Source organism: Chlamydotis macqueenii, chromosome 1, assembly GCF_036417535.1.
Source record: "Chlamydotis macqueenii isolate bChlMac1 chromosome 1, bChlMac1.mat, whole genome shotgun sequence".
Classification (NCBI taxonomy): domain Eukaryota; kingdom Metazoa; phylum Chordata; class Aves; order Otidiformes; family Otididae; genus Chlamydotis; species Chlamydotis macqueenii.
The window spans coordinates 138,080,891-138,369,248 of NC_141556.1; the positions used below are offsets into that span (position 1 = coordinate 138,080,891).

The 288,358-nt window shown below is 38.3% G+C and overlaps 1 protein-coding gene across 4 annotated transcripts; it reads left to right on the forward strand.

Moving 5' to 3' along the window:
- Positions 1-111,426: 111,426 nt before the first annotated feature.
- On the forward strand, positions 111,427-238,929 carry ANOS1 (anosmin 1). 4 transcript variants are annotated; one of them, XM_086740488.1, is made up of 16 exons: positions 111,427-111,678; positions 137,535-137,582; positions 173,620-173,634; positions 181,504-181,509; positions 184,592-184,654; positions 187,817-188,039; positions 193,315-193,499; positions 199,505-199,634; positions 209,208-209,410; positions 212,149-212,296; positions 216,242-216,394; positions 231,225-231,319; positions 233,453-233,624; positions 234,866-235,086; positions 237,768-237,909; positions 238,602-238,929. In XM_086740488.1, exons 1-16 carry the CDS (start codon positions 111,481-111,483, stop codon positions 238,658-238,660), a joined length of 2,061 nt encoding a protein of 686 aa, XP_086596614.1. In that variant the 5' UTR covers positions 111,427-111,480; the 3' UTR covers positions 238,661-238,929. The 4 variants fall into 4 exon arrangements, with proteins under 4 accessions (XP_086596614.1, XP_086596606.1, XP_086596589.1 ...); XM_086740480.1 differs by lacking the exons at positions 173,620-173,634; positions 181,504-181,509 and adding an exon at positions 216,782-216,784; XM_086740463.1 differs by lacking the exons at positions 173,620-173,634; positions 181,504-181,509.
- The last annotated feature ends 49,429 nt before the right edge of the window (positions 238,930-288,358 follow it).

A 288,358-nucleotide genomic window follows, 5' to 3' on the forward strand; every position in this document is an offset into this window, starting at 1 on the left:
CCTTCAAAAGTAAGCAAGCCCTGCATTTTCCTGGGGTGCCTAGCTGCCATGCCTAGCTTCCCCCTAAAACAGTACTTCATTATAAAAATAGGGTTAACACATATCATACCAAATCAACTTTCAATTAGTCAAAAAGAGGAACTAATTTCTTCCTTGGAGTGAGAGTAGAGTCGACAGCTTTCTTCTACAACATCTGCCACTATTCCTTTCTATGTCCTCACCTCCTAAAAAGAAAACATTTAAAACAGATAGTCTTTTATGATATTTTCTAGATGTATGTTCACGCATAGTAGGTGTGAGTGTTTAAAAAGCAGGATTCATATTAAAATTATATTCCTTGTATGTCATCCAGCAATAACATAAGACTGAGATGAAAATGAAAATAATCACCTAAAGAAATGCTGTAGAGGAGTGTTGAAGGGAATATTTACCATCATGCAGGGAACTTCGTAAGACTAAAATAAGTTACAAATGGTTCAGGAACTGTCCTGTGATTTCTGTATTTCTCACATGCCGCTTCTCAAGGTACAACACTGAAGGCATATTTCACTCTCTCTGTGCACATCTTTTCTATTTGCCAATATTAAATTCCACATGTCCGCCTTGTTTTTGCATCTTCATTAAATTCTTTTGTAATTCATTCATGTCCTCCAAGTATCGACTTTAAAAATCCTCCTGCTTTTGTCATCTGTAAATTTTTATGCACTCCATATAAAATCAATTTCTAAATCACTAATATAAATGTTAAATAGAAAATAGCTCCAGGCAGCCTCATCTGTCATATTCTGCCAGGAGGATCCTTTATCATCTATTACGATCCTTCAGGGGCCCACTTACTACCCATTATTAATCCATTTTCCCTGACCAGTCTTCATATGTCCCTCATGACTTTCCTCACTAGTTTCTTATGATCTATGTTTGGAAAAGTGATGCTAATATATATGCAGATCCACTTCACACTGTTAACCTGTTAACCATATCGGATAAAGATCATATTAGTCCCTATGATGTGTTTCCAGTTTCACGCTGACACCAGCTAACAACTCTTTGCCTTCGAATACCTTACTCTGTTCTTTAAGTATGAAAAAGCTATCCCGGCTCAGACAACATTAAAGGTTGGGAACATCTGCTTTCTTAGCTTTTGCCAAAACAATAGGGTTGGTCCTCTAGTTTCTGCTAAGGGGATGGTTTCTTGTTGTTCAAAAGGGAAGGTCGGAGATTCTCCCAGGCAGCTCAGGTAACTCATTCTCTAATCCAAAGCGATTTCACTTTTCATGTTTCTCAGTTGTATCATACTTTCTAACTTGCTACGGGTGCTGCTTATACCATCATATTCCAGGAAACAATAAGGATCAGTGAACTGTTCTCCCTCTCTCAACAGCTGCAGAGATCAGGCATGTGAAGTAGGTGTTTAATTATCCTGCCATTATCCCATCACCACAAAATGATTGCCTTATCATTTTAGCGGGAAATTGTAGTCCTCACCTCTTACAAATACTCATTATTCTTACATCTCCTGCTAGTTATGTTCAGTTTCAACATCTTCAAAAGCACTGTACAGAGGCTAAAGAAAATAGCCATATCAACTGCTTTGGGATGTTCAGGGATTCAAATTCCAGTTCTAAATGAATGCAGAATAAAGATTTTACTCTTATTATTGAAGCAAGGGCCAACACTCCTTAGCTAAGGTTAAGGTATAGTTGCACAGATGTGGAGGTGTTTGACGGGTTTGAGATTTTGCAGTGGGAAAAGGGAAGCATGTGGCAGCTGGAACAGGTTGGTCCTACAGGATGAGCTAAGGTGGGTTTCCCACTGGCAGAGGTAAGCAACAGTCTGCTACGTGGTGACAAGTAGCATGTCCATGGCTGGACAGCCCGGGGTACAGCACTGTGCTAGCTATAGGGAGGAGGAGGAGGGAGACGCTATGTACAGGTACAAGAATGGGACATTTTTCTATGGAGTGAAGAAATGGTCTATTTCTTCCTTCAAGGCCACAGGAGTTTTTCTTAAGAATGAGGTAGCTAAGACTTAAGGGGCAACCAAGCAGCAGACTGACTCTCAGGGTGATATGGCCCCTGGAAGAGGCAAGGGAATGGCTAAATGCGCAACTCCTGTCTGTCTAAAGCTGATAAGGATGTGAAGAATTTTCTACAGTGAGTGAATGTGCGTACCATCTACCCCCACTTCTTCCTCCTATATATAGTTACAGTACTGCTTTCTGGTACTGTAACATATGCCTATTTGAAGTATAGTACAGCCGTTACTTTAAGAAGAAAAGATGTTTAACTGGGTAATTAAACAGAATATTGTTTCTACCACTTACAGAAGCTTTTTTAATATTTGAGGGAAAGTCACAATACGTGCAATCTCCAGCTGAAGTGGTGCGTACATATTCTCTAGTAAGAAAAGCTGGCTGCTTTTTGAAGCACTTATTGAAATCTCAGGAGTTGACCATCTTGTTGTGGAAGATGAGAATTTTGGCAGGAGCTTGGCTAAGGAGGCAGAATCTTATTAAACTAAAACGCAATGAGGAAACACATAAGAGGCAGAAAAAGTTGCAGGCAACAACGAGAAAAAAAAAGAGAAAAAAGCATTGCCTGAGTACTTAGGGATGAAACCAGGAAGGCCAGAGCCTGTTGAGCTAAGATGAGTGAGGGACATTTAGCATAACAATAAGGGACTTTACAGTCATACTATTTGCAAAAGGAAACTCAGGAAAAAATACAGATTCACTGATGGCTAGAGAGGACAACCATGAACAATGTGGAAAACACTGAAGCACTGAATGTCTACTTATACTGGTAAGCAAAGCCTCCTCCCAGACCTCTGTGTTTACCAGTACAATTTGAGAAGGGGAGTGCAGAAAGCAGTGGGCGAACAAAAGGTTAGGGACTCCTTAGGGAAGCTGAACTCGTTGTGATCGATGGAGATAAAGGGATTCATATAAGGATGCTGGCAGAGCTTGTGAATGTGACAGTGATAGTGCTATCAATCATCTGTGAAAAACAATGGCAAACAGGGCAGGTCTCTTTTAAATGGAAAAAAACCTAACACTATACTTCTCTTCAAAAAAGGTGAGATGGAGGGCCCAGGGACCTATAGGCCAGTCAGCCTCATTTCAGTCCCTGGAAAAATCATGAAGCATGTTCTCTTGAAATCTATTTCCAAGTATGTGAAAGACAGGAAAGCAATTAGGAACAGTCAACATAGATTAACCAAGGGCAAGTCTTGTTTAACCAACCTGGTGGCCTTCTGTTCAAAACTCATTGAAAATGTGGATAAGGAGAGAGTGGTGATTTTAACAAACACTGATTTCAATGAGGCTCTTGACACTGTATCTCACAGTGTTCTCATTTGTAAGCTCAGGAGGTGTGAGCAGGACAAATGGGCTGCTAGAAACCTGGCTGGACTGGCAGGAATGGGGGATAACGATCAGTGGTTTGATGTCTGGCTGGTGGAGGGCAATGAGCAGAGTAATCTTGTACTCTGTACATAAACACTGGTGTCTGTGTTGTTCGTTATCCTCATTGGTGACCTGGATGGTGACACAAAAAGCATTCTCAGCAAATTCACAGATTAGGGGCAGTGACTGACACAACAAATGGAAGAGTTTCAACCTAGTGAGACCTCGAGAAATTTGAGAACTGGGTAAATAGATACCTCATGGAGTTCACCAAGAAGTACAAAGATGCATACCCAGGATGGGAATTCCCATGCATCAGTCCAGGCTGAGATGTTATGGGTTGGTCAGTAGTCCTGCTGAAAAGGACCTGAAATACCTTGCTGAAAAGGTCATTACAGTGAACTCCTGGGTGAATATCAGCCAAGAACATGCTCTTATCGCAAATAAAGGAAACTGTGCAATGAGTTTCATTAGGGGGATTATGGCCAGTAGACTGCAGAAAATTAGTATCCCCCTCTACTTGGTCCTGATGAAGCCACCTCTGCGATACTGGATTCAGCTTTGGTTGTCCCATTTCAAAAGACATAGTGGAGAAACTCGGCAGCGTTCAGCAGCAGTTTGCCAAGATAGTCAGGGAGCAAGGATGTATGACCTACAGAGACAATTTGAGGGAATTTGTTTTATTGAGTCTGCTGAAGAAGAGGCTAAGGGGCAATCTAACTGCAGCCTAAAAAACTTGCAGGGTAGTTACAAAGATGGTGGAGCCAACGCATTCTTGGTAGTGCAAGATGGTAAAGAGAGCTTCTGTGGCCACAAATATGACTGAATGTGGTCTGTGCTTCAAGTGCGTGGGTGTCCAAATGTACATCGACAGTGCATCTGGAGGAAATGCAGCTGATTTCTAAACACACTATATAGCAGCAACCAAATTAGATGAGAAAAGGGAAGATTAGCTCATGTGGAGATTTGTGATGTGGCAGCTGGATTAATTCAACTTCCTAAACTATCTCAAGAATTGTTACATTTTACTGCAGTTTAGACCTGCAATGCAGCCCCTGAGTGTCCACGATTCCAGCGGAGAGCTCTGAGACTGAGACGGAGTAAACAACAACGGACTTGTGATAAGGCTTCAGCCTGAGGGCAAATTTTCCAGAAAGCAAACTACCAGATATTTTCAAGCTGGTCAATGTGTTAAACACTGAGTTATTCTGAAAATTACTATGGATGAAATAATCAATAGCGAATACAAGATGAAGACTCCATCAGATCAAAAAGTACCTTTCACCAGTGATCAAATCTCACTGCAGCTGCATTCAAATGGCATAATTCAACACGAGGTGTACTGTTGTGAGGATGAAATCATTGGGAGCTTGTCAAGCTTCAATTGGATTCAAACATTGTCCTGGGAAGGACAGGTTTCTATAATCCCGAATTTATAACGTTGCCATCCACAACAATGTGACAACTATTGTTGTAACATCACCTCTGGGGAATAAAAATGTAAATGTATCTCAGTCATGCTGTTTAGATTTAAAAAGAGAGTAAGAATATGAAATAAGGGAACATTGAGATGTCTCTGAGTATGGCATAACTGTTGATGAGCAATGCTAGTCTAAGGCTCAAATACAGATGAAGAAAAAAGCTGTCTTCAAAATGGTAATTAAATAGATGTATGACTACGTCCTGAACCAGGTGTTGTTTATAGGGAGATTGACTGTCCTAGCCTTGGCAAACACATTTCCTTTCCTTGCCTGTGGGTCTGTCAGGAGGGAGACCAGAAGAAAATCAGAAGTCACACTTCAGGCATCTGGTCTGCCTCCACTGGCTTCCCCAGAACAACTTCCAAAGCAGTTGCCAAATTCAGAAGGATACTCAAGATATATGGACTTCAAATTGTTTTAAGACCACAAGCCCAACCATAATTACATCAGTATAATGCACATCGGTAATACAGTTGGCAAATAATCCACGTTCTTTACCAGGATTTCCTCCCTTTATGGTTTGTTTTGGACCCAATGAAAAATGGAGCTGTGATGCCTCCTACTGGCTTTTTTTTTGTGTCTCTTGGTCTTGCCTGCCATGTCTCAGGAAAATTGCCTGGAGATCTTTGAAATAGTAGTGCTGATGTAATGACAGTAGAGACTGACTCAGATAAGGTCTTGGATGTGAAGACTAGGAGCTGTTTAAATTTAAAAGAAACTGAAAGTAATGAAAGCAGTGACTCACAGATACACATCCAACAAGAGCCATGTATGCATTTTATCTTACAATTCAGCCTATCAAATGGATAAGGATGTTTTTGACAGGTTATTTCATTTGATGTTATGACAAAACAGACTATACTTTTTGCATTGATATTACTCTAACACCTCAAAAGGTCCTGTTCTGGTTTTGTTAGTGAGGGGGGGCCTAAGGTGGTAGCTTCTGTAGGAAACTGCTAGAAGTCGCTCCCCTTTGTCCAGTGGACTCGGCCGGGCCTAGGGCGGACCCACTGCTGGCCAAGGCCGAGCCAATTGGTAGCAGAATGTCCCGTGATAACGTCTCTGCGATAACGTATTTAAGAAGGGGAAAACAAAAAAAAAAAAAAGAGAAGATGTGAAGCAGCTGAGCCAGGGGCAGAGAGGGGGAGGCGTGAGCCTCATGGGCCTTGCAGGCCTCACCCTCTGGCCTCCCGCCAGGCAGCCGACTGGGCCCAACTCGGCCCGGCCCGGCTGCAAGAAGTGGAGAGGAGATGAGAAGTGAACAAGATGTAAAAAGGATCCTGAGAGGCGTCTGCCAGCCTGTTGTAAGGAACGGCTGCAGACACCAAGGTCAGTGAAGAAGGAGGGGGAGGAGTAACATGGCTCCTGGCCAAGATTCCTCTGCAACTCGTGGTGAGGACCATGGTGGAGCGGGTTGTCCCCCTGCAGCCCATGGAGGTCCACGGAGGGGCAGAGATCCACCTGCAGCCCGTGGAGGACCCCACGCCGGAGCAGGTGGAGGCCTGAAGGAGGCTGTGGCCCATGGAGGGCCGGCTGGGACAGCTGTTCTAGAGGGACTGCACCCCGTGGAAGAGATGACCCACGCCAGAGCAGTTTCACGAAGGACTGTGGCCCGTGGGAGGGACCCCACGCTGGAGCAGAGGAGGAATGCAAGGAGTTCCTCCCCCGACGATGATACAGCGGCGTAAAACAACGCATGATGAACTGACCGTGACCCCCATTCCCTTTCCCCGCCCCGTGCCGCTCGGGAGGGGAGGTAGTATAGATAGTGTTAAGCCCAGGAAGAGGGAGGGGTGGGGGGAGGTTATCTTGTTCTCTGTCTCATTCTCCTGCTAATTTTAGAAATAAATGAATAGTTTTCCCCAAGTCGAGTCTGTTTTGCCCGTAACGGTAACTTTAAGGTTTTCTCCCCAACCTTATCTCAAAGCTTGAGCCGTTTTTCCTATATCATCTCCTCCTATTCTCTCAGAGGGTGGGGGGAGCGAGAGAAAGACTGCGTAGTCTGGTCCCGATCGGGGCTGAACTACGACAGTCCTTTGATTCAAATGCTGATCTGATTCAAAACTAACAAAGCACCATCACAAGAATAATTGATTTTTCTGGTGCTACTTTTTTTTGCACAGGCTGTAAATTGTACCAGACATAATTTTAAATTGCTTTTGGGATGAAGAGCCTGATAAGTCATTATGTGTGTAGCAAGAATTTATGTCTCAGTACTACTGCATGTATCTAGCTTTCTCGTACAACTTGGAAAGGAGACCATAAATCAACATGTTCAAAACATTTAACAAAATATCTCTCTTATTATTTAGGGAAAAAAAAATCAGTGCTAGTTTGTTGTTAAAATTCTAGCTTTTAATAAAAGGGTTGATGTAATTGTTGCAACAGTGCTGTTCATCTGCCATGTACTGGATGTTGGTGGAGCTCCCCCTGCGTTAGACTGGAACATCCCCAAATAGGTACCATGCAAGTTTTCGCAGTTTTGTGAAAACTCCAGGCATGATCACTGATTTGGTATTGCTAGGCATATTATTGGGCTGTGCGTTCGCAGCTCAGCAGTGACCCACCAGTCTGTCCTGTAATTTAAACACACTCTCTTCAACAGCTCCAAGTGCTCCTCTCTTCGCAAATGCTCTCCTCAAAGACAGTTTTCATTCAGATGGATTTACTTAACACAGGTTAGCACATGATCGTTAAATTTAACCTTCAACTATTTGTCCTTGAGGAAAACATGAGAAAGTCATTGTGGACAATATGAGATTTTCATTTAGATAAATGTGTAGCCTGAAATAGAAACTATATAGCAACCATATAGACAGGTTTAAGAGCTTTCAAATAATTGTAACCTTAAAATGCAGAATTACTATGTAATAATTTTTGCTGGTAATTCAAAGGAAGCACAATCAGTAGGACTGGATGGGAAGACTGAGGACACACAGCAAGCAGCTTTCACAGCTAACAGTTGCCACACAAAAGGAAAGAACTTGCATTGGGAACTTGAAATGCACAAAAAAAATGTAAACAGGAACCACTGAAGGAAATCACAGCACAGATGTACAAGCGATCATAACACTCCTTGTCTGAGCTGAAAAGATGAAAGAAAAAACTACTAATTCATAATCTAGCTTCTTGAACTCCTTCCAACTTTGGCAGACACAAATAAACACAGTATAACAAAAGTCACAAGTGCTAAGCAGAACCTGAACAAGTTTCTAGCCCAGAAAGAAAAAAAGGCAAAGTCCAAGCAAGTAAAAATTACCCTCAGTATTTGGTATTGGACTTTATCCAAAGTTCCTCTCAGGCTCTGGTTCCAACTTTTGTGAAGAGCTGACTTTTACTGTAGCTAATATTTCTTCAGTAACATGATAAATTACTTGAGAGGTCAAAGGGTCTAGGCAAGCAAAGGTGAAGTGACTCATAGGCTAACTGTAGCTCATCTGTCCACAACAAAAAGGATATTTTTCTCATGGAACACCCCTGCTCGCAGTTGCACAGATAGCCTGCATTTACAGTCATTATTTGCACCCATGTTATCTGAAGACAACATCAATATCCGATACCACCACAGATGCACATGACTTCACACAAGTGTGAAAAGCCAGGTCTTTTATTTAGGAAAATAAACAAAACTATTTTAAAATGTGTGTGTGAAATGAAATGTACAAAGAAGTTCTTGTTCAGAGTCATGAAGTTATTGCTCCTTTTCAGCCATCATTTTGTCACTGTAACTCCTTGTGTCATTCTCAGCCCTCCTCATAGCCTGTCAGCTCAGCTCCATTAACAAGGTACTCTGAACAGAGGTTACTTCAAATGAAGTTTTTACAGCACCTGTTAAAATGGTTACTTGGTTTTAACAGTGGATTCTGGGCACTCTGTCAACAAAAATAACTTACACCACTGAGAAACACAGCCCAGAAAATTACTGGAGTTTCTTCTAGTTTGAGTTTAGTTTTACATAGAACAAATGTTATGCTGTAAATTGATAAAATTTCTCGCTATCAGTTGCCTAGAATGGATTGTATTAAGAAGTGTGTTATATTACACCATATAGATGTTTTCTATAGTATTATATTGAACTCTTTAGAATAGTTCTCATACCACCAATATAATTAAGATATTTAAGTTATTGATGCTATTTGTTTCTCAATTTTTGACAAAACCTATAATTCTGTTTTTTATTAAAAACTCATGGAAAAATATTACTGACATATTTGAGGACACATGGTTTTGGAAGCATCACCTTAGTCCCCAGGAAGTTATTTAATAAAAATGGATTTTTCTACCTTAGGTAGATATCTGAAAAAGGAGTTTCTCGTAAATATTAGATATAGAAATATCCTTACAGTAACAACTGCCAAAGCTTTATCTTAAGTAATAAAAAACTTTATTAAGTTCACCTTTGGTTAATGTGGTGGTTTAGCCCGGATCACCACACAGTTTCTTATTCACCCTCCCCCTACCCAGTGGGACGAGGGAGAGAAATTGGGAAGAAAGGAAAACTCGTGGGTTGAGATAAAAACAGTTTACTAAAAATACTAAAAACTACAAAGCTAACAGGATATAAGGATATTAATATATACAAAATATACAAAATGAACAATGTACAATTTCTCACCACCCGAAGTCCGAATGACCGACGCAGCCCGTCCTGAGAAGTGATCACAGGAATGACACCGAGCAGCAAGCAAAGGAGGGAGAGCAAGCTAGCAAGGTAGAGGGAACGATGCCAGCAAGCAAGAGAGAAGAAAAGGATCCTAAGGGTGCCCGAACGGATACCCGACAAGAATGTCCGAACAGAAAAGGAATGCCCGACAAGAATGCCTGAAAAGAATGCCAGAAAAGGATGCCCCCTCCCATGGGCAACCCCCACTTATATACTGAGCATGACGTTTATGGCATGGAATACTCTCTTTGGCCAGTTTGGATCAATTATTCTGCCCAGCTTCCCGCATCTACACGTTAACGAGACCTTAACGAGACTTGGAAAGCCAGACAGTGTCCTTGGTCTCATTAACAACAACTCGTATCATCAGAATGTTTTTATCAACATTCTTCACACATGAAATCCAAAACACACCGGCTACTGAGAAGAAAATTAACTCCATCCCTGCTGAAACCAGGACAGTTAATGATGTTTCTCTTCCTCTATTTTTTTACTAAATGACAGCTGTAAATAGCATAATCAAGTGTGGCCATATCTTACTCCATGTTTCTCCCTGTAGTTCCCTGAGTTTGACAGGATGCCCTTTAGATGCAGATTTTACGGTTTAAGTAAGTCTGATCCTCCAAAGACCTGCCCACTCCCCTTACTTTGGGTCACTGCAGCTAATGCCAGTGAAGTCACTGGATGAGCATACATCTTTGGAGGGTCAAACGTAATACTAGCTGAACAGAACAATCAGGAACTGGTGCTCAGAAAAGTTAAATCGGACCAGTAGAGCTGGTTTGCTGGAAAAGTTAAATTGCCCATTATCCAGGTACATCTGGTAAATACCAAAATACCAAAGGCCTAATGCACTACCGTGTTACGCCAGGTTTATGTCAGGGAAACCCTATACGCCTAAGCAGGGGGCTTTATAGGCCCAAGGGGCTAAGGGTCAAATTCCAACTCTCTGGAGCCTCTCCCCTCTTAAATCCAACTTTTTTTTTTTGACATATTTAATGACTTATTTCCTGTTTTAGTGTACAGTCACCTTTGAAGTCATCCCAAACACCTAAAAGGAATTCAAATCTCAATTACTCAAAAGGGACTTGAATCTTAAGCTTCCGATTTCTGGCGCTTAGATGACCTTTAATAGGTGCTGGGAAACTGGAGTAGGAGAGAAAGACTGGCTTGTCCTTCCTGAAGAGCAGAGGAAGTCCTGCCGCACTCTTAAAAGCAAAGGTTTAGGCAGCTATCTTGGGAAGATCGGTTTTTGCTTGTGAACACTTTAGAACAGAAACGCTTCATGACTGCAGCATCCAGACATCAGAAAATGAGGGGTTTTTTCCTATTGATGCCTTCATGCCATCCTAAAGCTGCTCTTCTTCCAGCCTCCCAGTTTCCATGTGCCCTGTTCCTGCAGCACCCATCCCTTCTGACTTCATTTGCAGCGCGTGAGCGTCAGCTAGCTACAGCTATGCCATGCTACTGAACTTGTTAAATACATATTAAATAGGCTGGTATTGGTGAATTACTGAATGCTATACAGATATTTTCACATTTAGAAATTGGGATTGTTCCCCAGAATGGTTACTCCCTTTCATTCCTAATGATTTTCCAGCACAGGTCAAACATCTATGTTTTCTGGGAAAGGAAAGAAGTCATCTTGTTTTATAGCAATAATTGTATCAAATATACAGTGACTTGTAGCTTTTTTCCTTCCTTCTTCTTCATTTCGATATCCAGATATTCCTCATACTCCCTTTGGGTAACTCCTATCACAAACAAAATTGTTGCTCGGTAGTAACATAGCCACAGTCTACCAAGGTGTAGCAAAATGTCAGTGATTGCTGTTGCTGTTAGGTGGAGCCTTTCCCAAGGCTACAGATCTAGCAAGCCTAACTAATGTAAATTTTACTCACAGTCGTTGCCCCACTGCAATTAACAGATGTAATGTTTGCTCATCTGAGCTCACAATTTTATGTTTTATAGCCCTGTGAGTAGCATTTCAAGGCTTTCCCTAAGTATATTCCTCCCAAGTGTGTATGCCCCTTTAGGAACCATTTCCCTGATACGTGCACTCACCCTAGATTTTTTAGAGTCCCATAATGAAAGAGAATATGGAAAGAGATTTAGGATTGAGTTTGCCTAGCTAGCATACAAAAGTAATTTGGCAGTTGGGGCTCCATGGGGAAGGATGTAGGCAGGAAAAAACACTATCTAGTTCATAATGAATGTTTTTGAAATACTCACGAGCCTAGGCACCTACTGACAAGCCCAGCAACCAATGTATCTTATTATGAAAATGTTCCTTTTTTTTTTTTTCACTCAGAACCTGTTTTTAAGCATCCATCAGTAATATTGCAAATAATCAATGGCAATTAGTCTTATCAGGTCACAACAGAATAAGTTATATTTTGCAATATAAATTATTATTTAAATGTTATTAAGTAGCATTAGCTCTATGGTAACAAGCAATGGCACATTCTGTACAAACAGATAAGCCTGCTCTTCCTACGCCTGTATCTAGGGTGCTGTGCTGAGTTTGTTCTCAGAGGGAGAAGGATATGATTACTGAGATAAAACAAAATCGCACATTACAGTCATTATGGGGAAGAGGGAGGGAGAATGTTAAATGTATTTAAACTGCAGGAGGTTAAAACAGTGTGCTTCAAAAATCCCTGAACATGTCAGGATTAATAACAGCTGGAAGCAGGAGCAGAGCTGACTTTCCATTCCTAATGCACAGTTCAGCATTTAAGGTGCCGAGATGAGGAGCTTATCTGTGATTTATCAAGCTTTTTCTTTCTATCCTAACCCTCCTCCCATACAATGAATATCACTGATAATAAAAAGGGTACACAAATGCTAAGCAATAAATTCATTTCTTACCTCTGGTGTAGCCAAAGAATGATGTTTCAATACACAGGATTAAGCCTCCAAACTCTTGAGGCAAAACTAAGGTGCAGCAACCAAGGATAAATCAATTTAGAAACAAAGAATTGCAATCCAGGGGCACAATCTTAATGAAACAAAAATCCAAAATCAATCTCAGTAGTGTGAGAGAACAGGAAACTCAGAACAAGCACGTGGCTTCCGTATAAAAACATAGTGCTTTTGAACGAAACCTCCTGCAATAGGATCAGAAAGCAAGTCCTTTAGATCCATGAGGTGTAAAATTTGAGGGAAGTGGCATATGAGTGATGCTGCCTGATTGCATTACAAGCTGCATTTGAAGTCAGGACCTTCAACACTAAAATGTATGCATATCCTACTCCAAATAGTCAGATTCTGCTGATCAGCACAATGGTATATTTTCATCTTTCGACAGCCAGTAGGGCCACTTCTTTGGTGGTGCTTATACACCTCTTATCCAGGTAAGGTAGCCTATTCCAAGCATTTAAAAGCCCTCAGTGTTATGTTAATGAGCAAAGTTTTACAATAAATGCTTGCTTGGGTTATGAATTCTAAAAGCATGAACAAAAAGGCTACAGATCTGGCATAAAGCATCCATAGCTGCTAGGCATTAATATCTTTCAATGGATGTATATTAGAATAGGATGAAATCTTCCATTTTCTATCAGACTTCTTAGATCTTCCTTCTCTCAATTGCACTAACTGTCAGCGAAAGCCAGTGCAACAGCTACTAGCACTGTTAGTGTTCAGAGGGAGGAAGCAGAGCTATTTGTTTCTGATAATAAAATATTAGTGCCTCTAATTAATAGTATTTTCTACATAAAAATCTGATTTTTTTCAACTTTGTATCTATTCTACAACAAAAAAGACTGAGTCATAGCTTGACAAAACATCTTGTCCCGAGATTAGGCGGAGAGTCTACAGCAGATGTGGGAAAGCATCCTAACGTCTGACCCAGTCCATGGTCCTGTAGTGACTTAAGCTAACACCATGCTGGAGTCAGCCTTAACTAGGTCCTAAGCCAACAATTTAGTAATGAGAATAAAACTAGACAAATCTCCAAATTCTACCCCACCACATGTGTGAATGAATGACATAAAAATAGCAAAGACGGCAAATGCAATAGTGGGTTTTGCAAGTGAAATGCTATGTTTTGTTTTCTGAGGAATGACACAGAGTTAATTTGCTAATTATGCATGGGCCAAGCAGTCATCAGCCTTTAATTTGTGTGATGTAGTGATGTAAGACTTTGCATCTTTTCTGCAGCCAATCAGTCACGTTAGATATAACGGGAGCTATAAATGGTTACCCTAGTGAGAATAAATCCTGTAAATTATTCTGGAATACAAACAGTAAAAGAATGATAAGTTTTTTTTCCCAAAAGACAACACAGATACTTAAGGGTCTTTCTTTAAGCCAAATTACATTTCATAATGAAGCGCAACTCAAAGCCAGAGCCAGTGCAAAATCAGTCACAAAACTGGGACCGAAACTGTGACTAATTAACAGCTGGTTGGAGGGCAGCTGATCATACTGGTTTGCCATCAGGATGCCACCGTCTCCGTGGAAACTGGGTGGCCAGGGGAGGCTGGGTGTCAGACTTACAGGGCGCTACTGAGGATGCTTGTCAGTTCAAAACGATGCCAGCACACTGCAATATTTGTTTTAAGGGTTGGCTGTCACTTCAAAACCAGAGGAAGAGTCTCTTGTTGATGGTGGGCTTGGGCTGCTCTGAGGGGGAAGGCTTTGACAGGGAGTTGCTGCAGAACAGGGACTGTGGTTTATGCACTAAAAGTGCTCTGGGTGCTGGGAGTGAGGAGTCTGGAAGAGGTGGTGACAGGTGAAACGTTTAGATCAGCCTCCATTTCTGGCCTGGATGGAATGTGCTGGAGATAATGCAAAAATACTCTGAACCCAGCATGCAGTGAGCACAGCAGTGCCTACGTAAAGTCAGTTCCTGTCTTGCGTGGGGCACTTGGAGGCTGGATTCATTAGAGGTGCTAATGAAACTATTTGTATGGATCAGAGAGTGTGCATGCGGATGCTCAGGATGCTGTGGGAAATGCAATATCACTTTAATGTAACTTCCTATGAGGGTCTTCTGTTTTCCCTTGCATGATCCAAGAGCTTTCCTGAAACTACTTTTTTACAACCTAAAATGAGTCAGCTATGCTACTTTAGAGGGTGGGTTCGGAGGTTGGCATTTCCTCAGTCAGTCCTATCCCACATTGTCCCAACGTGACATAAACAAGAAAAGGTCAAGAAAAAATCCGATTATAGAACTGCAAGCTATGCTTAGGAGGGGAAGGAGGGACAAGAAGAAAGATACAACAGCATTTGCTGTCACTGTATCATTTCTAGCCAGGCCAAGGCAAAAAATCTTGCTTCCTACCTTGATAAACCATTAGTAATAGGTCAGGAGTCAGCTGCTTCCCTTATCGGCACCAGAAGCTTAAATGTCAACGATTAAATGTTTCCATGGAGATCCCCTGAGCTTCACTAATGTGGGCACATTATTTACACCCACACTCTGCTGGAGAAATGGTAATGACAGCGTGTTTTGTTGTGCCCCAGCGTATCTGAAGCAAGCGGTGCAGCTGGACTCTGAAACAGCATCTCAGAGCACAGAGCCAGATCTCGAGGACGTGAGAGACACCTGTTAATCTGATTTTTGGAAACAGCTCTTGCTGGAAGGAAGCAGCCAGCATCCTTAGTGTTACATTCTGGACAGATGACTCCAGTGCAGGGGGACTGTCACAGCTGCTCAGTATTAACAAATGAATTCTTGCAGGAGGCTGCAGTAGGTAGTACATCAACGGTGTGACCTACATATGCTGCACTCAGTTTAGTTGTTAATTTATTTCAGCTGGGGAAAGAATAGATAAATTCACCATCAGAGGAGTGGGGGAATATCTTGTTTGTTCCAAATTGGTTCAGCCTGGTTCAAGCCGATTATCTCGCAGGGGAGTCACTCCAGAGTGACTTTCTCCATTAGTATTAATCACTGAAGTGTGAAAATTAGTGGTGCTATTTTGATGAATACTTCATCTGCCATTTCAATAAACTCATTTGCGCTCCTTTCCACAAGCATGCAAATCGCCAAGTTATGATGATACAGCTGTAAGTAAATTTTGATGTCATGTACACATTTGTATGTCATCTCCCTTAATACTTACTTTCTGTCTATGGTGGTGTGGAAAGGAGATATTTTTTAGGCAAAACAGAAACAAATGCCATAAGACTTGTTGCAATACCTTCTGCAGCCTGAGCAACTACTTACAGATAGTTGCCAAATATTTTATTAGGTAATCTAATAAAATAATTTGATGTATGACAATGTGATAGAATACACAACTGTACATTATAAAGCAGTACAGGCATGTTTATTGATAACCAATAACAAACCATACATTTTTTCCACTAAAGAAAGCTTCCTACTGAAATGATGCTCAGATACTGATTGTTTGCAGAGAAGGTAGGTTCGTCCATGAGCTGTCCTTTTTCCCTCCTAGGATGCAAAAACTGCTGCAGGATACAGTTATCAAATGTATATGACAGAAATGTCTGAATTTCCTATCAAGTCAGATCAGATATACCATGAGCAACTTAGATTCCCATCTCCTTTGCTAACACTGGCTTTCACATAAAGTGGCTCAGCCCCAGAGCTACGCAGCCTTCTCCCACTCCCTGGACTTGCTGGCTTATACTATGGAGCATATCCCCGGCTTTCCAACGGGGACTAGACAAAAAAACTTTTCCCTTCCTTCCCAGACATGATCCCCAAGCCCTAGAGGAAGCAGAGGTTTGGTTTTTGAGGAAAGAGGATAAGGATTTCTGGCTTGGTGTAGGCAGGGCTGGAGAATGGGGCAGGACCTGTTGGAGCACTGGAAGCTGGCAGATGTGTGGGAGTGGTGGATGCTCAGCAAGGCTCCACTGTGCTGAGAATTTTCCCTTGATTAGAGAACAGGTTGAATTTAGACCTGGCTCTTCACTTAACAGCTGGGCTGTAGCCATGCTTTTGCAATCTTATTCCTGGAAATACTGCTCCGTACGATGGTATTTCTGGGAAGGTAGCACAGCACTAGTAACTCTGATTTAGTATACAGCTTAAACGAAATCCTTCCTGGAAGTGTGGCTGATCCATAGGAAGATCTAAAATCCTTCCTTCAATCAAATCTATTATTAAGTTATTTGTATATCATTTTGGAAAGAGAAACACTGCTAGTGAGAACAGTCATTTGGATGTAGTAAGGACTGTATGGTCAAATTCATTAAAAAATAGACTTGGTTTGCTTGTTGCTGATCTTTCTTCAAACATGTTATGCTTTGAACAAATGCAAGACTGAAAAAAAATTAATTAGGTTCACAGTGAATTTAAGAAGAGGATTCTTCTGTTATCAGTGATGCTAATGAACTTGCTAGCTACAAAGAAGACTTTTGATGTGGGCACTCTTTTCAATGCCGAACTTGAAAAAGATCTGGCTTATTAAACATCGAAAAAAGAAATGTAGCAATGGGAATCTCTGAGTATTTTAAATAGGAAGCTGAGCCGGTTGCTTCTTGATCACTGGTCTTATTCTGGTTTAGGCTAGGAAAAAGAGGAAGTGACCTCAGTTTCATGGCTGTAAATTGAAGTAGCTATCTCAGCCTAGAAGTTAGTGGGCCATTGTCCACAAGCATAAAAGGGATATTGGTAGTTCTTATCAATTAACACATAAAGTCAAAGTTTCCACAGGGAGGTGGGTGGCCAAATGGGTGAGAATCCAGTGAATCTACGAGACATAAGCTTCGGTCATGGAAATCTTGTTCAGTACATTGATGAAATCTATAGTCTTTTTTCCTCCTAAGTTATTATTCCTCAGAGGGGCTTGACCCTTTCCACCTCAGTTGAATCTGATCCAGCTGACCAGAAAGTTCACATGCGCTTGGTAATGGGATCTGCAGAAACCCGGAGGTGGAGCAAGGAAACACTTTAACTGCAGTCAGCTCACTTTTGATGTATCCTAGTTGGAGGTCCGTCATGCCATATAAGCAGAGACCACACATAGTCTCCATTCAGAATTAGTTCAGGTCCAGCTGGGTAATTAGCTTATGGCTGATAAGCAATGCTGCTTGATGTACTCTGATGTACCTGACAGACATACCACTTCCCCAGCATGAGGAGTACTAAATGTGAGGAAGTGTGGAAATTGCATCTCTTTCCAAGGTCCCCTGCTTGTCTCTCCTACTCCTGCACTCACACCCACACTTTTATGTTTTAGTTATGCCCACCAGTGGTGTGAAGGACATATCTTATCTAATCTGTATAAAGATTAAAGACAAAGCACTAAGTGAAGCAGAAAACAGAAAGAAAGAGATGTGGCTAAGAAGGTTAAGGCAAAGGGACCATATACCAAGGTCCTAGCCCCATCCCTGGGTGCAAGGTCCCTGGCAGGACACTGCCTGTGGCTTTGCACAGAGTGCAGGAGGCAATGCTGCTTCATCCTCCCCACAGGCCAACTGTTAAACACTCTCCCAGGGAGACCTTTTGAGGTCTCATTTGCCTAGAGAACATCAGCCCACTTCACTCATCCCTCAGAAAAATGCTTTAACTACCAAGCAACAAGATTTCCTGGAGCTGATAAGTAATTTTTCACTAAGGTCCAGGATTGACACCATTATTTTGTCTTCCTCTCCACTTTAAGATGATAAATCTATATAACAAGGAGCTAGAGAAGCATATCTGATATTAATTTTAAAGGTAGACATCCAACAGAGAAAAAGACTGCCATATATGCCTTGCAAAAGAACACTGTTCTTTCTTTAAGAATATAGAAGAATATAATGTAGATGTCTATACTTTTTCACTTCTACAAAGAAAAACTAAAACACAAAGAAAATATCTTGCACTTTGACTGAGGCTTTAACATCTTTTTCGTTTATTCATGGTTTTTTTACACTGCTGCTCACTTTTCCTGTACATACCATGTACCCTTTTAGAGACCCAAAGGAATTGCTCCAAATCTTCAGTGTAATATTTTGTATCGTGTTTTGCTTTATATTGTACTTCTGTCAATATGGTAGGTTTTATTGCTGTGCTACGTTGCACCCTGAGCTGTGAAGCACAGCCTACTTGCTTTAGATCTCTAACGTGGAAAGAAGGATTGCAACTATTGATCCTTGTCAGCAGACACATAAAAATCTAACACTTCAAATAAACCCACAACTTCTACAAAATGAACATTGAATTTCAACAGGTTTTGAGACAGAGAGAATCATTAGTATATCCAGTTCAATAATCTGACTGAAGCAGTAGATGCTATCTGATAGCACAGAGAAAGTAACTATCCTTTCCCACCATCTTCTCTTAAGGGTATCCTTCCTTCCTCTCACACTAAATGTAGTTTAGTTAAAACTCTTTTTCTGGAATATCTTTTTTTTTTTTTCTTTTAATCTATGAGGCAGCAGATTTTATCTGGGCCTGGGAAAGAAATAATATGATCTTATGTTTAAAACGTTACAGGACTTAATGCAGTGATTACAGCATTATTATAAATACATACACACCCAGGGAAAATCTTTTAAACTCTTTGCTATTGCTGCCTAACACATTAATGAATTTTCAGCCTGTGAGAACATAGTTACAAAATAGTATTACCTCTATGATTTAAAGAAAGTATTCTCTTTGATCTGAATTGGTGTTGGCACTTCATTGCTGCATTAAAATAAAATCTGTCCTGACTTCTTGCCAGATGCACACTAAATAAAGTGATGATGAGTAGCACTACCTTTTGGCTGCAGCATGCTTTTCAGAGTGGCTGGACTAACACACAACACAAGACCATTAATAAATACGCATCTTCTGCTCTTCAGAGCTTCCCAATTCAAGACCTTCCCTATTCAATATTTCACATTTACGGAAGAAGAAAATAGGCAGGTAATGCACCTGAGGCCTTTATCCAGTAAAATAAATATCTTGTCTGTGCTTCCTTTTGCCTTATGCCCGCACATTATTTCTGCTTGCTCGTACACCGAGTGCAATGCCGTATTTTGCAGCAGTCTGTATAGGAGAGCTGAGCCGACTTTCAGAGTATTGTCAGCTAGCACAGATTCCCAGGGCTACTCTGAGTCTTCCAAACTGCTCAGGAATACAAGAGACACAGTATGAAGCTGAAGCAGCCAGTTTGTAATGCTTCACAGAAAGAAATTCATGTGTGATAACAAGCTCCCTTGGTTTATTACCAATGCTACTGTATTGTAGGAGATAAAGAACCAATTCGTTTGAATTCTGTGAAAAATGCATAGTGCCTGTCCCTGTTTTATTTTCTTTGGGGTATGTCCATAGAGGTGTGTGCAGATAGATCCAAGTTCCTGGCTGGAAGTGACACAGTCATGTTTGGGTGATGCTGTGCCTCCATAAACTAGAATTGAATGGAGCTTGTATCTCACAGAGCATACTTGGCCCTGTCTGCGTATGGTGTCTCTGTACGTGTGCCATTTGCTGACCCTGAATTTATTATATATAAGTAGGACCAGAGTCACAAATGTGTTCTGTAGAAGCACTTATGTTCATCCCAGTAAGTTACCAAGTATTGTTTATGAGTATCATAACAGAATTTGACTCTGATATTTGCTGTCAGGAGAAGAGCTTTTGCTGCAACCTGTCAATCATGAAATGCTCCTATTGAGCCTGATGTGAAAGGTGAGATGTTTATGCAAGGAAATTCCCGTTCCCTGTCTTCCCCTAATCTCTACTCATTCAGACATGCAAGAACTGATACACTTTGCACAACAGAAAACATTCCCCAAACAAACCTCATAGCGTCTTCATATCGCTTGTTACCATTACCTTGTCTGATGGTGGGTATCACAAAGGTCACATAATCTCCTAAAGTTTACTTTGAAATATTTTCTAGAAGCAAAGCAAAATAGACCTAACTTGCAGTAGGTCAACTTTAACACGAGTTTCATAAACTGCTGTTGTATGTAACAATACAGTTTATGCCTAGAAATTTTACCATTGGAAAAACAAACCTGCAGAAAACTTCCCTTTTTTCTTTTTATTTTCCTCTTCCTTTTTATTTTTCTTTTTCTTTTGCTTTTTCTTTTTCTTTTTCTCTTTTCCTCTTTCTTTTTCTTTTTCTTTAAATGGCAATTAACTTATGACTAGGTTGTAAGTTAAGTTTTCTCAAGATTCTTCTGCTATGCACAAGGCATAATTATTCAGGCATAATTCTCAGTCAGTCATTCTGGAGGGATTAAAGACATCTTGGTTTGTACAAGTTCTTTGGGTGATGCCATGCTGGAGAGTCTCTGCTGGTTGCTGGGTATGGGCTAGGGTTACCACCCATCCTGTGTCTCGGTCTCAGAGAAATATGTACTTCCCTGTCTGTATTTCTGTCTTCTGTTAGGGATGGAATAATAAATACACAGTTTATAAGATACATATCCATCCTCTGACATAATATAAGAATGATTATGTAGCCATTATTTGTTTATTGCACTGCTTCATTCAAAATACACAGTTTTTCCTAAAAAAAACCAAACCAAGACCCTGCAGTTTTGGCAAGTTTTACATACACTGACAGTAGGCTTTGACTTTTCAGCATCTCCTTTTTTTTTTATGCCTAGCTGTAGTAAGATAAAATTCTCTAACACTAAGGCAGATGCACATTTTGACATCCAACATTATGCAGAGGTGCTGTTAAGACTGTCACAAAGAGTGCTATTTCATCAGACATTGCTTACCACATATTTTCTTGGATTTTTTAAAAATATGATCCCTCTAGCAGTTTGGTATTTTTTAATGTGGTCATTAGACTGGCTAATTACTGTGATGCTGCTGGAGTTGCACTGCTAGGCAATCTGCACAGACTTACTGCAATTAATACTCGCAAACAAAAACTATGCAGTTTGTCACTGTATGCCTAAAATGGTTCCTTGCTGGGTCTAAAATGATCACTGTGGTTGTGTCTGGGAGTGTGCTTGGTTCCCAGAAATCTAAATAGCAGTCTATACTAAAGATATTTTTCTGCTGTGAATGATTATTATTTGTAAGCTTTTTGGATTAATTTACTCAAGTTTGTTAGAGTTATTTCAATGAGAATGCATTTGACAGCAAATTTCTGCTGAAGTTATGGAAATTTATAAACTGTATTGATTTAATCAGATTTTTTCCAGTGGAAAGAAATTGAGAAAAAAATTGTACTATCAGAATGGAGGATATGCATATATGTAGGGAAAGATGGGTAAAGGTATTTTGTTTCATGTTTTTATTTGAAAAGATCCTATTAAAATCTGAAATTTAAATTAAATTAGCTAGTCATGCTACAACACAAAATGAAATTTCTGTAAAGAGAAATTTTCCTACAAAAATTTGATGGTTTTGAATTTGTGTGTTTCTAAAGGAGTTCAGATCTGAAATGAGGAATCTAATGTGAAAATGAACTCTGTTCTCTACATCTCTCTAGTCCTAGTGATACTAGATCCTAGATACTGTAGATGCCACCAGTTCTCTGGACAGAGGTTTCCATTCCAGAGGGAATTCAGAGTATTCTTTAGGAAATTTCTGTTCTCAGTTATCTGACATTACGAATGAGCTGTTTTATATGCACGTCTATCAGAAGTGAAGTAAAGCTTCTCCCTTGATGTCCAACTTTTTTTTTTTTTAAAGACCCTATATTGGAACTTGTACATACCTACTTACCTACCTACTTAGTTATTGCTTTTCAGGTATTTCTCTATTTTGATCTCTTTGAGGATCTCCCTCCTGTAGGGCTACTTCTTGCAGGAAATCAGTGATTTCACTCACAGCATTTTTCTTTCGTTAATATGTTTTAAAGATGTTTGGGAGTATCCTTTAAAATGCCTTTTGATTGTTCTTGTTTTCCAGCAGAATGGTTTCTTACCCTTAAAGAAATATAAGACATCAGTTGCCTGACGTCTTTTTTCAATTTGTATGTATTTCTGTTCAGATGGCCATAGGGACCTTGAAGTGAAAGCCACCAGCTGTTCCTTTCATTATAACAAAATCCCATGCATTGACTCAATGGCATCACATTGCAAATTTGCCTACTTATTCGCATCATGGTATAGGACAGAGGAGTTGGCAATCAGCAGCTAGACTCAGGTAATCTACCTGAGGTAACCACAGCTCTTGCTTATTTGTCTGCTACATGTCTCAAAGCATTTGCAGGCATCTGAGAAGAAGTCTTATTGCTTAATTTATTTCACATATTTAGGCATGGGTATCTGCTATACAATCTTCAGCATTTTTTTTTTTAGATTTGTGTTAGAGTGGGAGATTAACAAGTGTCTTGAATATGATACTGCAGTTAAATGCGAATCCAGCTTATTTTTATTCGTTTTAGATTTACTTCCCTGATTCCTTCTAAAAGATTGAGGAGGTTGTAGTCCTTATCTGCAGTGGTTTTGTCATGTTTTTCCATGAATATTTCCTAAAGCCATTAGGACACTCACTGACTTGTAATATAGATATCAGTTTATTTTGGTAGTGTTACTGATAGTTTTCTCTCACAATTGTTTTTTCCCTAAACATCAGTATTTACTCTGTAATGTTCAACTTGTAGCAAGGCAAGTAGATTTCTCACACAATATAAATTGTCAAAATAAGTTTTTTTTTTTGCACTGAAGTGCTGAAGTGTATTCCACCATCCTTCTCGTTACTTCCTTGGTAGTAAGATTTAATCACTACTTTATTTAAACAATTTGAACTTATGCCCCTGAATAATTACTGTGCCACTTACAAAACTTCTGGTTCCTCCAACGTCAACAACATCTTTTGATTTCTTTGATTCCTTTCTTTTCTTTTCCATCTGAATTTATACAGACATTGTTAAGAACCAAGCCCCTGAAGCACCAAGAGGAGGCTTCTGCAATTGGAATCAACCAGATCATTAGCTGATGTTTGTGTCCCACGAGCCAGCAAATATCTCTCACTCTCTGAGGCAGGGACTGTAGTACTCAGCACGGTCAAAATGCTGTCATAAGACATGCTGTTAGTATTTGGCTTTTTAAAAATTCTGATTTACCTATTCATAGAAATTTTCTTGTCCCATGCTCAGTGTCACTAAGTTCATACGTTCCCTATTAGTTTAGCTGAAGGCAATAGCACTTTTGAAGTTTAAGATTACATAGTTTTGCTTGGTAGTCCGCTTGTAACTCATATTTTCCTGATTGTGTTTTGTCTATACAATTTAAATTTGTCTGCGTTTTAATTTTGTTTTTTCTTTTCCACAATGCTGTGGAAGTCTCTGTAGTCTGGTTCATTCACTAATGTCCCGCAGTCTGTTTGGCACGCCATTTCCTGTTTGTGTGCGGCTTTGTCTTTGCATCTGGTGCTTCTCTGAGCTTTCCAAATCTTCTGCCATTTTTTGGCATTTTGTGCTGCATTAATATCCCCCATGCGCAGCCTCATTCTCTCAGTTTTTTCTTGTTTCCTTGATATATTGCAATATGATTGTTTTGATTTGTCTTTAAGTTTTGTGATAATGATATCTCTTGTCACAATTATGGGTAGTAACTGAGGATACTTCATTTCAAGGCTAGATTTACCAGAAGTGATACGGAAATTACAGACACATTTCTACCACTACAGGTTGGGCACTGAGATAGAGCTGTATCTAACCTCATTCTTTCTTCAGGATTTTACCACCACATCCCTACATCTGCCCTTCCAATATCTGTGTCTGCTTCTTCGCAGTATGCATTTGGTATATTAACTTCTTGTCATGCTTTTTTTTTTTGTTATTTATCTGCTGTGATTCACATTCTGGACTGAACTTGGCACATTCTCAAACTTTCCACTCATCCAAAGCATTTAGTTATTAGCATGAGAGCTAAAAATATTCTCAGCTGTGCTTCCGCACCTTTGATCCCTGTTGCTAGTCACAAATTACCACATCTTTTAAGAACTGTTAGTTGCATGGGTTAGCTACTTTTTGCAATGTAGTATTATCCCAATGGATTGCTTATTCAATGACGGTTGTTGAAAGGTACCTTTTTATTACCTCCTTAGGAAACAAAATTCTTCTGCAGTAGTTCTTGTACCGCACTTGGGTCCTCCTGTTTGGATGCTGACATATCTAGCAAGGAAGTTGGAACTAGATGATATTTAAGACCCTTCCAACCCTAAACATTCTATGATTCTATGATTCCGAGATAATAGAATACACGGCAACCTCTATTCATAATGAGTACTGCATTGTTACATTTGCTTTCTTTTTTCTTTTATCTAAACCTATTCTTGTTAATTAGTTTTAACATTGTTAATTGAGAAATGTCTATCTGCAGTGAGTATTGCTTCCTCTTTTTATCTGTGAGTAATATGACTATACCTTCAGGAACTAAATCACTTTGGCCATTGTGTTCAGGGCAAAACACCTAGTAGGGAGAACCAAGACATAATGGTACTCAGGCTTTTCTTCTTCCTCCATAGACACTGTCTTCTCTCCTCAAGCACTGTAAATAAATCCCTAAATTATTATGTCTCTCCTTTCCCTGTGTCACTTTCACTCTTTAACTAATTATTTTGAATACTTCCATCCAGTGTCAGCAGGGGTTGCGCTAGATGACAGCTCTCAATTAGCACTCCTGTAGGCACAAGCCAAACTAAAGAAGGGAAAAGAAAAAAAAAAGAGAGAAGAAAATGAAGGTCTGATCCCTCTCACTTTCATAGAACAGATGGGATCAGAGCTACACAATCATAAGGTATGTATGTGGGATTTTATTTTGCTAAAAATAGAAAACTCTGTGTTTCAAGAAGTCTCCGTGCAGAAGCTGTGAATCTATTTAAAAAAAAAAAAGTAGTATAGAAAATAGTGAATGTGAAATATGTTTTAGAAAGAATGAAAAATTATTTTCTGTACAATTACAAATATGAGTTAGGAGCAAAATCATCTGCCGGTTATATTCATGACTTCCAATGGTATGAGTCCACAGAAAGCTAAGCATCACGGAAGCATCACAGTAAGGAATAATCTCATATTTTAAGGATGAAGGCCAGGAAAAAGACACGATTAGAGGCCCTTGTCTCAGCTTCCTTAAATTAACATTTAACATTCTCTGTAATTATTATTTACTTCTAATGAGTCAGTAAGCCATTAAATCTAAGCAGGAGGCTTATGTCTGCTATGCACACTCATTAAATTATGTTCAATAGAATTGCTTCTGTTTTTACAGTTATACAAGCATGAAATCAATGATCAATGATTTTTTAACCTCTCAATACAGCTTTACTTTCAAAAATCACTCTTCCAGCCCAGTTTTCCTATTTATTTTCTAACACAAGTAATGATTCCTCAAAAATAAAATATCATTAGTTGCACTTCAATATAAATGTAGAAATGTGACTACATTCTACCAGAGATAAGCATGAATTTTCCATTCAAACTGTTTTGAAGTTTCCTTTACTTCATGCCTCTTAAATTTATTCACCTTGAAAAGCTGAATTATGCAAAATTTCAAGTAGCTTTGGGGAGGCATAAAATCTAAAAGTTCCATTGCAGTTCGGAAGTTCATGGTGAAAAGTCATGTGGCTTAGTGAAGTCTCTGACTTCTGCCTGGATGCCCCAAATTATTGAGGTCTATGAGTGTCACATCACATTACAAAAAATTCTGGAGCTTCTGCGTCTCTCTTATTTACAGAGGACTGACTATTTCAACTGGGCAGTCACATTTTTATTTCTCGGAAACATATCTGCCAACTATCGTTACAAACTTTACGGTCAGCTGTGATCTTTGTGATGAACTCACTTCGCCAGCCACTTAGTGCTCATTTTAAATTGCTCATAACACTTAAATAGAACCCAGTGAGGAGATAGCCTCATGAAGACTGCATTTTGCTTTTTGCTTTCAGCTTGTGTGAGGTGCAGTGAGTCCTCAAATTATACTGATTAGACAGATCCTCAAAATCTTTTTGCAAAGTAATAATTAGCTTGCATTTAGACTACCTATTATTTGGATATGTTGAATACCCCTCGGGACATAGAGTTTCTAAGATTATTCAACTTAGGGCATAATGCAATTCATAGTCCCTCCTGCCCAGCTTGCATAGTTGGGTCGTCATTCTATAAAGCCCTACTGTGAAGACAAGTAGCAAAGGCAGGTGCCCAGAAATAATCTAAATTTAGCTGTTTCAACTCTTGCGCCATCAAGCCTTGCAAAGAGCCTTGCAGCAATGATGAGTTTAGAGAGCCTCATGGAAGATTTGCTTCAGATGCTACAGTCAAAAGTCCCTTTGCCACTAACATTTAATAAACTGAAGCCCTGTAGTAAAAGACTAAAAGCTAGACAACGTGCCTTGAGAGGAAAGCAGAAAAGACATTACCTTAGTGCCCAAGGTCCCCAAAACAGCATTTTTAGAGGGAACAATTCTGAAAGAAAAACTCCCGAGCTGTCTCTTAGAAAGTGAGGAATGACTATACTAATGAAGAGGAGAAAAATCTCAAAAAATATCAACCTAAAACTGAAAGTAAAAATGATAACTGTGGATAAGAAGGTTCTAGAAATGTGACCTAGGAAAAACAAATCCCTTCTTCCAAGGATATATTTTGTAATAAACTAAACTAGAGTATGAATGGGATAATGAATGGGATAACCATTCCAGCCACTTGAGACTTGAATGCCCCAAGAAACTTTTTGATTTCCTGCTTACATCTTATTTGTAGGTGTTGATGATACCTGAAGAAAAGAGAGCCCCAACCCAAAAGGTCAAACTGAGTGCTTAATGCACCCTTGTTTATGTATTAAACTCCAGTATTTACATATGTGACAGGCTGCCTTATTCTTCTATTCCTATGGTTATTATTGATTACCCTGGCACACCCAGAGCTGCTCTTTAATTACCAACTCCAAACTCCAAGTTGTTCTTAATTTTCCTGCTTCCTTGTCCCATCGGAAGTCAAAGTTCTCTGCTGTTCTGGGGCAGGTACTCGTAGTTGTGGCTTAGTGTTTCTTTCCCTTGTTTTCGTTCTCTATCCCCACCTCCCTTCCCTCTTAGCTGCAGGCAGACATTGACCCTCCTGTTGGCTATGGCAGTCAGCCAGATAGAAGAGGTGTGCATACCGTGGGTGCCATAGATATTCACAGAAGTTGTAATTGCAGCCAAGATGCAAGCCTGCTTACTCATCCTAAGATTGCACCCAGGAGAGGACTAAAAGAATGTACGAAGAATAAAGTATGGAAATGAGACCTTTATCTGGACTCAGCTCTTCTGTTTTCACTCCTTCCTGCTAAAGGGGAACATGGAAGCTGGACACAGGTACCTACTCTTTGATTGCCCAGGAACCAGAAGACTTTGTGTGACTTCCAGGGATAAGTTTTAGTGAATTCTCCCCTATGTTTTTTTACCCTCCTTCTCCCTTACCTGGACACAGAGAAGAACTAAGCTTACAGGTTTGGAGTGACGATTTTTATCTTAAATTAATGCATTGGAAAAAAAAAACATTTTTATTTACCAGTAACTGTAATACAGAGATGCTGTGAACTATAAACTGTTGTGTCATGCATAAAAGGAATGTTAATGTTGAACTCAAATTCTAGCTGTGCTCATAAGCTCCATAAATCACAACTATAAATAGACCTGAGATAGTGCCGTGGGGAAAGCCTCTGAATATTCATAAGGCTCTCGTTTCGTATTTTGTCACCAGAATAAGCCTTGAAACCACAAGCAGTTTGCATCCAGTGAATCAGTGGCAAGGTAATGGCATTATGATACATCAGTGTGATAAACAACTGATATCTGCAGATCATCTATATTGTCCTTGTGTGTAAAGTGAAAGCCATTTATTCAGATGTCATAAATAGCTACTTTGATTAATAACATTAGTTGCCCTCGATAATATGCTGTCTTCTTGAGAATATCTGGAGGCTAAATATATTATATATTATGATATTCAGAAAAGAAGAAGAATTTTTTTTTCATATTTCTTACACATTCTGTAATTATTATTCATTACTTTGATGGCATCATAGAGCCAAATGATGCATTTTAAAAAGAAAATCCTTTCTCTGAAGATTTTATAATTTAAAGGGTTCCAAATTTTTCTGTCAGAAACATCTACTTATGTCTGAACAATTTTTTTTTCAGTAAATAGTAAATCCTCTGGAAAAAAATGCTTTAGAACAATTGCAGTAATCATGTTTATAAAGTGGATTTAGTAATTATTTTAAGCGAAAAGCTGATGGAACAGATTTAAACATTAAATTAGCATTTCCTTTCAAATAATCCTTTTTTTGTTGCCATTTAAAGAGGAGAAAATGCTTGAAAATACATTTCTTTTTAAATATCTAAAAGGAGGGAACAAATCTTTTAAAAAAGGGCAAAGTAATGAGGAGGGGGTGGATTTTTAACTGAGGTTGAAGGAGCTGGAAAGGAAACTCCAAGTGTGTAAAAGTGAGCAGATTTTGTTTCTAATTTGTGATACAAACAACAGGCAGAGATAATGTGCATGAATATTGATAAGCAGTTTAGTGATGTGAAAATCTAAAGGAAAACAAATACCAATTGCCCATAGTTATAAAAAGATTTGCTTGGGGGCAAAATGCACTTTTGAGGCCATTTCTTGTTACGTTGCTATATGCAACAAAGTGATGTGCTTGAGTGCCTCAGGAGAACTCCTGAACATTTATTTGAATTTTGCAGTAGGAAGCGATTCAACCGTATCAAAGCTGAGTTGAAGTATATTAATGAGTAAGTGCACAGAAATTTCTAATATCACTCCTTGGCTTGCAATGCTTTACAGCCACATGGAGGATAAAGTTCTTCAAGAATGTTCTTTCTCTGCATACACTGATTTATTAAAAAAAAATTACTACAAAAAGATACCTTCTCACTAAATCCCTTTTTTTTTTTTGCATATTGGACACTATTGATTTTATTTGGTTATTTGATGACCAAGTTTCTATTGATTCTTATTTCTGCAAGTCCTGAAGATCAAACCTGTAATGGATATTGACCTTTTGAGCTGGGAAGGGGAAACTGAGGTCACCTCTGCCCCATCATTCACAGACTGTGTCTTAATATATTCATTACTTAAAGTCCCGTCAGCCTGTGTGAACTCATGCAGTTTTTCACCGAGGGCACAATTTGAGTAACTGAAAGCTTGTTGCAGACTGAAAAAACTTTACTGCAAGTAAGAAAATAGAAGATGGCAGAAATCCAACATGAACTCAAGATTTTTAACTCATGGGTTGTTCTTGCAAAGGTGACTGTGAAGGGAAAAATATTTAGTGGTTAATTGAGCACATTTACATTGATATAATTAAAAAAAAAGACCATTGTTACTGTGGTACCAGTACTGTAAGAAACACATTTGACAACATTCATTTTCATTTGAATCAGTCATTCTAACTGGATCTCCAAGAAGTTCCAGATATGAGTTTCTATTTTCAAGTACACACAAGGAAAAATTGGAAATCCAGACCGATAAAGCCAATTCAATCATACGTACGAGGAATGCTGAATAATACTAAAATACGCAGTTTAGTATTTTAAGAGACGTATTGGATATTGTATCATGTTGCTCGGTGCCTAATACATGTAGTGAAAATTTTATTTTGTACTTTCAAAACTAATAACTCTCTATCTCCTTCTATTAAGTTAAAGGTTCTGAATGTATTATTCTTCTGGTGCTTCTGAAATCAGCATTTCTTTGTAACACACCGAGATACTGCATCAGTATTCCTGCTAGCTGCAGAAACTCAATGCCTGCAATTTTTCTTTAAATGGTAGTAATCACTAATACAGAAAGTTCAACAAGACAAACAAATTTTAAAAATAAGAAAAGCAGAAAATGGCTCATGGTAACTTGGGATGAGCCCACTCGAATGAATTAGTAATAACCCATCATGAAACTGACTCTGGCATTTGCAAATGAAACAGCCTGTATTAATTGATGTATTAATTGATGGACCTGCATTTGGACTCAGCTAAGTGAGCACCTAAAGGTTAGAATTTTGGGGTTCAGCTACCTATCCTGGCACAAATTATAGCCTTGGTTTAATCTCTTTCTCCCCGCAAATTGGCTCTGCTGAGATGAGGTTGTTTTATTTCACAGAAGTGTTGTGTTGGTTGATATCTGTGAAGCATTCATGGTCCTCAGCAATAAGGAGCATGAGCAGTTCCATGAGAAGAAATGCCTTTCCTCAAGCATTCCTCAACGATTGCACAACATCAGAACAGCCTGACAAGAAAATAGATATCTAAGAATTAATGTGCTATTTGGGACAGTAGTTAAAGGCTTTCTCATGAGTGTACAAAAAAGGTCTAAGAGAACTTCCTGTCTGGAAAACCCAGTTGTCTGGAGAGAAAGAAATGCAAAAGAGTATGTTATACCCTTATCCTCCCCAGGCACAAAGACATCCAGAGTCAGGCACAATTAAGGTTGATGAAATTCTTTCAGTAAATTCTATGCTGCTATTTGACAAAGTGTGTTAGAAGACTTGTGCTATTCTAGGATTTAATAGGAAAGTAAATCCACCAGACAAGCTCTTCTAAAGAAAAATAATTACATAATTCTGGTTTAAGTCTTTTCTGAGCAGAGACTATCAGTAATTCTAAATATATTTCACAGTTTCTTGCCACTTGACAGGGATTGCTCTGCTTTTAAAGTTCAACCTGGACTAGAGCTGTGACTGCAAGAAAAATAATTTATCTTTAATTACTGTCATTAAAACCAGCATTGCATTAGTGTTAAGACAGTCAAGAGGAAAATAGTATAATTTTTGAGTATTATAACTGAAAGCCTGAGGCATCTAGGGGAATGAGCACTTTCCCACACTTGACATACACCCTAGTTAAACAGTTCCCTCTGGGAGTAGCTAAATATCAGAGATTAGCATGGACTTTGAATAAAAGTGGCTAAATTGACTCAGGTGTAGCAAGAAAGTATTCACACATTCCTCCTTAAGCTCAAAACAGATCTGAAGGTGGGATATGTGGCATATGTGTGTGTCCCTGCTGCCCCGGGATTTTAGAAAAATGGATTAATGATTGGAAATTCCAACAGGATGGGGTTTTTTTTCAGCTCAAATAGAAAACAGGAACTACTAACAAATTTTACATGGAAATGTTATTAACTTGTTCTGTGTTGCCTTTTTTTTTTAAAGGTTTCTGGCATATTAAAAATTACATTCAGATTTTCAAACTGCAAGCCTCTGAGTATTTAGACATGAACCCAAACAAAAACTGTGCAACATCAGTTTCAGCCAGCAAACAGAAATCATTTGGAACAGTTAACGTTTTTAATTAAAAATATGAGAAAAGAAAGAGAAGTCTTACAATTTCTAGGTCATAAGAAAGCAACATCATCTTATTTACTAAACAAAGATAATATTATTTGAACAATATTCCAGGATAATACCAAGCCTGCTGGTGACAATTTAACATGTACTGCTCTGCTACATGACCAAAGATGTAGTTTTGACCTGTTCTGCTAAACTTCTCCAAGATTTATCAGTCTTAAGAAATATGTCAGTATCGAACGTGATAATACCACTAGCTACCTCAGAGAGGACAGACCAACAAATTAGTAATGCTCCTCTCTTTCAGTCTTCATATTGTGTAGTTTTCCTTATTAGTCAGTTCATATCTTTCACCTTACTTCAGTAGTTTGTAATAGGATCATTTCTGGGTACATCGCTGTAGTAACCAAAACCAAGCAAATACATCTATTGTAAGGGAAAAAAATTGTCCTAACTTCCAACTCATACATATTACATAAAGCTCAGATCAAGAAAGATTGAGAAGGCAACTGCGTCCATTGAAAGTCAGTAATCTGCCACAATCAGAAACCACAATGTATTATAATTTCCACTAGGTCAGTCTTTTCTGCAAGAATTAAAACACTGTTATAATAGAAAATAGTTCTGAGATTTACTTCACAGAGATTTTAAGCTTATAGCTGTAGCCTTAGATATCCTTGGGTGCTTCCTCTGAATTTTCCATTTGGTACTACTTTTTGTGTCATTGTACCAAAGACCATTATAGCACTCCCAAAAGAATGATAGTGGTGATGAAGTCTTGACTCCAGAATTATGAAATTTCATTTCTGATGTAAGGAAGAAAAATGCTTTACAATCAAAGGATTAAAAATATAAAGCAACTTTGTCATTAGGTCACAATATATGCTTCTCAGTATCTCCCTGAGGAGTTAAGGAATTCTTTACATACAAAGTAAATAGCAGATTGTAGAATTACAATGCTATACTTTGGGTAATGAGGAGCTCAATTAAAATGTAGATAATATCAAATGAAATATGAATATCTGTCACGAGTAAAGGAGATTCCAGTGAAGTTTTGAATTTTCCCTCAGTAAATACACATCTTGTTCAAAGATTATTCCAACAGATTCATTATGAGATACTACTTACAGAGCAATTAGAAAATGGTGTTAGATGTAGAGTGAGCTTGACCATTTGGGTTAGTGCTTTTTTTCCCTGAGAGCAGGAGATGGTGGATTGATAGAACCAAGTGTGCAAATGATAGCAAAAAATTCCAAAGAACAAGCTATTTCAAAATGATGCTGTGAAAAGATATTGAGCAATGCTACTTCTGCAAAATTCCTCTCCATGGAACTGTACAAAGTATATTAGTAAAACTGATAAAGCAGATGTTGTGTAAAAGGCACTTGATAGGCCTTGGTCCTGCACAAGTTGAATATATGGAATAAGCTGCCGACTGCTGCATTTTTTAGCATTTAGGAGAAAAAGTCAGTCACTATAACGAAGGTCAAAAGAAATAACTGAAACTGGTATTTTTACAGTTTCCAGCATTATTGAGCAATGTCAAAAGCAGAGGTTGGCTATCATTCTGGCACCTAAAAATGCAGCTGTCATTCCCTACTCTCTGATTATATGTTTCCTCAGTTTTGCTGGCATCATTGTAGAGTTTGGTGGGAGAATGAAGAAAAACTAAAAGTGGAGTGCAGGGAATGGCAAGTCTGATATTTTTCTATACATAGATACATTTTCTATACATAGATATATTTTAACCTCCACATCAACTGACAAATAGATGTGCCTGAAGAATATGTAGCAAGAATGTAAGATATACTCAGATCAGAAGTCCATCTAGCCCATCTTGCCTCTAGTAATTGTTAAGAAAGTTTTCTTAGGTGAAAGAGGGTGAGTACAGACTGATCCTTTCCCTAGCATAACCTACGATATTCCAGCAGTTCATTGGTTTCCTAAGTGAGTGTTTAATATTCCAGTGAAGTATTTCTTATTCTGGTTAAATGTCTCCTCTGTAATTTTGCCTTAGATATTTTTGTATCTCATTTATATTTTTGGCCTCTGCTGCACCAACGAGTTCCACCACTTACATGCACTGGATGAAAAAACCCAGTTCTTCTCGCATTCAAAGTTGCTGTCATTTCATGCCTGTTTCCTGGTTTTTTTCAAGGAATGACCATTTCCATTAACATTCTCTACGTCATCCTTAAGGATTTTATAGATTGCTTCTGTGTTGTCTTACATTCATCCATTTTCCAAGCAATCTTTTCTCTCCTCTTACAGAAGGCATTCCTACACCTTTTTCCCTTGTGGGTGTTTTTCAGATTAAGTGATCAGAACTGCATGTTTAAGTGCACGAATTACTATGCAGGTGCATGAGTTACCTACGCAGCAGCAGAATGACATCTGTTTAATTCTCAAGTTCCTTTCTAATAATTTCTGAAATAGTATTTCTTTTGTTTTTCTCTCCATCATCACCATTAAGATGATATTTTCCAAGGACAATCCAAAAGCTCTGTTTTGAGCCATTATCGCCTATAAGTCATTAAGGCCCAACACTCTGTAGATGTAATTTTGAGTGGCTGAGTCTAAACATCTAACCATGGCATGTCATACACCAGAAAAATTAGATCCATGTCTGCCTAAAGCTAAGGAAGCTAGGAAACATTCTCATGCCACCTCAGATTAATTATATAGAATATTTTGATTGATTTAGGACTTGTTTGAAACTCTGCTTACCAGATTGGTCAGCCTGTTGGAAAAGATGCTTTTGCATATTTCTGGCCTTGTGAAGAAGAAGGTGACAGGAAGCTGCATGGATTTGCCAAGGGTAAATTGTGCCTGGCCAGCCTGGTCCCCTTCTACGATAAAGTAACTAGAAGCATAGAGACAGGAGCATTCATTTACTCTGAATTAAGCATGAATTGTTATGCCATCTCCCACAACACTCTTGTTCCAAAATAAGGATGTTATAGTGGACGGGTGGACAACTAGTTAGATGAAAAACTGGTTGGATGGTTGGTCTACAAGGGTGATATTAATGCACCATACTCTACCTGGATGCCTGTGACAACTGGAGAACATCAGGGGTCTGTTCTGAGACCTGTCTTACTTAGCAGCTTTATTGAGTGTATTCTCATCACATTTTCAAGTGACTCCAACCGGAGGGGATCCGTCAATATACTTGAGGGCAGAGCAGCCATCCAGAGGGCCCCAGAGAGGCTGGTGGAATAGGCTGAGGGGAACTCCGCCAAAGTCAACACGGACAAACACCAGGTGCTGCCCCGGAGAGAGCAGAGCCTTCAGACTGACATGCCTGGAGCTGGAGGGGCTGGGGAGCAGCTCTGTGGCAAAGGCCCTGCAGTGGTAGTGGGCAGCAAGCTGAACACAAACATGAATCCTCCACTAAGTTATAATTAATATGTAGAGCTGCCTCCTAACACTGAACACCTGAAAGCTTTCCATTAACTTTAATTACCATTTCCCTTATCTGAGGCTTAGAAAACTAATCTACAACTGCAGGAATCCTGTGGGTTCTTCTCTTCTGACTTCTGCTTTGCAAGATGGTAAGACTTTGAAAGTACTCCAAGCACTGTCCTCCAAGTTTAATCAAAGATTAGCAGCATTACTGATTAATTTGGGCCCATTTTGAACATCTAAATGTATGCACATATCTCTCTCTCTCTATGCATATTCTAGATGAGAAAAATGTGTCATTTAAAAAGTACCATTAGTAAGTTATTTTGCAAGACGTATATGTTTTATTTGGACAATGTAAATTATCAGTTGAAGAGGTACAATACATTCTTCTAGGGCAGGTGTCAGAAATATTAATTTAATCTGTATTGTTCTTGATAATTATTATTTTCAGGGCTCTTTCCAGATGTAAGGAACCAGTCAAGAGGTTTTCCTGAATCAGAAGAGGGATGGGGGAAAGTGAGTTACCTACTGCACAGGAAATACCAGAAAGAATTGTCTTTCGTGGAATGCAATATTACTAGGAACCGTGAGGGCTTCCGAAAGCATGCTGCTAAGCTTTACCTGTGCTGTTTTGATTTGCTGTTTTTTTAATGCATATCCTAAATCAGAGATTGAGACACTAGCATCCCAAACTTACTGAAAGTGTTTCCTTACAGCACTTTCGCTTGGGAGGACCTTAGACTAGCTGATGATTGCCAGTAGTCATTCATCCTCTAATTGTCATGACCTTGTAATGAAGTCCTGATTTAGGATCCTACCAACTAGATTAATTTAATTGTCATGGAAACTCACAAAAATGAAATTAGATGAGGTGATAAACTCAAAATAAACTTTATTCTATCTAAAATTGTTTAGCAGCCCCAAGTGGAAATAAGGTAAATCAAGGTTATATCAGCCAAGAATTATCTGTAACAAACTGAGAAAGAATTCAAGCTTAGCTTTACTTTGAGTGAAATTGCTTTAGAACTCGGATAAGATTAACAATCTACAGGTTCAAAATGTCACTTAGGAATTAATACTACACTCAGGAATTCCAATGATTCAAAATGTGCAATTGCTTACCTAACAAAGGGAGGGATACCAACCTTGAGGAGTCTCCTTAGGCTCCATTTATACCCTAGCCAAATATGCTCTGTGATCCTATATGGTCACATCAGTTCTCACTGGCTGAAGACTCCACTTTTCAACAGCCACATGGTTCTAGAATCTTCCTATCTTAAGGCAGGTGTACCTGCCACAGACCTATAGGTGGAAAAATTCTTAGAGATAAGTATCCCTAAGTTCAATTCCAAGCTCATTTGGGGCATCATCCCAGCAAGGACATAGAATTTTTTATTCTATTTAATTGGGTTTTTTTTCCCCCGTAACTGTGCAAGTCTTGATTGGCCCATGCAAAGCTCCACAAATTCTATGAGATCTTGGTCATTTCACACTCATCCAGAATCTGTCAGAAGATTTCAAGTTTGGAATATTTTTACTCAGGCACTGTCACAGAAAAACTTAGAGAATACAGTTAACTTCATAATCTCAGATAAAATAACCGTTACTTTCAAATATGACTTTCACTAGCAGTCCAATGGAAAATGATAAAAATTCAAAATCTTTGGGGAAAATTCTTTGCTGAGGACCTCCATTTCTTTCAGAAACTAAAGGAGTTTGTGCATATCTGATATGTCTTATCTCTTATGAATAAGTCAAGAGCATGCTCTTTTCTATGTTAGTAATTTGCTTGGATTTGGAAGATAATAGCAAGTCAGCAAGCCAAAAGGAACGTCTGAGCTGCTTCTGATTTTCATCTTGCAGTGCCTAGCAATATCTTTCATAATATGAGGAGAAGAGAGGAATGTTTAAATCACATTGCTAAGAAATTATCTTATTTCCATGGTCAGATTCCTTTTTATGGGCCTGAAGGCAAACAGGGCTGACACGCGTTCCTTATTCCATATGGAATTCAGCAGCTCAAGCACTACCCTTACTGAATCCAAAGAGGTGCACTGCATGGAAGGATATCTTACACAATTTTTTTTCAAAATGAAGATTGCACCATAAGCGAACAATGGTTGGCTGCCTTAGTGAGAGACACTTTTGTCTAATAAGAGATTTGAGTTTACCTGTAGGCTAACGCATTCATTGATACCTCTCTAGATATAGGATAAGGATCTCTTCCACATCTTTTATAAATATGCGGTTTTCCAGCAAATCTGTACCTGTTAATTTGAATTACAAGATTTTATAGGAGATTTTGCCTTATTTTACCATGGAAGCTTAGAAAGCCTTTCATTGGACACCTTCCCAAGGAAAGCTGGGCATTTTTTTACTGCAAGACTGAGCCTTCTTGTCTGGAGAACTTACCTGACTATGATTTGTACTATAAAAGCTGATTTCATTATCATCTTGCTCTTTTGTTGCTATAATTGGGAAGACATCTATGGATGTGTCCACTGAAGTCACCACGCAAGCTTTGCTTGTGATTTCATGACAGGAAGGTGTTAATCCAAATTTTCAGGGACAAGATGGGGAGAGAAGTCTCAAGAAAAAGGATCAAGAAGAGTGAATGACAAGAATTTTAAAGATTCCACAGAGGAGAGAGAGAATAAGTGTCAGAAGAAAGAAAGAAAAAGCAGAAGATAAAAAATGGCTTTCAGGTCATTACATTAGAAATACAAGTAAGAAGGGGTCTATTCCAGTGCATATTTGCTAGTCACATCTCCAAAAGTGCTACAAGCAAAAGTTCGGAAACACGGTGTTACAGATAGAAAAAGTTTTAATGAGACAACTGCTTTTCAGATACATTTAATTTTTTTATTTTCTCAGTAGAATTTCCTATGCAACTGCCTATTACCTAATGAAAGTACTGTTTTAGATACTGCAATCGATGCTTAGCAATTTTTAAGAGTTTTTTTGATAACACATACATTATTTATATTACAATACTGCTGAGAGAGCTGTACCCCATTTTCCTAGGTAGCAAGCATAAACATAACCCTTGTCCAAAGACACATATCATTTATCTAGACAACATACAGAAATCATAGGACATGGAAAATACTAATATTCTACTTAGGAAAGACAGACTCAATAGCAAATTGGGGGTAGGATTCATCTCTATTTACAGACATGTTTTAAATGCCTGATCTGTCTTCTCTTTGTAGGCAGTGGAGACAAGGTGCAAATTATCTAATCTATTTTAGAACCCTGTTGTAAAGTGTAATGAACAGTACCCTAGAGGTGCCAATTTCTGTATGTTATCTGTAGCTGATATTGAGACAAGTAGCTCAGATGGGACTTTTTTTTTTAAAGATTAAAAAAATGTCAGAAAGCATTAATTTATCTGTATTACACCTTTTTAGAGGACTTCTAAATGTATCAGTTTCCCCATGGTCAGCACATTAGGCTGAAAAACAGTTAAAAAAACATGAATAACACTCAACATTAGAATAATCAACCCTTCATTAGAAAGAACACTTATATGAATCTTGGAAAAAAATCACTTAAGCCTTTAGTCTTCCTGCTTCAAGTTTTGAGAGTCAGTGTACTAGGTAGGCAATCTGAAATGTGCTTTCTTTCTCATCTTGGTGCTGTTCCATCATATAAAAATAATAATTTGTAAGTACATATAAATAATGTCTAACACAATTTGGTCCATATACAACGTTATAGACATGTTACACATTGGAATCATAGAATTATAGAATGATTTGCATTTGAAGGGACCTTTAAAGATCATCTAGTCTAATCCCTCTGCCATGGGCAAAGACATCTTTCACTACATCAGTTTGCTCAAAGCCCTGTCCAACCTGACTGAAGAATTCCAGTGATGGGGCATCCACAACTTCTCTGAGCAACATGTTCCAGCTCCTTGTTCCACTACACTCACCATAAAGAATTTCTTCCTTATATCCAACCTAAACCTACCTTCTTTCAGTTTAAAACCGTTACACTTTGTCCTATAGCTATAGACTGTACTAAAAAGTTTCTCCCCATCTTTCTTATAAGCCCCCTTTAAGTATTGAAAGGCTGTAAGAAGGTGTCCCTAGAGCCTTCTCTTCTCCAGGCTGAACAATACCAACTGTCTCAGCCTTCCTTCAGAGGAGAGACGTTCCAGCCTTCTGTTCGTTTTCACAGCCTTCCTGTGGACGCGCTCCAACAGATCCATGTCTTTCCTGTACTGAGGACCACAGAGCTGGATGCAGTGCTCCAGGTGGAGTCTCACGAGAGCGGAGCAGAGGGGGGAAATCACCTCCCTTGACCTGCTGGCCACACTTCTTTTTATGCAGCTCATGATACAGTTGGCTTTCTGAACTGCAGAGGCACATTGCTTGCTCATGTCCAATTTTTCATCCACCGGTACGCCCAAGTCTTTCTCGACAGGGCTGCTCTCAAATCTTTCATCTCTCAGTCTATACTGATATTGGGGATTGGCCTGACCCACGTGCAGGACCTTGTACTTGATCTTGTTGAACTTCATGAGGTTCACATGGGCCCACTTCTCAAGCCTGTTAAGATCCCTCTCAATGGCATCCTTACCCTCAAGTGAATCAACTGCATCACTGCTCTTGGTGTCATCTACCATTTGGTGAAAACATATTTGGTGCAACTTTGACTGAATGTGGTATAGCCTGATTACTGTTTTCCACTTGGACATTGAGCCACTGACTATAACTGCTTGTCAGCAGCCATTCAGCCAATTCATTCCATCAAACTTATACCTCTCCAATTTAGCAGCTAGAATTCTGTGGGGGACTGTATCAAAGGCCTTAAAGAAGTCCAAGTAGATGACATCTGTAGCTCTTCTTGTCCACTGATGCAGTCACTCCATTGTAGAAGACCACTAGGTGACTCAGGAATTATTTGCCCTCGGTGACACTGTCTCTAATCACTTCCTTGTCTTCTATACATTTCAAGATATCTTCCAGAAGGATCTGTTCCACGGTCTTATCAGGCACAGAGATGAGATTGACTGGTCGGTAGTTCCCAGGGTCCTCCTTTTACTTTTTTAAAAAGGGATGTTTCCCTTTTTCCAGTCACTGGGGACTTTGCCTGACTGCCATGACCTTTCAAATATGTTTGAGATTGGCTTGGCAAATGCATCAGCTAACTCCTTCGGGACCCTGGAATGCATTTTGTCAGGTCCCATGGACTTGTGTATGTTCAGGCTCCTCAGATGTCCTCAGACCTCCTACAATGGGAGGGACTTCATTCCCACAGTCCCTCTTTGAGGTTCAGGGGCTTGACAGATGTAGGAAGAGAGATTACCATTGAAAACTGAGGCAAATAAGTTGTTGAGTACCTTAGCCTTCTCCATGTTGGTTGTCACCTGTTCTCCTCTCTCATTTGTTGGGGGGTACACTTTTTTTAACCTTCCTTTTCTGGTCAATATACCTGCAGAAGTTCTTTTTATTATTCTTTGCAACCCTTGCCACTTTATACAACATTGCTATATACATGTTATGTACATTGTTATATACAATGTTATATACATGTTATACAATGAGTTTTTGTTACTGGCTATTCTCGGACCTCTCACTCTTTGATTTTCCATATCAAATGTTACTTTTGCAGAACATGAGAAATATTTAAAACTCAGGAAAATATCAAAACATTCCAATGAGAGAGATTCTTTGTGTACTGCAACTCGCTTATTGCAAGGAGTGAACAGGGCTGCTTCTTCTCAAGTACAGAACTGCACAGAAGATTAAGTGGAGAGTTACTGCTTGTGCCAGCAGCTGTGGGAGACAGCTGAGTGTGTCTAGAGAAGAACTCCTCCTGGGCTGGGGGTTCTCAGTGTAGCCAGATATGGTTTATCAACACAATTTCTTGACAGGATAGAAGCAAACGCATGTTCCTTCATAACTGTGTTTCTTTTCACAGGCAATAGGGGCAGCTTTTTATGTGTTGTGATGCTTTCTATTACTTTCTTACCTGCCTTGTAGCCATTCCTTCATACATGTACCTTCCACGTGCAAACAGCTGTTGTCTTATTTAGTAGTTTGTTTTTTTTTTTCTCCATCTATCTTCACAAGTGCTACTGTTAAAAGTTCAGCTGGATTTATCACATGAGAAATTTACCACAATTAGAAGCCCACTACAGAAGATATTTGAATGTGTGTCACAGAAATCACAATGCCGTTGATTAAGCTGAGGGCAGCTTTATGCAGCCTGTACCATTTTTTGAGAACTTACTGTCATAATCGTTTTATTTCAAGAAAAGAAGTATATGCTACCCTTCTCAAAATCCTAATATTACTTTCCATTATCAAACGTTTCTTTCAAATGCAAAGCTAGACTTTGTTTGTGCACTTTCTCTAGTTTAAAGCATCTGAACGTGGTGACCACAAGTGACACAGAGTTTCTGGTTCAGTAGGTACATTTACATTTTAAGTTTTAAGACTTTTTAGGATTAACTTAAGAAACTACCTAATTTACTATGATTTTCCAGTGCAGTACTGCACAAGGTCTCTGACCATACTTTGCATACGAGACTTGGAAAACCTCTCTCTCCAGAAACAGCAACTGATTTCACAGGAAACTTGTAGGATTATTTTCTACAGTGGTCATATAATTCAAAGCTCTTGCACAAAAAGGAAGGAAGAGAAGGCCAGCATGATAGATACTTCAATGAGTCAAGGAATGTTCCCATAGGAGAGTCAATTTTTACATTATTTATGTGTCTTTTCAGCAGTGAATATTTAATAGCGTGGATCAAGCAATGAATTCTCTGGTACGTGCTCCCTTCTCTGACAGCACAGCACTATCAGAGCTAAATTTTTCTAGATGATTTTTCCTGAGAAGCACTTCTGATTTTTACCAGTATTCATTTAGCAAGAGACTAACAACAACTTCATCTCTGCCCAGCTATTTAGATGCTGTGTATTACTTTCAGAGCTGAAATGTTGCAGTTGCTTTCCAAAATAAACAGGGAAAAACATCAGAAATACGGGATCTCCTATAGGGTTGAAGCTAACATCACATGTCTGGGACCTTGACAAGGTTAGGGTGAGGTTTAAATTTAGATCACACTTTGAAAGCTCAATAATGCTGTTTTTTACTAATAACGTGGCTTGTGACATCCCTGTTCTGAACTGTGCTAATATGGTTGGGTTCTTCAAGTTAAAAAAAAAAAATAGAATCATAGAATCATAGAATGGTTAGGGTTGGGAGGGACCTTCAAAGGTCATCTAGTCCAACCCCCCTGCAAGGAGCAGGGACATCCCTGACTAGGTCAGGTTGCTCAGAGCCTCATCCAGCATGGCCTTGAACGTTTCCACGGATGGGGCTTCCACCACCTTTCTGGGCAACCTGTTCCAGCGTTCTATAACCCACATTGTAAAATATTTTTTCCTAATTTCCAATCTAAATCTACCCCCCACTATTTTAAAACCATTACTCCTTGTCCTATTGCAACAGGCCCTGCTAAACAGCCTCTCCCCATCTTTCTTATAGGCCCCCTTGAGGTACTGGAAGACCGCTATCAGGTCTCCCCAGAGCCTTCTCTTCTCCAGGCTGAACAGCCCCAACTCTCTTAGCCTGTCTTCATAGGAAAGGTGCTCCAGCCCTTTTATCATCTTTGTGGCCCTCCTCTGGACCTTCTCCAACTGGTCCATGTCTTTCTTGTGTTGGGGGCTCCAGAACTGGACACAGTACTCCAGGTGGGGTCTCACCAGGGCAGAGTAGAGGGGGAGAATCACCTCCCTCGACCTGCTGGCCACGCTCCTCTTGATGCAGCCCAGCATGCGGTTGGCCTTCTGGGCCGCAAGGGCGCATTGCCTGCTCATGTTGAGCTTCTCATCCTCCTGAAAGACATGTTATCTTCCTTTTCTGCCTTTGCATTCACCAGGGAGACATCACTCAGTCAGGACAAACACTGCTGCCGCCACATCCCTCTGGCACTTTCTGAAATAAGTGGAGGAGCTAAAAATCCAAAATTACCCTGAACATCTAGAAGGCTAGCAACCTAGTGTAAATGGGAGTGGGGTTCCAGTGATGCTGGTACCTCATACTCCCAGAAGCCCCTCAAAAGGGTGGAACATCAGGTGAGAAATAAAATAGATGTACCAGATAACACTGCTGCACCTGAGCCATACTCATAGGTTAACCTTTAATGCATGGATGTTGTCCAGCAGGCTGAGCAATACTATTTATACACAGAAGAGAAACTGACAACTCTGTCTTCCTCTAGCTGAAAGGGTTGGTTTTTTTTTTCACTTCTTATCCAGATCATAAGATAAACAAATGAATCTTGAAGGGTCTGGAAGTAGATCTGGGCTCTGAGATATGTCAGTACTGAACTGGAAGGGCCTCAGAAAATAGAGATTTAAAGGAGCAAGTGAAGTGGATAAGAAAGTGCACAAAGCAGCTGCAGACAAAATAGTAGTAGTCTTAAGGAGTGGGGTAGGGGGAGGAGTGGCATAAAATGGGGCGCATCCGTGGCTGTTTTCCACTTTGCTTCCGGTCAATCTGCAGGTCCAGACCCAGGAGAAGGGAAATAAATGGTGCTTGGCCCATGGTCAGTCACTTAGATTTTATGGTGGTGATGATGGGGGAAACTATGTTAGCTGAAGTAGCTGCAGTACCTTCAGAAGTATTTTAAGCCAGAGCAAATAGGATGTCTTTGCCCTTCGGTGCAAGCTTCCTTGCTTTTTAAAAAAAGAAACTGCCAATTGCATGTTCTAAATGCCTTTTATTTCCCACTCCTCACTTCACACTCTCTTCAGGCTTCCTTCTTACTTTTTTCCATTCCCTTTCCCTCTGGTTAAATGCACCTCAAAGTAAAACTGTAGAATGAGCAAGGCATTTGCCATCCGTCAGCTGACCATTTCTCTTGTGTGCCATACGCCGTTCCCGCAGCTTGTCTCAAAATAGTTGGCGAATCTTCAGGGCAGGGTGCTCTCTTTAGGAGTGCATGGGATGCAGCATAAAGAAGATCCAGTGTGGTTTTGTCTCAAGATAGTACGATAATAAAAAAATATTAATAAACTAAATTTAATAAGTCTCAAATGCTTCTGAGCGACAGTTTATGAAGCAATGCTGTCTGCGTTTATCTTTCTCAGAGTGTGTGAAAATATTCTGCTTCATTCTGCTGGTGTTCAGAAAGAACCAAACCAAGCGCAAAAAACTGGGGCGACCTTTGGAATGCAAGCAGGAATACAGCAGTCATGGTTACGGTAGGCAGGAGTGCGAGATATCCGCAGGCAAATTCATGACCAGAGAGCTCATAACGCAGAAGGCACTCAAGCACTTCCTCCCCATAGAAATGACCCAAAAAATGATTGGAAGAGAAAGTAAAATGGAGGGGTGTGGGGAGGCAAGCACAATTACTCTCTTCTCACATTTTTGCAAGCCTGTATCCTGTAAAGCAGCATTTGAAACACTGTTTCACCTCTCAGGCTAACAGGAGCTTGGCAGAGGTGGCACAGTAGCTATTAGAGCACTGATTACTGCTATGCCAGGAGAAATCCACCGATAAAACCACAAATACTAATACTTGGTAAATAGCCAGTAGCATGCAGAACTGATGGTGGGCAAAATTATCTTATTTATGAGAAGTGCTAGTTTTCAAAGGTTATGCTTGTGCATAGTCAACCCCTTGCCAACTGCTTAATAACAACAAAAAATATAAGAAGAATTAGGTAAGTATATAAACAGACACACACAGAAATGTAGACAGTATTCTGCACTAATCTCTTTTTTTTTTTTTTTTAATAACTCTGGCACTCCAGGCTGGAAGCCAAGGCAGTCCAGCTTTTTGTCTAACATTATAATACAAATTCAGCTCAGAAGAAATGTTTAAAAGGGAAGTATTAATGTTTCAGTTTCAGTCAAGAAGGCAAAAATAATTTTGGAGTTGCACTGAACAATTTAACTATTTCAGAGGCTAATAAACAGGAGGATGTTCTTCTGCTACAAAATTCTTGTTGACTCAGTTGATAGGTAGATACCTGCCAACCTTATTCTCTGGGACTCATCCATGAGAGAGTAGGTAAGGATGCTGAATCTGGCATTCAGCTTATTTCTGTTACACTAGCTAAAGGCTTGCATTACTTTCACAGAGCTGCAAATAATCTGTGCACAGAATTTCTGCTTTTATGCACACAACACTCACACTTTGTGGTCTGTAGGTGTTAAAAGTACATTTTTCTCCGGTCTTCATTCTCTTAGTTCTGTATTAGTACAGCACTAGCATTCTCCCCATATGTAGCTGCAGCTAAAGTCTGTATTTATCTCTAACATGGCTATGCTCTAGCTAGCCTACTTTTGAAACAGTTGAGATTTTTATTAAGGAATTCTGAAGGTATGAAATATCACCATACAAAACAAAATTACAAATATTGTAATGACAATTATACAAATATTACAAAGTGTTGCTCTGTTCCAGTTGGAGTACTAGTAACACACATGGCATAGCTACTCATCTGAACTCTTGTTCTTGGGTTTTGCAGTTAAAATGCTAAATTCAAATTTTGCCATCAAGAGATTCTGGTTGCTTGTCATACTTGTCACTGGGAATGGCAGCTAATGTTGATAAAGTGTATTTGAGCAGATTTTGAAAGCTGTGAAGACAAATTTCACTAGTGCAGGTTACAGCTTTGAAATGAAAACTAGTTCATACACCAAGTAAATCATAGTTTACCATGATGAGTGACTCTTTAGGTACAAGTGGTTGCCCCCAGCTTTATTTGGGGGACAAACAAATCACACCAAACATGCCTCAGGTGCAGCACCACCATATTAAGGTCTATTTTAGACAAATAATTATGTGAAGGCCTGCTGGAACCCGTAGAAATGCACACTTGCGGAGCTAGATGGGATTTTACAGACATTTAAAGGAAATGCAAAGTAATGCAATGATCTGCAACACGTGAATTGTATACCCAAGCAAGTTCTTTCAATTCATGGGAGTGGCCATCTACTCAAAGGCAGCAAACCTGTGAACCTCTTCCAGGGCCCTCTTAAATATATGACTTTGATACTATGGATCCAGGGCATTTTACACACCTCAGGTATTTTAAAAAATATACAGCAGAGGCAATGTTAAATCCCTTGTTCCCAGGGAAAGCAATATCTATGCTGTTTGTGAAAGACAGTTTACATGGGTGGATGGAGTTCCTCTTGTTTTCTAAATTAGCAGGTATCAAACATGCTGCATCAATCCTTATTGTCCTGCCACACAACAGTGGAAATTTTATTTAGATATTGAAGCAAGAACTCCATGCTCTGGCTAAAGGTAGCCTCTAGGCAAATGCAGCTTATACTGCAAGACTGAATTATTCTTAAATTCACCTATGGGCATACTTTGTATGCTAATACAAATCAGATACAACTGATCAGCCCGGGCTGAAGTTTCCATTAGAGATTGTACTGATTTTGGTAGCCAAACTAGTTCATTTATAGCAAATTCATTTATTCCCTCGTGATACTGCATGGTGCCACAGAGACAGATTCCATCTTTTCAGGAAAAGACAGTCACATAGTTATTTGTGGCCTTTTGGTTCCGCTGTTTCTAACAAATGGTAAGGCTCTGATGAGTCAGGCAAGACACTAATTTGCATGTCACAAACCAACATAAGTCATCTTTAATTTGCATTAGCATGCAAAGCATGCCCATAGATGAATTAAGTACATAAAAATGCATAATTTATAATGTATTAATATCTAAATATTATGGGAACTATACATTTAAATTTTTGCAATGGACACTTTTAAACTGACAAAGAAGAATATAGCATGAATACGTTGGTTAACAAAATAGCCATTCACTTCTTTCATAGGGAATTTGCCATAGGGAATCACGGAGTATCAGTTGTTGCTCTGTTTTGCTAAAACTCCTTATTGTTATTTTGTGCCATCATGCTCAGTGTGGTGTGCAGTGGCACAGCTCTCAAGACGACTGTGCCAGAGTATTTATTTCACTAAGTGCCACGTGCCTACAGAACACTGCCTGTTCCCAAGGTGGTAACTGGTTAAAGAGGTAATTACCAGAGTGGGTGAAGATAAGGACATGAAGCACGGAATAAGACAGACTATTTAAATGCAGAGCAGGAGTTACAACTTTTTTCTTCTATCCTGCAGATCTTTCTGTGCTTTTGTCTTAAATAGCATGAACTTGAGTTCACTTTTACTGGGTAAAGTAATTTTAAAAGTGACCCCTTCTAACCCTGACAATTTGCTGGTATATTAATTCATTCTTTCTTGTGTTAATGGCAAAAGATGTCTTCACTGCAGAGAAGGAGGATTTCTAATTTATGACAAATTACATTTCAAAATTTGACTTTGCTCTAAATCATCAGACCAAGTGAAACTGTTCAAAATTTCCTGTGAACTACATATTTGCTGGAAACTCCATTTTGAAACAGGAGCAAACCTTACTTCACTGACCACTTGTGCACCAGGCCCTACAACACTGCAACTGAATTTCTTTACATGTAGATAAACTTCATGAAATAGCTGAATGCATCCCAAGGGTCTATGTGTTAAAGCCAGGGCTGCTGTGGACCCCGGCTCCGCGGGAAAGCATGACTGTGGCCGGTCGGGCTGCCCTGCCTGCTGCCCTGCCTCTCCTCGCAGCTGGGTGCACTCAGGGGCCCTGGGCTCCTTGCTGAATTTCCTAGACTCCCTAATCTCGAGTGATGGAAGATCCGTCAGACAAAGATACACCAAACAAAGGATGTTGAGCTTGATCCTGCAAATGTTAGTGAAAAATGTCAGCCGCCTCTATTTTTAACTTCTGATGAGCAAGTAGAGCTTATTGTACTTTACCCATTCTTAGGAGAATAATTTAGTTAGCTGCTTCCTGTGAACCTATTTAACCTCACCAGCTTGGCAATAGGCTGTACTGGTCCCCCTCTGACAAGAATCTTTTGTATCTTGGGTTCTCTTACTTCAGAGAGCCAAGAAATCAGTTTGGACCATAGATGAGTTTGCAGAAATAGCAGACAAGAAAAAGCAAACGGCTTTGAAAGTAACCATATTTGATACTGGAGCTACTGAAGGACAGTAAAGATGAAACCTACGGATATCAGTTTCACAGGGTCACTTATTTAGAGGGAAACTGTGTGATAAATAGTGCTTTTCAGAAAGGGAGCTTTTTCTTGATTTGAAGTATTAATTTTTACTCGACCATTATTCTTATGTTGATTGGTGATAAAACAAATCATATGAAATAATAATATGGTATCATAGCAACATAAAGGAAACCAGTCTTGCAGATTCTGGAGATACTGATATCTTTGCATTTATTTAATGCAAAACAATTGTTGAGCTGACATCTTTGAATAGGTTTATTTTCCAGCTAAAAAAGTGTTGCTACTATCTGATATGACATTGTGCCTCTATGTTGCTTCTGGCTTCTTTTAAAAAGTCTCTAAAAGTCAATTCTTTTTGTAATAAATGTACTGTTAAACAACTTTGTCATGGCCTTGGCTCTTGAATTAGCTGTACTGGAAAATATTTTTCTTTCATTTTAATGTCAGCCACCAACTCAAAGATGTCATTGCAATAACATTGAAAAAGTTGTGTACCAGCTAACATCCCCTGCTGTGCAATCCTTTTTTTAGGGGTGGATGGGAGAATGGCTATTTCAAAAAACATCTCACTAAGTTGTGCAAGATTAACTAGGGTCATAATAACTGGAAATCAAACAATATTTTTTATATATGCAAGTGATCAAAATTTCTACTATAGTGCTAGAGCTGGGTGGGAAAAAAAAAAAAAAAGAAATCCTAGATACAAACTTTATTTCTTTCAAGAAGCTGCAAAAAATACCAGAAGTTCAAGCTGTTTCATTAAGTTTTCCTGCAGAATACCCGCAAGTATGTTCACATTCTCAATTTTTAGCAAACTGACAGCTATGGAAATAAAATTCTGCGTTGTTTCCAGAAAGCAGCCCTTCCTCCCCAACACAGTCATCTCAAAATTACATTGAGGTAGAGAGGATACAAAATTCATGGACTGGAAATGATACATCCTTTTAAGAAGGTGTCTCTGAGAACTCCAGAACATTTGCAAGCATTTTTGCCTCTGTCATTTTAGGTTTTCTTCAGAAATTTGTGTTGTTTTTATTGTATCAAAAGCTGCTTTTGTCTCTGATACTGTACATCGCAGTGCCATCTAGTGTTGATAGAGAAGAACATGGAGAAGAAAAGGGATGGTTTGAACTTCAGCTTGTGTGAAAGCAAAATCAGTGCCATACACAGCCCTAACTGAAAAGGATTATGCCTGCCTTTAACAACTATTTCTCTAATTTCAGTAGCTGATCACTAGACTGTATGCTAGCACCAAAGGCAGAATTATGACCCATTCTGTATTTTCCCACGCACAGACTTGTGATTGTGTTAGTTGTGGCATTATACTTTACGAAATAGAATTCTTTATTTAGTGTTTGATGATAAGAAACTGTCCACCTTGAAATTTGGCTGCAAAAAATGGACTAAAAAAATGTAAAGAGAAATATGAGAGAGACACTGGTTTAATAATTGATTGTTTTGCTGTGAAAATTTCTCAATAAAAACACTTTATCCACAACTAGTTCTTTGTATCCAAATAAGCTGCTGCTGTCTAGATGAGACAATATATTGCAACACTACAATCAGAAGAAATGTGAAAGGTAAAGTCAAATACTGAGAAAAACAATTTTCTCTTTCTCACCAATTCTCACAGCAATGGAAGATGGGCATGACAAGTACAAAGGTCTGTTGATCTGTGGCTACAGGGAACAAGATCCTACATGAGAGCTTGTCTTGGCTTCAGTATGCACCTGTAAAACCCTGTACATGCTGCATGTTTCTGGAAACCATCACTTGGCACCATGCCCATTGCATAAGAGAGACCTGTAGGGCTGATGTGCAAGAGGTCCTGCCACTGCCTGCTGCAAAGAGACCTCTCCTGGGCAGGTGGCTGGCAAGATGGGAGCTGGAGCCTCTCCTCTTGGCATTGCCCAGCTCCACATTCCAGCCAACTAAAGCAGAAACAAAACAGGGATGCTCAGAAATTACATAGCCGTGTAGTTCCTCTGCTCTGAGAAGCACACCGATCCCCCACCATGACTTTGAAGGCACCCGAGTGCCATGGTACAGCTTGCCAGGGTTGGGAACATCCTAGCAGCCTCCCTTAGAGCTCTTGACCACTACTGGCACAGTGGACTGGCTGCCTACTAACACAGAGAGGTTTTACCTGGAGGGTACAGGCCAGGCAAGTTGTATCCTGGACCTCTGGGAAGGTTCTTATCTGTTACTTTAATGCTCAGGAAGCAGGAATTTCAGAGGTGCTTCAGGACTTTATTACATGTTATACAAAAAGAATAAGTACTGAGGAGATTAGAAACTGGATGTGCACCTGAAAAAGCCAAATAAAGAGGACGTGATCTCCATGGATTGATATCCATGGCTGCAGGAATGCTGGTGTTAGCTTCTTTGAAAACAAATTTTCAAAGACCTGAGTCCAAGATACAGCACAGCTTGGTTTTCTCCTAGCTTTTACAGGGCTGGTTAACAACACATTAATGAGGATACTATATCCCTTAAAAAGAATGTTAGCTTAATGTGTAACTCCTATAGGTAACTCAGGTTTCATGTGACTAGGGTGCAATAGGAGGTACAGTGTCTTCCCTGAGCATATTGCAAACCAAAGCTTCTTTAGAATATTCTTTGCACTTTTCGGACAACCTATTTCTTACTGATACGACGTACCTCTGTATGTACACCTGGATCATGTCAGAAAACAAATTCCTGCTCCTCTGACTTCAGTGGTGACAGTATTGCACTCACACTTCCACATTTCCAAGAAAAACAAATGAGTATAAATACACCAATGTGGAAGCCTGATGTGTTGGGTTTGTGTAGTAAGGGGAGGGGCTACAGGGGTGGCTTCTGAGAGAAGCTTCTAGAAGTTTCCTCTTTGTCCAGTGGACTTGACTGGATCTAGAATGGACCTGCCGCTGGCCAGGGCCAAACCAGTTGGTGACAGTGGTAATGCCTCTGTTATGACATATTTAAGAATGGGAAAAACAAAAGAGACGAGGGAGCAGAGAGGGGGAGCCTTGTGAGCCCTGTGGCCCTCACCTGCTGGCCTCCTGCGAGGCGGCTGTCTGAACTCAACATGGCCTGGCCTGGCTGACAGAAGAAAGGAGAGGAGAGGAGAGAGAAGAGAAGAAGGGGAGATGTGAGAGAGTATGAGAGGTATTTGCCCAAGTCCAGTTGCAAGGAATTGCTTGTAAGAGGAATGGCTGTGAATGCAAAGGTCAATGAAGAAGGAGGAGGAGTAATGTTGCTCCTGGCAGGGATTCTCCTGCAGCCTGTGGTGATGACCATGGTGAAGCAGGTTGTCCCCCTACAGCCCATGGAGGCCCATGGAGGAGCAGGGATCCACCTGCAGCCCAGGGAAGACCTCACACTGGGGCAGGCGGATGCCTGAAGGAGGCTGTGGCCTGTGGAGGGCCCGCTGGGGCAGCTGGTTCCTGAGGGACTGCACCCTGTGGAAAAATGACCTGCACTGGAGCAGGTTACAAAGGACTGTGGCCCGTGGGAGGGACCCCACACTGGAGCAAGGGAGGAACGTGAGGAGTTTTTCCTCCGAGGAGGAAGGAGCAGCAGAAACAACATGTGATGAACTGACCATAACCCCCATTCCCTGTTTCACTTCTGTGCCACTCAAGGGGAGGAGGTGGAGATAGTCCAGAATGAAGTTCAGCCTGGGAAGAGGGAAGAGGTGGGAAGAAGGTGTTCTTAAGACCTATTTTTGTTTGTCCCTCTTTGATTTTTATTGTTAGTAAATTGAATTCGTTTTACCCAAGTCGAGTCTGTTTTGCCTGTAACAGTCGCTTGAATGATCTCTCCCTGTCCTTGTTTCGAACCTTCATCCTTTTGTTATATTATCTCTCCCCTATTTCCTCAGAGGGTGGAGAGAGTGAGTGAGTGATTGTGTAGGGCTTAGTCCCAAGTGGGGCTAAACTACAGCACCTGATAACAATTTTACACATTCTCATCTTCAATACTTTCCTAAATGTTGCTTGATTCTCTTAAACTTTCATTCTGTGTTTACTCTTGTCTTCTCTCTGGACATTATCTCTAAATGAGAAGTTGATAGACTATTTATTCAGAACCAGCTTCTGTGCTTAAACAAAATTATTATGTTAAAGGTTTTGATTGTAAAGATTCTGACAGAATAAGAACTTCTAAAACTAGGCATGAAAAAAGTGATATGCACTGAAGGACAAGGTTTTAGAAATCAAAATGCTAGGCAAGCACCTGTAAATTTAAAGAAACAATTTATATCAAATATTTAACTTGTGTAATGGCTCAATGGAAAGTCAGGTATTCTAATGCTTTCTGCTTTCTACTGTCAGCTTAAGTGCAACAGCAAAATAATTTGGAGATGTTTTTTGATCCAGATATGTAAAGGACTTTGGAGGAAACATATAAAAAACCCCACATTTTTCCTCTTTGTCCAAAGAGATAGATCTATGACTTCTATATCAGACACTGTCAAGATTAAAACATGTTTAGAATATAAATTGCTTCTATATTTAATATTGATAAATCTAATTTCCTGCATTTCTGCTCCTTCTTTAACTTAGAGACATGATTAATATTTATGAGATTACTTTTGGTGATGTGCAAGCAATTCCGTAAGTCAAATTCACTCAACCTGTATTTGCATGGAATATTTACTTTTTCCATAATACCTTTAATTTTGTCAACACTGAAAGCAGATCATGACTGTTTTTAAGGCTGGTAAAATATCATCAAACTGTTTTGATGTTCAGGAGAGTGCTATCCTTGCACCCCCCCCCCCCCCAATAAAATAACAAAAAACCTCCAACGAAACACAACAATAAACAATTATGTTCCATCCTGGCAAGTAAATTCTTGGCATCTACTAACTTTTGAAGCTGTAGCACTACCTGCTTTATTTCTATGGTGATAATGGTAAACAGAGAGGATACCAGTTACATTCCTTTGTGACTTAATGCAAGTCCTCCTGGCCAAAATTACGGAGCATTATTAGTCAAATTTTTAAGCTCATACTGAAATATTTTAAAGGATAAATTTGTTAAAAAGGTCTAGACCATTTCTGTTGTTCAATTATTAGGTAAACGGTTTGCTATGTTCCATCTCTGCTAGCTGTCACTGGGGGTAGCTTAGCTAATGGTGATTCAGCCTTTGGTCAGAAGCTCATTGTACGGAGCCTGCTCCAGATGTCATAAATACATCTCATTGGAATGTTTTATTTCTCTCACTTCCCTCCAGGCAGCCCAGACTGGAATGAATTTATGTATTTTTTATTTTGGGACTGTTTTTGCTGGAAGGCCTACCAAAAAAAAAGCAGGCTTTGCATTCTGAGAGTGCTGAAGTTGCACACCATGTACATCTTAATTTAGCTATTGTGTTGATTTATACTCAGAAATATCTGAAGTGGTCTCCCTTCAATATCCTTGAGATCCTGAGATATTTTCTTTCCTTTTCTTGTCCAGTTCCAAATGAGAACAGTTTGGATAAGTATCAGCCTTAGATTTTTGCTATTAAATTTTGATTATCTTTTTGTATGAACAGTTCTATGGAGACTGCCTGGAGAGTATTCTGGGACCCTTTACTATAGCTACAGGTATCAATTCTGCACAATATAATTGCAGTGTATCCACTGCAAAAGAAAAAAAACCAAACAAACAACTTAGTGTATTTACTGCAAGGATTCTTTTAATAGAATACACTCATTAGAATATTCCTATCACATCTCCTAGAAGGTGTCTATAGTCTACAGCTAAGTAGAGTGTACAGAGATCCCTCCGAATGGACTGGGGTACTCAGATATACCAATCAAATAAAGCAGCATCAAGTAGAGTCCTCCAGACTGGGCTCCAGAAAGCAATGTAGTTGCATCACTACGGTGCTGTGTCTACAGTAATTAGTCACAGTGCACAACAGGGTTTACAAACCTGTGCGCAGTGCTGTGGGGCGCTGAGGCTGTCATATGGGCTGGCTCTTCTACCACTGTTTGGGCAGCATCCTCGCTGTGCTTCTTTGGCTCCGAGGGACCTGCCCTGGTGGTGTAGGTTTAATCTTGGGCACTTACTGGCTCATGAAACCAACTGCAAAAGTCAGGGCCTAACCCTGCTCTGGAACTTCGTTGCTCATTTTGCCACATGGATAGGTGGGACAGAGATATCTGCTGTGCCGTATAGCAGCTTTGAATTGCTGGCACGTTCAGCAGTGTAAACCAAGTCCTGTGTAAGCTGCACTTAAAAGTGAGGAAATTCAGGAATGGCTCCACCTCAGGATAGCTTTATTAATCCAATGTTTTCAGCTAGAGATGCCCAAATACAATTTAGCCACAAGCCCAGTCAGAGCTCTTGGTTTGCATCTTCTGGTGAAATTTTTGTCTTGATTTTGATGAAGACATACCCTCTAAGAGCTTATTACATCTCTTGCTACCCTCTAGGCATAATAAAGGAGGGTAGTGCCTTAGTACACGATCGTCTTCTTTTCTAGCGTGCTTCATAAGAAAGTCAACAGAGAGCATCAATCATCCCCAAACATTGCTAAAGCAAGTTAAATTAAGTAGGGACATGTACATCTGTAAGACACTGCTTCAGATTATCTTCAGGTGAAAGCAAGCATCCCCGCTAATTCTCATGAAAAATGTTAGAAAGTGATAAAGTGATAAATGTTAGTACCATGATAAAGAACAAAAAATTAAAACAAATTCCAATTCTTCAGAACAAGGTGATAATTTCAGAAATACCTGTGTGTGATGTTCTTAGGAGTGCAGAAAAGTGTGAGAGAAAAATGCTCTAATTTTATTTCTTATTCCTAATCACATGGCGAATACCACAATGACACTTCATATGCAAACGTACCTTCTAGTGCTTATTTTTTACATTATCACAGCACACAGGCAGCACAGCCTGATATTTATATATTAGGTATATGTACAAAAATGTCTGTTTTCTTAAAGGAAATATAATAACTTGCCTCTCTCTCACAGGAAAATAGCCTTGAACATCTGCAAATGGTTTTTTGAACCACAGCAAGAGGCGGAAAGAGATCATCATTAAAGAGGTAATATTTATTTGACCTGGAGACATGGGTGGAGGTATGGAACAAACTTGAGATTGTGAACTAATAAGTTAGATTCATGAGCTCAAAAGTTATTTCGGGGTGAGTGCTGTCAGATGTTAAAACATCCTCCACCTATGGCTTTATCACTGTCCTATGCAGCTTTGTGAACAAACACTATCAGCCTGTCATTTGTTCCCTCTGTGCTAAAATACAATACTGTTAATGTCTTATATGGGTAAATCAGAGATTTTTTTTAAAAAAACTATTGAAAATTCAAACTAAATGCTAATCTTACAAAGTTGGGTGCTTCTCTATGTTTATGCCTGCTTAACTTATCAGGGCAACTGAGACTGACGTTTATGATTGCTAATGCCAACATTGCTTTTATATGACATAATTAGATTCTGGTGCCAACTTTTCTTATGCTGACAACATTGTGCCAGCTCCTGTAAACAATTTCATAGTAAATATAAAGATATCACTTACAAATAAATTAAGTGGCTCAGCTCCTGAACGCATCAGAGCAATATCTGTTACTTGATATGCCATAGTTTATAATGTGTTATATTCTGAAACAGACAAAAAAGATACAAGGTATTAGGAAGCTGCTTCAAGGAGGCACAAGACTTCAGCTAGTCTTAAGATGGGGCTTGATAAGCTCAGAGGAAGATGCTATGGATGTGGCTCTGGGGATGAATAGCTCAGAAGAACCGAGTTCTGTGTGACTCAGGACACAACACAAGGCGGACTGGCTGCATTCGTCATCCTGGTCACCAACAATCTGCTTCAGCCTCAGTCTTGTCAATAGTAGAGTAAGATCAAGTTTGCTGGTGCACAGCTGTGCATCAGAAAGGTATGTTTCTATGCAGGTTTTTACCTTATTACATAGTGAACACATACCATGTGTTTGTGGCTAAGTGGTCTTAGGGGCTGATGCAGCCTTAAGACGAGAAGACTTGGAGGCTATTAGCAAAGCCATGCAGTTACAGGCAAGCCTAAAATGAGTATGTCGTAGCCAGTTCCTCCATTTGAGCAACAATCAGCATACATGTCTTCCCTGAAATGACTGGTTTGTTTTTAATCTTCCTTCCCCTAGGTCTTTAAATTCTAGAAGTGGCATGCATTTCTTACAATTCTAAAACATGAAACAATATAAAAATTACTTCTTTATTTTTTTTTATTCCAAAATAACTAGTGTAAAGGAAGTGTAAAGTTTTCTTCATGCAAATTATTCTGGATTTGTCTTCTGGAAAATAGGTAGAAGAACAATTTTCTGAGTATGTTTTTATTTTGTTACTATCAGCATCCAAGAAACTTCATTAAAGTGACTTTAGAAGTTTATTCCTAATCTTTAATCATGTGTTTTTCCCAAAATTTTTATTATCTTTTTTACTTCACAGTAGCAGCTGAATTAAACCAAATTATCTTGGAACTGATTAAAGTTTTAATCTATTAACTAGATGATGACCGTTTACATTCTAAATTTACGAACAGCATCAAAATGGCAGCTATTGGCAGCTCAGGAGACAGAACTAATGTTCAGAGTAGCCTCAACAAAAGAAAAAAGGAAAAAAGAAGATACTGTTTAATAAACATAAAATTACACATTAAGGCAGCAACAACTGTCTGCACTGAGACACTAAGAAATAGCTGCCTAGGGAACAGTTGTGCACAGATGGGTCTAGGTGTCATAGTGGATCACAAGCCAAGAAGAAGGTGAATCAGATGAGTGACGGTTTTCTTCTGCAACATGTATGTTGTGCAAATAAACACATAGTCTGTACAACAATCTTTTCACTCAATTGAGCAGAGATAAATAGACATTTTTTCGTGATTCTAGGTTTTAATTTTTAGCTTTAAGTAACATAATCCAAATTCTTCTTCCCTCCACACTTTCCAGAAACCTAGCCTCACCATCCCCTCTACAGGTGGCTTCAGTAAGTGATGTACTGTAATCCCTGAATGACCACTGAGCTTCATGTGGCCTCTTAACCTTCAGTTACAGTCTACCTCCCTTACCCTAAAACATGATGATGAACACGAGAGAATCATATGAGCTTTCTTTTTCTCACACTTGATTAATCAAAAACCTGTTTTGACTAACCTTGTTAAGGAATAACAAAAGGTCAGGGGTTAAACTCTGACATAACTTGGGCCAGGATTTCACCCCGGGATACAAAGCAATTAATCAGATGTCACATGGCAACACAAAGCTGTTATGAAACCCAGATTGTCCAACCTGTGATCTGTCCGACTGTATGGCCGTGTTCCCAGATTTTGACACCCTATATCAGAAGAGCCTCCAAACTGAAGCAGTAGTGCAGAACAGGAAGATTTTACACCACTTTCATAAATAGATCATTAGCAAACATAGCTGTCTGTCTTAGCAAAGAGGGAGCTTGAGCCTCTCTTCTCAGTCCATAAAGTAAAGCTTGGAGCATCCTGGATTAGATAGCTATGGCCAAGCATGAAAGGATGAAAGCAAACAGATCGCGCAGGCCAAAGCGGAGTTTGTGAGGAGTGCAGTGGAACACCATGATTTCAGAGAGAGATCTGAAAATTATGGAATGTTGCCAGTGTCCACCTCTTCGGTCACTCCAGGTGCAGAAAGAGCATAAAGAAAGCCACAAAGATGTGATTAGAAAGAGCAGGAAGGAGCACTCAGGTAGGACGAGTCAGTAGGGCTTGGGTATGTAGTTGCCAGCAGAAATGGGCTCCGAAATGCAATCAGGAGCATAGCGGCACAGCACCTTGAAAGCAAGGTTGGGAAGTTGAAGTGAGGACAGATGCCTGTGGCTGGGCCAGATTGAGGTCTCTGTCCTTTACTCTAAGATGAAGTCAAGACAAACAAGAACCTTTTCATGACGTTCAGGACTGTGATATACATCCCTACTTTGTTGCTTCATTATGCAGCTGTGTAAAGATAATTGAGAGAACTATGCTAGATTTTTCATCAACAAGCAATAAAATGTGATAAATACGCTACATGGAATGGCAAATGTTAGAATTAATAAGCTGAAATGTTGATGAATTACTGTTTATATACTTGACGTGTAATAATTGCTTCATTTATCATCTGAATCTGGAAAACTTAAATAGCAGGCATTTATAATTAATTTTCTCCCCTTGCAAACTGCAATTCATTCCACACTCAAAGGAGTCAGTGCTAATTTCTTTTCTATCAGCCACAGGCCATAAGTTAATGCATTTAAAAAATCAGAACATTTAAAATAACAGTCTAATTAAATTATATCCTCTACTGCTGGAGAAAAACACATGATTCTTCAGGAGATAATCAGTCACCACAGTAAACACCATTTAGTTCTTCTCACAAATCTGTGTCTACCCACTGGCAATCTTAGACTGTCAGGATGAAGAATTCACTTTACTGAACAGATGAAGGATATTGACTTCAGCCTCATTAGCAACTTCAAATGAGAATGACAATGGGAGTTCATTAAATAATAATATTTTTCCATATACTGAATTTCCTTCATCATGCAGAAGAATATGCTTTACGCAGAGTCTGACAAAGCCCACGTTTCTGATTCATGCTTCCCAGTTGATCAGCTAGATAATGCCTTTTCCTTAGGGGCCTTCCTGTTTCAGCAGCAAAGGCTTGCTACTGCCTCACTGAAACTAGTAAGGAAGATGGTACCCACCTCAGCTCAATGCTGGAAGTGCCTTGTTCCAGGCTGGATCCACCCGAGTCCCTGGGAAGATCTGTGGCCTTCTAGGAGGACCATGTCAGTCGAAGAGGCTATGCACAAAGCACTCTTCACAAAAAGCAGTTGCTATCCTATAGAGAGGAGTGGAAGAATCTTGTTAAAGACCTGTAGGCTTTTACTCATACAGCTTTGCTAGTCAAGGAAAGTCTGGATAGGTATAAGAAATCCACTTAATGTATACAGCTGGGAATAACTGTCAGAGAAAGGCTATTACTAGACTAGCTACTTTTCCACAGCAAAATGAACTTAGGCCAAACAGCTACCGTTTCACTATGTATAGTCACTTAGGCTCTGTGTGTGATGCCTATGAACATCACCCATGTAGCTGCTCCAAGGGCTATTTTATCATGGTATTGTTACAGCTGAAAAAGAATTAAGTTGTTTTTATCAGCTGGTAGACATTCTCATGTTATAAATATCATTAAGTCCTGGCAAGAGATTGAGTATCTCATGTTAAAAAATTAATCTCAGTATAACCTATTTACTTTTAATGATGGTTTTTTCCATCTAAGTACTAGCAAGAATTTGAAATACTAAGGACAGGAATATTTCACAAGATGAAAATAATGAACACTTCCTTGTGCATGGCCACTACCAATTAGTTCTCAGTTCTATCTTAAGAATGGCTTTTCAAGTATCTCTAATTTCAAGATCTTCAGGGCAAAGGAGCATGTGACTTCTCTTACTGCTCCCTACCCCAATTAGTAACTTAATTCCGTGTACAGAGAACTAAGTAGAACTGACAGACTACAGCTTCTTCTGCATTCTTGCAATTCTCTTTTTCATGAGATATCACTGAGGTCAGGGGCTTTAGAAAAGGACAGAAACTCGTCTCTTTCAAGATGCATTCCAGCACCTTTCTCACAGAAACTTAGGAAGGTCATTCATTTATGCAGGTTATTTCATAGCTCTCCCTTTGGTATTTAAACTTTCAAGAGAATGCTCCAATACTTGCTGTCTCTAAGAAAAGGCAGAGCACTCTCTAGCAACCTGCACTGGAGGTGTATGGAGTCCATAAAGCTCTGGCCCCTGCTCCCATAACTGTTAAGGCATTTTGCACTAAAAGGTCATGGGAAACAATCTACAGAAGCCTCTCAGAGAGCTTCACTGCTTTCTCTTCACAGCAGAGTGCCTCTGCCAGTGGGCAGTTGGATCAGACTCTTTTAGTGCTCTCTTGCCCTGCCCAGTGAGGCAGTGGGGAAAGGAGGGGAATTCTCCCCTTCTTGGCACCACCAAGGATGCTCATCTTGGACACAAGTCTGAACATTTGAGCTCATTCTGGCTCAGCTCAAATCAAGTTAAGACAGTGTGTTTAAAGGTAAGTCCTCTTACAAGACTGCAGGAAAAAAAAAGAGTAAGCCAATTGTCCATACTGAAAGGGATATGTTCAGCATCTAAATCTCAGAGATCATTTTAGGCATGAAATCTAACTTTACATAGGTACCTCTTGTATCCCTGATTTAACTCTAGGGTTAAATGAGAGATAGTATGCCAGCATTTCTTTGTAGCCAGCAGGGATGCCCTCTTCTCTCCCTGTCCCACTCCCTTCCCTACCCTGTCCCACTCCCTTCCCTTCCCTGTCCCACTCCCTTCCCTTCCCTTCCCTTCCCTTCCCTTCCCTTCCCTTCCCTTCCCCTCCCTTCCCTTCTCTTCCCGCACCTTCCCTTCCCGCACCTTCCCGCACCTTCCCTTCCCGCACCTTCCCTTCGTCTCCTTGTGTACCCTCTACTCTAGGTGTTTTCCTTTTTTTTCCCCCCAATGAATGACTGTTCTATTCTAACTCATTTTTCCTTTTAAATGATTTACTCCTACTTCTTGTTCCCTCCCCTCTGCAGAGTATCTTCTCCTTCCTTTACTTTTAAATTCATGGTGACTTTATTTTATTTGCACTTTTTTTGTGTTGTTTTTTTTTCTTTTAACAATAAAATGAGGCAATTAATATCAATCTAAAAGAAGAATACATTTATCAGGTCCTACCAGTTGCCAGGCAACAGCCAACAGCATCACCAGTCAGTTGATAGTTGTCTTAATTATTGTCTAAATAAGTATTGTTTAGGCTTGTATTGTCTCCTATAACATGGTCCTAATGTGAAGCCCACAAGCCTAGAGGTTTCAGGTGCCCACACAGGAAGGATAGCAAATGCTAGGATTGCTAATTGCACCACGTAATACAAACTCTCTTCTGTGATCAAATAAAACAATCTGTGCCATACATTTTTATACAGGATGCAAGCTCTCATTGCAACAATTGCTTTTCCAAAGGTACCTGGACACCTGAGCTGACATGGGGATGAAGAAGCTCATGTGCAGAAGGCATGCATAAGTCTTACTGCTGGTCTGCACAAATAAAATTTGTCTTTCTGGGACAATAGAGGCCTATTGCTCACATTAATCTACTAGTAGGAAACAAACTTCAACCTGTACACTTAACCTGGAGAGGGTAAACTAAAGTCCCACCAGGCATTGCTGGGGAAAAAAAAAAAAAAGGAAAAAAAAGAGTTAAGCAGTTCAGTAAGAAAGCAGAGCAGACGGACATTCTTAAGCTTTTCCTGATCCACTTCTTTATGTGAAGAGGAATGAAGAAATCCAGACAAGATCTGAAACAAGATCTTAAGCTAGACTGTGAGAACCTTAGCCAAAATTACCGTTCAAAATATCTTTACACATCACTTAAGTTAGGTGAGTGCCTGCATTTGGCCTGTGTTTTAGATGTTTCTGATTTTTCCTTTGCAAGCTTAGAATCTTTTTGACCTAAGCACTTGCGCATCTGTGCTGGTGTGAGGTCCTAAATCTCCTACTTTTGCTAGCGTGCTTAGAGATGATCACTACTTATGAGCAGACATGGTCACTCATCACAGAACTGTGGCCAGGAGTTTTTAAAACATGGCCAGGAAAAAAACTTATCCCTCTACATATAAATATTTTGACTTCTATACTACTACCCAAAAAGTGGGGGATCTCTGAGATTTTGGTGCCACAGAGTCAAATCTTTCTTTTCCATTTCTTGCTTAGTGGTCTTCTGGGCTATGAGCTAGTTAGATTATCTGAATTAATGTAATAAGCACAGAAGATACTTGGATAGAGAGGCAAGATTGCTGTGACCAGAAACTGGGAGATCAGAGGATGCTGTGACTTCTCTGAAAGCGGGAAAGGCACATGAGGAAACAGGAAAGACAGATATGCTTTTCAGCATGCTGGCTGTAGGAGCCACATCTCAATGTGGGAACCATCTTGTAGTGCAGTGTTATCAGAGTGTCCAAAAATACTTTAAAAGTCTCTCCTCATTATTACTGAGTACTCAGTAGGAGCTAAGTACCAGGTCCAGTAAGACTTGCAAAAAATAAAATAATACAGTTCAATTTTCAGTATTTCTCAAGTTTGATGGTGATAATGCAAATGCTTTTAACCAGAAAAAAAAGAAAAAAAAATCCTGGGTCATTGCTGAAAAGGTAGACTATAAATTGATGAAAAAAAAAATTACTAAATTCTCACATTTCTCTCAAGATTTTTTTCTGTCAAAGGGTATGAGTTCCATGGTAATAATTCTACACTTTCATTTTTTTTCCTTTAGTAATACTATTTCACAATTGTCTTAATAGATAGTTAATAGCTAAAAGTCTCACTGCCCAAACATGACAGGAATCAAAGTCATTAAAAATAGTACAGATCTAATTTTCTTCCCTGATCTCAAATAAGTTAAGACTGACATAATCTTTTACCATTTAAAAAAATTAACTAAAGGTTTGAATTCTCACATTCCTTTGCTTTGATATAGTTTTCTCCCACTTGGATATGAAGTTTTATTTATTTTGAATTCAATAGTCAAGTTTGTGCTGAAAGGTAACTTTTAAATACATTTGAATATCTCATTATTTATGCTCCTATGTACAATTTAAAATAATGACATTTGTTAACAAGTCTCTCATTTTGTTTGTGATATTCAGCTATCATTCCTAGATATACAGTTTTGTACATAAGTACTCTGAAGTGCAAAGTTAAAAGTATCAGTTCTGGGTTTTTCCATTTAATATTACACTTTCCATACTAAATTTTTTTTTTAGCAAAAGTATGTTTGTGTCCATAAACTAAATGTGAAGTCACAAATAATAAAGATTTGGTTTTAATAAGGACCTTTGAAAAGCCAGACCTATTACAAATAAATGGAAACCAGAGGAAATTAAATACTCAGATGCTTACCATAATTTCAGCTGTTAACTACTACGTAACTTTTCTTCATGGCCTGTGTCCATTAACATGCATGTTTGGTGCAGTAAAGTCCTTCATTTATTTTACACTTGAAGATAATATTTGAAGATATAATAAGAACAAGTTGAAGATGTAATAAATACAAGGTGAGGAAAGTGAGTCCATGCTGTTAAATCAGAGCTTTATGCAGCTATGGCAATTTGATAAATATCCTTTGACAGACTGACTCATGACCAATAAACCCACTACAGTCTTTAAAGTTTTACAGGTGATATTTTTTATTAATAATTTTGCTGGTGCTATTGAGATATCTTTGACTCACCAAAATTGATTTTGTCTGAATGTATCAATTAGTACGTAGATTTTCATATATAATAAGGCCTATAGTCCATGTAAAAATGTTATAATATTATTTGTCTCAAGGCAGTGCAGTTGAGACGGAGTGACTGATGAGCTACAAAGCAGCACAATTCTTAATGTCTTTTAGCAGAAAATCTACTTGACTGTCTAGACAGTGTCAAAATAAAGATTCTACAACCAGAGATAAACTATGACATTGAAATATGCCATTGGTTGCTCAGGAGCTCTTATGGGACATGTACTGAACATAGGAAGAGAAGAGATGAAACATTGGCAAGGTGAACTTGAAGATACTTTTATCTGTTTAACGCCTGGCCAGCAGTAATCTCATGATCTTATATTTACAGATGCATGAAAAAGAGCTCTGATTGTTGCTAGAAGACAGCTGTAGCAGCTGCAGGATGTATCACGGTTGTTTGCATTAAGATGTGAGGCTATAAGCTGAAGAGGCTGAGGAGAGGATAAGTATGCCATTCAACTGAAGTTATTAAGTAGGGTGGTGGTAATCCTCAACACATGTATACAGGAGGCATCTGGAACAGTAACAAAATGTATCTGACAGTAATAAATCAGATCATAGGACCACAAGAGTTTGGAAGAGAGCTCTAGCCCCACCTCTGCTCAAGGCAGAGTCCATTAAAGCAGGAGGCTCTAATTCCTTAAGAAATCAAGATCTCACCATGAGCAGCTTAGCAATCTAATCAGCATTTTATAACTCACAAAATTAATCTTTGTCAGTGCAGGAGTATCTCAGATTAGCTCAAGAAAAAAACAAAACAAACATATTTTACATGAAAGATTTACAGAGATTCAAGTCTGGAGCTTGGGACTATTGCCAAAATTACTTCAATCAATGCATTATATTAATTGAAGAAATTCTAATTGAAAAGTCACTAAGGTTTGCAGATAAATTTTGTTTGCCTCCTATTATTTTATTTTTTTATTTGGTGGTATAAATGTACACTTGGTGTTTAAAAAAATTTAAAGCCATTTTCTCCTGATTTAATTAACTGGGGAAGGCAATATGGGCTAAGATGATATGTAGGACAGAGAGGCTAGTGTAATACTTAGAAGAATGTCTTGTGAGACACTCTTGTCCATTTTACAGTAAGGTGAATTAAGGGTCAAATTTGGTCCTCACATTGGTGAATAGCAACAGATTTGAGAGAAAATCAATCAGGCCTTATTTGCATAATACCTGGTTTTGTTTTAAATGTCAAAGCAATCAGAACTTAAAATCATAATTGAGGTTAGCTGCTTCACTTGATCCCTAATAGTTTCAATGTAAAGTGCTGAATGAGATAAAAAATAAGGTTTTTTAGGGTTTTAAGTTCCCACAATTTAGAGAGAGTGAATTAAGATGATCAGATGTATCAAGAAATAATGTTAGGTCCTGAACCAATTTGTTATTATTTTATACAATTTTTTTTCTTTTTTTTTTTTTTTGCCAGTGGTTTTGCTTCCTTTTATGCACTCACAGGTTTGTCTGCACATTGTTTCTGATTTAGATAATTGATTAAGAGTCAGGTTCAGATACTGAAAAAAATTGAAGTGAGAGCCAAAAGGATGTTCTCAAAGTCCAAAACTGGAGACTTCAGACACAAACTGTCTTCCCTTCTTATCGTTAGTCTGTGTATACTACCACTTATAACCATCAGCTGATTTGAATATTTTTTTCCCTGTTTAAAGGGAACTCTTTATAGAAATTTTGCTCATCATTGACATGGCTAAAGCCATTGCTTTCATTTTCTTGCCCAATATTTTCCTATCAGACCTAAGGTTGGGAATGAGACAGTGCTCCTCTATATTTCAACCTTCATGTCTCTTTGAAGCAAAACTACTAATTTTAAATCACTTCAATTTAAGAGAAGCATAATACCTGTAATTACAGTGGGAATTCTATCCAGTGGAGGAACAACAGATCTAAGCATACTGTAATGGAAGGAAATTAACTGGTAATACTCACTCTAGAACAAACAAGCAAGCAGAAAGTTGCTTCACATTTGCTGTGAGTGAACTGAAATTCCATCTTATTGAAAAGCTTGGCTACATTTCACATAGAAACAGAACACAATTTAGCATTTACCAATGCAGTGGGTTATTCCTTTCCAGAGGAATGTTCCTTTTTTATCCCTTTATCACAGTATACCTCATCATAGTATTGAAATGTGAATAATTTGGGACTTCAGTGACTTCTTTTTTTTAACCATTATGCAGTTGTGTCATCCAGATGCAGTCTATTACTTTACATAGGAATTAAGACGGTAATGATAATTTTAAGTTTATTAACTGAACAAAACCATCTCCAAGAAGCTACTATATATTTTTTATCTTTCCTCTTTATTATTATCCCATATTCTTACCTAGGCTACTGCCCTGAAACAATGGCCCGCCTGTCTGCTGGAAGTTAAAGAACTCAGAAGATTCTGAATTTGTGCTTATATTCTTCTGTGGTCATAAATAAATGAAATGACATAACTATGTATTGATGTAATAAGTCAAATAGGATCTTGAATCTTGTTTATTGAGCAAAGAGCAAACTGAAGAGAGAGGGAGAGCAGGGGCAAAGACAACTGCATTCTGTGTCCTCCTTAGTGCTGCTGCTTAGACCTTGCAACCTTCATAGGAGCCATTCCTCCTGTCATTCAGATCCTGATATCCATTGAACATGAGATAAAAGAGATTAAACTAGTTGTATATATGCAAAATGGAACACACGGCTATGGCATCTACGTGATTTGGCCTACCGTGTTTATAGCCTCTCGATTACTCACAAATTTAAGGACAGAAATGGTAAAGAAGGGATAATTTAAGCTATTTGGGGGGTGCAGAAGCCACACCATGCAAGTCAGAGAGAGATGTTTGTTGCTATACAGGAGTTTACAGCCATAAGATAAAGCATAATAGGAAATCACGCTTAAATCAACCATGCTAAGGGGGGAAAAAAAAAAAAGAGAGAGGGTTTGTGATTAAAAAGAACAATGTTAGGTTACACAACACTTTAAGATTGACTGCATGTTCCCTCTCAGCTCTCCACCCTGCAAACACAGGGACGGAATTCCAGGGAGCAGCGGCAGCAGCCCCTCCCCGCAGCCGCCCGGCCGAGCCCGCGCACCGGTGGAACAGCGCCCCCTGCTGTCCCAGCGGCCGCCGCCGCGCCGCCCGGGAGGAGCCCGCCGCCGCCGCCGCCGCCGCCTCCTCCTCCTCTGCTGCCAGCCGCAGGCACAGGGCTCCGCACAGGTTTGGGACGGGTGGGAAGTGGTCTCCGCAGAGTAACCGTAGTATTGGCCACAGGGTTTGATATTCCCTTTCCGCACGCGAGGTGCTCCCCCGGTTTTACATAGGTAGGACTGCTGCCCCCCCCAGACAAGGCAGCTGCAGCAAGCCTTAAGCTTGTCATTAAATAAATAAATAAATAAAATCTTATATTTTCAGTCAAAAAAGAGCCTTATGCAAACACGGTTAACTTATTTCGACAGAAATGCCACTCTGTTAGAAGTCTGAGACAATGTTTTAAAATTTAGTTGAGCTGTGCAGACAGTACTATAAATTTTAATAGACGGGTAATTGATCACATTTTAAAAATCTTAAGTAAATTATTGCAGAGAATGTATAAAATCAGCTTCACTAAAAAAAAAAAAAGAAGTATGATTAAATTATTATTTTGCCAATAAAGATAGCAAAAAACCTGTATATTTTGCCATGTAAATGGCAGTGTCCCGCTGTGGCAGTGGTTCCACAAGCAGTGTGCTTCAGAGGAGGTAAGCAGAAAGGATTAAATCATCTCTTTTCAGTGACTCAGCTTTATTCAGCCTAGCAGTCACAGTCACAGTAGCCTTCAAAGTGTTTTATTGCTATAAGCACGCACCGAGCCGGACCCTAGTTTTCCAGTTAACTGCACTGGGACCATTAATGCGTATCTAATTTGGACATGAATTATTCAGCTCCCATTAGCTTGGGCATTATTAAAAACGTTTTGCAAGTCAGGTAAGTGGGTAAGAGAAGATAAATGCATTTGCCACTCTGCAAATGCAATGCATTTGCAACAGTGTAATTACATTGCCAGGGGAGATGGCGTGTTGATGACTTACATTATAAAAACATTATAAAAATACGTGAGGACGTATCGTCACTACAGTCACATTTAAGGTCAACCATGACAGTCACCTGTGCTTGTCACGCTGTCAAAGCTTGACTGTACGATGAAGCTTGTTCCACAGGCAAATCCTTCAAGAAACCAACTCCTTTGCTTCTTGAAAATCCATGGTTTCAAGTAAAGGTGGCAGAAATCGAATTACTGAAGAGGTGAAAGAGAGCAGTGATGAGGATGAACAACAGGAACCCTTTGGGCTATTGAAAATTTTGTTTAAAGGACCAGCTGGATACAGAAAGGCTCTGAACCCACCTTAGGAGTGAGTAGGGTTAGGGCCTTGGGCGCTGGCCTCCAGAAGGATTCTGGCTGTGCTGCAGTGAAGGCAAACTTTGGAGTCAGCTGGAGAGACTTCAGGGCATCTGTGGGGTGGAGGTGAGCCTGGCTTTTGGTATGAGTTCACAGTCTGTGTAAGCAGATCCATGGGGCATGACATTCAGCCATGGAATGTGGCATACCATTAAAGAGCCAGATCTTGCTGGCTCACAGGAGACTGCTTCTGGACAGGAATTGTTCACAGAATGAGTTTATACAGTAATTCTTGAGGGAACAGGGAGCTTGTGGTTGTTTGCATCATAACTGCTGCAGTCCAATAAAACATTTAGCTACTTACTTAAGTAAGTTGTAACTTAAATGTTTAAGTTAAACACTTTTAGCTATTTCTGTTGACATGCTCTTAAATGCTTTGCGGAGTTACTGTTCTCTGGAATTCTGCCACCAGCATCGCATACGACTGCCTTTAGCAAAAATACATTTTAATAGGAAATCCTGAACTGTGCTGGCAACTGGCAAATCTTGTGTGGTGTATAGGGAAGCCTGTTAACAGCACAGATATGGCTATAATTAATCTGGAAAACCTTAAAGGGATTATCGCATTTATTTCACTCTAGTAATAAATAATTGGAAGGAGTCAGATCAAGAGAACTGAAGTTCTTTGCTAAATAACTCAAACAAGTAGAGATTATTTTGGCAATATGGTTTGGAAAAGTGTACTGTCATTTGATTTCATTTATTCATATCGTATGGCAGGGAATGGTAAAATATATCCAAACACTGCTTTATGCAAGTGCCTTTCTCAGTACCAAGTGCTAACATTTGTTTAGCTATATGGTACCTACTCCAACAGCATAGCACTCCATCTATTGCATTAACAGCTAGCAGAAATATTACCCATTATTGTAAATAGACATATTTATTCTTCACTATGTATAAATGAACCTATTCATTCATCATAGGTGTAGAAATCACATTTTAATGCCATAGTCCAGTACTAGTCACAGGAGAAAGGCTGGTAGAGAATACTTACATTATTGGATACTAAACTGAGATTCATTTCACCTAGTTTCAGCCTTTTTCTTCTGCTTACCTAGGTTTTCTTTATTGACTATAGTGGAAGCTAAACACCTCCAGAGGGCAAGTCATTAGAGAGAACCAAGGCAGAAAAATCAATTCAGTCTTACATGTTTGATAATAGAGAAGTTTTACCTAACACTTAAGTCTTCTATTTGGGACCTTGTTTGCCTTGACCTTCCTGATAATTACTCATCAACTCAGCTTTTCTATGCATTGTACTTCTGTTCCCTGTTGATCAAAGCTCATCTACCTCACATCTTTTGCCAAAGGAAAATCAGGAAAGAAAGTTTGATATTTTTTGTGGATATCGCCAGGCTTTTTATCTTTCATAACTGGCATGAAATATGCCAATTCAGAGGTGGTTCTATTATGACTTACACAAATCATGTCTAATTCATTTAGCCTTTACATTACTCTCTCTTGTAAAAAAAAAAAAAAGGCAATATATGTCTCAGTAATTAGTACTTGTCTGGCAGCTTTAAGGTAAGTTAAAATGAAGCTGCCACTTTCATAATGACTTCCTTTTGATAATGTAATAGGAACTAATTATTATGGACTAGATAGGCCAAGTTGTCTATGAAAAATGTGAAGGGTCATTAATAATTCTTCTTGGGTCCCATTTACTCTAGGAACCTCTGTCAATAGCATATATCTGCTGTAATCTGCTGGTTCAGCTGCTGTATCTACCAATAGCAAGAATTATATCAAGACATTACTTATTTCCTTGCCTGACCCACACACGGAGATCAAACCTCAGTGCACAGGCCATGCCAGCAGACTTTTGCACAGGAACATGTCTTTTGAAGGTTGACTTCTGGAAATAGAGGTGGAAAGTCTCGATCTTTTGTGGATTTCAGAAATGTTATATTAGAGTTTGTTCATAAGATATTTGTGATGTGGCATACATTTTATCCTAGGAAAGAACAGGGAGGAAACAGAGAAGTTCACACTGTCTTGAAGACACTGCATAGAAAATTTTGATGGTGTGTAGAAGATTTATTACAGGTCTCCCCTGCCTTGCTGAAGTGGACAACGTCCATCTGCCTGCTCCAAGAGTTCCTGTAGTAAAGAGTCCCAAAAGGTCTGAAAGGTCATTAAAATTTTACACTTCTGCAAGAGAACTGCAGCTCATTTCTCAATCGGTTGGGATGTGCTATGGAAAAAAACCAGCCTTTGTATGTGTGCAGTTAAATGGCTTCACAGTGTATTTCTTGACATTTTGTTGTCTGATAAGAAGATACACCTAAGAATAAAATGCACATATGGGACATTTATTTGTCATACCATCCCTGACAAGTGAAATTTCCCATTAGACTATAAATAGAGAACAGCTGTGAAAACCTAGACAACTTATTATAAGCAAGTATAGGCTGAACTAGAAAATGAAGAGCAGTTATTTTGGAAATTGAGTCTTAAGGCTCTAAATAACCTCATAGAAAATTTAATGATGTTCCTTACAGTAATGCTTTTCTAAACTGAGAAATATGGATTTTTTTTTTTTTTGGTGGTACTCGTGTCTTCAAACTTCATCTTTTTAAACTCATTCATTAGACAGAAAAGACAATCAGCAATAATACATATTATCTTACACTGATGTAATTTTAAATGTGAGATCAGATAATTCCTAAACATTTAAAGTAAGCTTATAAGCAGCATGCAAGTTGTAACATAGTTAACATGGGTTTTGCCATGTCAAAATACAGAGTTCAGAACCAAATTTGGATAAAATCTGCTGTCTGTCAAACAGTATTAATCATGATACTTATTCTAAAGTTTCCTGGATTGCATGACTGTTTGTCCTATGTAAACACAATGGAAGGCATATATCAAACATTTAAAAACCAATTTATGGTGCAGCACACTCTATTAAACAAGTTACTTGGAAGTAGGATTTTAGAAGCTTTTCTTTTCAAAATATAGCTTCCATATAAAAATTAAATGGAAGCTCTATGTAGTCATCTTATATCAACAGAGAGGGATATATTTCAGGCACTGAAATCAACATAATTCCTGAGACACTGTTGTGGTTTTGTTAGTGAGGGGGGGGCCTAAAGTGGTAGCTTCTGTAGGAAACTGCTAGAAGTCGCTCCCCTTTGTTCAGTGGACTCGGCCGGGCCTAGGGCGGACCTGCTGCTGGCCAAGGCTGAGCCGATTGGTAGCAGAATGTCCCGTGATAACGCCTCTGCGATAACGTATTTAAGTAGGGGAAAACAGAAAAAGAGAGAAGGAGAGATGTGAAGCAGCTGAGCGGGGGGGCAGAGAGGGGGAGGCGCGAGCCTCATGGGCCTTGCAGGCCTCACCCTCTGGCCTCCCACCGGGCAGCTGACTGGGCCCAACTCGGCCCAGCCTGGCTGCAAGAAGTGGAGAGGAGATGAGGAGTGAACAAGATGTAAAAAGGATCCTGAGAGGCGTCTGCCAGCCTGTTGTAAGGAACGGCTGCAGACACCAAGGTCAGTGAAGAAGGAGGGGGAGGAGTAACACGGCTCCTGGCCAAGATTCCTCTGCAACTCGTGGTGAAGACCAGGGTGGAGCAGGTTGTCCCCCTGCAGCCCATGGAGGTCCACGGAGGGGCAGAGATCCACCTGCAGCCCGTGGAGGATCCCACGCCGGAGCAGGTGGAGGCCTGAAGGAGGCTGTGGCCCTTGGAGGGCCTGCTGGGACAGCTGTTCTAGAGGGACTGCACCCCGTGGAAGAGATGACCCACGCCAGAGCAGTTTCATGAAGGACTGTGGCCCGTGGGAGGGACCCCACGCTGGAGCAGAGGAGGAATGTGAGGAGTTCTTCCCCTGACGATGATACAGCGGCATAAAACAACGCGTGATGAACTGACCGCGACCCCCATTCCCTTTTCCCCACCCTGTGCTGCTCAGGAGGGGAGGTAGTATAGATAATGTTAAGCCCAGGAAGAGGGAGGGGTGCGGGGAGGTTATCTTGTTCCCTGTCTCATTCTCCTGCTAATTTTAGAAATAAATGAGTGTTTTTCCCCAAGTCGAGTCTGTTTTGCCCGTAATGGTAACTTTAAGGATTCTCTCCCCATCCTTATCTCAAACCTTGAGCCGTTTTTCCTATATCATCTCCTCCTATTCTCTCGGAGGGTGGGGGGAGCGAGAGAGAGACTGCGTAGTCTGGTCCCAATCGGGGCTGAACTACGACAGGCACATACTACAGAATAATTTAACACAACTGGTGGTCTGTGCTTAAGAAAAGCCAAACACTGGAGCAGCAGGGATTCTGCAGGTCAGGAAACAGCGTGGGAAAACCTGCTGGTACTATGCACGGTGTCCTCACTTCACCGAGGACATACATAAAACCTTTCAGATGAATTTTCACTGTAGTCAATTAGCAGCAAAGATGAGAGATAAATGGTTTACTTTATGTCTCACCTTAAGTCATTTGTGATTTCCAGTGCTAGTGTTCCAGGATACATAACAGCATCTGGATACTTAAGAAACAAAATTGTTGAAACCTTTTTTGTTAATAATAATCTGCAGTGATAGGTCATATTCTTCGCAGTGCTAGAATTAACTTTAAAATATTACCGTAACAATTATTTTAAAAATGGTCTTCAAAGCTGTATTATATTACAAGATTCTTTGCAGTCAAACTGCATAAAATGTCAAGTTAATGTTTTATGCCCTTCAGTATGAAAATTAATTTTAATTAAATACTTTTAAAATCAGTAATTATGGTAGCTTGCTCTGATTAACATGAGTTATAGCAAGCCAGAGATGATGCTAATTACATTAAATACCTGAAGTATAATTTACGTTAAAAGCAGAAATATTTCAGAAAATGATACAAAAGCACTGAATAGTCTGCCATAAGAATTGCTATGGAGATGTGCTAATTTTTCATATACTTTTTCACCTTTCCATTCAATATCCAGACAGAAGAAGCTTTCCTCTTTTCTCTACCCCTACTCACTTAAAAAGCATGTCATCACAATAGAAGCAAAGGCTGATCATTAAATGAAACCAGGAGAAATAAAGGAAAACATTCTACCCCTGTTTCACTAAAATAGGTATCTATTATCTTGCATCTTTATTAAGTAAAGATCTACAAATTCTCTTCAGATCTGGTGCTTGAACCTAGGAAGTTAGAAGGCCTTTATCCTTTTCAATAAGTCCAAGACCGGGTCTAATACATCAAATTAACATTAAAACATAGCACTATGTTATCTTTATCTAGTAATATAATTAATAGACAATACCTTTCTTTTTGACTGTACTTTTTTTGATGGCAGGTTTAGTCTGAATCCCTACAATAATATATATGGTTGACTCAAACTATCCCACAGTGCTGAATCTGTTCTTGCCAGAATTTGACATTTATAAGTTTATGTAAGGTCATCTTTCTCCACAGGCTAAGAATTACAGCAATGTCAATTTTCCTGCTTAACAAAGCCAGTTCCCAAAAGAGCAAGTGACTACAGGATCCAATTGCTTGCAAATTATTTCCAGAAACCTGATAGGGAGTAAAGAGAAGATGGGATTTAATAATACCTCACATTTATCCAGGAATTTAAAACTCTGAAATTATGATATCTGTTAAGAATGATGATGCATATCAGTGCTTTTAGTAAACATAGACTGATCAAAGGACTGAGGTAACACTACAGTAAATGGAAAAAACCCAGACGTGAGCTAAGGGACTTACCCAAGGTCACAAACAATTCAGCTGTAGTGACAGCAATCAAGTGTATGTTGATAGAGGACAGTGTTGTGTGCCTAGAAAAGAAAGATATTTTCCTCGTTTCAAGGATCTGAAATTCATTACCCACAGGGGACTGTAGGAAGTTCTGATGCAACTCCATTCTCATTCTGCGGACAACTGCAGGGACTAATTTTCTCTGGCATTTGTTTTTACAGTACAACAACTCACCTCCCACCCCCCGCTTAGTAGCAGTATACAGTATTTGAAATTTTCCACTACTACAGTTAGTTTGAATCTTTAAAAGTGCAAATGCAATTCACTTTTATGTAAAAAAAAAAAATAAAAATCTAAATACCTTTTTTATTTTGGTTGAATTTATGTCATTGGGAACACCTTCCTCCTCCTTCTTTCCACCCCCCCCCCCAATTTAAGATTAAATTAAAAAAACAAACACACAAACAAACAAACCCAAAGAACTTTGTACAACAATAATTGTTCATTTCTTTTTACAACAACAATTCTTTATTTCTTTTTACCTTGATTTATTATTAACCTGTCACTTTCCTCTTTTTTTTTTATTGTAAAAGTATGTTGTTTTTTTTTTACTTGGCACAACAACATGGTAGCTTTTCAGTTTTAGAGTATATAAGATAGTGTTGTAGTTCGTTATGCTATAGGAAATCTTGACTCTATACACTTGCAACTCCCAGTTCCTCCTGATCTATTTCCCCTGTGTATTGCTGTTTCCTAGCACAGAACCACATAAAATAGTGCTATGTTCTCTACCACAATCTTATTTAAAAACTCTCTTTTCTACCACTAAAATCAAAGGAAAAAAACCACCACCATCACAAAAAAAAAATCCCCAACAAAACCCCCACTAGATCTCCATGTGGTAAAAGCCCTGATGAGCATGGATGCAGAGGGTTTTTTATCTACATTGTATCTCGTTCTCAGAATGTTCCCTCCCTAACTTCCACATAGAAGAAAAACTATAATCTTCAGTTATTATTAAACAAGAGTACTTCTCATGAAACTCTTTATAAATTGAATCTGCCTATAAGCGTGTGTGATTAGGTGAGTAAACATGGTACTGATTCTCCAACGGGCCACTTTACTTTCTCTGTTTTCAGTTATGCCCTCGCTTTACTTTTTTTTTTCTGCTCTGATCAGCTGCCTGTGTTTTCCAGGTGGTCCTCGGGCACTCAGTGCTTCTGAATCCCTAATACTGTAATAACAGTGCTGCCAATCCATACCACACAATGTGTTTGCCATCATGTGTGCTATTATCTCTGCTTTTGGCTATCCAGATCAGGGAAGTGATCAGAGCACTCTGTATGATTCTATATTTACACTTTTTCCTGTGGAAACCAAAACGTGGAAGTGCTCTTAGCTTTACCAGTTAAGATATAATCCAACATAACTGTGCTATAAAGCTGAGTTAAACATGGCCAGTTTTCCTTTTAACTTCCAAACAAAGTAACTACTAGTACCACGCTGAGCCTGTAGTCCATCAGTTCTATCAGAGCCACAGAGTTCATCATTTAAGACATTTAAAATCTTCTTGACCAAGGGCATCATATAGAAGTGCACCTATGCCATCATACAAGGTTTTAACCTGGAGAACCTCAGGAAACAGGGAGGATTATCCCCCAAGACTCTCTACTTCATTCCCTTGAATTATCCTTAAATCAACTCTTATATAATCTACTTGTAGATCTTCTGGATAACTCTTTCCAGACTAGGCCACTTAAATCACTCTCTTGCATTGTGGTGAAGTATCTCACAGTAGTTTCCAGCACTGACTTGTGCCCAAAGAAAGCCTTCCCCTTCCAGTCAAATCAAGCAGCAACCTGGTTCCATATTCATTGACACTAACTTCCTTTCTCAGATAAAATACGGCTTCTGCTCTTCTGGAGCTCAATCCTACACCTGGAGAGATGCCTAACAAGGCACAGGTGAACTCCTTGGAGTGGTTAACCTGCCTTCTGGTGTTTCTTTGGTGTGCTAGACTAACCACACATTATTAGTCTCTTCCCATTTTCAGTCTTTTAATGTGTGAGATATGGGACACTGCAAACATTAAATATGTCATATGCTTGATGTAAATTATGAAGGGATAACTTCTACAGCAGCAGCCTTGCTCAAGGCCAGGCTGGATGAGGCTCTGAGCAACCTGACCTGTTGGAGATGTTCCTCCTCCTTGCAGGGGGGTTGGACTAGATGATCTTTAAAGGTCCCTTCAAACCCAAACCATTCTATGATTCTACTACACACTGCACTTCGTTTACATGCCACAGTTGAGATACACAGCTATTAACAATAATCTATTTCAGCCATTACACATGTTATATATGAAATTGACACAACCTACTTTTTTTTTTTGAAAAAAAATATCTAAAATTGCTAAAATTAACACCACTATTACCTAAATAATTCATTAAAAGTTTTAATGATGAAAAATTTTAAGTAGAATCTGACTGGAAGCCAAACAGATCGAATCAAATCCACAAAAACCAGCATCACATAAAAGAGAATCTTCAGTGACAACTATATTTAGAGTTACTTAATGCTTGCTTTCTTGATGTTATCTACCGCAAATTCTAATGTAATTCTAAGTCAAGGACCTGTCAGAAGTCTATATCAGATCCACATACCCCTACAAAAATAATAAAATCAGCCCACTTGACAATTTATATTTTTCACAATATTTAGAAATGTTGTAATATATACCTGTCCTTATTTGAAATTACTTAACATAAATATCCAGATGCATTATCTAGACCATTGTTATGAAAAAGAGTTAAGAAAACACCTCAGCTCACACATTGAACCTCTGAGATGCCTGTGTAAACAAGTGTTCACACTCCTAAATTCTTTAATCACAGAGTCGTTAGAGTTGGGAAGGTCCTTTAAAGACCATCTAGTCCAACCCCCCTGCAAGGAGCAGGGACATCTCCAACTAGATCAGGTTGCTCAGAGCCTCATCCATGTTTATTTCTGGCATGACAGAAGCAGAACCCTGTAGTGGAGCTCCCAAGTATCTTTAACATCCTTTCATTTCAACAGTATTTTTATTATCTGCTTTCCAGTGATACAGTCAGTGACTCTCATAGATTCATCTACAGCTGAGTTTTAGCAGTGTAAAACGATTGAGCTGAGGATCAACCCTATAAGCTCCCTGTCATCTCCCTTTGAAATTTCCAAATTATTAGAAATAGAGAAAAAGAAGAGGGTGTTCAAGAGGTCAAAAATGAAATGGTATATGTTTTCAATATCTACAGTAAGAATAATTTCATAATTTGAAAGCTGTGGGTTAGAAAAACTGAAATGGAATCACAGTTTACTGATTATTGTCAGTATGCCGCTAAAAAGCTGTGGGATTATAAAGGAATTTAGTTACTGACTCGCTGCTGTAAATGGAAGCAACAAAACACTTTTTTTTTTTTAATGAAGGAAAAGAGAAAAGTTTTCTTCTTTATTAGGGAGCTGTGAAGTGTAATTATTGTTTGAAATGTGCAAAGAAATGCCTGGCAATGACAAGTCATCTATATCTTTTTAATGCATGTCATGAAAAAATGTTTGATGGATAAACTATATAGAGAGCATGAAAATGGTATTTGGGTTGAATTTCTAAACTCTTGCTTTGAATAAGCTTCATTTACATTTTAAATGCATAAAATACTTTAAAATATAAAGTATGTAATATAAAGGCATTAACATTCTTTTGACCTATATGATTTTGCTTTCATTATTAAAATAGCTTATGTGATAGTGTTCAATACATAAGAGAAAAGGGATTCACTAGGGAAACAACAGGTAAGAAATGTGTAAGTCTTTTGGTTTTAGGATAGAAAGAGGAGGAAAGCAGTGAGGTTGAAAATAATCAGTTACAGAAGTAAAGGATAAAATTCAACCTAAAAAGACTTCTTCTGGCACTTTTTTTTTTCAAATATAGAAAATATTAAACTATACTTGACAACACTTTTCAACTTGCTGCAGAAGCTGACTCTGAGCATTTCCATAGGACTCCAAAGCTTCTGGTCTTAATAAAATAAGAAAGAAATACTAATTTAAAGATGTTTCCCACAAACATTCTCTATATACTTTGCAATGCAATCTGTGTGAGCTGAGACATGAGGGGTTTAAAGACAAGATGTCTTGGAGTCTAAGTGTTCAGTCAGGAAAAAACTTCATAAACATAATGTTCATAACATAAAACTTCATAAAACTTCATTTCACCTTTGGGATTATGCTTCCATAATGCTGCTGTTTCCTATTCACTCTTTCATTCATTCATCATGTTATAATGAGCTACTTCTGAGGAATAATATGAATGTCTTTTCTCTTAATCTGCCCTGTGATAGAAAAAAAAACAGAAGGAAAATAACTCTGTATAATGCAATGCATTTTCAGTATTTTCTTCTACTACCATCTTTCTCCCATCTTATTTGAATTTCATAAAAGAAAAGAAATACAACAGCTGCCTTCCCCTAATCTTGATGTCCTGGCAGTTTCAGATTAGTGGAAAACTCTGCAAATGGCTTAGTTTTACATTAGCTTTAAGGGACACAATGACTCCGAAGTTCTTTTCTCTTCTTATATGCAATACTTACAAGAAACAAAAAACAGAATAGACCCTGGAAACTAAGTATAGTTTCTTAAAAAAAAGATTAAGTTGAGAAACTCCAGTGTGACAGCAGAGGATATACTGAACTAATCATTCCCATTCTGCAGCTTGTCTGGAGTATCAAAGCCCACACTTCAGAGCCGTAGGACATTAAAGAAAAAAAACTCCAGAAAACAGAAAAAGAACAACAATGAGTGGGACTAAGACTATAGATTACATAGTTTGTAGACATTAGTTATAATTATGCAGTGAATATCATTGCTCTCCAATCAACTACAGACAAGAACTACTATAAATTGCATTAAGGCATATAAAAACTTTACATAACATGGACCTGTTCCCACTTCAATTCAAATTCAAATACGCCTCATCAACTTGAGTTCGTTTTAGAGCATGCCTGCCCTACTATAAAATGAGTCAGAGAAAGCACTAACTAGATTTTGTTGTCTACATCCTGCAGATATTTTAACAGCTTTGCTTTAATTTTATTATTTTTTTTTTACATTGAAGATCACAAAGCCACAAAATATGTGCTTGGACATGTCTAATACTACGTACGGAGTGAAACAGCTCAGAAAGCTAAAGACATGTCAGATATGGACTCTTCTGAAATTTAATTAACAAGTGCTTAAATTCTGCAAGCTGTAGGCAGATAACAATGGAACTGGTAAGTTTGCATCAGTGATTCAAGTAGTTCAAAGACTGCATGAATCAGGTGGCATTGCTTACATCAGACTCTGAGGCAGATCTTACTGCAAGCAATACTCTTCATAGAGAGTGAGATATATTTCCCGCTGCCATGAATATCTACAGAATTTTGAATTTGCTTTTCCTTTGCTATTAGTAGTATGAAGCTAGGGTTTAACACCTTTGCACATTATTCATCTGCTGTCAAGAATTTTTCCCTGACAGGTTATTTCACCCAGTGCAACCTGTTCTCTTGTAACCATTGCTTTAATTCCTGTTACCTTTGCAGAGGTATTTATGTGCTGTTAATGTAGTTAACTGTTAACACTAGGTCGTCTTCATTTTCACTACAGGTTATTAATGCAGTTCAAAGGAAAACTGATTTAATAGCATTAGGCATTTTTGGAATGTAGAAATAATCAAAGGATAAAATAACTTAAAAATGGATATGGAGTGCATGGGTAATTAATGCAATACTTTGTTTTCTCATCTGGGAGAAGGATTGGTGCTGAGGATGTCATTGCATGCATTAGTAAATTCCACTTTTCCTCTGGCTGAGGGGAATTCTTTCTTTTCACAAATGTGATGAACAGTTAAATCAAGTAAGTAGATAATAGTTATGAAGATATTTCAACACTCGCTTCATATCTCCCTATTATTCTTGGCAATAACTGCTTCTATAATTAGGGACACTTGCCAGGTGTTATATAAAGGAGTATCGGAACATTTCTTTATTTTAGTTTCCATGGCCCTTGGATTCCACTGAAAGCTTGTTAATTCCTGGAAGTTTAAGAAAGACTACAATTCTCTGAAAATACCAACACATAGGCCCATTCTTTTTTTTTTTTTCCACTAGCGTCAATGAGAGATTTTGTTCAGTATCTTGAAATCCCAAGACCCTTGCAAGGTCCCTACTTATCAACAAGCTCACAGCATTCGTTATTCGAAGTATGTCTATAAATCTAAAACCTCTCATAGTAAGTGAATTCCTCAGTCTTGATATCTATGTGACAGGTTCCATTCAATGCATACAATCTATGCTTGAGTTTAAGTTCATTTCAGAGTAAATTTTTCTACATTCACGTTCATGAAGGAAGAGTGTGAATTACTTCTTTCTATAATTACCTTGAAAGTCTATTTCTTCACCGAGAGCTAGCTGGTTATAATTTCCTTCATTGTGTTCATCAATATTTCTCAGATTCAATATTTCATAATTTTGTCTTACTATTTGTATTTCATTCTCAGATGTTTCTAATCTATTTTTTACAGAAGACAGAACCTTCTTGAAAGCTTATATGTATTCAGAGATTTTTCAAAATTTAACTGGCAGGAAGTCTTCAGGAGCTGAGGTTGTGGAGAGAGAACTGGCTGCTGCATTGCTGAATCTAACCTGAGACTCCTTGAGGTCAGTTCACTTTTAAATTTTAGTTGTTATCTAATACTTTTTCAGCTCTCAGTTTTGTTCAGTCACAAATTAGAAGTTATTATTTTCCCCAAACTAGACAGTGTCATGTAGGATCTGAGATGTGTTGGAGCAAGAAAAATTTTATACTTACATTTCACTGAATCCAGATAATAACAATTCATAAATAAAAGAAAATAAAAACAATGAAGATAAAAAGTTAAAATATTACCTGTGAAAAAAAGGGTTTTCATTCTATGCAAATTATTTTAATTCTACCTACAAATAACAAATATAAACATTTTCTAATGAGATATACAAAAGCACTTTATTATTTACATTTTATTTATTAATTACATCTGTTGCAACCTTGAGGTAATACGATGATAACAAAAACAGTAGTAATTCAGTTTTGCCTCATATTTTAAAGCTTTCAGAAAAAATAACTTAGGGAAAATTTCCAATCTAGGAAGTATAACATGATCTAAATAAAAGCTGGTCCAGCAAGTGAAATTGTGGGCTCAAGCATCACTTTTGCAACACTGAATACCTGAAGATGGCAAGGGCATCCAAGTTTGAGCAATTCAGATGAAGACTAGGCTGAGGCTCATGATATAGCATCTGATATGGTATATATGATATATTATATATATCATATAGCCTGTGATAAACATATTTATCTACTGATACATTCCTGCAGAAATACATGACTGCGCAGTATGACATCTTATTACCTTAAAGGTAAAAAGCAGAGAATGTAACAGTTTACATGTATGTGTTTAAAATCCACTCTGGATTTCAAGAGGGCAGTGATGTTAAAAACATGTCCTGCTGAGACATTGGGAGGGACTGGCATATACATATGAATAAATGAGAGAATGGTCATGACCTTTTAGAAGAACCAAGTTTGGGGAGTTGGATGAATTACTGACGGACTGCTAAACGCACCTAGTGCATCTAAATGTTTCATGTGTTACCTTTAAAATATGAAGTTGTGCTTTTTCTCTTTTCTGACATTTATTTCAAGCATATGTGATTCTAGCTTTCTAAGTCCTATCTATTGGTTGCCTACTGCAGGCCTGGCTACTCTGTACATATGGATTAAATTACACATTGGGACACTGGTCAGATCTTAACTGTGATGTGATGATCATCAGAAGGGTTTTACAAAGGCTGAAGTATTCATTAAACCATAAAAATCCTGTTTAGAGTAGTGTTAAAGGTTTGATATATTCCCAGCAGTATTCAAGAAGATGAAAGCTGAAGCTGTTGATGACCAGAAATTATTGTGAAAGTGGAATACTTACTTTCCAAAAGCAGTATCTTAGAAGAAAACCTGACAACTTAACTGCTAAAAATGGATCTCGGAAACTTCATGAAATTCATGCATAAGCAGTTCCATGTATACCAGGTACTTACATATAACACATTTGCCATGTTGTGAAACAATCACATGGACAATATTTTTAAATACTTAATTGTAACTATTTATGAGTTGATTTTGTATTTTATTGAAAGATATAATTTCCTGTAATAATTTTGATGAAGAATAGTTGGGTTTTTTTTTAAAGAAAATATGTTTTCCATGAAAAATGTGTTGGTTCTAGTTTTTCTCACAGAAAGATATAATTAATCTTACTGGAGTAAACATTTGTACAGAGGGTAAATAGTTTTTATTAGACTCATGATATAGCTAGGGAAAAAAACCCAAAGGAAAGCTCTTACACATTCAAACTTTTATTCAGAATTTTAAATTTTGTTTCATTATTATTTGTCATTTTAATCTTTTAAATAAATCTTGGGTTTTGTTTGCTTTTAGCTAAAATTTATGTTTTATTTCTCAGTGACAAAAAAAAAATTTGAACTTGCAGTGTTTATGCCATCAGTCTTCCTTTTTACTGCTGTAAGTTCATTGATATCTGTTTTACTCAGCTCTTTTATCTTTATCTTTATTTTCCTTTTTTCCTACTCTGTAATACTGCAAAATATTTTCAATATTAGAACTTTTATAAAGAGTAAAGTTACCCTCATCCATTTTTTCAGCGAGTAAAATGTCTAATCTCACAGATTTTTTTGTAGATTAAGTGCAGCGGCAACATAGAAAAAAAGAAAAATCAAAGCAGATTGAAAATATCCTTTAGTAATTAAAAAATAATTTAGTGATTTAAAAAATCTTTAGTGATTAAAAAAAATTGTCCTGTTACAAACCTTCAAGGGAAACTGTACTGAGGAAAATTCAAATACTTTTCTAAAATTTCTTTTTCTATAAATTTATTTCAATTTTTTTTTTTCTGCAAAAGCTCCATGGAAAATTTTCCAGGTTTTGAGTTTTTTTCAACACTCCGGTGTTGAGTTGAAAAGCACCGGTCACACCTGGAACTGGCTTAGGTCTGTGAAATTCTTCAAGTCAGAGAAAAAATATGAATTAAGCTGAATTTAGTTTCAGAAAGCTGATAGTGGTCTTTCATATTAGAGAGAGGGAAAATTTGTCATTTTTAAAAATGTAAAGTTTGGAAAAAGAAACAATAGGATACTCATTTGTTTCCCTCACGAGATATTTTGATATATTTGGGGCCTCAGTCTTTTCACTGTACCTCACTTAACTTTAGTATTGTCAGAAATGTATGGCTTCCAAACTTAAAATCTTAAACTTAAGCTACCCGAATAAGAAGTAAGTGTATAAAAAACTTGGGTTGTTATTTTTTTTGAGGGGGTAGAGTGAGGGGTAGGGTTTTTTGTTTGGTTGGGTGTTTTTGTCTGGTGAAATGAGAGAAGAAAATACTTGGTGAAACACCCAAAAAGCAAACCCATACATTTCAGTACACATGTAAAGAATGACTGATTGAAGATTGCTTACACATTGAATTACTTAGTCATTTCTTCATACTGCTTATTTTTTTTTTGCACAATCTGGTCTATTTAAGGCATTAGCAAGATAGGCATTTACGGTATTTAATGTTTGTTTTCTCTTGGATTAGATGTCACCCAATGTAATTTACATATTTTCCAACATATATAGGATAATAAAGTTTAGTCTGTGCATTACTACTTTAAGCTATTAATGCAAAACTGTCCAGTATTTTATATCATCCTTACTTGTAAGTAGACTAATGCATCAGGTGCACACTTGTGGGCTGCAAAGAAAATAATTTTGGTGAACATTCAATGTTTTACAAATTAGAGCTCTGTGAAAAGAAATTCATTTTTCACTTGAGATAATCTTGAAGAACCTATAGATCTGTTTTGAAAACCTATGAGATGCTTGTACTTACAGTAAAACTTATTTTACTATTCACATCCACTTAGATGTGGCTTTGTTGGCAATTGTAATGATTGTCTCAGAAATGTCTGCTGCTTTGTTATGTAAAGATAAGGCCAATCCCTTATCAGGTATGAGGTGCATTTCTGGACTGAAACTTCCTGAAAAGATCAGAAAAACACCACCTCTTTAGCAATTACATCTTCTAAGAGTGTAGTTTGTTAAAGCAGTGGATATGATAGCAGTGAAAACTGCTATGTTAATCTAGGCCAAATATAGAATTATAGAATAGTTAGGGTTGGAAGGGACCTTTAAAGGTCATCTAGTCCAACCCCCCTGCAAGGAGCAGGGACATCCCCGACTAAATCAGGTTGCTCAGAGCCTCATCCAGCCTGGCCTTGAACGTTTCCAGGGATGGGGCATCTACCGCCTCTCTGAGCAACCTGTGCCAGTGTTTCACCACCCTCATTGTAAAAAGTTTCTTCCTTATATCAAGTCTGACTCTTCTTCCTTCTATTTTAAAACCATTACCCCTTGTCCTATTGCAACAGGCCCTACTGAAGGGTTTGTCCCCATCTTTCTTATAAGCCCCCTTTAGGTACTGGAAGGCTGCTATAATGTCTCCCCAGAGCCTCCCCCTCTCCAGGCTGAACAGCCCCAACTCTCTCAGCCTCTCCTCATAGGAGAGGTGCTCCAGCCCTCTGATCATCTTCATGGCCCTCCTCTGGACTTGCTCCAACTGGTCCATGTCCTTCTTATATTGGAGGATATATGATTTTAATATGATCTGTGTTAATATATAGAAGTCACAAAACAACGTCATTCTAAGAAGTGGCCTACAGTTGCATCATGCTTTGCAAGTACGTACATCTTAAAGTTACTGCAACTGCTTATGTATTTCTGGTTGCTAATTTTGTCTAACTCATAAAGGTCATGACTGAAGATGTTTGGCAGGAGACATCTGGAGGGAAAAGCAAGTGTTTGTTATGGAAAGAAAAAACATATAAACAGGAATATAGAAGAAAGCACTACATGTCAAGCACTTCAAAACCATGCCACTTTTCACGTTTTTCATGTTAAAGTATTTACATACAAGTTCATAACATAGTTTGGGGAAGTGGCTCAACAGTAGCTAAAGAGATAAGGTGTAATTTAAAAATAAATGTTGGAGAAGAGTCTACATTTTCTTTCATCACATGAGAAAACCTAAAGCACAGAATGGATGTTACCAGTGGCAGGGGAAGAAGAGGAGAGAAAAAGAGGTTTATCTCACTTGCTGTTCCCCTGCCAGGACATTAGCACTTTGCTAATGCAAGAAGTGCAGTGCTAAGGCTTTTTTTTTTTCTGTTTCCTCAACCCCATATAGCACAGGCAAGGAACCAGAGGGGTGAGATGCCACACAATCACCACCAAGCTGTGTTCTGTGTGATCGCAGCCCTGTGCTGTAAATTCGCACCTCCCCAGGGTTAACCGTTACGAGAAGAGAAGGGCTCAAGATCTCCTTTTATGTTAGGTGTGAACCTACCCCTCGCACAACATGTGCTGCATGGGAGAATGCAAAGTACTCTGCACAAAAGCCCCGATATAATACAGTGGAGTTAGATGAGATTTCCAATTCAAAGCACCTAGTATGCTCTAAGTGTTATACTACAGAGAAACTAAAAAAATATTTTATAATAATTTTATAAGCTTGACTTATATATAGAATCATAGAATCATAGAATGGTTAGGGTTGGAAGGGACCTTTAAAGGTCATCTAGTCCAACCCCCCTGCAAGGAATAGGGACATCTTCAACTAGATCAGGCTGCTCAGAGCCCTGTCCAGCCTGGCCTTGAATGTTTCCAGGGATGGGGCATCCACCACCTCTCTGGGCAACCTGTTCCAGTGTTCTACCACCCTCATTGTAAAAAATTTTTTCTTAATATCTAGTCTAAATCTGTCTCCCTCTATTTAGAAACCGTTACCCCTAGTCCTGTCACAACAGGCCCTACTGAAGAGTCTCTCCCCGTCTTTCCTGTAAGTCCCCTTTAGGTACTGTCCTATAGCTGAATCTCAAGTGTAAAATCCTTGTTCCACTGGCAGCAATACGAATTTAATCATTGACTTTACTAAGGCTAGATTTGTGACTTGCTGAATCCATGATGATTTGCACCAGTTGAGGATTTGGCCCAGATTTGCTGAGCACTGCTAGGCTTTGTACTATGGACTTTTGTCCACTGGGAATAAGGTTAACTATTAACTCGCTTTACAGGCAAAACAATATCCATCAAAAGGTCAGAATTCCCTGCCAGGACCAGCCCTAGGTGGATTTCAGAGACTACTGTAAAAGTATCTTAATGAAATGCAGAAGACAATGTAGTAACCCATAAGGCACTTCACAGCAAAGGAGAATATATGACTTTCATATTGAAGAACAATGGATTATTCTTTCCTCCATTATTGCTGCTCCATCTTTTCTTTTTTTTTTAATAGTTACAGGCACAACTTAACTTACTTTTAAGGCCAGATTTTAATAGTAACTGTATGAGATACATTCCCAGACCCTTTGTACAGATGATTTGATACCAAATAGATTCAGCATTTATTGTAATAATTCATCCTGACCTCTGCATAAAATGCGATCAGCACTTAGGAGTATATTATAATTTTGTCACTCAAAACAACTAACTGGCGTAGGATGACAAAAATTTTCCTCAAATACCAGGGTTCACTCCATTATTAGGAACCTAGTTTCCATGTGCAGAATATCTCTGATCCATTTAATGCAAGACTTCCAGCTCTTGCCACATCTTTTCTCCCTCCACTTGAACCACAACGAATTGTGTGCAGCAATGAAGGAATGGCACTTCACTTCTGATATTCTGATTGCCTGTGGCATTGTAGAATTTGCACCATTTATCCTATGAAGGGCATGACAATAATGCTTTACCTAACTTTTTATCTATTACAAAAATTTTTTAAAAAAGATGTCTCTCATCCTTTGTTTTTCATGGTCTTCTGGCTTTGACTGAATTATGAGTTGAAGACCAAATGTCATAGCTGGAAGCATTTAGGTGTGAGGCTGTCAAAGAGAAAACACTCTTTTTAGAGGACGTTACCTCAGTAATCTCCCACGTCTTTTCTGTCTTACCAGAGAACGTTGTACCCAACCATAGTAGCCCTAGCTGTCCAGATAAGACATTTTCCAGGCCTTCCTGCAGGCTCCTCCAGGAGCCTCCAAGGGCAGCTGCAACCATGACCTCAAAGGAGAGACTGAGGGCTGTTGTTACATGTGTTGTACGTACACAGTGTCTGAAAGTGCCTCTGGACACCTTAGCTGCTGTTCTGGCATCTTCCCAAAGCTCACTAACTGCAAGAGAGGCAGGATTTGTGGCACAGCATGTGCGGTAGAGGTGCTCCTTCTCTGTATATGCAAAGTGAACTCCATTTAATAACTCAGAGAATCTGAATATATTTTCTTATTAGAACAAAGGGAAGAAGATACCAAACAATGTGAACCATCTCATTTCATTGAACTAATAAGTGCACATTGTAGCATCAAGGCCTATTCGCATGTTAATTTTGGGCTCCAGTGTGCTACTGTAGGAAATGCAGTTGTCTGAACTGTAAAATAAAATGCCAGTGATCACCATTCAAGTCTGGCTTTACTCCAAAGCATTGCAGCAGAAGCAATGTTGTTATTCAGTATTTGCAGCATAGGGAACCTATGCAGAATCCTAAATACCATTGCAAAGGCTGACTTTTAATGATTATTTGAATGACAGGAAATACAACAGGAAAAACAGAAGAGATAGATAGTAACACTAGAGGAAGGAAGTGAAAAACATTGTAAATGTATGGAAAATGTAGATCAGAAACAGTGCTTGAGTATTTAATAATGATACACAGTTTCTTTGCACAATATATGTTTGAGGAAAGATTTACAAAATGAAAAATATAGTCTTAGAATATAGGCACTATGTGTAGGTTTAAAATATTATTATGAGTAGATCTATTAACCTGGCTGGAAAGGAATATGAAATATGGCATGAAATAGCTGGAAATAGCATGTGGTGGAGTGCTTTGAAAGGAACAAGAAGAGATCAATTATCACTGTACCTGCGACAAAATTTACAGAACAAGAGCATAACTATATTAGGCGATTCTGACATTGTTATTTTATGTTGAAGTATATAAAGCTAAAAAGCTAGATGTTGGCTATAATAAAAGAATAAAGAACCATGCCACATCAAAAAACTTTTTTTTCCATTTGACAGAAAATTTCAGTTGACATCTAGAAAGCACTGATGGATATGAATAATTAGATCAGAAAATCTGGAGTACAAAAAGCAAAACTTTAATTCCAGTTCTTTACATTTGTTTGAATCTCATGATGTGAGTATGATAGCCAACACACTGTTCCTGGTACAAGCCAGGATGCTGTTGGCCTTCCTGGCCACCTGGGCACACTGCTGTGTCATGTTCAGCTGGCTGTCTACCAGCACCCCCAGGTCCTTTACCACCAGGCAGCTTTCCAGCCCCTCTTCCTCAAGCCTGTAGCATTGCATGGGGTTGTTGTGACTGAAGTGCAGGACCTGGCAGTTGGTCTTGTTAAACCTCATGCAATTGAACTCAGACCATCAGTCCAGCCTGTCCAGATCCCTCTGCAGAGCCTTCCTACCCTTGAGCAGATTGACACTCCTGCCCAGTTTGGTGTCATCGGCAAACTTAGAGAAGGAGCCCTCAATCCCCTCATCCAGATCATTGATAAAAGTATTAAACAAGACTGGGCCCAGCACTGAGCCCTGGCAAACACTAGCAATGCTATCTTTGACACTCCAGGTACTAAGTAAGATAAGTAATCAACAAATTTATAGTTTTTACACATATTTTTCAGAAGGGCTGTCCAGGGTAAAGAAAGATTATCCTCCTTCTGCAAACAGAAATCCAAATCACAGAGAGAACATCAGATCTGGTTATGGTTGCACAGTAAATCTGAAGCATAGCTGGGAACAGAGCACGAGGTTACAAACTCCTAGCCTGGGACTCTTAACTGCATAAAAACGTAACCGTTGGCTGAGATCATATTACTAGGTTACACTGTATTGAGAACATCAGAATAATAGCCATCAGACAACCATTATATTTGTACAACACTTGAATTTGTTGGATCTGGTCTAAATCTTTTTTATGGACTTGTAATAGAGGGAAGTTAGTGGAGTCTCAGTGGAGCCTGTGAAAGTGCCATTAGATCAGAATACAGCAGAGAACCATGACATGTATGCTTGAGGTAAAACATGGCTTTCTGAAGTAGTATAGGATGAAGGCATAATTTGTTGCAGAATGAATTCTCTGAGAGAACATTTTCATTGCTTGGAACGATTCCAAAAAAAAAAGGAAAGCTTTTTCTTCTGTGATAAAAACAAAAATCCTGCCATAAAGCTTTCATTAAGTGTTTCACTATTATTTGTTTTATACTTTAACCTTTGGCATACTTTAATATCATGCTCTTTGATGCTCTTCTGTGATAGCTAGGCGAAAGGTATGTAGTATTGCAGCAAACCAAAAAAGGCCTTGAAACCAACAGTAAATCCATATCTGCACTCATTTCAACCCTAACCTTCCACTTCAGTATGCAGAATCTCTCAGTCTGCACCTGCAATCTAACAGAAAAAAAAACAGGCTATACCAGGTTCAGTCAAGGCTATACCAAGTATATTTTCATCAAGTGGTGCACGGCACCAAGCTGACTTGTGTAGCTGGTTTGCTTGGGGAAGGGATGCCATCCAGAGGAACATTAATAGGCTTGAGAAGTGGGCCTCATGAGGTTCAACAAGGCCAAGTGCAAGGTCCTGCACCTGGGTCAAGGCAATCACCAACATCAGTACAGACTGGGTGATGAATGCATGAAGAGCAGCCCTGCAGAGAAGGACTTGGGGATACTGGTAAACAAAAAATTGGACATGAGCCAGCAATGTGCACTTGCAATTAAGAAAGTCAACTGTATCATGGCTTGTATTTGTGCTTGGGATTGCTCTGATCCACGTGCAGGGCCTTGCACTTGGCCTGGTTGAACTTCATGATGTTTGCACAGGCCCACTTCTCCAGCCTGTCAAAGGTCTCTTTGGATGACATCCCTTCTCTCCAGTGTGTCAACTGCACCACACAGCTTGATGTCATCAGCAAACTTCCTGAGAGTACACTCAATCCCACTGTCCATGTCACGAACAAAGATGTTATACAGAGCCAGGCCCAACACTGACCCCTGAGGTACACCACCACAAGCTGGCAATGTGTAATGCAGCACAGAAAGTTGATCATGTCTTGGATTGCATAAAACGAAGCATGGCCAGCATGTTGAGGGAGGTGATACTCACTCTCTGCTCCACTCTGATGAGACCTCACCTGGAGTACTGCATCCAGTTTTGGGGTCCCCAGTACAAGGAGGACATGGACCTGTTGGAGTGGGTCCAGAGGAGGGCCACAAAAATGAACAGAGGCGTGAAGTACATCTCCTCTGAAGAAAGTCTGAGAGAATTTGGGTTGTTCAGCCTGGAGAAAAGCAGGCTCTGGGGACACCTTATTACATCCTTTCAGTACTTAAAGAAGGCCTATAAGAAAGACAGAGACTTTTAACCAGGGTCTGTAGTGACAGGACAAGGGGCAATGGTTTTAAACTGAAAGAGGGTTGGTCTAGATTGGACATAAGGAAGAATTTTTTTTTACAATGAGTGTGATGAGATAATGGAACAAGTTTCACAGAGAATTTGTGGATGCCCCATCATTGGAAGTGTTCTAAGTCAGGTTGGATGGGGCTTTGTGTAACCTGATTTTGTGAAAGATGTCCCTAGGGCAGAGGGGGTTGAACTACATGATTGTTAAAGGTCCCTTCCAACTTCAACCATTCTATGGTTCTATAAAGTGGTGACCCTTCCAACTCCAACCATTCTGTGGTTCTATGAAGTGGTGACTGTATCACCACCAGAAAACTAACAGAGCAGGCTGGGTCTTCTTTTGGTTTTTGGAACACATTTAAATAGACTGATGCTGCAATCTAGAGAGAAATTATGTCATAGATCTTGCTCATCATCTGTTTCTTCAGAAAATGGCTTATTCTACTGCCCCCTCTGCTATGCTTTTTACTTTAATTAGTACCACTTGTAAATTGCAGTTCCTACCTCTTCACATTAATCAGCTTGCCATAAATATCTTACAAGAAAGAAACTTCGTTACAATTTTTTTTTCACTGTAAATCTATCACCTTTCTCAGTACAATCACTCTGAAGTAAGTAGAGCCAGGAACCCATGAATGCACATATTAATTCATAAAACCCAACCATGCTAATTATGAAGTATGAATTATGCAGCAAATTATGTAGCCCAATTCCCTATTTGTTATATGGAATCTCAATATACTTCTGAGACAAAATGCTTAAAATGAGCTTCATATTTAAAGCATAATTTTAGACTCTGAAGTGATATTGAAAGATGTGAATGAAGGCTGGCTGCTTTTTTTTAAAAAAAAAAAATTATGACACCATTATCATTATAAACAAATTTCTCTCTGGCTTTAAAATTTTGTAATTTCTTGCTAAAATAATTAAAGCTATAAAATAAAAATATAAAACTCCTGCTGTTTTGAACATTTATATTTTCTTACTAGGATGGAATGACATCTTGGTTAAATGACACTTTTGAATTAGCATAATTCATCAGAAATGGAACCATAAGGAGCATGGGCTGGATTTTTAATATAGTTTTTAGTAAGGACTGATTTTTCTCTAGTAAAAAGAAGTAGCATTTTTGTTTAGCTTCTTGCAGGTGAAATAGTTGAAGATCTGAAGTTTTAGACTTAGATAGCTGTTTCACATTTTTGTGTTCTGCATAGGAAAGTCAGAAAGTCTAGTTGTTGAATACTATTTCGCATTTTTTTTAAGTATGGAGTTCGAGATAGAAAGACAGGATAGGAAAAGACTTGTTAACTGACTTCCTTATTTGCATTCTCTACAATAAATATGTGAAATGTATTTGAGAAGCTGGAAAAAATATTTCATATAAATGATTATCCTGTGGTAGGAATGTAGTGAGTTGACCTTGGGTAGCTGCCAGGCACTCACCTAGCTGCTCTCTGACTCCCTTTCCTCTATAGTACAGGGGAGTAAATAAGATGAAAAAAGCTTGAGGATGGAGAGAAATACAAGGAGATCACTTACCAATTAGCATCACAAGCAAAACAGATTAGACTCTGAGAAAATTAATTTAATTTATTGCCAATTAAAAGTTCAGCTGGATGGTAAGAAACAAAGACAAAAACTAAACCACCTTCCCCCCAGCCACCTTTTTTTATGCAGACTCAACTTCACTCCCTCATTTGCAACCCCTCGACCTCCTCCCTCCCAGGAGGTGCAGGGGGATGGGAAATGGAGGGTTGTGGTCAGTCCATAATGGCTTCTCTCTGCTGCTCTTTCCTCCTCATACTTTTCCCCTGTTCCAGCATGTGTCCTCTCCATAGGCTGCAGCCTCCAGGATAAACCTGCTCCAGCACTGGGTCCTCCATGGACTGCAGTGTATCTGCTCCAGCATGGTCTCTTACACAGGCTACATGGTAATCTGCTGCAGTGCCTGGAGCACCTGTTTCTTCTCCTTGTTCTCTGACCTTGCTGTTTGCAGGATTATTTCTCATGCCTTTTTTCCTCACTCCTCAGTAGTATGCAGTGTTTTCTCTTCCTTAGATATGCTTTCCCAGAGGCACCACCAGCTTGGCTCAGCTGTGTTCTCTGGTGAGTCCACTGCAGAGCCAGCTGGAAGCAGCTGTGTCCAGCACAGAGCATCCTCTGGTCTCTTCTCACAGAGGCCACCCCTGTGGCTTCCCTTCCACTACTAAAACCTTGCGACCTACATCAAATATACACTAGCATTGGAAGGACACCGTTGCATCTCCTATTTAAAACATATACAAATGCCAGATTTCTGTTGCAATTTAGTGTGGCTTCTATTATATGATAGATTATTGAGGGCAAAGCGCTATCTCAAAAAAAAATTTGTTAATCTATTGTAAGAGCAGGTGGAATTTAGGTTCCTGTGGATGAACAAGCTGTGCTTTTTTTTTTTTTTTTTTTGTTCCATGACCACAGCAGTTACTCAAGCATCAGCTCTGCTGAAGAAGTTTGAAACACACATTTCCACCTCTCTTAGTGGGGAGGACAGATAAGGAGTCCAACCTAGTCTGAATTGTTTTGGGACAGGATCTTTCTATGCCTCCTATTGAAAATGCACCACTTCCCAAAGAAGATGTCAGTCTTCCATTTGACAGAGAGCTAGAACAAAATAACTTAGCCTGACAGTAGGACATAACCTTCTGGACAACTGCACCCTTGCACTCTCACCTGCTCTCCTCAACTTAATTATGAAATACGTACATGGTTCTGAACCCAAGACTTGTTTCTCTTGAATGCCCAATTCAGAGACTTGGTGACCTTATTATTTCTTCAGCCTCAAAATCATGGATGCTTTTGTACAGAAGAGTCTTCCACAGGAAAGAGCGTGATTTCTGCCCATCCTAAGCTATATGAAACAAACTTTTTTTTTCTTGGGGGAAGAAGGAAAGTGTGTTTTGATGTTAGTCATAAAAATCCCTGATGTGTAATACATATTTTGTGTTCAGCATTGGTTACTGGTGAGCTCAGGTATCTACCTACAGTATGCTGACAGCTCTGAATTTTGTACTGTGGTAGCCAACTCTACCTGGGCTTCATGTATGAGGTGCTTAAAACTCAGTTGTTGCAACTCAGCCTCACAGTGGTGCTTGAAGGTAAGAAACCTATTTTAAAACTAGTCTTCTGCCACATTTGAGGCAAAGATTTGAATCCAGATTGTTTAAATCCTGAAAGACCACTCCAGTCATTAATCTATTGGATATTCTCTGTTTTCTCCTGGGTCTGTGGTGTTTTGTATAAATGATGAATTGTTAATTACAGCAGAAAGTTTTATCTGTCTCTCCTAAACCGAAATGCCCTCACCACTTAACTATAGCACTTAAAATTCCATGATTTCTTCTTTGAGCACATGAAGATTTAATTAATTTATGCAGAAAATTCAACAGCCGATATTAAGTGATTGTCTTGAATATCCAACATACATCTAAGATGTAGGCATGCTGGCCTAAGCAGCTCTCAAATAAGAAATTTAAAAAAATACTGCTTTAAGAAACTTCTAGAATTAAGGTATCCAAACTTTGGAAGCGTTAGTGGAAAGTAAATTTTGTGCAATTCTGCTGTCAAGAAGGTAAGTCTGTATAGGATTGGTGATATCTAACAATGATTAGTGTGTTTCAAGAGATCAAAATGTTCTAGTTGCTAAAGTTGGAAGTTGAGTAACTAAGACTTTTTGGACTCTAGTCTTTGTCCAAGCATATGCAGAGTGGCATAAAGCTTCCTTAAAAGTGTGTAACACTGCCAAAAGAGATTATTAATTTTTTGACATTTTAGAACTTTTAATCAGAGTATATCCTCCTAATACTTCTAAATAAATGGCTATATTACAGATTTTTTTTTTTTAGTACATTCTGCCTAACTACTCTTCCCCTTGAATATTTACATCATTCAGATGCTAGGATAAAAGAATTATCAGTTTGTCATCTAGTCTGTATGCCAGGTAATGGACATCACTTGCATTGTTGTGATCACACACTCCTCCCTCTTTAACACTTGCTAAAAATTTTCATTTTCTCATCTATGACCTACATAAATCAAGTTTAGCTAACAAAACTGAGTGTGTTCATTCTTACAAGGGCTGTCTCCGAAGCTTAAGGAAGTTGCAAGAGATCTGTTTTTCCCAGGTAGAATTATCATTTGGTCTAACTGCAAAGAACAATGGAAATAACTGCACTTTTGTCGTAGCTCAGCCCCGATCGGGACCAGACTACGCAGTCTCTCTCTTGCTCCCCCCACCCTCTGAGAGAATAGGAGGAGATGATATAAGAAAAAACAGCTCGAGGTTTGAGATAAGGATGGGGAGAAATCCTTAAAGTTACCGTTACGGGCAAAACAGACTTGACTTGGGGAAAACTATTCATTTATTTCTAAAATTAGCAGGAGAATAAGACAGGGAACAAGATAACCTCCCCCCACCCCTCCCTCTTCCTGGGCTTAACATTATCTATACTACCTCCCCTCCCGAGCGGCACGGTAGCGGGGAAAGGGAATGGGGGTCGCGGTCAGTTCATCACGCGTTGTTTTACGCCGCTGTGTCATCATCGGGGAAAGAACTCCTCGCATTCCTCCTCTGCTCCAGCGTGGGGTCCCTCCCATGGGCCACAGTCCTTCGTGAAACTGCTCCAGCGTGGGTTATCTCTTCCACGGGGTGCAGTCCCTCTAGAACAGCTGTCCCAGCGGGCCCTCCACGGGCCACAGCCTCCTTCAGGCCTCCACCTGCTCTGGCGTGGGGTCCTCCACGGGCTGCAGGTGGATCTCTGCCCCTCCGTGGACCTCCATGGGCTGCAGGGGGACAACCCGCTCCACCATGGTCTTCACCACGAGTTGCAGAGGAATCTTGGCCAGGAGCCATGTTACTCCTCCCCCTCCTTCTTCACTGACCTTGGTGTCTGCAGCCGTTCCTTAAAACAGGCTGGCAGACGCCTCTCAGGATCCTTTTTACATCTTATTGACTTCAACTTCTCATCTCCTCTCCACTTCTTGCAGCCAGGCCAGGCCGAGTTGGGCCCAGTCGGCTGCCCGGTGGGAGGCCAGAGGGTGAGGCCTGCAAGGCCCACAAGGCTCGCGCCTCCCTCTCTCTGCCCCCCGCTCAGCTGCTTCACATCTTCTCCTTTTTTTTTTTTCCTGTTTTCCCCTTCTTAAATACGTTATCGCAGAGGCGTTATCACGGGACATTCTGCTACCAATTGGCTCGGCCTTGGCCAGCAGCAGGTCCGCCCTAGGCCCGGCCGAGTCCACTGGACAAAGGGGAGCAACTTCTAGCAGTTTCCTACAGAAGCTACCACCTTAGGCCCCCCCTCACTAACAAAACCAGAACATCTTTCCAAAAAAAAAACAAAAAACAAAAAACCCAAACAAAAAATAAACAAAGAGATCTCCGAAAGGAGAGACTGAAAAAGTGTACTAATAGGAATGCTTCAGGAAAAACAGGAAAAAGAGGATGGCATTGTTATGATCTGCAAGTAGACAAAGTGCTTCTGGAACACAGAAAGAAACAGTCAGTTCTCCGTGCCTAGAGAGGATGGAAAAAGAATTAATGGGCTTGAGTTACAGCCAGGAAGATTTAAGATAGATATTAAGTAAAATTTTCTGATGACATGGATCATGACACACTAGAATAGATTGCCTGAAGAGCTTGTGGAGTTTCAGTCATTGGAAATCTCTAAGGACAGGTTAGGTAAACATCTATCAGAGTTGACAGGTACAGTTGATTTTGCCTACAGGCAAAAGCATAGAGTAGATGACCTCCTGAGGTCTCTTTCAGCCTATTTGTTTCTGATTGTGTGATAGGCAGTGGTTTAGTCTACAAGTACCTTTGTGACTTCAACAGTGGTATTTATAGAAGAAAGTACTGTTCAAAAAGACATTTTCAGAGATGTCAATATTTTTCTGAAAGTATGTGTGCATAAAAGGAGTACAGCTCCCAGATGAAAATGTCATCCACAACTTTTTTTCTGATCAAAAAAATCACATATTAAATAGATTTTCTCAAGACTGCAGATAATAGCTGGATTTGAATTTTCAGTAAGGTGTGCATGGAAAGCCACATCGCCTTCCTCAGCATTATAAGTATGGAAGATACTGAAACACATTTAAATGTCCATCTTCTATATGCTCTACAGGATATGATTTTTGTAGAGCCAATTGATTTGCTATTGGGCACTTAACTAACACTGAGGAGGTGGTATATCTTTGCCTGACTAACTGCCCCACACTTCATCTTTATGGCTATTATGAGGAACTCTGTGAGTAAACTGACCAAATATCTGTGGTTATAGACCTTTGCACATCTACACTTGAGACTTCCCTTGGAGTCTATGGAGAGGAACAGGCAATCAGCAATCATTCAGCTGACTTATTTTCAATGTCTCCTTTAGGATGAGATTATTTGTGCCCTGCAAGTATTTATTTATTTCCAGTGTCTATGAAGAAAACAAGAAGTGAGCAGTTGAAAAGTGAGCATTTATATTAAACAGATAAGTGAATGAATATCACTCTTTCTTGGATCGATTTTCACATTGTATATAATCACTTCATAGCCTTTCACATACTTTTCCTCACACAGCTTCTGTGGAATAGGAAGAGCAGTTGGCTTCTTTTTGGAGAAGTGGAAATGAAGCACAGACAGTTATAAGACTTGCCCAAGGTCACACCAGAAAATTTAACAGAAGGGAGGCCTGAATCTAAGTATATAAAGTCTCTGTGTTCCACTAGATTTTCTTTAAAAAAAAAAAATAGCAAAAATGATTTTTTTTAACAAGCATGTGTTCCTAAGACAGTCATTGTCACAGGCCTGTCACTCTTGCCACTCTTGATGTTATGACCCCAAGTAAACACTGATTTCCTTAGTTAGAGTATTAAATTAAAAAAAAAAATTGCTGTGTGCGAGCAGGGGTGAGAAGGATGCTGCAAAGCATTTGAGAATTACATAATAGAAAATGATTTGCTAGTACAAGGATGTCAAATCTGCAAAAATACAAATCTTCACAATAAGAATAATCTTGCAAGCATCCATATGGTAAAACATTTTTTTTTTCTGATTTGGAAATGAATAAATTATTTTCCAGGGCTAAAATACATATATACACACACCTGTATGCAAGTACTATGTGTGTATTTATACTTATATGATACATATATAAGCATATCTTAATTTTCATTAGTTTGATCCAAGGATGGATCAAACTGTTTTCTTCAGAATGCTTGGCAAAAGGGAAATAGAAGTATGGAATACTAGAGTTGATAGATGCCTAGTGCTCTAAATATTTTTAATCAAGAAGAATTGCCAAGCAAATTTATACAGGGAAAGTAATGATTTATCTTCAGCTTTGTGTCAAATGGTACCATTCCTACTAGAGAAAGTACCAAAGAAGAATAAGCTCTAAGAAAGTATTTTAGATTCTCACTTTTCACTAAATTCAGTAGGCCTTGATATCCACAGTTTCGCCATAAATACTTGAGGTAAAATCTTGTTCTTGTTTGAGCTGAATTACAACAGCCCCTTGGTGTGAAGGAGAGAAACTTCCTCCTTGGTTCATATGGGCATTCGAGTTCTAGAAGCTAATGTCTGAAATGTACATTTAGTGCTTGGAAGAGAAGGGAGAAAAAATAAGAGAGTAGAGAAAATAACTTTTCCACAGCATAGAAAAAGCATGCGATGAAGCATCTCTAGGACACACAGAAGTACTTTGTGAAACACAGTAAAGCCCTAGCTTCTTTTTCAACTCCCATGATATTCTCTACAAAAGTATGTCTGCATACAGTCAACTCTTATAGTAAATTAATTATTCTTACAGTGAATAAATCTTACATGGGCTAATACACTCTGCTTCTCAATATACAGAGAGGTCAAAGAGCATCAGGTATAAGTCTGGTAATTCTGATTGTCTAGCCTTTATTACGTACCTTGAGCCAGGTGAAAAGATTTTGTAAGCTGTGAAGAAGTAAGAATCAGAAATATTCTGTTTAATGATTGATTATTGAATGTTTCTGAATAATCTTGAAAATGTTACTGGTAAGGTTCTTAGAAATTTCAGTTAGAGTTGGCATACCTGGTTTTAAACTATCCAGCACAGGAACTTCCAGATCAGGGATAATGCTGGCAATGAGAAGCAGCAGCTACAATGCACAGCTTATTTTTTCTTATTGATATGTGTGAAACAATACATCAATCAGCAGCAATATTTTGTTCAGGCTATAAAATCTTACCCAATAACATCAGTGAGAAATGTGGCTATATACAAATGCTAATTCACCCTTTCAGCAAAACTAAAGACAGAGGACCAAGGGAAAATGAATTAAGCTTCCTCATGTTAGTAGCTCTAGTGACAACTCTGGGGTCTAGCACAGATGGGAACAAGCCCCTACTGAAGTGCAGATGATGCCTCTGTGATGTGGTCTTTAAATGCATTACACAATCATTACAGCCCTTAATTTTTCTTCCAATACAACATATGTGAATCTTTTGTGTATTCTCAGTGGTCTAAGAAAAACTATACTCACCTGATAGACTTAATGCAGAAGTCCTCCACAGAGGAGGAAACTTGTTCTCTTCTGTACAGAACAACAAATTTACAGAAGAATGTTATTCTTCAGAAAAGTAATAATTTAAGAATAAATGTGGAGAATACTGGTCTTTCTTGAACAGACCTGTTTTCAGTTATCTTGGCTAAAATCCAACTAATTTAATTTGTAATTTTTTTTTTTTGCTCAAGTAATGTAAGATGGAATGCTAAAATATCCATACTTTACTTAAAATCCACTTCTCATTGATAAATACCATGATGAGTGTAAAATGATAAAATCAATATGGGTTCAAAGAAATGTATCCATAAATGCCTAGATTGCAGCAAACAAAACAGATAAAATACATATTTTTGTTTAATTTCTGCTGATTTTCTCCTACAGATTTGCAGATAATAACATTATTTCATTTTTAATGTAAGTTTTCTGCATATTATGTTTTATACATGCAAGATTATGTGGCAAGAGGAGGCCACGCAGCATGTAGCTCTGCACAGACCACAGGGCTGGTCTGCAGGAAGAATGGGCCCTCAGAAGCTGATGTTCTGAATCATCAGTTGTACTGAAAATTGAAGCACAACATGTATGTTGTTATATAGCTACACTAACAAAACCTTGCATTTCATTACTACCTCTGCCTTTCTATCATAATATGTACTTTGTCTTTTCTTTTTATAATTCTGGTTAAATACACTGTTTAATGTATTTAAATACCTTTTGCAAGGCTTTATCTTTACCTTATTATTCTGCTCCTACTCCTTCTATCACCAAACAAAATAAATCCTTTTTTCCTTTTTACCAATTTGTCTTTTCATACCCACTACAATTTTGAAGGTAGTTTTACTCTAAGAGTCCTGGGATGTTGTTTGCAACCTTTTCTTCTTTGCTTAGCCTGCAAATTCCAGATAGAGTTTGCTCTTTTGAATTAATGTGCACGGCTCTTCTATATTAAAGTCCTTAAACTCTCAATCCAGTCATTGTCTCTAATTGGTTCTCAGAATTTCTCTAAAGTTTGCCCTTTCAAAATCAAAATCCTTACTTACAGACACACTTTTGTTTATCCTAATGTTTCATTTAAACTGGATCAGCTCGGGATCATTAGATTCAAGGCTGTTTTCTGCAGAAGGCTCTTTTATAATGTGGCTCTTATGTTGTCATGTACTTCATATTACATCCATGTCTCATAATTTCTATTAAAAATAGTTATTGAAGGTACAGGACAACTACTCAGCAAAGGAAATGTAGATATTAATATATTATACGCCATAAAGCCTCATCTAAAACCAATGGTACTAAAATTGCAAGTTCAAGCATTCCAAAACAGGAATTACGATGCAAAATCTAAATTATCCTGACAATTAATTATACCCATTTTATATGTACATGATGTTAAGGTATTTAGTTATGTGATGAAATCTCACTTACATTTTCCACAGGATTTCTCCCTCAGGTGGTGCACAGAAAGCATGAAGATGAAGCCATCTTCTTCTATGGAAATGTATACACCTCAATTTTGAAAGAGCTGAATCCTCCACCAAAATCTTTACACAATTGTATCACATGAATGGCAGAAATACTGTATTCCAAGAGACTGATTCATTTCTCAGATTCAACCATAGCAGTGTATATCTTTGTCACATCAGGACTGAATCCTCCTGGGTTCAGCAGGAAACAACATGCAAAGTACAACTAATTAAATATATCCACTTTGGTGCAGCAAATTAGCATGAAAATGCCATTCTAATATTTGTCAAAGTAGACATATAGGTGCCTCATTCAAAACTCTAGCCTCACAGGCAGTTTTGAGCTACACTGGTAGATGTTTCTCATGGCAACTAAGGACCATACAGACCATTACAGCTCAAGTTTCTATTTAATTAGGACAGTCTCCCTACCATTTCTTTTATCTCAAAATGAAAGCATATTCCAAATACTCTGAATGCAACTCTTGAAAACTTCCTTCAATGGTGACAAAATGATACCATTATCTAGCAGTGGCATAGATTTTTCATCTGTCAATTACCAGTAAGTTTTTGGAGATGGGAAGACTTAGGCAATATAAAATAAAATGATATGGCTGCATGTGTAATAAATACACTACTCAAATTTGATTACTCTTAAAAAAAAAAATCTTTCCTTAGATGGAAATAAAGAAGCAATCTTTTTCTTTTATAGTCTGATCCTACCACTCACTTTCACATGGACTAGGTTTATTTTTAAATAGCTATGTGAATTAGGTTAGTGGGGGTAATTTGCACAGTTCTGAGAAAAGAATCTTTTGTAAAATCAATGGGCTTTTAGGATGGTTAAAGTCTTCAAAACTGTTATACAGTACTTCATCACAATGTCATTTTTCACTAGGAAATGACCTTGCTTCTTCAAAGTAATGAAATTGTATTTTAAGAGGGTGAACAATCTCACCCTTGTGATGATAAGATTATAAGGAAGGTGGGCAAATTCCATAATTAAAGAGTTCTCAAAAACTATAGGGGTTTACTACTCTTAAAACACAGAAGTTGCATTCACTTTTGTTATTTTGTCAGGAATGCCCTGGGCTAGGAGGACTGAAGTGAAAAAGAAGACTTGATGTAATTTCTAATAAACAGAAAATATTTTTTTTTGTTTAATTAGTAAAAATTACGTACCATTCTTTGTATCCTGCCTTACAGAGCAACAGAGAAACTACAGTGTTTTCTCATTGTTTTATTTCTAATGGCCATGAAATACTATATTTTAAGAAAGTCACAATCTGCTTTTTCTTTTTCCTTTTTTTTTTCACAGTTACCATGACAACTATAGAATTTTGGCAGGGATAAAAGATTTGACAAGCGCATTATCTTTCTTCTTTTGCAGTCTTTATGGCAACATAGATGATCAGACAGGCTTTATTAAATAAAGTTGAGCATCATGCAAGTGTGAGAGCTAAAAAAATGACTTGAGGAGGTCAAGAAAAATAGTATTTCTTTTTTCTTCAGACCATGATATAAAACAACCCAGGAATTTGTCATTGCAGTAACAAACGTTAAAACTGTGATCTGTTTTTTTTTTTTTTTCTGGAGTGGAGAAAAGGATATTTTCAGCTAGGGTGAATGGACTTGATACAAGTGGGAAAAGGTGTGCAAAGAACAGCTCGACATCAAGACCCACTTAATATCAGTCCAGTTTCTCAATTAAATTAGAGAAGTTTAAAGAGTAGTACAAAAAAGCAAACATTCTCTGGGGATCCACATCTTGCTCCAGATCACTGAGACATCAGAGACATGCACCCATGCAACAACTGGTTTTGGCACATTTGGAACACTGCCCTTTTTTTTCCTGTATCAAAAGCTCTCCTTAGAAACACAAACAGGAAATGCTTTAATGTAAGTATCAAATTGCTTCACTTTTTATTTTCAAAGCATTCTTCATCTGAGATAATTTTAATTAATTTTTTTTTAAATTTTATTTGAAAAATCTTTTCCAAATATTTCCATTCTGTATTAAAAACATGTTTTCAATGGCAAACATTGAGATAGAAGAATTCTGATCAGTTCAGTTGACTACAAATAACTATTTGGGTTCGCTATTTAACTTGTGTATGGAGTGGCATCAATTGTGCACAAAATTTAAGTATATTGGAATGTATATTGTGGGAAAGCCATCACACTGTAACATTATTTCACTATTAAGCTCCGACTGCTACGAACTCTGAACTAAATTTTTAGAGTTTTTGTGAAAAAAATAGAGTTTTTTTTCTCTTATCCAAGAGAAAATGTGCAGTTCCTATAGCTACTAGTTCTTGCTAGTGAGGACCCGATGAGTATCCAATATCATAAATACATAAACTGATACTGGGCAAGTTGCCAAACTTCATCTGCTCAGTGACATTTGTAAAGACAGATCAGACAAATCAAATGTGTTGCTTAAGATGCACAGTTCAACATTAGCTTTGGAGGTAATCAGAAGGAATTCTGCTTACTCATGTAGGGGATAGATTAGTCCGCATTTTGATAGACACATTTTCCTTGTCTAGTTAAACCATAATTAATTCTTTTAGCCAAATTATACCATCATGGCCTGGATGGCTGGACAACTAGATGGTAAAAAGCTAGTTGCATGGGCAGAGTCAGAGAGTGGTGGCTGTTGTGCAGGACTCTACGTGGACGCCTGTGACAAGTGGATACCACTGGGACCTGTCAGATTCAACATCTTTATCAAGGACCCGGAGGTGGCAATGGAGTGCACTCTCATCAAGTTTGCAGATGACTTCAAGTTAGGGAGAAGAGTAAATATGCTGGAGGGCACGGCTGCCGTCCAAAGGGACCCAGGCAGGCTGGAGGAAGGAGCTAACATGAACCTCATGAAATACAACAAGAACTGCACCTGAAAAAGAAGAAAAAAAGAAGAATCCCATGTTGAGGACTGATGGCATCATATTTGCAGACATGGGAAGGCAGATATTAGTAGGGCTATCCCCTTTTGTGTTGTCTGGGTGGTCATATCCTTCTAAGCTTTGGTATCACAGGGAGTGATATAGCTGTCACCAGCCTCTCTTCTCTTCCGAGTTGAGGAACAGCACTATTCTGATATTTATTGCCAAGTGACCAGAGGGAAACAAAGCAACTTACCTAGGGTCATTCACTACTCTCCTGAGTTTCCACATATGTGTCTGTCTGCACATGCAAAAGCACAGGTACATACTTAACTGTTTTTAGTACAATTAATAAAAGATTAGGTATAAAGGCAAATATATTGCTATGGATTTTAATTCTATTCATTTTAAAATTAATTAACCTTGAAGAGAGAACTGTGAACAATAGAAGTCTGAACTATTCTGTATTTTAAATCTTATCATTTGCAACACAGAGCAGGAAAATCCATAAAAACAAATTTGCAGGTTCAGCTTCTTCTTAATTGTTGTCATTTTTCATTCTATCACTTTTGCTGTTATTTTAGGTTGAAGGACACAGTGCATAAACAACAATCGCTCGAGCACATCAAAAGGTTTCAGCTTAAATTAAGGGAACACAGAATGTTTTTATATGCCATGCCTTACCTTTAGGAATTTTTTTTTTGTACAAAAAATGTTATTGTAGACATTGAACAGGAATATTAAGACTTCATAGTTATTAGCTAGATAAGTTTATAAAAGATCAATTCATTATGTTCTAGTTCTGTTATTCTGAATGCTGTTTTCTTAAATATTTTGCAAATAAATCTTAAAGATTATATGATATTAAAATTATGCAGTGATGTGAGTTGAGAAGAACTGATAAGCGTTGTGTAACAGGCTGGATATTTGCTTAAGATTGAGGATAATGAAAAAGAATTGTTACAATTGTGTCACATGTTCCTTTCAGACTCCACACACATTGGTTAACTCTTTGTACAGCCTAGCCCAAGAGTGCCTTCACCTTGATAGGTCTGCCTCTCCTTGGCAAAAGCAACAATGGCAAGCATGGCAGCAAATTAAATTAATAAAAGCATGAAAACACTTTTCATACACATATACAAGGCAAATTTGACATTGTCTTTTGAGGTGTTTACAAATCTGATTGGCAAAGACAATGTCAAAAGTGTGTCACTTAGCTTATTATTATGTGACTTCGTAACTAAAATTTTACATTTAGCAACAATCAATGTAAAACATTTGCATTATCCAGATCTGAAAAAAAAAATCTTGGTAACTATACCATCTCCAAAACTAATCACAAATGGGAAATTGAAACAGAAATTAATGAGTTCAGTGCTATCTGTTCTTAACTCAGTGTTATTTAGTTTATGTATTGGTAACCTAGAAACAAATAACAAAATCACTTCTTATGGAGTTTTTTATGATTATTGTCTTAAGTTCTTCTTATGATTATTGACTTAAGTGATAAATAATATATAGAGAATTCTGAATCACTCAGTAATCTGAATTCATTTTTAAACATCATGCATTGTAAAGCTGCCATATGCAAGACCGGACATCTAGGAACACAGAAAGTAGGTCACATTCACAAGACATGAAAATGTTTATTGGAAAGCCTGTATCTAGGAAAGCCTTTGGGGTCTGAGATCAACCAACTGAACATGAGCTCCCAGTGTAATACAGTGACTAAGACTAATGTAGTTCTTAAGTATACAAGTTGAAGACAAATAAGACAGACTATAGATTTCATATTACATCTGGATACAGTATTATTGACACCAATACTAGAATGTCATGTCCAATCCTAAAGTATACACCTCAAGGTTGGAAAGTTTCTGAAAAAAAAAACCAAAACCAACAGGTTTACAAAGACTATAATATAGCAAAACTTCACAAAGAAATCTCAGCCTGGTTAATTTATAAAAGAAGTTAATCGTGGTCTGCAAGTAACCTCCTTTTATATCCCAGATTTATCTTCAGATGGATCTCGATCTGTCTTCAGGTGGATTTCAACATGAAAGGCAGTCTTCGTCTAGCCAAAAGGTGGAAAAAAGTTCAATGTCTAAACATTAATAAACACTGCAGTCAGGCTAGAAATAAGGTACACATTTTTAAAGTAAGACAACCACAGAAAATCTTCCCCAAAGATGTGTTAGTTTCTACACTGCTTTCTCTCCTGATATAAAGAGTGGGTGCCTATTTAAAAACATGCTCTAGTTCAATCAGAAGATAAGAATGCGATATACAAACCACAGGACAAAGAAATATAGTTTGTTTGAAACAATAAATCAGACCAAGTGACTGGAGTGACAAGAGGCAGCTGGGAACATGCCAGTAAGATACATTTTTTGGGGGGAAAACTTATTTTTGCAAACTAGTTGAAGACACAGAGTTGGAGTGAGTGAGGCCTTGGCTTTACCCTATTCTATGTGACCCTGAAGAAGATGAGAGTCCCTAGGAGGAAATAAGTACTTTCATTCAGTTAATAGCATTGTTTGCCTCTGACCTTTCTTATGGGTATCTCATGTTCAATATGTTCATAATTTGTCCCATTTTGTCTCCTTTCTTCATTGTGGACGAAAACTCATTCAGGAGTATAATTTGGGCACTATCTTCGATTCTAAGGCTTTGATCTCCACATCGTGAAAATCGGTTTGTTTAGATCTGCATTCTTTGGCATAATATTTCTAATATTCAGTTCTTTCTATCCATTCATGCAGCTAAACTCTTATCATTTTCCATCCTAAGCACTGTGACTTCTTTTCTCTGCTCTTTATATAATAGCAAATTTTCATTTGTCAACAACAGAGCAAAGGGTGCTTTCCCAGCCTTCTGTTTTAGTAGTCTCTTCTCTCTTTGTATTTCTGAATTTGTTTCTCTTCCGCACTGCACTAAGCCACAGAACATTAAATTCTAGTTCAACACTAAAAAATCCAATCCTTTTTCCAGTCAAATAATGACGTTAGCATTTATTTTTCATTACTTACACTTTAAAATAAGCACCTTCATGCTTTCTGTTATGTTTCTTCTTGTGTTAGGGGAGAGTGCCCAGTGAATCTCTCTAAAGCTATCTTGTCATTTTGCTTCAAAATCCTCCTCGGACCTCACTGCTCTTGTGTTTCTTACACATGCAATGAGGCCTACCACATTGTTCAAAATTACCTAATTGGTTTCCTGCATTTCCCCAGCAATCTTTGGATAGACATCTGTTGTCTCTTGCTTTACACACAGATGATGAGATTTTTGGAACAAGTGAACCATTATTTCATTCTGCCTTCCACTGTGCCTGCTAATATTCTTAATACCTACTACCAATTTCCCTTGCACAAGAGAAAGCAGTGACTCAGAAAACTCCTATTGATTTGCTCCTGGGACAAAGTATTATTATAAGGACTGCAATTCTACACCTACAAATGAAGAATTTCAGCTACACGAGACAGAGATGGATTTCTGGATTTTACTCACAGGCTTGAGTAAGGACTATGCAAAATCCTATTTCTCAAAAAGAGTTTAAGAAGGTCATTAACTTCGGGGATCTCATGTGGAAGGAATGCTACAGGTCACCTATAAGAGCCCAGGGAATAAAAGAAAAAAGAGTTACTGCAGTTACTATGCAGCCCTTATCACAGTGAATGGAGTTGTATTTGATCCTTCAAGAAACGTTCAAAGCCATAAGAAAGTCTATTTCATTCTTGAATTCTCCAGCCTGTTGAGGTCCCTCTGGATGGCAACACAATCCACTGGCATATCAGCCATTTCTCTCTGTTTTGTATCATCAGCAAAATTCCTGAGGGTACACTCTGCCCCATCAACCAAGTCATTAATGAAGATGTTAAACAGGATCAGACTCAGTTTGACCTCTGGGGCAAACTGCTGGTCACTGGCTTCCAAGTAGACTTTGCACTGCTGATCACTACCCTCTGGGCCTGGCCATTCAGTTAGTTTTCCATCCTCCTCACTGTCTCCTCATCCAGCCCATACATCAATAGCTTCTCTATGAGGATCATGTAGGAGACACTGTCAAAGGTCCTAATGAAGTCCAGATAGACAACATCTACAGCTCTCCCCTCATCTACCAGGCCAGTTACTGAATCATAGAAATTTACCAGATTGGTCAAGCAAGACTTCCCATTGGTGTAGCCATGCTGACTATTCTTGATGATTGCCTGTGCCCTGCTGTGTTGTCCCTATAGCCAATAGCGGGGGTGGTTGAAGTCCCTCACGAGGACCAGGGCCTGTGAACCTGAGGCTGCTCCCATCTGTCTGTAGAGGGCATCACCCATTTCTTCTTACTGGCCGGGTGGCCTATAGCAGACACCCACTACAATGTCACCTTTACCTGTCCTCTCTTTACTCCTAACCCTTGCGCTCAGTTGGCTCCTCATCCTTCCCCAAGCAGAGCTCTGGCATTCCAGCTGCTCTCTCACGTAAAGGGCAACTCCCCCTCTTCATTTTCCCATCCCATCCTTGCTAAAGGGCCTGTATCCTTCCATTGCAACACTCCAGCCGTGTTTCTGTGATTCCAACAAGACTGCGGCCCTGCAGTTGCACACAGATCTCTGCCTCATCCTGTTTATCCCCCATGCTGCCTCCATCAGTATGAAGGCACTTTGAAGAAGCACCCCAGCATCTTGCGTTCCTGAAAAGGGTTTGGAGGATTGTACTGTACACAGAGTTATAATAATTTTTGACATGTATAACATAATTAAAGCTGAAGGGAATTGAGTAAACAATGGTACATTAGGGTGATTAAATATAACAAGTTAAATAAGAGAGCTAAATACAGTGGTTTGCATGAAAACAATAAATATTTTTAAGATTAAAAATATCTCCTTTATTTGTTTACCTGAAATTAGAACCTAATGTTGGCAATTCATTTGGAATCAGAAGTAGTTACTTAAGATGCAGTCAGCTTAATTCAAAATCGATGAAAATCGACTCATTTGACAAAAATAAATCAGCACAACGCCCAGTGGCTCTCACCGCACAACACCAGCATGTGGCGCTGTCTCCTGTAAAAAACCAGCCCCGACTTTGGCAAAGCCGGTCTTCAAAAAAGCTTCTTTGCACATCGTCCGACTGCTCTGAAGCACGGGCAGGATAACAATCCCTGTGTTTTTCATATAAGATCACTGTTCTGCATTTGGAAGGATTTATTGGTACTAATTCCGCTATTTCTAACACTAAAAGATTATTTAGTTTCATTTATTGACAAAAAAAGTGACTAAAATATATGAATGTGTCTGTTGTTTATTTATGTGGTTACAGATCATGAGTAGCTTTAAAGATTGCTTGGTTTGTATTCAATATAATTTATTTCCAAATTTCTGTATTTTGTAACTAATGTATTAACTTCTTTAAATGAGTGTATTTACAAACTTGTGTATCTTGTCTTTCACTCTGTCGGATATTTAGCCCATAGTGGGTTTTAATTACCTACTAAATTCTTGAGCTACCGAGCCTGTTTCTTAATCTCCGTGTAAGGAAACAGGACCTGTGTGAATACAGTTTTACTGGAACTGAACAGCCAGTCTTTTGTGTGCTAACCAAGTCAGCCCTCACTAAAAAGGAATTCACAGACTACGCGGATGATCTCTGTAACCATGACCTTTCAAACAAAAGGGACTGGGTAAACTGTGTATTCACAAACTTTTTAATTATTAAGGGCTCTGTGCCCTTTGCTACTAGACTTTATAAACCAAAAGAAAAAAGATTCATACCCTTTTACTTGAAGGTGGGGTTTATAATACAGAACATAGATTGCTTTAGTATTAACGTGGAGGGATATATCTGTAGAACCATCTGCCCTCTCTCAATTTGCATCTGATTTACAGATAGTTACATATTTTTTTCAGGCAGTTCTTATTATCTGCTAAAATATGGTGAAAGTTGAAAGCATTTGGTGTACCTGTAAACACTATGAATCACTGAAGCAATTTTCTTGTCCTGTCCTGACTCAAGGCAAAAATTTTTAGTCAAGGCTTAAGAAAACCCATTTGAAAGTTAGTCAGTTGGAAACTGGAAAGTCTCAAACATAATATCAAGGCCTGAATGGGCTCACCACTATTTGTCACAATATTGCTAAGACTGTGCATTTATTTCTGTGCTGTTGTATAATGTGTTTGTTTTTTTCTTTTTCAATATAGAGATGCTGGATTAAGCAAAGTTCATCAGCTCTTGTCAGCAGAGCCCTAACTGGTTCTCAAGCAGTGAGAAATCAGTCAGAATCGGGACCAGCATTTCGGAGCCACTTAGGACCTCTGCTCGCCGCAAGAGCTAGGTAGTCGCTCCAGCTCCAAACACGGAGAAGACTTCTGGAGGTGTAGCTGAGACGGTCTTCCTTGCCCAACCAGGGCACTTCCAACATAGCCAGCGGAGAACGCTTACACAGTGCAAGCAGCGAGGCAACTTCTGTGCCAGGACGTGGCAGGTGACCTTGTCTTCTGGCAACTGTGCTCCCTCAAGCATCCAAGGACGAAAACTGTCATCTCAATTTGTTAACACTCGCAGGAGTGAATCTAGCCTACTGGCTGCTTTCAAGTGAAGATTTCAGGTCAGCTGACAAGAGACATTGTAAGGTGCAGAGTAATATCTGAACTGAAAGTTGTCTCGCTTCCTATTACATTTGTACATTACCAATACTTGTGACAAGAACTCTCTTCTCTTTTTAATCTGTGCCTTTTGTGGTGAGCTAGTAAAATTATAGCTAGACTCTAATGCTAGAATTTAACTACTGATTTATTAGTTTGGATTTAACGTACCTTTTTGTACTTTGATTTTCTGACATATATGGGTGTATGGAAGGTGTACGCATACAGTCTGGTAAGAATAATGACATTGGGGAATATGCTTTATTTCACATCTCTGTACATAAGAACACCCATAAAGAGAGGAATTATAGCCATGTAAAATTAGTACCAGCAAGACTGGTCGAAGACCTTGCTGTCTTTTGATGAGATTTTAGGTGATGAGCACTTTCGTAATGAGCACTCATTACTTTCGTCATGAGCACTTAACTTGTGCTAAAACTTGTTCCAGTAAAAAAAGACTCCTGCAGTCTGTTTAATACAGGGTTTGATAACCACATTAAACGGCTACTAATCTACCATTAACTGCCGAAATGGCCCAAAGACTACATATTTCAGCTCATACAGCCTTGGGATTTTCAAGTTCAGGAGGTTCAGTCTTGCTCTTCCTGGTAGCACATACTTGCAACGGGAGGGGTCCGTATAGCGTACGCAAGGGGAGGAATGTAGGACGCAACCTCTGCGCTACACACTGCGGCGTGCGCTCCCAGTCCAGGCACCGATGGCGAGGGGAGAAAGGCCGTCAAGTTGCCGTCCGCTCTGCGGTAGTGGCCATTTTAAAGCTCAAGGCGCTGTTTTAATTTTGCAGCAATTACCCAGAGGTATTTGGACGAATGAGTTGTAGATTTTCGTTCTTAAATAACTCTTCAGAGGAGCCTTCGCGGGTGTCACCTTGCGACAAACGCTCACCGCAGTGCTTCGCTGTATGAAACACTTTCAAAAAGCAATTGCCTTGCCTCCCCCGTCCTTTTTAGGAGAAATAAAAGGGACTAACGCAGGCAAGGCTGTAAGGACCAGCGGCTTAGGAGGGCTGCTGACAGGCGAAGCCACGGCCGGGCCGCTCCCCTCCGGCAGCGCGGTGCGGCAGCGCCGGGCCGGGCCGGGCCGGGCCAGACCGCCGCGCCCGGCCCTGCGCGGCCAGCGGGCCCACACCCACCCCACGGAGGCCAGCCCCACGCTGGTGGCCGGTTACCCCCGGCGCCCAGCAATGCATCAGCGGGCCGCCACCCCACCCCGCGTCTCTCTGTAAGTGTGTGAGGGCAGGGCGGGCGGCTCCGCGGGCCGCTGCCCGCCCCGGTGCCCCACAGGTGGCGGCGGTGGCTACGGGTAACCCGGCTGCCCAGCGACGGCCCGACCCGGCCCGGCCCGGCCGACCTGCCCGCGGCCACACGGCCGGCCCGCCCGCCCCGCCACTGGCGCTGGGCGCAGCCAATGGCGCGGCCGCTGTCAGCCTCGGCCCGCCCGCCGCCGGGCGGGGGAGGAGGGCTGTGAGCCCGGGCGGGGGTGAGGAGAGTTGAGCGATTGAACTTTCTTGTGTAGTTTCTGCGGCGCGGAGGTGTCTGACCCCAGCGCAGCCCGGCACCAGCCCACCGACCGGCACCTCACCCCGGCGCCTGCCGCCCCCCTCGCCCTGCCCTCCTCTCCCGCAGAGCGATGGTGCGGAGGGCGCCCGGCGCGTCCCTCGCCCTGCTCCTCTGGGTAACGGCCGCCTGCGGCAGCCCCGCCGGGCCGGGGGCCGGCACCGCCGCTGCCTCCCGGAGGCAGGACGAGGCTTTCTCCGCCGCCAGATGCACCTCCAGGTGCCTGAGCCTCCAGATCACCCGCATCTCCGCCTTCTTCAAGCATTTCCAGGTAGGGGCACGGCGCCGCGCAGGGAAGCCCCGCCGCCCGGTCCGCCCGGCGGGTGGGCGTCCCTTGGTACCGGCACCAAGGACGGCGGGGTGGTGGGGCGCTTCTTGGCCAACTCGGGGGGCGGTTTCTCCCGGGGGATGACGGGCGTGCCGCGGGTGGAGGGCAGGTGAGCTACGGCCCGGCGGCAGCGCCCCGGACCCGGTCGGCGTGTCCGGTCGGCGGGGTGGTGGGGGCTCCCGGCCCCGCGCGCCGCGCCCCCGCCACACGCTTGTCAGCTGCGGGGCGAGGCGGGGGAAACCGCTCTGCCCCGGGCTCCTCGCAAGGTGCTCGGCGCTGCCCCCGGTGATCTGCGGGGCCGTGGGGCGGGTGGGGCCGGCGCGGTGCGGTGCGGTGCGGTGCTCCCGGGCCGGGGGGGCCGTTGCCGCTCCCTTCCCAGCGGCGGGAGGTGCTGGGGCGATCCCGCGGGGCCGCGCCTGCCCGCGGGCCGGGCGAGCCCTGCGCTTCTCCATCCCAGTGGGAAAGTTCGGGCTTGGTTTTTAAGAGTGATGACCGGGACCGTGTAATAGTCGGTTCCGGTCTCCTGGAAGGTGAGGGTGGGAGCAAGACGGTTTGGTTGCTTTCTTTTTTTTTTTTTTTTCTTTTCTTTTTCCTGAATCAGAGACCTGTGGGGTGTAAAATTAACTGAGGGGAGAGCAAGCCTCGAAGGTGACGGCGCTGGCAGCAGGGCGGGAGGTGGTGGAGCAGCAGCGGGCACCTGCCCCTGCTTTCCTATCTTCCAGTTACCCCTTCCCCTTCTCCCTTCCCCACCTGTTCTACACGGTGCGAGTCTTCAACCGAGCCGACGCCGCCCGCCCCACGGCCCCGCAGATCACCGGGGGCAGCGCCGCTGAACTGCCAGTCCTTCCTCCTCCCGAGCCCCCTTTAGAGAGGGAGCCAGCCAGGTGGGAAGGGGAGCAATGTTTTGGGTAAAGCAGCGCTCAGGGCTAAGGTGGCGGCACAAAGGCTGGTTTGAGAGTGATTTAGGGATAGCTGGATTTTTTAAAGAAGAAGTCGGTGCGAAAGGAAAGCTTTTAGTGTGTTCGTTTCAACGGCAGCAGGAGGGGTTCGGTGCCTGTAACCGGGTTTCAGCTACAGCGGCCGGGGATGCGCCCTGGAAGCCGGTGGGGAAGGGGCTGCCCTGCCCTCCCCTCCCCTGCCCTCCCCACTCCGGGCGAGGCTTCTCCCGCAGCCGCGCTGGGGCCGGGGCCAGCGGAGCCCTCGCTGCCGGCGGGGTCTCGGCTTGACGGGGCAGCTTGAGAGGAGGGGAGCCGTTAACATAGCTCCTTATCTTGGGGAGGGATTAGCATTTTTTTATTGCTTTGTCAGGGCGGCTGTAACTCACTTGTTTTACAGTTTCAGTGGCTAAGGAGACAGTTTAGATCAAGCCAATTCTCGTTGAAAAGCTCTTTTTTTTTTTTTTTTTTTTTGGTATGTGTGTGTGTTTTCTTGGCAAGATTTCTTTTCCAATGTAAAACTGCTGACAGAATGTACATTGTCGAACAATAGTGATTACATTTTAATTAGCCAGAGTGAAATAAGCTGCAAATTACTCAGTTAGGACTTGATAACTGGCTGGGGTTTTTGTTTTTGTTTTTGTTTTTGTTTTTTTTTTGTAATTAGTTGAAAATCTCGGAGTTTTAACCCCAACCTGCTAAAGCACACGGTAATTTATCTAAATTACCAGGGATCAAACTCCCGCTAGACATGAAACGACTGTAATGTTTGGAAGATAAAGTGCTTTGGTTCATAAAAGTTGAGCTTTCCATTGTCTTTTAATGAGGGAAAGGAGGAGAGTTTTAGAGTACAGCAAGCATCCAGTGTTCTCACAGCAGACTACTAATACACAGTGGACTGTAGGACATGCAGGTCTGGGCCACATTATTCCATGAGGGCTAGAGGATACGATGCTCCTTTCATCCCCCTTCTTCTCCCTCCTTCTGAACATCCACCCCCCCAACCCCCGCTTTCATCTCAACTGGTAGCAATTTCTGGAGTTCTTTTCATTTCAGAGATGCCCACTTATCTTGTAATCTGATTCAACCTTTGAAGCGAACTAAACACTAGCTCGTCCCGATTGGAGCAGGAAGGAGCTCTAGTGTCTCCCAGTTAGGACAAGAATTGAAAGAAGACTGACCCACTCGTTTCTCAGCCCTGCTTTAGACACAGCCTCAGTGATGAGGGGCAGGAAGATAGTAGCTGGATGCTTCATGTGAGGCGGACTCCTCTATACTTCAGAGAGAGTTCATTTAATGTAGTTCATGGTACCAAAACTACATAATGAACAAGCTTTTACAGGGAGTGAGAGCTAAGCAGTATGAGCAGGAAATCAGAATTAATTCTATACCTGCTGACTCCCTTGTTTGAATGCCAACTAATATTTTTCAAATTTCCAAAATATTCACAAGAGATTTTCATTAGTTTTCCTCCACAGTGAATTTTCACCCATTTTTCTTTACCATCCCTATTTGTGAAAGGGTTGAGAGAGATTTTTTTTTTTTTTTTAAAAAAAAAAATCTATATGTTAATTTACTTTTGGGAAACAATTCGAAGCTTATTTTAAAGGTGCATTCTCAGTAGGAAATTGTTTTAGCCGATGCACAGGTCAAAGAATTTACCCTTTTTTTTTTTTTTTCCATATAGGCTGTTTATGTGGGCTAGAAGAAGAATTAGTCCCCTAAATCAAAAGTCTGTGATCTTTAGAATGCCTGTTGAACAGACACAGATGTCTGGTTTTTGCTATAAACTTCCCATGACCAGGAGTTTTCCAGTTTTGTGAGTGTTGGGGAATTCTACATAGAGGTTACACTAAAGAAGATTTGGGATTGCTATGAGAGACATCACACCACATGGGTCTGATAGCCCAATGAAATATGTATGTTTCATATCTACAGACCAACAAATTTCACACAAAACGTGCTGGCACAAAGTCCTTTCATAAAAAGCAAACAAACAGAAAATGTAAGCAGAATGGATCATAGTGGTTTCTTCTTTTATAGAACAGCATGTTAATGACATACTCATCCACAGTAGAGAATGATGTTCCATTACAAATGAAGGGACTTCAGTGTACCTCTTGTCTCTTCCTGGAGAGAAGCAGCAGCATTGAGCTTTACCTTGCTTTGGACTTCTGCAGATGAGAGAAAGCATTTTTATCCAAACTGTGGAGCTTGGGCCACTGGGTAGCATTCATTGACTTGTGACCAGAAAGAGTAGGGCAAAGAGATCATGTATCTCTAGTCTAATGTTCAGGGTACTCACCACTTTTAACTATTTTGGGTGTTGAGATGGCAGTTGACAATGACTATTGACAAACATGTATGAGGGTGTAATTGGAGTATTCACTGGAACCCATCCATGTTCCTGGGTGACTGCACTGACAAATAGAGTTCCTACTGCTATACTTTGTTTCTGGCAAAATTCTCTGTAAACCACCTGAAGAGGCGAGGATGATGAGTGTTCTTCCAGCAACCAAGAGCATGACAGTCAAGAGGCCAGCCTACAGTGAAGAAGACTTATATTTGAACCTGATAGTCCTCTATCATAATAAGTGTTGTACCCGTTTGGCTGTTGTCTAAAAGAGCATGCCTGTGTGTAAGTAAGCTGCTTTTATATAATGGGAAGGGTGATTCTTCCTCTCATTTGGAATGAAAGGAAGGGCTAAGGTGCCTGGCTGCACAAGGATCATCAAGGCAGTGAATCCTGTGTGGAAGAAGGCATGCTGTTTTAGGAACCGAGGTTGTAAAGAAGGGTGATGTCTTTGGATACATTCTTTCCCTCAACATTTTCTTACTAAGACAGTTACCTTCTCAGTGTTTTAGCTGATCATAGAATCATAGAATAGTTAGGGTTGGAAGGGACCTTCAAAGGTCATCTAGTCCAACCCCCCTGCAAGGAGCAGGGACGTCTCCAATCAGATCAGGTTGCTCAGAGCCCTGTCCAACCTGGCCTTGAATGTTTCCAGGGATGGGGCGTCCACCGCCTCTCTGGGCAACCTGTTCCAGTGTTCCACCACCCTCATTGTGAAAAATTTCTTCCTTACGTCTAGTATAAATCTGCCTCCTTCTATTTGAAAACCATTACCCCTTGTCCTGTCACAACAGGCCCTGATAAAGAGTTTCTTGCTATCTTTCTTGTAAGCCCCCTTGAGGTACTGGAAGACTACTATAAGGTCTCCCTGAAGCCTTCTCTTCCCCAGGCTGAATAGCCCCAACTCTCTCAGCCTAGGAGAGGTGCTCCAGCCCTCTGATCATCTTTGTGGCCCAAATTTGTCAGGCATGATTTGCCCTTAGTGAAGCCGTGTTGACTGTCACCAATCACCTCCTTATTTTCCCCTGTGCCTTAGTGTAGTTTCCAGGAGGATCTGCTCCTTTATATTGCTGGGCACAGAGGTGAGACTGACCGGCCTGTAGATGCCTGGGTCTTCCTTGTTTCTCTTTTTAAAAATGAGTTATGTTTCCCCTTTTCCAGTTGGTGGGAACCTCACCTGTCCACCATGACTTCTCAAATGTGATGGACAGTGGCTTGACAACTTCATCCGCCAGTTCCCTCAGGTCCCATGGATGCATCTTATCAGGTCCCATGGACTCGTGCACCTTCAGGTTCCTTAGATGGTCTTGAACCTGATCTTCTCCTATAGTGGGCAGTTCTTCGTTCTCCCAGTCCCTGCCTTTGCCTGCTGTGACTTGGGTGGTGTGGCTAGAGCACTCGTCGGTGAAGACTGAGGCAAGCTAACTGGTAATGAGGCTTGAATACTCAGAGTAGTTTAGCTAATGCTTTTCTGTATGACCTACCTTTTTAGTGGAGTGAGACTAAATTCCTTGCATTGCTGTCTATGGGTGTAGCCTTTCCCATCTGTGGTATTAGTTGTGGATGAACTCCTTCCATTTTGGGGGAGCAGACACAGCAGTGACCTTTAGTTGTTCTGTTTTCAAGTTGAGTGAAGACGTAGTTTGGATTTTAACCTCTACTGCCAGCCATCTGAGCCATGTTCAGAAAACAGCATGATTAATTTTTTCTTTGTGAATGAGAGCATGAACACCAGTGTAAGCACATAGGCTAAAGGTACAGCATAAAAATGTTATGGGGAGCAGTGTTTACTTGGACCTGTGAACTTACGGATCTTTTGTCTTAGTTGCCATCTGTTACAGACCTCTTGAGTGTCTTACCGCTTAATATGTGAGACTTGACCTGTTAGCTAAGATAGAGGAGGTGTCAGTCTTTTTTACTGGGTCAGAAGCTGAGGGGGTGGTAGAACATACCACAGGACAGAAGAATGGCAGCGGGAAGAGCTTTGGGGGTGGTTACCAGCTAGAATGACCGTGTTTGCTGTATGGAGTCGCCGGGATAGAGACAGGCCACAGCCACATGCTCACAGAGTCACAGAGTAGTTGAGGCTCCCGAGATACTGCTTTAAGCCCGTTCTCTTGGGTACTGTTTAAAAATGTACCAGCAACAGTGTGGATGAGCTTGGTCACATAGATGTTCTGTATTCATATCTACGCTAACTTATCTGGACAGTGGGTGAGTTTCAGTTGGACCTTTTGATACAGCGCTCAAATGGTAAGCCAGTTTTGTGATAACTGAGGGGAAATTATTGAGAGATTTCCCCTTATAAGTGTGATTTATTGTAAATCTAATAGTAACGTAGTAAAAATTAGTATTTAGGAATCAGTACTAAGCTCGATCAGCTAAGGCTTACTTAGAATTGTTTTTGAAAGGGTGGAAAAATGTTCTTTTAAGCCAATAGGTCTGTATGTTGCGTAATGTTCAATAGCTGTAAGAGGGACCAAAAAGGCCTTAAAAGTTTGGTATGATGATGATTGATAACTATACGGTGGTAGTACGTTGTTTTCACTGTTGTAGGTGGAGTGTTGCCTGTCAGGACAGTTGAAGTTTTTGAGGAAAAACAGGCAATTGTTTTAAATAAATAATAAAAAGTTCTCAGATTTTATAACTGCAAGCAAATAGTGTGCAAGTGATTACCTCTAGATACCCAGTACCAGATTTTACCTATGAGTCAGGCAGCCAGTTGTCTACATGCCAGCACATCTGCCTTCAAATCGCTTGTAACTCCAAAGTGACTGCACCTGCAACAATCTGCAATCGATTCCAGATGGGAAAGCGGTAGGCCAGGCTGGAAGTCTAGGGTGCATGTGCCTCTTTGTGCTCTGCTGTAGAAAAAACGGAGATCATGAAGAAACCATTTATTGTAACTGTCTTGAGTGATTCTGAAACTGTAAATTACTTTTCATGAAGTCTTTTGAAAAGATATGTAGTACTTTTTTTTTTTTAATGAGATGTAGATATGTAATGTATTATTTCTGGAATGTTTCAGTTCCAATGGATAGGCTACTCAGGCACCGAGTTTGCTTAGGTCTTTTGGGACATGTTCGCAATCTTTTCTACACGTTACTAGTTAGGAAATGTGTGCCATCTGCTTGTGTTGCCATTTCAGTACTCATCTCCTTTCCAAAAATAGTTCTTGTGTTGAATAATTCTGACTTTCATATGTCTCATAAAGCACACTGCTGTTAATTTCTTTCCACAGACAAATTTAAACATTTGTCATTACTTTATGATTTTCTCAAAACTTGTTAAAATTCCCAATCATTCTTCTGCTTTTATTGTTCATAAGGCATATGATCTGGATAATTATTCTGGCATTTGCTGTGCTTTTATTATTAAGATCTGCTGTTGTGGACAAAAGATGCACAGATCTTCTAACATGATCTTATGATCTGAAGATGAACGGTTTGTTTTGAATAATGATGCTTGCATCTAGTGAAAACACCTGCATTATTCACGGTATTGTGGAACTGAGCCACAGTTAGTCTTTGCAGTTGTATTCAGGTCTGGTATGAACCTCTCTGATTTCAGTGGGAGTTATGTTCGCTTTCTTATGAACTCAAATCTCTTTGGCATCAATGAAGACTTGCATAGTTGATGTGAGTGTAAGGGTTACGGAGCCTGGTCTTTGTTTTCTACAAGTTTTGATTTCTCAGATTTGAGACCTTGACCACTGCTTTCCCAAGCTGTGCCTGTTTGGCTGTGCTTCAAATGTAAGTTTGAAATACAAATTAAATAAACTGTATGAAAACGTAAATGAATGGTGAACAGTTGTATTGAACAATAAGAGTTGCCAAGATACTTTTCTCATATTTTAGTTGTGGATGCTTGGATATTAGAAAAAATATCTTTAGTCGAACTTGCTGTTATTCATGAAATTAAAATAGCTTTTAATTTGCTAGATGTGCCTGATAACAAATGCAATAAAATCAATAGCAATGTTGCTAATATGTTTTGATGCAGGTGTTTTATGTATAGAAAACATTGGCAAAGCATAGTTTTAATGTCACAGGGGTGTGTTGGGAAGCAGGAAGAGATGTTGCTTTTGAGAAGCATTAGGAAACTTCAGAAAGAAAAACACTGGGAGTTGTAAAATGTAAATCCTTTTTCCATTCAAACGTATATCCACTTACCACAGAGTGAAAGGGTGTAAGCTAGGTAACGTTCATATTAAAATTATTGTTAAAACATTGTTAATTGCCTGCATATCGGTTGTTTCTGTGACTAGCTAGTTCTTTGAACTGTATTTAAATGTATTTGGTTTAGTGAATGTCCTATAAGGAAAAAAAGCCCCGATACATTTCTGAGACAGCTTGAAAACCAGACTGATTTCCCAGATGCTGAACAGTTGTCATTTTGCAAAGGGCAAACGTCTTAAGAGTGCTGAATTTATGTGTGTCTACAAATGGAGATTGTTATTCACAAGCTGGTCTATATCTCCATTGGCTATTCTGTGTGAATTTTTGCTTTCTGTGATTATCTGGATTTGAGTACATATCTAACTTCTGTAAACAGAAAAAGAAAGTACTGTTATTTAGCATCCATATTTTTAAAGATGGAAAATATGGTTAATGACTGAGTATCAGGAATAGGATATAAGAAAGACACATTCATGATGACATTAAGTAGTGCCTAGCGAATGTAGATCTTGCCTAGGAGTTTACACCAAGAATCTTCATTTTTTTTAACCTTTCCCACAGCTGAGCCTTATAAGGCCTTATATTTCAAAAACCTTTGAAGTCCATGAAAAGCCTTCTGTTGATTTCAGCTGGACAAGGTCCATGTATGAACACTGGGTTCGTGCAGCCTTTTTCAACAAAGAAGAAGAGTGCTCTAAGCTTGGTATCCCAACTCCAGTTGTATCCCTTTTTTAGTCTTTTAATGTCCAAGAGATCACAGGACATGAAGACTGAGAACTGGGGATGTTGAAAGGTAGGTGGACCCTTTAAACTTGAAAGTGGAGTATGGTTCCTTTCATCTCTGATTAAAAAGAGCCACACATTTATTTTCATCCATCAAAAATAATATAAAATATCTCCAGATTCGGGGAACAACCCCTCCCAAATTTGATATCTAATTTCCTTTGTCTTCCTTGAACCATATTTTCACTGATTTCTCTCTGGACTGTCAAAGAGACATAACATCAAAATTATGTGAAAATATTAGTTTATGGAAAACGTAATACAGGAAAATACATGCATCTTTCACCAAAAAAGGCCTCCTATGGCTTATTATACCTTTATGGACACTGCATGTTTTGCTTTGCTTTTTTTCTTGGTTTGTATGTTACATCATAGTCCTTTAAAACAGAAGGACTTGACTCAAACTTGCAAAGGGAGTGACTGCCCTGGTAGCAGCTGAGATTCTTGACGGAGGCATGGCTCCAGAACTGGCAGGAGAAGCAAAAGAAGAAACAGAGAATCTCTGAAGAGAGAAGCTGGAGACAGATGACCTCCAGTAGGCACACACCAGGGAGGACAATGTTAGGAAAAGAAATTGTCTAGGAGTAGAGGGGGCTGTAGAATTTACTGTGACACTATTGAAGCTAAGGCTGGAAACAGAGAACAGACACAGTGGGTGTGGGCAGAGTTGTTTGTACATATTTTCTATTTCTGTTCTTTCTCATCTGCTTGAAGTTTTACCTGTTTTAAAAAGGTTAATTATTCTTGTTTGTAGTTTAGCAAAAATATGATTTGAAAATCCTTTTGTCTTCATTGGAAATTCCAGTTACAGGTAAAACCTCTAAGAAAGTTCACCACAAAGTTCTGGCTAATTCGTGGTCCTGTCTTACTTACCAATGAAGGCAAATAAACATTAAGTTTGTTCTAGACCAGAGGTGCTCAAGTGTTCAGCCTGTCCAGGTAATGCTACTGACCTGTGGCTGGCTTCTTTTTGGCTTGTTTTCATTAATTTATTTCCTAAAAGGAACTTGGGAATCTGATGGCAGTTTATGGGCTGAGTGTGTCCTGGTAGTGGCAGCTTGCTCCCCGTTTCTGTCTTTCCTAAAGATTTTAACCACCTTGATGAACTGTGAGAAAAGAGGGACAAAGGAACAGGCTGCTTTGGCTTTCAGAACAATTCCTGCTCCCTGAATATTATGAACTTACTCTCTGGAGATTTTTCAACCAGAAATATGTTCTAGTGGTGGCAGCCTGCTCTCTTGAGTCAATACTGTGATTTACGTGTATTCCGAATTAAACAGTAATTGCAATTCTTCAGGAAAAGCTTTGGATCTTATGCAAGTACTCTGCGCATTTTCGGATGTGCTAGATTTACTGTATTGCACATACATAGTAAAGTCTGGCCATGTGATGAGAGAAGAGCTGTACATATGTTTTATTCCCATATAGTAGAGAAAGTGAAGTGGCCTCCCCAGGCAGTATGTTGGGCACAGGCTACTACATGTAGCTTGTACTACATGATGTTACGTTTCAAGTCAGAAGTTTGACAAACTGCTGCCAATGTAATTTCGCAAGTGGTCACAACTCAAACTGCAAACCTCTCCAAGGCAGTGAAGACTTTAGGCTTTTTCTGCCTGTGAGGGTTGCGATCCAGTTGCCGTGGATCCTGTAATAAGATAATATGAGGGAAATAATAAGATTGCTTCAGGACAAATGTCTGATGTCCAGAGAGTCAGAGATTGAGGTTGATGGTGAAGAGTGGGTGAGAATAATGTGCTCATTTAATCCAATGCAAACATAGTTCAACCTTCCTTGCCGTTCTCATAAGAACTTATAAGCATTGTTCTATTTTTCTTTTTTATGGATTACTCTTTGAGGGAGTTATCTTCACATTAACTTATATTAAAAAAAAAAAAGAACACAAGTAATCAAGGTTCACATACATGAAAGTGATTTCTCATCTCATGTTGTGATTTAGGCCATAGTTCTGGGACTATACATAATTTGTAGTTAATTGATTATGTTTTTTAACTGTTAATGATTTCTTTCTACTACTAATTCCAGTTAGGCCTCAGGGCATTTTTGGACCTAGACACCATAAATTAATTTCTTAACCTCACTTTCTGTAAGACTTTGGGTTTTGTTGGAGTTTAGTACATGGATGAACTGATAGGTGAGGCAGCAAATAGTTGAAAGCTGAGGAAAGGAAGATAACAACAACAAGAAGAAGAAGAATAAGAATAATGTGTCCTAATATAGTGACTGTCAATTTTTTTTTCAAAATTTGTGTTCCTACATAGAAACTAATTCAACAAGGTAGTTTTTTGTTTTTTTTTTCAGTTGGATGATGATTATACCTGCCTTGAAAACAGTGAAATCACATTACTTGCGTAACTACAGCTAGACAATAATGAATCACATTATTACCTGCCCCCATTTTTCTTAGTCAAAGAGTGTAAAATATGTTGACATTTGATTAGTATCTAGCATTTTTGTTAAGGGAACTGGAACTAGGAGAGCTTGAGGCTTTCTTTTGTTTGAGATTTCTTTCTATGCAATTATGAACTGAGAGATCATGAATTAGCCAAGCGTTGGTCAATCTGGAAGGGGCAGTAGGTGGAAGGAACGTTTGGGGTTAGACAAACTGACACAAAGAGGCAAAAATCATCCCATTAACGAGATGTGTGTCACTCTTAATATAGTACTTACTAGCAGCTACGGGACGTGTTTGTCAGAATAAATAAGGAAAGAAGATGCAGATTTTTGCAGCTAGCAGCTTATTGTTGGATTTTCCTTCAGTTTAAAAGTAGAACAATGTGAAAGACAGTAGGTTTTTGGTAAATTTCATGCATTTTCTATTCAATGGATCCTCATTGACCAAGTGAAGTAGGAATGCATTGGATGTTGCATATGCTGCATATTAGCTTATCATGTAAAAGATTTTGTTTAGTCATACAACCACACATATACACATTTGAGCACTGGAAAGCACCAAAGCTATAATTTTTGTGGCAATTAAATGTTTAACAGCAAATAATAAGTATTTCAAGCCTCCTTCCGGTGTTTAGAACCTTCCTTAAGCAGAAAAAAAAAGCAGTAATGTCGACTAACCTTGAAAGTTAAACCAAACCTCAGCCATTTTCTGAATTGTCGAAAGGAATGAACATTTAACATTTCCTAAAGAACATACTGGTTGCCTTTGTTTTGGTATAGAAAGCATGATTCATAGGTAGTTTTAACGACTGAAGAGCTTTACACATTAATGTAGTGTAAGCTTGTGGTTTTTTTTCTCTACCTGGAGGTCTTTCAGCCTGCTGACTAATACTTATCAGTTCTTCCATTTATATTATTAATAATTTAGTATAGGATTTTTCCGAAGACTTCACTGGTGGCTCGTATATCACTACAGTTGATAGTAATGGCTCCAGTGGTTTCAATGAGAATAAGCTTAGGCCAGTGCAAATGTACTGGAAATGTCTGTTCAGAATTTACAGATAAGAACAAGAACATTTCCAGTATGCTGTTTAAAGACAGTTAACTTGAATTTGTTAAATACCATCTTACTACATCTTGACATCATCCTTTAAAATTCAGAATGGTAGTGAATGATACTATGCCATTAGGAGAGAGTAAAACTGAATTGCCAGTTATTTGCCAGATGCAAAGCACCTTGACTTCAAATTAAGATATTTTTAGAAGAGATTCCTTCGGGTAGTAAGGGAAGGTAGAAGCAATTTTTGGTGTAACTGAAGCTGAGTACCATGAAATACAGTAAATAAATATTTTTTTTTTTTAATTAGATATTGCCTAGTTACTCATTGTTACTCTATGTATCCAGGTGCCCTCGGGGATTCCAAAGCATCCCTGTAAGTTTCATCAACAGGCATGGCTTATCTTCTTAATAATAGGAGCAGATGTAAAATTTTCATGCCCCTCAGATGCCTACTCATACTTAGTAGATCCATCTGGTATAGATCGAGCCTCAGTCAAGTTGTTCTCATCCATGACCTTCCCCCTGAGAAAGCAGATCAAGCAGAGCTCCGCAGTCCAATGAAAAAGAAACTTGAATATTCTAAACATATTTGTAGTATCACAACCCACTTCACTTCACTGTCTTTCTTAATTGCTTTACACAGGTGGGAAGGCTGGTAAAATGGAAGGAAACATTGTAATTGGGATAGAATTCCTGGAGCATGCCACCAGTATCTGAGACTTTCCAGAGAGGGAGCAACTGAAATATTTGTCAGTTCTTCAAAAATGGATGGTTTAAGAAAGAGAAATAAAATTTTAATATAAAAAGTCTGCTGATGGTACAAGATGTTGACAACTGGTCTTAACCTCTGTTGTCCACATTTTATGAGCTTAAGGATATATATTATCATGTTTTTCTTTTGTGGCTGTTAATTTAGATCAAAGATATAAAAGAAAATGCTAGACTTCAGAACCGGTGTGATCTTGCACTGGAATTTTATGAAAATTCCATATACAATTGTTCATATTAACTGGAGGCTTTAAAATACTGTGGCTTGGGTGGGGACTTAGTCTGAGCTTTGACATCTCTGATGTTACAAGCCTTTCAATAATTTCAGTGGAAATTAACCTGTCTTAATTTTTAACTCTCTCACCTGATGCCAGAAAGGTCAGAAACATGATGGACCTGTCAGGAAATGATGGCTCTGCCTAACAGCTATATCTCTGGTAACCAGACATGTTAATGACAAATGCTTCAGTCCTGCCTTGAAGAGGGGTTTATTTTCTTTGTATGGTATATCTTCATTAGCTAGTTATCAGACTGCATTCTAGAAAGCTGGCACATGAAAGGCTTTTTTGTTTGTGGAAAGTTTTATGACAATATGATGAAGAAACATAAATCTTACACTGAAGATTGTTACTGTAGAAAGATCCAGTTAATATCCCTGTAGGCCAAACTGTATAAGTAGTTTTAGTATGTTATATCTTTCTCAAATAATAGAATTTCATGTTGATTTCCTCTTCCTCTCATCTGCCCTTTCACAGTCTTGGGCTGGTTGCAGGGTGGTCTAGAAGAGTGGACTGCAGCAGTTGTCCCATGTAATATATGTTTCTTGTGGCATACAGTTCTTAACAAACTGGAAAAAGCTCTTAAGAGAACTGGAATAAATGGGTTGTGTCTATTGTAACCTGCATTTAAAGGGTAGCTCTTCTCTCAGCAATTTTCTATCGATGTTGCAGGGCCAAAGGATCCCGACTAGGATCAGGTTAGCAGGCATGTTAAATTTCAAGAGAAAAGGGAAAGACTCTCCCACCCTTCTATGTGCTCCTTCACTTGATGCCTGTTTTTCATCCATTGTCAACACAATGTCATTGCAACCTTTGCTGTTCCAGGAGCTGTTGCAGTTCCTTAAAATAGGATAGGAATAAAAATGTGGTCTGTAGACAAATATGAACAGGGTTTACAGATCTGGGACCTGGGGAAAGAGAGCAGTATTGAGCTGGTCAGGAGAAAGGGGCCACGACTTGCTCTTTGTTACGTATCTTAGGAGGAAGACGTTCATTACGTGATCTGATATGCAGTATCTGACCAGTACACAACTGGCATCTGCCAGTCTTTATTATTGGCATAATGTGGCAGTCCTGTGTGTTGGCTTTCTGCAGGAGTGTGAGCTGGGTTGGAAAGGGACAGGCTGAGGGCCAAACCTATAGGAGCAATGGCGAGAAGAGTGTTAACTTACATGATGTGCTTTGTTGTGCTTTAGAGATGAGACAATAAAGTTGTGGGCTAATTAAACTGTACCTATTACATCTTATCTGTCTTTCTGTAATGTCTACAATGAAGGCAGATGTATGGAAAATAAGACTTCTTCCTGAAATATTGCTTTAACTGTTGTGGTGAAAGCTTTTTTTTTGTTTGTTTGTTTGTTTGTGTGGCTGACATATGTTTCTTTGAATTAGCGCTTTCCGAGTGTATGTTAACAATCTTGTGTTATTTTTATTTTTTGTTCAGATTGAAGATAGGCTGTTCTGTTTATGAGTCCAAGGGTCATTTTGCTTTGAACAGTTCTTTAATTCCTGAATGGCCACAGAACCTTTTTGCAAAAGTTTCTAGGAAATCCCAGGTCTGGTGAGATGCAGTTCGCTCACTGAGCCAGATCTATGGAAAAAGGAAAAAATCCTCAAAGACTTTTAAACAACTGTTAGCACTCCAAGGACTGTGTTAATTTTGTCACTTGTTACTTTTGAGAGCTTTACTGTGCACTTAAATACTTCTTCTAAAACGTAATTTTTGTATAGCAGATTTTATTTGTAAATATGTGTCTGTGAATCTACTTGTGTAGAATTATAGCCAAATTTTAAACTGCATATTTAATCTGTAGGATCTTTATTCGTGCTGGCTTTTAGTGCTGAGATTACACTTTTCTGCATGCTTTTACAATATTAAAAGAACTTGGGATAGTGAAATAAAGTATTTCTATTGGGAGTGATGCTTGTTGCCTTTGACATGTCAAAGAGGAGAAATTTTATAGTAATATATCAAGACAACTGTAATAAGATGGAGGATATTTGTCACAAATATTTTCTGTTGAGAAAGGTACTGCATGGAATTTATTCATTTATTTGTTTGTTTTTCTTTTAAAGGGAAATAAAAACATATGTATCCATCACCTTGTGGTGAATATGGCTGCTACTACTGCTTGAAATATTTAGTATCTTGTAAACTAATAACACATGCCAAAGAGAGAGAAAATAAATTCCTGAAATTTATAATGTGAATTTCATGCAATTATATTGGAAAGAATTAGTATGTTAAGTACAAGAGTGTGAGCGTAAAATTTGATGGTGCCTGATATTGAGTTGTAATAACATGGATACTGAACAGCCGTTAAATTTTAAGGGCAGATGTGTCTTCATACTCTTGCTAAAGCTTAAAGTGTAATATATAACCATGTCCCTTCTGTACTGAAACAGAATAGGATAAAATACAGTAAAACATCACATGGCCAGTATGTACAATGCATTTAGCAGTTTTGTAGTCACAAATGAATCCATGTCAATGCAACCTGCATGGACTGTCCTGTGTTCATATAGTTGTATAGTTAGACTATTTATAATTAACGTTTTAGAGGATCTAAAAATGTGTAGTTGTTGTTATTTTTTTTTTTTCATGCTTAGTTTCTTAAGGACAGGGGACACCAGAACCCTAAGCATTTTGCAAGCCCAGAAAGGAACGCTTCCCTGAATGGCCCTGAAACAGTGTGGCTTTTGAGGAAAATCTGGTCTAGTAGGACATCTAGTAGCACTGATGATACTACTCTTGTGTGTTTGTGGGAGATGTTAGAAGTGTCTGAAGTGCATTTACACATCAGTGTTTTAACATGGATCAGAGTTTGCTTTTAGAGTTGAGTCTCCTGAGCATCATGATGATCTTTTGTTTCACATAATGGACCAATTTGAGAGTTCATGCAGTCGATTTCTTCTGGATAAACATAACTGGAAGACATGATCCAGGGGGATCTAATGTGCTTTAGCAACTAATGGGCATTGTATCCATGGGACTAGCTGAAGGAAAAGGGAGAGAGGACGTTGGCGTATGTGTAGTGCAGACATCAAGTCTGTCAACATCAGTTGTTTTGCTCAACAGATGTGTTCCTGTGGTTCACACAACTTCCTAGTGTGGAGACACCCTGGGGTGTTTGCAGCTGATTCTGGAATGATCAGCTGTGCAGGTGAGCGCAGCTTGTGGTAAATGTACCACATCATATGCTGTTGGGAATCACCCAACTAACCAATAGTATTGTAATTATACAGAACAGTAATATGGACTATAATTTTCAGTTATAAAGTCAAATCAGCATTAAAAGCAGCATGCACACATTTTCTGAAACCTGGAATATTGTTGGTTTTTTTGGTAAATCAGCCATCCTTGAGCTGGCATGTACTTTTACTGTCTCATTATTTCATTTGTATAGCAAATCTACTTTATGACATGAGAAAAAAGGCACATTAGCATTTTGGAAGGGTGAGGGTTTTGAAATAGAGCCTACAAACAGTCAACAAGCCATCTTTCCCTTCCTATATTAATGCTATTAGATTAGTTTCTGTTTGCTTCAACAGGATTACTTAACCCTGAGAAAAAGGTGCAGGATTTGGCCCAAAGTATATGCCTTAGTGTGAGATTCCGTATTTAATTTAATATCTTCAAGTTAGTGACAGTATATTTAATTCCTCCTGCTACTTAGTGAAGTGAAGTTTATTTCATCTGGATTCTTTTATGCATTGATAGAAATTTCTGCTAAGTAGAATAAGACCTCAGTTGAGATCAGTCTTAGAAGTGGTAAGAGTGAAGTCTGTGAAACCACAAGAAGGCAGTCATAACTCACAAGTGCGGTGGAGACACAAGGATTCCTGTGGCTCATTTGTTTTTACAGCTTGTGTTTATCTAGTAGTTTTCCTGTGCATTTGTGAAGACACTGCTGTAAAAAGAGAAAAGGTTTTCCATACTTGAGATGAAAATGTAGTCCAAGCAATACATAGTCTGTATTTTTGACACTACTGATCTCTTGCTCTTTCATTGATAGTGGCCTTTGGATTTTGATGACTGTATTTCTAGGAACCAACTAATGATGACAGCCAGAGAATGAATACTGTTGTGTCTCACAATTTAGGTGATGGTTGCTGATTTTACTTTTTTTTTTTTTATTACTCTTATCTTAATATTTCAGTGTAAACTCTAATGAAAACAGCCTGTTATAGAAATGAAAGTTGAAGATGACTTTTCATGAACTATTTAGGAAATATCAATACAAGGCTTAGGTCAATGCAGTTCTATTTGTACCCATTCATCTACAGGAGGACCCACCATATTATTGTGATAGGAGCTAGCACATTAAAGGTGATGGCAACATTAGTGTAAATCTGAAAGAAAACCTGACTAAGAGTTTCTAAAAATTATTTGTGACATCCATTTTCTGGTGTTAAATCCAGATGTTTAAAATTAGATTGCTGTCAAGCTGTTACCCATGATAATTTAATTTTGGTTTATATTTACAAACTGCAGTTATGTCACCAGAATGAATTGTTAGGCTGATTGGTTTTATAACTATTTCTTACATTCAGTCGCCTCCTTAACTTAATCGCTTTGGGTTAACCAGTAACCAGCATTTACTTTTCAACAGTTTCAACATCTGTAGTATGGAAATGGCTTCTGCTAAGGAGAATGTATGTTTGATTTAGCTGTGAGGGGTCACAGTGGCTAGTTACAGTGGACAGAAGAACTCTGAGTGTATGGTCCAAAAATGCATTCTTCCCTTTGGCTTCCTTTTCAGAATACTGTTGCTCAGTTGTTTTGGTTTTTTTTTTTTTTTTTTTTTTTTTTGTAAAAAAAAATAATTGTATGTACTTGTAAGAAGGCAGAGGAAATACATGCACATAGTTAAGTTTAATTCTGTATTTCTACGTAAGTTATTATATAAAACACTCATCGTAAAGTTATCCAAGAGTCTGATGGTAATATACTAAAAATGTGACTAATATCCGCTAAATACTGTTGGCTTTCTTACCTGCTCTCATGTTAGAGTCCCATGCAGTGATTTTTTGTTTGTTTTGGCATGTTTTATATATTTGGATGTTTTGCTTGATTTGGGTGATCTTTATTTAGATTTGTTGAAATTTTGCTTTGTGCTTTTGCTGACCTGAGCGAAGTCTAAGAACATTTCTTATACATCAGGGAAAAATGAAGATGTTGTTAAAGACCCCAAAGCATCACCGTTTCCTGCTGTCAGTCTCAGTGAAGGCTGGCTGCTCCCAGGGAATGGGGAGCCGGGGGCTGAGGGTGACCCCATTGCAGGCCGTGCCCTCTACAAGGGAGCAGCCCCACAAGATGTGCTGAGCTGGGTGCTTGTGACAGGGTCATCAGCAGCCCCAGGCATGGCAAGCAATGAGCCAGGGTCAGGGAGGCAACTATGGGATGAGCAGGTTCATAGTGGGCTGAGTGAAAAACTGGCTGAAAGGCAGAGCTCAAAGGGTTGTATTGAACGGGGCTACATCTGGCTGGCGACCAGTCACCAGTGGTGTTTCTCAGGATTCAATTCTAGGGCTAGTTCTGTTCAATATTTCTATCAACGATCTGGATGTACTATTAATAACCTGGCTGATGATAGCAAACTGGGAGGTGCTGTTGACTCTATTGAGGGACAAGAGGCCTTGAAGAGAGTCTAGATAGATTGGAGCATTGGGCTATGGTGAATTTTAACAAGAACAAATGCTGGATTTTGCACCTAGGATGGAGTAATGCTGGTTACAAAGATAAATTGGGAGAGAAGTGGCTGGAGAGCAGCCTTGCAGAAAGGGATCTGAGATCTGGGAGAGCTGGTCGACAGCAGGCTCAATATGAGTTAGCAGTGTGCCCTAGCAGCCGAGAGGGGAAATTGCATTCTGGGGTGCATCAAACACAATATAACCAGCCAGTCAAAAGAGGTGATTATCCTGCTGTGTTCAGCATTGGTGCGGCCTCACCTTGAGCTGTGGTTGTGAACTGTGTGCAGTTGTGGGCCCCACAATTTAAGAAGAATGTGAAGGTCTTAAATGCATCCAGAGGAGGTCAACAAAGCTGGTGAAAGGACTGGAAGGAATGTCTTGTGAAGAGTGGCTAAGGGCTCTGGGTTTGTCTAGTTTGGAGAACGGGAGGCTGAGAGGTGACCTTATTGCTCTCTACAGCATCCTGAGGAGGGGAAGTGAAGAGGGAGGTGCTGTTCTCTTCTCCCTGGGATCCACTGACAGGCCACATGGGAATAGCTCAAAGCTGGGCCAGGGGAGGTTTAGACTGGACATTAGGAAGCATTTCTTTACTGAGAGGGTGGTGGAACACTGGAACAGGCTTTCTAGAGAGATTGTCAATGCTCCAAATCTGTCAGTGTATAAGAGGCGTTTGGACAATGCCCTTAATGATATGCTTTAACTTTTGGTCATCCCTGAATTGGTCAGGCAGTTGGACTAGATGATTGTTGTAGGTCACTTCCAACTGAAATACTCTCTTCTTGCTCCCTCTTCTCTCCTCTCTTATTTTCTCTTCTCAAGCCAGTGCCAGAGACAGGGTTGGAGACGAAGCCTCATCAAAGGGTCCCAGGTCCAGCCACGAGACAGGGCCAAAGGCAAGCTACAGGGTACATCCAGGAGATGAGCTGCATACAGCATAGGTGAGATGTCCAGGCAGAAGGCAGGGCCAGAGACATTTTGGGATTGCATAGGACTTATTATAGGGGAATGAAGGGATAAGGGGATAAGAAAGGCTGGATGTGTGTAAATAGGTGACACGCTTGTCTGGCCATGTCTTGTTCCTGACCAGCGCAGTCTGTGCTATCTTACTAAATTCCACTTCTAGCTCTTTCTCCTGGCTGAAGGGCATCTGTTCTGTGTGAGTGTATGGGGGCCTGAGTGTCAGCAACCAGAGTCAAACCCTGGGTCATGTGTCTGTGAACCAGTGGCTGGAGCGAGCAAAGGTCTGAGTGCTGGCGGCTGGGCTGAGACCGTGGGCCAGAGGGCCCATATGCTGAGAGCCGGTGGCCGGAGCGACCAAAGGGAGTGAAACCAAGTGTCAGCCCCTGGCGTGGGACTGTGTGTCACAGGGATCCATGCCTCTGTGGTGCCAGCTGCTGGACCGAGTGTAAGTGAGTGTGTCAGCATTAGTGAAGAGCCAGCTGGACAAGCCCATGGGTAGGTGAGGTAGCCTGGGAGCTGGATATGAGTGTGTGCCTCCAGAGGTGAGAGGACAGCAGGTTGGCCACTGCAGGACCAGGGGAGTCCTGACCAGCTCTGGGTGAGCCACAGTGTGTCTCTAAGGGCAAGACCACAGGGGGCTTGGCTACTAGGGGCCAGAATAAACCCTCCAACCACTGGGTGATTAGCTACTGGAATCCCAGTGTGCTCTGTCAGTGTGTGTGAAATGGGCTGTACCGGCAGCTGGAGTGGGCCTGTGTTCCTGGGGGCCCATATCCATGTGCCAGCAACGGGGAAGACTGGAATCCAGGGGCACCTCCTGGGCAGACTTGCCTTTTCTGCAGTATAGGACATTGGTTTATATTAACTGGAATTTCCTAGTAGTAATTAGGGTTGTCACATGGTTTAATATAGCTTAGAGGTAATGAAAACGTAACTAACCAAGGTCTGATCATTTTCTATCAGGATGGGATAAAGTATACCAATTAAATGTTTATAATGGAAACTGCTGCTGTATGTGCAAACACCATTCCTATTTATCTATGTATCGAAAATGGTCCTACTTGATAACATTTGATTTATAATTTGTTGCTGCTGCTTTATTCAATTTAATTCCTTATTATAACCATTATAAGGCAACAGAAATCTCTTACTAAGGAATTAATTATTTCCTTAAGACATAATTTATAATGAAATAAGAAACTTTATAAAAGTAACAAAATGTATGCATTTCAGTTTTTTGTATGTTCTTCCTGTCTTCTGTGGATGGAAGCCAAGGAACCAGAATATTTCTGAGATTCTGTTGTATTTTATGGATGATTTAATCTCATACTGATCATCTTCAATCCATGGCTTCTCCAGTGAATGGTCTTCGAACTTACTGCACATTGGACAAGCATGTAGAAGTGAAGACGCTAAAAGTATGTTTACATAAATTGTCCTTGAGCGGTGTATCTTATATACATTTCTACAGACTGATTCAGTTTCACTGGCCAGGTTTCAGTCTTCACTCCAGCCTGTTGCTAAGAGTCAGTTCAAAGTGCATAAGGGCTTAAATTTGCCCCAGCTTGGTGAAAGACTTCTGGGGCAAGTCTTCAAGCTGTTGTATAAAAGGATATCGTATTTTCATTTTTCTGCCATATTTTCAAAGAAAAACCTGTTCCAGTTATTAATATGCAAAAGGATAACTAAATGCCAGAGCTTGGAAGAGGTGGATTGTGGTCCCCTGTCCATACAACTACTACAAGTTTGTGTTTAATCTCAAGAGAGAGGCTTTGAGACAGATTTTTCTTCGGCATTTGCTATCTACTGGGTTTGGTATCTCTCACCACTAAGTGTACAGACTTTTCTGAAATTCATTCCTAGGTGTATACTTTGGTATTTGGGAACTGGAAAGCCTAGTTTGAATTTGTTTGTCTCTTTCTGCATCTTAATTCCACACTTTAGAGTTGAGTCTGTGGACACACAGCACTGCCATAGGTAAGTCCCTATACTAATTTGTGTCTTAGTAAGCATGCAGTCAGGAAATGTATGTCATGCACAGTATAAATTATATTTTACTGTTACATACAATTTCATGCTATTGAGATTTTTGGAAGGTTAAGTAAAATTTTAAATTCATCATTGCAGCAGCTGTAGATTTGCTACTCAACTGCTATGTTTCATGTCAGTGGGTACTGCTATTTGAGGGGCTTATTTCTATGTTTTTTTGTCATTTTGAAAGAATCAGTGAGGTCATCAGGAGAGGCCTTTTCTGAGAGATAGCAGTTTCACTCAAATGTGAATTGAAGATTGAGTAGGGGAAAAAAAACTTGCAAAACTGATAACAGGTATACAGGTGCTGTCATAGCAGATTAAGTAGCTAGTTCATTTTTCACAACTGATCTCTAGCATTTCAAAGGAGAAGGGTCTTATCTCCTAATGTAATTATGGACAGAGATGCAAATGAAGGAATTTTTTTTTTTTTTTTTTGCCATTGCTCTAATGAAAGGCCAGCTTTTACTTGCTTCTGAAGATTATTAATTTTTTTTTTCCCCTGGGGCACACTGTAGATAGATGAAGATTGATTCTTCATTGCTTCTCTGCATGCATTTTTTTCTTACAAGAGATGCTGCACAACTTCTCTTTTTTCAAGGCATAAGAGGGCACAGAACACAGATGTTTCTTTCTTAACTGTTTAGGCCCGAGGATATTTGTGGTTTACTGGTGGAAAGCAAGCGTGCACATATACTTGCTGAAATGAAGCCTAGTAAGACTGATTAGAGATGCCAATTTATCAGTTTAATTGAAAATACTTCTGGCTTGTATTTTCATGAAAAATTTGAGTGATCAACTTGTAATATTTGTCTGATTTTTTTTCTTTCCTTTTTTTTTTTTTTTCCCCTCTGCCCTTTCTGTCTTTGCTTTTGTAAACTCTTGTCCTATACATGTCAAACGATCTTGGTCTTCAAAGGTCTGAATTCTGTTTGTCTACAGTTTCCTTTCTGGCACAGTGAAAGTGTGTGGGGTTTAGACGGTGGCCTGAGTTCCTATTGTCCCCATCTACTGTGGGATGTTGGAGGCTGTTCTAGTCTTGTCTGACTGACATCGTTCATATGATGTGTCAGTCCTGGCAAGATAGAATATTTAGAGTTTGTCCTGCTGAGCAAACTCCTCTTCAGTATACAGATTAAGATACTTTAAGGTTGGCCTGAAGGTACGCTGGTGGAAGGCTTATAGATGGGCAGAAACAGTAGTATTTAACTCTTCCTTGAGGCCATTTCTGCACAGCAGAGTTAAGCCATCACTAAAGACTAAGTCAAAACTCTCACTGGCATAAGTCATGTCAAGATTGGGTTTGAAGAAAAACAGATATGAGGGAACTGAGGATGTAATCTGAGAGCATGCAAAATACAAATTTCTGATAGTTTGAAATCACAGTTTCAGCCAGGTACACTAGCAGGAAAAAAAAAAGATGGCTGAATATTTGTGTAACTTAGATTAATCATTTACAAATATGCAGAGTGGAGGAGAGCATTAATTTAGCATTCCTGCTTCCTCTGATACCCTGTTTTTCAAAAGAAGCCTGTAGAATTTGCTCTTCAACTTTGTAGAATGAAAGATCATTCACATCATGTTAGTTTGTATGAAGTTGAAGTTGCTAAACAATATTTTTATGTTTTGCTAAACTTACTTTTTAATTCAAGTGGTAATAGTTTTCAGTAGGAAAATGAAAACAGTTATAGACATTGAAATTATTAAGTAGAGGAGCCACACATCTGGACATTTATGGAGTTATTGTCTCAAGTAACAGATATAATTCAAAAGCAGGAGTGCTTTTTCTAGTTCAGTGAAAAGCAGCAGCATAACTGAAACAAAGTGGTGAGCTGCTGCTAATCTGTTATTGCAATCAACTACCTTTGTCACATTTTATATGAAGAAGAAAGGGGGGATAAATTGAAAGTAGCACATAAAATATTGTTTTAACATTGCTGCTGGCTAGATCTGTAAATGGAAATAATAAATCTTCATACAGCATTGAGGGTAGTACTAAAGTATTCCCACTAGCATGTGTTATTTACAGCTGTTCTAAAGTTTTATTTCTTCTATTTAAGTGTCTCTCTTTTTGAAGGGGTTGGACCTGACACGGTGCTCATAGTTAGCTGTTCTTGCTAGCAAATCTTGGTTTTAGCTAAAACCTACAGTAACAGCAGATAAAAATGGTATTATAAAATCAAATAATGATTGCATTGTAACCTCTGGGAAGATAAGACAAAATACATTTTCATAAGTATTGAAATTAAATTGTATGAACTAAAATTTTTAAAGTGCTCCTAAATAAGCTTACAAATGGAAAGGAGTGGATGTGTTTTTACATTTATCATCCCCAGAGCTCCTTAGGTAACATAGCGTCATAGTTTAGCCCCACTCGAGACCAAGCTACACAATCTCTTTCTAACTCCCTGCACCCTCTGAGAGAATGGAGGACAGATAATATAACAAAAATGCTCAAGGTTTGAGATAAGGACAAGGAGAGATCAGTGAAGTTACCGTTACAGGCAAAACAAACTCGACTTGGGGAAAACTATTTAAATTTATTGTTATTAATAAAACCAAAGGAGGATAATGAGAAGGAGAACAGAAACAACTTCCCTCAACCCCTCTCTCTTCCTGGGCTTAACTTCAATGTCAATTATCTCTACCTCCTTCCCTTCTCGAGCGGCACGGGGGGAAGAGGGAATGGGGGTTATGGTCAGTTTGTCTCTTGTCGCTTTACACTGCTCCGTCCGCACTGGGGGAAGAACTCCTCACGTTCCTCCCCTGCTCCAGCATGGGGTCCCTCCCACGGGCTACAGTCCTTCATGAACTGCTCTGGCGTGGGTTGTTTTTCCACAGGGTGCAGTCCCTCCAGAACAACTGCCCCAGTGGGCCCTCCACGGGCCACAGCCTCCTTCAGGCATCTGCCTGCCCCGATGTGGGGTCCTCCATGGGCTGCAGGTGGATCCCTGCTCCTCCGTGGGCCTCCATGGGCTGCAGGGGGACAACCTGTTCCACCATGGGCTGCACCATGGGCTGCAGGGAAATCTTGGCCAGGAGCCGCATTACTCCTCCCCCTCCTTTTTCACTGATCTTGGCGTCTGCTGCCATTACTCTCACAAAAAATTCTTCACAATCGGCTTAGGCAGACGCCTCTCAGGATCTCTTCACATCTCATCTCTTTTCCACTTCCCCGGGCTCAGCTGAGTTGGGCCCAATCGGCTGCCCGGTGGGAGGCCAGGAGGCAGGGACCGCAAGGGCCACAAGGCTCGCGCGCCTCCCCCTCTCTGTTCTAGCCTCAGCTTCTTCCCTTCTTCTTCTTCTTTATTACATAGGCGTTATAAATACATTATCACAGAGGCGTTATCAGGGAACATTCTGCCCCCAATTGGCTTGGCCCTGGCCAGCAGCGGGTCCACCCTAGAGCCAGCTGAGTCCACCGGCCAAGGGGGAAACTTCTAGCAGCTTCTTGCAGAAGCTGCCACCATAGCCCCCTCTCACTAAACAAAACCAACAGAACTATACAGAAAGTGAACCAATATTTTGTGTCATCTCTTAATCCCACAAACATACACTTCTCTTTCCTGAGCTGTGTTTTTTTTTTTCCACAGGAAATATTGTTTCCAAAATTGACTCAGAAGCTCCTCTAGTAGAACTGCAGGTTGCTGTTTGTCCCTGTGCTGGTTTCATACTTATCTTTCTGTTCTCATCCTGTTCTCTTTTCCTTCAGGTTAAATTATTATTTTGCATGTGCTACTATATTTTTTGTTTTACTGAAGTAAAAATAAATGATAGCTATATCCCCTGATATATGAGAGGTATTTCCCCTCATCTGAGAAATGCACTTTATTATCCAAAATATAAAATAAAACTGGCACGGTTGACTTTTGGTAAACTGCTGTCGCATTTAATTGAATTTTCCGTTTACTTCAAGGCCATTCATTATCCTTCCTTGATAAGTTATTTTAAGTATTGTGCAATATTGAAATGGGACTAATGGGCTTTCTGTTCATGAATCACTACCAATCCATATCAATTTCTTAAATACAAGTGTTACCTTTTGTTTGCTTCCTGGCGAGTCTATAGAGTACTTGTTTACAAAGATGGACTAAAAAGTGACTTCAATCAGCTTTCCATCAGCCTTGCCTAATGAAATGCTGTCCTAACTTTTCTCTGGTCACATTATACTTGCTTGAGCTTTTTACTCAACACAAGGAGACTGGAGTTAGGATTGGTACTAGTGTTGTGACAGAGCATCGTTCTCTAAGCAGAACTGGATGGTGTATTCTGTTTAAACCTGGTAGAATGGTCATGTCTAGTCTTAAAGAAATATTAATCTTCATGTACTTTTTCTTTGTCTTTCAGAACAATGGATCACTTGCTTGGTGCCAGAATCATAAACAGTGTTCAAAGGTATGTTCTCTTTTCTCCTCCTCTCTTTTAAGTTACCTTTTTGCTTTGTCTGTAGATTAAATAGTTTTCATCTTAGCCTGCTTTCAGAAGCATCTGTTTATATTTTATTTGGAAACTTCAACCTGTAATAAAACATCCAAAATTAAAGCAGAGTGATTTACTCTTTCAGGACAAACGAATCATGTTTGAGGATACATATCAAACTTAGTTAAACCAACATAGTTCTGTGGTTATCATAAAACTTTTTACTGGCTAAATCTAGTGTATCATTTGTGTTCTTTCAGTATTTGTGGTCATAAGAGAGTAAAACTGTCAATCACTTTAAAATCTTCCTCCAACAGCACTGAGATATGTCAACATTCAACTTTTCATTCAGTTTGAGTATTTAATTTTTAGCCTTACACTGAATTTCTTTGAAAAAATTCTCAATGTAAATCCCAGTGGCTCTACTGATGCCCTGTTCTAGCACTTTAACCCTGAAAACCTAGAGGGTAGGTGAGCTGATTGTCAACTGATTCTCCTGTGCAAGAGTCTTTCTGTGGTGCCTGGATAGAGGCAACAGCGATTTCGGAGCTGCGGTGGGGCAAAGTGGAATTACACACTCTGATATTGACTGTTTGTAGACGCCATGGAAAATGCATCCATTGGAAATTTACCTGAAAATGCTAAAGGTAGTATTTTTGTCTAATATTCCTCAAAGTATATTTCTACCATAACTTAGGCATTTTAACTTCAATATTTATTTTTTATTCTGTGAAGGTTATTGCAAATGGGATTAAATCCCAGTAGCATTTTTCTGTATTATTTTAATAATAAAATCTATGTAAATGTTGGTGCTAACTCGATTTTAACACATGACAATTTCTTCTCTACATTTGAAGAATGAGATTACTGGTTCACTAATCTAGTTTCTGTTGAAATTAATGGGATTGAAAGTGGGCCAATTTGCTATTGACTGTTCCATCACAGGAAAATAAAACAAAGTTGATCACTTTTATCAGTATTAAAAACAGGGTATAACAATATCAGTATAAGAAGAGAACGAAACATTTCCTATTAGCTGTGCTATGCTGCTAAGGGTTGCCCTTCTGAAGTGAAATCTCATTATTCTTAAAAAAATTCAAACAAACAGAGGTGCAGAGAATGTGTTTCATCATAACTGAATTGTTTTTTAACGAAAGTGGGAGGGTCTTATACCACAGTGATCCTGATGTATTTTTTTTTTTTAGTTCAGATATAAAAGCTACTGTGGTATGTAATCGGAAAGGTTTTCCAGTGGTTTGTGTCTGCCTATCAAAGAAGGAATCATACAAGAAAAGTTGTCCAGCTTTTCAAGCAGGGCAGAGGAGAGTTATAGGAACTCTTCTCTCCTATAACTCAGAGAATTATAGAAACATCTCTCTGAGTCCATCCGAAGTTCATAGAATCCACATAAGGTGTATATAAGGTATTGTGAATTTAAGGTTTACCTTAACATTGTATTAGTCTCTTGAAATCAGTGTAATAATGCTACAAATTAACCTTATATTATAATACAAAATGCAACAACAGTTGCAACAGTTTTAAATTACTTGACATATACTTTACAGTCATGTTACCTTATGCTTTCAGTCTTTCTTAGGAAGGCAATACATTTTCCATAAGAAAGCAGCTTTGACATATTTAGCAAAAGAAATAGATAAAAACTTGGTCAAATTGCTAGCAGAGCTCAACATCAGAAGAATATTCTCATTTCAGGCAAGCTTTGCTTTTCTATATTTTGCAATGTAAAGTCAAACTATTGTGTTACCTAACTGAAACTTTCAAAGCAATGCAGAGGTTTGAGTTAATATCTTAAAAATGCAAATTCCTTTCACTGCTTCTCAGCACCTCAGTGGAGGAGTTTGTATAAGTGTAATTCTGCTACATATCTCCAATGACATTTTTTCTAAAGTATTGTCCCAATGTCCACCTTCATGTTGTGGTATTTACTGACACAACTTTTTGAGGTGACTTATGGTAAAGTGCAGGTGACAGCAAACATCCAACTGCTTTGTTAGTCAGGGACTTTGAAGCACAGAAGCACAGAAGCACCTTTTGTTTGCACAAGTAATTGCATCTGATACACAGTGGAAGTTGCCTCAATGTATCAGACAGTAAAACAGTAATACAGCATTAAAAGAAAAGGTACAGTGTAGTCCATCTTCTTACTTGTAACATAACCAATCCAAATTTTATTTTAGAAGCATTTTTTTCATTCCAAGGACAGACAGTAGCCTGTAAAATTAGAAGTCCTAGATGGGAGATAGAGCCATACAGAATGAAAGATCATCATAAAGTGTCCAATACAGGGCTTTTGTATGTGTTTTTCCTCATTGCACCTTTGATGTCTGTTTTGGCTTCATTTTGCCTAGACTTGAGCTGGCGAAAAGCTATTCTAAAGTCTCTGTCCATTATTCTTTGAGAGTAAGATCAGTCTGGCATAAAATTCTGCCACAGTTTTGTACACAGAAAAACAGAGAAAATATCTTCATTGTAGCGTACAATCAAAAAGATTTTTTTCCTTGTGGAAGTCTGCAGTCTTTATATTTAAGAATAATTCTGTACTTGAACATAGTTGTTGATAAGATATTGTTCAAGTTTTTTTGGTCAGTGAAGTAGCTCTAATGTTAATTCCAGCTATTATACTGTTGCCCTCTAATGCAAGTGTAGACAACAACTGTTAGCTTGAAGATGAATACTTTTGAGAACTACTAATTTTTTCAAAGAGGTGCAAATCTAATGAACTAAAATGGTTTTAGCTCACATGTGAACAGTTGTAGATTGCTACTTACATCCCAAACAGCCATTTATTTTTGTTACTTTAATGGAGCAAGTCACAAAAGCATGACTGTGAGCAGCAAAATATGCACCAATGATTTTATATGTAATTTAATTTAATAAGATCTCTCCAGAGGTCTATTTTACAAGATAAAACACAAGCGAGCTCTTGAATACTTGCCCTGTTTTGACATGAGATGGGTAATTTCAATATGTTAAAAATACTCTATTGTAATTAGGACAACCGTAGGATCATTAAATAAATTGCTATTTTTGGTTGCAGTAGTTATTTATTCACTGCCATCATGCACTCCTACTTGTCTGCTTGTACAGGGTTGAAGCAGACTGAGAGCATTCTTAGGATTCTGTCAGTTGCTCAGTTGGCTTCCAGTGTGAATATCAATATTGAGGTAAAATTGGCACTGTAGTCAGTGAAGTTTGTTCTGAACTTCTTTGGAAATAGATTTGAAATAATTTTTTTTTTCTGTCTAACTTCATTCATAGTTCTATTGTTTTTATTTGAGCTTATGCCCTTCATATTATGTTATAGTTTTTTCTTTCTTTTTTTTTCTAATGTTTTGCTTTTTTCTACTATGTTCATTGTTCTCATTAATACTTTATAGTGGGTATTTGGTTTTCTTTTTTTGAATCTCGTGGAAAATTTTTTATTAGAAATTGAGTGGAACAAACACTTTTTTTTTAAGTTCCTAAAAAATACACTTTGACGTTGAAGTTTATTTGAAGGTTTAGACATTTTTCTGTAATTTATTAGAGAAAAGTGTTTGGTACTGTTGTTTAGAATTAAAAGTTTGTCTCCTGCAAACTTCAAGAATTTCCGAGACCTGCTCTTCACAGCCACTTGATGTCTGGGAAGTTGAAATCTCCCATAAGGACAAGGGCTACCAATCCAGAAATCTCTCGTAATTGCCTGTAGAATAACCATGAGTGCTAACATCTGGGCTGGGCAATTGGTAGTAGACACCTGCTACAACATCGCCTTTGTTTTCCATCCCCCTAATTCTCACCCAGAGGCTCTCAACCACATCATTGATAACTGTAAGGGCTGCACAATCAAACCTCTCTCTCACATGTAGTGTGACACCTCCACCTCACCTGCCCTACATATCCCTCCAGAGTAGCCTGTAGCCCTCCATCCCAGCACTCCAGTCATGAGACTTACTCCACCAAGTCTCACTAATACCAATGATATTGTATCTTTTCTAGCTGACCAACGTTTCCAGTTCATCCTGTTTGTTTCTCATACTGTGTGTCTTGGTGTACAAGCATTTCAGACACGCTCCTTCATGCTCCCAGGAGCAACATAAATGTTCCTATTAGCATTGCCACCCTCATTAGGATTGATACTACATGGTATAGTACTTTATGTCCTGAGGTTCCATTCAGATTTGATTTAGGTAATGAAAGTTAAAATTTAGCATTTCTTTTCTTTTACTTTACCAGCAGATTACTGGCAGCCTGTCAGACTTGCTAAGTAATGCGAAGGTAGGCTCATAAACAACAGCATGAGAAAGTGGAGAGACTGAGAAAGGGCAAAACAGCCTGGGTTCCGCTGGGCTCAGTGTTTCTTGACACACAGTCATTGGACCAGCACCTGGATCTCAGTCCATTCTCTGACGCCACATGGGTCAAAAGCTTGTCTGGGGAGAGAATGAGACATGTAGACACTCCCTTCTTTTCATCCATGTACATTACTATATAAAACCCCAGCTCCTGTTGCCAACAGCTATCCTAGCAGAGAAATTAAAAATAGAAGCTCTACAGAGTGTATTGTCTGGTTGGGAAAAGCTAGTTAAAACTGGAATCTGATATATCAGTATACTTATACACGTTGGACTTAAGTCTTGCATCAGAGCAAAGTGTTTGGCTTTCATATTGCAATTAAAAATATTTTCATGCCTATAATCTGTAGATTGTCTTTAAAAACACAAATAAATAATATTTTTTGACATGGGTTACATGTATAGGTATGCAAATAAAATCTACTTTGGGCTTATTTCTCCTTTCCCCTCCAATTAGTATATTTTCTATGCTATCTCATATTCTGAGTTACAAGTAATTATTTTAAAGCATTATGAGGTACAGGTTGTATGGATGATGAGGCAGTGTCTGTAATGTATTGATCTCATCTAACATATAATAATCTAATCTGTTACTTCAGTTTAAAGAATTGAACTTCTTTAGTTTGACCAGCAGATCTCCACTCATCCATGCTAGTCTCTTGCCTTCCTTTCCTGATTTCTTACACTTGGGCCTCCGAGCTTGTGAGCTCTATGGAGAGCATCCTTAAAGATCTGCCAGCTCTGTTCTGTTCCCTTGTCCCTGAGGGCATTTTCCCAAGTGGTCCTATTGACTAACTCCTTGAAGGGCTTTCCTAATATTCATGATCCTGACTTTATTCTTTGCCTGACGCATTTCCCTCAGGACTGCAAACTCCTCCAGTGCGTGATCACTGCAGCCCAATCTTGACATTCATTGATTAGCAAACTTGAAGTAAAGCATTACAATAGCCATTAGATTTGTTGATCAACTAACAGTTTATGTGTGGATTGAGGTACTGCTTGATATCTGAAGCACTATCAGAATCTAGTCCAATAAAATAGTCTGCAAGGATGACTCAAGTACTTCAATGTTGTACTGGAGATTTGCTCATTTTGTACAATGGCAGTAAACTGGTTCATGTTGTGTTTTGAATTCTTCCACTGACTTCACCTTTGCTGTTGGATTTAACTTTCAAATCTTTAAATGATGTTTAAAACTTTGCCTCTCCTTAGTTTATTCTCTGAAAATCTTTATGTGGTATTTTGCCTCTTTGTCTCCATTAGTACCACTATTCTGTATGCCCATCTACCTGTTTCTTACAAATCTACCAAAGAATCCGTGAATTGTTTAGGTTGGAAGGAACATCTTGAGATCTTCTAGTGCAACTGCCCTGCTCAAGCAGGGTTGGACTAGAGCAGCTTGTCTAGAACCACACCCAGTTGGCTTTTGAGCAACCTGTTCCAGTGTTTGATCACTTGCATAGTAAAAAAAAAAATTTCCTGTTTCTTAATTTGTGCCCATTGCCTCTTGTCTGGTCCATTGTCATGACTGAGAAGAGCCTGACCCCCTCTTCTTCATTGCTTCCCATCAGGTATTTATAAACAAGCTTAGGATCCCTCTGAACCTTCTTCTCTCCAGGGTGAACAGTTCCAGCTCGCTGAGTTTCTCTGTGTATGGCAGATACTGCAGTCCATTGATGGTATTTGGGGCCTTATGTTTTCTTCTTTTCTACTTATGCTTTCTTAGCCCCAAGTGACTCCTGCCGACTGTCATTCACAAAGCTCCTGTCCTGTCCTTAAAATCCCACTGCCTTCTGTCCTCTTACTAACAGTTAAGTCTTGCTAAACTGCATATAAATGCATAGCATTTGCTGTTCCTGCTTCGTTTTGCCAGTTTGCTTTTATAATGTGAGCTCTGTAGTGCCTCGGCCATTCTTCTCAAGTACTTGGAAGTGCTGAGCACATAACAGGTGCTTTCCTCTAAAAACAACAGTAAGAGTCAAATGCTAGTGAGAGTAACGTGAAATGACAAAGTGCACTACGTTGATGCTGGTTTAGTGAAAAATGTATTTTAGCCCTAAGGGAGGGCAAAATGACTGGGAAAGGCATTTCAAGAGAGTTTGTGAAGTAGAGATAATTTTTTTTTTTTTTTTTTTTTTTTTTTTACAGCTCCTTGCACAAGTTTTTCTTTTTGTAAGCAACTGAAAGTCAAAAGACCAGCAGGCATAATTTAGAGCTGCATGTGCAGTGGCATTTACAAGGGCTTGGAGATAAATGGGGATCATCATAATGCACTGTGAATTGCAGTACAACTTGTTCTCAGCAGCCAAGGCAGTGGTCCCTGATTGATTGATTCTGCAGAAAGACTGAAAGGCTATTTTTTGAGTTTTCAGAACTGAGAGAAAAATGTGAAAATAAAGATCAAATAAGTTTACAAATGCTGCAGCCAAATAAAGAGACTGTTTCAAAAAGACAACTCTAATTTCTTTTTAGAATAATACACATTCCTGAATTCAGTCTGTGAGCAATTGTTTCAAGCTTCCAAGAGAGCTCTTTCCAAAGATAATGCAGGTGGAAAGATGAGTTAATGGTTTAAACAATTAGACATTTGATGCACTCTTCCATCTGTCAAAGCCCACTGAAATGAAAGCTCGCAGTTTTAATTTGTGCCTCCAGCATCTAACTCAGCCTGAAATGGTGTCAGCGATTTGCCCTGCCCACAGTGCTGTCATTCTTATGGTAAGCATTCTGTGCACACATGCTGGGAGACTTTTATCAAACGTATTAGTGTGCATTTGAGAGATCATTAGCCTGAAGCAGCTTCAACATTCCAGGTTTCTTAGCCTGGAAACTCACATCTCTGCTGGGAAGTATGTTGAGCCACTGTTATTTACACAAGAAAGCTACAGCTGGATAGGGATAGCTTTGTAAAATTTAAGAGGAATAGTGGTTCTTGACATTGTCAATCTATCATGGTTTAAGTACCACCCATGAGAGGGTGAGATAATGGATGTTTTGATTTTTGGCTAAAAAGAAATAATGGATAAAAATTTCTTTCTTGATCTGCTAGACAGACTTTTTCTTTCATCTACTAAAAGATAAGGTAAAACCATTGAATAGAACAGAGTTCATAAAAATTTGTCTGATTATTGGTGTGCTAAATAGATAAAATAATCCTGAGCATATAAGAAATAAGAAGGCAAATGTAATACTTATTGCTTGCATTCTTATGGATGATTTTATTTTTTTAATTATACTAATCTATAAAAAGGTAGAGAGAACCATAGTGTTTAGATGATTAAAGCTGAACTAGTAAGAAATAGGTTGACCGAGGTCTCTGCATATTTGTATTTGGGGAAACAGAAGAAAAAGCTTTGTGATTCAGCATTTCTGTTTATACAAAAGCGTTAGTTTATAAAAGTGCTATGATGAAAGGAATCCCTTTGTTCTCTAAGGGCCTTGAAAACTGACAAATAAACAGAGTTAAAATCCAGACAATGTTTACAGTGTTGTTAATCCTCTGATGTATTGCTCTGTATTTGTAAATATCAAGTTTTATTTTTTTGGGTATCAAAAAACCAATTGTATTAGAACACTGAAATGAAGGGAAATGAAGAAAGTTTGTATTCTTCAGAGTTGCTATGTTGCATCGTATTAGTCATCCTTCCAGTCTAATACTGTGTTACCAGCTAATTTCTCTATAGATAAGTAAACCTGCAGGTGTGGAATAACCTGCTTCTAGAAAAACCTTACTTAAACCCTACTACTTATATTTGAGTAGTACTGTGAAACATAAAGGGTATGTCCTTTCCCAGATGCTAGTTTTGGTTTCTCAGCTCTTACTGTTTATCCGTTTGTTCAACTTAAATGTTTTTGTCTTGAAGAACAGACCTCAAGGCTTAATGAAAGTTGTCTTACTTGGCCTTCACTCTGAATAGTCCTGCTGACAATGTTCTGTTTCTAGGACAAATGGTTAGGATCAAGTTATTTTTATTTTTCATAGAATCATAGAATAGTTTGGGTTGAAAGGGACCTTTAAAGGTCATCTAGTCCTCCCTGCAAGGAGCAGGGACATCTTCCACTAGATCAGGTTGCTCAGAGCCCTATCCAACTTGACCTTGAACGTTTCCAGGATGGGGCATCTACCACCTCTCTGGGCAGCCCGTTCCAGTGTTTCACCACCCTTATTGTAAAAAATTTCTTCTTTATATCTAGTCTAAGTCTACTGTCTTTCAGTTTAAAACCATTACTCCTTGTCCTATCACAACAGGCCCTACTCACAAGTATATCATCATTTTTCTTGTAAGTCCCCTTTAAGTATTGACATGCCGCAAGAAGGTCTCCGTGGAGCTTTCTCTTCCCCAGGCTGAACGACCTCACCTCTCTCAGCCTTTTGTCATAGGAGAGGTGCTCCAGCCCTCTTATGATTTTTGTGGCCATTTTGTGTGATTGTTTTTCTTCTGCTAAAAGATTACGACCACTGCTAGAGCCCTTATGCTGGGTAAGGAGGAAAGGATCATACTGGTTGTCTGTCCCAGTGCCCCAGGTTTCACTGCTGCAGAATTCAGTGTTTCTCATTGGTGTTCATCTAGGATTTATAGAAAAAGTTGATTCTTTTGGAGCTTGTTTTTCTGGCCAGTTTTATCTAGTCCACTTGCTAATGGAGGTAAGCCCCTTCAATCACTGTGCTGTTTGAAATTTGGACTACTGAATATGGAGCAAACCGAGCCAATGCAGAGCATAACCAGCCAAAGATTAAACAGCCTTCTTTTACAGAGAAAGGACACAAAATTGTCATTAATGACTGAATTGTGCCAGCACTGACTTTGAGGACGATAGCATGGCAGTCTCATCTCTGGTCTCAAAAATGCAAATGCTGGCTTTAGACCTTAAGTCTGCATACTCTGCACTGTATACAGACATATACTACAGCGAAAGGGAGAAATGTATGCATGGGTGCATGCACACACATGCGTACCCGACAGATATTTATTGAAGCTGGCATGCTGAAGCACTAAATGCTTCTTTAACTTAGCTTCATCTGCTTCAGTGAACACTGTTTGTGATCCAGGGATATTCAGACTGCAGAACCCTTTATTTAGAGGTATTTGAGCACAAAAATAATCCCTTCCTAGAAACTGAAATAGCAATGGAGCTATGCAGCCTAATCAATTGTAAATTTTGGTAATCTAGAAAGCAGTTGATTAAGTAACATCTAGCAGAAGGCCAGTCATCGATGGAGCAACATTAGTCATACTGTAAAGACAGAGAGTTTTTTTCCTAAGACTAAGGAAAATTAGCAATAAATCTGTTTGAAAGCAAACAACAGATTTATCCTTTTAAATCTTTAGAGTTTTTCGAGGCCTCTCACCACTGAGTTTGCTCAAACCTTGTACATACTCTTTTTTTTCTCATCTTTCATTAACTTTACATTCTATATGCAGAGTAAAATATAACATGGCAGTGTATTTGAGGTTTTGATTTCCCAAATATAATCTCAGTTCCATGAGTTACTCTTGGGGAATTTTAGCAGCTCACGTAAGTCAGAGAATCTGTACAAAATTTTTAAATTTGCAGTTGAGATCAGAATCTTAATTTTATCTTATTAAATTACATTTGATTAACCTAATTAATTCTTGCTGCAGATCAGGCTGTAATAGTCTGTTTAAATGTACGGTCCTTTTGTCCTCTTATGGGAGACAACTGCAGAGCTAGATCAAATATAGCTCTGGTTAAGTGACAAAGACAAAATGTACTTGCATTGACCTTTAATGTAGTAATAAAATGTATTCAAGACACTGTAAAGGGACAGAGCCTGAAAACGATGTATTTCTGCATCTTAGTCTTGACTTTAAGAGGAGTTTTGCTTGGCTAGACCCAGGGCATTATTCAAAACTCAATGAATTAAGGAGCATTGGCTTTAAACAAGCTTTGTATCCATCCATAAGGCAAGATTGTGCTTTTTCAAGTGACCTACCTTGGAGTTTGTCCATTACCATAATATTGAAGGAGGTATAAAAATGTGCTTAGGCAGATGAGGATACTGTGCTAGGAGGAAGGCAACTGTCTTTGAGGCACACAAACAAGGGTGTAAGTGCCCTTTTCTTCACACACTCCTTGAGTTTTAAGGAAAGCATTGAGCTAGAAGTGAGATCTATGACTGTTTTCCACTTTTGAGTGCCTGCAAAGAATTGGGAAGCTATCTGAAGCACAGAAGCATGGTTTATCTTAGAACAGAAATTGGAGGTTTTGTTTCATAACATGAAATGTGATATTTAATCAAGCATTAAAGAGTTAATTGCCTTTAGTACTGTTTGTATATTAGAATAACTCTTTATATGCAACAAATAAAAATGTTTCTGAGAGGGTGCAGTGTTAAGGAACTGTGTTTGTGCCATGGATTTTAAGCAGATCTCCTCATTGAGTTTCCTTAGGAAGTTTTGCTTAATGTCAGTTTGGAGTAGTTTCAGGTTAGCAGGTGAAAACATAACTGCTTTTGACAATTCTTCCATAACAATCACACCTACTATTACAAACATGCATTTTGATTTTAGTCAAATCAAATATTTTCAGCTATTTCAATGGCCTGAAGAACTTAAACACAGAGAGGCAGTGTAGAACTATACAGATATAAATCCCCAAAACTGAGATGGTGACAGGAAAACACGCAAGTCCATTTTTCAGTACTGTAACTCTTCTGAAGTTACATATGTGTGTGCAGTGGAGTCTAAAGGCTACTTCCTCCAGTCTAATTTAAAATTGTTTTGCATCCTCATTTTATGCAAGTGAACAATTAGATGGGGTGTAAATTGAAGGGGAAAATCATAGCCATATTTTTTGCATGTTGACATACATATTATTTAACGTGTATGGGAAATGTGAAGAGGTATTTTGGGTTCATGTTCAACCTAAGGAGCTCCCCATGCAGCAATAGCAGTAGAATCCACTACACTGAAGAGAAAGAAGGCAAAGAATAACTATTCGTCATTGTACTATTTTGATGCTAGGGCGTGTCTACGTAAAAGGGATTTCCTTTTTCAGGAAGGTATTTTCAGCTTATACATTTAGGAAGGAAAGGATTGTTATAATTAATTCTGGAAAGGAAATTTTCCTTTGGAGTGTGAACCAGGAGACTGAGTTATGAACAAGGATCTTTAGCCCAGAATATCTAATGTTGTGCTTCCTTTAAGATGTAAAACTGGTGGATTCCAACAAATATCAGAGTTTGCAACCTCTGACTTTGGATAAAGAAAACAGGTGCCTATGCTTTGTTCTCACAGAGATTATATTGTTGTATCCAAAATATATTAAATCTAAATATCGAAAATAAATCAGGGGATGAGCAGGAAAAAAAAAATCAGTTATGACACTTGGAATTTGAACTACACCCTCTGAAGACAGTAGGAATTTTCCAGTTAGGAACGTAGAATCAATTTTTAAAGCAGTTTCATATTAGGAATGAAATATCTCCAATTTTTTGGTTTATATAAAACATTTAGCTATATTGTCACTAACTGAATTTTGAACTCCTTCAGGAAGGAAATAGACTTATTTTTGTTTTGTGTAAATATGAACACATGGTTAGCCCTAGTAAACAACAAAGATGTTGGTTAAATAGTAGTTACCACTTCATAATTGTTTTCAACTTATGTCCACTTGAATCAGACTTAGCAACACATGGATTCTGGTGTGTTGGTCTTCCTAATGTCTGGCATTCTTTCAGTTTGTCCTGAGAATACAATACAGAGCTGGAATATCTCCCTGGCCTGGTCCACACAACTGTTGTTAGGAGGAGAACTAACCATGCTTGCTTCTGGGTGGCAGGTGTGCTCATGGAAGGTATGGTCAGACCCAGCAGGCAGAGAACAGTCTGGCTACAGTTCAGTTTTGTTTGGATCTGGACCATATTGTTGAGTGATATCAGAGGGTATCATTATTTACTCACTGAGTGGCAGGTATAAAGCTCCTACAGGGCTGTGAGCAAGGGAGGGATTTGGAGTTTTGTTGTTTCTTTAGAGTTCAGCAGTTCCTGCTGCACAATTTCCTCATCCAAAGTCATCTTTCACTTTGCGTCATCATCCACAAATCCTGCGATAATTGTGACCTACATTTTTCGGTGGAGTCATGATACAGAAAATAATCACCTTTTAATCACTCATTTTCTTCAAAGATGAATTAAATCTTTCAGTTTCATAACTGAATACTTTAAAATTAATCTATAGTTACATAATATATTTGAATAACAAATTAGTGTTCAAAAAATGGAGATTTGGTTGGTAGCTTTCTTACCTTGTTTTTTCCTTTTAATTTCTACCCCTGCCATTAAATAAACTGACACCAGGAGAACTAAAATAATGTAGCTTTATTATGTGGAAATACATTTTTTTTGGTTAAAGGATAATAGTGGTGCATAAAATCACAATATGTGCTTCATTCAAAGTAATATGTGGCTGTAGGGGAAATCATCTGATTTTCATATTTCCTAGGTCTAATAAGGTTTGAAAGTATTGCAGAAAGAAGAATTTAATTCCTTAAATCGCAAGTAAGTAGGTCATCATCATCTTCAGGGAAAGGCTTATTTGTCCTCATTATTCCTCATTATTCCTGCGTTGAACATTATGCAAATTCATTTCATAATACACTTGAAAGTAGTTATTGTAAGGAAGTGCATGTATCTATATGCAGTTCTTTAAAGATGTCCTTTTAATTTTTTTTTATCCAGACAACATCAACAGCAAGATAGATTTACAAACACTATTCATATACATGAATGTTTTTAATCACTAATGCGCGAAGACTGAATTAATTAGAAATTAATCTCTTGTTCCCCTTTTTTACTACTTCAGTGTTAGAAAGATTGTCAGATGTAATGCTGATTTTGAAAGTGTTTGTGAAGTGTATGATGCGCCTAATGGTTATTTAAACTTCTACTTTTGGCAGATCATATTAAAATGTTAAAGACATTGGTGGTATTCTGCATAAGAAATAGTAAGAGGACAGCATGGTGTTGTTGAAGGAGCAGTGAACAGGCAGCACAGTAGTGTAGGCAGATCACATACCCACATCTTTGCTGAAAAATGGTGGGGATTGTTCCTGCCCTGCCAGCAGGATACTTCTAGTGGAGGCTTGTTGCACTTCTGCCGTTTACCTACAAAATGTTCCCCTTAATAGAAAATGAGCTGTTATTTTACTTCTCTAACTTATCTTTTATTTAAAAAAATGCAGTTATTCACTGTGGAATAGAAAAAAGAAAGAAGAATTTATATTGTAATAATTTTAAGGGTTTTTTTCCCCCCGAATTGTCACAGTTTTCTGGGTAGATCAGTGCAGTTCAAACAGATACGTGTGTGGCAAGTGTATTTTGTGTTTGCACAGAAACACACTTGATTGCTTTATTAGTTTAAAGTGACATTTTAAGTGCATTACAGTTTAGTTTTTGAATTTTTTTTTCTGGGGAAAATGCGGAAATACCCCAATACAAGTTGTACTTTATATTGTAGTTTTATCAAATAGTGAATTTAGGGAAAAGCTCTAGAGCATGTTTTATAGTGCTGTCATGGAAAGCTAGTGTATTTTTTCTTTATTACTAACGTTTGTTGGGTGATGACAGGTTATCAAACAGTACAGAGCTGCTTAACACCTTGAAAGAGACAATAAAGAAACTTGTGACGCTTGCTTAACAAGAAGCACAGTGTGTTTTGGGAAATCTGTCAGTGAGAAGACAGGCCTGTAAAGATGTCAGACCTATTTTGACCTTTCCACCCCTTACTTGTATTCTGCTGTTTCAGTTTTTCAAATAACTTCACATTTTGTACTTGAATTGAAAGCAGACATCATATAACCTAGAAAGGATATTAATAGTTTTTAGAAATGTTTTATCATGCAATGGAAAAAAACTCAGTTTTTGTAACATTTGCAGTTGCACTCAAAAAATGATTACACTTTCTGTTCATGGCTCCAGAATATTATTAAAGGAAGTAAAAATATTTTCTTATTTAAGTAAGTTATGTATCTAGTTATTTTGAGGTGGTTTGTCAAAGTGGTAAATGTTGCATCAAATCCAAGTACTACTGATGCATGGTACTGTATGCCTATAATAATCTGAGCTCCTCTGTAATGATGTGTGACATTCACTTGGCGTGCTTTGTGCTATATTTTATCCAGCATTCGGATAGCATGATATTCTGACCTTGTCTGATTGGTGATCTCATTTACTGTGAATGTTGCAAGAACAGTAAACAAAGCCTGGAAGAATTGTCAAGCTGCCAAGTTGTATTGTTCTGTATCTTTTCAAGACAAAGCCACAGAAATTTATCTGTCTTGACACCTTTGTCTCTCGTATCAAGAAAACCTTAACTAACTTCTCTTTATTCTATGGTCTACCATCTAAAAATGCCACATCTTATAAAGTGAACAGGTGGAAAGGCTTTTAAGGAGAAGCCTCGGGGACATGGAATAAGTTAGGAAAAAGTAACAGCAGCTAAATTGTCTAAGGGATTCCAAGATTGACAAGAGTGCATCTTAAGAAGAGTGTATGAAACATTTAAATAATAATTCTGTATTATAATTTATAAATAACTATGAATTAAGCTGTGTGAATACGTTGTACAAATATGTTGAGTAGGAGAAATTTTTTTTGCATGAATACCACAGCCTACAAATGTCAGTGATTGCAAGAATTCTGTAATGGTTTTGTTTTATTGTGTTTTCCTTTAACCTTCCTCTCTCAGTGCCTCAATAAACCTATAAAATAGAAATGTTCCATTCTGTTCAAACCATATGGAGGTTTTGCATCAAACTCCTGTAGGCTGTCTGGAGAATCTGAACCTAAATCTGTACATAATTTGCTTTCAATTTAATATTGGGCTTGTTTTATTTGGATTATTTAAATTTTATGTGTGAAGATAAACACTGGAATATAGAATCACATCTCGATAATGTGGTAGTACTTCAATTGCTTAAACTGGCTTTTGTAACTACTTTTGCTTTTAATGGGAAGTCGTTATTGACAGTACACATCTTCAGTAGGTATTTATAAACAATGAGAACTTCAGAAGTGAAGGAAGTCTATAGCAAAGTGGCAATCTGAACAGAAAGTGTGGTTATAGCATACTTTTACTGGGATTTGGGTGTAAGATGTCCAATTTATTTATAACAAAGTTAATGATCTTCTAGTTGAACAGTTAAATACTGAAGACATCTCTTTTTTGAGTCTTATGCTTCAACCATTTGACAGAAGATAAGCTTCTGTACCCATCCCTCCCAGCACTTTCAAAGCGCAGTGGAGCTTATTATAAATGAATGACTCATACATAGGGTGGAACAAATGCACCATTGGTAGCCTACAGAGATAATAACACTGACCTCTGGTCATTTTACAAGAGAACTCTCTCTTGTAGGTCGACTTCCCACTGCTTTAAACCCAACCTAAATAGACTATTCATGGGGAACTGGATTGATAGATCAGAGATTTATATGCACAAATATAGGCATTAGCAGCATAGTCTTCAGGACACGAGAGGTAGTTTAAATATCTGATCACTAAAAGGAGAGGGGCATTTTTCTGTATACAAGTAGGTTTGTATACTTCCTTCAGACTTACTGAAGTACGAAGCGCAGTCATAGAAGTCCAGCCTTGTTGTCTGTGTTTATGCAGAACTTCCACTAATATGAAATTGTTTGGAAATAAGTGTTATGATAGCATTGCCACTTCATAGGTGACATTGGGGTAGGTGAAAAGACAAGATTTTAGATTCTAAGTCAACATATGCTTAAAAATGCATTTTTGCACTCTGCCTTTTAGTACACACAAAATGAGTAGGCAAGAATAATTTTGTAAAAGTAAGAAGTTTAAAATTTGTCAAATGATATCCATCTTAGAAGGACGTTGAGATACTACATTTAAGCTTTAGATTATGAAAGCATATGTGCAATATGAAATAATGTGTGCTAGTTCAAATTTTTATACCACAGGGTATGATCTAAGTATGCTGTATGTCTTCCATCTTCCAACTATAAGTATTAATACTCATGGAATGCAATTTGTCAGTAGAACTCGTACACCCAGTGAGTACTAGGAAGAAATTTAGTTTGTGCCTTTCTGCAGAAAAAAGATGTGTTCTTCTGCCTGATTTTAACAAAAGGTTATATTGAAAGGAATGATTTCAAAGCAGATGACAAATTACTGAAAAGACATTTTTATTGTATCATAGCATTCTCCCACAGAGGAAAGAAAAACAAAGAAAGAGCAAGAGAGCGGGTGGAGGGAAGCAGGGGAGGAGAAACTTCCCCCCCTCCAACATTCCCTAACACTAATTTAAGGAAAAACACATTAAGAAACAACCTTCTGTTGTTTCCTTCTTTTGCTGTTCTTTTAATTTCTTTTAAAGGATGAGAATCCTAACAGGTTGTTTCCTTTTTCCTGGGCCTTTTAGTACAGAACACTATGACGTTCAGTCAGATCTCTCAAAAAAGGTGGTTTTTTTGAAAGCATTATTCCGGTTATGTTCTAACTGCAGAATATATGGTGGTAAGTACATAAGTGATATTTGATTTAGAGAGCGAGAAGTAGTGAAAATGTGTTGGAAATTTGTATGAAAAAAAATTTTAAAAGTATAAATGGGAGTTTCAATCCAAATGCATTTATACCAGCCTGACTCCCTTAGTTAGCCTTTATGTGGGATATCAGAATTTTAAACTACATCTTATAATGTAACCTACTGTGATATATTTTCAACATGTTAATTATCTGAGTCTGATTGGATACCATAGTTTTTTACTTTTACTGAAGGCATAGAAACTAATCTTTGTTTTTTACCTGTTTCTGTGCTCTGAACCTGCTCATTTAACCCCTGAGAAAATAATTCTTGTTGGTAATACAGTATGTATCTATATACCCAATACAACCATATATATTTGAAAATAAACAGTTTTTATTCTCACTGAAGCGGGTGAATTGATGTTGGCAATGAGATTCAATTACTTGAGTCAGGAGGCTTTTTTAGAGACATGAAACTGGGAGTCCTTACTTGATCACACCTCCCACAGGACAAATCCAGCATAGCAATTTCCTAGGGCTTTCCTTACTTTGTACTCAGGCAAAATTTCAGTGAAAGTCAAGCCACTGCAGTGATACAAAGTCTACTTTCAGCAATAAGACCCTTCAAGTGGAAGATTTTGCAACTGGACTCCAAACTTGCAGTGATTTTCTATTTTGAAGTTGCAGGAGACAGCTGCAAAAACACACACATTCATTCTTTGTGGCTGATTAATGTTGGAAATTTTTCTTAAAACACTTTGGGTGGGGAAATGTCAGTTTTTATACAGAATTCGCATTTCAAGTTGAGTTGTCTTTTCCCATATCTGGGCTTTAAAAAAATAACATGAAGTAGAAACTGGTGTCTGGGAGGGATAGAACATTTTTGCTTATTATTTCTGCTGCATTTTCTACATAAAACAGCATCTACCTATGCAGAAATGCACAGTTCTCAAATATGTTCATTTCTCTTGCTTTTTAAATTCCACTTGCTTAAATCTGTTTTTAAAGTGTTCTGTGCTTGGTGAGCATTTTGATTCTTCAAATATGTGCATTAGACTTAACCTTCATTGTGAATTTTGCTAGCATTTATAAGGATGTGCCTTGATTGTTAGAGGGAGTTGCAATGAAAAGGCAGAAAAGAAGCACCGACATTTGGCATCTTCTGCTTCCAGATGTCCTGCACATCATCTCACTTCGTCTTTCGCCTTCCATTCTGAAACATCATTTCCCTGGGAAAACTTATCTGCCTTCCCTTAGGTCCAGTAGTCCATTCAGATACGTAGAGGCATCCTTCTCGCCATAAGGGAACAACTTGGGAAGAATATTTATTTGAAAGCTCTAAGTTTTAGTTAGATCTGAGTGCAGATTTAAAATTTTATATCTATATCTATTCTTGTTTTTTTTTTCTGCTTCACAAAGTGTTACTTTTACACTAGCAGGGAACATAGGCTATGCCACACTGGGAAAATTGTGGCTTCATGCGGATGCTGAAATGTGTTTGGGACTGCTGTGTCTCTTTGAGCTACTGAAATGAGGAAGATGAGCTGTTCATCTTGGTGAATGCTTTAGTTCCTGTAAGCTTTTTGTCTGTTTGTTTCTTTAACATTACACAATATTTTAAAACTTTTTTTTTCTGCTTGAAATCTAGTTGGAGAGAATCATGTTTGCTCTTGAACATAACGAGGCTTTCAAAATAATGACAACCATCAGGATACTTTGAGATACAGTTTTCTTTAGGCATTTAAAAAGAAACTGTGCAGTGAGAGGATCCAGTGGAAAGCTGGAAATCTGTTAAAGAAGATTTGTGATTGTCAATGGTAAATTTCTCCACTTTGTCTTCAATTTAGAGACACTTGTACGTGCTTTCTCTATTATGTTTTTTTTTTTTCAGGCAAAATCCAAGCCCCAAGAAAGTCAGTGTAATTTTCTCTGAAAGTGTCAGAGTGGTAAGGAACAGCACTGAAGTTCATTGAACTTGGAGTGCCATCACTGCAGATAGCATAATTCTGAAGCTAAACAGTGGTGCTCTACTTATGACAGTTTGTACAACTTCAGGATTTACTTTTCTTTGTTGGTGCAGAAATCTTTAGAAATTCTTACAGCCTGAGCTCCTAGAACCTACAGAGTACTATTTACAATAATATATGGATAAAATTTCTATCTGCATCTACTGTAAACTGTGTCTTACTGAAGGATTATGTCTGTCTGAAATACTGGGATGATACTAAACTTCATGTCACTATTTAAAAATTAGATTAAATCTCTGTAAGTGACTGATATGTCTAGTTAGGCTGAAATGATGAGAAAAAATTACTAAAACCCTAATATTTCTTCAGTTATTTTTTGTCCAGTAGCTAGTTCATGTCCGAGAGTGCATTGTCAAGTAGTGCCTGTTCCCAAACACATCCATGCTGAATTGTGCATTTGACCTATATTATAAATGCAGCAGTTATGTAGGTTGTTATGACAGTATCATTTAATTTATCTCTAGTGTTACTTCTATTCAAAAGGTTATGGTAAAACAGATATTCAGTGAAGGCTGAGCATATTGGTAATTGCAGTTATCTTTATTCTTTATATTGTGGTGTAGTCATTTGTTGAATCATTTTTATTTGTGTGGGAAACTTGTCAGGCCACAAAATTATTTCTTACAGAGCTTTTGTGCATATAGTTACATAGGATCCTAGTGTAACCAGAGTGTGGACCTGCTGCTGTGGTATAAAAGAAGGGATGATAACAACATCCTTTTCTCTATATATAGATATTGAGCAACTTGCTTTAGTGGACTCTGCTTTTAGCAGACCAGAGGTCACTTCCAACTTCAACTATTCTGTGATATAGATACAGGTATCATTGTGAAGCAATATGCCAAGAAAAAATTAGACTCTCTGATAGTTTGTAATATGTGCTTCTTTGGACAGTGAGTTTCTTACCAGCCAAATCAGGTGTTTGGAGATGAAAAACTGAAAAAGGGAGGTTTGAAACATGAAACACAAAAGGAAGAGTTTTTGGCAGATACTGCCTTCATTATCCAACGTAAAATTGTTTATTTCCTTTGAAATGCAGATTTTGTTTAGAGAAAGGAAAAAGAAGCAACAATTAATTCATATTCAGGATGATGTGATTTTTTTTTTAAAGGAATAGCTAAAATGCCTTGGAGCAGGGGTATATTCTAATTTTAGGCTTGCACAGACTGTCTCTTGAGCTGCAAGAATGTATCATTGCTTAATTTTTAGCAGTCTTCATCAGGGAGGATTATTGCAGCTAGAACTGGTGGTTATTTGGCCACTTTGTAATTGCAGCTGACTTTATTCACAAGGGGGGCACTATTTGTGCTGCTTGTGTAATACACAGTTATAAGAGGAATGCAGAAAAAGATGCATTGTTCTAAACTGAGTTGTGATATGACCATACTGTCATTAAATAGAGTTATGCCAGTGTTTAATTTGGGACACTAGCTAAGGGGCTAAATAGTTTTCTTGGTTTTTTTGATTTACATCCACTCTTATTACTGGTGAGAGTGGGAAATCTGGCTGCTGTAAGTCAGCAGATGAGAAGTAAGTCAAACGCTTTTTCTCCTCTCCTTTGGGGGTTGTCAGTTACCTTCATGTTCTCTGCTCCTACCTGTTCCTCAAGTTCAGTTGGCTGGGCGTTCATTTAATGGTATTTCAGAGTTCAGGTTAGTGCAGTGCTAACTAGGTAAATTCTCTGGCTAGCATGGTACATGCATTTCTTTCAAGCTGAGCTGCAGATTCTGGTTTACTACACATTTTTTGGTTCTTATAATACTACTGAAGAAGCTATTGTTCTCAACTTGTTTTATCACTTCCATCTCCACTATGATTACTGCTTCTCCACTTTGTTACTCCAGTAAGCCTATCCTTAGGAGGCTCCGGGGAGACCTGATAGCGGTCTTCCAGTACCTCAAGGGGGCCTATAAGAAAGATGGGGAGAGGCTGTTCAGTAGGGCGTGTTGCAATAGGACAAGGAGTAATGGTTTTAAAATAGAGGGGGGTAGATTTAGATTAGATATTAGGAAAAATTTTTTTACAATGAGGGTGGTAGAACACTGGAACAGGTTGCCCAGAGAGGTGGTGGAAGCCCCATCCCTGGAAACGTTCAAGGCCAGGTTGGATGAGGCTCTGGGCAACCTGATCTAGGTGGGGATGTCCCTGCTTCTTGCAGGGGGTTGGACTAGATGACCTTTGAAGGTCCCTTCCAACCCTAAGCATTCTATGATTCTGTGATCCTAACCTGCTTCAGTCAAAACAAGTTAAGCTGGACAAACGTACAGTTTTTGCTAATCAATCAGTCTCACTTTGACTGCAAAAAGACACAGACCCACCTGCCCAAAGAAATCTCAGGGTGCAGTATTGTGGTGTGAAGGGAGCGCAACGGAAGTCAGAGGCGGGATATGGGTATTGTCACAGCAAAATCTGAACATAGTACTTAAGGCTTGAAGGTATCCATGCTGTCATCCAGGGATAGAAAGTGATTTTCAATGGTGAATTATTATAGGTGACTGTGACTCAGGTGGGAGTAAGATTCTTTTGATTTATCTGGAGCTGAGAGACACATGTTGTTATTGCTGATAAAATTTTAAGTAGTCTTGGCAAATTCTGTGCTTCTCTTTTCTCTAGCTTCTCCATTTCTAAAACAGAATGGTGTTTACCTCCTATGGACTTTGTTGGAAATAATTTTTCAAGGTAAATAAAGTACATAGATAGCACTAGTTCTACTTTTTTTTACTGAAAAATAGTTCTATTCCATAAGTTTGGCATTACATACGTCTCTTTATCTAAGAATTGAAATTTTTGGTATTACATACGTCTCTTTATCTAAGAATTGAAATTTTTCTTGAGAACACAATATGTAGTGTTTGAAATTAAAATACTACTTGTCTCCTACAATGATCTTTGTAGAATGATGTATTTCAGTGAATATAGGAAACGTTTGCTGTCCCACATCTTTGCTAGGTGTCTGCACCAATTCAAATTTAAGTGTTATGATTTTATGTAAATCAATGATGAGAGATGGGGAAGGAAGAAATGTGAGTACATGACACATTAACAGAATAGCAACCAAGGGCAACTCCAGTGGAGGAGAGGCTTGCTTTCTTGTGAAATTTTACTCCCAGTTTTATATTGCCTTTTTTTTTTTGTTTTCCAACTAACAACAAGATAGGGAAGTTATTTTTAGGATACGCGTGGAGACATGTAGGGTGCCTGGTCACTAATGTCTTCTTGGCTAGTGCCACTGAACTCTGTAATTATTTTTTATTACATCCGATCTCAGTACAACTAAGAAAGTGTAGCAAATAACACAATGATGAAATGGACTCATTATATTCTCTACTAAGGAAATAATGAACCCTTTTCACAGATTCTTCTAGTTATAACTGTGTTGATTACATTTCTTTGTGCTAAGTAGGAAAAGAATTATACTGTAGTAGTATAAATGGCTTTGCCAAAGTGGAAGCTTTACTGGGATGTCTATGGAATAATCTATGTATCATAATGTAATATGTGTTCCCTTTGGCTAGACTTACATTTTGGATTAATTCTGATCTTTTTTTTTCCTTTTGCATGATAACTGACACCATGATAACTGATAGGTGTGAAATAATTCAGACATACTTCGGCTCCCTATTTCCAGCACCACAGATAAATAGATAAAGAGCCTGGTTCTTCTTACACGTTTAAAACTACTCTAGTAGATTGTCTTAAATTAGTGTTCTCTAAAGATAATAATGGTATGTAATTAAGATATATGGGACTGTCATGGACATTTACTGTGTTGATTGTAGTAAATTCCTACATGGCCAGCAACAGAGAGTAAACTCTTAGCAGTGTACTGATGTAATGTCTTGCGATGACAGTTAGTGTAACAGAGTAGGAAAATGATGAATAAATAAGTGGTCTGTGTAGTATTTTCCCTACTTCTTGCACCTCCGTTTAACTCCTTGCTATCCTACTGGGCACAATTTGATCATTCAAAAAATGTTCAGAAGCTATTACACAGAGTTAAGCACAAAATCTGTTATATATGTATTGACTTTTGAAGTCAAACTAACTTAGAATTTCTTATTAAAGCAAATATTGTATGCAGAGCTAATATAAAATGTAGTAAGAGGTACTTGCAATCCCATTTGCAATGGGAGACTTTAGAACTGAAATTATATCTATTGTGAATCCCTAATCAGAAATCTCTATTTTGTTATATACATTTCTTCTTATATACGTTTGCAAATCTAAATTTGCATTACACTTTGGTACTTTAATATGATCAGGTTCATGCTGATGAGCTTTTGGAGCTAGTGTTAGCATAGCCCAGGTAGGTTCGAGTGCAGCATCTCAACATTTGTCCCAAAGACAGGGAGAAAGAAGGGGATAGATTAATTCTAGTTTCCTCTTTTGAATCAACAGAATTCGTAAACTTTAATGCTAACAAATATTAAGATGGGGGTTTGTCAAGTAAGGAAGATGAGCACTGAACATGTGTCCTTTTCTGGAGTCTCTTCTGAGGAGCAGGTAGCCAGTATGAGGGAGGTATGAGCAACTAAAACTCATCAGCTCTCAGTTTGCTGCTGCAAAACCACCATTCAAAGCAGAACAGCCACAAAAAGAACCTCTCACAAAGCTCCAGAAACACCAAGCTAATGCATGCATCCATCCCACCAGTATTTCTCCATGTTTATATGCAGAATCAAAAGTCATGTCTCATCCTCTCTTCTACTCACTTATTCTCTCCCTTTCTTTGACTAAAGCTGTCACGTGCTGTTGTCTAAATCACCTCAGTCATCTGGGTCATGGTGGTTGAAGTTTGATGTCAGAGATGCGGAATATTATGGAAGTGTAATATTTATTTCCTATATTGTGACCCTAATGTATAAGATAATAATCTAGTTCATAGAAAATCAAATGCTTTACCTTCTCTTATTCTGTGAAGCTAAAACTTTTGTACTATTTTATGTTGCTCTTCTGTATTCTCTTTTTCAGCTTCAGTAAAAAATTTGCTTTCATTTTCTTATTTAAATCATATGCAAGAGACAAAAGAGTGATGAAGGGAGTCTGAGATAAATTTAATTTCATATTCTGATTGAATAATTTCATACTGAAGCATCTAGTATGTCAGCTGAGTGTGGGAAACAATCACAGCTGATTTTTTTTTTCATATGTGCAAGGTGTGGGGATGGAGGAAGCCTTTGGATAAACCCATAATGATCATACTTCTAATTTTATTCAAAAGAAATACAGGTCTGGCTGGACATTCTTTAAGATGTGAATTGTTCTATTGTGTTTTACAACTACAATGAGGAAAAGATTGCCATCAGAAGCCATCTGTAGCAGCTCTTTTGCTTTTGGGGTTAGCATAGAAGGGTGGTTGCATAATGAAATAATCTACAAAGTTGTCTGCCAAGTCTTTGATCTGTGGATCTTGCTTTTTCCTAGATGACATGTGTCTTGAAATTATGAGAATATGCAAAACATATTGTATGGCTCAGAAAATTATAAGTGAAAATTATATAAATATTGTTGTTTCAATTTCAGAGAATTTTTTATTAATATTGCCTTCAAAATTCCTTTAGATAGTTTCCCATGTTTTTTCACTCAACAGGCTGAACTATCATAACACCGGTGGCCTACCTAACAAAAATATGCAAGGTGACAAACAAAAATGAAATAAAAATACTGATGAAATCTGTGTACCCCCAACGCAGAAAAAAAAAAAAAAAAAAAAAAAGCTATAGCTGTGATGAATTACAGTTACAGCTTTAAGGTTTCAGGGAGAAGTTTTTGTTGTGTCCTAAATTCCCAGTGGACTAGGATGTTACATTAATTTGTTCTCATGGTTGAGATAATACTTGAATCTGTTTCAACGTGATCAGGAACTTATTTGGAACACTTCTACTCTTCAGGGCAAAATACTTTATCTGGGAACTGTACAGAAGGCAGTCTTCCTCCAGTCTTCTGAATTCTTGTTCCCCGTGTGGAATTGGTGACTTTTTAAGAATACAGAGTCTCTTTGTAGACCCACTTAAGCATGCCTGTATCTAGGCACAGGTTTTCCTTTTTGCAGCATGGTTCTGTTGCCATAAAATGTTAGATTCCCTGCACCACGTAAATCTTGGTAGCAAGCTTTTCCAATTGGCCGGATACAGTTGCAGAAGTTGATAGGTGTGCAAGTCTGTCAGATGAGGACATCAGGCTAGAGGGGTAGGCTTGAGGAGAAAGGGAGAGGGAAAGAGGACTCAAGGTGAAAGCCAAAATGGTGAGCATCTCTCTGTCATAGTAGACATGACAGGTCTATTATTTTGTTCTTTTCTGTTCCTCTTCAATGCAAATAAAAGGAAGACGTTTATTGCTCAAATCATGAACAGACCTCATAGGGGAAATCAAATTTTATGTTATTTGAGAACTATTTCAGAAGTTTCTTCAGCACTCTTATAAAATATGGTGCAGTGCAGAAATACTAATATCGCATATTACTTCCATCATATCATGTTGACATATTTCAGGCCTCCAAAGACAACCAAATATAGGAAAATATAAACTGTTGTGTACGTGCTTTTCTATTTTTGTAATGGAAAAGTACTGTTCAGTTTTTATAAATCTCACAATTTGTTATGTATTCTAAATCCCCATAAAAATGTAATTGCATGTAATTTATGCACAATCAGTACTGGATGTTGCACACAACTATATAATTAATCAATGAATCAGCCTGATTTTTTCTGCATCTGTTATTGGAGTAAACATATTGCAGAAACTATATTTATAATCTGTACATATGTAAAGACAAACATTTTGAAGAGGAGGCTGGTGTGTTTCAAATTTACGTAACAGATTGTTTTTCTCAACATCTTTTCCTGTTTATTAATCCATAAGGACATTACATCATTTGGAGTTAAAATAAAGACCTGTTGTAAATATAGATTAAGATTTCATCAGATATTAGCAGTAAACCTAGTCTAAATTGAATGTCTGGGAATAATTCCAATTTTTATCAAATCGTACCCCCATTTTATAATGTTTCACTGAAAAATCACAGGAAATAAGACAATGTAAACTCATAAGTTAAGTTTTCAACAGGTCTTGGAATTTTTTAAGTGCCAAACATGTTTTGCATGCTCAGAATCTATTGAGAAAAATCCTTTTTGAATTCAAATTATTTTCAGCTTGAAAGCCTGTTGTTAGGGAAATGCAGGCTGTGAATGCTGATTTGGATCTGCTTTAGCAATTAAGAACTGTAGTTTGAGCTGGACACATTTTCTTTGAACAATTCTTTATTATAAATGTGTGAATGCAACACCTATGAGCTATGCTAATGGAATTACTATGGAGTTTAACAGACAAGGTTAGTAATTAGGCATAATATTTTTGAAACTAATAAAAAGCTCTAGAAAACTGTTAGAGTTGCAAGGTTGTGTACAAACTAATGTCTTCTGTTTTGTAGAAAAGCTTTAGGAGACAAGTTTTGCTGTAAAATCCAAAGTGATAGACAAGAACTACTAGGACAGATTAATAAAATTACCACTTTATAGACATTTTAACAATAAAATATAAACATCTGTATACATTGTTTATTGCTATAAAATTGCTGAAGCTTAGTAAACAAAGTTTTAAATATTTCATGTTTTGACATAACACCAAAAATGTGCTTAAATGTGGAAATAACAATCTGCTAATTTTTAATTGATAAAATGAAAAATGAGTTACATTGGAAGGAAATGATAGCAGAGAATTGTAACTTTTCTTCGAGCACCAAGCTGCTTCACACCTTGAGTAAACAGAAATACATAAAGGTGTTTAACAATGTAAAACTGTTAGTTTAGAAGTTAATGGTGAAAAAAAACACAAACTTGAATTAATATTTACCAAAAATGTATTCATTCAAACCACAGAGATGGTGAAGAAGTGGGAAAAAAAGGCTTTTTGTGATTGATTAACATTCTCAGTTTTCAACTATGTTCTATTATAATGTACATGATATGATCACGGGTTATCCTTCAAGACTCAATTAAAGCAATTATAGTCTTATTGAAAGCCTACTGAAGTAAATGCAAAGGTATCATTGATTTCAGTTGACTTTGATTTGAATCCTGATTGGCTATTTGTGATTATTGTTTTCAGTTTTTAAAATCTTATTTCTTGTGATAGAATTTTCAGAAAGCAATTCTTTGCCCTTCCTCTGATTATTTTTCATTATTATTAATTTGGCCAGTATTATACCTTAATTTCTTCCATGTTAAACTTTTCAGGCTTTGATAAAGATCTGTTCATTCACATTTTTACAATCTACCAAAATATTAGCTTCAGAAAAGATAAGAAATATTTATCTCTCTCCTCTAGCTTGGATTCTTCATGTTGCTGAGAAGCACTTGAGAAGCCCCTGAGCTTTTTTAAGGACAATTTCTCCAGAATAGGCACTGCAAAAGGTTGCATGCACCCAAGACTCTTGTGAAGATCCAGAACAAAGAATGTGTAGTTGGGATGGAAGGTGAGACATTTTAGAGTGAGAAAAGGCAAGGGAAGTTCACAACTCTGCTGAGATCTGGGACTGCTTGCTGCAGGCAGCTGGGAGCCCAGAATTGAAACCTGGTAAATTCTTCAAGTCCCATAACTTATTGCTTTAAGAAGGGGCATGTGAGACTAGGAAAAAAAGCTTTACTCTGCTCCTTAACACCTGTGCCAGTTTGACATTGAAGGAAGAAGATCAGAATATATGATTGCAAATAGTATCATCTGTGTGTATAAGCTTTCTGCCTGAATTAGTAGCAAATTACGTCTATTAATGATGATTTAATGACCACCTTTTAATGTCAGTATGAGAATTTGCTCACTGGACTAGTCATAGAGCAGCATGGTGACATAACTGTCTTCTTTGTGAGTGTGTTTTCTAAAGCTCAGGTTGCTCAAATTTATGTATCTGTATATGAGACCTGGAATGGAAATAGGGTAAATAAGGCTTTATTATTTTAGAATGCAATACTCCTTTCTTTGAGGATCATGGGAACAGTTCACATCTTCTAAATGCAGAAGCAGAAGAAAAAAAATCTTTTTTTTTTTTTTATTTGGTGGTTGCTTTAAAATCCCAAAGTTTTTTTTTTCAATTTAGTAAAAGGATGAGGGAAAAGGAATTTTTCAAAACAGAGTACATTTTGGGATGGGCTTCCCATAAGACTTTTTCATATATCAGTTGACGTGGCAAGCAGCAGTCTTCCCTCCCTCCAGCTACTTGTTACTCCCACTACATTATGTTGACTTTGCAGAGAGTAAGGTCAGCTCACATGCCTGGCGGAAAACTTCTCAGAGTGGAGGAGGTGACCAAAAGGAGAGTTTTCAGCAGTGCCAACCTAAAAGACTGTTCACTTTTTCAGTTGAAGTGTAAAGGAGCAGACACAATGAGGCAGCCCAGATAGAGCAAGAGGGCAGAACCGGGACATCTGCCCATAGTTGATTTGGCTTATGCTGTTCTTGGAGCCTCACCTGCTCATCTCTGCAAAATGCTCTCCCTCTCTCTTTCTCATTATAAAGGGCAATGGGACTTGAGTGTCCTCTCACTTGTACTACTTACTTTACTTAATAGCAGTGGGGGAGGATGTCTTTTCTCAACTACCTCTTCCATGCCTCTCACTTAACCTTCACTGATTGCTTTGCAAAGACACCATCTCTAATTTCCAAACTGGATCCAATGAGTTGGAAAACACTATTGTTGTGTTTTCGTATCACTTGATTTGTGCTTGGTTTGAATGGCTCTACAAGCCACAGTGCACTGGAAGGTAAAGCCCGCTACAGGTCTCGTATTGTGCATAATCTGCATAAAGTTGAATAAAGCTTTTGTAAGGCACTGACATAACTCAGATTGGGGAGGGTAAGGATGGTGGAACAAAACAAAAACACACTGAAAAGATTTAGGATATACAGACCCTCAAGCATATTTATGTGTAGGGAGAGGATGGTGAGTATTTTGGACTGTTGAAGTATTTCTTCTGTAAACTTGGGAAGTATATGCCACTGTTTAGTCTGCTTCTGTTTTCTTATGTTTTGAAGTCACTGTTTCAAACATCAAATGTCTATATCTTCTATACTGTATACTGTGTTATAGCAGTCAAAGTGGTCCTTTTAAAGCTGCATTTTTCTTTTTTAAAAGCAAATCTGAGTGCAAGATGGTATGTCATTTAGAAAAATTAGTAAAATGCTTTGATGGAGGAAATAGCTTCTGGAGACTCGTAAAGTAAATGTGGTGATTGATTGTCCTTCTTGAGGGTAACTGGAACAGTTTGGATTAGTAACGTGGCAAATAAACTTCAGAGTACTCTCTCCTTCTTCTGAGGTGTTACATAGAGGTTTGCAGAGTACATGAAATTTAGTCCTACTTTTGCAATAAGAAACAGCAAAATGTGCCAAAACAATACATGAAGCAAATAAAATAAAGCTCTTAAATGAAATCTTTAGCTCATAGTACGTGCAAGGCAAGTCAGTTACTTGAGAATAGTTAGTGGCAATCCATTAGTTTAAAATGTATTAGAGATGAGGCCGGGATCTTTTTTCTCTTCGACTTCATATACTGAATTTGTGCCTGGAGAGATACAGTGAGATTTAAAAAAAAAAAAATGTTACAATGATATTTGGCTAGAATTCTTCTTCTCTTTAAAAAAAAAAAAACCAAACTTTAATTGTCTTAACACCTCACCTTTGTTATGCTGTTGTCAGATCCAGGAGAGCAGAAGAATATAAAACTATATCAGCAGCTAGTTCAGCTGTACAGATTGTAGTGGTAGAGTTTTTTGATACTTCTCTAACAAAATACTTACAGGAGTCTAATTTTAATGGCATAAAAGGGCTTTGATAGGCACAGAGTTATTTGACCTAACTGTGATAGGCTGTATCTTTAAAAGCACACTATATGATGCTTTAAGCTAAATCTAAATTGAAATTATTTTGTATGTACCATAAGTCTTAGCAATCAAACTAAAGTCTGAAATATACTCAAGAAGTGTAGATTTTCTGACATAGGTGAAGTCCATCTTTGCCTACAGTGATGCCTCTTTTCTGGAAAGGCTTTATGTCTAGAGTATCTTGATATAGCCATCTCTGTTGGTTATCTTCAGGCCTTGAAAGGATTTCAGCAGTTACCCTGAGCAAGAAAAGGAGCAAGAAAGGACTGAGGAAAAAATAAGTAAATCAACTGTAATGGCTGTAGTTTAGAAGAATATCCTTTTCAAGCTTCTTTTTAATATCTGAAGGAAAATTGTATTCATAGAAGAAAAGAACTGAAAAGATATAATTTGGATTAGTTTCTTAAAAATGCAGGTACACATTAGTCTAAGAGGTTAAAATTAGAAAATGAAATATGTGTTTGGACAACAAGATGTGACAGCTGTTGTTGTTCTTGTCTTTTTTAAGAATATGAATGGAAAGATTGTTTATGGAAGGGACTTGGCGTAAATATTGCTCCAGAATTTGTGCCAAATACATAAATTGTTCTTAAGATACTTTGGGCCAAACTTTATCTCCCTGGTTGCCTGGGTGGCTCCTATTGATGTTAATGAACATTGCATATGTTAATTCAATCACAAAATTGGCCCTATGATATTGTGTCACTGAGGTTAAACCATAAAATAGGTCATTTCTGTAGGAATGTGTAAGCAAATTTTAGGATACTTGAATAATACATTTGTCAGATGCATATGAACTTTTACGGCCATTCCATTAGGCAATTGTAAAATGCAGGAGAGAGGTATTATATTTCTTCACAGTCAGACATTATTAAGACATTTTTAATAGTCGAATGCTTCGTTCTGTTGTGCATAAAAAACACTATTCAAAAAATTTTGCACTGTTCTTGAAAAAGAGTAGTTTTTGTGATTTGATTTGTAGAAATTGGCATTTACAATAAAGACTATGTGTCTGTTTCAAGTTACAAGTAATTCTGTAAACAGTTTCTGTATACCAGCAGTTTTACCGCTGGGCAGTGGCAATTTTACATGGTAGTAGAAAAATTTTATCTAACTGTCTTGTGGAGGTTAGGGAAAAGAGAGAATTTTTTTTTTATTATGTGGCATCAGTTGATGCATTTGTTCAGATAAATATAGGATGATTACCCCAAGGTACTTACATATTAATCTCTAGCCATTTGCCTAAAGAAATACTGTGGAAAACATAAAATAACTAAGACAGTTTGTTTGAATAAGCAAAAAATAGTGCCTCAGTGCTTTCATACAGAGATCTAAACATGTTTGAAATGTTACAGCAATCGAAAATTATATAAATTCAAATTGGGTTGAGGGAGTAAAAATGACTGAAGTCATGTAACAAATGTGACTGGTGGTGAAACAAACCAGGTTATATATTATTCAGAACTGTATTCATGAGTGCTTTCCTATCTACTTTTATGATTGAGTCTTCTTACATGTAGGAAAAAGAATATAGCCATGAGATTATAAATGTCTGCCTGAAATACTTGTTACAGAACTACTGTATTTCCAGGAGTGTTCTGGAGTATTATACAGTTGTTGGGTAAGAAATGGTTACTCAATATGGTAATCCCACCATGCTAGTCAAATTAACAACACTTTAACCAGTGATGAGACTTAACTTGAGATTCGTACACCTGAGTTTATATGTGATGGAGGTATCCAGGCTCCCTCTGTTGTCAACAGGGATCAAGTTAGTACAGTCAGTAACCTCCAGAGAGCTCCTTATCTCACCCCGTAGGAGACACCTGTATTTGGTCCACTGAGTGGTTCTCCAGCATGTGATTGACTGCATTGACTAGATCTCCATCAGCTAACGGGAAATAAGAGTCCCTGTCTCACATGTAGGTATGCAGTTTAGATGTCTGAGGTTGAATCCCACAGAAGGGCTGTATTCTTCATTTACACATGGGCACCTAGTTCCATTTGAGCTTCTGTGGGCATCCATGTGTGGCTGGCAGGTGTGACATATATCCAAGAAAAAGGAGTTTGCCTTTCAGGAGTGGCAGCTGGAGGCTAGTTGCCATAATGTGCATTATATTGGATATAGGTACTGTGAATGGGCAGCTGTCTTATGCACTTTATTTCCTGACATTTGGTTTTAAAAGGAGAGTTTAACTCATAAAAGAAAATCCCTAAAACATTTCATTAAAAGACATAGCTATATAGAAAACAGCTTGGAAGTATCCTGACTGAATGAAAAGCTGCAGTATTTGATTACACATTAATATACCCTCAAGGATGTACTGCAATTCTTATAAATGACTTCACACTGAAAGCTTTGCAGGACTATTTTTTCCCTTTTCTGTTTCCCTTATCCAATGCCCTTATTTTTCTTCTTCCTTTGGCACGGAGTCCTCCAACCTGCTGTCTTACAACTACTGCCCAACCTAACCCTGTTTGTGTTGAGATGTGTGGTAAAAAATGACATGCAGTTAGAGCTGCCACAACTCCAGAGCCTTCAGTGAAGATTTTTCAGGATTGTCAAGTTTTGCAGTTTATAATGATGGTAACTACAGAGCAGCTCACAGGTACGTGCTCTCTATACAAAACTGAGCGTTCCAGTGCTCTTATCTAGACACGTGCTACGATGAGATTTAGGATGCCTCTGAGCAATCTCAGGGAGTCAGTTGCTCAGATTGGTGGGCACCTGCAATCTGTGCTGATTTAATCTAGAATTATGACTTCTAGTTGTGACCCTGTGGCTACACTTCATTAACTAGCGTGCATTTCCTTGCATATATTTACATAAAAGGCAAGCTGTATATTTCATCTGTCAGCATACAGAGCAAAGAGCTGCTTTTCAGACAGTTGTTCTCTGGGGACTTAATGCCAACATGCTTCCATACTCTTACTCTCTCTGATTCCTCTGAGAGCTTGCTCAAGAGTCCCATTAAGATGAATGGCAGAAAACTAGATGAAACATTACATATCCCAAATTTCCACTTCACATTTTTTGCAGTGCTGGAACATTGTGCTTTGTCACAATTATATTCCATTTCATCATCTTAACATCTGCATACTACAATAGGTGACTTCAGGATGACTAGAAATATATTACTATTAGTCTTTCACTTTTTGTATTATAGTCCATGACTGCAAGGATCAGTATGCTTTAATTATGTTAAATATCTGTTGGTAATTAATCAAAATACTCAGCTTCTAAGCTACAGTAAGAAAAAAAAAAAAGCTATGTATTCAGTGACAATCCTAAAATACTTTTAAGAGCAATATCTGCCAGCCAGATTTAATATTTAAGGAAAATTCTGCTTGTGCAATTAACATTCTAAATTCCTACTGTCAAGTAATGCAGTGATGCCTGTTTGAGCTGCAGAGGTGAACAACCGCATTCATGAACGCTGAAAAGCAGAATGTGTTCCTGGGGCACAGTCTGGACAGCCGAATCGCCTTCCCTTCTGCCCTGGAAGTAGAAATGACCAGTGGTCTGGCCGAGCCCTATTTCCAGGGAAAATGTATCCAGCTCGATTCTTCCAGCAGGAGGCTAAAGATTGATTTAACAGTTTATTACGTTTTATGATAGTTTAATCAGAACTATTTATTAACTCAGCTGCCAGTTTGTCCTTCTTGCCTCTCAACACCATAATATCAACCTTTATTACTCAGCCTTGGAGGGAAAATGAAATAGTAGTTGTTTTTTTTAGACTGTGGTTTTATGACTGGCTTAAGCTGCTGTAAGAGCAGGCTATCAATTAAAGAGGTGTTTGCACGCTCCTCTCCCCTTCCCTTTTGCGCATCTCCCCGACCCAGACAGTTAGTTTTTCTGAGGCTACTGAGTGACCTGAATGGTAAAGTTTATTCAACTAATAGCTGGTCACTTTTTCATCTAGGGTACCTGTTTCAGCATGTTTACATCCAAAGGTGTGCTAGTCCCAGTGCAGGACTGCTCGTCTTCTGGTGGCATTATAGATTTAGATTCGCTTATACCCATCATGTAGCCATAACCTAAAAATTAAAACAATTAGAGAGACTTACCAAGAAATTTAGCATGTAAGTGCAGTCTTTCTTGCTTATGTGTAGTATGCATTGACAAATAATTGGAGGGAAGTCATTTATGTAATAACTTCTGAAATAAATTCCTTTGAAACAGGATAGCTATTTTAAATTACTTTATTTGAATTTTCTGAAGTATTCAGACACTGTATTATTTAAATCTCAATTTTTCTTCTTTTTTTTTCAAATAGTATGTGAAACTATCTAACTTTTAAAGTATTATCCAGCAGTCTTTATTCTATGACTTGTCATGTAAACTAATAGAATTTTACTCATTTTGGTGTTTCAGTAGACTATGTTAAGAGATACGAAGAATCTCTTCTAATGGGAAAAGGAATCACATTATCTTGTTTTACAAAAGATTCAATGGATACAATGGGGTTTCTAAACATGGGACAGAAAAACATTCTTTGTGTAGTGGGAATATATTTAAAGCTAAGATAAGTTTAGAGCACTTCATAGAGTTTCCTGTTACATTTTGAGGTTTTGTTCCTGTTGTACTTGGGATTAACTGAATTTTAACTTCTGTTTTTGTAAAATGAAGCAATATTTCTTTTACATGTGATGCTGATACTTTTTAGAAACACCATCTTTTTTTTTTTGTTGTCACTGATTACATTCACTGGGTTTTTTTTGTGAATTTGTTTACTCTGAAATCAGGAAAAATGCAAATTTATCTTCTTTAGATCCTTTTTTCCCCCTTCCTCTCACCTACACAAATTTGTATCATGAGTCTGCTTTAGGTCATTATAGATTTTTTTTCCGTTAAAACAAGAAGTGTGACTCTTGAGTATACTGAAAACTTGCAAGGCTTACTGTTATTACCTTGATTGGTTTATCAATGAGACAGACAGCAGATATATTTAAAAATATTTAGACCAAGCAATAGAATGAAAATTACTTGCTTCAGGGTAGAGGATGAATTTTTTTTTCAAGACAAACTGCTTTTCATTTTTCCGTTCTTTTTCCTCCCCCCTTGCCATAACTGCATGAAGAGGCATGAACAGATGCCTGCTGCCAGAGTGTGATACTTAACCTGACCGTCAGACAAGCCTCACAAAGGAAGCCTTTTCAGGTCCCCCAGTGAAACAACCACTGCATTTTATTACGGCGTGAAATTAGAAGTGAAAAGCCCTATGGCTTTTGCTATTTAGTAATGCGGAATATGTCGTTTCTGATGGTGATGGTAGTGCTGGGAGGGAAATAGAGAGCCAAGGAAGAGAAACAAAGTAACGATTTAGACAAAGAGGGCCCCCCTTTTTTTTTATCAACTCTGATTGTTAGGTGGTCTATAAAACCGTAGTACTGTGGTGGATGCAAGCAAAAAGATCATTTAGTTGCAGCTCTTTCATTCAGAAATGTATGTGTGAATTTGCAGGGTGATGTATAAGGCGAGTCATCTGTTATCAGAAGAGTTCACTAGTTTAACTCATTTATAAAACAGCAACAAAAAACTTGACTTTGCTTGGAGAGAGCAGTGCTACTCTGACAGACACTTTAAGTTGCATAACAAGATGGTGTTTATAACAAGACTGTGTGTGGTTATCTGAAGCTGACTTGTAACAGATTGGAAGGGGAAAGTACCAGCTTGAAGAGGCTTTCACTTGTCTGAGATTAAAAGAATCATATTTTCTCAATGAAAATTCTGTGCATATATAAAATGTCAAAATATTTGTGCTCACTTTTATTTTAAAAGTATTGTGTAATCACTAAAGCAAATAGTCAACTACTAGGAAATAAAAAGACACTATATGAGAGAGACATTTTAGAATGTAAGATTGGCTTCTTTTTGTAGAATGATAGAATCATTCAGGTTGGAAAAGACCTTTAACATCATTGAGTCCAACTGTAAAGTTATCCATCAGCTGATCACTATCGCTACTTCTGAAAACAAATTGTGAAAGCTCATCTGCAGTTCAGGTATCCGGAAGGGAAAAGCTGTTACGTTTTGCAGACCCATATTGTTTTACTGCTATTATTTACTGGATATTACTGCTATTTTTTACTGGATTACCTTGTTTGGACCCTATCCACATGGAAAGGATGGCAGGGAACAGTGATCTAGAAATAGCAGGGATGTACAAGTGTAAAGTTTCTGCCATGTTGCTTACTTGCTAAGTTATACATGCAATCTTGTGGGAGCTTTAAAAGCAGAAAGAAAGAGTTGTCATGACTGATCCATGATATACTGATGGGATAGATGCAAACATGACGAATCAGTTTATTGGTAGATTGCATGGCGGGACTGCAGCATGAAGGAAGAGAGTTCAGAGAGAGAAGCAGAACTGCTACTGTTTTTTTAATTCAGGTAGTTCATTTTGTTATTCATTAGTATGGTAGCTACCCTACCAAAGAATTCCATATGTAAGCAATAGCACAGAAAGAAGCAGGAAAGCACCAAACAATTAAAGCTATTATCACTATAAGAAAGAAGTCTATTAGAGAAGAGCTTCTTAACCTTTTAAAACTGTATCACTCTTAATTTGATTTAAAATAATTTATGCACTTTGCTACAGTGTATATTTTGTGTGCATGCTAGTGCTCCCGGCTTGACTTGCCACTTCATAGCCTTTTGCCAATACTACGTCTTATACCTTGACAGGTGAAACCTCAGAATGTGGAGATAAGAGCTAGGAAGAGTTTTGAAAAAAAAGAGAACTAATTGGCATTTAACGCAGCACCTAAAAGAAAGCCAATAGAAGAATAAGCAGTTGGTCTTTGAGGCAACAGTTTGAATAGGGACAATTGGAACAACAATTTTAAAGCCAGAGGACGTTGGTAGAGGAAAAACAGATGTGAAAACAGAGAGCATGAAAAAGAATATTATCTCTGTAGGAAAGAAGCGGTGGTAGAATACCTACTGCACCAAGACATAACCAAAATATTTGTGCCAGTTGTAAACCTTTTGAAAGAACTTCAGGAGGATCAGAAAGTGCTGCTAGGTCATGCCAGTTCAACATGAGAGGTCTGTATTTAAGGCTCTCCTCTAGAGAAGAACTCATTGTGTATATAAGACAAAATAGCTTCAACAGGAGAGACAAAGTTCCATCAAATACTTTATGTTTAGGGGATTAGTCTTGAATGTAGGAGGTTTAAGTTCAATTCCATGTTTCAAAAGCAATCAAAATAAGAACTCAAAGTTGGTTCTTGGAGACTGTCCTAAGCTCTAGGCTATGAGGCAGGAGAAGGGAAGAAAATACATGTCCCAGTTTCATCTGCTGGTACAAAACGCTGTAAACAAACTTTGAAAGAACTGGTCAAGAATGAACTAATGTTTGGAAGCCAAATTTCTGTTGAAATAGATGGCCATGATTTTTATTTGGTTACAAAGAATAAAAACATGAAAAGCGTCCTAGGATTATTCTTCTAGCCTTTCAAACAAACACTTCAGCTGGCAAAGTTTGACATGCCAGGCAACTAAGCCATACAGATACATATCAAGCTGTCAGTGTTGAAAGTTATTTTCACTCTAAAAGGATTAGTGTTGAAAGTACTGCATTTCTGCTACAGTGTGATCATATGACTTCTCTTTTTTATCATAATTTACTTTCTAAATTTTTTGTGCTGAAACAATTCCTTCATTTTCAACATCTTAAGTAATTCTCACCTTCAGAATATATGCAACTTTTCTGATAGCCTTCACTTCCTCTTTAATTCTGGGGATTTACAGCAAAGGCTGCAGGGACTTCCAGAAAATTTGAGGTGAACTTCTTGCCAAGACTCTTGGTCTTTCTGGTGTTCTAATGCAGGATATTGGAGCATATGGAGAATTGAAATGGTGGATTTTCAGAGATCAATGCAGTTAGAACAGCTCTTGTGTCCAAATTTTTGGAACAAAGCCTCCATTTTATGAAGCCTGTAATGCTACTCTACATATACAAAGGTCTGAACAGACTTAACCAGTGTACTGTAACTAGCCCTTTCCCTGTCTTTATTCCAGGAAATATTGATACCAATCCTAAATCATAAAGCTTCCTTTATTTGCTTACTGAACGTTGAAGGCATTCAGTAACTCAAATTGCTGACACAATTGTGGTATTGGCACCTCTGATGTTGTCTACTGAAATGAACTGGACAATTAAGAAAGTAATTTTTTTTTTGAGCTCAAGTTTTTGTGCAACAATTGCACTTCTGAAAATTTACTTTACTGTAAGTCTTGATTTTATATTAGCAAGTTTGCATAACTGTGGAGAGCAGTAATACCTGTCCATATGTGTACTTTTAGTCCCTTCACACCCAAGTAAAATAAATACACATCGAATGCAGCTATTTGCTATAGCAGTTTAAACTATGCTGCTTGACTTTGCAGCCAGTAAATTTTCTCAGAAATGTTCCATTCTGCTCTGAAATAACCATTTGAATGACCAGACCATGCTCCAAAGTGTTGGTAACAGACAGGAGACAGTTGCTCCTAAACCTTCTGTAGTTTGCTTCAGTAACTGTATGTCTAAGCCTTGTAAGAGACTGAGTAAATAGAGCTGAAATCAAGGGTTTGTCCACCTCTCCACTGAAGTAGCAAAAGAGAGCTTCAAAGAAATGTGTCAGTATGCTGTCCTTCTCTTACTTATTTGTATCTTATTTTGAGTAATGATCTTTATTTTTTTTTCTATGTTCTTCAGAATTTGTAACGGGAAGATACTGTAGCTATGTTCTGCATAGTTTGATGAAGTGAAGATTTTAGTCCTGTGTTACGACACAGTGACAGTCCCATCTGCAGAAACAATTTACATTTTTTGAGAGCATGCTGCTTGGATGTGAAACCAGAAGTAGAATAATTTAATGCTGGTTTTGAAATGTAATTTTAAAAAGTATTTCAATAGTAATACAATTTTGAAGTGAATAAGGGTTGCTCCTGTCTTTCAAGACTTCTCTTCATGGTGCCAGATAGGGAAGTCCTCACTTTGTAGGTTTATGTTTAGCATATATTTGAAGATGTAATGTACTGTCTTTTTCTTAAAATGTGAAAACAGGGAGAAAAGTAAAAAGAATCCAATTCCTGCAAAATGATCTAAAGCAAGGGATGTGTCTTAAGTTCTGTATTTCACCTGCAGGTTGTATACATCATGCTACTTTAGATAAGACTTGTTGAAAATAAATCTCAGTTGCATATGTAATAATATGTGTTGGATCTCCGTTGTATAGCTTTTGCTAGTTTTTACATAATGGATACGCCAAATTCTTCCAGGAAATACAGCTGTTATTCCTGTTGACTAAGACCCCTGCTGGATGGCTTATATTCCCTCTTAGCTTCTGATGTTAGAACTCAACACAAAATGCTATATTGTCATAAATTAACCCTTAGTACTTCAATGCCAAGTTGCTCTAGATAAGGTCACATATGAATTAACTGGAAAAGTCTATTAGGATGTTAGCCTCAGATTAATCCCAGCTACTGCAGGTACGCTGTTGTGTGATGTGATATAATATAATGCAATGGTGGCCATGTGATTGCTGTTCCCTATCTGTCCCTACTTGCTCCTGTCGAACTCTGGAGGTTTGTGCTGCACTGTTTTACCTTACAGTTGAAGAGGATTCAGAATAGTTGAGGTAACTGTAACTACATCTCCAATAGAGATACCATTCCCTTAGTTTCAGTGCCGGCCCCAGGTGTTTTGTTGTTACTTTTTTCTGAGCAGTTGACTTCTGAAAAATACAAAATGGTTATATGTCCTAAAACATAAGGATGCATTGTCTGAATGTTGATTACAAATGAAGGAATTTTATTTTTATTTATATATATATACTTTTATTAATTAGAATATATAATACTTGCAGATGATAAAAACATTCCACGTTAGTAACCTATTCCTTGTCATCTACCCCATCAGAATACACATCAGGATGTCATCAGTATAGAACAACAAAAGGTACATTTCAAGAAAGGCTAAGAAGTGCTCCTTAAAGGAATTTCAAAGACCCAGATTACACTAAGCAAGTAGCACATTCTTTGGTGACCATTTAAAATCTAAGACCTGGCTTTCATTCAAAACCAGCTCTACAATTAGCATTACTTGCAGGCAGTATCAGCTGGGTTCCCAGTGTACATGATAATGTCACAGAATAACCCCAACTGTAACTAATTTAATTAAGACTTGATCCTCAAATACAAAATCACTCCTTTTCACCAAATCATGATGCTCACTGACCTGCAGGAGAGAAAACAGGCAACACAGTCAGGGAACCTTTCTCTGTCATTTAACCCGTTTGTTTATTCAGTTACAAAGTAAATATATTACTAGTGTAATTCTCATCAGAATGTCTTTAACATGAACAGAGGAGTAATTCCAGGTAGCCACATGAAACTGCTGTTTTACATAAAAGAATATGTTTCATGGTTGTTCCTATTAGATATTTTAAAGATCCTTAAACCTCTCACAGTCTACATTAAATGTAACTGAATTTTAGGAGCTAAAATGTCACACCAAGTTTCTACAAAGCTGATGACTAGTGCTTCCATGGTTCAGTCTGCTAATGGGGGAGGAGAAACAAAAGAGGTAGAGAAGCAAGAGACTCATTTGGCTTAGAATGGATCTCACAAAATGCTCAGAGGCTTCTTGAGCAGCATGTATATACCTACGAGCTAATATGACAGCTACCAATTCTGCAGCTGAACATTCCCCTCTGGGCTTGCGGATTTTTTTGGCCTGAGTAACTGATCGATTTGTTAGTACATCTCTACCTGTAATGGTTTGTTTTAAACAAGACAGATCTCTACAGTGGGTGCCTCAGCTGATAGGGTGGACGAGCACCTGAAATTGCTCATACCTGAAGTGGTGCAGTGTCTTATCTCAGGCACTTGATCCCTAGGAAAGCTGCCGACAAGCTTGAGTGCAATACACTTATACCATGAATGACCCACATGGAGAATTGCTCACATGAAGCCTCCAAATCAATTGAACTATCAAGCGTGGGTTTTGGAGAGCATTGAGAATGATCCAGCATGGAAATGAGAAAACATTTTCTTGCATCACGATTCTGGATTCACTTACCTGCCTCTGTAGGATTCCTCACTCCCAAGTGCCACGAATTCTCACTGCATATAGTTCTGTTTACCCGAGTTTCTAGTTTTGTAACATACATTATGAAACAGAGCCACATCTGTGTGCTCTGGGTGGGTAGACAGCCCTATACCCTAGTGCTGGTCAAAGGTTTAAACTGGAGGTTAACTAAAAGTAGAAGAGAGGTCTTTAAAAGACTGTGTCTAACTTCAATTTCTTAATCAAAACCTTCTTTCACTTTAATATGCAGAATTCAAGTAAGCTACCTTGAATCTATAGAAGGAAGATATCCATCTTAAAGTTTATGAGGACATACGTTACCACAGGAAGTTGACAGACAAATGTGTGAATAGACTTTTATAAAATGATTTGACAACTATTATGTACATTCCTGATGTGGGTAGCCAAAGTCCTTCAGATGGATTTATTTGTCTCATTGCAGGATGCTTTTCTTATGTTTCATTGCAAATTGTTAAAGAGTTGTGATTCTTACTTATTTTATGCATTATTAATATTCTCCTATTCTGCTAAATTGTTTCCTTATAGGTATAGCTTTTAGAAGTACACCATGTCCTCCTTAGTGCAGAAGTACCAAATCAAATTCATGCATCTAGTTGAATAATCTGATTTGGTCTTTCATTCAAATGGTAATGCAAATATTGATATTTCCTTTTGGCATTAATAAATAAGACGTATCTTCTGGGAAGAGAATGTTTGAGGATTGTTTTTTGTATGGATGGATCTTTTGGGAAAACATAATACAGAACTAATGGGAGATTTTTTTTAATTGATGTGCCAAATTTTTTTTCAATTATAAGTCTTCTTGATGCATCTCCTCAGTTTTCTCATAAGGGTTTCAGTAAACATATCTTGCATCTCATGACTTGTATAGTAAAGAAGAAAAGTAGTTGTTCAAACTGTTTGCAAGAAAGTATGTTCTAAGATGTGATATTGCTGATACCTGATATTGTTCTACCAAGCTAGCATGCTATTAATTGATTGGCCAGGGTAAATATTCAACTGTGCTTTTACTGTTCTGAAACAAAACAAAACAAAAAAAGTGCTCTTCAGACAACTCAGAGTCCACTTTTTGAGACACAGAAAGTAACAATTTCTATTCCTGTTCATAAACAGCAGATGTAGATAAAAAAAAAACCAACCTCAAAATCAGTTATTTCTCTCTCCTTGCCTGTTTATGTTTTGTGTTGTGTTTTCTGCCACTGTGCTAAGATATACAGATTGAAAAATCACTTTTCTCACAGTTCCTTTGGGTGCAGTCATATATTTAAGTGTACCCATCACAAAGTGATTCTCTCTAAGAGTGATGAACACTATATTCTCCTTTGGCTTTGGCCTAATTCCTGACCTTGAGATTGTTCTCTGCTCAGTGCCTGATAGCTAGTACATGCATTTTTTATGTACTTGTCTTCATGATATGGCACGTTATTAGGAGACTGTACACTGAAAGGTGGGGGGTTTTCTGTTTTGTTTTGGTTTGGTTTTTAACCAGCTAGTTTCCAGTTAATTAAATACCATAGAACAGTGAAACTGTTAAATATATATTGTAAACATAAAACATTAATTTCTGACCTTGCTGTTGTGAGCAACTGGAATAATGAATGCTAATAAAAAGAATAATTATTTCCAGCTATAACACTTCAATTCCATCCTTTTTTATGACAGTTTGCATATGACTTGATTCCACTTTGGTGTAGGAATAAGCCTTATTAGACAAAAATACTGAATGTAGACTCTTCCATGCTGAAATATAGAACACTTTGCCATTTAAATAGCTATAAATATTCAAATCCAGCTATTTCATTTAAATGCAATATCTGAATAAATATACTGTAGTTGAAATAATATTTATTTCAATACTTAAATGAAGTTTTGCAATTCACTAGACTTTCAAAATTGCTGTGTTGGTGTAACTCTTTCCCACTTGGGTCAAAGACTTACTTTTTCCTAAGCAAAAGTAATGGTGGACTATTGTGAAAATCCATTTTGTAAATAATGCAAATGGCATGCATCATATGCTAATCTCATAGTTACTGTATTTATAGTTTAAAATAAGAATTAAAAAAACCAAACTTCTCTATCAAGGGCTTTAACTGCAAATTTAAAAATGTGAAATAAAAAATTATAAACCAAAATATTTTAGAGTACTAGTAATCCTTTTTCCTTGAGTAAAATAGTAATTTGTCCTTGTTCCTGGTTTTATGCAGTCTGATTATTCACAAATCGATAGTAATATCTGATACATATATGTATACATATGTGTGTGTGCATATGTACACGTACACACACACAAATTTTGAAGGATGACAAATGCTGGAGTCCTTTCTATTAGCACTCCTTTTGACTTTTAATGCAATTGTTTAGTACTGCAACTCTGCAGTCTGGACGAGGAAAGAAAGCTTACAGCTTCCAGATTTATCACAGGAGATGATAAAACAGGAGGTTTTAGGAGGATTCGGTTTAGCCAGACCAGGGTGATTAACATCCACTATCCGAAGAGTGCCACTGGCCCATAATGACTGGTTCAGTGCTGTGTTTCGTCTCTCTTCCCACTCCCTCTCCCAGCAGTAGAGCAGTCTTTACGGTGGTGCTGGGGCGGCAGTCAGCAGTGACTCCAAGGGACCAGTGACATCGGCCGCATGGACTGCCGGGACACTTCCCGTAGCGCTGCCTCCTGCCTGCTGGTGGTCTGCTGTCTACAAACCTAAGCTTAGGTTCTGAGTGCGGGTGGTGATGTCTGCAAGGTATTTTTTATTACATAAAGTAGACCCAAAACCAGCTGCTGCTTGGCTTAGACTCTACCTTATCCTGGATAGAGGATTTCAGTATCCTTTTAACAGGCACACACATTTACGTTAATCCAGAAAACCTGGATGTGTTTACCTGCTAGGTGGGAATAGTTTTCTCATGGGTATTTCCTTGAAACTCTTCTTATTGGAGAGAAATGCTGTATACTTTCATTTCAGACATCGAGACTAAGCTAAACACCAGTGAAATGACTCCTGTTGGTCTGGAGGAGCTTAGGGTCAGGACTTTGCTGGGTTGCATTCAAATTATTAGAAATGTATTATCCAAATTTTAAATGTCCAGATGTATGCTTATTTTTATATTTTCTGAAGGCCTGGATTTAAGAAAACAGATATAATTGCCACTAGTTATGACTCACATTTTCTTGATTTTAATTTTTATTATGCATGGAATTATACCTGTTGGAAAATCTTCAGCTGCTGTTGATGTAAAGCCTGATTCCGCTTTTTGAGAGAATTTTCAACTTGGTGCTTTCCTTGTCTAGGTGGACTAAATGAGGGAGATCTATAGTGGAGGGAGAAATGTTTTGCTACAGTGCTGTGCAGAGCACTGCAAAATGTATGTTCTTCAGTAGACTCATCTTGATGCACATTCGTAGCAAAGCATGCCAAAGATGAGAGAAACCCGAGAAACCCCACAAGCCTTTGCAGATAAAAGATGCAGCTTAGAGTGACGTATGTAAATGGGATGAGAAAGTTTAACAGAACCAGGCAGGGTACAGTTTGTGAGGACAGAGTTTATTGGAAAGCTGAGATATCTGGAAAAAGACAAATTTGTGTACAGAATAGCCATTCTTCAGAGATAGCATGTTTATCACACGTTAGATCTGGAACACATTTCCCTCTCCATGTAAAAAACATTAGGAGAGACTGCATGGGGGAAAAAAGATACCTCTCTGCCAGAGATTATTGCCATTCAGAGAATAAAGCTCAGTAGGCAATGAGGGGGATCTCAAGATCTCAGCTGATTTACAGTTTAAGTCAAGGACTCAAAGGTGACACCTAGACCCAAGCTTCCAGCTTTTCCAGCTTCCCACTTCAGGGGAACCTCATGACAGAGTAGCTAAGAGGGTAAATGCACAAACTTCAGTGCTTGTGAAGTGCTCTCATTTTTGTTTTTGCAGGCTTAATTAACTACCTTTTTAGAAGGACAGTCTCAAACTCTTCTAGTGCAAACATTTGGAAACATTTCTGTCTGCTGGCAGTTTTTCTACATCCTACTGAATGGTACAGCTCCACTAAAGCTAGGCAATAGACTTCCGCAGCAGCCCGTGGTAATAGGGTGAACCCAATGCTCTGAGGACTCCTCATACAGCAGGAGTAGGAAGTTTTGGTTTTTTGTTTGCGTATAGGTAAGAGCCTATACTCTAATCAGAGCCTATAAAGCTTATGATGGAAGCCTTATGGCTTGCTACATCATCTGTTTTCCTTGGAGTATTCTGAGAGCAATCAGATTACGGGATGCTGCTGAGTCCTTGTTCATTTTGTCCGTCTTCCCTTTGAAGTATCTGAGTTGAGATGCCCATTGTTGAGATGCCTTGGTGGCGGGAGATACTGGGGACCAACTGAAAGTAGCCTGGGCTGTCCTGAATGATTATTGAGACAGAGTGGCAGCCAGACAAGACATCAAGTGCTGGAGCCTACTTACATTGCAGGTAAAGGCATTCTGGTACAAACGTCTTGAAGAAACTCTCTGAAGCATACAGCATCTTGGTATTTCCCTCCAGGAATAACAACTGTTTTGCTCTAGAGCCCACAAGGAAGGTGGTCCCACAATACAGTCAGCATGAACTTGGTCCTAGTTGTCATCTCAGTATTGCAGATGTGCTGGTTTAGATATGCTCTGTGTGGCTGTGCGGCAATAAAGCAAGAATTTGGAGAAGGCAGGGATATGGAAATCCTGACAGCCTTGAGGATCACTGACAAAGTTCCCAGTGTAGTCAAAATGTTGCCCATGTTGTCTTTACACCATTTATACCTCTGTATTTTGGGGCTGAATCCATCAGACAGTTAGGAGAGTTTTAAAATTGGCATGACAGTGCAGTTGGGCTCAAATGTGCAGTAACCATACCACAGGAGGAACAACACCCTGAAATTAATTAAACTTAGTGACTTCAGTGACATTTTATAATGTATCTTTCTAATTACTCTGTATACAGCACATTGTGAATTTTGAGAAGCTAGAAATTGAGTCTAAAATACCAAAATATATATAGGGAAAATGGGTGGCATTTTTCATTCCTGAAATATGTAACCTGTCTGAATAATGGTTTTATATTTTTCAGACTTTGCTGGTAGTAAGAAGAAAGCCTAACTTTTAAAACACTGATTTTTTTTTTTTTAGTACATTAGTGATACAGGTGGACAGCTGAGATACAGCTTGTATGCATTCATGCTGGTTTTTAATAGCATAAATGTATGTGGATCCAACCTAATACGATGTGTAAGATAAAAAAATGATATAAATACTAAATTGCATGTCAAAGGCCTTTCTTTTTAGTTCAATCTTTCCACTAAGACCAGAAGGATTAGGTGTTATTAACTCCCACCAATGTCAGTATTTTGAAAGATCATAGGTCTAACAAAGGAAGAGTAAATGTTTCTGGATGGGAGCCCAAATTTAGGCTTCAGCTGCAGTAAATGCTCTTTATAGTGTGTTTTTTTCTTTATGCTTTGCTGTGAAGCTTGACTCTGTTTCACAGAATTGGAGTCTCAGCTGTCTATATAACCATTGCAGTAGAGGTTGAAGGTGGAGAAATTATAATATGGTACTTGAAGTAAAGTGGTTTTGCTACCAGACCAGTGGACATTGTCTATTTATACAGGAATAGCGGTTTAGCGTCTGCTGAGTTTACTCTGTAGCTTGATGAAATAGTTTCTCACGTGGGAAGGCAATGTGCCCGTCTAATCTTTAGGCTGGTCAGCAAGGAGACTTAACTTTCTGCAGTTCAGAGTAGTGCTTTTGACATTGCCTCTGTGATCCAGTGACATGGTGTTAAATGGTATTAGGACCTAGAATCAATAAGGCAGAAAATAGAATGGCATATAAACAAGTGAGGCAATTGCCTTGTACAGTAAGGAATTCTGAAAATATTTCTTGTAATCTAACCGTAGGTTGGCATGACCTTGCTCTGACACCATGACTCAATGACACAATCTTATCCTCAGGAGAAGTGAATTTTTAAAGCCTATTATTAGCTTCCTATGGGCCAAACAAAAAATTGGAGAAGAAATGGGGTCATTTGTGGTTGTTTATTTCTTTCTCTTCCTGACACTTCTTTGCCTCTTGTTTCTTCCTAGTGCCTGGAGCCCTGCAAAGAGTCCTGGGACCTGAAGAAAAATCATTGCCAAAGCTTCTGTGAGGTACGTCAGCCCAAGGGCACTCTTTCTCACTTTGTTCTAGCTGTCTCTTTCATTTAAATTATTAGCTTCAAGGAGACAGCTAAGAAACACGGGAATTTTACAGCATTTACCTTTGTTTGAATGGATATATATATATATCAATTTAGCCATATTAAATTTGGGTTTAAAAAAGAAGAATTTTCCTGACCAAATGATTTATCTTAACTTGAAGTTTTAAGACTTGATCCAGCCACATTTAAGCAGCTTCTCTCAAAAGGTGCTGTAAATCCCTCCTGTGAATTGCTATTTCTGCCACATACCCTTCTGTCTTTTCTGGCCATGTGTAAGGAAAAGTATCCTTGTTTAAAAGACTACAAGTCATTGTGTGAAAATCCTTGTACGAGGTAACTAGAAAAGGTGGCTTTCCTGTCTGTGAAAGTAAATCTGATTTCTAAAAGAATGTCTCTCCTGGATTGTGGACTCCTAGTTCAGAAGACTTTTATCAAAATATATAATTTTTCAGGAGCAAGTCTTTGGAAAAATCATGTTTCAGAATAACCTTGTGGATAAGCAAGCCTAGATCAGTTAAACTAGTACAAAAAAGGAGATTGTTTTATTGGTTTTAAAACGTGGCTCTGCTGAGTTGGTCGAAGTCAACTGTCACAATTCACATATTTTTTAGTACAAAATGGAAGAACAATCTCAATGGAAAATTACTTTACTATAACTAAATCAATGTAAAGATATAACTTTATTCAAGTCTATGAAAGTGTATATTTATGAAGATTTTCAGCTTTTCATATAAAAAAATGGAAATTACCTTAATTGATATATTGATCGCACTGATATACTGATTTAATTCCTCCCTCATCACAGTGGGCACTCTTTTTCTGGTACAAGAGCATGACATATGTTTAAATGATTTTAAGCATGATGAAGATGATTAGGAAAAGCTGTAATTTCAACTAAAAAAAAGTTTAGATTCAACTATGTGTAAATAGGGATTACTGGATTACCAATCTATATAGTTACATTAGAAGACAAAGTAAAAATTTCTCATGAAAACCAATCCTTGTAAGAGTTCTTTAACCCAGGTTAATTGCTACTTCCTCATATACAAAACTCTAGGGTAGCGAAATAAAGCAGTTTTAGTGGATTTAATTTATGTTATACTCATATATCGCTTCTCACTCAGGCTGTATGTTTCCAGATATGGGTGAAAATACGTATAAAATTGGTTTAAAAGGAAAACATTTGTAGAACACTGTTCTACTGTAGTTAAAAACAGTGAGCATCCCTCTTTGATTAGTGTTTTGTGGTTGAAGCTAAATTTAGAACTTCAAAGGCCTGTAATGAAGAGCAGCACGTTTAGCAGCTAACTGAAAAATGAGCTGTGAAATAGGGTGAGGAGGAGAAGCCTTGAGGACGTATTACACCTCAGGGAGCTATAAGGTTTTTAATTAAGTAGCTGCAAATTTGTGATGTTTTAGGATTTGAAATTAGCTTCTCTCTCACACACACACAAAAGCACGGGACCACTTTCCTTTCTCTGAGACTCCTGTATGCTCCATAGACATTCTTGGACTGATTTAAATGGGGCTGTTTTCCTTTGAGAGTGTTTTCAATCTTTTTGTATTTTGTAAAAAATCTGGAAGCAACAATTTAGCTTTGTGTTTCTTAAGGTTCTTGCTTGGTGTGTTACTTCTTATCTCCTGAATAAGTGTGCTAATGTTAAAGGAACCTTATTTGTGAAGAATAAAAAGGAGACAATTTATCTGGATCCTTTTTTTTTTCCGTAAGTTTTTTCCATAAGCTGGTTTAGCTTCTTAACTGGCTAACCATGGGATCAAGTGTGTTCCAGTGCAGGGGAAGAGCAGGAATGTGTGTCCAAGGATCACTGGGGTCAATAGGAGAAATAGAGGACTGCTCATTTTGGCAGCCTTTAGGATGGTTAAGCTGTAACACCCAAATGCATTCTTAAAAGCGTGATTCAAAATTTCTGGACTATTCTGTAGGAGAAGGTGGGAGAGGTAATTTAGTGACACATTCCTGGACCACAGTGACTTTGGAAAATAAACTGATACATAGTCTGTGAAACACCTGGGCCTCCTTGATAGTGAAGAGACTTTCTAATTTCACCAGAAATACAAGAACAGGAAAAAATAAGAGAGTAAAACGTTTGAACATAGAAGGAAGTTGCGAAAGTTACATGAATAGTTAGATGGAGAGTGGGTTATAATTCCTGTTCAGGCTTAGAAATCTGTAAATTGGGTCTGTCAGAGTGGAAGGTTTTTGGTTACTCTGAGATAGAAACCCCAGTTACATGGGTTGCCCATCTACAGTTCTACAAATCACTTTAAGGGAATCACTTTGGCCATTTTTGCATGAAACTAAATAAAACACCAGATAGAAGAGGAGATGAAATCTCCATGTCACACACAGTGTTCTGCCCAGGGTCCTAGATGGTGTTGTTAATATGGTTTTAAGTGAACCTTGCAAATCTCTGAGTAGTACTCATGCTATAAAATGTCTATGCTTTGAAGCCACCTTTCAAGGTAGCATTTACTTTGATCTTTAATCAATATATTTAAGGCTTATTTTAATCTGTATTTTCTGATTATAATTTAATCAGAAATTTAGTTCCAGTTTCATGAAGAGCTGCACAATTACTAATATGCTGGCAAGAACATAAAGATGCTGCAAAATCTTCTCTTAGCCAAATCAGTTCAAACAGAATAATGAAACAAGATTTCACTTATTTGTCTAGAGTGGCATTACATCAGATATTGTGGGTAAAGTGTTATGAAGTACAAAGGGAGGAATGTGGGGTAGTCCAAGAAATAGACTGTCTGACCATTGCTTTCCCTTTGTTTTAGGAATGTTTTTAATCCGTCATTGAGCAACTTTGTAGCCAGCCAATTTTAGGAAAACAAGGGAAAGTTGGCAGATATAAACAACTATATTTCATTAAAGATGGTGGTCTCACTTGAGGGAATTCTGTACTTGGAATGCTTTTTTAGAAGTGGCTTGAATATATAAACCTTCAGGGATAGTCTTGCAAAAGCTGAAAATCTGATTTTTCCTTTAGGAGGTCTTGGGAAAAGTACAACATTTTTTCATCTTTTTTTTTGTTGTTGTTGTTCCTGTTGAAAACTTCATACAATTCTTTTGTTTTCCCTTTAGCCTCTTTTCCCCAAGAAGAATTATGAATGCTTAACTAGCTGTGAATTCCTGAAGTACATCCTGTCTGTGAAGCAAGGGGACTGCCCAGCACCTGAGAAGGCCAGTGGTTTTGCAGCTGCCTGTGTTGAAAGTTGTGAATCTGATAGTGAATGTTCTGGTGTGAAGAAATGCTGTTCCAATGGATGTGGTCATACGTGCCAGATTCCAAAAAATCTGTACAAAGGTAGATATTATTAATATGTACACATACTGGGCTAATAACTTCAGGCCATAATAAAGTCTCCTAGAAAAAAAAGAGGACTTTAATTTCATAGGAGTTTGTATAGATGGGAAGAAAAGGAGACAGATGCCTCTAAGAGGTGTGGCTGGACACTGAAAGGGTGGAAAGCCAGAGGAAAATGTTGCTTGAGTTTCTATACTTCCCCCCCTACCCCTCTTACAAAGCTCATGTCTGGAAATCTATGGAATGTAAACATGTGGCTATTATGAATAATCTTAAGTAGAAAAACCTTGCCAATTTAAGTGAAATCTCACTTAATTTAGTACAGATGAGCGAGAATGCAGCAGGAAAAAATACCAATAAATAGTTCAAGTCCTGTTAGTCTCAAATAACATTTGTGATTATACGCCAAGCAGGTAGGACTACCAAATACCAAGTGTAAGATAATCTAGTAAAAGAACAAATCAGTACAGTATGTTTGTCATTGATGTTCTTAATGACCTAAGAACAAAATAGTGAAAAATTATAATATCCACATATACATTAATTCATTATTTAAATCTAAGGCAGTCTTATTCAACAGTTGTTAATTGAGTTGAGTCCTGAGATTCTATGAAAAAGATTCTCCTTGACATCCATCAGCAAGAACATATAGACTAAGAAATGTTTTGCTTAGATAAACTCCAGATTTTAATTTGTTGGAATTAAAAAGCTTTATACACAGAAATATTCTGCAAATGTGCTCCTAATGCAGAACAATGAGGATTTATAAAAGACATTTTCTTGTTCCGCAGAGTTGAATGTTTTGTTAGGAATCCATTCTCCTTACTTCAGTGATAAAAAATAAATACTAATCAGTTATGCTTCTGATAGCATGGGCTCTCTGTGGCGAGTATAATCAGCAGAACTCTGAGCTAAGCTCCAGGCTTAGGTCCGAATCCAGACTTTTTTTTTTATCTGAGGATGGAAAAATGGTGAAATATGTGAGGGAGATGGTGATTTTATTTTTAAGTTCATCACTTTAACTGATATATGGATGCATCTTTTTGACTGTCCCTAGTAATGAGAGTGTATGTCAGAAATAATGACCTGTGACTATTGAATCCTGTCTTTGAGTGTACAGGATGGGCCATCTGGAAGCACTGTCATATTTACTTACATAAATAGAGAAAATTTGATCTAGAAGTCATAGAGGTTGAGTAAGCATAAAACTGATGAAGATACTACTGAAAGCATTTTGAACAGTAGGCAATACTGTGATCCAGATTTCCAGTGCAGAAGGGAAATTCTTTTGTTTCCAAGAGACTTCAGGGCAACCCCTTTAATGGATCACTTAGTTATTTCTTTCATCTTCTTGAGACAAATGACCAGACTGATAAACTGGCATTTGTATTGTATGTGTAATGTTTTACATGGTCAAGCTCCATACCACAGCTGCAAAGCATTTCTGTAAATTTAACAGCTGGAAAAGGTAAAGACAAAACAAACAAGCAAACAAACAAACAGATGAAACAAGAGGACATGCTTTTGGAGAGAACACAGGATGTGATACGTTGTATAACTGCACACTGGAGACTCTACTGCTGTTCAGCGTAATTATATAGGGACAGGAGTAACCTCCTCTAACATCTTATCACCTATCTGCAGGAGGTGCTTGCTTGTAAGAGCGTATAAGTCTTGCAGAGGAAGGGCAAGCCCAGTACCTTACTGCCTTCTCAGCTGATGAGTTCGGCTAATTAGCCTCTTCAACTTGCCTTTCTGCAACAAAGGACAAATAGAAGCGGAGCAGGCTTGCTATTCATTTCCTCTAGGGGTGAATGACCTTCCTGTCACTAAGGAACAGCAAACTCTGCAAGTGTGACTAAGATCTAGTGAATAAGTTCAGTACTTATTCTTATCATTTTGACAGCACTCACAGCTAGAAAATGAACTCAGATTGAATCTAAGAGTCTATGGAAGTTGCTGTAGTTTTGCTGTTGATCAAGCTCTGGAGATTAGTTACAACAGCAGATATATCCATCTGATTTACTGGATTTACAAACAGCCCTCTAGTACTTAGTGCTAAAGCGCAGTCCTAAAAGAATATTAATATAAGTGCACTGCCACTGAAGTCATATATTGCAAATGTTGTTGGATTAACGTAACAAGTCCAGTTACTTGTATCCTAATTGTTTATTGGCTTGCATTCACTATAATCTTCAAACTGTCCATTAGCATTGTATTTTCCATCTCTGTTGGGAGTATTACTAATCAGTTACATAGTCTTCACATTTTTTTTTTCCCTTTACTGGAGATATCAAATGTTCTCTCCTGCTCTTCTGTCTTCTGCCTCATCCACCTCCTTTATGTCATCTCGACTAGTGAAGGACTTCAGAAAGTGTCCCTTTTCCATGGCCTACCTATTTTTTTTTTCTATATGGACATAATCGTGTTATAAATAACAGTAAGTGCCTAAAGTAGATTTGGTACTTTAGATGTAGAAATGAGGACAGTGTCTCTGCTTAGAAATAAAACAGGTTAAAGATGCAGAAGAAAAAAGAAGGAAGAGAAAGGGACAGAAAATGCATGATCAGGTTCACGTTGTCTAATGTGCACGTATGCATCCCCAAGTAAGGACAAGGACATGTATCTTTTCCTGCACTACACTGGTGACAGCTGAAAAAGTTACCTATCACCTTTTTCCTGTTCAGAAGTTAGTGGTCTCTCAGATGTGATGTTACCCCTACTTGTGTGAACTTTCCAGGACCTCTTTTTAACAAAGATTTAGGGTTCATGCTGTCTAAATCGGCCTAACTAACTTTGTCTGAAATGCGTAAGGGAGCAATCCATGCAGTGGACCAAACTGCAGATCTGGGCAAGGAATATTGTAAAGAGATTATGACATTTAAAGGGTATGATGGTGTGACAATATTATAATGGGATAGCTGGAGCCAGATGGTCATCCACAGTTTAAAGGCTCCTTTCATGCTTAAAGAAAAATAGTTTTGTATTAAAATAATAGTGTACAGTTTTTAAAGTGTTTATCTCTTAGTCTTTGAACAACTGTGTTTGCAATGGTACTGATGCCATGAATGTACCCTTTACTGTCCGAAACCCTTCCATGGAAACTTCTTCAGTTCCTGGGGGACCAACATTTAACATACAGATTTGTACGATAGACCAGTGTGCATTTATTTTTCATGGCACAGAGATGCATGTACTGTTTGAAAGACACCTTTAGAAACATTTTTTCCTGGGTTCTGGTGTTGCACACATACAGCAATCAGTGATTTGAATTCTTCGGTTAAGCACTGCAGACTTCAGAGGACTAATTTGTTCCAGCACAATGAAAGGGCTGACCATTTACATAATAAAAAGCACATTGAGGAGTAATTGGATCTACACATCTGGATATTAAATTGATGGTGCTGGTTCTACAAAAGTATTTTAAAATGCACTTGTGCTGTGTTCTCCTTGTTTGTGCTGCTGCACTCCATCTGCACGCAATTACGTAACACTGGAGAGGCTGAGATACTTGTAATCAAGTGAATCCAACTTCCCCTAATGCAAAGCAGATGGAGGTTTTCTTAACATGCAAATTGTAGGATTATTGTACATCGTAATTAAAGAAGGATTTTCAAATGTGGAAATCCAAACTGACATGTTCTGTGATGTTTGTTATATTAGACTAAGACTGCAGGCTGTTGAAGGATATCCGGGGTACAAACTGCTGTGATAACCAGATAACTGGACTTTCTTCATGTTGATTCTAGGTTTGTTCAGGGCTGTAAGATCAGTTTTTATTTACTAATAACTAATTGTATAATCACATTTAGGAGAACACGTCTTAAAATATAAAAGCAGTTTGTTCACCTAAGGAAATTTTGGTACTCAGTCATCTGTGGCAGACTGAGTAGGAAACAATTTATCAAACCAACACATACAGCTGGACTTACGTGGACACCCGCTGAAATATCAAAATAACTGAAGTGCATACGATATCTTGCTAAGAAGGTTTATATGTCAGCATAGAAATATTTATTTATGACATATCATGAAGTGGCAAAATGCTACACACTAAAATATGAGTTCCTAAAGTCTGTCTAGAGAAATGTATCTAACACTTGATTTAGTGGTTTAATCAAAAGATGCCAAATTTGAAGAGTTGTTTTTTCCTTCAAGCTGGTGCTGATTTTTTTTTTGTTTTAAAGTGATGTTATCAGCAGTAGAAACAACAGAAATAGCTGTCCTTCAGTGTCATTGTGTAATGAGAAATTACCATGAAATTTTAGAAATACATCTTTGTCTCTGAAATGTAAAAATTGGACGATATACCTTAGATATAATGTATCTATTCCAAGATATCTTGAAATTACCTTCCTAGATCTTTAGGGAAGAGTGGAGATTGACAGTACAGCTGCATGTGCGTCAATAAGGTCATACTACCATGGAGAAGGCAAACCACTTTTTTAGTATATCAGACTAATGTAAGATGTGTGAAATAATCCTGCTTCTCTCATCTACACCGTTAAGAGCTTAGACACAATCTGCCTCTGGAGAAGGGGTGTGGGCCAAAAGGAGAGTTTCCAGAGACAACTGCAAGAATGATCAGAGCTCTAGAAACACTGATTTAAAAGGAAAATGGAGTTCACTGTGGTTATTAGACTGAAGAAGAAAACATTCAGGGGCATGATAACAGTCTTGTGGTGCATAAAAGGCTTCTCCAAAAAGGACAGAAAGAATTCATTCTCCAGGATCTGTGAACATCCTGGACAACTATTCAGTTTAAGATGCAGCAGAAGAGACTAAACAAGGGAGGGAGGAAGCTTTGTAATGGTAAAGATAGAGAAGCAGTGGAACAGAGTACTATATGATGCTGTGGAAATTCAGTCATTATGTGTTTAAGGACAAATTTGGTGAAAAACTGAATTACAGGTATAGCTGATTCTGCTTAGGATCAAAGAGATCTTTTTCCAGGTTATCAAACCATATTTGGAAAGTGTTTTCTGTGAGATCAGTTTTAGCTTACAACTTTCAGATCCTTTATTTTTTTGAATTAAATAAAGAAATAATTTGAAGATTATTTAAAACCAAGTTTTACTATTAGTAGAGATAGGTCAGCTATGAGCATGGAAACTCCCATGCTTATCAGCCTGTGCAGTCACTCTTTTTCCTTCTGTCTGACCAACAATCTCTTTTTCAAAAAAAAAATTAGTTTTTTATACTGCTTGATCTACGTATGGTTTAATTGCATCTTGTAAATTACTCACAAATTTTTGTCTGCATGTTCCTATTTCAGGTGTTCCACTGAAGCCCCGGAAAGAATTAAAATTCCTAGAACTTCAGTCTGGAGACCTAGAGGTGAAGTGGTCTTCAAAATTCAATATTTCCATTGAGCCTGTGATCTATGTTGTTCAGAGGAGGTGGAATCAAGGAATCCATCCAAGCGAGGATGATGCTACTAACTGGCAAACTGTGGCACAGGTCAGTTCTTTGTAAAGCAATATGGGTCCCTAGCTTCCAGACCATGATCTAAAGGTTCTCTTCAGATCAGAGAAGAGTTAGACCACCTATAGGTGGGGAGGCTTATGCAGAGGGATCCCTTTATAGGGTCTCTCTCCAGGTCACAACAGAGCTGCAAACAGAATCCAGATCTCCAAGGCCTTACTTCACTGCACACTGAACTGTTTTCCAGATTTACTCAGGAGAAATGAACTTCAGTATTTTCACTTCAAGTTTTTAGGTTATAGAAACATCAAATGCTTTTGGTATGTATTGAAAATTACTTCATAAAAAAAAGTGTGAATATATCAGTAAAGAAGTAAATAGTGGTTGCCTTGTCCCCAAAAGAAAAAAATACTTAGAGGTTTATGTTTTCAAAAGGAGTTTATTTTGTGGGTTTGCTCTCTATAGATAGAAATCTATAGAGCTGGCTGGAGACTTAATTTTCATAAGGCCAGTGAGTGGCACTTTCTTGTAAGCGCATACTTATGATCTATTCAGATGGGAATTTCAAAGTCTCTGAAATCCACAAATATATTGAAAAATGTAGAATTAGATACCGAAATCCGTTGAACAAAGCACATAAGATGCATAGTCCTTTTGAGGTCAGTGGCACTCAGTGCACAGTCTCCAAGGCATGGCTTGGGTCTTATAAAAAAGAGAAGAAATATAATTAGTGAAAAGGCTGTTTAATCTTTTTTTAAAAAAAAAAAAAAACAAAGAGTGAAAAAAAGATGAAAACCTATATTCTTTGTAAAGTTGTTTTTTTCAGAGGTTACTCTCCCAATTTGGAAAATACTATGATGTCATGCTCTTATCACTCAGTGCAATCCAGACTGAAAATGTAAGATTCATGAGCAAATGTTTCTTAATGAGAAGCAGCCAACAGAGCATAAATTTTCACTTAGTTCCTTCCCAGTTTCAGTCTGTTTTTTAACATGCTGACAGTCCACCTGGATGGCAGAGTTCCAATCGTTTATCTTAACTGCTTCACCCTCATCCCTGCTGACAAGAAAAGTAAAATGCTGATTTTGAAAAGACCTGCAAAATGTCATTGTAGCTAGGAAAAAAAGGAAAGAGGGAATAAATGGAACCATCCACAAAATAAAATAAGGAGTTTAAATTCTGTGACAATCTGTGTTCGTTCTCAGTTCAGATTGTGTAGGAAAAAGCTATCTTAAAATAATGTCAAGCTTGTGAAACTGAACACTCAGAAGTTTAGTTCTTCGCTTCAATGTGGTGCTACAGGGAGCTGTCACTATGTTGGAGTCTTGCTCAGAAAAAAGTCACCTGCAGCAGAGCCTGGCATGAAACCCTGCTTCTGCAAGCCCAAGGGAATCTGCACACCTCCAAACCTGATGAAGTTAAAGTGACTTTTTTTATTATCTCTCAGCTGAGGTACAGGTCTTCAGTTTGCATTCTCTGTGTTCAGCAAACAGTCTCCTGCCTCTGCTACTAGGAAAATACCATGTAGCAAAACCAAGCCAGATCTGAATTGCTTTTCATTGTTACCGTGCCATATGTATGTGCTAGACTGTAGAAGCCCAGGTCTTCTGGCTGGTGGATCCAGACTGCAAAGGTAGAACACTGCTGTGCTTTTTCTCATCCCAGAAGCAGACCTCATGCACGTTTCTGGAAGCATGCACTATATATGCTCCAGAATCATAGAATCATGGGATGGTTTGGGCTGCAACGGAGCTTTAAACATCGTGTAGTCCAACCCCTCTGCAAGGAGCAGGGACATCTCCAACCAGATCAGGTTGCTCAGAGCCTCATCCAACCTGGCCTTGAATGTTTCCAGGAATGGGGCATCCACCACCTCTCTGGGCAACCTGTTCCAGTGTTCCACCACTCTCATTGTAAAAACATTCTTCCTTATATCCAGTCTAAATCTACCTCCTTCTATTTACCCCTCATTCTTTCACAACATGTCCTGCTGAAGAGTTTCTCCCCATCTTTCCCATAAGCCCCCTTGAGGTACTGGAAGACTGCTATAAGGTCTCCCCGGAGCCTTCTCTTCTCCAGGCTGAACAGCCCCAACTCTCTCAGCCTATCCTCACAGGAGAGGTGCTCCTGCCCTCTGATCATCTTCATGGCCCTCCTCTGGACGTGCTCCAACTGGTCCACATCCTTCTTATGTTGGGAGCTCCAGAGCTGGATGCAGTACTCCAGATGGAGTCTCACCAGAGCAGAGTAGAGAGGCACAATAGTGGAGCGTATATGAACCTCCTCCCTCTTGCAGTTGATGTACAGGAGAGAGTGTTTCAGACATGTTCCTGTGCAAGAGTGGTAAGAACCCTGACAGCTGTCTGTCCTGGGGGTCTGTTACACACGGGCAGAAAAGGCTGAGTTAGTCACTGTGGCAGGAGAAGCTTCCTTCAACTGACATCTGAGAACTTCACTGCCCCTTCTGCATCACAAGAGACAGATGTTTGATTGCATGATGGACCCCACTGGGGATGTCAGTTCAGAACAAGCTTCAAGATGCCTGACTGGCTTTGTGAACTGTGTATACCTTATGGGACTTACAGGGTGGGCACCCTTGAGGGGTGCTAGTAATAAGAATTTCTGTCTCTATAGAGTAATGTAACTCCATGATGTTTGCAGTTTTAGACATCCCACCAGGCAGTCAGATTTGTTAAGTGTGACTGCATGCAATAGGATTTATTTTGCAATATCAGCAACAAGGATGGATATCCAGTTTGACTAAAGTGACTCTGTACCCAGCCTCTGGGCTTTTCTTGTCCATATATCTGAGATGGTTTTCTATATGATTCCAAAACATTAGGATAGGAAACCTTAGTTATAGACAAAGGTTGCAAAGAGCTCAGCCGTTTGGCTGAGAACTCTTTGGGCATCTCAGTCCAGGGGAGATGATGCTTGCTCTTTCATTACTCGGCAACTTAAGCTAGAGAGCATGTAAAAAGCCATTGAAGATCAAAAAGGCTGTGGGTGAGACTCTGAATTTCTCTATGCCTGTACCCATTTGTAGTGTAATTATGCAAAGTTATTGTTTGCATTTTCTTATAAATGTCATAATATTTTATCAGTTCCTCGTCCAATATTCTATTTTTATTATCTGTCCCAGAATAAATGGGGTTATAATTCTCAATAACTTTATTTTAAGGTGTTTACTTTTTAAAAAAAACCCTTGCTCTTTACTATTGCCTTTACATGAGTTATTTTGCAAGTAATTTCTCATGTCTCACATAAATTTTTACTTGTTATTGCAAAAATAATTTTGAAAAAGTTTGTTTTCTTTGTGTTTCCTTTTTTTTTCCTTTCCTTCCTGAAAGTGGCCAGTGATTTTATCTGAGGACTCATTTATTATGTTCTTTTATTCCAGATGAATTGTCTACTAGGATTGGAGGTTAGCTTCAAAACACCACTCTTTTAAGTAAATGGGTGATGCATAGCCAAAATAAATAGTAATTATGATCCCATACTCAGCATATGGTTTAGCGGACTTAAATTAATATAAGACAGATATCAAAAGGACTCTGCAAATTACGATCTCAGCTCCAAAGATACCTAAGTAGTGAGAACTGCCTGAAGAAATTAAACAAAAAAATTCAATTTACCATTAAGGCAGTATAAGAGATATCAATAGAATTTAGCTCTTTCTTGAAATTTATTAAGTCTATGTAAAGGTTACATAGAGGTGTCAAAGTTGTTTTTACTCTATAATGCAGGAGTTAGACACACCTCCTGCGTGCTGTTGAGTTTAATAGGAGCTTTGCCAACGAAATGAACGATGAAAGTAATGGGCCCAAGGCATGTTCATAAATTAAAATAATTTTGGTGATATGCATTGACACATTATTTGATCTTTCAGTATTTCACGGTTGACACAGAAGACTGACACAACTGAAATATTTTTTTTTTAATTAGTGCTAGCAGAATAGCTGAGCTGATGCAAGTGACAAACAAGATTCCTTGGTTGAGGAATTTGGCATCAAGTCTATCCAAATTAAACCTACTTTGTAACTAACTGTTTTTAAAAACCCACAGTGTTGTAACTAGTTAATTACAATTAGATATTGGTCCTGACCATGGTCTCGGTTGCAGCAGTAGCCTGAATATATCCATGATTTATTTATCTGTTAATACAGTGATAGTTGATATTACTCTAGTTCACTGCCATATCTTATCTGTAAGTTCTTGAGTATGTGGGACTGCATGCTGGAAAGAAATAGCACATTTGAGTGCTCTGTGAAATTAAAATAATAGTAAAAGTTGGTTCAGGTAGGCTCTTTCTTCCCTAGAGGAACCCCGTCTTTGGATGAGATCAGTCACTCTACAGGTAGCATAAAAGCTAAAAAAAAAGGAAAAAAGAGGAAGCACAATGAAAACGTAAGGACTGTTACCCCTGCATGAGCTAAAAAGATGAATACAGGAATCTGAATGGAGAAGGACTCTGAGTAGCAAAAATGTTTGGGGGTTCAAAGTCTGCAACACTTACCAGGCTGAGAGCAGTCTAGGGTGCAGTTTAGAAAGGCCCACTTTCCTTTATGCACAAACACAAATGAGATATCTGTTTCCCTATATTTTACTTGTCACCATATGAAGAGATTGAGTACAGAATAACATCTACACTTTTTTTTGGTCAAGGCTGTAAAAATACCGTTACTGGAGAGCTGAAGCACCTTCCTCAAGTTCTGGCTACCTGAGTTAGGTTGGCAGCTGCTGCTTTCTTACACAGATTGGAAAGAGAGCAAAAAACAGAAATTATGCTGTGCCTTTTTTTGGGAAGTACTTGGCATCACTGAAAGGAACATTAAATCCTATACAGGGAAGATTAATTTTTGAAGTTATAGAAAACAGAGCTTGTGAAAATAGATTGATCTCACTACGTTTTTAATGAGTTTGCATGTGTAGTGAGTAATGATAATCAGTAATGATTGTATAGTATATTTAGACATATACAGGGCATTTGGTTCAGGTTCATGTGTTATGTTGATTAAAGAATTAAATTAAAATGCAGTAAACATTGCATCCTAATATAAATTGAAAACGGGGTAGTTGAGAGGTAATTGCAAAAGTAATGCCCACAACAAGTGGATGAGTTTCTGCGGAGTTCTACAAAAATGCTACGTCTTCTGTACTTGTCAGTGATTCAGGGGTTACCATGACGCTGTGTTCATTTCTGGTGTTTGTACCTTAGGAAAAATAAGAAACAGTGCAAAAGATAGCTCTTTAAGAGCTTAAAGGGGGGAAAAAAAAGATAGAGGTAAGCAGGGCTCAGAATAAGAGCCTGTAAAGCAGCTCCTACTGAAAGAGTTCAGAGTGCATCTACACTTATTCCATATTTCAGCATTTAAGACATTCCTCTCAGAAGGTGAAAATTGAACTCATGACACTAGCGTTCTTGGTGTGTGTTGCTGGAGGAAAGGTAATCTCCTATGACCTGAGAAAGGTCTGCAGGGAAGAGTGTCTTTTTGACGTAAGTGCCAAAGATCTGAAGAAGGCTTACATTCGTTACCTGAGGATTTTGTGTTTCCTATGAACCAGAAAAGACGGCTTCTCACAGCGCTGGATTTCATGAAGCCATTTTGGGCTCCTAATTCTCTGAGAACTGAGAACTGGAGAAATGAGTTCTGTGACCTGGGGCAATGAGTTCCCTCAAACATCAGCACCTGAACTGCTAGGCCTTGTATGCTGGTGAAGGTTATGATAACTGGAAAACTAATTTTGTGAATTTAACACTTCACCAGTTTTCTCAAAGTTACTTTTTTTTTCAGAAGAGACCTGCAATGCACTGTAAAATTGGGTGGTTATTTGATTTTGTTCACAGCTGTAAATGCTTTACAGTGCAGAATGATGCTCGCAGTCCAGTGAGGTGGTTGCACACAGCCTGCTGACACTGGTGCGTGTTCAAGAAGTGCATCCCCTACCGTTCAGTCTGACTAACCAGTGTTGTGTGGGAGATGATAGCACAACTAGCCATGTCAGAACAAGGAAAGTAAGAATTACATTTTCTCCACTAGACTACAGATGAGCGAATTCGTTTGCCAGACATCCGAGCGAGCAGGTGGTACCAGTTCCGCGTGGCAGCTGTGAATGTGCATGGGACGAGAGGCTTCACGGCACCCAGCAAGCACTTCCGATCCTCAAGAGGTTAGTTTTCGTTCGCTGTGTTTGGTGCTCACCTTCTGCTCGCTCAAAAGTGGAGTGCAACTTTTGTGGCAGAAGATTTTAACAGATGGGGTTTTGGGTAGTTTGCCACTGGCTTTAGAAATGGTGTGAGATTTATTTGATGTCAGCAAAGGAATTAAAGATGTCGTTACTCTTTTATCAGTAAGGGATCTCACTGAATAAACCTCCTTTTAAACATTTGCCATACGGTTGGTATCAAACAACATGACCCCGATCATGAAACATGAAGGAACTGGGCTTTCATTGTGTTATTCCAAGAGGTTTCTCTTGCTTTTCTTTTTAGTTATGAGACATATGTTCCTGCCATCTATTTAGCAGACTATTGAGGTATTTTGTTCCCTGTATCTAAATAATTATAACAGCATTGTTTTGATGGAACTGCAGGCTTTCTTAATGTAACTTTCCCCTTGCTAGCACTGACTGTAAGGGCTTAAGAATAAAAAGAGTATAAATGTTCAGTAGCATGTTTCTGTTCATTAGAAAGGCATGCTGGATAATCCACAAAGCATTGTAGGAATTTTTGTTAACATTTCTGGTTTTGCAAGGGTTTGTGTAATAAAATAACTTTGAAAACTGTTTCTACACCAGTAAATGGTACTTGGGGGATAAGGGAGATGGAAACGGATCTCTCGTCCTGTGAAGTTGCTGGCATTGTCCCTGGTGTGCCTTTGACCCACACAAAGCAAAATTTTCCTGGATGACTCTCAGGCATAGTATGAGTTAGCACGGGCCAGGAACTGTTCCCGACAGACAGATGGTCTGGATGTGGTCACCCTCTCTTAAAGGCAGTAGATAATGTGGGCGCAGACAGACCGTGCTGGTTGACTTAAGTGCCAAAGAATGAAGTCTCTCACTCTTCACTCTACCAATAGAGGTAGTTTCTAATAGAAAGACTTGTCTTTGTTTTAGTAGTGACAGAATCTTTACACTAGTATAAGGCTTACTTTGAGGAATGCATTTCCTCATCTTTCTGCAAATAGAATTATCTTACAGTACAGGTAGTTGCCACCTACACATTTACATGCTAGCTTTTAGCTTGCTGTTTGGCCATAGTCAATCCTAGAAAAAATCTTATTGTAGATGCAGTTATAGAGGCATGCAAGGGCTCTTGCTGGTATGGATGGCTTAATTACGTACTGAATAAGTATACATTAGACTCAATGATCTTTTGGTGCTGTAACCACATGTGTGGTAGGAAGGTTGACTGGCATAGCTATCCCATTACTGCTGTGACCACAAACCTTCTCAAGTATAAAATAAGTATTATTTTAAGAATTTATTATACTTAACTAACGTATCATTTCAGTCACATCAAAAATACAGTTTCTTCAAGCTGTGTGAGCTTACTGCAAGGACTCAGCAGGAGCAGCAGTAGCCTTCTCTTTGCTTTTCTTCATGAGCAGCACTTCAGCAGATACAGCACCGTGTTGCTGTATCAGGCACCAACTTTCTTTTAAACTCAGATCTTTGTCAGTTGTTTTACTGAGCTTGTAAAGATTTTCCAACTATTCTGCTTGGAACCACTATAATTCCAATTACATAAAGGTATATCATGATATCACTGAGGTTTTGGCTTGAGTGTGACATTTTCAGGCAGGAGTTGTTTTAGTTTCCAAAAAATTCGTCCCCTACTGAGTGTGCTAGCCACAGGAGAATATTGTACGTTGATAATGAGTGTAAGAACATCCATGGTAAGTCATACTGAAGGTCTCTTTAGCCCAATATCTGACCCCAGCCAAAAGTAGGTTTTTGGAAAACAGCCTAAGAATAGGATAAGCACATAGGGATATTTCTTAAGAATAGCCTCCCAGCTGGCAGTGATTTGTGTTTCAGGAGCTTGTGGTGTTGAATTGATTACATATTAGATACCAGAGTTCTCTTTTTCTGAGGTCTCTGCAGCTACCCCCAAAGCACTTGCTCTCCTTAAGTGCTGCTCACGGCTGTCTGGTGGAGGTGGGGAGCACTTTTAGAACTTTGTGACAAGGACAGCAGGAGCCAGTAATACCTGTGCATGCTCTTACCTAACTAACCAAAATAAAAAGATCTTGATAATGACAGAAAGTATGTAGCCAGTGTTATTCAAAAGGCTTTTATAACCCTCAAAATAACAATTTTCAAGACTAAACTCCAGCTCTTGGCAGAGAATCGTGAATTGCCAGACAAACAGCAAGGAGTTCAGTTAGCTATCAGCTTCATAGCCAAAATCGTCCTATTCTGGCAGCTCATCTGAGTATTTTAGAGGCTTTGGTATTGTCAGTGGTTATTATAAAGATACCGTCTTTGCCAGATGAAATGTGTAGAAATGCTGGGTGACACAGATGAAGGCGCTGCTAGGTGATAGCTGTCAGGAATGATATTGGCACGCTTCAGTCGATATCTCTTAGCCTCTATGTCCCCAAGTAGGCGCTCATAGCAGTAGCAGTTATAGTGTCATAGAGACATTTGATTACTACTTTGGAGCTCAGTGGGAAGTGGCGGCCCTTGCCTGGCAGAGAGGCAAGAAGCTGCTGCTCAGATGTGCCTAATTTTTTTGAGTGCCAGCATCTACTGGCCCCTGCTGAGCTCTTACAGGCACATTTAACCTCTAGTTTGGAACAGGAAAGTGAACTTTGGCACATCACCTTTGGATGGCTGCTGACTGTCTGTGCTGCGTTTGTGCGAACTGCGGACAGAAATTCACATTGGTTCTCATACTGTTTCAGTTCACCCTGTTGTGCCAAGACCAAGAGATGATTATCTTTGTCAGACTTAACAGAAGTTTTCTTCAAAAGGAAACCCTTTGATCAGAGAACATGACAGCAATTCTTAAGACAGTTTCTCACACAAGATACTTAACTTTTACCAATTGCTCATAAGTTAGAAGGAATAGCACGTTATTTGGGTTTGTTTTTCCTTTAAAGGAGGACAGCCATGATATATAATCTGAATCTAGGGACGAGTATGGCACCACAAAGTCTCTGTCACTAAATATTTTAAGCTGTTAAGAAGAACATTAAAAAAAAAAAACATTGCTGCTCTAATTATTTGGAGAGAGAATTTTGTCTGGTTACCACAATAACTGTTTTATACTATTTTGTGTTTTTTTGCAAATGCAAAAAAAATGTGATCTCTAAATAGGCACAGCAAAGTAAGGTTTTATTTTATTCAAAATAATATTAAGTCTTCTGTGGTAGGTAATTTCCATTAACTTTTCTCTCACTAAATAAAGCTCCTCATTGTCCAGATTAGTTTAATTTCTCAGTTGTGAAGAAGACAGAAACAGGAAAACGAGTATTTTGTCAAGCACTCCAATCTACGATTCTTCACCTAGTTGTGTTTTGAGATTTTTGTCTACTGCAGCTTTTGATGCTTTACACTGTAAACATTTGAGGGGAAGATTTATTAGCTATTTTACACTGCCCTGTGTGCATTTATGGAATGAATCTGTACATAATAAATAATCAAAGTGACATAGCTGAGATAATTTATAAAATATTCAGAGTTTAAATTGAGAGAATTTAAAAAATTCTATTTATTTCTTTTTATAAAGAAAATTAAGGGCTTGCGTGTGCTTACCTGGCATGGCCCTTCACAGGAAATGAAGTGATGCTTCATTTTGCCAAAACGTGATTCCAAAATGATGAGAAATATGTATTAGACTATGCCTATCTGTTTGGAGCAGAGTGGCTAGAAGATGAAGTGAATACTGCACCTAGAAGAGTGGGTTCTTTCCTAGAAGTAGAACTCTGAACATGAATTACAAGATTGATACTGTCAGCTAAAATGGATAAAACTTTCTGCTATTTTGACAGTGGATTCCACTTAATTTTTTCAGGGTTTTAAAATGGTGTGTACTTTCCTTTTCATCTTCAACTGAGTGGCAACAATTTGCAATAACAGCAATAAATACAGCTAACAGAATGCCTGGCAGAATATTTTTGATCCCCAAAGGTACTAATATATTTCTTTTCATATTTTGACTGTCTCTCTCCAAACTGCTTCATCTTCTCTGAAAGCAGGAGAGAACTGTTCCTGCAATTCATAAGTGAGTCTCCTTGGATAAAAAGCTTCCCATGCTTTTCTCCCATTAAGCTGGCACTGGATAGCCTAACCCAACTGGTCAGAAGCTGCTTGGAACTAGTAATACAGCTTCTAATTTGTTGCATTCGGGTAAGAGTTTTTAGGCTATTTTTTCTAACTTTTTATGATTTATTATGAAAATGAACTCTTAATAACGGAGTCTGCAGTCAACTAGAGGGATTAGTGTTAGGCATTTCCATATAATACATTATTTTACTGGTCAGTAGTTAGGTACTGTGCCATTTTCCAAGAAAAAAGGAGGGCATAAGATGAATGCAATGAGCCCAAACCACACAATCCTTCTTACCTCTGCTAAAAGTTTTTATCTTCAACGTGAAGGCAGTTGCTAGCATACACAGGATAAATTTTCAAGCAAAAGGAAGCAGACAACATTGTTTTCACAGCACATAAGTACCATGCTGGATGTGATTTCATGCATACATTACTGAGTCTTAGTAAAAACAGAACAGACACCCACTCCTGCCAATAAAATTCTTTCTGTTGCTCCTTCGGGACCAATGATTTTTTTATACTGTTGCGCAGCTGGTTTATGTGTGCCATTTCCATTGGGCAAAGCCAGTCCTCCCGCTTATGCCTTGGAACTGTTTAATGGTTGGAAACTTGTCTGTAGAGCAGCTTCAGCAGATTTTTAGAGTTGGAAGGTCTAATGTTTAAAAGATAGCAGTGGGAGATCCATTTTAAGTCAGAAAAAAAAGCTCTATAAAAAGAGAGTTTAAATTAGAGTCAAACTTGCTATCACTTTTACAGCTCAGAATGAGAATTCTGGTTCCAATATAATTATTTTCTTCTCTGACATATATTCCAAATCATTTAGTGTTTTCATTACAGTTGCCACATTTAAAGCCAAAGTGGATGCATTGCAGCAGTGTATGATGTGATTCTTCAGTATAGCTTGCCCATACTGTTTTGTTAAGGTTGTAAAGTGCTTCCAGATCCTATTGATTGAAAGAATTCTGTAAAATATGAATTGTCCATCATGATGTTTACAAATATGAGTGTGGGAAGATGTGTATTTTGAAATGGTGATGGTGTTATGGTTTTCTTTTTTTCTTTTATTTGTAGCAAGGAATTCTCCCTTTTGGGGACTGGAGACAGATTTTTGCCAGTGATGGCTGAGTAGCCAGCAAGACAAGAATTTAAGTCCTTTGGGTATACTCAAGCCAGATACAATCCAGACAAATGCAGTAATTACTCTATGTGCTGGAACAGCAGCTTCAGCCTTGACCTAATGAAGCTATCATTTCTAGCAGTGAGAAGTGATTTACTTGTCAGGCTGCTGAGACCAGATTTTTTTCAGATTTGAGGACAGCTGTCTGTGCCAAATTTTTGTATATATATGAAGATTTTTACTTTATTTGAGTTCTAGCATAAAATGCAAAGGAAAAGCTGCAACTAGTATCACTCTTTCTGCAAACCAAATAATTTGATTTAATACTCACATAAACTCATGTATATAAAATTTCAGAACTTTACATTTGAAAAACTCACAGTAGTTTCCATTCTAGTAGTTTAATGTTTGTGTATCTGAATTATACATGTGGGCAGTCAGTCAAAGGGATCACAGACATATGAAGTCTAACAGTAGAATGGCTTTTATCTTCTTCATGGTCAGCAGAATGCCAATTTAGCTTCATTGTCAGGTTAACAAACACCTTATGTATATAAGCTTTATAATCCAGTACCAGTTATTAGACCTTGTACACTGCTTTTAATGTCTGCATAGACATAAGCATAACAGAGCACCTTCTAGAAGCATTGCTTTTCCATCCAATAATGCAATAGTGAAGAAAAAAAAAAAGAAAAAAATCAGGAAAAAATCAGAAAAAAAAACCCTAATCTGTTATGTAGTAACTGGCAGGCATGCATTATGGAGGAGCATGCTCTTATACGTAACAGTTTTTTGGGTTTTGGGTTTTTGAGGGGTTTTGGGGTTTTTTTTGAGGAAGGGCTTTGAAGAGGTCTCGGGTTTTGTTTTAGGGTTTTTTTTTTACTTGTTTTTGAGCGTGGGGTTTGGGTCGTTTGGGTTTTTTTTCCTGTTAATAGTAGAGGTCACAATATCTTGCCTTGCTGCTCTTCCTTCTCACCTGTTTATTTTGCTGGTGAAAGTCAATCCATTAAAATTAAAAAATATATTAATATTCTTGGGTTTTTGGCTTAGAGAATGGTAGTTCTGCCAGTTGTAATAGTGATGAGTGACACAGAAATCTATAGAAATAGATTAATAAATTATATAGTGCTATTGAAAGACTTAATATGGAATGGGTCCTCAGCTAGTATAAAATGCTCACTATGTGGCTTCATATTTCAGGCAATACGCCTCAAATCCAAGATATATTTTACTCTTTTGTCTCTACAGTCAGACAGGTTTTTTTTTCCAGATAACTAAATTAATAAACTAGAATTTGTTCATCTTTGACATCTTGCATCCTTCTAGTTTATTATTTGCTCCAGCTTAGTCTACTAGTTTTTAAAAAGATTTTCTATAAAATGTGACGCTTTCAAATGTCTCACCTTTCCATGTCTGTCAGCTGCAGATCTCCTTCCTTTCTGTCTTCTACTGCTACCACCACCACTCTTTTTCCTGTTCAAAGGCATTTTTGTGGATGACATTTGTGAGGCTTGCAAAAGAGAGACTTTGAAGAAAGGGGACACTCTTGAAAATGTTTCTGCTATTGCTATAGTATTTCACATGTACATTCCTTTTAAGAGGATGTTCTTTCTTTCCTTAACTATAGTTACCCGAAGTTTTTTAATAAAATGCTTATATTCTCCCATAGCAAAGGAGAAACACTACTAGGTTTTGTTTTAAATATGGATCAGCGTTTTGTCTGCTGACTGGACTGCTTCTAGTGAACGCAGGAGAAATGCTACTGATGAAGTAATGTTTTCAATAAACTGTGTAATTATAAAAATACAAGGTGAAATGCTGGTGCTGTAGAAGTCAGGAGAAATGATCTATTGGTTTCAGTATGCACATAGTTCTTCCTTACTGTTTTCTTTTGCTGCTTATGTTGCTGGGAAAACCAGAGGTGTTTGAAGTTATCTTAAAAAAAAAATCCTGTGATTCTGGGACATATAAAAGCTCCATTCTGGTCAATTGCTAACTTTATACAAGGAAAATTACACACTCTCTTGCTTTCATATCGGGACAAAAACACTTGAAAAGGAAGGACGTAGATTTGGTCATTTGCTTTTAGACCTAGGGAAAAATTGGTGAATAGAACTTTGAAGTATTTTTAATCATGTAGTACACTTTGTCCAGAAGAGCTATTTCATGTAACTTATAAATTTTTTTCAAATGACTCTCAGTCTTTTATAGATGCAGTATGAAGACAAACATGTTTTATGGTTAGAATTGGTTTTGCTTATATCTGACCATTTGTGAAGATATATTCTCTGAAACACTTTAATTCTATCCCATATGTTATGTATACATAATACATGATGCATTGTACTTCTAGGAGACAACCTGAATAATTCACCTACAGTAATATGATCATGTTGCACTTCAGGTTATAAATGTTTTATTGCCATAATACATTGTCATATAACATTAAAAAACCCTAACATTTTAAATCAGTGAAGATGAATACTTAATACAAATTTTGCATTTATGAGTCATGATTCTGTTTATATTTGTTGTACCTAAATTTCATTTTATGTGTGCTTATTTTATTAATGATAGAAGTAAATGAAAATTTGTGTTAGAGAACTGTACAAACTTAAATATATCCCCTCCAGTATCAATAGCTTTGTATACTTTAAGATGGAGTTATTGGCTACTTCACAGGTAGGGAAATAAGTGTATGAACAGTGCTTCTCCAAAGCCAGAAAAAAATAAAGGGAACTGGCGTGCAAGTTGATTAAAAAACAAGTGAGAAGAAATAAGTAATTGTCATTATTGTGAAAATTAAGTTAAATTTCCAGAATTCTTACCAAGTATGTTTTGTAACTTTTATGGACAAAAGTTAGGTTGAATCATATGGGTGAGGAACCAGGGGCATCCATTACTATTTAACTAAAATGGCATGTGTGAGGAAACGGGAGCATCCATTGTTATTTAACCAAGAGTCCTGTTAAACAACAGGAATAAGCCATTATTTCACATCTGCTGATCTTTAAAAAGGAAATGCTGTCTTTATTAATTCTGAATGTGTCAGTTTGCATGAACTAAATGATGGCATTTTTTCAGTGAGATCGTTTGTCACGGGGATTATCTGATGAACTTAGTATGCCTGGAAAGTTTATTTAACAGCTCATTTACCATTATAAAAAGATGCAGGTGAACCATGCAGTAAATGAATGCCTGGTGTCGCCTCTACACACCTCCAGTTTTATTTCTGGCAAATAAATGGTAGCTTAGATGGCTAAAAAGTTATACGAAAATGATTTTTTCAGTCACCTTGTTTTTTTCTTGGTTATATGTTCATAACATGACTTAATTACTATGAATTTCCTTTATTTTACCTGATACACTTTTTTTTTTTTGAGTCACACTGTTTACTTTTACTTAAGGTTTATTCATGAAATTTCTTTATAATTTCTCAACAATATTTGGCTACAACGAGCATCTAAGAAGAAGTAGGAGTTAGAAAGTAGGAGTTAGTAAATAGCAAACTGGACTTTCAGAAGCTCAGCTGTGAAATTTTCATTGACTCACATTACTCAGGAACATGATATTATGTAGGAGATCCACAAGAAGGACCTAACATTCAATGTTGGAAAAGATTCAGTGTTGGAACCTCTGACTGTCTGGTGTCCTTCTTGACTCTATGTTCAGCACAGAGACAACTAAAAGAATAATATTTCAGTTGATATTGACCAGAAATTAAACTAGAATAGGGAAATAAATCACAAGGGTAGGCAATTGCTTTTCATTCTTCTAACAAAAAACCCTATAGACTTCTATGACATCATAAAATATCATTACATCTTAATTATATTTATTCTTAGGAAGTGTTTAATATGAATATTAGAATTTTGAAGGAAGATTCAACATGTAGAAACATAATTTTATCATCTGAGAATTGTCTGGCAACACCGAAAAAATATTCAGTGTTTCTACCATACCATTCTGTGATTACTGTACAAGTGCATTTGTAGAACATGAGTGTTTTACACTCACTATGTGTTTAAAGTAGTGGATGACAGAAGTAAAACTGATATTCTAGTACATTTTGATAAAGCTTCATAATATTTGTGAACTATCAACAACACAGAATAATGACAAAACTAGATGCTAACCCATAATTTTTATTGCAGCAGACCTTGAATTTCTAGAATTTACAGAAAGCTGTATCACTTATGGGAAATTTTTGCCTGAATTTTCTTCAGTGTACTGAGAGTGTTTAATCTAGCTTGTGTATGCCTGGGAAATACATAAGAGGAAGATGATCTTTACCTTATTGAAGATGATCTTTACTTTAGAATCTTTTTGTTTGTTTTAAATTCCAGATCCGTCTGCTCCACCAGCTCCATCTAATATCAGAATTGCCAATATCAGTGCAAACAATGATGGGAGTGTAAATGTAATGATTACTTGGGATCTTCCAGAAGAACCTGATATCCCAGTGCACCATTACAAAATCTTCTGGAGCTGGACATACAGCAAATACGTAATCCCAGCTAAAAAAAAGAGAAGGAAGATTACTGATGGGGTAAGACTGAAAATAGTAAATGAGACAGAAATATAGCTTATTTGTGGCACAAAATAGAGTGTAAGTATAAAATATGTCATAAATTGCAATGATTTCAGCAGCTGGTAAAGTAGTGGTCTTAATTTTTAATATCACCAACCCCATAGACAATTTTGATCTCTCAATCTCTACTTTTCACTGAATTCAGGGAGGGAGGTAGCCTTCTACCTTAAAATGCAGGTAAATGCTTTAAGCTTTTTTGGTGAGATGAATAGAAAGTTAAATGCTGTTTGTCCTCTAAAAGAGGTCCTCTTAAAGAGACAGTGCTTATTTTACTAAAAAAGCCTAACATCTGTCACATTGTTTTTTCACTATGTGACACTATCATATAGAATAACTGTTAAAGAGTCATTGTAGGTCCAAGGAAAAACCAAACCCAAAACTGTTTAAATAAGCTGCTGTACCAAAGGTCTGACATATTTCCATAGAAACAAGTTCCTATGAGTTTCTTGAATGAGGTATCAAATATTGCTTTACTGGAAAGCTATCTTTTATGGTATCCTTAAGCATATTGCGTATTATTTTAAAGTAGTTAATAGAAATACAAATTAATTACAGATAATAGGCTGAACTTAATTCTCAATACCCTTAATAAATGTATTGCGAGAATTTGGTCCCATGTGTATATTAACACTGTGTTTTGTCTCTGGCTGCCCTCTTGTACTGTGATGAATGACAGCCAGAGGGTTACGGTTCCCTTTCTGTCCCTCGGTCACCAAACCCTGAGAGAAATAAAGGCAATGAAGGCTGTGTGCTGAGTTCATCTACAGCAGACTGGACACGGCAGAGGCACCACTGTGGGAACATGGTGGATCCATGCCTTCTCATGGGAATTGATGGGTGGTCAGGGTGCGGAGGCTGCAGAGCCATCACCACCAGCTCTGTGCTAGGCAGGCAGGAAAAGGAAATTTCCCCACAAATGCAGACAATATGGAGTAATTTCAGGGGCTGGGATAACTTGGGTCTTTATTTCTACTTCAGTTGAATACTTAAAAAAGTAGTAAGTATGTATGGAAAAGAAAGTTAATCTTGTACCTTAAAAAAAATACATATTGGCAAGATTGGAGTTGGGTTGGACTGTGCTAGGTAGAGAAGTTTGTGTTTCTCAGGAAAGCTGCTATTGGCTGGAGATCTTCATGGCAGAGGCTACAGCCTAAAGATACAGGGCAACTTTCTCTCCACAAGCTGGTCCTTAAATCACAAAACCCAGAGAATTTTGAAATCAAGCTAGATCATTAATGTTGTGTTGGTACTTTTTGTAGGGTACATCCAATGTATAAATATGTTGAAATAGATCCAATACACAACATTACAGTAATTGGGACCAAGTTCTGACCTTGCATATAGGGAAATCCAGAAGAGCCAAGGCGTGTTTTAGAGAAAAACCATTCTCTCAGAATATCTTTGATATTACTTCTAGCTCATTGTACTTTTTCTTCTGCAGTATGTGATGAAACTGTATGGCAATGCCAGTGAGATTCAGACTTCCCCCACAGGACACTTCTGAGGCTATTGCTAGTCAAGGGTCCCTTGAATATTATAGCAACTCTTCTGTCTAAATATAGAAGCCGCTGAAAACTTTAAAAAAAAATTGAATTAAACGTGGAAAAATCTTATTTTTTAAAGATAATTGAAGATTTTTAAATACAATTTTTACCTTTAGATGTAGTCTAGTCCAAATAATTTTATCATCATTTCCATGTGAAATCATTCCAGGTAGACATTCAAATAATTTGACTACAATATTAATACTGTTAATTGAGCATTATAGTCAATGTTATAAATATCTCAGCACAAAACAAGTAAAGATAATTGATGTGAAATGCTTTTGACAATCCTTGAAGTGTTAAATATGGCAGTACGTGGTTATCTTCTTCATTCTGGTTTGACTGTCAAACTTCAGAGGCAGAAAGTATTCTAATGAAAACATGGAGTAATGTCTTCTGTGTGAGATATGTGCTAGAAAGGCATTTTTATAAATACATTTTTTAAATATTTGGAAATATAAGAATATTGAGAATCCTTGACTCTTTGCAATATCATGGGACTTGCCTTAATTTATGGATTATTGACCAAAGAATGATAATCCTACTCTGGGGTTTCCCTATTTAAGACACTGCCATGATAATGGAAACTTTATTTTTTCTTTTCTGTTTTCCATTCTATGTGGAAAAGTGTTCTTACCAATGAGAGGGTATTTTTGGTTGTGAGTTTTGGGGTTTTTTTTCATTTTTGTTTTCAAGAGTTGAAACAGAAAATATTGACGAATGTATTGAATGTTGGATTTTAGCTGTCTTCAGACTGACTGTCTCTAGAAAAATTTTTCAATTGCTTTTCTAACACAGAAATTGGGGAATAAAAAGTTAAAATTTCTTTGACTAAAATAATTTTGGCATAAGAAAAAAAACTTGTTATCCTTAAAGAAAAGCTTTTAGTTTTGACTTAAACAATGGGTGTCTGTATTTGCTGAGTAATTGCCAAAATTATGTAAACATCAAGAAGGTAAAAATGACACAAAAAAATAGAGTCCAATAAAATATACTTTTTAAAGAAAGGAAATTTTACTCCATTGAAGTTTATATATGAGTTTTCTAATTTCAAGAGAGTAGTGTGCCTAAGATAACAGGCCTGCTTTTAATAAGGGCCTCTATTTCAGTAATACTATAACTACTTTGTATATTTATTCTCCTCTATTATAGGCCCAAAATTATGTGGTCCTGGAGGGACTCCAACCCAACAGCAACTACAATGTAGAACTGCAGGCAGTAACACGTTGGGGTCAGATACGCCTAAAAAGTGCTAAGGTTTCTCTCCATTTTAGCACAACTCAGGATACCAGGAATAATAGTGAGTAATTCAAACACCTGAATGCTTTATCTCTTCTTTTTCTGGAATTCGAATGTTTTGTATAATGATTCCTCAAATTAAAAAAATATAATTTTCTTAAAGCTTTCTGGTTCATATTGTGGTGATCCTGTCTCAGTGAAGTTGAGTAACCTTTTAATGTTAAATTTCTTATCTGAAAATTGGTGACGGTTTTTGCCTAATTCTTTGTGATCCTACTCACCTGGAATAAACAAATGAGATGAAAATCTAAGCATTTGCATGTTTATGGTGTTAATATTTTTTAAATGCAATACACGTATAAATACTTACCATATTTGTTAGTGGCTGGAATAAAACAATTTCTGTCTTTCTCTTAACTGGACAGTTTTAGTTTGCAATGCCTTTTGAAATCCTGACTATTCTGAGTAGACCATTAATTGGGATTCTTGGATCACACAAATACATATCTACTATGAACTGGTACAAATAATGAACTCTTCTATTTGGGAATCTAAAGTGTTCTATACCTAACAAGCAAGGAATCCTCAAGTAATTACTGCACATACAGGACCCATTTATGAGAGATGTTCTCATTTTGCTGAGTATTTTTCTAAGAAATTTTTTTTTTATTTTCCTTCTTTTTTATCTTTTTTTTTTTCCATAAAGCACATTTTGCTAGATAAACAAGCAAAATTTTTATTTTCCTTTTTCTTTTTTTACACCTACCACCCTCCCCCAGGTCTTCTTGCCTTTTCTGATTAGGAGTTTCTGTGAAGTTCTGTATCTCAGTGCTAAACTTTAAGATGTTTAGTTTTCAATACAGTCATCGTAACTGGCATTTCACCAGATTATTTCACAGCTCAGAGAAAGAACATGTAACTAAGTTTACTTTACATCAGGTCACAGAAGAAGGCTGGTGCCTGGATTTCACCTGAGTCTGAGGCTGAACTGTGTCCTGGTAACTGGGATAAAATTCTAGGTGCCATTGTACACACCTAGCCAAAGTGATGTTGGGAAAGCTGTTGAATTTCTTACTCTCATTTTACTATGAGAATAACTTTGTAAACTTTCCCCTCTTGGGAGCAGGGATAGTTACTCAACTGGTGTTTGTCAGGCTTTATTGCTAGACCTGACATTAGGTCAGATCATTGTAGTCTTTAAATATGATAGTAAATAAAGACTTTCTATATAACAAAACCCCTCTAAACTGAAGTTGAGTAATTGAGATTGCACTGTGTCAGTTTTGGTACCATTCTATATTTACTGTGAGAAACCCTTTCACTTTCACTGGTAGTGCTGTTATCAGCTCTCCATGGTCTCACTAGTGGTCTCTCCCTCATGGTCTATATCACCAATGGGTTTGTGTTGGGAAAGGAAGATTTTTATTTCACTTTTCCCTCTCCAAAACATTTTGTTTCTCAGAATCTGATGCAGATCACATCTGATTTATTACTTACAGATCCTCTACCAAATTGAGTTAATTTACCCTATACCTCACGTGTGACTTTGGTGGTTGCATCATTTTCTGTCCACTCCAGTGTCACCTCTTTCCTATTATCATCACAGCTAGATTTAGATTCTTTCCACAATTTTGCTTGGGTAATCTGCCCTCTCCTTGACTGTTTACTTTGGAAAACAGTCCATCAGTAGTTTCTGTGAAAGTCTGCTATCTACTAATGTCTAATTAGTATAGACTTTCTAATGCCTTGTGCTTTTTTTCATTTTACTATGGTAACTTTTTTTGGACTAAAAGGCTTATTAATTGCTGTATTGTTTTTTAAACCAGAGGAATCCTATACTATGAACAATATTTTTGTTTTCTCATACGGTTCAGGTATTTGACTATTATGTTCAAGTTATGAACGTTCATTTACTTAACAAGCAGTATTTTCTTTTTAATGGTGAATCAGTGCCTGTGAGAACTAAAACACGTATTTGTTTTACAGTAGAGTACTTCAATAATAAGTTTATAAACAAATCTGAGCATCCTTTCTGTTAAAGCCAGGAAGTAAAGAATTCAAGATTCTTTGAGCCTAAACCACTGATATCACACATTTTAGTGGATAGAACACTCTAATGAGAAGTGTATTTGGACCTTTTGGGACATTTGAAAAAAAATAGCTGAATTATGGCTTACATAGAAAAGCAAATAAAAACTAGTCCTGGAGGAGATGCAAATTCATCTTCTGAATGTCACTGAAGTTAGTTAGGTACAGAGCCAGTCTGCTTGAGATACTTTTGAGAATACTCAGAAGCAGATGGAGAAATATGAAAAAGAAAAAAAAAATATTGCCTGAAATATTATCTAGGACATGACATTCATGCCCTCTCTTTATTTCGGGACTTCCATAGCTTTTGGGAAGTAGTTCCAGAAGCAACACACCAATTTTGCTGAAGTCCCACAGTCAGTTGTTCTGCTCTCTGTGGAATTAAGCTCTGGTTTTTTAGGTGTCTGTTCCTATTGTCAGAATAGAGAGTAGTCCATAATCTGATGAAGTAATTTAGTGCTACAGACCTCTGTGAGCTTTGACCCTGGCCCTCTGGCATTGTATTTCCCCACACTCGGAAAGATATTGCTTCACTGTATTTGTATGCTTCGCGTCTGGGAAATGCAGTAAGACTCTCTCTCTTGATCTTTATATAGAAATATTCTAAATTGGTGTCCTGGTTTTTCTGGAAGTGGAACAGACAGAAAACAGCAAAGCAGTAATTTAGTAGAATTAAAATACTTTAATTTGAGGTATATCTAATAGATTTAAGTTTGTACTTCTCTCTCTTTTTGATTTCCTTTAATGTAGTCTAAACATTATGGCTACCTTGAGAAAGAATTTGATTAAGTTTGATAGTTTTACTTTAATTTAAAACAAGCAAGGAAAATGTAAAATTATATCAGATTAAGCAAAGGATTGATTGATCAAGTAGAATTTGGCCAAAAAGCAAGTGGTTTACAGCTGAAGCTACACGTAGGTCACAATATTCAAGTTTACGTGTTATTCGTGGTAATTATTGAAACCTGAGTCTTTCCCTCTTTCTCTCAAGTATATAGTTAATATTTTGCCACTTCCTAATTATTAGAATCTTTACTTTTAATTTAGGTGTATTGAATTCAATACAGCTTTTTTTTTTTGCTAATCTGATGCAAATACTGTCCTCCTAATCAGAGCTGATGTATTTGCAAGTGTGCAATGAAAATGCAGTTTGAATCAGCATTGCTGCATTTTCAACTGAAAATATCTAGAAATGCTGTCAACCCTGCTAAGTGTTGATAAACTTTTGCCAGACAAAATGCTTGATGAAGGACATCCTGCTACCATTGCATGTTGGAAGCTAGGCACATAACAGCAAGCGAGTTGCTCAAAATTCATTCTACTCTTACAATGTTCTCCTAAGCATTCACTGTTCACTGTTGGAAACAGGAGAGTTAGCAAGAAAGATCTTTACTCTGACCAGAAAGTTCTTCTATAAGATACCAAAGGACTGTATTTGCTTTGATGTAATAACCACATGTTGCACTCTGTGGGTTACACTCAATTACAGCCTTGGGTTTTGTGTATATTCAAACGCTGCACAAATATAAAGACCATGAATGATTATGCAGAAGTCCCGCTAAGACTATGCCCATTTAAAAAGTCAATGTGTTAGCATTTCTTGTTCTTGGGGATATAAATACACTCCTTTTCATTATTATTCTTTTGAAAGTTTATGCAGCATTTTAATATTAAAACATATTTATGTTTTTCTTTCTACATACAAACATTTTTTTTTTACTGAATTTGAAACAAATTATATGCTTTTGAACTGTGATGAACAGTTTATTCTTTACATTAATTTCATTTAGGTAAGATACTGAAATAAGATAATTTGGATTAAAGATAGTATTATTTTCTGAATTTCAGCATTGTTAATATAGTCATTATACAGCACTGTACTTAAATAAGTAATTCCTGATTGTTCTGTGTATTGCAGAAGAACAAACATCATCTGCTGGGAAACCTCAGAAAGGACTGGTAGATCCTTACCCAGCATTTCAAAGAAGAAAAACCACTCGTTTTCTTAAAATTGGAACTCCTTTCTATCAGGATAATCAACTTCAGATCAAAATCTACTGGAAGAAGACAGGTTTGTCAAATATTTATTTTACTATTTTTTTCAAGGAAGAACTCTTATCAACTGCCTAAGAGTTGTAGAACATTGATATAATATAATGAACCTTGTACAATCATTCAAAGTTAAATCCTACACCCATCCTTCCTTCCCTTCCCCTTCACGTTAACAGTGATACATTGCCTCTCCTCTTTGTGTTATGGGTGTGTGTTTGGCGGAGGGAAATGATTTGAATCAACTGTTCGAATATTGCAGTCAGTCATGTTGGGACACTGAATTTTCCCAGAGCTTTAGTTTGGTGGAAATTGCTTCTGTAAAGTTTTAAATAGAGAAGCAGAATTTGGCCTTATGTTCCACAGAGCTTTTGTGTCTATGAATGTTGTCTCCCTGGAGTGTCATCAGAGGGTCTCAAGTGCGTACAGTTCTCGGGCGGATTTTCTGCTGATGCTCCCAAGTATCGCTTGTTGGACTTCGTCAGTTGAGAAATGAGTCAGGAAATGAATGTATATGGAAATCATGCAGTGATGTCACAAAAACTAAACTGTAGTTTGAACCATAAAATTCAGAGTTATACTGGCTCATGTGAAGGCCACAATAGGCTTTACACCAAACTTTATCTGTCACCTTGAATTAGAACAGGATGAATAGTTGGCCACAACCACTGAAAAAATCTTTAAGTTGGTTTTCTGCTAGGCTGCATGCACCCTTCTGTTTTTCAGAAAAATCTAATAACAGGGGTTTTTTTAAGTCTTCCAGTCTAAAGGAAAATGACATAAATTTTAACTGTATAATCAGATTCAGAAATAAAAAAAAGTGATTTTCCTTTCTTACCCTCTAGGAGTATATATGTTGTTTCACATTACTGCAGTTTAACCATAACAGATTCATATGCTGTTTTGTGAACATGTTAGTGTTTTATCTTGGAGCAATCTACATGTGTAGCAGGTACGCATGTATAAAATCCATGCCTAACATCTGTCTGTGAGCTAAGGTTCCGTTCTGAGCATTTTGAACTGAAAAAACTGAGGGACAAGATTCAAAGATGGGGAGACTATGATGTCTCCCACAGGTGTAAGTCCGAGTTGTGCAACTCAGTCTACAGGCAAGATTCAACCCAGTGGAACAATCGGGAACAATCCAGCCACAGCCCTTTCCCTGCCAGCCTGTTTCCAGAGGAAAGATTGTGTGTGCTATGACCAAAATGCCAGTGCCCCTAATGAAATTCACATTACAAGTAGTTTTCCAAATTCTAGTTAATGGAGGAAAAATCATGACTGATACAGCAATATTTATCTTGTTCCAAAGTAGAGATCTTGAACTAGGTGTCCACTAATTATAATGGTAACTTGGATATCAAGCTTACAAGTAGATATTACACGGTAGTTATTTAAATGTTAATTAAGTAACTAATCTTGATAATTAAGTAATTAAATATAAATCTGGAGCTGAATCTCACACTGTGTTACGTACCTGGAAGTAATATTTGCAGTAGAAGTTATAAATGCCTATAAAAAGAAATAAGGTAGTGAGCATCGTCATAGTGGCTGAGAAAAGAGGTAATGAAGATTAAATGAAATCAGGGAACATTTTATAGCTTCTGTAAGCCCTTGTAGGAGTTTGGAGGTTATGTAGTACATGGATGAGGTACTGACTAAATTTACTAGTGACAATTTACTGCAGAGAAAGTCTTTTTCACTGTGCAAGGGGCACAGCAGGAGAAGCATATTGGCTGTGTCTTGTCTTTATGAAAGACAGCAGTTACTGGAGCCAGCTGCGTGGAAACTGTATCTGCACGTCTTTCTCCCTTATGAACGGCACTGTCTCAAGTCATGTTTAGGGAGTTGTAGGAGGTGTAAGAGTGCAGCAACTATGATAGTAAATACTGAAAGAGAATTTACCACAGCCTACTCTATGGCCTAGCGTCTAGGCTATTTTCACTGCAAAGAGTCAATCAGAGTTCCATCTTTTCAAATCTGGGAATTGTTTTGCTTTTGAATTTGAACCATTTTACTCTCTCTAAAAGGAACAAAATAGAACAGAATCATAGAATAATTTAAATTAGTTGGAAGGGACCTCTGGAGGTCAGCTGATCCAACCATCTGCTCAAAGTAGAACTCTGAAGTTAAATCAAGTTGTTCAGTCCTATCTGAAAGGCCACGTAACAGATGTTTTTATTGTTTTCTGAATGACAGGGAATTTGTCCTTTACGAATATCAGGCTGCAGAGGCCACCTAGCAGTTTATTGAAATGTACCTTAGAATTTCCAGAATGTACCATAATGTCTCTTGACATTCAAAGATAGTTCTTCCATTACTACGAAGGAGATGTGTTGCTCAGTGTCATTTGCAGATGTGCCTCTAGGAAGCCAGTGAAAGACCACAATGATGACAGCAGGGCTGAAGCTCTTGGTCATCATCCCTCTGGATCAAATTAATCAAACCTGTATCCTGTGCAACAACTGCAGTAGAGGGGTTGTTGCAAACTATTAATGAACTAGCTTTATTATACAGTAAAGAGCTGATTGGTTATCAGTGCTCAGAAACTGAACACAGTATTTGAGTTAAAGTCTAAGTAAGTGAATGGAAAATCCTATTTCCATATATATGCATCATAATGCACCACAGTTTGGTAGCAGGAAAGACTTATTTAGGCCTGTTCTTCAAGTGTTATTTCTTAAGTCCCATTAGCTTCAGTAAGTATGAGGCATGATTGGAATGTAGGATCTGGACTTTACATTAAAATAAATCTCTTTCTGAAATAACCTTTCAGTTTGAATGCTTCGGTATGATGGCAATAATAACTTTACTTCAGGATGTATGCTAGCAAAAATAACTCCACATTTCAGGCAGTACAAGGTGCTTAGCAAATGCACATAATTTTGCTAGACAGAGTCATCACAAAAGCATATTGTAATTATATGAATACAATAGCTTCTTTCTGAAAGAAGAAAATGTCTTTCACTTGCTGCCTCTAACTTAGGCCTGGGATTAGAGAAACACAGTACATTCCTTAAACAGCATGAATCCCACTTTTGTAAATGAAAAGAAGAACTTGTTTGTGGCCAGATTTTTTGGCCATCTAGACTGTGTGAAATTAGAAGTTATTTGCTATTTGTGTCAAATAGTGGAATAAACTTAAACAAATCAGTTTTAACTCCTTGGTGCTAGAGTCACAGACTACCATCCATTACCAAGAATGGATACACTCTGAACCCCCTACTTAAAAGGATTAGCTACTTAGAATAATTAAGACCCTCAGTATCTGTGCAGTAATCAAAACTGAAAGTGTGAAAATAAAAAGATCTTTATGCTTCGTCTGTCCCTCAGTGGTTTGGCAACTAGAGAGCTGAGCTTTTGGCCTTCAGCTGAAAAGCCTTCAAGTTGCTGCAAATTTGTGCATCTTCAGGGTATAAAAATAAGATATTTCCCATGGACAGAAGGAAAAACAAATTATTCTTTATGAGCTCACTGCATCAGTTCTCATCACTTGCTGCAATAATTATAATACATGAAAACATTAGAATGAAATTTAGCATGATTATTTCTTTCCAAAACAACGTATCACAATAATATCTTCTAACCTGTTCCTCTGCCTTTACTACTGTTTTCTTAGTGCCTGTTTTTTTTTAATATAATGTAACTCTCCTTGCTCAGGTAAAGCTTTAGCTTCCTTTGCTTTTCTTTGAATGAAATCTATAAGCATTTACGTCCCCTGTTTAAATTAAACATTTAAAGTACTTCTAGATGTTTAAAATGAATATATCTGCCCCTCCGTTTTGCTTAAAAAGACAAATATTTAAAATGCATTAAGACTTGGCCTCAGGCTTCTTTCTTTGTGTTTCTGGTAAATGCTAAAGCAGAAAAAAAAAAAAAAAAAGGAACAGGCAGGGAGAGGCAAAGAATCCTCCATTGTCTGATAAGTCAACCAAACAAGAATAATGAATTAAATTACAGGGAAGAATAAAATGCAAGGCAAGGCAAAGCAAACAGAAAGCTGCCATGAAAGCTTTCAAAACCAGATCTTAGGAAAACAAAATTAACTTTCACTTAGTTCAGGGAGATAAATGAAGTGACTGTATTTGCTGACTGTTTGTTTGCAGTAAGGTATTTCATATAGCAGGTTTTAAAATAATGGAAAGCTTTCCACATGTTATCCTATGATACTTTCTTGCGGAACTAGTGCCATTGAAGCTCATGGAACCCTTCAATGCCACTTGGAGTTTCTAGCTGTTGTTGTAAATAAATCAGCAGTAGTTGCATAACACTAAGGAATTACTTAGTTTGGTACTAACTGTTGCACTAGGAAGATCAGTGTCTGAGCAGCTGGCCATTTTCTAATTACATATATTTAAGCAAGAAAATATTTGTACTTGAAGGTATCCCTGTGGTCCAAATGGTTCTTTCAACATGAAAACTTTGCTGTTAATTATAGTGAAGCATACACTAATGTATTTCTCTCATATTTGTGTGTGAATACAGAGACATTGGCTCAGCAGAGGCTGATCATGTGGGTACATGTAATATGCATTTGAATTTAGGGATTTAATTAGTAAATTGGCCCCAAGCACAGGAATCTTTGGCTAGATCAGCTCTTTAGAAATTCACCAGTAGACATTGCATGATTTTGCTTTTCCACATGTGCTACAGCTGATTCGGAAGCCTGTATCCTATGGGCTTCCCCAGCATCCTGCCTGGGGAGGTAGGTAATGCTGGCTGCTTTAACTGTTGTGGGAAATTATTCCTGAGTTAAAAGAATATCCTGTCAGAAGTATCCTCTGTGTGATTCCTGCTTCTCTCTAACTTTGTGTTACATAGGCCTAATATAGTTCCAGGAATAAAATTTTTGTTATCCCACTGCTGTTTTGCCTGGCAAGACTGAAAAGGGGAGCATCTGACCATCTCCCGTTGTACTTTATAAACGGACTACAAGACTTGGACTATTTGGTTTATGTGCAAATCTGATGTGCTAACAAGACTTAAAATGTTGCTGGTGGCAGTAATGAAAAACATCAACAAACAAGAGCAGATAGTGTGCAACTTCTCAAATAGTGTGCAATTGACTAGTGGAACAAATAGTAAAGTTCTAAAATTGCATTTATAATAGGGGCAACCTCAGTGGCACCTCCCCTGCAAATAGGACAATACTGGGGAGTCTTTTTAAGGGCACAGTTTACTGCAATTCTTCATGTTTCCACAGGAACAACAGAAAACCATTATGGAATGCCTTTCACTCACTTCCAAACCTCTGTACCTTTCAGGGTAGGTGGTTAAAGCTCTTGGTATGAGAGACTTAGAGGCAAGTCTGTCCAACTATTAGGCCCAGGAATGTAGTTGGAACTGATTGAAAGTCTACCAGGAAATCAAATATCACAAGCCAAATCAGAACTCCCTGTGCTGGTCCGAGAGCTTAGCCAGGACAGAAGGCTGAGGTTGCTTAGCAGGCACCAACCAATGTCTGCTGAAGGCAGATGGTGGCTGTGCTGGACTGGTTCTTCTAGAACGTTCATCAAACTAGTTCTAACACTTTGTATGGTTGATCCACTTATTGATTCATTTTAAAATCATTGCTCCAATTTCTTAAAAAAAAAGCTAAATTTTAAAACAGTGTGTACTGTTCGCAAGCCCTAAGCATGACCTGAATCATACTCTGGAACACCTTTAATAATTGTGAAAGTCTATTTAATTTGACTTAATTTGTGCCTCTAAAAGAAGTCTTCTTTTTATTCTTAAACTTAGTAACTGAATACAAATTTAAGCTTGATCTCTTTTGAACTTATATTAAAAGATCAAATATAAATGTAATTGCAAATTACCTGGTCCATGAGTGTAGTCCAAAGATAGACTGTCATTATTTGGGAGGAGTACCTGCAGTCAGACTGCAGATACACGTTCAATATTGCATTGCAAAATCATTTATCAAGACTTAACTCACTTCAAGGCATTGAAAAAAATAACCGGACAACTAATAAATAAACTCTTTCTTGATTTTTAATTCTTCAGGTAAAAAATGTTTTCAAAACCAGCATCTTTATGTTCCTTCAATAGTATCTGTCTTCCCAGTACACAATTTTCTATATTTCTTATTACTTTTTAAGTATTACCACAACCTATGAAGTTAATTATTTTAACAGCAAATACAGAAATGTATATATAAATATAAATATAAATATAAATATAAATATAAATATAAATATAAATATAAATATAAATATATAGTGTCATTAAGATTCTCAATGGCAATGTCTGTTGATAGGTAGTCTGAATAACTGAGGGATGAAATGACAAACTTTTTACCCTCCAATTCTTCCTTCCCCTACTTTCCCCAAACTGTATCACTAGGTTATATTCAGTCAAATATTTGTCTTATATGCTTACACTGTCATACCTGGGGGCTTGTAAGAAAGATGAGGAGAAACTCTATAGCAGTGCCTGTTGTGATAGGATGAAGGGTAATGGTTTTAAGTAGAAGGAGGTAGATTCAGATTAGATATTAGGAAAAAATTTTTTTGCAATGAGGGTGGTGGAACACTGGAGCAGGTTGCCCAGAGAGGTGGTGGATGCCCCATCCCTGGAAAAATTCAAGGCCAGGTTGGATGAACCTCTGAGCAACCTGTTCTGGTTGGAGATGTCCCTGCTCTTTGCAGGGGGGTTAGACTAGATGACCTTTAAATTTCCCTTCCAACTCAAACACTTCTCTGATTCTGTGATTCTACAGATAGGGAAGGAAAATGGATTATTTGAATGAGTAGCTCTAGTTGGAGGGAAAGACACTGAAAAAAAAGAGTATCTGACACTGAAATTATAGTCTAAATTTAAAGATGTCACATGTACGCAACTGATGAGTAATGATTTCTTAAACACCAGTTATTTTTACTCCTCTGACAGTAAACTGAATATAAAAATATCCATAGTAGTGTAGACCAAAGGTCTATTCACCCTCTCTGTATGCACATGATTTTATAGATATTTAACCTAGTTTAGCTCTGTTCTTTTTCTTGTAGACTCAGTAGTCTTAAACAGCAGACTTAGAAACTGCATATTAATGCCATTAACTTCATAAATTACAGTTCAGCAAAGCAACATCCTGATATGGCATGCCATGATGCATGCCATGAACGTCCAGTTTTAGAACTTGATGGAGCATTGTACACAAGTGCAAACCCACCCCTACGGCTTTTGCACAGGGTATGAGAGAGAAGGAAGTAGCAGCTGCATCTCTGCATCTCCTCCCACTACGGAGTTAAGGGTAAACTGGGTCCATAACTTGACTCTGGAATTTGGATTAACTCCCAGATTACCTACCCTCAATATAGCCTCCCTACCTAAATTCATGTCTAGATTTGTCAAAGTAGCACAGAAGGCTAAAGTTAGTGACAGAGTACCTAGTGGCATTTTCAATAGATGTATAACCATAGCGAGCCTTGGACTTGTTTGTTTTCTTTTTCATTAAATTCAGGTTTTGGATGCTTAGATACTTTTGAAAATCCAGCTGTGAGGGAGTAATGTAGGAAGCTTCTATTCAGGCTACAAGCAGCTATTGTGAGACTTGGAGCTTACAAGAGGCAAGTTTCCTTGTAATAGAAAACCAAAATGAGATACTGTTGAACTCACTTTGTATAGGAAGTTATGTGTGGGAAAAGGAGTGAGGGTAGAGGTAACCTGGCTTAGAGATGATCTCAAACTTAAATCCCTCAATATAAACATCTTTAAACCTTGAAGCTTCCTAGGTCTGGATATGGACAAATATGCTGTGGCTCAAACCTGTCATTAAATGACACACTAATTGTCAATATAATTTTTGGGAAGGCTTATCATTGTATTATACAAAGAATGTGTTCTATAAAAGGAAGTTTGTTTTAAATGGCATAATGTGAGAAACAAAATCTTTGTTAAACAACACTGCTTATATTCCATGTAAGAGCAGGAAACAGTATAGTTTTTCTTGTTAGGAAGTGTTTATTGAATGAAGTTTAAATATCAACTGAGGATTTTGGTGTTTATTTTAATCATACTGCTTGAATAGGTGATTATTAAAAAGTTCTTTTTCTCAGAGGTGTCATGAATACCATTAATTTCATAACCAAACATTTCACACTTTGTTTTTTTTTTCCTTTTTTTTTTATACCACTGAGTGAATCAATACACAGACAGCTAAGTAGCCAGAGCCATTTTCATTTCATTCTTCTAAGAGAACTTAGCTAAAATGCCTGAGGCAGAACACATAGACAACATAGTTTGTACAGGGCAAAGAGGAGTGCAGAGGAGGCAATGCAGTAGCACATCAATGTAGCATTTTCTCATTAGTTAAAGGTAAATTGTGGTTACCTGTATGTCCTAAGACTGATAACTCACTTTACATTGGCTAAACTACCATAAGTAAAATAACATTTATTATTCTATATTTATTTTTTGTCCTATCATTAGGTTCAGATTTCAAATACTGGCAAGAAACACCATGATTCAGAGAGGCATAGAATGGCTTGTGAACCAATAGGTGAAAAAATAAATGTTCAGAGATGATGTTTTTCTTTCTGCAAGGCATCATAAATTTCACCGTTTACCACTGTTACTTTTACATTCACCGTAGCACAGCTTCATCATTCAATACAATGAGATAAGTAATTCTTGTCCTGAATGGTGTGTTGTTTGATACAGGATTTACGCAGAGCTCCCCAAAATCATACTATAACTTTGCTGTCGAAACAATTAATCAAGCTTGTAAACACTGAGGCATGTGTTTCATGTGCCTTGAGCAGATTCTGCCTTGTATTGTGATATTAAACATAAAATCTTTACCCCTTGCTATAGCCTATTTTTAGAGCAGTAATGCTGCAAGATACATGATTCAAAAAGGAAATTACTTAATTTTGCTGTGTTTCCTTCTTCCTATTAGTCTAAGATAATCAAAGACATGTTCAAGACTGTCTTTCAAGTATCGTTTGTATGGTCATTAGTGTCTTGGTGGGTACTAAACTTTCTGGCCTGATCCATTAGCTACTCTTAGCTATTGAAGTCAACACGACTGTTCATATGCTTAAGTGCTTTGTTGAGTGAGGGCCAGAGTGCTCAGAAGCTTGCAAGATTACCTCCCCAGTATGAGAAGAAAAACAAAAACTATGTGGCCAGTCACAAATAATCGTTGCAGTTTTCTGTATGAAATACCTGGTTTAACAATATATAATAAATTCAAAGGTTTAGCTACATGCAGAACAAATTATTTCAGTAATTTTCTTACTGAATAGCTTCACAGAAATTTCAGTCTCCTTATGGCATTCTGTTTGAAGGAAGGTCAGGTTTGAGTGAAGACAGCAGGTTTACATATGGCTAATGATCTTCCAAACTTTGGTAACAACTCCTTTTGACATACGATTAGCATATTAATTATATGTGTATCTTTTGGAGACAGTCAGTTTGCTGAGGTAATGACAAAAAATACCGAACAGCATTTGTTTTTTACTGAAATAACAAGCATACTGACATATGCTTGTTATTTATAGTAAATTAATACTTTTATGCTGCCAGGTAAAGTTTTTCATGTAAGTATGTCTTATTTTATAATCTTTACTTTTTTACCATATTTTATTCTAATGGGAAAATATATCAGACATTTCTTGTTAATTACTTCAAATCCTGTCACGATACAGAAATCAACTTCATGTTACTGTTTTTATTGATGCTAGATATTTTTGTTGTAATTAAGCCTTAATTTGAGCTACTGTTGTTGAACATGTGTGCTCTGAAATCTTGTTTTCCAGCAAATTCCATTTGATTTTTCTTTCTAATAAATTTTAGTTGCCTGTGTAATAATGCTGTCACAGCTGTCATTAATTGGCATTTTTGTACCAAATATGTAGAGACCCGTTGTTGAAAAAACCACCCATCAAACAGAATGATATACAACTCTAGAGCTGAAATACTTTTACCGCAGAGACTTGTTATCATTATTGCCACTTGACAGGAGTGGAACAGAGGTAGGGAGCCATGAAGTGCTTTTCCTAAAGACCTCCAGAAAACCAGTGGCAGAACTAGCTCCAGTTCCCAAAGCAATCTGCTGCAATTTTCTTGCTGTGGATCACAGGAATACAAAGAAATACATACCTTCTAAATCTGTTTACCTGGTCTCCTGGAGTGATACTCGGTTGTTGTCATATTGGTGGCATTGGGTTGTGTGAACAAAGTTCACTGCTGTTCCTGCCTATGCTATGCCAGTTTTCTAGCTACAAAGCAGACTTCATTTCCTCAGGTCAAGCTGGCACCTTTCTGCAACAAAAAAAAAAAAAAAAAGTAATATAAAGTACAAAAATGTATTTGAGGTAAAGAACAGAGCTGTCTGCAGTGACATGGTAGAAAAAAAGAAACTACGTTAGATGAAATTATTCACATGGCTGGCAGTGATGGAAATGTACAGCACAACAGAAATGTGGAAAACGTTGTCAAAGATGAGGAAAAGAGATTACTTTTTTATTTAGTTTCTTTTCAATAAACTGTTGAAGTATTTAAACTAGAAATTCCAGCTAGGAAAGGTTGCGGTGTTACCTGACACTGTGTTGGGTGATTTTTCTGAATGGGTCTCGAGCTTCAAATTCTGTGGGGAGATGATGAGAATTAGCAAATGTAGAATGTAGGCCTAGGATATTCCTGTTAGCCATTATACAGCCATGACTTAGGAAAAGTTGCAGTACTTTAAGTAAAACTTTTCAATCTAAGATGCTTAAACTGAACTGAACTTTTCTAAGTGGCAAACGGATGTATTTGGCATTGGCATTAATGGGATTTTGAGCTGCTTTTACAGCTTAAAGCTACAGAATAAATGTGCATTTTCCCCCAAATAAATTTGAAATGTATTCATTTATTTTAAGTGAAATGGAATGAAAAAGTTTAGGTTGGGGAGGGGCAGAAAGAAGATAAATCTGATGAAGAACATCTTCATAAACACAATCGATAGAGAGGTAGCTTTGGGGAGATACTTATGTGGAATTAAAGGCTTTTTTGAGTGAAACATAGGAGGGAGAGAATCAGAATGTAGGTCTTTTCGACATGCTTTAGAGCATCCCCTGATCAATACATTTCTAGTTACAGATTTAAAATTTCTGTCCAACAAAGTTGACTGCATGCCCATGTTCAGTAAAACAGCTAAGCATGTGTGGAATTTTAAGAACATGCTCATGTGATGTTTGTATAGGAATGTTTTCTTAAGGCTAGGAGCTCCTTTATACTTCAGAAAATTTACTCTAAAAATCATGACCAAAATAATTACCATTAGCTATTAGTTTATTTGGAAGGATTAGTTTTGTGCAACTCTCTGAAACATCAAGAAATCTTCAACTTGAGCAGCTGAAGGTCATGTCCATGACAGTAACATAATAGGGATTTTTAAAGTCATTTTTCTGGTTTGCTTTTCATTCTTTTTTTTTTCTTTTTAAAGAAGTTTGCAATTAAAAGTAATTGTTTGAATAAGCTGTCTGCTGTAACAGTCCTTTAAGGAGTTCATACTTAAATGATTGACTAATACTTAGATGTTGACTAATTTCACAAGCTTAGAGTTGCTCAATGAGTCCTAGTACTTAGTACGTCCTTCAAGTTCAGTGTTTCTATACAAATATTTTGAGTTCTGGGAAAGACGATGCTTACTCTTCGTGCTTTCTAACCATGAGAATAACGAAGTTATAAAGCATTGTAACAACTTATATTTCAAAGCACAGAATCAAGAACACTTCAAAAAATTAATAAGGATATTGATTATATACAAAGAAGGCTTTATAATGCGACATCTGAAATATCAGGGAAACAGACTGAAGGAGTCTGGCAGTTTCTTTGCAGTCTTATGTACCTATTCTAGAAAGGATAGCAGCACTTTCTGATAAAACTATCCAAAATCAGTCCCATTGAATACTGGATATTCTGTTAATATTAACTACTCAAATGACTTTTCAGAAAAATGTGTGGCTGTGAGTTACAATGTATTGACTTCAGCTGGGCTTAATTCAGAACCAGCTGGGATCGCCTGTCCAGTACCTACCACTGAGTTTGTTATGGACAGCTAAAACAAAAATCTAAATAAAATTATAGTAGTGATCTCACTAGGAGAGGGTATATTGCTGAAAGGAAGGCTGGGAGAAGCTTTTATTTTGCGTGCACTGTAAACACAAAATCAGATGTAAAAGACTGCGTAGAAACAAAACTCTAGAGTCATGACCTTTATGAGTGACTTTATAAAACAAATGCATATTTTCATATTTTTTTTAAGTCTCTTATGTGGCTTTTTACATAATTCCATACATCTTGTCTCCTTTTGCTTTTTAAAAAATTAAAGATAATTTCTAAAGCAGTCTGGTTATTTAATATGCATACCTCATCCATACACATACACTTTGAGTTTTTCATGCTTCTAGCTTTATTTAATCACACAATGTCCTACATTTCCCTACTTTTAAAAACTTTTCTGTCTCAAGTAGGAGCTACTTCCCTATTATATTTCAGTTTTGCAACCCAAATTACTCAGGCTCTAGACCTTGACAGGATACCTTTTTTTAAAAAAGGAGAAAATGGATTTTACTGTTGTCAATTGTTTTTACTTTTTTTTTTTTTTTTAGCAAAAAGCAATTAACATGCTTATGTTCAAATCTTTTGGATAACAGCAATCATGAAAATGGAGATGAGAACTGAAGAATTGTTAGTCTTGAAAATAAAAGTTTAGGAAGTCAGAAACATTAGTCTAATTAAAAAAAAAAAAAAAGGAAATTCTGTTTATTGAAAACCTTCATCCTACATTTACAGTCCAAGTTGCTAGAAAGTGAAATAACTTTTTTTTTTTACAGTTTCCTGACTTTCTAGCTCAAATAGAGAGGTTATCAGAAACCACAGCTGTTTACAAATGAGTTACTGAAAGTTTGCTAATGCAAGAGAAAGAAGGTAGAAAAGTAAAAAGGTAGAAAGTAAGAAGGAAGAAAAGAACTGCCTGAGAGCAGAAGCTCACATAAGGAATGGAGGTGAAGCTGCAATAAAATCTAAATAGAATTCTACTGTGCCAGGAGCTGGAAATAGCAAATATCGTTGGTTACAACCTGTTTAATTACATTTCTGAACAGAGGCTTAGTAAACCTTTACACTGATATATCTGGATGCTGAGCTGTTGTAAGCTTTCGATGCTTGGGATTTATCTTTCCTCAGTTGCCCATGTCGTGACATTCAGTGACCTACCTGACGTGTGCATCTTATCCAGTTCTTGGTGGCTGGATAATGGGAAGCCTTGATTGGCTTGGGTAGTCTCTAGCAAAAAGAGAGTGATTTATTTCTGAACTGCAAGTCGAAGTTATTATAAGTGAAAATAGCCAATTTGTAAGTTTACAAAGAGCAGTCCACGTTACATGCAGATATTTTAAAATAATAAGTTGTGATTATCAGTTAATATACAATCAATAAGAGACTCACTGTGGTTAATTGCTACAGATGGTACATTGTTAATGTATCATGATTAATACAGCAGCACAAAGTTTTCATGTCCTGAGAAGCTGGGTGTTTTGCTTGTTTGCCCCAAGAGAGAGGTGCAAGCAGGTGATAGGCAATAATTGAGTGAACTGGAAGAGGTGAAATCAGATGAAACCTACTTACAAATGCACTGTGAGTTTGTGTCTTCATCCAAGAGGCACATCAAGTGTGAAAGCCCAGCAACTAAGAGGCAAGTGGAAGCACATCCATTTCTTTCTTTATTTTTAAATAAAGAGAGGGAACGGTCACAAGACAGCAAGTTATTTCTTTGTATGTCTCTTTTTGAAAAAAAAAGTTTGTATTTCAAAGAAATCACACAAATAATTAGCATACATGTTGTTGTGAAGATAGCTGCTGCAAAAATCCATTTCAAGGAGCTTCTAATCAGTCTTTTTACTGGAATACCATTTAAGCCAGTTTCAGACAATTCTTGTTTTTCCTTTAGTTTAGAATCCTTCCTTTCTGCATACAAATTCCTCATAGCCATCTAATGCCAGATGAGGCCTTAAGGCATCAAAAATATTTGGTTGCCCTCCTGAAACCCACAATCAGGCACTTGTAATTAGTGGCTGTGTCATACCGAGCTAATTAATAATAACAGGCATAATTTTACATCCACTGTATAAAGATAGAGGAGAACTAAATCCAGGATGTATGTGCACTACCAGATGAGTTTTTCTTCTTTTGTTTAATGCTTTATTCCCCTTTGTTTTGCTTCCTTTTGCAATTAGTAGTAGACAAGAAGCTATATTGATACTGCAGCAAGTTTTCTCATTGATTTAAATGGGAGCAAACTCAAGCCTTTGGTATTACTCCCAAGAGTCAAGACTAGAATTTTATTTGGACATATACTCAGCAGGTCTTATGATATATTCTGAAAGGACAAAGCCCAGGGATTTACAGACTTTTTCAGCTGTCTTCAGGCACAGATTTCTCAGGCAGTACCAGGCAGAAGTGGTGCAATGCTCTGACAATATAAATAGTCTCGGGCAGTTGACACAAAGTCATTTCCATCATTTGCAGGATGTTTAGAAGTAGCAGCACTGCGATTTTTTTTTTAAATGCACAATTTAAATGCTTGATTTTTTAAAAAATGTAAGCAGTATATACTTACGTATCTGAAAATGCCAATTCACTATTTTTAAAGTTATCTCCAGTAGCTGATATAAGGTTTAAATTATGTAAGTGTATAATATTCTCTCATTTTGCTGAAGGATGCTTAGGAACAGGTGAGGAACCACCAGCTCTACGATACTTAAAACTCCTTCTTATTTTTGTCCAGAAAAGCCAGAAAAGTTGCAATGGTGAAAGCATAATTATAATATATGTCTTTTCCTCTTTTTTTTTATGTCATTTAGATATCAGCATGAATCAGTTCCAAGTCCACTGGTTACTGGAGTCCTGTGCACACAATGACACCAAAGGACTTGGGAAAGTAACTGAGCTGACTTATGTAAGTCTCCATTCAGTCTTCTGCTTGACTCTGAATGGTTCTGTAACATAACACAGTATGCTTTATACCATGTTTCATAGATAAGTAAGAATGTTTCTTTTTTTTTAATGTTCCTCTTTGACAGAAGATAAAAATGATGCATCTATACTGTTTTGGGGTTTGTTGGTTTTGTTTTTTTTTTTTAAATCCACACTAGGCGAAAATAATTTTTTTTTGGTCGATTTTATTCAGAAAACAATAGCAGGCAAACAAACTTCTTAGCTACATACTTATATATTTCTACAGCATATAGAACTTAGAGCTTTGTCTGTAATTAGTACTATAGGACTCTAGCACAGTGCAAATACTGAACAGTAATAATACTAATTAATAAACTTGAGGAGAATAATAGAGTAAGAAAAAAGGACTGTAGGTGAAAAATACTAGATGTTAAATCTAGAAGTTGGACAGATATCAGATAAGGAGAAAAGCTCTATGTAAGTACATGTCAACCCAAATATATATTGCAGTGGCAGTTCTTCGTACTCAATTTGTTGGCAATCTAGTGTCATCTGTCTCTGTAACACATTATTTGAACAACACAGTAATGTGATTGGTGCAGCACAATTGATTTAGTGGATTATGGAGAACGGAAGAAATCACAATTCACCTTTCCTTCTTGCCCTGACCTACACTACTGGATCAATTCAGTGGAGTTAATGGCATTTAGAAGTACAGCAAATCAAAAAACATCATTTCTCATACAGAAGGCTGTTAGCTTGTAAGATTTACTGTTTCATGGGGTCAGCAAAGCAAATATTAGAGGTGGATTAAAAAAATGATTGTGACCTAATGTTATGATCAGTTTCAATATTTCAAGTTATCCACATTGAAGCTAGGAGGAAGTTAACATTTAAGAAGTTTATTTCCACTAGAGGTCAGGAAAGACTCTTTGTACTTCTGCCCAAATGCATTGTGGGATTAGTTCATTTATTTCCTCTCAATCATCTTATGACACTTGGTCCAATCCACTTTTGTAAACTCTATTTCTTTCGAGGAAGAAAATAATTGCAAGCTAACAGAAGAAGGTTGATGCTACAAAAGGTTTGATACTGAATATCATGGGTCAGGATGGATAAAGGCTTTGCATTTCCAGTGTTGAGCATTTAGGCCCTGTCGCAATAAGTAAATGTAGTCCTGACAAAATTTTAAGCAGGAGTCAAGCTTAGTAGATCACTCTCTCAGCAGATGGAAAGCAGGGAGTCCTGTCTCTGTCCTGTTGAAAATGACCTTCCAAGTGAAGGTTAGAGTAATCCAGTTTGGGATTAGAAAAAAGAGGGAGTTATGCAGAACATTGGAAATTATTGATTCTGAAGGGAAGTAAAGATCTAAAAAGCAGTGAAAGACTTGACCTTAGTGAGTAAGGTATTATTGGACATTTTCCCAGGTGAAATAAAACCCAAACATTTTTTTCTCATATATGATTTGTGTTGAAGCTTTCAGGCTGTGATTTTTAAAAAGACTTTAGACAGCAGTAAGAATTTAGCAGGACGCTTACGCTTTGTGTAATGTTTCCTTCTCCAGTCTTTGTCTTTAAACAGAGAATTGTGCTTTGCAGTTCAGCTATGGAGCTTTTCTACCTGATAAGAACATAGGGGTAGTAAATGTACTAAGGTGGAAAAAAAATGCCATGTTAGACTTTGAATGCACTTTTAAAAAGCTAAATGTAGATGATGCTTGTCATTTACAACAGCTTAACTCAGCTCTCTTACATTTATTTAATTAAATTGGCGTTTACGTCTTCACATTGCTATCCTTGTTGGCATCATGTCAGAGAGACTGTTCTAAATGTTAGAAGCCAGTTGCTTTGATGCAGCGTGGTGAGGGAACTAAGTAGAATTTAAGGACATATCCAAATAACATGCTAATATATTTTGCTACTGAAAATAATCGTAACATAGGCAGTGTTTGCTTTGTTCTCTGAGTAGAAGCCATGTTGACGTGTGTTAAGCATATCAGGAAAATATTATATTGGAGAAAACTTTTTATCTTCTGTCAGTCTTTTTTTTTAATTTAAATTTTTCTCTAGAGAAAAATCATGCAGCATGTGATATCTTTTTTGTTTTGTTTTTTTTTTGTTTGTTTTTCTTCTAGGAAAACTACATGATTCTAAAGGACCTGTTATTTTCATGCAAATATAAAGTAACTGTTTTGCCTGCAAAATCTAAAGGTCGTTTTAAGGCTGAGAGTATTTTCTTTGTTACCCCATCTTGCTCTGCATTTAAAGAAAAAAACCACAAACACATTAATTGTCCTACTGAAGGAGGTAAGACATGATCTGGAGAAGTAGCCAAATGGTTTCAAATGCATTTATAATCACCAAAAAGAGTCTATAAAAACAATTCTGAAATAGGAAATAAAATATTTAGAAAAATAAAAAACATGACTGATGCTTATGTGAAAAATCAACTAAAATATACAGAGTAGACTTTGCCACATGACTGTTTTGTTAATGAAGTGATAATTTTAGTGGATTGTTTATAAACATATGATGGCATTTGTTATTACACAGTTTTTATTTTTGTAAGGAGGAACAGTTTCCCAGTTATATTCATTAAAATGACATATGATAACTGTAAACATGATTATGCTGGCCTGACCCATCTTTTGAATGTTTTGCTACTGATGCAAGCTGCTTTTTCAATTTGGTTTTGTTTAGATTAATTCTGCTTTCAAATAATAAATGAAGGCACTCATACCCTTTTACGGTGTTGCTACCATGGTAGGTACAGCTAGAGGGTTCTGGAAAACCGCAGAATCATGATGTTGGTTGGTAAGGACTTCTGTGGTCAGCTAGTCCAGCCACCTGCTTGAAGCAGGGCTGTTGTCAGCACTAGGTCAGGTCAGACACGGCTTTCCACAGCCAAGTCTGGAAACCTCTCTCTTCAGCTAGAAGCTTTGAGTCCCTACTGTCCCCAAGGGTATTCCTGTACTTCATGGGTCACCTCAGGGTTCTGCTGGCCACCATTGCTTTTTCCTGACCACCCCTCCTGACAGTTTCCAGCATTACAACCTTATTTCTGGGCAACTGCAACTCCAGCATATCTTTCCCCTAATCAAGAGTGCCCCTATTAACTTGTACTACAGTTTTAGAGCATTAATACTACTTTTTGCCTGCATCATGGAGTTCTGTGCTACCCTGTTGGTTTTCTTGTGGTCCCAAAATTGAAAACTGGAGCTCAGGTATTCTGAAATACAGACGAACAGCATGATGGTTGCCTGTGAATGATGCACTTATACCTTTACCTGCCACAGGCTTTCCTTTCTGTTTCCTGCAGCTGACAGGATTTGAATTGAATTTTAAATTTGACACAAAATGCCAATGGAGTGTATCAAAGATAGGCTTTGGTTAACACTGCAAATGAGATGGCAGAAAGCTGGCAGGATCCTGGGTAACACTAGAAAGAGAGCTTTGTCTGACCTTCATTTGTGGAACTGAATGAATATTATTGAACATTATCTGTCATATATAAGTTTAGCTTATCTTTTTGCTTTCCAAATTTATAGTGCCAGTTCTGCCCAAAGTGTTGGCCAAACCCGAGAATCTCTCTGCGTCTTTCATTGTCCAGGAAGGTAACATCACTGGTCACTTTTCCTGGAAGATATCTAAGGCAGACCTTCACCAGCCCATGACAGGGTTTCAAGTCACTTGGGCGGAAGTAACCACAGAAAGCCGGCAGAACAGCTTACCCAACAGCATCATTTCGCAGTCGCAGATACTGCCAGCAGTAAGTTGTTTGTTACTTTCCTTTGCTAACGGCTTCATAAGTGTGCGCACATGTGGCCTATTTTTAATGTTTAGTTGTGATGCAAATGTCACACATAGCATCCTCTGGCTCTGCAGGCAAGTTGGAGCAGGAAGTGCTTCATTTTTCATCCTTGCTGGGGAAACAAACAGCTTCTTGATGACACATCAAACATTTTAATGTTCAGAATTGTCAAATTAGCAACCATTGTCAAAGAAATGCCTGCAGGGAGGAAAGGATCATCTGTGTGGCAATAGATAGTTTTTATTTTATTTTGGTGATCAGACTGTTCAACTTGGCAGTTACTGTAGTTTTACGGATTATTTAGTGTCCAAGTCAATGGATTTAAGATAATTTTCTCTTCAAGTCACTTGTTGCTCTAAGACAAATAAAAACCACTTCCCTCTCTGCCAGTACACACCATTATCCGACAGATAAATAATTCAAAGGAGAATTAGGTTTCACTGTTTATTGAGAGTGTGAGAATTAACAATTTGAATTCTTCCCCCTATTTACTTTAAAATGGCCTTTGCTATTTCAGTTCCTGCTCTGGCAGAGTCAGGTGAAAAGCACTTCATTCAGACTCTGTTGCCAGATCCACTGAAGTCAACAAAAGGGCTTAAGGAGCTGGCCTTGATCCAAAGTCAGCCAATGACATCAGGAGTCTTTCTGTTCACTTCAGGGAAGTGGATCAAGGCGCTTGAGTTTAGAGCAGAGCTGGCTGAAAATCTTTTCACAACATAAGTTTCATCAAAGAATGCGTAAAGTGTTTTGTTGGATGCATCTTACATTCAATACTTTTCCCCAAATCAAAGGCAAGGTTCTCACCATTCTGTGTTAATTCCTAGCAGACTGCCCCCAGGCCAGGGCATCCATGTTTCAAAGCCTATTGGTCTGAGCAACAAAGGTCAACTGCAGATGCTCTAAAACTATGAAGCAAGCTACCATGCAGTGTTCAGAGGTGTTTTGTTACAGTGTAGTGCAGACTCAGGATGCTCTGCACCAATTCACTCAAAGCTCAACCCACAGTCCAGAGAGGAGGCACGGTGCAGGTACAGCCTTGGTCTCCTCAGCAAGCCAGGTTGCAAGATTAACTGAAGAGATTTCTCAGTCACAGACCTTTGGCTGCAAACAACCACAATAGCACAATGATAAGTTACAGACCATGAGATGTTACTTTTCACCTCAATTTTCATCTTTTGCTTTAGGAGCAGATGTATGTTTTATTCAGAATTTCTATTCCTTTTTTTTTTGAGCTTTTGGTCCAGTTAGGTCTAAAATATGTATAATTTTTTTTTAAAGGCTCCTTTGCATTATATTGCACTTTCATTTTTTATCTTTGTTTTCCTGTGTTTTCACTACTGTAAAACCTGGAGATGCCTTTTATTTATCTATCATAATATGTATACATGTGTTTATGACAACTGGTTAAGAACACTCTGCTTTGAGCTGAAACAATATCTCCTACCTCTCAGAAACCAGTAGAGTGTAGGGTATTTTACAGTGAGGATCATTCACTCATTCTCTTTGGTAGCCTCTGACTGATAAAAATTAAATATTTACACAACAGGGGCTGAAACCCACAGGTCTCAACTGCCAGAGGAGTGCCTGAATGTGCAGAGAGTGTGTGTGAGTGCAATGTATGCACTCCTCTCCTATGCATTCAGTATGTTCTTCAAGGTGCAACAGCTTCAAGCAGGTCTACTAAGAGCCCTATCTCAGAATATGCACTAATTTGGCACTTAAACTACGCATTTTTCCCCACCTTTTCTCTCTCTCCTTTCCCCTTCACTGTCTGCTCTGGCAGTAACAGCAAATTATCAGTTATTCCCGGAGCCCAGTTAGGTCCCTCTGCACGACGCTGGGTGCAGTGCCAGCCAGAGGAACTTGCCCTGCCAGTTCCTGGCAGGCCCAGCCTGGCTGGTCGCACTATCTGATGTCACTGCCCCACTGTCCCCTTCCTGAGCCTGGTCCTGTTCAGCATGGAATAAGGTGGATCACGACTTTTGATTTCTTAATGCCCTTCAGTCTTTATTCAGATGTATTCCCATTTGGGAGTGTGTATAAACTTACTCTGAAATTATTTTGCACAGATGTAAGTGGCCACGCATTGTATGGAGCAGTGAGAACTGAGGCTGTCATGCCAAAAGTGGCATTAAGAACAGAAGGGCAGATTCTCATGATGTAATTGGGACAGATATGCTGAAATCTATGTAGCCACACTTATTTTCACTAGCTGAAGCAAGGGGCCAGACCTATGAATTGCCATAGGTTTACCAATTAGTGCAATTCACAAACAGATCAAAAATAAAAACAAGTTTATATAAATGAGCATGTTTGTTAAAAAGAATAACTAGGAAGTTAAAATTTTAATTTTTTTAGTGATTTTCAAGAACACTAAGGAACAACTTGGACCTTTTACACATGAAACCATAACATTATGGTAAAAAAATATGCTCAAAGGCAACGGCAAGCAAAAAATTCAAAACAAACCCTCTTAACAAAGTGGTGCGTACATTAAATCCTTTTAACACAATTCTAAGAAAATAATTTGTGGATACTGAGAGTGACAGAACCTATTTAAACCACTGCTTTGTGTGAGTAGATCAACTGTGTCTTATTTTCAGATACTCTCAAAATTAACACAAGTTATTTATTTTTAGGATCATTATGTACTTACTGTGCCCAATCTGAGGCCATCAATGCTGTACCGCTTGGAAGTTCAAGTGCTGACAACTGGTGGGGAAGGACCAGCTACAATAAAATCATTCCGAACACCCGACCTTCCTCCATTTTCACCCCACAGTAAGTATTACCCTATTTTGACGTGTGGCTACGTGTTACAGAACTTGACTCCTCCCCATGTAAACAGTTAGCTTGAGCCTTAGAGTCTTTATTGGTTCCAGTTTCATTCCATAATTTAAGATGTGTGAAAATACTGGATTTTTGCCCCCCATAACTGTCCATCAGCAATGATGGAAGCAAATGCAGTCTTTCTCTCACTCAGTTTCTGTGGTCTGACACTTGCCATTCATTCCACGGTAGCTCTTTGGCTTATGCCTGTAGCAGTTGGGATTCAAAGATGGTTTGTCCTCCAAGTACTATGTAGGTCTGGGATTGCTTAGCTTTCAAGATTAGATTTTTTCTGGGTGCATTCAGTTCAGCATGACCCGAGGCTGATCATATTTCTAAAGCAGGGCAGACCTCTTAGTGGCCATTTTCAGCATTTTATAAGTTTCTGAAAAGTACTGCTCAATGAAGTTCAACAAAAAATATACTGAATTAGTCCAAGATTCATCTGCTTGAATCCTTTTGTCCTTTCACAGTCACTAAAGTTGTCTGGACTAAGCATGCAAATAATTGTCAGCATAGGCAGTTCACTGACAAGGTGAAGGATTGCAAGCTGAAGGCCTCACAAGGACTTTTTAGTACGAAGAAGTGATGGTGTTACATATTCAGGGTTTGATATGTGCATATTTTTCTATTCTTTTGTTTAGGACCTCGTCTGAAGCAACACCATCCACACCACTACAAGCCACCTCCAGAGAAATACTAGACTGTTTTACATGATTATACAAATAACTGCAAGAAAAACTGAGCTTCCAAATGGAGGCTAGGAAAAGGCACATCAGTAGGAGCAATGAACTCAGTTTTCCAGTGGAGGTTACCATCCTGTATGATCTGTATCTTCTTCTCTGTAGTTTAGCCATGACAAATTTTATTTGCACCAAGGCCAGGATGAAACAGCAAGTATCATTTCAGTACCACCGCTATTCAACAAACTGAAGATTGCATCCAACTCAACACCTGTGAGAAAATCAAGTGTGTTCATTATGAGGTTTTTGTATTTCTATGTTTAAAGTAGATTGAAACGGTGCAGTGTATACAGCTTTTTCTCCTATTGCTTTCAATGTTAATATTTGCAAGGTTGTCCTGTGAAGTATTCGTACTTTTGAACACTGGAGGCCATGTTCTCGTCAGTGTGTCTATATGATCTATTTTACTTAAAGCTCTGCCTGTCACCGTTTTAAGCCCTAGTGTATTTTGCTACTGAAGAAGATCTCCTTCATGTCTGAAATAAGGACATAAGTAAAATAAATACCAGTAACAGAAATCCTAAAATAGTCAGTATTTAATAATTGCAGTATAACCACAGAGGAGAATGATGATACATTTGTATCAATCGTCTGTTTTAAAATGGTAATGTTTTAGTATATAGAACTTCTACTAATGTAGGGTAGATGTATGATTGTAAAGAAACAAAAGACAATTAATACAATTGTGGAAAATCTATGGCAATTCCTAAAATTAATTGACAAGGCCTGGAAGAATTACTTTTAAAATCCCACTTGGTTTTTTTGGTATACAATATTTCAAAGTATAATAATATATTGAAAAGAAACACCAGTTTTCTAGTAAAAAATTTGAATAGTTAACATGAACATTTTAGAAATTCAAATTCTGAGGCACACCTATTATTCAAGTAGCTGTAGAGCTACTTTTTGGCTTTGGTTTTTGATGGATGTATCTCTTTTCCCTGTGGATCTTTTGAACAGAAGAATGGATGTATTGGCTCCATGCTATTCTGCTTACAGAAAGAATTACGTGACAGTATTCTGGCATCTGGAAAATATTGGCTTATAGCTTATGTGAATGCATTTTTCAAATTTAGACAGAAGGATGCCCTTTTTAACCCTAAGGGAATTGATATTGCCTTATTGTGCCATATAAACTGTCTAGAATAATTTGCCACACAGAGAGACATCCTTCAATAGTAAATAGAAACTGCTTGGATTTATTATCAAGATGGTGGAAAGTATCTGCCAACAAATGGCCATATAAATACTTATAATCATCTTGTAGTGTTCAAGATATTCAGAGTGCTCCTGTGTTCTTTGGCACAGTTTCCATTGCTCCCTGAACCATCATGCGATGAGGCTAACAGATCTCAAATGCTTAGTAGCCAAACTTCACAAGGTGGCCACTTTTTCTACCAGCAGGTGCTACAGACTCATCTGTCATTTGTATTTGCCCGAGATATTCAGTGAGAGGAATTCAAACATGAGTGGTAAATATATTTTCCTTCTCTTGATGACAAACTGTTTTATGGAAAGCAAATATGGAGAAAAGAAATATATACCTGAAATGGAGGATCAGAGTTAGGTCTATTCTAGCAGAGAATTCACAAAATATTCATATACAATTTGTCTATGCTGAAGTTTATAGCTTTTAGTTTCGTGTGGGTTGATATTATAGGAGGTGAAGGAAACTGAATTAGTTTCTGATCATTTGCTCATTCCAGTTTTCTTACATGTCTACCTTTGATTTAAAAGGGCTGTTTTTTGCCATTTTCTTTCTACTTTGCTTGTTGTCTTTTTTGATACTTAGTAACCAAGAACTTTTCCAGAAAATGTCTATTGCTACATGATTTGGGCCTTTAACAGTAATTTTAAAAATATTAAAGTCTATGGTGCTTTTAATTCATTCCTCTAATATTCTATCATCTTCCCTTTTCCAAAATACATTTGCAAATGAACAGATAAACTCTTCATAAAATCTCTAGTATAAAGTTTTATTTTCAATTTTGGCAAAAGGCCAGAGTCTCAGAGACTTTTGTTGAGATGGAAATGTATTGTATGCATGAGTCTTTACAAAGAAAACACAATTTGAATCAGATTGGTGTGCAGTGCTACTTCGACATCTAGATGGCACAGAACATCAGTAAGGCTAGAAGTGGTCTCTGTGGTGTCTGCTGAGAGCAGAAGTCAGTGAGATCAGGGAAAGTAATTACTTCAGGCTTCTCTGAAAACTTCTGTCCAAACCTGTCGATCACAGTCTATTCTAGTTACGCTGGAACAAATCTGTAGTGACTTGATTAACGTTAATGAAATTATGTTTCATTCATAGTGACATGGTAAATCATAGAACATAGATGTCGGTCTTTATTACAATGATGCCAGGTCTGGCTTGGAGATAAACTGGAAGTTAGGAGCCCCGAGTGATCATACCCTTAGTCTTGGTTCCTGAGGGGATGCCTCATTCTTCTGAAATGAATCAAAATGCTTACTGTTTGCTGATGCCAGTCTCTTTGAAGCATTCAACTTTTAAAAGTAACAATGTACTTTTGACGAACATGGAAGGATTTTCCCTTTTAAAATAGAGTCTGGAAATAAAAAGAAATTTTGATAAAGTAGAATTGTATTGAACAAGTGTATTATATAGGGTCCACTAAGATGTAAATTATTTTTTTCCTTCTACAAATCAGTTTATCAACTCACCTTCCAAGTCACCCTCCAAATAAAAAATGAAAAATATAAGGTCAACAAAGCTCAGGCGTGGATGTTAAATTCCAAACTATGAGTGATTTCCTGATTATTCTTTGAATTTAGCAGTATAGATTTGACGTTGTTAGTGCCTAATTCATAACGCCTTGTTTACTGAATATTACAGAGTATTATCCTCATTTACTAGCCTAAGTCAAATTAAACATTTAATTCAGCAATAGAGTTGTAATTCACTACTTGATTCACTAGTGAAAGATTTATTTTCTGTAATGATATTTTGTGACATGGAGTTAATATAGATATTGGGATGCTTTTAGATACTCTGCACCTTTACCCTAATGTATTATTTGCTATGTACGATTCTGATGATTTGTCAGTTGAGTTCAGGATGCATTTTGTTTATCTTTATTGCTTAAAGGAGAATTATAATATTATGCCATTTTTGCTAACTGCTTTGTAAAATGGATTTTTTTTTGTTCATCAGTGACTTTTGTTTAAGAAGAGAATGGTTTGTTGACAGAGCTTGTGATGTACTACTATGTGTATCATCTTGAATATTCATTAAGAATATAGAACATAGACAATAAATAAGAGACCTGACTTCTGAAATGCTGAACATCCTCAACTTAGTGGCTTCAGAAAGAGCTGAGGACATGGTGTGGCAATACTAACATTGACATTCATGTTTGGCATGCTCATACAGAAAATCAAAGAAATACTCATTGCTAATGTGAATGGGAATTTTACCATTAGCATTAGAAGTACTGTATAAAAGTCTGAATACTGAGTCAATTTATTCCACAGTATTTTCATCTCCATGCTCTCAACAGGAGTCAGGGAGAGTTTCAGATAAGCAGGCCCTGATTCAGGAGGGTATGCAGAAGAAGAAACTTCCATATACACAGAAGAAGTCAGTGGAGTGGAAGTAAACCCTTGCAGTTAAGAATGAGCTTTAGTGATGTCTTGACTAAAGCATGGATGTCAAAATCTGCTTGAATACTGTCTTAAGTCAGGGCCTATAGAACAAAGTATGAGGCCTAGACAGTTCTAAATTCTGTGTACAACACCATTAAAAAATTATTTTTGTCTTGTGTATATGTAAATGTAGTTGTGATGTTGACTTATTTATTAATTAATTTTCTTATACTATGTGCCAAGTATATTCCTACCCTCTTGATCAGTACCTGTGAACATCAATTACTAAAAATAATGTTATGCAAACTTGTGCATTGTAACCAGGAATATGATGCTAATAACCTGTTGCATGTAGTTTTAAATAATTAAGAAAACCCTTTATTTAAACAATGTAAATGAATACCTGCAGATGTTGATGATTATATATGGTTTTGCATGCCAAAACTCATTGTTTAGTTGTGGGCATGAAATGTAACGACTGTATTACCTCTACTGAATATATTAGTAAGGTACAATTTACAAAGTAATTAACAGAGCTCTATATGTAAAATTTTTCCTTTTTACTTAATTATGTTGTAGTAGAGGTAACAGAGCTGCTTCTCTGTTACTCAAATTGGCTGTAGAAATTATGTTCCTATAACACTCATTTAAAGTCAATATTTATTTATGTATGTAATACAAAAAGATTGGTCTTATGTGTCTGTCCTGTTATTTAGAGAAAAAAAAAATACACTTCTTGTAAAAAATAATTTGTAAAAAAATGTAAATGTAAATAGAGTCTGATTTCTGTTACTCATTATTTTCATGTTTAAAATTTGTACATACTGTTTAGGTAATAAACTATCCTACATCAAAATCTTGCTACATTATCTCCTCCATACAGAATTTATAGTTTTATTTTTATTAAGTTGAAGACTTAGTGAAAAATCAGTGTCACACCGAATACCTTAGCTACGTCTACATCTCATTGTGTAGTCATGCCATTTTATCAATTTTGTTACTTTAGAAAGTGATCAAAATAATCTGAAAATAAATGTAGATTTATTTCAATTTTACATTGAAAAGTAATCTTTGAAGTAAAAAAAAATAGATTAAAGAACTTACCTTCTCTTTCTTTGTTTTAATGGAATAGTTCACAGTGAAGATGTGTTCACCCTTTGTAATACTAACTTAAAATAATTAAAATGTTGCTGGATCTATGTCAGTGGCCTGATCCTGCAAGTCAAGATTTTCATGATTGAAAGTCATGGTGAAATCTATGTATACACCAGTTTTGGTGTATTTTCTATTTTAAAGTGCCATATCCCATGATTTAAATTCTCTATTTTTAATAAATCTAAATATCTGTCTTACTACAAATATTTAACAGTTTCAAATTGTCGTAGGTGTGCTGTCATTCTCAGATGGAATATCTTTAGTTTGGGGATGTGCCTTTGACTTACTCTTGACTTACCCAATAAATATTTAGATTTTTTAAACTTGAGCATAGCTCGAAAAATTCCTCGTATTGCTTTCTCATTAGAGTAACTGCTTAATTTTGTTTTGTTTTCCTTTTGAATAACTGGATTATGTTTAGAAAAACCCATAAAGGTAAATTTCTCTGCAAGTTGGACTATTTCAATGATATTTGCCATTATGATTCAGGAAACTCAGACAAGAATGAGATATCACCATGGATAGGTAAGTGGACATAATAAATAGTTGATGTGTTCCATATGCTGTAATTAAAAATATGCATTAATTCTTGCCTTCCATAACTTCAAATAAATGTCTTATTCAACATGGAATTAAAAGACACAATGACTGGATGATGTGAATCATGAAATAAAGAAAATTTGCTATTGAACAGTATTGATCATTTGGGGTTTAGGTTTTGTGGATTGTGCTTCTGTGCAAAGTGGCTTTTGTGCATCTAAAACACAAATGCACTCAAAAGATTCCATTTCACAAAAAAAATTAATACAACGAAAGCCCTTTACAATACAAAACCCCTCTACTCTATAGTTCTGTTTTCTTATTACAGGTGTTGAATTGTCATGGTCTGGATATACATCAGCCTCCTTGAGGAAGGCCTTGAGCCAAAACACTGGCTGTTAGCCTGTTATTGGCAATGCGGCACCTGTAAGGGTAAAGAAATCTCTGGGGAGAACACTGAGAATGTGAGCTTTGAAACAGAGCCAATGGGCAAGACTCCTGCATATTTGAATGGGATGCTGTATAGCAGAAGCAAATTGCTCTGACCCCCTTCAGATTGTGCTTAATAGCCTTCCTGCTTCTACTCAAGGTGCTGGCAGGAGCAAAGATTAATATTTAATACATGCCCTGCTATAAGCATTTACTGAGAGTGCTGTGTGGCACAGAAACTAAAGAATTTATGAATGCTTATCGTACCCAGTTCCTCACCTGTGATGGTGATTTATTCATGTTAGTTAATAATAAGCTACGGTCAGAAGGTCTGTTTCTTCTCAAAGGAAGATCAACTTTGGAAATAGTGGGTTATCTTTTTTTTTCAGGAGAATTAGGCAAATACGCTACATAGAAATATTCTTCTATGTTTGCGTGCAAATGTATTTGTACCCCAAATGGAGCTTGCTTGTTTTTTCACAAATTGTCCAGTAACATAAATGTGCAATAGGTTCCAAATTGTCAGTGTTTAGAAGTAATTCTGAGTTTGACAATTAGTACTGATTAGGCAACATATTTTTCATATTCTTATATTTTATTTAGAAAATGTTACCTGATTTAAATTGTTCAGACTGCATAGATATTAGTAGATGCAGTTATATATGCATAGTTGTTATTAGGCTGTAATTTTCACCCTGTCATTTCCATCTAGATGCAAGGTAGAGAAAGCAGACTGAGAACAGATATAGATGGTACAAAAAGAAGCTAGTCATCTGATGTATCTATTTCTTTGCAGACCTCCAATTTCTAGTGTTAGTAGTTATCTTCAAACATTCAAAATAATATTTTAAATTTCTTTTCTGTGATGTGCTGCAATACTTACTTGAAATATAAATATTTCAGACTTTCTGTGAACATACCTGCAAGCCAAAATCAATTAGACCTCATCTTACGAAACTGGAATATACAAGAAAAAAAAAAAAGCTGGTGGATATTGTTCTCTCAGAGTGCTGTTCTTTTTGCTTGGTGTTTATTGAGTCGTACTGAAGACAAAGAAGATCTATATGTGTTTTTCTTGCTTTGAGTGAAATACCTGTCACAAAGGATCCATTTAACTGGCTAAAGATGCTTCATAAATGGCTGAGTTACCAAGATGCACAGTAGCTTAACACTCTAGTGATGCACTAGTGAGTAAACCCTGTATTTTAAATTTTTTTTTGAAGATTGTATTAATTTATCTCATCTTGTTGCCTGAACTTCATTTTTGTTTTGTTTTGTAATGGACCACTGTTCATCACTTTTGTTTTATGTTCGGTGTAATAACTTGTCTCATTTATTAATCTCAGCCATACATGACACTCTCAAAGCATGTTTCTCTTTACTGCTCATTGCTATAAAGATTTAGGTTTATGTTACCTTTCAATATAAAATAAAACCATTAAGATAATTTATATACCTTCATGTATTTAGAGCTGATTCCAATAAAGGGCTCCTTGCCAACAAAGTAATATTAGTTTTTAGATATACAGTATATCTGCAGTTGTATCTGATTTAAATTATTATGTACATAATACAGTTTTGGAGAATAGGAAACCTTACTGTCTTTTTAAACAACAGTCATGCCAGCCACAGGAAATTGTAGCGAGCACACAGAAGCATGTTAAACTGGTAGATATCACTCATAGTTGAAGCTTGATAAATGCTATTAAGACAGTAAATTATATTAAGGTTAGCTAAATACATCACTTCGCGCAAAACTGATCCCAATTCATCTGCAAAACAGGAGATGTGAATGAATACCAGAAGCCTGGAGAGAGATGTAGCAGGAATAATATAAACTGCTGTGCCTGAATAATATCCAAAAGCACAAAGCTGACACAGCTTAAATTATCTTTATATGTTTTTTTTTCCCCAATCACTAATAGAGAATGCTCAATACTTTAATAAAATCCTAAGATGATGCCACATTTATATTTTAGGCAATTTTGTAACTTTTGTGAGTGTCGTAGTTCAGCCCCGATCGGACCAGACTACGCAGTCTCTCTCTCACTCCCCCCACACTCCGAGAGAATAGGGAGAGAAAATATAAGGAAAAACGGCTCAAGGTTTGAGATAAGGACAGGGAGAAATCCTTAAAGTTACCGTCACGGGCAAAACAGACTCAACTTGGGGAAAACTATTCATTTATTACTACAAACAGCAGGATAATGAGACAGAGAACAAGATAACCTCCCCCCACCCCTCCGTCTTCCCAAGCTTAACATTATCTCTACCAACTTCCCCTCCTGAGTGGCACGGGGTGGGGAAGAGGGAATGGGGGTTGCAGTCAGTTCATCATACGTTGTTTCACACCGCTGCTTCATGGTCGGGGGAAGAACTCCTCACATTCCTCCCCTGCTCCATTGTGGGGTCCCTCCCACGGGCCACAGTCCTTTGTGGAACTGCTCCGGCGTGGGTCATCTCTTCCACGGGTGCAGTCTCTCCAGAACAGCTGTCCCAGCGGGCCCTCCATGGGCCACAGCTGCCTTCAGGCATCCACCTCCCCCGGTATGGGGTCCTTCACGGGCTCCAAGTGGATCTCTGCTCCTCCGTGGACCTCCATGGGCTGCAGGGGGACAACCTGCTCCACCATGGTCGTCACCACAGGCTGCAGGGGAATCTTGGCCAGGAGCCGCATTACTCCTCCCCCTCCTTCTGAACTGACCTTGGCGTCTGCAGCCGTTCCTCACAACAGGCTGGTAGATGTCTCTCAGGATCATTTTTACATCTCATTCACTTCTCATCTCCTCTCCACTTCTTGCAGCCGGGCTGGACCGAGTCGGGCCCAGTCGGCTGCCTGGCGAGAGGCCAGAGGGTGAGGCCTGCAAGGCCCATGAGGCCTGCGCCTCCCCCTCTGCGCCTCTGCCCCCGCTCAGCTTCTTCACATCTTCTCTTCTCTCTCTTTTTTTTTCTGTTTTCCCCTTCTTAAATACGTTATCGCAGAGGCGTTATCACGGGACATTCTGCTACCAATTGGCTCGGCCTTGGCCAGCAGCAGGTCCGCCCTAGGCCCGGCCGAGTCCACTGAACAAAGGGGAGCGACTTCTAGCAGTTTCCTACAGAAGCTACCACCTTAGGCCCCCCCTTACTAACAAAACCACGACATTCCACCCCTCGCCTCTGCGAATTACGTATTTAAGAATTCTAATTAAAATACATACACATCAACAGAAAAGAAAAAAGAATTCCCCCGCACCAAGAATCAAAATAATATCCTCAAAACACCAACAGTGGATAGACCATACAATTTACACACAATTCACCACTTATCCCTTCACCACAATCAAAACATAAATTTCCCCTAATCATTTTGCTCTTTTGTCAAGTTCAATCCCTGTTTTGCCCATTACCGCTCCCAATTAAACTCAATCCTTATCTCAAATTCCTCGAGCCCCACGTTGGGCGCCAAAATAACTGTCGTAGTTCAGCCCCGATCGGACCAGACTACGCAGTCTCTCTCTCACTCCCCCCACACTCCGAGAGAATAGGGAGAGAAAATATAAGGAAAAACGGCTCAAGGTTTGAGATAAGGACAGGGAGAAATCCTTAAAGTTACCGTCACGGGCAAAACAGACTCAACTTGGGGAAAACTATTCATTTATTACTACAAACAGCAGGATAATGAGACAGAGAACAAGATAACCTCCCCCCACCCCTCCGTCTTCCCAAGCTTAACATTATCTCTACCAACTTCCCCTCCTGAGTGGCACGGGGTGGGGAAGAGGGAATGGGGGTTGCAGTCAGTTCATCATACGTTGTTTCACACCGCTGCTTCATGGTCGGGGGAAGAACTCCTCACATTCCTCCCCTGCTCCATTGTGGGGTCCCTCCCACGGGCCACAGTCCTTTGTGGAACTGCTCCGGCGTGGGTCATCTCTTCCACGGGTGCAGTCTCTCCAGAACAGCTGTCCCAGCGGGCCCTCCATGGGCCACAGCTGCCTTCAGGCATCCACCTCCCCCGGTATGGGGTCCTTCACGGGCTCCAAGTGGATCTCTGCTCCTCCGTGGACCTCCATGGGCTGCAGGGGGACAACCTGCTCCACCATGGTCGTCACCACAGGCTGCAGGGGAATCTTGGCCAGGAGCCGCATTACTCCTCCCCCTCCTTCTGAACTGACCTTGGCGTCTGCAGCCGTTCCTCACAACAGGCTGGTAGATGTCTCTCAGGATCATTTTTACATCTCATTCACTTCTCATCTCCTCTCCACTTCTTGCAGCCGGGCTGGACCGAGTCGGGCCCAGTCGGCTGCCTGGCGAGAGGCCAGAGGGTGAGGCCTGCAAGGCCCATGAGGCCTGCGCCTCCCCCTCTGCGCCTCTGCCCCCGCTCAGCTTCTTCACATCTTCTCTTCTCTCTCTTTTTTTTCTGTTTTCCCCTTCTTAAATACGTTATCGCAGAGGCGTTATCACGGGACATTCTGCTACCAATTGGCTCGGCCTTGGCCAGCAGCAGGTCCGCCCTAGGCCCGGCCGAGTCCACTGAACAAAGGGGAGCGACTTCTAGCAGTTTCCTACAGAAGCTACCACCTTAGGCCCCCCCTTACTAACAAAACCACGACAGTGAGTAAATATGTGGAACCAATAATAATAAATTAATCATTTTATTTCATTAAATTTCATTAAAAAATTAATATTTACCTAACACTGTTCTCAGAATCACTCAACACAAAACTTGCATAGAGCAGTGTAATTCAGATAAGTGAACAGTGCAGTTTGGAAATCTCTCCCTGAAATTCAACATTTGACTGAAAAAATTTCCTATTTTTAAAAATTATATATACAGTTATTGGGAAACTATGAGTCAAATAATGTAGTCAGTGTTTTTGGTAGCTGTTGTCAGACTATCTAGGAAACCTGTTCTCTCATCTCAGCTAACTTAAAAATCTCTGGAATAGTCTATTGCATGCTATCATTCATAGATGATAGGTTGCTCAGGGCCTTGCCCTGTCATGTTTTGGAGATAATCAATGATGAGGATTCCACATCCTCTCTTACAAATTACTTCTCAAAGAACAGTAAGGTAAATACTGACATCTTAATCATCAAGGAAATTGTATGGGAAAAACCTCATAGTATAAACAATTTCCATTGCATGATGGGGCTGCCAAACTACAAAGAAATTGAAAAATATTCTTTTAAGCATAAGCTTATAGGTTCTTTTATTCTCAGTAGTTTTATGATGAAACCCTTCTTATACTGACCCTAGGAATTCAAAGCTAGCAGGAAATGAAACCTGCAGCCTCTCAATATGTTTTTATTTTGTCAAAGATTGGTTACCTCACAAGCCCTGAGAAATGGGAAATTGATCAGCCATATTTCTAGAGAATATGTACTGGTTACTTAGCTTGCAAAAATGAATTAATTAGGACTCGTGATAGTTTACCATACTAACATTGTAATATGAATTAAATATGAAATTGGCCATGGTCCATTTATGTTGCCTCTTTTGTATGCCATAGGTTGCCGGTTTGAGGAGCTACAGTCACCAAAATTAGCAGTCCTCCTTAGTCAGGTAACATATTACTCTTAGCAGGGTATGAGCTTCTGAGACCACCAAGGACTCTGGAGAGCTGAGCTGAGCAGGTTAGGTTGCTGTGGGAGGGTGAGGGGACATTTGCCTGGGAGTGGAAAGAAAGCAGTGCCTGAAGTGAAAATGCTGTGGAAAGGCCTCTCATCCCACTGCAGAACTGTAGGGTGGAGGGAAGAAAGATTTCAGTACAGAGATGCCCACCGAGCCAAGCTGGGAGAGAAGTGTAACTGACTACATGAGCACAGCCTCGACAAAAGAAGGAGCAAACAGGGCATAGAGAGCCATGCCAGTCAGTGGGATATGCCCCTGCTGTTGAAGCAGAATGGTCCTGAGCTCCTGTGTCCACAGCCAGAGAATAGAGGAGCACCTCACACCTTCAGGACGCTGCCTTTCTGAGGGGCCTGGGTGAGGGTGGACAAGATGAAAAGACGACTGGCACAGAGATGTCATGCTGGAATCCACACAAACCTAATTCCTTTAAACTTTGGCTTGCAGAAGACTCATAGAAATGCCTTTATTTGCTGTTAGCCCACACATCTGCAGATGTAGAGCTGAAACTCTGGGACCTCAGTGCAAAGTATCACCAAGGCTAGGCACTAGCTGGGACTGACATTGCCTTCTGCACTGACAGGGTTTTGTGTCTACTGCTGACACTGCGTAGGAAGCTCAGCTGCTCCAAGAGGGAGAGTATGTGAGCAAAACTTTGAGATGTGGGATTTGAACCTGTGTGGGAGCACACCTCTGCACTCTGCTAACCTTCACTATTTCACCACTGTGGTGAGCACATGTATTGCTGTCCCTTCTCTTCATTTTTTTCCCTTGGCTTGCCATGCGCTCAGGGAAATTCACACTGACCTGTCCTAAGCAAGTCTCCCCCTGCACGTGGTCCTCACATTCATGAGTTTGTGGTCTACCCCATCTCAGATGGTCATCCAAACATCACCTAGTGTCAGAGGGATAGCTGTGTGAGTTTCATCACTGTCAAAGACTGCTGCTGAAAGTAGAGGGACTGTGTTGGATTATAAGAAAAGCTGAGTAAATCAAGGCCCTACAAGCTAGAAAGGATAAATCCTGGCACTGTATGCAAAGAGGCTGTAGCTCTTGAGCTGGGTAGGGGAAGGGAGCCTCCAAGGAGGAAACCATAAGCAGAATTCTCCTTGTGTTGCTTCAGCAGTGACTGCAAATGAGTGAGATCTGCTTTTGTACACCATGAGAGCACCTACAGTAACGAGACACTGATCTGCCAAAAGCAGGAGCTGCACTGGCATCCCAGGATCTTCTTTTGGAAAAAAAGAACGTGCCTCCTAAAGGCAGGGTTTGAGCCCACCGAGAGGCTCATCACACATGACAGTTGAAATCAAGAGCCTCACATGCTCAGTCCTTCTGGCAAGGCATTAGGTCTCAAGCAAAAGTTTTTCTCTCTGTAGAAGTCCTGCTATAGACAGAATAGTGAGAGTTAAACATTAAAAATAAGAAGCATACAAGAGAAGATAGGCAATGAAGCGACTTAGATACTTTATGCTAATTTCTCAACTGATCTAACTATGGGGAAACTGTGATGCAGACAAAGCATTTCTTCATAATCATCAGTTTCCAGTTTTGCCTATTGAACCAGTTAGCTTCAGATGAAAGAAAGGAGTGCTGCTCTGGTTTTTAGAAACTTATAGTGAGGCTTTAGCAACAGTTGCTGTGAAATATTCTGAATTCTGGACTTCTGAAATGAATAGGTTTCTTTTATATTCAAAAGACAAGTCTAAATGTGTCACTTACTGCATTACAAATGAAAGCAAGCCATTTCCAGGCATTGTGAAGCATATGTTACAATCATCTTGAATGTGGAAATACAGAAATACCTACAGATCAAGTCAATATTTCATTTCAAGTGTTACTCTTGCTCCTGAGATGGCTCATGATGACTCAGAAACAAGAAAAAGGGTCACCCTTTAAACGAACCCACAGCCACAGATAAGACTTGTGAAGGAGAAGACAAAGATCAGCAAGTATAGCCCACCAGAAGTTTTGTGCCAGAAATAAAAGCAGGCCAGATGTGAATATTTTTCTCCCTGTATGTGTCTTTGCTGTGCATCTTGGCTGCTTGGCAGCTCCAGGTACAGTTAGTCTGCCAGCAAATTCAATAGCTGTGGCACTTCCGTGCAAGCAGCATGCTGCAAAAGAAAGCTTCTTCTGGTCTCTGGCAGGCTGCTGTCATTGTCTTAGTAAACTTTCCCGTGGTAGGAGAATACTTAGCTTTCCCTTAAATGAACAGATCCATGGCTTGAAATAAGATAATTTAATAAGACACAGTGGGAAAAAAATCATCAACAAAAATAACTTAAAGGAGACAAGAAAGATCTTAATAAGGTGAAGAGTGAAAAAATAGTAATAAATATGATTTTTAAATCCTTATTTTTCTCTTCAATATCACCTAGACATTCTTAGAAATGATAGGAAAATATAAAAAAATGAAGTGACTAATTCAGTCAGAAACGGTTGGAGAACATTTCTGCAAATTCTACAGCATCAATCCATGAAATAAGTTTTTAATGTGTCATGGGAATCAAAAAAAAAAGCCAGTGCAATGTTGGGAAGCCTTTAGTTGCAGCATTTCAGTGAGGCTGGACATCATGAAATACTACATTTAGTTGTTAACATCGTATTACTCTTAACATATGTTAATATTTAAAAAAATGTATGAATGGCTTAGTTAAGCAATGACTAGCATCAGTAATGTAAGGACACACCACACTGTCAGTTTAGTAATGACTGTTACTTTGGGTTTTGCCATGTTCTTTAATTTTCCTGCCATATTAGCAGTAAGAATGGCAAAAATGTGTAAGCCAAAAGCAGGAAATAAGGTCTTTTGTTTCAATAAATCTTACATCGATTTTGGGCCACCATTGCCAAATTTAGCTTCTTCTAATTGCTTTTAATCTCCTTCTTAATTACTGTGATTTAGTTAGACATTTTAGTGTTTGGAATCCTATTAATGCCAAGTTTGTCGAACGCACACGCCTTCCCTGTGTTGCTAAGGTAGACTTTGCACTAAACAAGGCAACTTATATGTCCCCGGGGCTACTGAGCACTCTCCGCAACCGCTCCATCTGGTTCCAGGGATCATCTCTTGTAAAGTCTCTTTACAAATCACAATCACCTCTGCCCTTAAATCCATTTAAAATTTAATAGTAGTACTGCCAGATTTGAGATTAGCAAACCCAACCTGCTCTTCATTGTTGACTCTGAAAACAGATTCTAGGTTACGTGAAGCACTTACCCTTGATAGGTGATTTATCAAATTATTTCTTTTTGGCAAACAACCCTTCTGATTTTCCCTTTACACATCCTGAATATACTTCTGTTTTCTGAGCCCTTCTCCTTTCTGCCTTGTTTCTAGCAGTCATAATTCTGCCATGGGAAATCCACTCTTGCAAAAAGCATTTTTATGGGCTTCTTTGTTTCTCTAGAGATTTTGTCTTTGCTAGTTCTTGACCACCGTCCCCCTACTTTTTCATTGGATATCTTGAATTTTTCCTGAGTTGGGCAATGATGCTTCTCCGTCACTCATAGAAGAGGAATTTCAGTTATGAGCTGCAAGATGTTTTTTAAAATTCCAATTACTAAGTACTCTGTTATCTGTTCCTCAGTCTCAAAACTGTTTATATGTCAGCTTTACAGTTGTTATTTTCTCCTAATGACTGACTATTTTGTGGGAAAAGACTTGCCTGTTTGGGTATAATATACATTTTAGGTTGCTTACTTTTTAAAAGAATAACGTCACCATTATTTTTTATAGAGATGATCTAGCAATATTATTGCATCCCTCATTGCATACATTATGAGATGCTTTGTGCTTCACAGATTTGTGTGAAGTTTTCTTTTTCCACTACTTAGTGTCTCATTCTTTCCTCCCAGGTGATTCAATAAGTGAGCTACAAGAAATCTTTTAAAAGGCTAGATTGCAGCTGATTGTCTTTATTATTTAGTCATCTTCAAAAATAGTCTATTTCTCCCATAAAGCATCTAGAAGTGAAGAAAAAAAAAAGTAAATGTTTATAATGATGAGTACTTTTCTTTTTCCATAGTAGGTCATTATTTGCACTGTAGAGTGTTCATACTTTTTGGCTTTGTTTCAGAGATTTTCCCTAAATTTTTTTTTTATCCCCACTTTCTTGCTTGTTATAAATGTAAAGAAAGAGGACATCCTCACGGCAGGTAATCATTATGTCACAAAAAGACTGATTTGATATTATACTAGGTGTCCCTTAAAACGTTTCAGAAGTATAACTTTGTCTATGGTACTGCACTCTGTGTGTATAGATTCATTCCACTGTAAACTTGCATTGTTTACAAAAGTATATTTCAGGAAGTATTTCTAGAATACCTAGTCAGAGGTTTAACTAAGACAAAATCATATTACTAAAGACATTTATCTTCTCTTCAACCACCTACCCTTAAGTGTGGATGAGTTTGTATTATTTTATTCTACTGTACTTTTAGTTGTGGCTGGCAAAATAATCCGTGGAATTACCAAACTTGTATATGCTTGAAAAATCAAAGTGTCCTCTAAAGAGAAAAAAAAATATGATTTTTTGTTTGTTTGTTTGTTTCATTTTAATTTACATTCTGGTTTCTTGCCAGTCAAGACTTACGTTTTAGAGCTTTTCTTTGTAAATAGAAAAGTTATAATTTAACAAGAGTGACAGTAACAGAGAGGGAGAAATTGGAGGAGATGACTGTGAAATTCCTATGAAGTTAAGAATTTAAAAGGATCATGTTGCATGAAAAACACCAAGTAACACCACTTTTGTGACAAGATTACAGGATTTGTCAATAACAGTTGCAATGAGAGTGACAGTAAGACCTATCTTTTGACAAGACTTGACATTCTAGGAGACTGTGCCTCTGAGAAACCCAAATCCTTGATCTTACCATAAGGTTTCCAAGGCTCCTCCAACCCTCTGAACACTACCCCATGCTTATGTTCCATGTGGGTGTTAATAACACTACTGGGAATGAGTTTACACAGATTAAAAGCTACTGTAAGGTTCTGTGAATGAGAAGGTGAAGGGGTCAGGAGCTCAGGTGGCGCTTTTTTTTGTCAGTTCTGCTGATCAAAGGTCAAGGCTTAGGGACAGATGTGACATGAAGATAAATATGTAAGTGAGCAGATGGTGTTGCCAGCAGAACGTCAGCTGCCTTGACCATGGAGTAGTGTTCCATAAACCTATGGCACAAGGAAGAACTGCACACCTCTCACACTAATTCACTGATTTATTGAGACAGGTTTACTAAACCCACCAGATCAGTATGAACTATTCTGCCCTTACAAAGTCTAAATAATGGCAAGAAAAGAAGTATTTACAGTAAGGTCAGAGGAGAGACAAAACGGAGAATGGTAAATTGGTCCGCAAAGCATGTTGGATAATGTAGGGATTAAATAGGAGGAACTGGAGGCTTTATTACATGGCCAGCATTTTGCTGTAAATTACATTTGGCTGATTAAAAACTTTGTGGATGATTCATATGTATAACAGCATTAATATTGAAGGATATAGCTTGCTCAGAAAAGGCAAGCAGATTAATGAAGGAGGCAAACTCAAACGCAAAGGGTGCTTTCATCTGCTCTGAGATTCAGATTACAGAGGAGCATACATTTACTGTAGGTGTTCAGAGCCTTGTTTATACTGCTTGGAATTAAAGGCAAAAGAAGATGGACACTGTGATGGTGATGGTCCTGAAGATTAAAATCAGAATAATTCAAGTATAGGACTTGGTAGCAATATCATAATTACTCGGTAGTCATTGGTCACTACTCAAGCATAATCTATGCAAAAAAGTACAGCAAGACACAGAGGCAGGAATTCATCTGACTAAGGGTAGAATTCTACAGAGGGGACAACTGTATCTGTGCTGGCTACTCTCTGGTCAACAGAGGCACTTAAAAGGTGCTGAGACCTGAGTAACTGTGCTTAAAAATGTCTTTTTTTTTTTTTTTTTACATTGTCCAAAAGAACTTTGAATGAAAACCTAAGACACAAATGCAGAAGGCATAGACTAGGCAGTCCAATGAGGTTTTGGAACATGGTGGTGTTATTACCTAATAGACTCAGAACAGGCTACCTGTGACAGCCTTTAAAAAGTCATGAAGTTATTTTATTTCATTTCCTTTTAATTGTTTAAATTTAATGGAGAGTTGTGATCACGGTTTCTTTAAGTGTGAAAAATGTGTGTCCTACTAACACTTCCTAGAATGCTTTAAAACATTAAATGGCTTTAAAACATTAAATGGCTTTAAAATATTAAATGAAAGAGGAAAATTTATGTAAGAAAAAAGGACAAGTTACCACAAATTTCAACAAAAGGAAATTCAAATTTCACATTTTTCTACGTTGTCATAGGCTACAAAATGATGTATTCTTCTAATATAAAAATAATTATTTCTCAGTAGAAGTTTTGTTAAGACATTCCATGACATGTACAGTAATTGTAGGATTATTAACTGATGCAATATTTCATGCAATTAAATCAATTTCTGTAAAAAAAATGCTACAGCAGAGTTACCATTTTATTTTGACTTGGTAAGCCTACATGTAGTGTATGTTACAATGCAGGAATATGATAATTATTAAAGAGATCATAAAAGAAGAATTTGAGTGGTATCTCAGCAAGTGTGAGTAGTCATACTGGCAGTTTACATCACCTTCATTAGTAAGGGTAACAGCTGTCTGGAAAACACTGGAGAAAGAACACTGAAATGAGACAAGGCTCGGTTTGCACAAACAGCCTGAATAACTAGCTTGGGCATAAACTAGTGGGCAGGCATCATTTCACCTCGCTTCATTTGCCAGTCTGTTACTGTTACCCTAACATTCATGCAGTAGTCACTGTATGTTGACATTCCAAAAAGCTCCAAAAATTACAGAAAAGCCTTTCTGCTTTATTATTATTATTATTATATCTATTTTTAATTTACTCTTACTGCAATAACTTTCATTCTACATTCAATTTTTATTTTCATTGCAAAGCAGCGAAGTCATTAGATGCACATACTTTATGTCATTGTAATGCATGCTGTATGTCTTATCCATGACACATTGTTTTTCATTCAATCTTTCCACTGCATGTTTAAAATCTCAATAAAAAATATTTCTCTGTCTCGCTGTTAAAACAGTGTCTTTGAAGAGCATTCCTAGAACTGTTCTGGTCCCCAGTTGAAGCCTGTATGTCACCATTATATATTACAATTACTTTAGGATATTGGAGATCAAGGAAAGTTTCACCGTGAATTATCTATTTAAATGGCTACTGTGCCCTTAGAAAATCAGGTAGGTAAGCTCAGTATATATGTAGTTAAGAGCCAGCAAATGCTTCTGTCATAGTTTAGCCCTGCTCAGGACCAAGCTATGCAGTCTCTCGCTCACTCCCCCCACCCTCCAGTGGGATGAGGAGAATTGGTAAAGAAAAGAAGGCAAAACTCATGGGTTAAGATTAAAAAAAAAAAAGTTTAAGAGAATAACAGAAGAAAACAAAACAGAGATGGAAAACAAACAAAACTAAAAACAGAAAATACTGAAGCACATAAATGACAATACAACAGCTCACAGTAGGATCCTGATGCCAAGCTTCCCCCCAAGTAGCAAGAAAATCCCCTCAGCACTGTCCCCACTTTATATACTGAGCTTGATGTCACATGGGATGGAATAGCCCTTTGGCCATTTTGGGTAAACTATCCCAGCAGTGTCCCCCAGCCACAGGTGCCAGCAGGTCCAGTTCCTTTCCCAGCTCAGGTGAAAATCTATTTTAGCCAGAACCAGGACAGTTTCTGGAACAGTTTTAGAGGAAGCTGGCATAGGGCAAGATGCCACAGAGCAGGACAGATGCTTTGGTGAGGGACACCAGCACCTGATGTTCCAGGGCAGTGGAGCACCATTTCTAAGTTCAGTGATCAAGCAAATCACTGTGTCAGCTTTACTTAGTAGAGAAAGTGAACCCAGCTTAACAATCTGCCTGAAAGGAGCTTTTCCAGTTCTTCTCATTAATGTTTGTATATCTTTTCTGCTATGTTTCAGTGCATACTTCAAGAAACTGGGAAGTTATTCTCATTGGTTGTCAAATGACCTGATAGGTCATATAATGGTAGGATGGAAAGTACAATTTATCTAATTTGGAGTGACAACAATCATTTAATGGAAAATGGTGATCACTTTACATTGAATTTAACCCAGACAGGACCTCAGGGGTCAGTACTGGGACTGTCTGTGTTTAACATGTTTGTTGGCAATATAGACAGTGGAATAGAGTGCACCCTCAGCAAGTTCACACCAAGCCATGTGATGCCATCGACACACTCGAGGGAAGGGGTGCCATCAAGAGGGACCTTGATAGGCTGGAGACATGGACCCTTGCAAACCTCATGAAGTTCAACAAGGCCAAGTGCAAGGTCCTGCACATGGGTCAGGGCAACTCCAGGCACAAATACAGGCTGGGCGGAGAATGGATTGAGACCAGCCCTGAGGAGAAAGACTTGCGGGTACTGGTGGACAAGAAGCTCAACATGAGCTGGCAACATGCACTTGCGGCCCAGACAGCCAACGTATCCTAAGCTGTATCAAAAGAAGTGTGGCCAGCAGGTTGAGGGAGGTGATTCACCCCCTCTGTTCTGCTCTTATGAGACCCCACCTCAAGACGCTGTACTGCATCCAACTCTGGAGCCCCCAACATAAGAAGGACATGGATCTGTTGGAGTAAGTCCAGAGGAGGGCCACAGAGATGATCAGAGGGCTGGACCACCTCTCCTATGAGGACAGGCTGAGAGAGTTGGGGCTGTTCAGCCTGGAGAAGAGAAGGCTCCGGGGAGACATTATAGCATTCTTCCAGTACGTAAAGGGGGCTTATAGGCAAGACAAAGAGAAACTCTTTAGCAGGGCCTGTTGTGATAAGACAAAGGTTAAAAGAGGGTAGATTTAGAGTAGATATAAGCAAGAAATTTTTTACAATAAAGGTGGTGGAACACTGGAACAGGTTGCCCAGATTGGTGGTAGATGCCCCATCCCTGGAAACATCCAAGGTCAGGTTGGACGGAGCTCTGAGCAACCTGATCTGGTTGGAGATGTCCCTGCTTCTTGCAGGGGTGTTGGACTAGATGATCTGTAAAGGTCCCTTCCAATCCTATCTATTTTATGATTCTTTGAACAACATAGATCGATTCATTATTATTTCAATCATATTTGGTTTTATCAATTACATCTCAGTTATGTCTAAATTGATGGATTTTTTTTTTTAATGCTGTTGTACGGAGTCTAAAGATATAATTTGGTCCTTCCTCCTGCTTCTACAGCCTTGGATTACAGAAGGCAGCCTGGACCTGCAGAGTAGAGGGGAACTGCAGAGCAGTATGAAAAGATTCCCAGCCTCCCAAGCAGAATCAAGGAAACACTACAAGATGTCACCCTTCCCACAGCCTCAACAAAAGCGCTGAGTTTTCCAGTCATACTCAGCCTACTGGTACAGTCCTACAGTAAGACAATAAAACACTGCTTTTCTATATGATTTCCCATTTTACAATGCAAGCTATTTCTGTAGAAAATCTTCCATTCAAATTAAAACATGAATTGTAAACTTAGTGTGTTCCCTGTTAATTTAACATGATTAGACATCTTGCTGCAGTAGAATTCTCCATTATTTCAAGAGCACTTTTGGGAATGTTTGTAGTTTACGTGATAAAAATTTCAGCATTAAACACATGCAGCTGTTGTAAATATGTAATGTGATTTACTTGGACTTGTGGACAAAATTGTCATTTAACTTTTGTGCAATTAGGAAATCATTCAATGACAGTTCTGTTCTGTTGCCCTTATTCAATTCTGAGTCATACCAGACTTTTCCAGAAATGTTGTCAAAGTTGGTCATGGTATATTCTCACTGTTTTTGGAGCACACTGATGACTGACAGGTGAAAGGTACCAGGTGTATTTTAAAACCTGTTTGTCACCTCATGATGTAAAACTGCCATTGCAGAATATTATCCATTAACATTTGCTTTGGATAAAAATATCTTTAAATTGCTTATAAAATAAGAAAAGCTTTGGAAAAAAATGTTAAACTGCTTTTGTTCTGATATCTTTTGATAGACAAATACAGTAGAGGAAGAATAAATATTGGCTAAATGGACAAAAACCACATAGGAAGGCAAAGATTCAGAAAGGTATATATGCACTGTGTGTGTATCTGCAATTATTCACCACCTTGAAATATTGCCACTTGAGTAAAGGTCAGTATTGGCTAGAAGTTTCCACTATTACTAAATAATTCTCCATGCTTCATCACTTTTGTGCAATTTTTGTCTGTCAGCTCTGCATGTGACATTTACCTTAACGCTGTTTAGTGTGTGTGTAAAAAGGAAGTGGGTATGCACTGCATTGTCTTTTAGGGTATACTCATCTAAGTGGATGTAGTTAAAAGAGCTTGAGTCCGGACATAGTCCAGTACAGTCTTATTGCAGAGGTCTAAATAGTAATGTTGCTAGACACCCATCCTGTCAGCAGGGAAGAACAACCTCTCCCTTAGGACTAGAACACAGAAGAGAATTGGGGCTGAATGCAAAGTGTCACAGTTTGGTCTATAACCATTGGCAAATCACTGAGTTTTGTTGTTTCCTGATTTTTGTCCTAGTGAAATATAGATAACAGCAATTTCTTGGTTAGCTATTGAGATAATAAATTCTTCTGGGTAGAGATTCATTTTTTACCAGACATCCTATAATGCATAGATAAATATATGCTTAAGCTTCTAGATGTTTCTTTAGCAGAAAATAAAGATAGGGAATTTCAAAAGAAAAATGTTCACTCTAGAATTTCTGACTTCATTGGATATTTTAAAAACCCCCTAAACTTATTTAGTTTAAGGTAATTAAAGCCTGCTACTAGGACAAGTTACAAGCCCTCTATACTGCAAGATAAATTATCCTCTCTTGGTCTTCTTTTCTCTCTCTTCTGCTTGCTGCCTCCCTTTCCAACTTCCCTTTGCCAATGCTACTGTACGGATACAATATAGCTGGTGTCCCCACAGAAAGGCTTCTATTCAGTTGCGTACCTTCAGGACGAGAAAGAAGAAGTAGATGTGCTGACAATATTTCAACTATATGAAGTAAATGTGTGATCCTAAGCTGCTTTCACTGAGCAAGCAACAGCTAGAAAATCAATGCGAAGAGAACATGGTATATTTGAAGATGTTGGATTGACTAACTTTTATGTAGCACAACTGTATTCGAAACAAGAAAGTAAAAACGAGGGCAGAATTGTTTATTCAGATCTTTAATAGACATGTGGCTAGTCTGTAAAATTTTAATCTGAGTCCTGATTTAAGTTTTGCATAATGTCACAGGTATTTGCAATTCTGTCAGTTCTGCTGCTCCACGTGTAAGTCCAAATGTCTGGGATAATGACAGTTTTATTGATCTCCTCACAGCTACTATAGCATCTCAGAATCTATGTGGACTAAGTCCTTCTTTTAATAATGCTCAACATTAACTTTCACCGACAGTAATGTTATTAAGTTAGATTTGTATTATATGAGAAATTTGCACAAAATGGATTCTTTCCATACAACCAAAGAGGAACGCAAGTATACCTGCACTGAAGATCTAAAACTATAGCTAAACTGACTGCTAATGGTAGAAAAGGGCACATCCTTGCTGTCAAAACCTGGTCAGGAAAGAGTTTGTACTCTTGTTGGAAATAAGAAAGGCAGTAATATTAAGCTACTTAAGGGGGACAATATCTTTGATGACAGTTATCTCTCAAAGTCAAGGGCAAAAATAATAAGTTTCTCTTTCATTCCGCAAGGCAGGAGCACTGAACTTGAAATCCTTAAAGCTGAGTTTGCAATCTGAGTTTCCTTTCGGTCAGTAGCATCAACGATGCAATCAATAAATTCACCCAGTAGCAATGTCTCCATACTGAGAAACTGTCTTGAGGTAAATATTATTACTTCAGTCCTACATGATTCAAGACTCCTTGAGTTGGAGTTTTTTGAAGATAAAAGACTACATTCTCAGCTACTACAAATCATCGGCTATTTTGCCTTTTAGTTGCTACCAATTAAAATGTATTTTTTTCAAGACTCTGTTGTCTCATTCCTCAATGGTGACTTTAATAATGGTTTATTTAGTCTCTAGTAGTTTATGCTATCTAGTCACACCATAACAATGAGGCAGTTCTTTTCCTTCCAAGTGTTACTTTCCTTGGCGAAGGTCTTCAGCCACAAATTAATTTCATTATAAAATTGTCTTATAGGAAGTGATTCTCACAAATCCTTGCTAGGATTACACTGTCATGCTGCAGTTATATCATTTCAGTCTTAGCAGGACTATTTTGCAGTTAGCTCTGGCTTGCTGAATTACATTGCCTTAATTGGTAAGCATTCTAGTTTTTCTCTTTCCATGCTGAAAGAACTGGCATATTACCACATTCCTCAGAAACCAAACTTTTCTACAGCAGGCAGTTTCTCTGAGTATACCTTTAAAATATTTTCTAAGACTGAGATCAACATAATGAGAAGGAATGCGTAGGAGGTTAATAAAGGTTCATTAAACAAGAACCTTTGACTACCTCATGCTCTTCCTTCATTTTAGTTCTCTCAGTGTCCCAGGGTAACTCAGTTTCATTAGAGCATACAGACAACTTAGTAGGTCAAAGGAAAAAAAAAGAGTGAAAGTTACTGACAGATGATTAGAACAAAAATAATAATATTTTAGAATTTCCCCATTTTTCTTCATAGTCAATGTACACATCGTGCAAAATAATTAATTCTTGTGTATATTTGTGCAGAAGTATGAATTACTTCCACATTACAGACTCTTGGCATAAACTGACTGTTCCCTGGGGGGGCCTCAAGTAGGTAACACCTGACTTTTTTCATCTTAAAAAAAAAAAAAGATGAAACTTTTCAGGAAGGGTTAAATTAAGAAAAAACTCACAATATTTGCCTTGAAGATGTACAGTAATTAATAATATACATATTGTGAAAGTGCGATCATATGGAATTGGAATTTTTTCCCGTAAAAGTTGTGCACACATAACATTACAAGATGTCAGTAATAAAATAAAATACTCTTGGTATTGAAGGCTTCACATATTCTAACATATCTTATAATCTAACAATTCTAATATGTGATATTGAAGATATCACATGCTCTAAGACTTCTAATATTCTAATACATCTACCAAATACACAGTAGGAGTTATTTCCATTCATAAAATGATTATAAAAACACTCTAATTTGCTAAGATATTACAGAAGTCTCTTTGCAGAGAAAATTAATGAATTTCTAGCTTGAGTTTTACTAATGTAAATTTGAAGGCAATTGGACGAAATCAGAGAGTTTAAGCAGTGCCATTGTGGATTTCTGTGTTCATAATCATGACTAAAATCTGCTTGTGATGATAAAGCTTTATTTGGCTTGCAGTTTTATTGGCTTCATTTATTTAATTGATTTGAGGGGTATGCAAATAGTAATGGCATTCCATGTAATCTTAACATCATACATTTATGCCAAAACTGCAACAGATTAGCTTCTAACTCAGATACTGCAACTGATAACATGAAAGTCTAATTCAAAGCAAAGTAAGGAACTGTGAAAACCTTTTACAGCTGTTGCTTCTAAATACATTTCTCTGTGTCAGTTAATAAATACATATGCAAAAGTTGTTTAGCACCGACCGCATACTTGCTTCTACGTTTCTACACAAGACTAATTTACATTTCCCACCCTGCAAAATGGAGCCTGAGAGGAGTTAATCACTTCAGGTAATTTTTCATTTTTCTTTGATAGTAAATTAACTTATAAACAAACCAACAAAAAGAGCTCTCTATCTGCAATCTATGTGAGCATAGACAGGTTTTTAAGTGAGATGTAAGTGTGCAGCAAGCAGATGGCAACAGCAAACACATGGCAACAGTTGGAAAAAAAAGGGCTGAAAAAAGGCAATAAATAGAGAGTTGGCACTGTTAACCGTGCAAACAGTTTGAAGGGGATGGTGATGGGGTATGTTCAAGGCACAAGTCAGGGTAATGCTGAGCAAACAAAACTAAAAGCAAAAAAAGTATTAACTTCCAATGGTTAGGAATTAACTAGAGGAAGCAACTCTGAAATAGCTTAATGAAAAGAGAGGTAAAGGTAGCATGAACAGGGACGGGTACTTCAGATAATTTGAAATAAAAGGAGATGGTTATGATGTATAAGCTTTAACTATGAAAGTCTTCTTCCGTAACACACCACATATGAAATTTTAAAATAAATGTCAAGGTTAGGTGAGATACAAAATAAGCATCTTTATTGCCCTGGCCTTGAGGCAGATGATCTAATGGCATGAGGAGAAGAGTCAATATTGTCATTACACAGCAAAATAATAAAGATGTGCCTAAAGAATAGATTTTTTGTTCTCTCATCTTCAAAGAAATTGAAACCGTGCTTGTTCAGAACAGGAGTAATGTCAAAGAAAAAGACTGCTTCTCACTTAACGCCAAATATTCAAAAAGATGTGCAAAAAAAAAAAAAAGAAAAATCCAACAAAAAGCTCTCATTGCTGTCAGTCTCACATCGCTGGGAGAGTTGTATTCTGATGCTGTCACGAAATGAGAATAGCAGGTGTGTAACTACGATCACACCTTGTTTGTAACAAACAAAGGGTAGTGAAAGATGGGAGTGGAACAGCACCAAAAGCAGGGCTGAAGAGGTAGGGGATAAAAGCAGCAGTGGGTAAATACGATATTGAGAAGGGGGAACATGAGTCCTGAAGGGCAAAGAAGTCCAGGAAGGCTGGACATTCTTCAAGAAGGAAATCTTAAAGGCACAGGAGCAGGCCATCTCCATGTGCTGAAAGATGAGCCAGTGGGGAGGAAGACTGGCCTGGCTGAACAGAGATATTTGAATGGAACTCAGGAAAAAAAGGAGAGTTTATGACTTTTGGAAGAAGGAGCGGGCAACTCAGGAGGACTGCAACGATGTCATGAGGTTATGCAGGCAGAAAAATAGAAGGGCCAAAACCCAACTGAACTTAATCTGACTACTGCTGTAAAAGATAATTGAAAATGTTTCTATAAATACATTAGCAACAAAAGGAGGACTAAGGTGAACCTTTGTCCTTTCTTGGATGCAGGGGAAAATGCAGTGACAAAGGATGAGGAAAAGGCTGAGATACTAAAAGCTTTCTTTGCCTCTGTCATTAATAGTAAGACCAGTTGTTCTCTGGGTACCCAGGCCCCGAGGCAGGAGATGGGGACAGCAAGCAGAATGAAACTCCTGTAATCCAGGGGGAAGTGTTTAGTGACCTGCTACACCACTTAGACATACACAAGTTTATGGGGCGAGATGGTGTTCATGCAAGAGTACTGAGAGAACTGGTGAAAGTGCTCACTAAGCCTATTTCCATTGTTTATCAGCAATCCTTGCTAATGAGGAAGGTCCCAGTTGACTAGAGGTTAGCAAATGTGACCCTCATCTATAAGAAGGGCTGGAAGGAAGATCTGGGGATCTATAGGCCTGTTAGTCTGACCTCAGTGACAGGGAAAGTTATGAAGCAGCTCATCTTGAGTGCCATCACATGGCACGTACAGGACAAGCAGATGGTCAGGCCTAGTCAGCACAGGTTTGTGAAAGGTAGGTTCTGCTTGACTAACTTAATCTCCTATGACAAGGTAATACACTTAGAAGATGAGTGGAAGGCTGTGAATGTCATCTACCTAGAATTTAGTAAAGCCTTTGGCAGTGTTTCCCACAGCATTCCCCTGAAGAAACTGGTGGCTCATGGCTTGGACAGATGTACTTTTCATGGGGTAAAAAACTTGCTGAACGCTGGGGTCAAAGTGTTATGGTGAATGGAGTTAAATCCAGTTGGTGGTCAATCACAAGTGGGGTTCCCTAGGGCTCAATATTGGGCTAGTTCTGTTTAATATCTTTATCAATGATCTGGATGACAGGATCAAGTACATCCTCCATAAGTTTGCAGACGACACCAAGTTGGGTGGGAGTGTTGATCTGCTTGACGATAGAAAGGATGTACAGAGGGATCTGGTCAGGCTGGATCAATGGGTCAAGGCCAATTGTATGACATTCAACAAGGCCAAATGCTGGGTCCTGTGCTTCGGTCACAACAACCCCATGCAATGCTACAGGCTCGAGGAAGAGTGGCTGGAAAGCTGACTGGCAGAAAAGGACTTGGAGTTGTTGATCGACAGCAAGCTGAATATGAGCAGTGTGCCCAGGTGGCCAAGAAAGCCAACAGCATCCTGGCTTGTATCAGGAACAGTGTGGCCAGCAGGACTAGGGAAGTGACTGTCGCCCTCTACTTGGCACTGGTGAGGCTGCACCTCGAATACTGTGTTCAGTTTTTGGCCCCTCACTACAAGAAAGACACTGAGGTTCTAGAGCATAAACAAAGAAAGGCAACAAAGCTGGTGAAGGGTCTGGAGACCAGGTCTTATGAGGAGCAGCTGAAGGAAGTGGAGTTGTTTAGTCTGGAAAAAAGGGGAGTGAGGGGAGACCTTATTGCTCTCTACAACTACTTGAAAGGAGGTTGTTGTGAAGTGGGTGTTGGTCTCTTCTCCCAAGTAACAAATAACAGGACAAGAGGAAGTGGTTTCAAGTTTCATGACAGTAGGTTTAGATTTGGTATGAGGAAAGATTTCTTCAACAAAAGGTTTGTCAAACATTGCAACAGGCTGCCCACGAAGGTAGTGGAGTCACCATCCCTGGAGGTTTTTAAAAGATTTGTAGATGTGGACCTTAGGAACATGGTTTAGTGGTGGACTTGGCAGTGTTAAGCTTATGGTTGGACTCAATGATCTTGGTCTTTTCCAACCTAAATGATCCTATGATTCTATGATTCTAAAAAGAAACATGAACCATAAAGACAGGTAATTTAATGCCTACTGTACAAGACCTCTGCTTTTCAAATCTTTGATTATTAAAGCAATAAAGCAATGAGCACACATTTTTAAAAAATAATCAAATTACTCCACTAGTATGCACACACATGAGTGAAGCAAATGCAGAACTTTGACAGTCATAATCCCTGTGTTGCTACTGCTGTATTTCAGGTAGAACCTCCCAAAATGCTTTTTTTTTCCATCCAACCATCTACTAAAAAAGCAGATGCTAGGACCTTAGCTGCGTTCCAACACTACCTTCACTGGAATGTGAAGAAAATGGCAAGCTGTTCCTACAGAGAGCTTCACTTCTTAGCACAACTATGTAGTGCATGACTGGCTTTTTTTTTGTGTGTGTGTATGAGGGAGAATTCGGAAGCTTTACAACTCTGAGAAACCTAAGATCTCCCAGAGTACAGTTGGACCTCCCAAGAATTTCCAGAATAATTATCATTAACCTAAAACATTAACTTCCTTCATTTCTTAAATGCAACCCTTACTTTCCCAGCATGTGTTTACATTATCCCACTGAGTTGCTACTTCTTCTTGTAACCTTCTGCGGTTGACAATGATACTGAGAGTTTGGTCCTATTTGTCTAAAAATTCTGGTCTGAGCTTTTACTCATCACAAAAGAAAAAGCTTTTCATTTTTGCCTAAAGCACAGGCAGAGCTTTCGTTCCTCAAGAATACCTTACTTGTATGTGTGAAACTGAGCAACTGTTAGTAAGGGCAAATAGGGCCTTGGAATTCAAGAAACCCCAGTAATAATTTAATGCTTATGGAAAGACCAAAGAATTTAAATTCCCTCTGATGTTTCCATTCCAGTTGCAGGCAAAGTATCTAGCTAAGTGTCTACACTTCGTAGGGATACAATTAATTAAGATGGTTAAATTGATTGATTTGTTACACACACATCACAATCTTTGTGAAAACCTAGTGAGCAAAACTTATGCAACCACAGATGCAGATGACTCCAGGTACCTCAGATTTTATTTGCAAATTGTAGCATTAGTGCAAGTATTAATTACCACTATAGTATTCCAAGCCTTTCAGGGTGACCACATACTGATCCCATTCCAGCTAGAGGGCCTTCTACCCCCACAAGTATTGCACATCAACTCTGTTGACACGTTGGATAAGGAGATTTCCCATCTTTGCTAGGATTTTTGAAGAGTTCATTCTGAAAAGTTGGTGTCATGCTGCATGACTCTCCATAGCTGAAACCAAAACCATTTGGGACCCCAAACACAAAGGTCTTTTTACTCAAGATCACCTTGGTGAGTGTTCCCTTTTTCCTTACCTCTTGATATTAAGCATCACCTTCCTACCAGAACCGCAGTTTGGTATGGTTATGATGTTTTCTAGTGGTGACTGGGAATGGTGTACAAGAAGCATAAGAAAACACATCAATTATTTTATGTTCTAAATCCATGATTTTCTTTTCTTCCTGAAGGAATTAAGATTATTTTTCACCCTGAAGATTCTACTAGCATCTTGCATATAGTTTATGTTTTCAACACTCTTCTGTTTTACTTCCTTAGTTCCTTTATGTTTGTCACTGCAACTCCTACAGATAACAGTCCCCATCAACAAAAATGCCCTTCTTTCTATTGTCCCTTGTCACACACAGCTGAGGAGCCAGCAGAGACGCTGACAGTCTGCTACTGTTAATGGGGGCAACATGGGTCACTGCAGGTATGTCAGGTTCAAGAATACAATTTTTATGATTATCCACAAAGTCACTGTAGCCTAGAGCCATAAAACTGCTAAATTATCTTTTTTTTTTAGTACTTGATCCCCACTCAGTTTTCTCCTCTTATTTCCCATAACTCTTTCACCCATGTCAGAACAATTTGGAGAATTAGTACCACTTGCATTGCTGAGCATATAAGTAAATGATCTTCTGCTGGTGAGGGCATGACTCTTCTTACAAAAGATAAACAGAAATCAAAGTATTTTTTCATAGCAACATAGGGACCACAAAATTCTTCAATGTCTGTATCTAAGACAATTCTGTGGATGATTTAAAGAATTCTTACTTCTACTGAAGTGATTTTGTTATCTATAGCATAAAGTAAGCCTAAAGCAATACATTCTTTGCAATTAATGAAAATATGAGCAGAACAAGCCTAGAGATACATACATTGGCCTCTGGCTTTGAATACAAGACTTTGCGTCTGCCAAACTCACCTCCACAATCTTTAATGGCAAAAAAATTAGGGCTTTGATGTAAATGCTTTGAACTACTCCTATCTAAAGTTGGCTTCCAGGCACATGAGACTACTCCCCTTTAAAGCTTTCTAAGCATGCATACTGAGTGATTTTGGTGGACTAAAGACTGACTGAATTTACTTAAAAATACACGTCACTGAATATAAATGCTGCGCTCCTCACAGCTAATAGGAAGCCTTCCTTCGGTAGGTAAATTAACTGTAGAAGTGAGAAACAGCCTCTTCAAGTTAATGTTGTGTTGTTAAGTGTATATTCAGCAAAAGCTAAACAAAACGTGTATGTTCCAGATGCTAAAGGTGTGCTCATTTGATTAGGTCAAACTAATGAGGCTGGGAGCCAGTCTTGCTTTTATAAAAACAGTATTCAGATGGTTGCAAAAATTGACACAGACGTTTGCAGAACTGCAGATGTTATCTATGAGCAGTATTTTAACAGTAAAAAATCATTCTAGAATGACAAACATAGTACTGAGTGCTGAGTACTGAGTGCAGTAGCATTTCAGTATGCTCCTAGAGCATAATTAGTTAAGTGTGTCTAAATGTTATTACTATACCTTATAACCTTTTTTACAGGCCTTTTTTTTTTTTTTTAACCAAAGGATAAGCAGTGACATTCATTCCATAATGGCTTAATGTATTAATCATATAATGAAACATTTATGATAATTGCTGTGACTACTTCAGAAGAAGTATATAACGAAACAAATTCTGGGTGTTACACAATATGATGGTATTTCAGAGCTATTACACTTGGTGATCTGGATAATTTCCAGAGAAGTTTAAACCAGTTTCTGTTATAATTTTGTACTTTACATAACCCATAACGAGGAAAACAAAACAAGAAAGCACTAATCAATCAATCAATCCCTGAATCCTTGAAGCAGTCTCTAAATTGCATCAGCTTGTGGTGGAATACAGGAATTTTATAATACAAGGGAAGATTTTGGGGATGATTTGGGAGTGAGAAACATTTCATCCCTGAATATTTCCCAGTTCATTCATAAAGAGTCCTCTGCACTGGGAGAACTGGCTAACACTCAGGTTTTGTACACTCACCTGAGAGGCTAATGAAATTTTCAAATTCCATTTCACAAAGTAGTAAAATGGAGCCATATAGGGGTTAGGATTTAATGCTTTGAATGGCATGGAAGGAACTTAAGAGCTCTAATAAAATGCTGGTATTTCTGCACTAGCTAATACATTCAGAAAAATGAACGGAAAAAAAGAAGTTATAAGATAAATGATTTCATTATGAAGTCTTACCTTTATTCTTCTAGCTTTTTTGACAAAATACCTAGGAAAAATATACTAGGTTTCTGAGTGAAACCAATGAAAATTTTATCATACTAAAGTTGGATGGTCAAATATGAAGAGCATAACACTCATCTATTAGATGAGGGGTTTAGTAGAAGATTTTTATGGAGATTTGAGTTCATATTTGAAGTAAAACCTAAACCTTTGTTGCATTCATGAAGTACTCCCCGCACTACAAGGACCACATTGCCAAATATGGGTCCATCAGATATAAAATATTAAGGAGCTTTGAAAAGGCCACCAAGAGTCTTTTAACTCCAGGGTCACCTAATCTAGAAACAAATAAACGAGGATATTTCTGATGCTTCAGTGTTCTTTTGAGGAGTGTATCTGTTGTGTTTTATAGCAGGGAAAGAAAGAAAACAACTTCAGAGTAATAAAATAATGCAGTTGGATTGTGCACCAAAACACACACACAAAAAAATCAATTAATAATAATAAACCCAGAAAAGTTACTCATATCTTATTATGAGATCTATGTGATACACTCAGCATCAAAGTTTGTGTGATATGAATACAGCTTCAAAAGATTTTCTGTAAATTTCTACTGCTACATATTTCTGTCAAAAGAAAGGCATTGGGTAGCGAAGAGATCCACCAAAGCCTCACTGCAAGTCGTGACCTCTAGATTAAAACAGCAGCATACTAATATATTAGCATTAGTCAGCACAGAGCAATTGCTGCACTGTACTTTGAGATTGCTAAGGCTGCATCCCTTGATTGTTGGAGTTTCAGTAAAAAAGCTAAACAGCATTAAATGTGCACACCTGGATGGTGGGTGTTAAGGTCTTTTGATGTAGCATAGAAAAATCAAATTAACTCTAAAAGAAACTGCTTTGATTAGTTTAGTTTCTCAAATGCTGAGATTTCCCGTCTTTTTTTCCTACATATTTATTTATTAATCCACAGACTGGACATATAGTGCTTTGGAATACTTCTGGAAAAAATGGATTGATCACATTACAGAACAATTTATTAACATTAGCCAAATCATATTACTTTATAGTTAAAGGAAAACTGTGATTTATTTCCTTTTTGGAAAGGCAGCCAAAATTAAGGAGATACTGAGTGATTTAATTAATATTAATTCAAGATACAACAAACATTTTGGTCTAGAGAAGAGCTGAATACTTTTCCAAATAATTTGATTTGAAGAATGTTTTGGTCCCTCAGTTGTTACAGTGCTACAGTATACAGTATCTTCTATCTTGCTTTACTTCTGAAAGACATTGTTTCAATTTTTTGGCCTGGAAAACCTGCAAACGTGGGAGTATAATCTTTACTTTACCTCTTTCACCCAGTTAAATAGGTGTTTAGCTCACACGTGCCATTTGGGAGTAATCAGCATTTACTTTTTATCCAGAAGTGAGTAGGTAGACATAAAACCTCAGGAACACCTGAGACGTTGTCTGTTTCACACTAAAATATGTGATGGATTTTTATTACATGTTAGTAAAACAGTAAACTTTATTAGTGCCATGCACATCATTTGCTACAGATGAGAAAGCTTTAGCTACTAACTAGATTACCCTTCAGAGATCCTGGGAGCTCTGCTGTTAGCAGTACTGAAATGAAAGCAGAAAATATGTGGTTTGTGACATCTTTGAAATTCGTAAGTGCAGCTGAGGCTTGTGTTGGTACTGCTCTTAGACCAAAACATCACTGGGACTATATCCTTAATATCTTTTGTAATTAACCTAGTAGCTGGAAGACTTATTACCCCTCATAATTCACTGAGTCAAGGCTTAGTGAATCAATGGGCCTGGAAAGGAGATGTTCCTAATAGCACTGCCCATATTCTGTCTCTGAGACTGTAAAGGAAATATTTACGTTAAAAAATTAACATAAAGATGAATAGAATATTATACTGTGATATTAGAAAAAAAGGATTTTTTGGGGACCGCACAACTGAAGCAGTACAGTATTGTTTCCTTGGCTTCAATAAAGGATCAAAAATAGTGAGAAATTCAGTGTTTGTGTAAAGATCTGCACAGGTAGAAATATTTCCTTGTGACATAGTCCTACCAACACAAGGAAAAAGGAAAAATTTTGAAATGGAAATTGCTATAGCGTCTCAAAATAACTCTGATGTTTAAAAGCACATGGAAGAGGTGATTCTGTCTCAGTTAAAATATAAGTATACACACTATGTGCAAAGAGAAATATGAATCTTCTTAATGATGATAACTAATTAGGTACTTTCAGCCTGTCATTCTGTCATAAAGTTTGTGCTTTCTTTGACTAAAGCCAAAGACTAAAACAAGAATCTGGGATCCAAATGAAAGAGAGAACTCTATTTCTGAAGATCTAGAACTTATAATGACATATGTACTGCTTTAATTTTAAATTATTAACAAACTCTACAGGCAGACTGCTCATGTGCTTTAATGATACTTCCCATTGCAGTTTGTGTGGAACTCCTGAGAATCTTTTACTCTTTTCTGAAGCCAATAGGAAGAATAACAATTTTTCTTATAATGCAAAGTTTTTTTTTTAAAAAAGAAAATACTATCTGTAAACAACTTTTTCAATGATAAACGTCAGAATTCATAATGCAACTAGCTATGTTTAAAACATTTATTTTCTCCCTACTCCTGACTGTGTTATGCCTAACAAAAAACACAAGTTTAAAAATTTTCTCCCATTCCTCAGGAAAAATGCATGCAGCAAATGGTATTTTTTAAAGATGTAGTTAATCAAGGTCAAAAGGTCAAAAGAGGTCAATAATCCTGCTGCATTAGTATTTGCAATAAAACATTGGCAAGGACTGTTATAAGCCACTTTGTCTCTCTCCTCATGTTTTGGGAAGGAGATTATATTTTACTTCAGTGTAGCTAGTGAAGTGCAGCCCAAACTGAAGATGCCTCAGGGAACACAACGCCTCTCTCTTTCTCTCTTTATCAAATCCTCTGCCTAAAAAAAAGTAAGGATTGTTCAGAGAACCTCCATACTTCATTCTTCAGGAGAATAAACCTGGCCATGGAAAAGCAGACATCCAGCCCGTAAAAAGTAAAATATCTCCTTGCAATGCTAGAGCCCAGCTGCAAGTCTGCTCTGTGATACAGTCCTTTGTGTTGCTCCTTCTTTCATTAACAGTTGTATTCTGGATTTGATAAACTTTTTCATCCTAGATACATAGAACTTCAAAGCTTTTAACACAAGGATTTTAGTTTAGATTAACTAGTATTTTCAGGTGCAGAAATGCTGGGAAAAGTGTCCTTTTCAGGGAAAATATATTCCCTAAATTTCCATTGAGAGTGGCTTGCTGAGGCACAAGAGAAAGAAAGATAAATTCAGAATACAGTAGATAGCGATGTGTTTTGTGAGGCTTTTTCACAATCCTGCTTTAGGGTTTTTTTTGTGCGCTAGATGTTTGTGTACAGATAAGAAACAGAACGGGACAGAAGCCAAGCACTAGGTTTTTTTTGCTGTGCTCTGAGAAAGTGGGTCTTTCAATCTATTTTGTTGTATTATAAAAATCTAAAGCCTAAATCTTAGTCTAGTTGAAATATAGTCTCTCCCTCTTACGAACAGCACTATACTCTTTCTTGTGGACAGAGCTGTTAAGGGATGCCAATGTCATGAATGTAACACCAGTCACTTTAGCAAACTGATGAACTAGATTATCTTTTTTTTCAAGGAAGCAGTAGCTTATCTTGTGGGCTCTTACTGTGGCCAGTGTCCTATGCTATTTAGAGGGACAGAACTGCTCCAAAGCTTTACAGAGCTTTGGGTTTCAGATTTCTTCCAGGTACCTACACAAACCCACTCTTTTTCTCTTGCACAAGACGTGCCATCTATTCACCTGCTCTGAACCTTCTCTTCTGAACCTTTTCATTTTCCAGGCCTTAAGCCATAAGTCACTCACTGTTATGGAAGCACACAACCATCAGTACAGCACTTTTGCTTATAACTGGGGCTCTTCATGTATCTTCCCCTGTGAAAGAAGGAAGAGCATTTCTAATTAGTGCCTCACACCATGGTTGGTCTTGCTTCCAGCAGACAGCACACACTTCCAGCAACACACTCACTGAGAAAGATGATCTCCAGATTGCCTTGATCCTGAGCAGAGGCAGGGAGAGCTTCAGAGGTAGGTGACTATGTTAAAGGGACATAATATCTTGACACAGGGAGAAAACTGGTGTACAAAGGTGATCTGCTTGTAGCAATCTGTGCATCTAAACATACAGACTGATGAATTTTGTAGCAGTGATTATGTAGCTTCGAGATTTTGTGATTTAATATTGAAGCCAGGATAACACAAATATCCTTGTGGCCTGAACTGTAGCTTCTAATAGAGGTGCAATTTTTTGATCAAGCCAGGTCAGAACTAAAAGTCGCACCCCTGAATGCTTGGCAGCTGCAGTTCTGTGTGTACCCAGCTACAGTGCACGTAAAGTCCAAAAGTTCTCTGTGATATTAAGAGCCAATTTAACAGTCTAAGGCCATTTGTCAACCTAAGTGGAACATGATAATCGAGAAGAGGCAAAACTTTCAGAACATTCCCACTTTTCCAGTTTTCATGTCTCTTGAATTTTTCCCTTTTTTACATAGGAGGAAAATTAATTTTTCTTAACCAATAGATTAAGAGAGAGAAAGGAGTAAAACAAATCTTCTGAGTCCTAATTTAGTGAGAAGCCCTTTGCAGTCTGCTTGCTCAGAAATATTTACAAATGTTGGAATTACAAACATACACATACTCTCTTAAGTCAAATCAAGATGCTGATAAATGTTGTAACAATAGACAGATTACCCATAAAAAACTAGTTATGGTGCCAGATTGAATAAATTTATAATTCATACATCAATTATATGTGTTTCTTTAAAGTTTATTGTCTGCTAATAATTTTAAAGGCTAGCCATATTTTTCTCATCAGTTAGCATTCTTGTCATTCCTTGATTTCAGCTCTTTTTGGATAAGGGCCTATAGCTACTCCTTTAATTAAATGGTAGTGTGATTACCCCTGATTCTGAAGCCTTGAAGCTTCTGAAGCTCATCTGACTAATGACAGTATTTTGGCCATCATGCAGATTTATTGCCTAGAACCTGAAATTTATGTAGTTAAAAATATTTTTAAGTATCAGTATCTACCATCCTACAGGTAATAGACTGTAGTAGTATACTGTAAGTTTCACTCATAACTACTTCAATGTCTAAATGCTAACAGACGCACAATAAATCCACCCTGGCACGTCTAAACCAGTAATTACTTAATGCCATTCACGTGGTGTGGGGTTAATTGAAAGAGGTCTTGACCTTCATGACCTACCGGTTTTGCCTCATCAGCTTGACCCAGGTCAGAGATTCTCCCTGATAACTTTTGCTTATCAATAAAACCTCACTGTATCTAGAACAGCACGTGTGTATACATGTGCATGCATGTATATCATAGGGGTGTGTACATATATGCATAATAATAGCTAAATAATATAAATAATAAAAATTAGTGCCACTGATTTTATATTTTATTTTTCCATTCCAGTAAAATAGGAATTCTGTAAATTGCAAAGTGAAGACTCTATTACTTTTCAGTTTGTAGCTTAAACATGATACCAAGGCTGATTTTCCGGGTAAGACTAGAGCAAATTTATTGTTCCTTATCTTATCACTAATGCTTTTGAGAAGAAAATTTGTCTGACACAAGGTTTTCCAATGATAATATATATTAAAATAAGTCCTCTTTAATGCAAATATATAATTAGTTAAGCACAGTTCTTGGTAACAGATGCACCTAACTCTGTTAGGTGACTGCAAAAACTGAGATACTGTTTGAATTTTATGCTGTGCTATAACTGGAGGGAAATGTGTATTCCATTACATCTCCCAAACTTATTAAAGTGTATTTAAGTTGAAAAGTTGAGTATTGAAAATTAGGAGATACCAGAGCTTAAGTTACTTCTGGAGTTACAACAAGAAGTCCTTGTTTTGTCCTGAACCTCATGCTGTGTCTTTAATTCATTATCACACTGTCTCTGCTTTTCCCTTACTAAGCCCAAAGCCACAGGAGGTACAAATGTATTCAAATACCCAAAGGGAGGGTGTAAAGAAGACAGAGCCAGGCTCTTTTCAGTGATGCCCAGTGACAGGACCAGAGACAATGGGAACAAAGTAAAACACAGGAGGTTCCCTCTCAACATCAGGAAACACTTTTTCACTGTGAGGGTGATTGAGCACTGGCACAGGTTGCCCAGGGAGACTGTGGAGTTTCCATCCCTGGACATATTTAAAAGCTGTCTGGACATGGTCTGGGCAATTGGCTCTAGATGGTCCTACTTGAGCAGGAAGCTCAGACCAGATGACCTCTAGAGGTCCCTTCCAACCTCAACCATCCTATGATCCTGTGATAGGTAAAGTGGAGTTAGGCAAAGTATAATAAATTCTCAAGCAGGATATGCTCTGTTGCTTTCTGTAATTAAGGTGTATGTACTACTTCAGTGAGTCTGCGTGAAACAAGTCCAGGAGCTTCAGTACCAGATGCCTGACCAGCCACATTGTTTAATTGTTTGGGGTTTTTTTTCTGCCCTAGGTAGGACTGCTCCAAATAGCAAGGGCTGGGACAAAGCCCAGATTTTGGATAAGTTTCTCTTGGCACTCCTCTCCCAAGGCAGTATGGAAAAGATGGAACCATTGTATTCTGTTAAAGCACATCACTTATGTCGCCCTGCCTAGTACCCCTTCACGTGGCAGCTCAGGCAATGTCACTCACCCCCACCTTCACTTTATAGGAAAACCACTCTTGTGGGCTACAGTACAATCCTCTTATTATTCCAGAGAGCTTAGTGCAAAAACCACATGGTAGTAATGATAACACAGGAACAGGGAGAACAAGTGCCATGACAGTCCCTCAGCAGTGTGGTCGTCAGCCAGCTACTTAGGGGGCTGACATAGGGTCCTGGGCTCTGGGGAGAGTGGGGGAAGACCCAGGGGGCTGGTGGTGCTCTTTGATCCTGCAAGTAGCCAGTAGCATCACCCCAGCTGATCAATCACTCCCAGGCTGCGTGGGGCTATATGTCTCATCACAGCCATCAAGTCCTCCACTAGCTTACCTGCATCTAATTCTATATTAATCACACTTTAAAGGTGTAGCTCTCAATATGAAATGTGTAATGCTTCTAAGATGAACCATAATGCAAGCAGAGTTAATAATGAATGCATTTTCAGCAAAGATTTGCTAGTAGGTTACCCTGCCTTCAGAGAAAAGGAGCAGATCCAGCAAACTGACCCAGCAGAGACCCCATGCATACTTAACCCTCAGTTCTTTATGCATCACATGCACTGTAATCTTGTTTTCTTTGACATTTCTCAGATGCACTAATCCTTTCATCCTGTGAGATCATATCTGAACTGTCATTGATTTTGTGCTAAGGCAACCCATGGGCCCCTAGACAGTAACATCTGTACCCTGCCTGTAATAGGTCAGTTGTGTTTGCCGTCTATTGCCTCAGTGTAAAAGTACATTTTACTGGTTGGTTCACCTGCTAAATCTGACTCAGACAAGCTGATTTACATCTGCTTCAACCTATTGGCCCATGTGTAGTTATTCTCAACGTACATTAAACTGAATTATGTAACTAAAGGGACGTACTTTCTCTAATCAAAGTACGAAAGGGAAGACTGTGCTGCCAATGCTGTCACTGGAGGATACATCCCCATAAATACTTTGTGAACTAGACAAGAGAACAAGAAACTGTTGTCCATAATGCCAGTATGTTGTGGCTGTCCATCACCCACGAAGGCAAAGTATCTTCCAGTTCCAACAAGGGCTGAGATTCCTCATAGGCTGAATGAATTAAAGAGCAAAAGACACTTTGTAGTCCACAGGAACATAAACATATCAACTATTGGCATGGTATTAACAAAATCTTTCTGATCAGTTACAACTGATACAGAATTCATTACTCTCCTTTTCTTTGTATACAGCAATGTTTCCCAGTTCACTCTCTTAACTGGGATAGAAAAGCTTTAGAAGAAGGTAGAATGGGTGGCTGGTTTTCTAAAATGATTATTAGTGATTTATAGGGAAGCAAGTTCCTGCCAGTAATACTTATATATGAAAAGAATTGTTATGGAATTGATTTTGTTAAGTTTTGTGAAATTGTACAACACTTAATCCTGTGAGTGGTGCTGGGAAAGTAGATTGTGCTTCTGAGACATCTTGGTTTTAATTTCTAATACATATTACTGAGTTGTGTGAATTTCATTTTATAATAACTGCATATTATATTGAATTTGTAGAAATGGGATATTTTGTTACTGACATCTGCTTGATGTTTCCAGCTACTCTGAAAATTTGTCACAGAAAGTAATTAATTTGTCTTCTGTTTGTCTTTTTTTTCTGCAGCTTTCACTTCCCAGTTCACCTTAGCCCTCTCTTTTTCTCACTCACATGCTTTATCTCCACAGTATTTTTGAACTATGATGCAGTAGATATAAAAATGATCTGAAACAGTCAGCAGCTGAAATAAAATATCTTATAGATATCAGAATATAATGCTTGTTGGTGTAGATTTATACTCCCCACTTAGTCAATGAGATACATGTGTTTCTGGTGTTTGCGTACTTTCTGAAATGTAGTAACTATTATTCCTGGCACGTGTGTGACTGATTGTTTCCAGAATGAACAAAACATAAGGCAGCATCATTATGCCTGGTGGATTCAGGCAACACTCTCAACAGTGGTCTTGTTTTTATAAATTAGTTAAATGGTTTCCAGAGGATGATGTGCTGAACTATTTGGGACACATTTCTTTTAAGCAAATGATGAAAGGATTTCCAAGTAGTTCCAAATGGTCCATTTTTTGCTTTGTTTAACAGTCAGGCATACTAGTCACCTGGAAAGTATCTATAAGAGATCGAGGCTGTAGCAGAATCGTTTACTTTTATTTAATCTTTACGTTGATTCTAAGCACTACATTTACACTTAATAGGGTATTACCATATTAATGAGAACTTAATATAAAATCATGAATAGAATAACTTTGTTTATGGCTTAAATCTGTACGGAGTATTCTTTTACATGTATTTGCATTTTAAAAAAACTGCATCATCTAATGTTCACAGATAAATTTGTTGCCTCATTTTAAGACAGAATACAGGAATTTTTTTTTTGGTAAAGTGGTAAATCTCAGACTTAACTTCATCCTAGTAAAAAGTAAAATTCCCCAAGGAATTTTTTTTTTTTTGTAATTAGGAGCTAATGTTATAAAGTAGCTAACAAAAGTTGTCTAATTACTCAAAATTACTTTACTTTCCATCAGCTTATAAAAAGAGTAAGAACAAAGCGATTTAGAAATATCACAAAATTATCAAGGTTCCCAAGATTGCCTAGGGCAAAATATAAAATAGAGAGAAAAACACAGCCCTTGTTTTCATCTTGCATTTTGCATCCTGGAAAATATTTCAGATTGTTCTTTTCCCAAAGGAAACTGGCTTTCATTGCACTTGCAATATCTGATCAAATGAGATTGAAATCTATCATTACGGCTGATGATTATAGTGGTCCCTATTGGAAACTGAAGGGACTTTTTTTGAGCAGCATGATTTACTTTGTGTTTGAGCAGAATAGGTTTTAAAAAAGCCACAAACAATACAATTCTCAAAGATTTTAACTTCTGTCTAAATGCTCTTGAAAGAAAAAAAAAAGTGTTTCTGCCTTGTTGGAATATCCTACCTTATTCGCATCCTATTCCCTCATAGTAGTATAGCTGATAGCAATATTTAAATAACAACAAATATTTTCAAACGAAAATGCTTTCCAAAAGTGCTTTCCAAAGCTTTTTGCCCTGCATGAAAAGAAGAGCAATGAATTTATTGCAAGTATTTCGAATGGCTCTCAGACTTTCATTTGTGGATTCTGAGACAAATTTCTTAAATTGAGCTTACAAGCTTCTTTGCTGATGAGGGTCTTTTGATGATATTGTGTTAGCCGAGGCTCTGGAGATCATTTTAATTCAGGTCAGTATGTTTGGATCTGCTTAAATCCTATATAACTCAATGGAACTGAAGATCACAGCGAAAGCTGAGCAACATTTAACTGTATCCAAGTAGAAATGGATTTTTGGAAATCTAAGTTGTGTCATCATTTGTGCACATAGGAAGCTCTGTAGAAGAAAACACAAATACTCTGAAAACTGCATTTTTGCTTTAATCTGACCAGACAGAATTAGGCAATGACAAACATCCTTTTCTAATATTTAGTCCCTAGTTTCTGATGATCTAGTATTTCTTATTATCCTTAAGGTAAGGATTCTCTAATGTTCCCTAGATCTGCAGTGAATATACAATGTATCTCTTGTGAATTAGTGCATCCCATCTAAATTCAAAAATTACTTTATGCAAGCTTAATTCAATTTCAGCATCTACTTTTTCTCAATATGTGTTTGTACTTATATAGCTGCATAAAATGTTAACAGGGTGTCGTAGTTCAGGCCTGATCAGGACCAGACTACGCAGTCTCTCTCTCACTCCCCCCACCCTCCGAGAGAACAGGGAGAGAAAATATAAGGAAAAACGGCTCGAGGTTTGAGATAAGGACAGGGAGAAATCCTTAAAGTTACCGTTACGGACAAAACAGACAAAACGCCACAGTCCTTTGTGAAACTGCTCTGGTGTGGGTCATCTCTTCCACAGAGTTCAGTCCCTTCAGAAAAGCTGTCCCAGCGGGCCCTCCATGGGCCACAGCTGCCTTCAGGCATCCACCTCCCCCGGTATGGGGTCCTTCATGGGCTCCAAGTGGATCTCTGCTCCTCCGTGGACCTCCATGGGCTGCAGGGGGACAACCTGCTCCACCATGGTCGTCACCACAGGCTGCAGGGGAATCTTGGCGATGAGCCGCATTACTCCTCCCCCTCCTTCTGAACTGACCTTGGCGTTTGCAGCTGTTCCTCACAACAGGCTGGTAGATGTCTCTCAGGATCTTTTTTACATCTTATTCACTTCTCATCTCCTCTCCACTTCTTGCAGCCAGGCTGGACCAAGTCGGGCCCAGTCGGCTGCCTGGCAAGAGGCCAGAGGGTGAGGCCTGCAAGGCCCATGAGGCCTGCGCCTCCCCCTCTGTGCCTCTGCCCCTGCTCAGCTTCTTCACATCTTCTCTTCTCTCTTTTTTTTTTTTCTGTTTTCCCCTTCTTAAATACGTTATTGCAGAGGCGTTATCACAGAACATTCTGCTACCAATCAGCTCAGCCTTGGCCAGCAGCAGGTCCGCCCTAGGCCCGGCCGAGTCCACTGGACAAAGGGGAGCGACTTGTAGCAGTTTCCTACAGAAGCTACCACCTTAGGCCCCCCCTCACTAAACAAAACCACGACACAGGGAAAAACAGGAAAACAGAAGTAAAAGTGTAAAAGCTGCTGATTCTGAGTGTGATTCACTTACATTGTCCACACGAAGCACTTCACAAATATTCATGGCTATTGTCCTGATAAAACCCACATGTGGTAACTCAAACTTTGTACTTTGAGAGGCTTGCTGATTGCCAAATATTTCTCATATATCTAAGCTAACAACTGACAAAATTAAAAGTTCCATTTTCCATGAGGAGAGGAGAAAATGAACAGTTCATTCAAACTCCAAAGAGAAAACAAAATAAGAGAGAATCAGGAAATTGATTGAGATACATCTCCAGGAATCAATACACTCTTTTGAAACTCCCTTTCAAGAGAAAATTGCCAAATTTCTCAGAGCTGCATTTTGAACCTGTTTTGGGCTTGTTACGTTCTATGTCTTTTGCAAAGGAAAATATTCAGTTGCTTCCCAAGATCACAGATGAACTAGCTGTTGTTCAAAGTCATACTTGCTGTTAGAAGCTCAGCATAAAGCATATCTAGCAAATGCACAGGGAGAGAACTTACTTTATTAACACCGCTGAGTCAGCGCTTTCAGTACTGAGGTCAGAGAGCTGTCTTGGTCACCTGTCCCCATTTCGCCTGTAAGATGAATCCCAGAACTGACATACAATTTTAACATAAAGAGGCTGGAATACTGAGAATTACACAGAATACATGAGGTTGGATTGTCTGGTCTCTTGGGATTGTCTAGTCCAGCTTCCCTGCTCAAGTAGGGTCAACTACAGCAGGTTGCTTAGGATGATGTCCAGTCAGATTTTGACTGTCTCCAGCGATGGAGACTCCACAAACTCCCTGGGCAACCTGTTCCAGTGCTGAGTCACCCTCACAGTAAAAAAGTATTTCCTGATGTTCAGACATAATTTCATGTGTATCAGTTTGTGCTCTTGTCTGGTCACTGGACTCTACTGACAAGTAGAAGTGTCTAGCTCACTCTTCCTTATGCTCCCCATCGTATATTTACACTCGTGGATAAGATCCTTCTCTAACCTTTTCTCCTCCAGGCTGAAAAGTCCTAGCTCTCTGAGCCTCTCCTTGTCTTGAAGATGCTCTAGTCCCTTAAACGCTTTTGTGGTCCTTTGCTGCACTCACTCCACTCTGTCCATGTCTCTCATACTGGGGAGCCCAGAACTGGATCCAGCACTTCAGAGGTGTCTCATCAGTTTTGAGCAAAGAGGAAGGATCACTTTCCTTGACCTGCTGGCAATGTTCTGCCTATTGTAACCTAAGCTACTATTGGCCTTCATTGCCATGAGAGCACACTACAGGCTCATCATCTACAGGGTGTCCACCAGGACCCAGAGGTTCTTTTCTGTCAAGCTGCTTTCCAGCCAGTTAGCCCCTAGCTTGTACAGGTACGGGACTTTCTCCTCTGCAGGTGGAGGACTGCTCTTCCCTTTGCTGAACTTTGTGCATTCTTCTGTGCTCATTTCTCCAGCCTTTTCAGGTTCCTCTGAAAGATGGCACAGCCATCTGATGTACGAAGTATTCCTCCCAGTTTTGTATCATATGTAAATTTGCTGAGGGTGCACTCTGTCCATCATCCAGGTCATTAATGAAAATGTTGAAAAGTACAGGAGCCGGTAGCAATCCCTGAGGTACACCCAAAATGACAGGATTTTTCAATTCTAGACAATGGAGGATTTGTCCATTAAAAAGAAAAAAAAAAAAGTAATTTTTTGGATCTGACATGGATATGGATAAAGTCACTTGTGCACTTTTGAGGGACTTGGTGTTTATTTATGTAGTTTGTAGTGAATATACTTTCAGGAGACCATCTTAATTCTTTACTTCTGTAGATGCCTATGAGATTAGAGATTCATTGGAGGAAGATAGTCTTTCTGTTAATTTTCTTTGGGATTTTAATCAGGCAAAATTTACACTGCACCCAATTCAGAGGTAGGAAAGAGGAACATTAGCAGAGAACTATCCTGGAATGGAACTAGCTGGGAACCTGTAAATCTGTTCTTTCTCAGACATTTCTGTCTCTACATGCTCCCAACTTTTCCATCAGACTAAAGGAGTTTCCTAATTAGGTTAGAATCATTCTCACAACAGAACAATAGGAAGAAAAATTTAGGGAAATTTAAAAGAAACCATGACTGTTCAGTACATTAAAAACAGTGCTGGAAAGCAACTTTCGTAGAAGATTATATAACTAAAGAAATTTTTCTTTAATGGATTTTCCTCCTTCCGTGACATTAAAGAGTTGTTCAATACTCAAAACAAACTTATTTAAATTTCAAATTAAATTGGATGATGTATCTTGAGCACCTGCAAGCAGTTCTCAGACCTAGTGATCTTTTGTCATACCGTGACAGTGCAACATGTGAAAATGAACCTGTCTCTTGTGTTTCCTACCTGTGCTATCCCACCCCTGTGCCTTAGATTAATTAGAATGAGATTTAGGAGCTAAACAGAGAGGGAACCTAAATATATTCAGCAGATGTCCTTGTCTGGGATGGCCATGGTACCAGTATTACAGGTGTTACTATAGAGGATGACTAGGTAAATCTCAGTTTTTAAGACATTCAGGAAAATAATTTATCTGAGGAAATAAGTCTGGGCACTCAAGTTATGCTCTGCAACATCGCAATTTGCAGTACATAAATACGTCTGGGAGCTCAACTTCCAAACACTCAGACTAACAAAGGGCAAGCTCCCCTCATTTAAAATTCTATGGACCTTAGAGATTTATCTTAATACAGTGAAAAGGATGGACTATGTCTTGCGGGTTTTTTTTGCAGTAGAAAGAAGCAAAGAAAAAGTTGTGGCCAAGTAGGAAAGATAAGCTTAGCAATGATCAGATAAGTTGGAAGAGCTAATGACTCAATTAGGATGCTCTAGATAGCTAAGTAAGATTTATATTTGGCAAAGGCTCAGCAGAAAATTGTTTTACAAGCTTTGCAATGGAAGAAGAGTTATGCTGTCTTCACAGCAAGGCCATGTTGGACCTTACCCTGGGTAGTTTTTTTTTGGTTCCCAGTATTGTTCCTTGATTTCAGTGTGATTTCGGGTCCTTAGCAAGCGAGAACTATTAGCTTCAGTAGGAGATGTACTGCTCAGAATATGGCACGATTGCCATACTTAATAAGCTTATTTAATATACTGTTAAAAAGAGCTCATATCTGACTAGATTGTCACAAAGCATAGTCAGCTGGTGTAGAGCTGTGAGAACAAGTGACATTTACTTCATCCTATGCATATCTATAGACCCTGGTGGGTAGGAAGAAGTTACCCACAGGAGTGTCAAAGGAGCTTTCTGTGCTCCCACAGCAGAAAACTTTCCCAAGCAGAGTATGCTCCTGAAACAATCAAAAATGAGTAGAAATACTTGAAGTAGAACTGTTTTCCCTTCAGGAATGACATCCTTCCCCAATCACTCCCTGCCCCACCAGAAAAAAAAAAAAAACAAAACCAAAAACACAACCAAAACCTCCAGGGGTGGAAATACTATGTTATTCAAAGCAGAGTTCCCAGCAAGCTTGATAGATCTATGGGACTCTGTCTAGATTCTATAAGGACTTATGTATGACATCCTTACAGTGACCTGGATTGGAAAAAAACTATTTTACTCAGGGATCTCAAATCACTGTATAAGCAGATATAAGTATTACTGTCACAAATGAAGGAATAGGAAAACAGAGGTTTTCTTTCCAACCTTTTACAGTGGAGTTTTCCTCCACTGGGTATTCCAAATGGGTGCAAGTCCATAAGTAAAAGAGGGAGAATAAAAACACTAAGCACATAAAGTATTAACATGCAACAGGCAAGTGAGCTGATGTGTTTAACAGGCTACATCGAACCAAAGCATGAGGCTTGGTCATATTAAGTCTATAAAAGGTCAACATTATAAATCATACTATCCTGAGCACTTTAGTCTTGGCCTTCTGTCGTAGTTCAGCCAGACTACGCAGACTCTCTCTCACTCCCCCCACCCTCCAAGAGAATAGGGAGAGATAATGTAAGGAAAAATGGCTCAAGGTTTGAGATAAGGACAGGGAGAAAATCCTTAAAGTTACCGTTATGGGCAAAACAGACTTGATTTGGGGAAAACTATTCATTTATTACTACAAACAGCAGGATAATGAGACCCCTCCCTCTTCCCAAGCTTAACATTATCTCTACTACCTCCTCCCCCTGCGAGCAGCACAGCGGGGAAGAGGGAATGAGGATTGCGGTCAGTTCATCACGCGTTGTTTTACACCGCTGCTTCATGGTTGGGGGAAGAACTCCTCGCATTCCCCCCCTGCTCCAGCGTGGGGTCCCATCCATATGCCACAGTCCTTCGTGAAACTGCTCTGGTGTGGGTCATCTCTTCCACGGAGTGCAGTCTCTCCAGAACAGCTGTCCCAGCGGGCCCTCCACGGGCCACAGCCGCCTTCAGGCATCCACCTACCCTGATGTGGAGTCCTTCACGGGCTCCAAGTGGATCTCTGCTCCTCCATGGACTCCATGGGCTGCAGGGGGACAACCTACTCCACCATGGTCGTCACCATGGGCTGCAGGGGAATCTTGGCGAGGAGCCGCATTACTCCTCCCCCTCCTTCTGAACTGACGTTGGCGTCTGCAGCCATTCCTCTCACAAGAAAAGTTCTTCACAACAGGCTGGCAGATGCCTCTCAGAATCTCTTCACATCATCCAGCTCATCTCTTCTCCACTTCTTGCAGCTGGGCCGGGCCAAGTCAGGCCCAGTCAGCTGCCTGGCAAGAGGCCAGAGGGTGAGGCCTGCAAGGCCCATGAGGCCTGCAACTCCCCCTCTGCGCCTCTGCCCCCACTCAGCTTCTTCACATCTTCTCTTCTCTTTTTTTTTTTCTGTTTTCCCCTTCTTGAATACGTTATCACAGAGGCATTATCACAGAACATTCTGCTACCAATCGGCTCGGCCCTGGCCAGCAGCAGGTCCGCCCTAGGCCCGGCCAAGTCCACTGAACAAAGGGGAGCGACTTGTAGCAGTTTCCTACAGAAGCTACCACCTTAGGCCCCCCCTCACTAAACAAAACCACAACACCTCCTTAAGAATCTTTGCAGAGCTCTTGTAATCACAGGGCTGTGAGTAGGCCAGTTCATTAAATTGCCAACTCTGCTGCTTGCAGATGTTGGAGGCAGGTGTTCTGTACAGAGCAGGAGTTTGCTTTCTTCTGCTGCATGTTGCACTGGAGGTCAGAGGTTGCACCTCAATGGCAAGGTCTCAACTGCACAGCAACTCTCAGAGGTCTTTGTTAGGGGAGAAAAAGAATTCAGTCTCCTGAAAATTTATGTACTGCAAAAGATAACTGCACCTGCAGATTGCTACTCTTATTGAAAACACATGGTGGCTGTTGGAAGAAATACAAAATGCTACTCTGTATTTCCTGTTGAGAATATGCATGGACTCCAAATGATCTGCATTAGACCAGAGATACTCAAAAGATTCATTATCCAATGGTACACCGTTCTGGTACAAAGTGTATGTTTTTGTCATACACTTAGGGATTCGTGCAAATCCACACGTATTTAAAAATTGACTTTGGGCAGTGTTGTATTGCCATCGAAAAGTTGCTTGCATAATATAATGTGTACCAGCAGGCATTCCCAATGACCCAGCTAGTTCATAATTGGAAAAGGTTAGTCCAGTCTTTCCTGGCCACCTGTGTGTTGGCTTTTTAACTTCCCAAATGGAAAGAGTAAAGATAGATTCTTCTAGATGCAGGAAATTCTGTAAAATGGACCACCCTTATAAGAGAAACTTCTGTCTTAAAAAGACCACTGTAGGCTTACAGGATAAAAATCTGCTTTGTTTTTGCTGGAAATAACCTCCAGCAAACACCAAGTTTTTGTCAGTTCATGTTACATTAGACAGGTATAAATGATACACTTATGGAAGGGGATGGAAATATCTCCATGTTTCTTAACTTCTTCTGACATATGTGGCCATGGTAGTGCTGAAAGAGCTTTCAGCAATGACTGTTGGAGCTGTAACACTAATAATTGCTGAAAGTTCGTAAAAAATTAATACAAATGATAGAACAGCATCGCTCACTGTAATCTCTAAGGCCAAGGCTTTCATTATCACTTGTTCATCAGAAGGAGTTTTTGCAGATTAATTTCTCACTAATACCATGTAGGAAATATGAACATTGAGTCCTGTGTTCATATGATGTTCAGAGTGTTCTTCATGAAAATTTTGTGTGAAGTAATGATGCAGGTTATGATGCAACAATAAGTTAATAAACTGCCATTGTATTATACATGCCTATACACTATATACAGTTGTGTAATTTATGTACAGTAAAAGGTAAAGAAATTGAGCTTGTTACCATGTTTCAGAGCTCTTTAGCCAAGAATCACAAAATTGACTGCATCTTAAGAAGAATCGCAATATATATTCACAGTTCTTCCTTTCTCACTGGAAATAATTATACAATCATAGAATCGTTAGGGTTGGAAGGGACCTTCAAGGGTCATCTAGTCCAAACTCCCTGCAACGAGCAGGGACATCTCCAACCAGATCAGGTTGCTCAGAGCCACATCCAACCTGGCCTTGAATGTTTCCAGGGATGGGGCATCCACCAC

Excerpts from the sequence above, each read along its gene's own strand:
- ANOS1 (XM_086740488.1), top strand. The coding sequence starts at position 111,481 with ATGGTGCGGAGGGCGCCCGGCGCGTCCCTCGCCCTGCTCCTCTGGGTA. Across the intron at positions 212,297-216,241 it reads TCAGGATACCAGGAATAATA|AAGAACAAACATCATCTGCT; the intron begins GTGAGTAATTCA and ends TGTGTATTGCAG. Across the intron at positions 231,320-233,452 it reads AAGTAACTGAGCTGACTTAT|GAAAACTACATGATTCTAAA; the intron begins GTAAGTCTCCAT and ends TTTTTCTTCTAG.